General features: G+C 51.6%; 21 protein-coding genes, 2 long non-coding RNA genes and 2 other non-coding genes across 59 annotated transcripts; 12 read left to right on the top strand and 13 right to left on the bottom strand.

Annotated features, from left to right (window-relative positions):
• Positions 1 to 13,619: 13,619 nt before the first annotated feature.
• Positions 13,620 to 25,123, bottom strand: LOC102540209 (asialoglycoprotein receptor 2). Of its 3 annotated transcripts, XM_072939996.1 has the most exons (9): positions 25,005 to 25,123; positions 23,976 to 24,129; positions 20,048 to 20,167; positions 19,781 to 19,876; positions 18,910 to 18,981; positions 18,686 to 18,772; positions 18,452 to 18,597; positions 14,153 to 14,259; positions 13,620 to 13,903 (listed from the first exon to the last, which is right to left on the bottom strand). In XM_072939996.1, exons 2-9 carry the CDS (start codon positions 24,097 to 24,099, stop codon positions 13,747 to 13,749), a joined length of 909 nt encoding a protein of 302 aa, XP_072796097.1. In that variant the 5' UTR covers positions 24,100 to 24,129; positions 25,005 to 25,123; the 3' UTR covers positions 13,620 to 13,746. The 3 variants fall into 3 exon arrangements, with proteins under 3 accessions (XP_072796097.1, XP_072796099.1, XP_072796098.1); XM_072939998.1 differs by lacking the exon at positions 25,005 to 25,123 and having other exon boundaries at positions 18,452 to 18,591; positions 18,674 to 18,772; positions 19,781 to 19,868; positions 20,025 to 20,167; positions 24,015 to 24,099; XM_072939997.1 differs by lacking the exon at positions 25,005 to 25,123 and having other exon boundaries at positions 18,452 to 18,591; positions 18,674 to 18,772; positions 24,015 to 24,099.
• Positions 25,124 to 57,366: 32,243 nt separating this feature from the next.
• Positions 57,367 to 57,439, top strand: TRNAA-AGC (transfer RNA alanine (anticodon AGC)). The gene has a single exon. It is a non-coding gene; the product is annotated as a tRNA-Ala (tRNA).
• A 2,720-nt stretch (positions 57,440 to 60,159) lies between these two features.
• LOC102539967 (asialoglycoprotein receptor 1) lies at positions 60,160 to 63,138 on the bottom strand. The gene is made up of 8 exons (XM_031676234.2): positions 63,025 to 63,138; positions 61,836 to 61,952; positions 61,604 to 61,699; positions 61,450 to 61,521; positions 61,143 to 61,229; positions 60,897 to 61,048; positions 60,715 to 60,821; positions 60,160 to 60,575 (listed from the first exon to the last, which is right to left on the bottom strand). Exons 1-8 carry the CDS (start codon positions 63,089 to 63,091, stop codon positions 60,419 to 60,421), a joined length of 855 nt encoding a protein of 284 aa, XP_031532094.1. The 5' UTR covers positions 63,092 to 63,138; the 3' UTR covers positions 60,160 to 60,418.
• An 8,193-nt stretch (positions 63,139 to 71,331) lies between these two features.
• Positions 71,332 to 94,875, bottom strand: DLG4 (discs large MAGUK scaffold protein 4). Of its 9 annotated transcripts, XM_072940459.1 has the most exons (22): positions 94,842 to 94,875; positions 94,554 to 94,652; positions 94,242 to 94,282; positions 85,636 to 85,701; positions 82,111 to 82,164; positions 81,916 to 81,966; positions 81,596 to 81,720; positions 81,328 to 81,497; positions 81,089 to 81,225; positions 80,806 to 80,950; positions 77,722 to 78,017; positions 77,509 to 77,611; positions 77,252 to 77,366; positions 75,430 to 75,606; positions 75,148 to 75,184; positions 75,029 to 75,056; positions 74,849 to 74,896; positions 74,669 to 74,770; positions 74,120 to 74,292; positions 73,063 to 73,172; positions 72,449 to 72,540; positions 71,332 to 72,253 (listed from the first exon to the last, which is right to left on the bottom strand). In XM_072940459.1, exons 1-22 carry the CDS (start codon positions 94,858 to 94,860, stop codon positions 72,147 to 72,149), a joined length of 2,295 nt encoding a protein of 764 aa, XP_072796560.1. In that variant the 5' UTR covers positions 94,861 to 94,875; the 3' UTR covers positions 71,332 to 72,146. The 9 variants fall into 9 exon arrangements, 8 of the variants coding, with proteins under 8 accessions (XP_072796560.1, XP_006218875.1, XP_031532053.1 ...); XM_006218813.4 differs by lacking the exons at positions 94,242 to 94,282; positions 94,554 to 94,652; positions 94,842 to 94,875 and adding an exon at positions 93,173 to 93,664; XM_031676193.2 differs by lacking the exons at positions 94,242 to 94,282; positions 94,554 to 94,652; positions 94,842 to 94,875 and adding an exon at positions 93,173 to 93,330 and having other exon boundaries at positions 81,916 to 81,975; positions 85,537 to 85,701.
• On the top strand, positions 90,237 to 93,057 carry LOC140686423 (uncharacterized). Its single transcript, XR_012060245.1, has 2 exons — positions 90,237 to 90,468; positions 92,970 to 93,057. It is a non-coding gene; the product is annotated as an uncharacterized lncRNA (long non-coding RNA).
• A 1,038-nt stretch (positions 94,876 to 95,913) lies between the features above and the next one.
• On the top strand, positions 95,914 to 101,058 carry ACADVL (acyl-CoA dehydrogenase very long chain). The gene is made up of 20 exons (XM_015251635.3): positions 95,914 to 96,072; positions 96,155 to 96,230; positions 96,500 to 96,565; positions 96,651 to 96,723; positions 96,823 to 96,887; positions 96,983 to 97,117; positions 97,467 to 97,611; positions 97,836 to 97,965; positions 98,062 to 98,187; positions 98,463 to 98,661; positions 98,908 to 99,012; positions 99,434 to 99,520; positions 99,603 to 99,665; positions 99,763 to 99,864; positions 99,941 to 100,038; positions 100,120 to 100,192; positions 100,284 to 100,356; positions 100,442 to 100,514; positions 100,602 to 100,677; positions 100,753 to 101,058. Exons 1-20 carry the CDS (start codon positions 96,020 to 96,022, stop codon positions 100,891 to 100,893), a joined length of 1,959 nt encoding a protein of 652 aa, XP_015107121.2. The 5' UTR covers positions 95,914 to 96,019; the 3' UTR covers positions 100,894 to 101,058.
• Positions 101,059 to 101,132: 74 nt separating this feature from the next.
• Positions 101,133 to 109,079, bottom strand: DVL2 (dishevelled segment polarity protein 2). Of its 2 annotated transcripts, none has more exons than XM_031676196.2 (15): positions 108,612 to 109,079; positions 106,318 to 106,387; positions 105,860 to 106,005; positions 105,621 to 105,730; positions 105,365 to 105,500; positions 105,168 to 105,258; positions 104,947 to 105,016; positions 104,700 to 104,839; positions 104,538 to 104,614; positions 103,860 to 103,927; positions 103,545 to 103,673; positions 103,299 to 103,430; positions 102,984 to 103,163; positions 102,313 to 102,531; positions 101,133 to 102,164 (listed from the first exon to the last, which is right to left on the bottom strand). In XM_031676196.2, exons 1-15 carry the CDS (start codon positions 108,803 to 108,805, stop codon positions 101,716 to 101,718), a joined length of 2,211 nt encoding a protein of 736 aa, XP_031532056.2. In that variant the 5' UTR covers positions 108,806 to 109,079; the 3' UTR covers positions 101,133 to 101,715. The 2 variants fall into 2 exon arrangements, with proteins under 2 accessions (XP_031532056.2, XP_031532057.2); XM_031676197.2 differs by having other exon boundaries at positions 105,633 to 105,730.
• Positions 109,080 to 109,539: 460 nt separating this feature from the next.
• On the bottom strand, positions 109,540 to 113,921 carry PHF23 (PHD finger protein 23). The gene is made up of 5 exons (XM_006218808.4): positions 113,649 to 113,921; positions 112,054 to 112,085; positions 111,820 to 111,912; positions 110,451 to 111,288; positions 109,540 to 110,346 (listed from the first exon to the last, which is right to left on the bottom strand). The coding sequence occupies exons 1-5, from the start codon at positions 113,680 to 113,682 to the stop codon at positions 110,132 to 110,134; spliced, it is 1,212 nt and encodes a 403-aa protein (XP_006218870.1). The 5' UTR covers positions 113,683 to 113,921; the 3' UTR covers positions 109,540 to 110,131.
• Positions 113,922 to 114,783: 862 nt separating this feature from the next.
• Positions 114,784 to 116,880, bottom strand: GABARAP (GABA type A receptor-associated protein). The gene is made up of 4 exons (XM_006218807.4): positions 116,644 to 116,880; positions 116,019 to 116,097; positions 115,763 to 115,881; positions 114,784 to 115,284 (listed from the first exon to the last, which is right to left on the bottom strand). The coding sequence occupies exons 1-4, from the start codon at positions 116,731 to 116,733 to the stop codon at positions 115,219 to 115,221; spliced, it is 354 nt and encodes a 117-aa protein (XP_006218869.1). The 5' UTR covers positions 116,734 to 116,880; the 3' UTR covers positions 114,784 to 115,218.
• Positions 116,881 to 117,901: 1,021 nt separating this feature from the next.
• Positions 117,902 to 124,476, bottom strand: CTDNEP1 (CTD nuclear envelope phosphatase 1). 2 transcript variants are annotated; one of them, XM_072940453.1, is made up of 9 exons: positions 123,648 to 124,476; positions 120,714 to 120,780; positions 120,501 to 120,619; positions 120,208 to 120,279; positions 119,692 to 119,808; positions 119,351 to 119,462; positions 118,854 to 118,938; positions 118,506 to 118,562; positions 117,902 to 118,272 (listed from the first exon to the last, which is right to left on the bottom strand). In XM_072940453.1, coding segments are annotated over exons 1-9 (732 nt in total). In that variant the 5' UTR covers positions 123,750 to 124,476; the 3' UTR covers positions 117,902 to 118,271. The 2 variants fall into 2 exon arrangements, with proteins under 2 accessions (XP_072796554.1, XP_072796553.1); XM_072940452.1 differs by having other exon boundaries at positions 117,902 to 118,562; positions 123,648 to 124,474.
• A 458-nt stretch (positions 124,477 to 124,934) lies between these two features.
• Positions 124,935 to 130,510, top strand: ELP5 (elongator acetyltransferase complex subunit 5). Its single transcript, XM_031676200.2, has 8 exons — positions 124,935 to 125,037; positions 125,198 to 125,258; positions 125,344 to 125,424; positions 127,189 to 127,409; positions 128,530 to 128,696; positions 129,116 to 129,211; positions 129,360 to 129,460; positions 130,105 to 130,510. Exons 1-8 carry the CDS (start codon positions 124,944 to 124,946, stop codon positions 130,217 to 130,219), a joined length of 936 nt encoding a protein of 311 aa, XP_031532060.1. The 5' UTR covers positions 124,935 to 124,943; the 3' UTR covers positions 130,220 to 130,510.
• Positions 130,511 to 130,718: 208 nt separating this feature from the next.
• On the bottom strand, positions 130,719 to 133,025 carry CLDN7 (claudin 7). Its single transcript, XM_006218806.4, has 4 exons — positions 132,400 to 133,025; positions 131,407 to 131,571; positions 131,196 to 131,280; positions 130,719 to 131,099 (listed from the first exon to the last, which is right to left on the bottom strand). The coding sequence occupies exons 1-4, from the start codon at positions 132,620 to 132,622 to the stop codon at positions 130,937 to 130,939; spliced, it is 636 nt and encodes a 211-aa protein (XP_006218868.1). The 5' UTR covers positions 132,623 to 133,025; the 3' UTR covers positions 130,719 to 130,936.
• Positions 133,026 to 144,225: 11,200 nt separating this feature from the next.
• Positions 144,226 to 150,036, top strand: SLC2A4 (solute carrier family 2 member 4). 2 transcript variants are annotated; one of them, XM_072940448.1, is made up of 11 exons: positions 144,226 to 144,528; positions 145,820 to 145,936; positions 146,051 to 146,223; positions 146,309 to 146,433; positions 146,546 to 146,661; positions 146,762 to 146,924; positions 147,009 to 147,196; positions 147,366 to 147,470; positions 147,583 to 147,684; positions 148,199 to 148,402; positions 149,216 to 150,036. In XM_072940448.1, exons 1-11 carry the CDS (start codon positions 144,496 to 144,498, stop codon positions 149,297 to 149,299), a joined length of 1,410 nt encoding a protein of 469 aa, XP_072796549.1. In that variant the 5' UTR covers positions 144,226 to 144,495; the 3' UTR covers positions 149,300 to 150,036. The 2 variants fall into 2 exon arrangements, with proteins under 2 accessions (XP_072796549.1, XP_006218865.2); XM_006218803.4 differs by having other exon boundaries at positions 148,910 to 150,036.
• Positions 150,037 to 150,485: 449 nt separating this feature from the next.
• Positions 150,486 to 156,423, bottom strand: YBX2 (Y-box binding protein 2). Its single transcript, XM_006218833.4, has 9 exons — positions 156,091 to 156,423; positions 155,374 to 155,437; positions 153,965 to 153,998; positions 153,036 to 153,125; positions 152,132 to 152,416; positions 151,886 to 151,989; positions 151,441 to 151,618; positions 150,969 to 151,053; positions 150,486 to 150,860 (listed from the first exon to the last, which is right to left on the bottom strand). The coding sequence occupies exons 1-8, from the start codon at positions 156,365 to 156,367 to the stop codon at positions 151,003 to 151,005; spliced, it is 1,083 nt and encodes a 360-aa protein (XP_006218895.3). The 5' UTR covers positions 156,368 to 156,423; the 3' UTR covers positions 150,486 to 150,860; positions 150,969 to 151,002.
• On the top strand, positions 156,114 to 166,472 carry LOC116279763 (uncharacterized). The gene is made up of 5 exons (XR_012060241.1): positions 156,114 to 156,639; positions 157,679 to 157,893; positions 158,094 to 158,320; positions 161,722 to 161,923; positions 166,307 to 166,472. It is a non-coding gene; the product is annotated as an uncharacterized lncRNA (long non-coding RNA).
• A 2,540-nt stretch (positions 166,473 to 169,012) lies between these two features.
• On the top strand, positions 169,013 to 174,270 carry EIF5A (eukaryotic translation initiation factor 5A). Of its 5 annotated transcripts, none has more exons than XM_072940449.1 (7): positions 169,013 to 169,254; positions 169,497 to 169,657; positions 171,535 to 171,720; positions 172,891 to 172,995; positions 173,181 to 173,312; positions 173,397 to 173,470; positions 173,642 to 174,270. In XM_072940449.1, the coding sequence occupies exons 3-6, from the start codon at positions 171,556 to 171,558 to the stop codon at positions 173,457 to 173,459; spliced, it is 465 nt and encodes a 154-aa protein (XP_072796550.1). In that variant the 5' UTR covers positions 169,013 to 169,254; positions 169,497 to 169,657; positions 171,535 to 171,555; the 3' UTR covers positions 173,460 to 173,470; positions 173,642 to 174,270. The 5 variants fall into 5 exon arrangements, with proteins under 5 accessions (XP_072796550.1, XP_072796551.1, XP_031532046.1 ...); XM_072940450.1 differs by lacking the exon at positions 169,013 to 169,254 and adding an exon at positions 169,376 to 169,393; XM_031676186.2 differs by lacking the exon at positions 169,013 to 169,254 and having other exon boundaries at positions 169,461 to 169,657.
• A 188-nt stretch (positions 174,271 to 174,458) lies between these two features.
• GPS2 (G protein pathway suppressor 2) lies at positions 174,459 to 177,195 on the bottom strand. 3 transcript variants are annotated; one of them, XM_031676183.2, is made up of 11 exons: positions 177,065 to 177,195; positions 176,712 to 176,874; positions 176,267 to 176,376; positions 176,071 to 176,183; positions 175,863 to 175,942; positions 175,690 to 175,772; positions 175,363 to 175,516; positions 175,172 to 175,261; positions 175,002 to 175,081; positions 174,809 to 174,913; positions 174,459 to 174,641 (listed from the first exon to the last, which is right to left on the bottom strand). In XM_031676183.2, exons 2-11 carry the CDS (start codon positions 176,803 to 176,805, stop codon positions 174,558 to 174,560), a joined length of 993 nt encoding a protein of 330 aa, XP_031532043.1. In that variant the 5' UTR covers positions 176,806 to 176,874; positions 177,065 to 177,195; the 3' UTR covers positions 174,459 to 174,557. The 3 variants fall into 3 exon arrangements, with proteins under 3 accessions (XP_031532043.1, XP_072796545.1, XP_031532044.1); XM_072940444.1 differs by having other exon boundaries at positions 174,459 to 174,703; positions 174,818 to 174,913; XM_031676184.2 differs by having other exon boundaries at positions 174,818 to 174,913.
• A 158-nt stretch (positions 177,196 to 177,353) lies between these two features.
• On the bottom strand, positions 177,354 to 189,595 carry NEURL4 (neuralized E3 ubiquitin protein ligase 4). 3 transcript variants are annotated; one of them, XM_072940436.1, is made up of 29 exons: positions 189,314 to 189,595; positions 187,973 to 188,417; positions 187,692 to 187,757; positions 187,249 to 187,547; positions 186,967 to 187,078; positions 186,785 to 186,873; positions 186,215 to 186,287; positions 185,802 to 186,066; positions 185,372 to 185,553; positions 184,656 to 184,741; positions 184,370 to 184,532; positions 184,083 to 184,281; positions 183,915 to 183,991; positions 183,675 to 183,753; positions 183,161 to 183,336; positions 182,942 to 183,073; positions 182,394 to 182,539; positions 182,085 to 182,309; positions 181,889 to 181,987; positions 181,643 to 181,804; positions 181,274 to 181,438; positions 180,557 to 180,715; positions 179,979 to 180,158; positions 179,775 to 179,862; positions 179,574 to 179,681; positions 179,282 to 179,426; positions 179,005 to 179,117; positions 178,762 to 178,927; positions 177,354 to 178,038 (listed from the first exon to the last, which is right to left on the bottom strand). In XM_072940436.1, exons 1-29 carry the CDS (start codon positions 189,593 to 189,595, stop codon positions 177,834 to 177,836), a joined length of 4,686 nt encoding a protein of 1,561 aa, XP_072796537.1. In that variant the 3' UTR covers positions 177,354 to 177,833. The 3 variants fall into 3 exon arrangements, with proteins under 3 accessions (XP_072796537.1, XP_015107115.3, XP_072796538.1); XM_015251629.3 differs by having other exon boundaries at positions 183,167 to 183,336; XM_072940437.1 differs by lacking the exon at positions 187,692 to 187,757 and having other exon boundaries at positions 183,167 to 183,336.
• Positions 189,596 to 189,654: 59 nt separating this feature from the next.
• Positions 189,655 to 193,941, top strand: LOC107035012 (uncharacterized). Of its 6 annotated transcripts, XM_072940441.1 has the most exons (10): positions 190,467 to 190,538; positions 191,092 to 191,193; positions 191,527 to 191,634; positions 191,749 to 191,820; positions 192,027 to 192,115; positions 192,212 to 192,463; positions 192,830 to 193,030; positions 193,122 to 193,259; positions 193,501 to 193,668; positions 193,798 to 193,941. In XM_072940441.1, the coding sequence occupies exons 2-10, from the start codon at positions 191,168 to 191,170 to the stop codon at positions 193,854 to 193,856; spliced, it is 1,113 nt and encodes a 370-aa protein (XP_072796542.1). In that variant the 5' UTR covers positions 190,467 to 190,538; positions 191,092 to 191,167; the 3' UTR covers positions 193,857 to 193,941. The 6 variants fall into 6 exon arrangements, 5 of the variants coding, with proteins under 5 accessions (XP_072796541.1, XP_072796543.1, XP_072796542.1 ...); XM_072940440.1 differs by lacking the exons at positions 190,467 to 190,538; positions 191,092 to 191,193 and adding an exon at positions 189,655 to 189,793; XM_072940442.1 differs by lacking the exons at positions 190,467 to 190,538; positions 191,092 to 191,193 and adding an exon at positions 189,897 to 190,164.
• A 48-nt stretch (positions 193,942 to 193,989) lies between these two features.
• ACAP1 (ArfGAP with coiled-coil, ankyrin repeat and PH domains 1) lies at positions 193,990 to 205,449 on the top strand. Of its 3 annotated transcripts, XM_031676208.2 has the most exons (22): positions 193,990 to 194,693; positions 195,223 to 195,280; positions 198,133 to 198,252; positions 198,467 to 198,520; positions 198,602 to 198,660; positions 198,879 to 199,062; positions 199,193 to 199,237; positions 199,344 to 199,439; positions 199,553 to 199,627; positions 199,720 to 199,829; positions 200,761 to 200,812; positions 200,908 to 201,008; positions 201,336 to 201,459; positions 201,559 to 201,770; positions 202,426 to 202,495; positions 202,623 to 202,717; positions 202,834 to 203,006; positions 203,567 to 203,739; positions 204,147 to 204,256; positions 204,340 to 204,450; positions 204,816 to 204,865; positions 205,261 to 205,449. In XM_031676208.2, the coding sequence occupies exons 1-22, from the start codon at positions 194,641 to 194,643 to the stop codon at positions 205,359 to 205,361; spliced, it is 2,226 nt and encodes a 741-aa protein (XP_031532068.2). In that variant the 5' UTR covers positions 193,990 to 194,640; the 3' UTR covers positions 205,362 to 205,449. The 3 variants fall into 3 exon arrangements, 2 of the variants coding, with proteins under 2 accessions (XP_031532068.2, XP_031532069.1); XR_012060239.1 differs by lacking the exon at positions 204,147 to 204,256 and having other exon boundaries at positions 194,532 to 194,693; XM_031676209.2 differs by lacking the exon at positions 193,990 to 194,693 and having other exon boundaries at positions 195,240 to 195,299.
• Positions 205,450 to 206,111: 662 nt separating this feature from the next.
• On the top strand, positions 206,112 to 211,303 carry KCTD11 (potassium channel tetramerization domain containing 11). Its single transcript, XM_072940445.1, has 2 exons — positions 206,112 to 209,299; positions 210,744 to 211,303. The coding sequence occupies exon 1, from the start codon at positions 206,917 to 206,919 to the stop codon at positions 207,613 to 207,615; it is 699 nt and encodes a 232-aa protein (XP_072796546.1). The 5' UTR covers positions 206,112 to 206,916; the 3' UTR covers positions 207,616 to 209,299; positions 210,744 to 211,303.
• On the bottom strand, positions 208,031 to 208,137 carry LOC140686498 (U6 spliceosomal RNA). Its single transcript, XR_012060354.1, has one exon. It is a non-coding gene; the product is annotated as a U6 spliceosomal RNA (small nuclear RNA).
• Positions 209,293 to 211,303, top strand: TMEM95 (transmembrane protein 95). 2 transcript variants are annotated; one of them, XM_072940447.1, is made up of 8 exons: positions 209,293 to 209,506; positions 209,735 to 209,791; positions 209,989 to 210,069; positions 210,170 to 210,190; positions 210,336 to 210,416; positions 210,514 to 210,601; positions 210,744 to 210,816; positions 210,930 to 211,303. In XM_072940447.1, exons 1-7 carry the CDS (start codon positions 209,338 to 209,340, stop codon positions 210,775 to 210,777), a joined length of 531 nt encoding a protein of 176 aa, XP_072796548.1. In that variant the 5' UTR covers positions 209,293 to 209,337; the 3' UTR covers positions 210,778 to 210,816; positions 210,930 to 211,303. The 2 variants fall into 2 exon arrangements, with proteins under 2 accessions (XP_072796548.1, XP_015107117.1); XM_015251631.3 differs by having other exon boundaries at positions 209,306 to 209,506; positions 210,744 to 211,303.
• Positions 211,304 to 218,633: 7,330 nt separating this feature from the next.
• Positions 218,634 to 225,784, top strand: TNK1 (tyrosine kinase non receptor 1). Of its 3 annotated transcripts, XR_012060238.1 has the most exons (14): positions 218,635 to 218,863; positions 220,181 to 220,345; positions 220,517 to 220,587; positions 220,693 to 220,884; positions 221,018 to 221,173; positions 221,290 to 221,573; positions 221,779 to 222,052; positions 223,214 to 223,308; positions 223,624 to 223,788; positions 224,031 to 224,104; positions 224,450 to 224,748; positions 224,838 to 224,933; positions 225,018 to 225,280; positions 225,428 to 225,783. XR_012060238.1 is itself a non-coding variant. In XM_015251646.3 (13 exons), exons 1-13 carry the CDS (start codon positions 218,665 to 218,667, stop codon positions 225,129 to 225,131), a joined length of 2,184 nt encoding a protein of 727 aa, XP_015107132.2. In that variant the 5' UTR covers positions 218,635 to 218,664; the 3' UTR covers positions 225,132 to 225,783. The 3 variants fall into 3 exon arrangements, 2 of the variants coding, with proteins under 2 accessions (XP_072796531.1, XP_015107132.2); XM_015251646.3 differs by having other exon boundaries at positions 225,018 to 225,783; XM_072940430.1 differs by lacking the exon at positions 220,693 to 220,884 and having other exon boundaries at positions 218,634 to 218,863; positions 225,018 to 225,784.
• On the bottom strand, positions 225,765 to 231,646 carry PLSCR3 (phospholipid scramblase 3). Of its 4 annotated transcripts, none has more exons than XM_072940432.1 (8): positions 230,276 to 231,646; positions 229,886 to 230,067; positions 229,382 to 229,623; positions 229,238 to 229,280; positions 228,979 to 229,136; positions 228,471 to 228,632; positions 226,664 to 226,825; positions 225,765 to 226,470 (listed from the first exon to the last, which is right to left on the bottom strand). In XM_072940432.1, exons 1-8 carry the CDS (start codon positions 230,791 to 230,793, stop codon positions 226,414 to 226,416), a joined length of 1,524 nt encoding a protein of 507 aa, XP_072796533.1. In that variant the 5' UTR covers positions 230,794 to 231,646; the 3' UTR covers positions 225,765 to 226,413. The 4 variants fall into 4 exon arrangements, with proteins under 4 accessions (XP_072796533.1, XP_072796532.1, XP_072796536.1 ...); XM_072940431.1 differs by having other exon boundaries at positions 228,916 to 229,136; positions 230,276 to 230,848; XM_072940435.1 differs by having other exon boundaries at positions 228,916 to 229,136; positions 229,886 to 230,063; positions 230,483 to 230,583.
• Positions 231,647 to 234,806: the final 3,160 nt, after the last annotated feature.

The following is a 234,806-nucleotide window of genomic DNA, read 5'->3' as shown; positions in this document are numbered from 1 at the left end:
AATTGAACTCAGGACCTTGTGCCTGCTAAGCATGCATTCTACCACTGAGTTATACCCTCCCTCCAGAATTGTGGGGGTTTTTTCTTTCTGGTTTTTTTTTTTTTTGGTGGGGGAGGTAATTAGATATTTATTTATACATTTATTTATTTATTTTAATGGAGGTGCTGGGGATTGAACCCAAGACCTCGTGCATGCTAAGCACGTGCTCTGCCACTGCGCTGTACCCTCCCCCACAGGTATTTTAATTAGTATTTGTTCCAGACTGGGTTTTGGAAGCCAGTGCTGAGACTGAATTTAGGATGCAGGCTACTTATTAAGCATCAACACCTGTGGAAGGAAGGGGACAGGAAAGGAGAGGGCAGAGGGAGGCGTTAAACAGCTGCAAAGACCCATAAAGCTTTAGCCAATCTAACAGGGGTTTCTGGGAGTTCAGATTGCATTGCCTGCCAGAGCTGCCCATCGCTGGGCTGCAATGGGACCTTTGTCACCCACCTCGCTGTCACCAAATGGAGGATACCCCAGCAAGGGCAGGACCTCAGGAGAGGTGGCTGTCTGCACAGGTTACAGTCCCCACAGCTGGGCACCCAGTCCTTCCTGGAAGGGAGGTCGGGGTCTCTTACCTCTGCGTCTACTACGATTCACACGTTAATTTGGGAATAATTGACATTTTTGCATTATTGAACTTTTCCCACCAAGAACATAGAATGTTTCTCCATTCACTCATCCAAGCATTTACTCATTATTTTTGTGTATACATCTATCAAAACTCATCAGATTGTACATCTGAAATATGTCTAGTTTACTGTACAAGAATCATACCAAAAGAAAGGTGTTTAAAAAAAAACATGTATTGGGTGTTGATAAAGGAAAATTTTCACATGTTGAGGTATGGGGAAGTCACTGGCTATCTCATGAGTTAACCTGAATTGTACATCTGCTTTAATTATTAAAGAAAAGGGAGCATTGACCAGAAGTAAAGGATGCCCATGTTAGAAGTAAAGATTAAATGCCTCTCTTCCTGGGATGCTAATGCTGGTCCTCCTTTGATAATGACTCCCTTCCCAGGTCCCAAGGCCATACCGACTCACTGTGTACATGTCAGTCTGGTTTTTTGGGGGGATTTTTTTTGAAACCTTGAAGAAATGTATCTCTAACTTGTTTAGTGTTCTTTGTTTTGACAAGATATAAAACTGTGCTGCAAACCATGCTTCTCCAGAGCAGTTTCTCAGAGTCATCTGGGAGGCTGGCATCCGGGTTATAGTCCTCAGCTTGGCTCAGATAAAACTCTTTTCTATTCTTATCATTCTATTCTTATTCATATCATAGTTTCTGGACCATTTTTGTCAACAGTATCTGCACTGTGCCAGGCATCCTCCTTCAGAAGAGGCATCCTTCAGAAGTGGACAAACAGGCAGAAAAAACCCTGGTCAATAGAGCTTATATTCTAGTGGGTAACAGATGAACAGAATAAATGAGTAAAATATACACGGTCACATGGTGATAAGTGCTATGGAGAGAAATACAGCAAGGAAGTTAGTCAGATCAGGTCAATGTCTAACAGGCTGTCAAGGGTGGCCTTATTGCAAAGATGATCTCGGAGCAAAAAAAGTCTGAAGGAGGTGAGAGGGCAAGTCATGGGGAGCCTCAGGAGGAAGAGTGTTCCAGAGGGCACAGCAAGTGCAAAGGTCCTGGTGTGGGAGAATGTCTGGTATGTACAAGGATCACCCATTTGCCAGAGATGCCAGAGATTTTATAGAGAAATGACCTAGATAGAGAAGAAGTAGGTGAGTCACAGAGGCAAAACATGGAACAACAAGTTTTTAGTGCTTTGTAAGTATTTTTGCAGATCTGTTTTTACTCAGACTTAGCGGGGCAGACTTTGAGGAGTCAGAGCAGAGGAGTGAGTGAACTGACTTAAATGTTAACTGTAACAGTGTGACTATTGTGTTGTGAATTTCATGAAAAGGGACCAGAGTGGTAACCCAGACTCCAGGTAAAGATCTATATCCAGGTGAGAGATGATGGTGGTGGGTGTACGGGTGAGGAGAAGTGTTCTGATTCTGGACATAGAGTGAAGGTAGAATTGACAGGATTTTTGCTGATAAGTTGCATATGGATTTCACACACACTCACAGGAAAAAAAAATAGTTCTCCTTCCAGTCCTCAAAATAAGTTAAACTTTGAACATTTCCCAAACTGCTGACTCCCTAGGAAAAACAAATTTATCCCTGACTTTTGCAATGCTGATGCCTAAAGATCTGTCATGAACTTTTTGTGAACAGGATAATCATATGAGGGAAGTTCTGTTTTGCCAAAAGGAGTAGACTGATAAAAACTTGTCAATGCCGGTAATTGTGCAGAATTTCCTTCGAAACCTGTGGTTTTGTTCGATAAGCCTGTCCTCCCAAACTCTGATTCCCTTACAAGTTCTTTGCAAATAAAGTCCTTGTTTCTTCTTTCCTTTTGTGTCTGAGACTTATGGTTGACAATTATAGCCTCCTTCTTCTACATTTTCCATGATACTTACCCTCTCCCAGCACCTCAGCTGGTCAGGATTCTTTGACCAGGTAGGGTGACCCCAAACTTCATTTCTACAGCATCCAAATCCTTGACCCATCTTTCCTGGGTCACCACAATTCACCACTGACCATTGTGTTATTGGACATGGGGGTGCTATGTGGCACCCCAGAGTCTCACGAATTCCAGGCTCAGTCCTCTTTTTTCCCATCGTGAAGCAGCAGACCTATTTCTGTTCTTAATCAGAATCAGTCACCCGTAAAAGTACAATTACCTGCATCTCCTGCCTAATGGTATAATGAGGAGCCCAAGTCAGCCAGGATTCAGTCTCATCTTCAGATTTAAACAGAACCAAATCTGTCTTCCTTACAAACAATGCAACTGACAAGGGCTTAACTTCCAGAGCATACAAACAGCTCATACAACTCAATAACAAAAAGCCCAAACACCCCAATCCAAAAATGGGCAGAAGACCTAAAACGACATTTCTCCAATGAAGACATACAGATGGCCAAAGACACGTGAAAATATGCTCAATATCACAAAGAAATGCAAAGCAAAACTACAATGAAGTATCACTTCACACTGGTCACAATGGACATCATTACAAAGTCCACAAATGACAAATGCTGGAGAGGGTGTGGAGAAAAGGGAACCCTCCTACACTGCTGGTGGGAATAAAATTTGGCACAGCCACTATGGAAAACAGTATGGAGGGTCCTTTAAAAACTAAAAATAGAGCCACCATATGATCCAGCAATCCCACTCCTGGGCATATATCCAGTGGGAACTCTTAATTCGAAAAGATACATGCACCCCAATGTTCACAGCAGCTCTGTTGACAATAGCCAAGACATGGAAGCAACCTTAATGTCCACTGACAGATGACTGGATAAAGAAGATGTGGTGTGTGTGTGTATATATATATATATATATATATATATATATATATATATATGTATATATATATACAATGAAATACTACTCAGCCACAAAATAAGAAATTTACCCCATTTCCAACCCCAGACTTAGCAATTTGATGTGTCTTTTCAGCTATATTTCTGTGCATATTTGTATACATAAGAATACATACACATAAGTGAAGTTTTGTTTTGGTTTTTTACACAAAATTTTCTCTGTAACATACTTTTTAATTTGCTCTTTTCTTTTTTCTTTTTTTGGGATAATTAATTTTTTAAAATTTATTTTGGGGGGAGGTAATTAGGTTTACTTACTTATTTAGTTTTTAATAGAGGGACTGATCCCAGGATCGAACCCAGGACCTCGTGCATGCTAAGCACACACTCTACCACTGAGCTACACCCTCCCCACTCCATGTTTTCAATCTGCCATAATTTCTTTCTTTCTTTTTCCTTTCTTGACTTTTGACAGATTTATTTTTTACTTGCATTTTCTTTCTTCTAACAGTTTTGAGATGATGCCTCTTGTTTCTCTTCTTTCAGTGATTAATTTCCAAATCTCTTCTCTGAAAAACTTTTTCATTTTATTGTTCTGCAAGATACTCTGATACACATGGTAACGGGATGAGGTCTGGGCCTTTTCTGACCCCTTTTGCAGGGAGTTTGCTGGGCCCTTTCCCATTGAGATCTTTGTCATTCAGCTCTGGGGAATGTCCTTCTGTTATTTCTTTTTTCATTGTTTTCTATTACCAAAGTATACACACATACATACACTAGGGGAAAGTAAAATGAATGACTTAGTAGAGGAACTAGAAGTAAAGTAAAAAGAAGCATTTCTTTAAGGCTAAGACAAAGGATGCTCACTCTCCCAGTTCTTTGTGAGATTGTGCCAGATGGTGAGGAAGACGAGACAAATCAAACACAGGAGGACCGAAAGAGAAAGCAAGCTGTCAGAATTGGTAAATGATATGATTGCCTATTTTTAAAATCCCAGAGAAGAACACAAATGCTTAAATCCAAAAAGTGCTAAGGTTTGCAGCTTTTGTTTTCAAATCTCCAGTTTACAGAGTTGGGATCAGATCTTTGAAAGTCTTTTAAGTTTGGATGCTGCTGGAGTAACACTGGCTGTTTGCAATGGTGCTGATGGTGGTAAGTTTGTTTTTTGCCAGACATTAGAAAAGGTAGGTTGTGGGGGTGCGCGTCCTTCTCCGGGAAGTCTCAGTGGGATGTTAAGAGCACGATGTCTCTGGCCATGCTTTTTTCCCTCGATTTTTATGTACTCAAAAAGGAATGTCACTTCTTTTAATGGCTTCTGGAATTCTAGTCTTGCTTAGAAAGAGTTCCCTATCCTAATTGTATACGTTCTCCTAAATTTCTTTCCAATATTTTTTTTTCTTTCCAATATTTTTAATGATTACTGTTCACATTTAAATAATCCATCTAGAGTTTATTATTTCTGTATAGATTATGACACAACAGCCCTGGCTTTGTTTTATTCCAAATGAATAATCAATTTATAAACTATATATACTTTACATTTTTTCCCAATGAATTAAGACTTCTGTCACATTTTAAATTCCTTACTGTATTCGTATATATTTCTGGACTCATAGTCTGTCCCACTGATTTAATTTCTCTTCTTGTGCTATCATACTGATTTGATCTCAGCAGATTCGAATAAGTGATCTCTCACAATTTCTTAACCATAAATTTTACATTTACTTAGACGTCTATTCTATATGAACATTAAAGTTATTTTATACTGTTCAAAAAAAAAAGTCTGTTGGCATTCAGATCACAAATGCATTATGTTTATATATAATTTCTGGAAGGAGCGATGTATTTGTGGTATAATTCCTTTCTGAAGACAGTGCAGCTGACCATGTTAGCAGGTCTACTTGGTGCTTCCACAAGTTGGACAGATACTGATCTTCAGGATTCAGGAGCAAGACATCAGAATTCCAGGAAATTACCAGGACTTACTGAAATCATGTTATTCCAACATTTTCATAATGCTTTATTTATGTAATTATATCAACTCATTCAGAACAGCATTAGACAAAATTCAATACCCATTCATGATTTAAAAAAAAAAACTCTCAGCAAAGTAGAAATAAAAGGGAACTTCCTCACCCTGATCAGCGGCATCATACACTAGTATGTCATTCCACTGTTATTAAATAGACTTTTTTGGATTTTTTTTTTCTTCCCTATTACCTCAAGCTGTAAGATTGGTCTTAATTTCAGGTCCCAAAAGTGCAGTATAAAATAAAGCAAAACTCTCATCTTACATCCAGCTAAAGCTTTATGCAGCACCAGCTCGGGATCAGCAGCAGCCTAGGGGGAGGCAGACACTACCAGGACTTCGTTCAGGCCCCTTCCCTCTATTCCTGCACAAGTGCTACAACCTTCTGCAGCTGGGCACACGAGCCCGAAGTATCCTGGAATTTACATTCTTACTGACCACAGGCCACCCGTAACCAATAACTGTGGCTGCAAACGTACAAATACTCCAGATCCCTTGTTCCTGACTGAGACAACTCTGAGATGTGACCTATGTTGTCCCAATTCCTCCCCCGTGGGACTGAGCTGGTCACACTACCACCATCACAGGTCTTTGCTTAATATTGCCTAAAAACACTTCCTAATGAATCATCTTCACAAGGATCCTCATATCAGGGTCTGCTTCTGGAGAACCTAGGACAGGAGACATGGACTGTTCTGTTCCTCCTCTCTCTTTCCTCTTCTCTTCATTGATGCTTGAAGGTTGGGGCAAAGGAGAGGAGAATTCCAGGAAGAGGTCTGTGATCTGGTGTGACTGTGGCGGTCAAGATGCTCTTCAAAGCGGGCATCAACACTGGCCTTTTACAGGTGGTGCTTCAGAGACCCTGTGGGGCACTCTGCACCATGTCAGTCCCTCGCGAGGATGATGAACTCTCTGGCTTACCTCTGTGATGATCGCCATTGGTTCCTGCCCAAGACTGCAGCTGTACACACACATCTTCTTTCAAGCCTCACTCTGCCATGCAGTCCTCTTAGGCAGGGTCCTCCCTTGGTGGCTCAGGCTTGACATCCATGGGGTCCAGTAGGCTCACAGGTTCTCTGATAGACAAGCAAGTGCAACCCAGTCAACCGATGAATGGGGCAGCTCCAGCCCAGGTTTTTCTCCTCAGACTTCTCCTGTCTAAGGATGAGTCTGTTTCTCCATGGTTACTTCAACACTCCTAAGGACACACCCACAGCCTCCCCCAAACTCTTCTTGCCGCTCTCACATTGCACCCCAGAGTGATCCCAGTAGTGCCTGCAGCTTACCTACCACCTTGCCTGGTAGTGACATGCCTACCTTTCCCCCTGGAAGACGACCCCAGGCTCTACAGTGGTCCCTTTGGACTCCACCACTGGGCTAATGGGGTGTGGAGAAGAATCCCCCTCCTCTATACAGAGAGAGAAAGAGCCGAATCTCTCGCTACATCTAAGAATTCCCTTGAAATCATCTTAACTCCCTACTCTTCACTCACAGAGGCTGGGATGAGTAACGGTTCTTTGTTTTGCTATCTCTTAGTAAGTCTTGACTAGATGCGCCCTGTGACTCTAGGTTTTCTCCCCCAGCTTTAAGATATAATTGACACATAACATTGTAGAAGCTTAAGGTATACAGCATGTTGATTTGATAAATTTATAAAATGCAAAATAGGGGGGAGGGTAGAGCTCAGTGGTAGAGTGCATGCCTAGCATGCACACAAGGTCCTGGGTTCAATCCCATCCTAATTACCTCCTCCCAAAATAATAAAAAAATTTAAATTAAAAAAAATAAATTGCAAAGTGATTATCACCGTAGTATTAGGTATCACTTCCAACCCAGTACATGGTTACCATTTCCTTTTTGTGATGAAACATTTAAGAACTCCTCTCTCAGCAACATTCAAGTATACGATATGTTGTTATTAGATATAATCACCATGCTGTACATCAGTTCCCCAAATTTGTTAATTTCATAACTAGAAATTAGCCCTTTGGCCAATATTTCCCCATTTCCCCCACCCCACCCCTAGCTCCTCTCTGCTTTAAATATACAAGCACTTATCGACTTTCTCAGTTTGGAGAATTCAGCCAAATTTCTATAAAAACAGGAAAAGTGTCATTTAACCTCCTATTTCACAGTCATGTCACTTTTCTCAGTTCCTTAATTGGCCTTGCCAACATTTTATTTATCATATTAATCTTTTTAGAAATGCGTTTTGTTAAAAGGAAAGACAAGCTACAGATTTAGAGAAAATGTTTGCAAATCGCATATCCAACCAAAGACTAGTATCTAGAATATATAAAGAATTCACAAAACTCAACAGTAAAAAAAAAATCCAATTAGAAAATGGGCAAAAGACATGAAGAGACACTGTGTCAAGAGGATACACAGAAGGAAAATAAGCACATAAAAAGATTCACAATAGCATTAGCTATCAGGAAAATGCAAATTCAAACCACAATAATACATCACTACACACATATCAAAATGGCTAAAATAAAATTTAAAAATAGGGACAGCAACCATATGCAGGTGAGGATGTAGACAATATTGATCATTCATACACTGCTGGTGGGAGTACAAAATGGTACAACCACTCTGGAAAACAGTTCAGCACTTTTTTCCAAAACTAACCATGCCACCACTTCATGACTCAGCAATTACACTCTTGGGCATTGATCCCAGGGAAATGGAAGTTTATGTTCGCACAAAAGCTTGTATATGAATGTTCGTAGCAGCTTTATTTGTAAGAGCCAAAAACTGGAAATGACCCAGATATCCTTCAATGGGTACATGATTTTTTAAAAACTGTGGTACCCTGATCCCACAAACACTACTCGGCAATAAAATGAACTATTGACATTTGCTACAACTTGAATGAATCTTCACTGAATTAAGGATGAGTGAAAAAAGCCAGTCTCAAAGGGTTATATACACCATATGGTTCCATTTTTAAAACATTCTTGAAATTACAAAATTATTGAAACAGAGAACAAATCAATGGTTGTCAAGGGGTAGGAATTAGATGCAGGATGGTGTGGGGGATAGAAGTGGGTGTGGCTAGAGGGTGACATGAGGGATCCTTGTGGTGACAGAAATGTTCTGTATCTTGACTGGATCAATGCTATTATGCTGGTTATGATATTACACAATAGCTTTTATGTTGGGAAAAATTAGGAACAACTTACATGGGATCTCTCTGTATTACTTATACAACTGCTTGGGATTCCCCAGTTATCTAAATATAAAAGCTCAACAACTTTTTTTGTTGGGGGAGGGAGGGAGGTAATTAGGTTTATTATTTATTTCTAGGGGAGGTATTGGGGATTGAACCCAGGACCTCGTGCATGCCAAGCTAAACCGCTCGAGCTATATACCCTTCCCCCTCAAAAACAAAGCTTAATTTTTTTTAGTGGGTTTCACCTTTACTTATCCACTAATTTTTGGAATCTTCTAATATCCTGTCTTTATTAATTCCCTCTTCCTGCTACATTTTGGGTGGTTTTTCTGATTTTTAAGTTGAATATCTGGCTTATTTATTTTCAGTCTTTGGTTTTTAGTTATAAAAACATGAGGCTGTGCATTTTCCTCTGAGTTCAGCTTTAGCTGTATCCCATAGGTTTGGATATATTTTATTCTTTTCTAGATAATTTTCATTTTGAATCATGAGAATATGGGAAAGTATTTCTTCATGTACAAACAGCTAAGATATCTTGGTCTTTTTTATTATATATATACAATTACATTAAACTGTATTATAATAAGATAATGCAACCTTAAAAATCTCTCCTTTTTGGCATTTATTTAAAGGTCTTTCTCTGACAGACTGCTGTGGCAAAATTACTTCTAAAATCACTATGTAAACAACTTTTGGTTTTGTTATTACTATTGGAATATGTCAGGTCTCACAATTTGTTCATCTCTCAGGGAGAATTTTGCTTTATCAAATGTTCTGTTTACAACCATAGAATATGCTTAAGTTTACTTCCTCCTACAGTGATTCATCCCAATAACTCACAAGAACAGAAAACTATATTTATTGTAATTTTCATTTTATTTTTCCTAAATGAAATTTGCTTTTCCTATTTTTCCTAAAGGAACTTTTTTTCCCATTTTGCATTAATGTGGTACCTTTGATAAAACTAAGCTAATATTAGGGGGGAGGGTATAGTTCAGTGGTAGAGCATATGCTTAGCATGCATGAGGTCCTGCGTTCAATCCCCAGTACCTCCTATAAATAAATTAATAAACTTAAAATATAGCCATGGCCCCCCACCGAGGCACAGCAGCGGTGATTTTCAGACACCAGGGTTAAAGGAAACATCCTAAAGAGCTGAGGGAAGTTCAAGTGCAAGGGATCAAGCCTGGAACAGGGTCAGATCTCTTGGCAGCACATTGAAAGTGGAAAACACCAAGTGAGGCCGACAAAATGGTGAAAGGTGATCATTTTCAACCTAGAATTCCGCATTTCCACAAATCATCAATCTATCCCCAGAAAAAGTCCTCCCCTACACACTCTTCCAGGAATCTACTGGAGGGGATGCCTCAAAAAAAAAAAAAAAAAAAAAAAACAAGGGAAAAAACCAAGAAAGAACACATGGGTCCCAAGAAGAGAGGGTCCAGCCCAGGAGAAAGTTCAGGATTTCCAGGATAAGCAGGATGTTCCAAGGCAACTGCTCTGCCACAGACTCAGAAATCAACCTTGCCAGAAGGTGCTGAGACTGGTGGGAGGGGAGGGGGCGGGGGAGGGGAGAGGAGCGGAGGGGGAGGGCAGAGGAGGGGGAGGGACGGAAGTAGATGGACAGGAAGCCTGAGGGAGCTTGAGCTCTAGGGCCCCTCCTGGGCCCCTTACAAAGCATCCCTGACGCCCTGGCAACATCTGCGCGTGATCACAAGCTGTGAAGTAGGGAAACAAAAGCTATTTTGATTATATCAGTTAAGATGCCCACTGTCACTTTCCACTCCAACTTCCCCTCCTTCACACTTCCCTCTGTGTCAAGTGGCCTTTTTTCATTCCAACTAAGAATTTGGGTTGCAAATACAGGTTTTGACCAGAGAGGTCGAGAGGGACAGGGACTGAGGGACCGGAACCATGATACACCCTTTGCAGTCACATCATTTATCCTATGGTTGGCCCACCTGCACAGGCATGGCTTTCAGGGCCACAGCTACCGCTCCCTGTGCAGACTCGCTTGGGGGTGACATGAAGGTGGGACATGAGGGTGTCCTGAAGTGCTGATGTCAGCAGTAAAGGAGAAACGTGCTGGGGGGGGCACTCAGTTACTCTTCTCTCTATGGAAAGTCACTTTACAACAACTTTGTCATATGTAGAAGTAAACAATGAGAATGCAACCAAAAAGTCTGGGGGGAAATGGACTTTACAGGTGTGTTGGCAGATTATCTAAAATATTTTATCGTTTTTTCTGGATTTTGTGATGTTTATGGTAGCTTTTAGCTTTTTTTAAATTTGTGGGGTTTTCTTTCTAACTGAATTATTTTTTTCCTAACTGAAGTATTAACTCTGATGCTTAATTTTGTATTCATATTTTTCTAAGGAGGGCTCCCCCAAATTGTGTACACTTCAGGGCCCATAAAACTTGGATTCACCCCAGTGACTTTAGGGGAAAAAAAATACAACAGAAATACTGTTTATACCACCAGTTTGCACATGCAGAATATCATACTGTCAGGCTTTTAAGAGTTAAGGAAGATTTTGCAACTGGTTCAAAGAACATGAAGCTAATTTTTAAATTATTAACTTCAGAAGAAACAAAAGTTGTGCAAGAAAGGAAATATAATCAGATTGTACTACTGGACTCAGCAGTTAACCAAATGACACAGCCATAACCAATACAGATTCTGAATTAGGATTTAAGTGAGAGTTGTTGTAGACTAAATTGGAAAATTGTACCCATCTATGTGATAAAAAGTGACTAAGTAATGTCTACACATTTGATTAATAAAGAGATATCCACCATTTGCAACAACATGGATGGAACTAGAGATTATCATACTGAGTGAAGTAAGTCAGACCATGAAGGACAAATATCATATGATATCACTTATATGTGGAATCTAAAAAAAAAAAAACAGATACAAATTCTATTTACAAACCCAAAACAGGCTCACAGACATAGAAAACAAACTGTGGTTATCAAAGGGGAAAGGGCAGGGAGGATAAATTAGGAATTGGGGATTAACAGACACACATTACTAAATATAAAAGAGATAAGCAACAAGACCTACTATATAGCACAGGAAATTATATTCAATTTCTTGTAATAACATATAATGGAAAGGAATCTGAAAAGAAAAAACATATATGTATGTATATGTATAACTAAATCACTTTGCTGTACACCTAAAACTAACATTGTAAATCAACTACACTTCAATTAAAAATTTTTTAAAAAGAGATGTCCATTTGTGTGTATTATTTAGAAGTACTAATGTCAACACTAAAGGAAACATACAAACTTGAAAAGTGGTTTCTCTGAACAGCAGGAGTGTCTGAAGCAGGTCTAGGAACTGTTTCGAGCCCTGTAAGACTTAAAATTGCATGTGTTATTTCTGTCATGATTTTTTCAATTTAATGCCAATTATAGACATTTTGAAGGAGAAGTCCTAGAAAAATCTGCAACTGAAAATTGAGAAGTCTTGACCCAGCACAAGCTTAGAAGCAAAAATTGCTTAAAATATTATACATGAAAACAAATAAAAATAGCAACTACTCACCCACCACAGAGAATGATTAAATAACATATGGCTCATCCATACTGTGGAATTCTCTGCCCCTGTTAAATTCAGGGAGGTACAGCCTCTCAGGGAATAGCATAGATTGAATCAACATCCACAAGACACTGGAGAGTGGAAAAAAGCAAGCTGTGCAATGATACATAGTATTGTATATATGCACGCACATAGGAAATATCCTGATAAGAAACCTGTAGTGGTTAGTTTTTATGTGTCAACTGGGCTGGGATGAAGGGTCCCAAGATTTGGGCCCAGCATTATTCTGGGTGTGTCTGTGAGGGTGTTTTGGATGCAATGGACATTTCAATTGGGAAAGCAGATTGCCTTCCCTCACGTGGGTGGGCCTCACCCAATCAGTTGAAGCCCCAAATAGAAAAAGAAGGCTGGGCTCCTTGTAAGAGAGAGTTCTTCTGGCCTGAGCCTCTTCCAACTGGAACATTGGCTTTTTCCTGCCTTCAGATTTGAATGGAAACTTTGGCTCTTCCTGGGTCTAGAGCCTGTTGCCTTCCTGTGGAACCACACCATCGGCTCCCTGAGTTCTCAGGCCTTCAGACTCAGACTGGAACTGACACTATTGGATCTCAGGGGTTTCCAGCTTGCAGACTCACCTGCAGAACTTGGGACTTATCAACGTCTATAACCACATGAGCCAAAATATCTCCTATTGATACATACATATCCTATTGGTTCTGTTTCTTTGGAGAATATCCATGAAATGGTTAACTCCAGGGAGAAGTGGGAGGGATGAGGGAAGCCCATTTCCTGTGTGTCTGTGTTTGTACGTGGTGTGTGTGTGTGTTTGAAACATTTTTTACTAATAGTATATACTACTTTTGTAATAAAAAAAATAAATAAACCCAAAAAATCCCACTCAGAATGATCTTGGAGAGTGAAGTTTACCCACGGTGGATCTTGTTGGTAACACCCCGTGCTGGAGATTTGTCTAGATCTGTTTGGGGTTGAAATCCTCCTCCTTTCAGCAAGCCTTTCCCACCAGCCTTCACCAGCTGAGTTCAGAGTTCCCACGCTGACAGTGGGGCAGGTGTGTTCCCTGAAACGTCTTCTGGAGGGGATCCCAACTGCAGGGAGCCCCTAGGGGCATGAGCAGACCCTCCAGCCCCAGCCCAGCCGGCTCCATCCCCCTCCCCTGCCAGTGCCTGCCACTGGGCACCTCTGCTACAAGCCTCTTCCCCCTCTCCCTGCCCTGTGACCCTCTTCCAGACCCTCTCCTCTTCCTCTTCCCTACCCTTCCCAGTTCCAAATAACCAGTCCACGCAGAGATTCAAGTATTTGTTTCTTCTTTTCCTACTCCATTGAGGAGACAGAAAATTATAACACTAATTACAGTGAATTGCAGGAGGCAGGATCTCAGTCTCCCTGGACTTGAGATTCTGAAACCACCCCCTCTATCTTTCCTCAACCGCTCCCCCTGCCTCTGATGATGCTTTTCTCCTTCCTTTCTTCAAAACCCCCAGTGGAGGAGCTGGGAGCGGGCAAGGGAGCAGGTCAGAGGTCTGCTGGAGGTCAGGGGTCCTAGTCGGTGATGTTCCGTTTCATCTCACACACCCAGCGTTTCACTTGCTGGCAGAAATCGTCATTCCAGCGGCCATCACCCCGGATCTCCGCACAGTCCTCACTTCCACCCAGCTCGTGCCCCTGCCAGTCATCTGGCTGAGTGGCTGCCCAGTTCCTGGGAAGGCAGGACAGAGCTCAGCTCCGGACGTTCCCCCCATCCCATCAGCCCTCACCCCCACCTCAGAAAAGCACGGCTTTGGAGAGTTCCAGGAGCAGCAGCTGCAGCCCTGGAGGCTGGGAGGCTGGGGGCGGGGACTGATTGGAGAGCTTGATCCCTGAGCCAAGCGGCAGTGTATTGGGAGAAAAGACCAGATGGCTGTCCCCAGGCCAAACTAGTGAGGAGAGATAACAGGAGGCCACTTACTTGTAGTTGTACCTATAGTCTGTGCCGTCCACCCATCTCCAGGAGCCATCACTGTCAGTGAGGCCTATCCAGGTTTGAAAGGGGTTCGTGTGCTGTGCAATGAATTTCTGGAAAACAGGCAGGAGGGAAGTTTCTAGTCCCTTGTACCTCCGTGCCGGCATTAGCTGAGGTTTTCTCAGCTAATCTGCCCCCAGGTTGAAGCATCAGCTCCTGACACTCGTTCTTGGCTTTTTCTCCTGTAACCACAGCTACTGTTTAGTGAATATTTACTGGGCTAAACCTCATGCTAAATGCTTTACAAGGATCATTTTATTTAATCCTCATAAAGCCCTCTAAACTGGGCGCCCTGATGGTTCACACTTTATACATGAGGTTAAGGAACTCATGGTAGTCGGTGGAATTCAGAGCATCAATCTCCCAAATCAATCAATCAATCATAAAAAGATGAAAGAAGACATCAAAGAAGAAAGAGAATACAATGATAGTAAAGGGAAGAAACTGAAGAGAAAAATTTGAGTTATATTTAAAGAAAAAAAACAGCAACTCAGCAAAAAAACAAGACTGAGATACGAAGGCTTAAGAAAAGAACCCAGAATACAGAGAAGAGAGAGCCATGGAAATAAATGGCAATAAGATGATGGCTGTGGAGGGCTAAAAATACAACAACAACAAACAAACAAACAAACAAAACTTTTGGATAACGTACTCCAGAGGGAAAGAGAACAAATGAAATATATATATATATATATATATGTATATGTATATATGTATATATTCAAATGCATGGCTTAAGAAAAATCTTCCAAAACATTAAAAAAAATCTAACTTTATGTGTTAAAAAGACTTTCCTGGCCTCGAGGCAAAAATATAGAGAGAATGAGAAACACTGAGAAGTGTCTGGATGAGGTTAAAGAAATTCAAAGATACAGAAGACTCCAGCTATTCATGCAAAAGTTAAGGAATATAGGAGAGAAACAAAGGAGGAGTTTCAAAGTTGCTAAAAGACTCGATCTTAATTGTTCGCAACACAAAAAAGAAACGGTAATTATGTGACATGATAAAGCTGAGAGCTAACACCACTGTACTAATCATACTGCAGGATATAAATGTATCAGACTTGCTTACTGGATGGCTCAGACTTACAGTGTTATATGTCAATGACCTCTTAATTCCAAAAAGAGAAAAGAATGAGCCATGTGAAGAACTAGTGTGCTGGTTTCATCATCATTCATATGGAAAGTTATATAAACTCTTTTATTTTTGGAAGCCAATAAATTTCAGCCCATTATTTAAAGTTATGACAGTAATTACTAGTGTAACTAAAAACAAGCTACATCTAGTCCAAAATATCACAGAGGAGAAAACAAAAAGAATGTATTTCATATAGCAAATGGAAGAAAACAAAAGAAGCATATAGAACTGAAAAGACTGTATTAAAATGAAAGATATCTATTTAAAAATTAATGTAAGCAAGACAGCCCAAAAATAAACCCATACACCTATGGTCAATTAACCTAGACAAAGGAGGTAAGAATAAACAATGGAGAAAAGACAGTCTTTTAAACAAGTGGCATTGATAAAGCTGGACAGCTACATGTGAATCAGTGAAATTAGAACACTCCCCCCGTACCATATACAAAAATAAACTCAAATGGTTTGAAGACCTAGATATAAGACATGACACCATAAAACTCCTACAAGGGAACATAAGCAAAATATTCTCATACATAAATCATAGCAATATTTTCTTAGATCTGTCTCCCAAGGCAGAAGAAATAAAAGGAAAAATAAACAAATGGGACCTAATCAAACTTAAAAGCTTTTGCACAGCAAAGAACCATCAACAACCTACAAAATGGGAGAAAATATTTGCAAATGATGCAACTGACAAAGGGTTAATATCCAAAATATACAACAACTCATACACCTCAGTATCCAAAAAACAAACAACCCAGTCAAAAAGTGGGCAGAAGACCTAAACAGACATTTCTCCAAAGAAGACATACAGATGGCCAACAGGCACATAAAAAGGTTCTCAACATCGCTATTTATTAGAGAAAAGCAAATCAAAATCACAATGAGGTATCACCTCACACTGGTCAGAATGGCCATTAAAAGTGTACAAATAATATGCTGGAGAGGGTGTGGAGAAAAGGGAACCCTCCTACTCTGCTGGTGGGAATGTAAATTGGTGCAGCCACTGTGGAGAACAGTACGGAGGTTCCTGAAAAAACTAAAACTAAATCCACCATATGATCCAGCAATCCCACACCTGGGTATATATCTAGAAAAGACAAAAACTCTAATCCAAAAAGATGCATGCACCCCAATGTTCATAGCAGCACTATTTACAATAGCCAAGACATGGAAACAACCCAAGTGCCCATCAACAGACGACTGGCTCTAGAAGATGTGGTGTATATATACACATAAAATGTACACACACACACACACACACACAAATGGAATATCACTCAGACATAAAAAAGAATGAAATATTGCCATTTGCAGCAACATAGATCGACCTGGGGAATATCACACTAAGTGAAATAAGTCAGACAGAGAAAGACAAATATTATATGATATCACTTATATGTGGCATCCTTTAGATTCATAATACAAATGAATCTATATACAAATCAGAAACAGACTCACAGACATAGAAAACAAACTTATGGTTACCAAAGGGGAAAGTGGGGGAGGATAAATTAGGAGTATGGGATTAACAGATACAAACTACTATACATAAAATACATAAGCAACAAGGATTCACTGTATAGCACAAGGAACTTGTAATACCTATATCGGAAAATAATCTGAAAAAAATGTGTATATAAAACCGAATCACTTTCCTGTACACCTCAAACTAACGTAATATTGTAAATCAACTATACTTCAACTTAAAAAGAAAAATGAATATAAATGAGATACACTCATCTCCTAAAGGAAAAAGGGCTCTTAACATACTCAGTTTTTAAAAACCAAAACCAAAACTTATACACAACCTATAGAAGAAATACCGTAAGTTTGGGTACACAGTAGAGTAGCATCTTGGGGGGAACTTTAAAAATCTCAGTGCCCAGGATGAATTCAAGATTAATTAAATCAGAATCTTTGAGTGTGAGACCAGGTGTCAATATGTCATAAATTCCTCAAGAGGTTACAATATACTGCCAAGGCTGAGGATCACTCATCTAAACCAGAAACTCAAAAAGGTTGGAAACAGAAGGAAGGGTATAGCTCAAGTGGTAGAGCGCATGCTTAGCATGCATGAGGTCCTGGGTTCAATCCCCAGTACCTTCTCTAAGAATAAATCAATGAATAAACCTAAAAAACTTCCCTTCCACCAAAAAAAAAAAGGGGGGAGGTTGGAAATAAAAGGATGGCAGAGATACTTTAAGCAAATGCAAGTAAAAAGAAATCAAGGACCATTTCGTTCATAGAACTGAAAGATGAATTCAAAGCAAAAAGTATTAAACAGGACACTGACGTTCATTTCATAATGATGAAGGTACAATTCCATCCACCGTGAAATCATAGCCATCATGAATTGCTTGTGGACCAAATCACAGACCACTGAAATGTTAGGATGATTCACATGAAAGTGACACTTTATAAGCCAATACTGATAAAATATTGGCAATTTCAGCCTGATCAGTAAAGCAAAATATGTTTGTAATCATTCTACCATGTTCATATATATGTATTTATGACTTACTAGCTGTGTTGGGTAAAGGGGTGGATCTATGAAAGTGCCCGGCATACGGTAAGGGCTCCGTAAATGTTACCATTAATCTCCTCCTTTCCCCCCAGATGCCCCACCTGTTCTAATGTGTTGGCTCTTCCCTGTGAATTTTGGTGTTCGGGGTTGGGGTCTGGTGACAGCAGTGGGCAGGGAGATCTGGGGTGCTTCGGAGGGACCCAGGAACCCAGGGCAGGCACGTCTCTGGGAATCCCACCCACTCTGTTCCTTTCCCCCAAGGGACCATGCCATCCTTTCACACAGGCCAGCACACAGCAAGCAGGGACTCTCGGTGCCTCCGTGGTGTTCTCCAACCCCAAGTCCTGGCCCTTTAGTTCACCTGCTTCGCATTCTGTCTCCTCTGTGCCACCTTCTGGCTGTAACCTCCCATTTCTTAGAATCAATGGCGGCTCCACCATGAACCTCCCAGAGCTCTACCAGACCTCTGCTTCTGGATTCTTCCTTAAAAAAAAATAACAAACCCAGCCTAACGCAGCCTCGCAGAGTCTGCATTCCCAAGGTCTCCTCCTGCCTTTGGAGAAGCTGCGCAGTCTCACCTGCTCCTCTCTGGAGTTGATGATGACCAGGTGGGCGTTCTCCAGCTGGCAGTACTTCTCAGCCTCGAGCCAGGGCTTCCCACTGCGAGAGAACCAGTAGCAGCTGCCTTCATAGTCCACCCAGTTAACTGGGCAGCACTCTGTGCCTGAGGGGATTGAGGGGCAGAGGGCGATGAGATCCAGCTGGAGGGGACAGGCAAGAGGGACCGGAGAGCCCCCCGCCCCCATCCCTACCGTTGCTCTGGAGGAACGCCAACTGACACGTCAGCATGCGCAGATCCACCGGAAAGTGCTTCAGATGGAGAAGCAGGGTGGCATGATCTAGGGGGCGGAGTGGTGGATGGTGGCGTGGGCAGTGTGGGCGGCCCACCTACCCGGACTCCAGTGTTTGGCTGGGGGAACACCACACACACATACACACACTCACTTACTCACTCACTCAAAGGAGGGTCTCTGACCTGCCTTCAGGGCTTGCTGCTGTTTTTCCAACTTGGCTTCCAGAGATGTCACCTTGTCAACTGCGCTGCCTCCTGTAAAAGAGGAAAGCTAGACATTTCCCTCTGTTCTGCCTCCCTGACACCCCTCCATCCTCACGCACTGGAGCGCCATCACCTGGACGTGGGACCCTGCACACTCTGCTCCCTGGTTCCCTGCAAACACACACCCCCTATTCTGCCCAGTCTTCCCTATGCTGCACAGCATTTGTTTTTTAATAGGTTTTTTAGGTGGGGTTAGGAGGGAGGTAATTAGGTTTACTTATTTATTTTAGAGGAGGTACTGGGGACAGAGCCAGAACCTTGTGCCTGCTAAGCATGCGCTCTGCCACTTGAGCAATACCCTCCCCACTCTGCACGGTTTCTGAAGCACCAACAGCTGAGGCTGCTCCCTGCTCAGCTCCTTCCAAAAGATGCTCATTTTCTCAAAATAAAGCCCCGCGACTTAGCACGGCTTGCCTGCGTGGCCAGGCCTCTCCCGCATCTCTGGCCCACCTCTCCTGCCACCTTGGAGGTATTTACAGCCCCCAAACGTGCAGTGGTCTTCCTCACCCCCTGGTCGTCAGAGATTCTGTTCTGTACCTGGCTCTGACCTCCGTCCTCTACTATAACTCCTTCCTGTTCATCCTACAGGGCCCCTGGGCTCAGGGACCAGCATCCTAGGAAGTTTTGCCCAGCTTCTTGGGCTATGTTATCCTCCCCCCGGCCTGTGCCCCAACAGCACCACAAACACACCCCCACTGAAGACCCAGCACTGGGCACCCAGCTCGGAGCCCAGCAACCCCTTGACCATCCAGCCCAGCAGGCCCCTCCTCCCAGGGGAGCACCCACTCACCATGGGAGCTCAGAGCCAGGATCTCCATCAGGGTGCCCGAGGAGAAGTTGTCGAAAGTTTCCTTTAGGGTCTGTAGCTCTACTTGCAGCTGTGCTCCTTATCAGGAAACAGGACAAGGTGGAGGGGGCGGTGTCCCATAGGACAGCCCCCATCACTGTCCCTCTGCTGTCCCCTCCACTGCCCCATCACTGCCCCTCACTGCTTCCATCTCTTCCCCTATCACAGCTCTCCTCGCCCCCAGCACTGCCCCATCCCTGTGACCCTCACTTTGGGACCCTATCACACAGACGGCCACCAGCAGCAGGACGTTGAAGCCCAGGACAAGCAGACTGAGGTGGAAGTTGGAGCAGAGACGCTGAAGCAGAAGGGGCTGTGGAGGAGGCATCCCTGCAAGAGAAGCAGCGTGAGGACCAGGGACGTCGGAGGCAGGGGCACCAGGGAACGAGCGTTATGGAGCATCGGGGACAGTCTGAGGACATGCAGCCTGGACGGACGGAAGGAAAGTGAATGGGGGGGAGCTGCTGGGGGAGTCAATGGGTTTTGACCCCAGCATTCATGAATGGCGCACACAAACCTTTGCACACTTGCAGCCACATGAACGAGGGCAAACAGGCACACACACACCCAAGCAGGGGCACATGACACACAGGCACATGATATTCACACCATCTGTGTGCACAGCCCTGATCTTGGACCTGGCGGACTTCGAGGCTGGACTCCGTGTCCTTAAAATCCATGCCTGGGCCCCTCAGACAAATCCAAAGCTGAGACAACCATCCCCGATTCCACGGGGATCCTTAAGTCCAGGTCACTCACTCCATCGCAGACTGCTCTGCAAGGGCCATGCCCCAGGGCCACCCTCTCACCTCCCACCACCCCCTGCCCCCAACCCCCACCCCCCAGAAACCCTTGTTCCACCATGAAACCCTCCCCTGAGCGCTCCGTCATCTCACAGAGATGTCTCCTCCCTGCGACCAGGCTGAGCCCCGACCCCACACACGTGCAATCACACACCCATTTTTCACTTCAGGCTCACAGAGGCACACACTCACACACACCAGCACACTTACACACACTCTCAGGCACTCGCGCACATACAACAGCTCACACACGTGCACCCACTTCCTCGCACACACAGAGCTGTCTCCGCAGGCCTGGCCATGGCTATCTTCCCAGCCCTGGGCTCCTGCTTTGGCCTCTTCTCCCTGAGAACAAAATGCGTCCTCTTCTTGTCCTGACCACCCTCCCTCCTCACTGCCATCACACCCAGGCAGCCCCCCGTCTGCCCAGAACTCTCCACCTCCTCACACCAAGGACGTCACTCTCCTCCACGCCAGCAACATCAGGCCCTTCTCCGGAAAACAACCAAAACCAAAAACAGATAACTTACAAGAAACAAGATTTTTTGAGATGCTGGACTTCAAGAAACAAAGGGCAATGATCTGGAAAACAGTATGGAGATTCCTCAAAAGACTAGGAATAGACTTACAGTATGACCCAGGAATCCTGCTCCTGGGCATATATCCAGAAGGAACCATTCCTCAAAATGACACCTGCACCCCAATGTTCATAGCAGCACTATTTACAATAGCCAAGACATGGAGACAGCCTAAATGTCCATCAACGGATGACTGGATAAAGAAGATGTGGTATATTTATACAATGGAATACTACTCAGCCATAAAAACCGACAACATAACGCCATTTGCAGCAACATGGATGCTCCTAGAGAATGTCATTCTAAGTGAAGTAAGCCAGAAAGAGAAAGAAAAATACCATATCAGATCACTCAGATGTGGAATCTAAAAAAAAACAAAAACAAAAACAAAAAAACAAGGCATAAATACAAAAAAGAAATAGACTCATAGACATAGAATACAAACTTGTGGTTGCCAAGGGGGCAGGGGGTGGGAAAGGATAGACGGGATTTCAAAATTGTAGAATAGATAAACAAGATTATACTGTATAGCACAGGGAAATATACACAGGATCTTATGGTAGCTCACAGAGAAAGGGATGTGACAATGAATATATATATGTTCATGTATAACTGAAAAATTGTTCTCTACACTGGAATTTGACACAACATTGTAAAATGATTATAAATCAATAAAAAATGTTAAAAAAAAAAAGGGCAATGATCCCTGTGGAGACAGGAAACAAACAAGAGGAGTGTAACGATTGCCCCAGCCTACTGCTGGGAGAAAGTTTTTAGGTCTTAGCATAGGGCAGGGAAATCCAAGCAGAGCCCAGCAGACTCCAGACTCCTGGATTTGAAGAGATGGAAATGGGAGTGTGTGGAGACCAAGGTGGTTCGGATGCACAGGACAGAGTATCAGAGAGGAGACAGCTGCGCAGAGCATCCTGGAGATCTGCTGAGGGTTCCCCCTTAGCAAGCCTCTGAGATGTGGATGTACGGAGCGCCACCCAAGGCCAGGAGAAAGACAATCTGAAAGGATTAGGGAGCAGGGCCTGGCACTCAGACAGGGTGGGGAAGAGTGGAAAACTCACAACCCACAGGGCACTGGGTAGAGAACCTCAGTCATGCTCCAGACCCACCTAACAAATCATAAAAGCAAAACCCAAAAGGATCAGATTGACTCCAAGTTACTTAGCCGCATCCCAGGATGAAGCTCCAGAGTATTCAGAGGAATACAAATATGTCCAGCACACAAGGTAAAATTCACAACGTCTGGCATCCAATCAAAGGCCACCAGGCACACAAAGAAGCAAGAAAACACAGCTCATAACAAGGAGGCTAATAAACCTCCAGAAACTGGCCCAGAACTAGTGCAGGTGCGAGACTTGGCAGACAGGGACATCAGAACAGCGGTTGTAACTGTACGCCACATATTCAAAAATTAAGTAGAATATCAATATTTAAAAGTCCCAAGCTGAACTTCTAGACATGAAGACTCCGATGTTAGAAATGAAAAATACAATGAATGGAATTAATGGAAGATTAGACACGCAGAAGGAAAGATTAGCGAATTTAAGATGTAGCAATAATAACTATATAAAAAGAAACATTGAGAGAAAAAAGACTCCCCTCCTCAAAATGAAAAGTGCACCAGTGAGCTGTAGGACCACTAATCCGTGGGTAACTGGAGTCCCTGACTTCAAGGGGCGGTGGGGGGGCTGGAAAGTACTTTGAAGAAAAACTGGCCAAAGTGTTTCCAAACCTGCAAACTACAGACACGTAGGGCTGGGAAGAGTGGAAGATGGTCCTGGGTAAGCAGGGGATGGGTGTCAGCTCACGTGAAGGCAGCAGAGGCTGCTGGAGAGAAACTCAGTGATGGCTGCACCCCCAGACTTGCCCCGCATGGTGTCCCTCCGGCGTTGTGGGGAGCCCCCTCTCCCACGCAGTCCAAAACCTCTGCACTCTCTCCGAGCCTCCTGCCTAAGCACTGAGTCCTCTCACCTTCGGGAGATTCAACAACATCTAAACTTGTTTTTGAGCGTCCACTGCGTACCAGGCAGCGCGTGGGCCCTGAGCGTGCAGAGGAGGGGGAGACAGACGCGGCCTCAGGCCCACGCAGGCTACCGCCCCATGGAAAGGCCTGCCAGCCCGCCATGCCGGGAAGGGAACAGCTGCCCCTCCTGCCGTTCCCACTCAGCTCCCACTCGCGGCTGTGACAGCGCCAGCCCTCCTGGGTCTGCCAGCCTCAGCAACGAGGGGTCCCTCCTCCCAGTCCAGGCAAACCCACCCCCTCCCTGAGTTTCCAGCCCCAGTCCCTCTCCAGCTCCACAGAGCCTGGCTCCATCACTGGCGCCCACGCACCTGATACCCGCTCCTCAGCCCCGGCTCCTGAGCCTAGAATTGCTCAGATCTTTCTCACCTTAAACCTTTTCCCAGACACCTGGGGCCTATGGTCAAGATTTGCTAAAGAAAGACCTGGGCAGTGGGAGTCTTCCAGTATCTCTCTGTGCCCTTTCCCCCACCCACACCCATCTCCCCCACCCACATACCTGGCACAAGCTGCTGGGGTTGGAAGGAAGAGGGGGAGACCCCTTTCCTGGGGTCCTGGGGTGAAGAGGGAGGTGAGGGCAGGGGACAAGCAGAGGTGTCAGGCACCTCATACCCAGAGGGGCCCATCCCCGGTCATGGAGTGAATGTGACAGAGACCTCAGAGAGACAGAGAGCCACCAGGAGCTAGACCGAGGTGGAGCCAAGCCCCAGGAAGCAGACACTTGCCTTTCCAAAATGGATTTTCTCTCCTGGAACCGTGCCCACGAGTGCCTGGGCCCTCATCTCTGCTGAGCTGGTGGTCGCTGTCCTCCGAGTCTAGCTGCTGGATGTCTTGAAAGTCCCTCGCCATGCTGGTTTGGGCGCTGGGTTGCAGCTGGACCTGGGAGAGGGTCGAGGTGCTTTTAGGGCTGGGGCTGATGTTTGTGCTAAGATGCTAATTCAGGAGGGGGCTGACGGATACAGGGTCAGAGTAGGTCGAGGCAATGGCTTGGGTTGGATCTGAAGTTGGAAATGAGTTTGGGGCTGAAATACAGCTGGGTCCCATCCCTTCTCAGGAGACTGCTGGAGCCTTGAAAAGCCAGGCGCCTCCCCTCCACGGGCTCCAAATCACCCCACATCTTCCTGTCTGCCTCCCACTGTCCCTGAACCAAGGTCCCTTTAATCCTAAACATTCCCCGTCCCACCTGCCTCCCCACCTCGGCTACCTGTTACAGGAATGGAGGGCTGACTCTTGGGTCTCTCAGGCAGCCCAGGCCCCAGGGCAAAGGATGGGCTTGAGCCGGGAGAAGTGGGGAAGGGGAGGAGACTGGTCCAGGTGAGGGCCCTGAGTCCGTGTGTCTGAGCGTCCAAGTGTTTCTAACACCCAGGACTTTGGACGGTAAATAGAAGTGGAAACCGAGTGGGAACTCAGGCAAAGTGAGGTGGGGGTGGGGGCAGGACCGTCTATGTCCTTCACAGAGAACAGGGTCCCCAGGTCTGCCCCCCTCACCCCCACAAGCCAGTCACCTCACTCTTCATGGCACATTTGAGAGGGGTCCAGGCCAGCAGGGGCGGCGGTGGGGGGCAGGTCAGTGTTTCCCTCTGCCCCTCCCCTCTTTCACTTTCTGCCTCTGACTCTCCCCGAATCACTGGTTCTCCAAATATCCCTCACTAGGATCAGAGGCACCGGGCTCCGCTCCTGCCCAATCTGGCGTCTGGGCCTACGTCGCCCATGTCCTGCGGGCCCAGCCCCCTGGCTCCCCAGCCCTGGGCTACCTTTCGCGGGAGAAGGCCCCGCAGAGACCGGAAGTTCAGGAGGAGGGAGGAGGGTCCAAAAGGCAGGCGTGTTGGGCAGGAGGAACCGCTCCTGCGGCCCTGGCAGCACAGGCCTTTGTCCTCATGCCCCTCCGCGGGGCTGAAGAGCCCGCAGACATTTTCTCAGGAGACGGGTTCTCCGGCTGTTGCCATTTCACAGAGGAGGAAATGGACCCTCGTGGAGGTTAAGTGACTTGACCTGGGGGAGGGGTCCGTGGGTAGGGAAACTGGGAAGCAAAACTTTAAATAAAGAGGAAAAAAGTCATCCCGTGAGCGTAGGGACATCACAGTCCTGTGAGGAAGATGGGGCTCCAAGAACTGAGGAACGTGACTAACTCAAGTCTACACTCGCACTGACACTAGCTTGGGAAAGAAATTCACCCGATTTTCTGACCCTCACCAAGAAGTGAAACTAGAGAAACTAGCTACGGGCAGAGATCCCCTTATAAAGCTGTCTGGGCTTCTCCCTTTGTTGAAAAGGGGTTAGGACAGAGGCCTGTGCTTTTCTTGGGGTAACTTTCTGACACCCAGAAAGTAGCACACAATCTGATATCCCAATGTTCCTGCGTCACCAAAGCAGTGGTGGCTGCTTTGCTTTTGGACTGTGAGATGTGGCTGAGAGATGTGTTCTCCACGTAACACATGCAGGCACCTGCACTCGTATTTGTATGTTTTGCTTTCTCCTAAATCCCCAGGGCCTGGCACACAGTAGGTGCTCAACAAGTACTGAATGAATGAATGAATTTGCAGATAGCTTACTGACATGTCTCATCAAACACTGCATACCTGACAACTTGCGTTCTAGTTCACGACCAACTGAATTGAGTTTCCCAACGCACTAATGGGGTCACAACTTGGTTTGAAAAACACTGCGATGCACTTCCAGTCTTGGCAGGGATGTGGTTTTAGTTTCAAGATGCAGGCACAAGCTTAAAAAAATGGCTTATTATACTGCGTGTCAAGGTTTACCAACTGCCATCCAGGGGTGGGGGGCATTCTCACTGGCCACCCACTTTGACTGAACTGATTCCAGGTCTCAGGGTACACCCCCTACGCCGGCACTGGCGAGACAGGACAGAGAAAACACACACCTCTGCTTCCTTCTCTTCCTCCCCTTTTGAAAGTCAGCATCTTAACTTGCCAAAAGTTGGCATATGCTCAGGCTATTCCTTACGCTTCCATATTGCCTCTATTTTTTGTCAGGGTTTTTCTGACTTTGGTTACAAAATCCTTTTTTTTCCCATTGGTTTTGGTTTTGGGGTTTTGTCGGTGTTTTTGTACCTCAGGCACAGAAAATTAGATGATTCATATTTCTGAGTTGCTGGCATCCAGTCTTCCTCAGAAGTCTGAGCAAGACCTTTCTCTTTTTTTTTTTTAATTTTTTTTAAATTAAAAAAAATTTTTTTGGGTGGGGGAAGTAATTAGGTTTACTTATTTGTTTATTTTTTTGGAGGCGGTACTGAGGATTGAACCTGGGACCTTGTGCATGCTAAGCATGTGCTCTACCACTTGAGCTATACCCTCCCCCAAGACCTTTCTCTTGTTTTATTATTTTTCCTCGTCAATCCTGTCTCCCTACACCAATTCCTACGTTTGCTACATGTTACAGTCTCCAAAGATGGCGGCCGTCAAGCTCTTCCCTCACTATACATACAAGTTACACCAGCCATCCAGAGGGAGAGGCCATTTCCCCTCCCTTTGACTCTGTGACTTGCCTGGACCAACTGAAAGTGCTCAGAATGACACTCTGCCAGTTCTGGGGCCAGTTCTAAGTCAAGAAACCTAGAAGCTTCAGGTTTCATACTTGGAGGCCAGCCCCATGCTATAAGGAACCCCAGCTACCTTGCTGGAGAGAGAAACCTGGTCTAGAGACCCCAGGGGTAACACACAATATGGAGATGGAGGGAGAGAGACGGAGAGAGAACACACAGGAACACCGAAGCTCTCGACATGTGAACAAAGCCTTTCTGGGAGCTTCCAGCCCAGCCCAGCCCAGGTATGTAACCCTAGCCAGTCCTACATGGTCCACCTGGCCCAGCCCTGCTCAGATTTCTGACCCAGAGACTCTTGCGAAGTAATAAATACAGCTGACCTTTGAATGGCACAGGGGTTAGGGAGTCAAAAATCCAAGTATAACTTTACAATTACCCTTCGTATCCTCGGATCAGCATCTGCAGATGGTGTAATACATTTTCAGTGAAAAAAAATCTGCTTATAAGTGGTTACAAGTGAATCTGTGCAGTTCAAACCTGTGTTGTTCAAGGGTCAACTGTAGTTGTTTGTTTTAAGCCACTGAAGCTTTGGGTTGGTCTGTACGTATCAGCAGGTAACAGAATCAATAGATGTCCTTAAATATGTATCCTTATAAAATATGTTGTACAGTTTGTGTCTGGTTTTTTAACATTTTTTATTAAGTTATAGTCATTTTACAACATTGTGTCAAATTGTGTCTGTTTTTTATATACATAAATGAAACCTTTATAAATCTCATTTGTTCCTGACCTTTTTCACCCAAGGATAAATGCTGAAGATCTATCCCCGTTGCTATTTGTACACCTGGTTTGTCGCATCGTAGTCAATGGTGCGTATCCATCAGTCTATTTACCGAGTCCCCTAATGATGAACCCTAGGTTATCGCCAACACCCAACACCCAGATACCACAATGAACACATTCTGTTCTCATGCGGACCTAGGTGAGAATTTCTCTCAGAACTAGACCTAAGAATGAAATTACTAGATGACAGAATAGTCTCATACTTAATTTCACACACATACACATTTTTTTGGCCTCTATGAGTTCATAGCCATGATACTTTTTTAGTACAGTTTTTGTTCCCTTTCTTTTTTCACTTGCCTCATCCTCCCCCTCCCTTTGCTCTGCCCGCTCACTGCATCTTCCATCCCTGCCCTCCTGTGACAATACTAACAACCTAGAAATGGGCTTACTGTTTTATCTCTGCTATTAATGCTTCATCCTGTTCCCACGTGAACCTAGGCAAGAAGTTCCCTGTGAAATAGATCCAGGAGTGAAAGTGTGAGGTCACAAATTCTTCCCATGCTTAATTTCACTGGGTCCTGCCGCCATGCTGTGCATTTTCCAGAATGGTCATGCCCATGGACACCCCACCACCAGCATATGAGGGCTCCCTCTTTGGAATTATTCCACTTTCCAGTTGCCACCAGCCTGATGCCATCTCACTGCTCTGTTATTTTGCATTTCCGGTTAATAGCAAATCTGAATGTTTCTTCATCTATTTTCTTGTCACTGGGTTTCCCTCACATGGACTGCTTTTTTACACCCTTTATCCACTTTTCTATTGGGTTTCCTGAATTCACTTTGAGGATTAGCAGAATTTCTTGTGTTTACTAGATACTTGTTCAGAAAACAAGAAAGGCCTTTTCAAATTAAAAAATACTATTGTTAAAGCCAAAAAAATGAATAGAAGTTTTGGAAGATAAAAATTTGGAAATCTTTCAGAGAAAAAAAAGAACAAAAGGACAATTTTTTTTTTTAATTTGTGATAAGCAAACAGATAGCTAAACTGGGGGGATTTTTTTTTTTCTCCCTGCCTTCATGTTTCCATGTTTTTTCCCACTAGGGAAAGTCTCTGAGCCTCTCTCCAGACACCCCCGCCCCACTCACTCCTCCCTCCCCAGGGGAGGAAGCTTCACTTACTAGAGCACCTGGCTCAGCCCCACGGGGCTCCCTCTGGTGTCTCCCTGCTCAGCTTGTAATCTATGTCCTGCCAAGTGACACCGAGCCCACCCCTGCAGAGAGACCTGCTTTGCTCAGCTCTGCCTGTGACTCGGTAAATATGTCTGCCTAATTCTTGGATGAAATATTAACTAGTCCTTTTGATTTAAGGTTCTAAGCCAAATCCTCTTTCACTGCTTATCAGTGATAAAGCTAACATCATTATATCCATTCATCTGTCTACTGTGTTTTAGTCCTCAATTGGTTTCAAATTTCAGAGAAGAAAGGGTTCTTTTTTATTAGCCTTGTTAAATTTCTGGAGAACCAATGAATAGTTCTAAGAAATAAAACAGGAAGTGAAAGGGGAAAAAATATCAAAGCACTAATACAAGAATGTTGCTTATAATTAAAAGGATGAGACTCTCAATTTGGGTAACCTACTTATCACCCAGATTTTCATTGAAGACGGACCAAAGGATGCCAGGGTGAAATTTCACAATACCAGTAATAAAGAGAAGATTCTAAAAGCCACTGGAGAGGGAAAAAAAAATCACTTATAAAGAAACAAGAATGAGAATGGATTCCACTTCTCAGCTGTTCCATTCAACACTAGAAGACAGGATGATGCCTTCAAACTTCCAAGGGAAATTTTTTTCAATCTAAAATCGTAGATGCAAATGATCATTGGCATGACAGAGCCGAATATAGAGCTTTCAGACATGCCAGTGTTCAGAAAGTTTATTTTCTATTTCTACAATGTGAAATAAATTTCTATAGAAAGTGAGGAAATAATCCAAAAATAAGACACAAAAAAGAACATCTCAGTATGAAATTTTTTCATTATCATTAAATAAAATCTTATTTACCTCTCTGTATTTCTGCCTACAGCTTGGCGTTTTTATTTTCTTATAACTCTTAACTAGTGAGATTTGAGAGCCTGGCCTTAAAAATGCAAGTCATCATAAGAAACTTAAGAAATCTAAGGAACAGATGGAGACTGCCGTTTGCTAGGCTGCTGAAGTGAGAATGACCACAAGCCCACCCGTCTTGTTCTCTTATGAACCACGGAGACCAGGGTGGACCTTCATAACTCTTCTGGACGTATTCTGTTCTCTGCAACGTTAACGCTTTCTTCGGAAGGCTTAAGACTCCCAAGACTTTAAATGAAACTGTTGCCATCACTGGTAAAAATAATTTCCAGAAAATGTCTGGCGTGCTGTTAGGTTGTCTTTTTTGACAACTTACTGCACGTTGGAATCTCTAAGCAAGGATACAATTCTTGACACTCAGACAGTGGCTAAGAACACCATAAAGGATGTCCTCCTGAGAAAAGAGAATTTGATTTTATGCAGTTTTAATTTTAAGAAACAGACCATTGATGTGAGGAAAACATTGCAAGATGAAAAACTATTATATCGCCAGTAAAAACAAAAGAGACGATACAAGAAAGAAAATGTTATCATAGTAGAACAGGAGGTTCTACATAATATTGACATAGACATATAACGTGAATGCTTTATTTTTTAACTCAAGATGCTGCTATAACTAGAGCTGGAAAATGGCAGTGGTAAAAGAGGCTAATCCTTATCCCTAATAGGAAATAAATGGTCTAACAGTTGTAAATTCCTTCCTCCTCATTGTCTGATGGGCAGATTGCAATAGAATGAGTTGCAACTCTAGGAACCACCACCATAGGAGGCCACAGAGTTAGCTGTGACCATCGTAACCACTGGTCATGGGGAACCGAGGAGAGCAGGTTTCTGGCTGAGACAAGCATGTGGCTGGTGGTGCCACTTGTCAGCCGGGGAGCCCAGCAGGAGATCTGGTGTGGCAGCAGGAGCGAGGAGGCTGAGTTTGATTTGGGGCATAAGTTAAGCATGCTGGTGGTCCATTCAGATGGAGCTACCTAGGGGCAGTTGGATACAGTTGAATCTGAAGCTCAGAGGAGAGGTCTGGGCTGAAGACCGGGAATCACCACAAGTATCCGAAGCCACAGGAGTGGAGAAGAGGGTCTAGGACAGAGCCCTGAAAAGACTCATGTCGAACAGACAGAGAAAGAGGTCGGGGAAAAGAGACTGAGAAGGTGCAGCCAGGGACATGCAAGGAAAATGGGGAGGGAAGCCAAGCAAAGAGTTTCAAGAAGTGAGTCATCCAGTCCAAGATGAATATCTGAGCCCACTTCCAAATTCTACTGCACGATGTGCTGTAGATAAAAGCAAGCAAAGGACAAAGCAGCCCAGGACTCGGGTGGGGAGGATGGTGGAGGAAATCCCATCCAGGCAGCAAATGGAAGGGCATCCAGGGAATGGCATATATCCCTGCCCTGCTCAGGTGGCAGCAGCTGGGGACAAGGGCAGTATGGGGTGCCAAGTTCAATCATACTGAGGTCTGCAAGAAGTTCCCTGGATACCAGAGTCCCTCGTGAGCCTGGGGGACTTCAAGGTCCTCCACATTGCTGCGGCTTTCACTTGGTGGGGCAGACTAGCCCTACGAAGGCAGAAGCACCGACACGCTTGACCACTAAGTGCACTAGCAGCACCTCTTTGAGAGCGAGTCGCTGCCCAGCTACTTCTATACTGTCACACAAATCCAGAGAACAAACTCTTTGAAACAAGAAGAAACCACCCCCCCAAAAAAATCTGCTAACTGTCAGGAGGTCCACTCCACAGTTTAAGAGCTCTCTGAGATAAATTACCCCAAAGAGAGACAATGTTTCCATCTGGGTCTGTATTTTCAAGAGATAGCCACTTTCTCTGGCAAAATCTATCTCAACTCCAATACTGAATAAAAATAAATCTTCTTCTACAGGGGTGGGTGTGATGGACTGAATTGTGTTCCATTTCTCCCAAAACACATATGTTGACGCCCTACCTCCCAGTGTGACTGTATTTGGATACAAGGCTTTTAAGGAGATAGTTAAGGTAAAATGAGGTCATAAGAGTGGTGCCCGAATCCAATAGGATTGGTGCCCTTATAAGAAGAGGAAGAGACACCAGGAGTGCACACACAGAGGAGTGACCACGTGAGGACATGGAGAGAGGCAGCCACCCGCAAGCCAGGATGAGAGGGAGGTCTCACCAGAAACAAATCCTGCCAGCACCTTGATCTTGGACTTCCAACCTCCAAGACTATAAGCAAATAAGTGGCGACTGTTTACACCACCCAGTCTGTGGTAGTCTATTAAGGCAGCTCAAGACAACTAATCCACTGGGCACAAAAGACAAAAGAAAAATCTGGACATATGAAAAGATTTAGCAAGTCAAAAGATAATAAATCAAAGAAAGTGTCCTCTTGAAATAGATTTAACAGCAATAAACAAGGCAGAGTTTTAAAAATATATAATTTACATCTAAATGAATTAATCTTGTTTCTATGAAACAAGAACAGGAAGTCACCAGAGGAAAACAACAGATAACAGATAAACAATTTGGCGGAAGTAACAGGATGATTAATAATTTTGAAACCCAATAGAGGATATGAAGAGCCAATTGCTAATAACAGGAAACTGAATCAGAGATTTCCAAGCCAGAAATGGTAAATTCCCCCAGAACTCTTAGGTAAAGAAAAGAGATTTATGCAGCCATGTTCATAGTAGCATTATTCGCAATAGCCAAAAGGTGTCCACCGACAGATGAATAGAGAGACAAAATGTGGTGTACATATATGATGGAAAATTGTTCAGCCTTAAAAAGAAGGAAATTCTGACACAGACAACAACACAGATGAAATTTGAGGACGTTATGCCAAGTGAAATAAGCCAGCCATAAAGACAGGTGCTGTGGAAGGTTCCCAGAATGGCCGCATTTATAGAGTTAGAAAGTAGAATGGGGGCTGCCAGGGGCTGGGGGGGGTTTCACAAATAGGGTAACACAGATGCCGCTTCTGAGGCCCAGGGACCATGGAATTAATTCACTCAAAGCCTGAAGGAACCGTCCCTGGAGGGAGAACAGAGATGTGAGTCACAGAATCGTACAACCTCCTAGCTGCTGGAGATGTTGCCGCCTCCATTCAAGGAGAGGAAATTGATGCCCCAGAGGAGACGGTACGTCCAGGGCCCCACCGCCCATCCAGGTCAGTAACTCTGGACGGATGAGGTACTGAGAATGAATGTGAGTTTCATTCACCAGGGCTGCAGTAATATTACCACAGGCTAGCTTACCCAGCAGAAACTTACCGTCTCACAGCCTGCGGGCTAGAAGTCCCAGATCAGCATGTCAGCATGTTTGGCTTCTCCTGAGGCCTCTCTCCTCGGCTGGCAGGCAGCAGCCTTCTTACTGTGTCCTCACGTGGCCTTTCCTCAGTGTGTGTCTGTGTCCTAATCCCCTCTTATAAGGACACCAGTCATGTTGGATCAGGGCCCACCCTAGTGACCTCACTTTAATTACCTCTTTAAAGACCCTGTCTTCAAATACTGTCACATTCCAAAAGACTCGGGATTAAGGCTTCAACATGAGTCTAGGGGGAACACAGTTCAGCACAAAAGAGCATGGAACAGGGAAATTTTTCTGGGAGTGTGTGTGTGTGTGTGAGTGTGTGTCTGTGTCTGTGTGTGTCTGTGTGTGTGTGTGAGTGACATGCTTTGGGGACAGAGAGGCCAACTCAGCCCCAGGCCCAGGAGGAAGGCACTAAGGCTGCCTTTCCATCCAGACAATTACTTTATTCAGAAATATTTCTTCAGTGCCTTCTCTCTGCTAGACAGTGCTGTAAGCAGCTCTGTCTTTAGCCCTCGGCTACGGAGCCCACACCTTAGAAGACACCTCTGCGACCCTCCCCAAGCCACACTCCCCACGGAGGAGTCCCTCAGGTCAGGAGACAAGCCCCCCTGGGCCTTCTAGACCAGCTCCTGCCCACATTCGGGGCCTCACAGCTCTCTTGGCCAGGTGGGTCCTCCTGAAGGCAGAATTCACCTCTGGGGAGAATAGCCCTCAGCTTGGGGTGGCCAGGGGCCTCTGTTTTACTGAACGGGGAGGCGGTTTGGCAGTGTGGGCTGCACTGTCTACACTTGTGTGATGAGGTCCTGCTGTGAGGATGAGCCAGGGGTGGGAAGAGAAGGGAGGGCTGGGCTCAAGGCCTCCACCTGGACTGTTACCCCAGGCTCCACATTAGTGTGGACCTGGATTTAAGTGCTGGGAATAGTGATGAACAAAACAGACCTGGCTCCTGTCCCCTAGGAACTTCCTCTCTAAAAGGGAGACAGATAATAGACAAAAGCATTAAATAGAAAATAAGCTAATTTCCAGGGGTGATGGGGTGCTTGAAGAAAATGAGAATGATGCCAGGGGGATCTTCTTCCAAGGGGCAACCAGGTGACAATCTGGAGGAAACTGTGCATGCAAAGGCCCTGGGGCAACAAAGAGCTGGGTGTGCTTGAGGAAGAGCTAGAAGGCTAATGCATGAAAGCAGGAGGGTAGGAGGAGCAGAAGTTGGAGAAAAAGGCAGAAGCTAGATCATGTTGGGACCTCAGGGACATAGGAGGAATTTGAGTTTTATCCTCTGTGAACTGAAAAATCATTGATGAATTTTAACACAGAAGTGGCGTGGTCTGATTTCCATTTTCAAAGGCACGCTGAGGATGGACCTTTAAGGGGCAAGAATGGAAGCTGGGGGGCAGGGGTTGGTCTGGAAGTCCCAGGAGAGATGGTGGTGGCTGGGACTAGGGGTGGCCGTGATGACAGCAAGGAGTGGTCAGACTAAAGGCAGCTCTTGGAGGAAGAACTGTCTCTCAGCACTGGTTGGGGAGCAACTGTGGGCAGGGACAGTGAGACTTCGTGTACAGTCCCTCAGATCTGGCTAAGAAAGTGGGTAGATTTAAGTGACTTAGGAAGATGGGGAAGGTTGGGGGAGATAGATTTACAAGCAGATTTGAAAGAGGAATGAAAAAAAGCCTAACTGGGACATAGTGTGAGCAGCCTATTGGACCCTGAGATGTGGGTGTTGGTGGGAAATCAAATATCTAATCTGGGCAGGGTCACACACACACTCACTCCAATCTCACGAGCCCCTTTACCCTGCTCCTGCCAGGCTGGAACGTGACCACTGGCTATGCTGGCCTCTAGTCCATGTCTCCTCCCAAGGCAGGATCCCCAGGGGGCTGTGTCTAGGAAGCGTGTGTCCTTGGATCTCCCGAGGGAGGACTGGGAAATGGAGTCTGGGGCCAGGAAGCCCCATTAAAACCACCAAAACAGCAGGTCAAACACCAGAAAGTACCCCGCTGCTGGACTGATGTTTCCTGCAAGTAATGACATCCTCGCCTGACCCATGCCTCCATCTGAGGGAACTTTGCGGGGTGGCAGGAGGTTTGGCTAGCAGTCCTTTGTGCTCTGTGCTCTTTCTTCTTTCTGTAAAGCAAGGCTCCATCACTCCCTGAAAGCCCCTGTCCATGTCACACCACCCTTGACCACCGAAGCCACACTTACCCACATCCGCCTGGCTGTGGCCCTGCTGACAGAGGCCTCGCTCTTCCCGCCTGGTTTACAAAGCCCGTGTCACCCAGGACTTTCTGGGGGGTGGACAGCTATGCTGAGAGGACACCCATGTCACAAGGGCACTAGGAGGCTGGAATAGTTGGGGATATTAGAGACGTGAAATGTCAGAAAGGATACAAGAAAGTCAGCCATCGAGAACCTCCCTCAGACTCTTTGAGCCACATCACTGTCTTCTTGATGGGATCACAAGATTCTATGAGGCCAAGCATCAGCAGAGGGTCCTGGTGACGGTATCAGACGCCCACAGTGTGCAGCTCTGGGCTTGTCCCAGGGGGACAGATGAAAACAAGGACCCTGCCCTCAAGGAGACCACAAATGAGAGAGAAACACAGGTTCATAGACAACACAAGCTCAGAATCAAGAAAAATGTTCAAGGGGTGCTTTCTGGAGAAGATGGTGACTGGATTGCCCTCGGGAGAACCTCAGCCCGGAGCCTCACCCTCCAAACTTTTCCACCTTTTGTCCCCTAATATCAGAGGACAGTAAACTCCAAGAGATCCACTTGCCACACCATATAGTGTTTAATATGTTTGTGTTTGTTTACATATTAAAATAATTTTAAATTATATATTACTGAGTCAAATGGAGCCAGGGTGGCAGGGAATGAACCTGACAGATTACCAAGTAATAATCCAGTAATATCAGGTTGACATTTATCGAGAGCTTATTAAGTGCCAGGCACCACGTGAGCAAGCTCCACATCCACTATGGCAGTTAAGCTTAATGAGAGCCTATGGAGAATTTACTGCTATGATGCCATTTTACAGATGAGCAAACTAAGGCTTAGAGAAATTGAAGAACTTCTCTAAGTCAGTCACAAATAAGTAGCTGAGCCAGGATGCAGACCCAGGTCCATCTGACTCCAGAGCCAATGCTCTTCCTGCTGTGCGCCCCTGGGGTGCATCCCTTGCATCACAGACTTGCGTCCGTTTGAGAAGCACAAGCTAGAAAGGCCCAGGCTCCTGGCCTCCACCTTCACACATGATCCTCTCCAGCTTCCCCACATGCTGACCTCTTATCACCTCCAGGAAACTACTTGGAGTCACTGGGACATGACAAGCTGTTTTGTTTCTTTTTGTTACTTTGCTCAAGCTTCTCGCTTTCCTGGAATCCTAGCCAGGGCATCCATCCCGTGACCTGCAATTCATACTCCAGAATATGACCTGAGAGTCCTCTCCTCCAGGAAGCCTTCCCTGATACACCATGCCCTCCTCAGTGCCACCTCCAGGTTCCCCTGTCGTGGCTCTGGCGCACTGTCTGTCTCGCCTGCTGCACCTGGCACCCGCCAGGCAAGAACCGGGGCCTTTCCACCTCTGTGTCCCTAAGACCCTGCGCAGAACCTGGCACACAGCCTCGCTCAGATTCCCCTCCTCCACTTTGCTATTTGAGATAAGATAGAGGAAGGATAGTGTTTTGGTACAAACATTGGAAAAGTCTGAGGAAACGACTCATCAAAAAGTATGAAACAATGGGATTCATCTACCAGCCCTACAATCATTTGCATCTTATAACTCACTCAGCCCTGCTGGGACTGAGTAGAAGTTGCTGGTGGAGAAGGGGGAGGCAGAATTTAGGCCGGAAGCCCCCAAGACATCTCTTGAGCCTCATCTCTCCTGCTCCTCTCTTGCCCTCAGCACCTGCCAAATACGTTATGTTCACTGGATGACGCCATAGGACGCAGGAGGTCCCAGCCTACAGGGAAGTAGGACTTTTACAGTCTTGCTCAGTGCTTGTCCCCACCACTTAGAAGAGCGCTTGGCACATAGTAGGCTCTCAAGAACTGTTGATTTGTGGGGAGGATATAGCTCAGTGGTAGAGCACATGCTTAGCATGCACAAGGTCCTGGGTTCAATCCCCAGTATCTCCATTAACAACAACAACAAAGAAAGAAATAGTGATTTAATGATTCTTGAAATTGAGTTATAATTAACATACAATATTATGTTCATTTCAGGAGTACAACTTAGTGATTCAATATTTTTATATGTTATGAAATAATCACTGCAATAAGTAATCATCCATCATCACACCAAGTTGTTACAATATTATCGACGATATTCTCTGTGTGTACCCCCATGCCTTATTTATCTTATAGCTGGAAGTTTGAACCTCTTAATCCCCTTCATCTATTGGGATTTAATGACTTCTGTTTGAAGAAATAATGTTTCTCAAGTATTGTGGTAGGAAAAATGCTGATGATGACGTGGAGCAATTAGAACTCTCCTACGCTGCCGGTGGGAGCTTAAAACGGTGCAATCACTTTGGAAACCTGTTTGGTAGCATCTACTAAATGTGGACATGTGACCCAGGAATTCTAGTCTTAGGGGTATACCCAACAGATACACATCCATATTTCTCCAAAATATGCATACAATGTTCAGAGCAGTGCTCTTGGTAATAGCCAAAGATGAGAAACCACCCAAATGCTGCACTGAGTAGAGTGGATAAACGCATTGGGGTCTATCACACAATCCTCTGTGTAATCTCAGCACACTACGCAGTCCTGAGACTGTGCAAAAATTTGGACAAATCTCACAATGAGTGAACAAAGCCAGGCTCAAAAGAGGGCATATGACCTGGTTCCATTCGATCAAGCTCAAAAACAAGCAAAACTAACCTGTGCTCTTAGAAGCCAGAGAGGGAGCCAAGACCAAAGCCGGGAAGCAATGGGGTTCTGGGTGCTGATAACATTCTTTCAAAATCAGATTTTTGGTTGCACGTGTGTGTTCAATTGTGAGATTTGATCTATGCATGTTTCCGGGAAAGTTTTAAAAACTACTGTAATAGGCATTAAAAGTTACTTCGTGTTTGGGAGGTTTTCCTCTTTCACCGTTTTAGAAGCTGGGTTTTTCTTTCCTTTTTCTCTGACGTTCCCAACATCCGGGATGGTGGCGCCACCGTGTGGTAACACCTGCATGATGCGCCAGTCTGCGAGACTCTCCCGCCCCCATCAACATTTTGTTACCATGCCTTTTTCCCAATAGCAGAAGCAAAACATTAAATAATAAAGGGCTTATTCTGATAGCTAAAAATTACCCACAAATCACCTCCAGACAGCAATCTGGCAACTTTTTCCTCCGATCATTTTTCTTTTTTTTTACTTTTATTATACACTAGCTCGAATCCTATACACTTTCTGGTTACTCTGACTTCCTAGAGTCAGTAAACGCTTACAAAGACCCATGGTGTCACGGTAGCATCAGAAGGTGATAGTTTCTCTCTGTGTAATGCGCAGATCTATTGAAACCTGCAGAAACCAGGACAACTGCGTTTATAAACCCTAAGTTTATAACAGTTTGATAAAAAGAGTTTTACTAGGGTTTTACTTTCCACGAAAGTACTTAATGCGCTCTGCAACTTCTATCAGATCTTGGCTTCCTTTCTCTCTCTTAGCCAAATTAGAATATTGGGGGTGGGGTGGGGATCTACACAGAGCAACTCCACTCTCACACTATCTGGTTCTTCCCCAAAGAAGGAGAAAGCGTCCCCCAAGTTCCCGCTGGAGGAAGACGGCCCCTCCCGCCAGGCAGGACGGCCCACCGCGTGCTCGCGGCCACCGAGCCTCTGTCAGCATCACCCTGCCGCGTCTGGGCAGCACACTTGCTAGATAAACTGCCTCAGCGAACCCTCAAACTGTTCCCTTCAACGTTAGATGCAAGCACATCTTCACCGATCAGGCTTTGGGAACCCCCACCCCACCCCTCTTAGCAGGTTCCCGACACTGAAGTTCCTTCAGGTTTTGCAGCATGCAAATCCTCCTGACAGCGCCCGCCCGCAGCGAGGCGGGAGGGGCTGGACCGCCTCCACCCGCGTCCGGCTCTCCTGCGCTTTCCCAGAGTCTCTGCTCCGAGGCGGGAGATGCCCGTCCCACCTGCTCCCCTCTGCAAAGTGTGATGAAGGGTCTGGGCTGCACCTGCCAGGCCTCCAGGGCCCACTCCTTCGCCCCCCACTTGGCTGGGGACCCTCTGACCACCACCCGACCACCCCCTTCAGCCCCGCCCTCTCCAGACTCTGGCTCAGTCCTGGGCCTCAGGCCTGGCATGACGGAATCTTCCCCCTGGGCCGAGTCTTCCTTCCTCTTGATCGTAATCCGCCCTCCGGGTCTTAAACTATTTGGTTTGCAGTTGACATTAAGGCGAGTTCTACCTCCTGGTTCTGTCTTGGACTAATATCCCAGGTTGTTCCCCCACCCCTTTGCACCACACACACCTCTGGTCTCCATCCGCTGACACCCCCGCCCCCTCCCTCGGCCATAGGTCAGCCTGGCTGCCTGTGACCCCTCTAGGCAATAGCTTTTTTTCTAATTAACTTTTAATGATGAAACATGGTACCTGATTAGAGGTACAGAAACTTGTTTTGTCTTCCCAAACTGACAGGTAAAACATGCAAACAGATTCTCTGTGTGCAAGAGACCCTTGCTCTGCTGGAAGCCCTGTACTCCCTCCTCAGCTGTCTAAGTCGGGAGCCGAGCGGCCCGCCAGGGCAGGGGGCGTAAGGCCTGTTGCCTGGCCTGGCCTGGCCTTGGTGCAGAGCTGGCTGCTCAGAGGACGGGGCCACTTTTCACAGGGGCCAAAGAACATCTAGGCCAGGTGGGCGTCCGCGGCCCCTCAGTTCCGGCACCTGCACCCACCCGGGCGTCCTGTCCACCCTCAGGCCCTCCTGCCCCGGAGACCCCCAGTCTGCTTACTGTCCTTGGCCTCTTCACCACCAGCTGAAGTGCCCAAAGCCTTCCAAAGCCCTTTGATTTTAAGCTTCAAAATAAATGTATTTAAATTCAAGATGCGTGACTGGACTTGAATTCCTTCTATAAGCCTCCATAGCATTTTCTCTTTCCTGTGAGGTTCCCCACATTCTGCCTGACAGAGCACATTGTATTAGCTTCAGGTGTGCCGCGTAACAATCCGCTATTTGAATATCTGACGAAATGATCGCCAAGATAAGTCACATTAACATGTCACCAGTTACAAAAATTTTTTTCCTCGTGAAAAGTTTTAATATCTACTCTCCCAGCAACTTTCAAATAGGCAACACAGCATTACTAATCATAGTAGCCACAGTGTACATTATAACCCCAGGACTTACTCACTTTCTAACTAGAAGTTTGTACATTTTGACCCCCTCCTTTATCCATTTTGCCCACCCTACCTCCGGCGACCACCAACCTGTTCTCTGTATCTATGATTTCGGTTTTTTGTTTGGGTTTTTTTTTTCTTTCTTTCTTTCTTTCTTAGATTACAGAGATCATTAAGTATTTGTCTTTCTCTGTCTTATTTCACTTAACACAATGCACTCCATGTTGTCCAAACGGCAAGATCAAGTCGTGCTGTGTTTGAGGAAATGACTTTTTTCTTCAACACATAGCCAAATTACTCTAAAAATACAAATTTCCATATTGGAAACCATAGTAGGTTTGTTTTCAATATCTGTCTGCATAGGTTGTACCTCCATGTAGGATTCATGTTGTAAGTGTTTCTAACAGGTTAATTTGTTTTAAACTCATTCCCTGTACCCGCGAGCCCAGAAAGTGCTGATAACGAAGTATTCATTTGTTCCTAAAACAAACCTAAGTTTTTATTTCCCCAGTGAGAACATGACCCTCCATTTTTTGAGGTCCTTAAATGTTTGCAATAAAAATACAATTAGTCAGTGTACCTAAACGAAGTGTTTGTTTAAGGATTTAGTCCCTTCCTTGAACCACAAAACTTAATTGTTCAACTGAGGGACATTCTCTTGGTAAGGGATGCTGGAATATCTTTATTTTATTTCTAAAGAGTATCTAAGACAAAGAGCTCCAGTCGTGAGATCCAAAAAAAGTGATTATGCATTGGGTTGAATTTTAAAGGACTAATTTTGTATTTTAGGTCTGTGAGCTGTTCTCTTGTCCGCTGTAAAAGCAGAGAGCACAGGCCTGCTGGGAAAGCCGGTGGGAGGGCAGAATGGTCTCCCCCTGGTGATAAGGCCACCAACTGCTCTCTCTCCAGAGAGAGAGGGAGCTGAGAGCAGAGGGCTCCACAATCCAAACCAAAGTTAAAAGCTGCCCGTTGAACTTTTGCTCCTTTCACCCCAGGAACTTCTCCACAGCAAAACAAGCCACTAAAAATACAAAGCAAGTTTGTTTGATGTCGAAGCCCCTCCTCCGCCTTCAGGACGATGGAATGCAGGTCACTATGACGATGGAGTTTAGACTGGAGGAAAGAAGGCATTTCCTCCGCTGTGCAGCCTAGAAACTGCAAGAGTGCGTCCACGGGGGTCCTCAAAGGAGACAGAGGGCAACACTGTTAACGCTCCCAGCGGGTACCTCTCTTCAAAGCAGTGCTATGCTTTTACGCTGGCCTCCTTTGCCCATGCTGACGTAATGCGGAAGAGGAATTTCGTCCGTCAAACTGGGATTCCAAAACAGAAATTCACTAGTACAGATCTCGCTGGGTGCCTTCTTCACTTGTAGGATTTTATTCCTTAATAATCCTAACTGGGGTGGAGAGAGATCTTTATTGCTGAATTTGGTTATTTTGCAGCATCACAGATTTTCAGAGGTAACTCTGAATTTTACGTGAATCCGCACAGGAAAGGAATTGTCTCCGATTACGAGAGCTGCTGGGATAAAGTCCCACAGACTGGAGGGCTTAACCAACAGAAATTTATTTTCTTGCAGTCCTGGAGGCTAGAAGTCGGAGATCAAGGTGATGTGGTCAAGGCTGGTTCCTTCTGAGGGCCTAGAGGGAAGGATCTGTGCCAGGACCCTCTGTCCCCGGCTTGAAGATGGCTGTGCTCTCCTTGTGTCTTTTTTTTTTTTAATTGAAGTATAGTCAGTTTACTTTACAAAATGTCGTGTCAATTTCTGGTGTACAGTAAAATAGTTCAGTCATTCATATACATACATACAAATTTCTTCTTCCCAGTAATATGGATTAGTGCCTACCCTAATTAGTGCCTAATTACCACTCTTTAACTTAATTACCTCTTTAAGTCTCTGTCGCCCAATATGGTCACATTCTGAGATACCAGAGGTTAGGACTTCAACATATGAATATTGTCAGGGAACACGATGCAGCCCATAATAAGAGTATAATACAATGTGTGTGACCCTAGGCTTTTTGGACAAGCAAAGCCTGCATTTGGGGACTTCTTCTGCATTTGTACACAAGTATAGGCTGGCAGCTCTGAATGTATTGTCCCTTCTGTGGCTTTATCTGCCCCTCCCATAGAAATTGCCCCCCCCCCGATATAAAGCAATTGCATTTTCACTGGTTGTTATAATATTGACATTTGGTATTTCGGGCTCAGGGAGGCCAGTCCTAATGTCTCTGGTCACAGATGTCCAGAGTGAGACAGGAGAAGTCCGCAGTCCACAACAGTCCTCCCTACTCCCCACTCTCCCTGGGAGAGGCGTCCAGGCCTCTCTTGGCATCCATGCTGTACCCCTCCCATTGCGGAGGTCTGCCTGTGGCCACCTTGAGGCACCTGGGTGACCCACAGCCAGTGGGAATCTGACGATGAAGTTGTCCCTGGTCTGATCAAGGTCAAGCTTCCATGGTCATGATCTGGCTAGGTTGCCCTTGGCAATGCCCTTGAGGCTTCAATCATTGCCCATTTCAAGCCGTAGTTCCGTGTGGCACCAAGTTTTTGTACTGATAGGAATGCATTTCTGAGAGATTCTGGATTCACTGAATTAGTCAAAGCAGCTAAGAGCAACTCTAATAATTTGTTTGGTTGTTTGAAATCAGGCCTCTAGAGTGGTCCACACTGGTTGAGACTGAGGTGATACCAAAACTTCCCTGTTATGATGTAGAGGAAAGAATACAAAAGCTGAACCTCATTGCTGGGGGTGGGGGGCGGTGGCTGAGACCAGCGAGTCACTCACCGAGTAGCAGTTTAGCAGGTTAATGGCATTGGACATCCTGGAGCAGGCAGCATATATATTTGGTCACTATTCAGCCTACAGATTTGCCTTCACTGCCTGCAATGCTTCTGCCAGCACTATCATCCACGATGCCTGGACTTTCAGAAAGCCTCACTCACTGTCGTGGTGCACACGACATACTCCTTAGCCAGCAACTAATTTTACAGCAAAGGAAGTACAACACTGGGCTCAAGCCCATAGAATTCACTGATCCTTCCTTGTACCTCATCGCCCAGAAGCAGCTTGCTTGTTGATACAACAGTGGAATGATTTAGTCAACACTCCATAACCCGTAAGACTGGGCTGCTCTCCTACAGGAAGTTCTACAGACTCGAACCAGTTCCTCCAGAATGCACAGGTCCAGATATCAAAGGGTTCTTCTCCCTGTGACATTTAGTAACTCAGCTGTGTCTGGCTTCTTTTCTACCAACTTTAGGGGTATTAATTCGCAAGGGTAAAATGCTTCCATGAGGAAACATGATTGGTTCCGCTGAACTGGAAATTAAGACGTCCCCCTGATCCCTTTGGGTCCCTCCTGCTACTGAACCGCAAAGAGAGGTAATTATACTGTCCAGGATGACTGACCATGGTTATCGAGGTGGAACATGGGCAGGGAGAATACGTAGAAGTCAGGGGATTCATAGGCATCTCTCAGTCCATCCAAGGCTCAATGGGAGACTACAATAATGTAAAAAACGCAGAAAAGCCAGGGACTCAGACCCTTCAGGAATGAAGGTTTGCGTTTCCCACAAGAAACCCCCCTCCCCTCCATCTGCCTGCTAAGGTGCTTGCTGAGGACAGAGGGAGCAAGGAATGGGCAGAGGAAGAAGGAAGTTATAAAGACGAACTACAGCTCTGTTTCCATCACAGAAATAAAAACGGTAACTGCCTTCCTTGCTTGTTACAGATTTGAATACATTAACCAATTATTTCCTTTTTCCCCTTTTCCTTTCTCCTCCCACTTCATATAAAGAGTGGTGGTGGTGGTTAACTTTATTTTAATTTTAATTTTTTTTTGGTGCTGGTTAACTTTGAATTTTGTTTTTCAGGTCACATAATCCAGGTGTGGTTGTGACTGAGCTAGAGGAGAAATTAACGTCACCCAGAGATGGACAGGACGTTGTCTCCTTTTTTTTTTTTTTTTTGGCCTCTTCATTGGAATGAAAAACAGTTGCCGCATTTGGGGTAGAAGTGTGATATTGTTATTATTACATGGAAATTAAGCACAAATAGAAGGGTGATAATGTTGAACCATCCTTGCACTTCCTAAATAAAGTCCATTTGGTTATAATTGGTCCCGATAGTCCCTTAGATTATGCATGTTCAAAACTGTCTATACTTTAGAAAATAAAAAGACAAGCCACAGTCTGGGGAAAAAATATTTGCAAAACATATATCTGATAAAGGATTTCTGTCCAAAATTCAAATAAAGAACTCTTAAAACTCAACATTAAGAAAACAGGACTATACTTCAAGTAAAAAATAAAGAGTTCAAGATAAGAAAAAAATAAGAAAACAAACAACACAATTAAAAAATGGGCAAAAGGTCTGAACAGCCACCTCACCAAAAAAGACATATAAACAGCAAAGAAGTGTCTGGAAAGATGCTCAACATTACGCATCATTAGGGAATTTTACATGAAAACAACAGTGGACACCACTACACACCCACTGGATGGCTAAAATCCTAAACAATGGCAACAAACTGGCAAAAATGTGAAGCAACAGGAACTCTCATCATTGCTGGTGAGAATGCAGAACAGTACAGCCTCTTTGGAAGACAATTTGGCAGCTTCTTACAAAGCTAAACACAGGATTACCACACAACCCAGCTGTCACGCCCCTGGGTGTTTACCCAACTGAGTTGAAAACATATGCCCACACAAAAACCTGTACCTGAATGTCTCCAGCAGCTTTATTCATAATTGCCAAAAGTTGGACGCAACCAGAATGTCCTTCGATAGATGAATGGATAAGCAAACTGTAGCACATTCATGCAATGGAATATTATTCAGCGATAAAAAGAGAAGAGCTGTCAACCCCCAAAGGAATTTACATGTAATGTGAATATTACAGGAAAGAAGCTGGTCTGGAAAAGCTATATACTATGTGAAATTTAGGGGATAGAAAAACTATTGAGACAGTGTAAAGATCAGTGTTGCCAGAAGGGGTGGGGGAAAGAGGAGAGAAAACTGTCTGGAAAAATCCTGATTCATGTTTTCTTTCCTTGACTGTCTTGCACCATCTCTTCTGGCATTCGATGTGGGTCTGCAGAGTTTCAGCTCCTTATAAGCCACTGGACTTTTTTTCCTGGCTGCTCAAAAACTTCTGTAGTTTTGAAATTCAATAACTCAGTTTTCCCTGGCATGTAGCATTCTCTTTCACTATATAGATTCAAGCCTCTTTTATCTCAGAAAAACTTCCTTGAATCACATATTTAAATGCATATTCTATCAGTGGTTTTCGTTTTCTTCTTCAGAGATTCCAATTATGCATATATTGGATCTCCCTCACATGTCATATATATTACATACATGCATGTAATATATTATACTGTATATAATTTCTCTCCTATTCTTTTTAATTGAAGTACATTTGATTTACTATATGGTGTTAGTTTCTGGTGTACAGCATAGTGATGAAATTATACACATACTTTTTAACTCTGCCTTTAAATAAACTCTGGAAATCCAGAGTTGTTCATGCACTTTTTTCATTTCCATCCTCTGTCCTTTGCAGTGTTTTCCAGTGTCTGTTCTCCTTTATGCTCCTTGCAATTTCATTTTCATTTCTCTAATGTTTGTAATGCTTTTCTTTTATTTCTTCCTGAAATCCAGCCAGCTTTCATTTCATCTCACCTGGCTGTCTCATCATCTCTTTTTTCTGAGTTCTTGCATTTCTGCCTCAGTATCTTCCTTCCTCCAGATGATTGCTTAATTAATTTTTTTTCAATTCCTAGTAAAATGTCCAGTCACAAATTTAGCTCCATGGCTAAATGTGTTCTGGTGAGTACACTTCATCGACTCATGAACTTTATAGCCGTTTCTCACATTTTGTTTTTTCCCTTTGGTAGATCTTCTCAATGTTGTGCTAGTAACTTTTCTGGACTTGCCATGGAATGAGCTGGATTTTCCTAGGCCAGTATTTGCACGGCATCCCTCCCAGCTTCACAGCCCAAACACTCTCCTCAGCGGCTTCCTCCTAGTAAGTGTCAGCTGTGTGAGTCTTTGTGGAAACTCCAACTCCTTGACTTCACCGAACAGACAGCGAACAGAATAACACAGCCCCAACCTTGCTCCCTCCAGTCCCTGCTTCCTGCTGTACCCCGAGGATACACCAGAGTGGTCCTCTCATCTTCAGGAAGTGTATTTTTGCTCAGACTTTCAGAAAAATGCAACCTCTTCACCCTCCTGCCACGCTCCCACCTTCCCTTTCCCCCAGTCCCCGTCTCTGCCCATTCACAGCTGGGGTTTTGGTGTCCATGGATATGTCTAGTTTCTAGTCTAATTGCAAATGGAATTTTCCATGGCTTTTTCATTCTCTTTATTGCTTTTATACAGATTTTCAAGCAAAGCGTTTAAAGCTGACTTCTGCAGATGTGTTGGTATTGTCAGTCCCTGTTGGAGATTTAAGGATGTTAAAATAGAACTGCCAGCAGCCATGGTAGTGGCCTCGTGGAGAAACGGGTCTGGGAGCACAATGCCAACATGCAAAAACAGTCAGAGAGCCCTAACAGCATTTGGGTTCCTTCCAAAAGCCTCCAAGATCAGCTCCACCCCTGGTCTTTCACAAGGTTTGGTTTTATGAGTCAGTAAATCCTTTATGTTTCTGTCACTTCCAAACAGGGAGTTCTGACTAAGACAGGAAGTAGCCACGCTCTCTGGTAATCTTTTCCTTGTTTGCCAGGTTTTTCCAGGTCCCGCTGTCCCAGCCTGACACAACACAAGGGGATAGGTCACCTAGTGTGGGAGGGCATCACATGCCAGGATGGGAGAAACGATCAACCACTGGGAGCTTTACACCCTTCCACCTCATCCGATGTGTCAAGTCCATCCTCCATGCCACGTTCCCTTCTGCCCCACCATGTTCTCCCTGCCCTGCATTCCCGTTTCACCTTGGACATCGTTTCCTGGCTTGGCTGATGCTCCCAAGGCTGTATCCAAGCTCCCAGAGGAATGTATTGGCCAGTGGTGCTGGACCCACAGAAAGGGCATTTCAGGGATGGAAGGGCTTATTACAAAATGATAAAAGACTCAATCACCTGAAAGGTATAACAATTGCAAAATTATATGAGCTCAGTGAAATAACCTCAACAGATGTAAGGGGAAATTTTGATAGAACAACAGAGAGAAATTGACAAGTCCGCCATCATGGAGGTAGATTTCAACATGCCTCTTGCAATCATTGATAGATGAATGCTACACACCCCTACCCCCAAAATAGCAAAGATATGGAAGGTTTGAAAAGCCTAATTTTAAAACTTGATTTAATAACATATAGAAAACCCTGCTTCAAATAATTAAGGATTAAACAGTCTACTCAAGTACACCTGGAATCTGTAGTAAATTAGCTGAGTAATAGGCTAGAGGCAAGTCTCAACAAATTTCAAGGAAGGACTATCATATAGATCTCTCACTAAACTGCAATTAGTAAGAAGCCATTAACAAGTAGAGAAATTTGAACATTCCGGTACAGTTGGAAATTTTAAAAATTCACTTCTAACGTCTTATAAAGCAATGAAAAAACCGTAACAACAAATTTTAAATATTTGGAATTGAGCAATATTGCAAATATTACACATCAAAACTTGTAGGATGCAGCAAACTCAGAACATAGGAGAAATTTTATATTCTCACATCCTTTTATTAGAGAAGCATAAGGACTAAATAGCCTTCTTTAAAAGTTAGGAAAAGAACAGGATAACCCGAGGAAAACTGAGAACCAAGATCAATTAAATAGAAAACAAAGACTCACCAGAGATGATCAGCAAAGCCAAAAGGTGTTTCTTTGAAATTGACATTACCTGAAAACAATGATCATGAAAAAAACGGGATTAAAAAAGAGATATAACTGCAGATATAGCAGAGTAAAAAGAGGGTGGAGGGTATAGCTCAGTGGTAGAGTACGTACCTAGCACGCATGAGGTCCTGGGTTCAATCCCTGGTACCTTCACCAAAAGTAACAAATAGATAAATCTAATTACTTACCCTGCAAAAAAAATTAATTAAAAAAAAGAAACAGGATACTATAAACAATATTGGGACAATATCTGAAAATGGAAATGGAATGGACAAATTACTAGAATAAACACAATCTTCCAAAAATTACCCAAGAAGAAATAGAAATTCAAATCATTTACAACAGCAAAACCTTGAAAACAACCCAAATGAGTATGAGAGGAAAATTAAATTGCGAGCAGGGGAGATTGTAGTTTAGTCAAAAAGTGGAACACCTCTGTGGTTTTATATGGAAGTAAAAATATTTCTACATATATTAACATGGATACATCTCACAAACAAAATGCTGAGTGAATAAACGCAATTTGTAGAATGCTTTGTAAATAGAATTACATGTCTTTAAAGTTTAGAAACCCACAAAATAATACCATTCATTGGTAATGGGCACAGACATAAAAAATTAAAGTACAAAAACTTGAGAACCACACCCATTAACTTCAGGGTGGTGGTTACCTAGGGAGAGAAAGGGACGGGGGTGGGACAGGATGGGACTGGAAGCAGGTACCTGGTGGCTTTAAGTGGGTGCATATCTCTTTAAAAATATATCAGAAATACATACAACCAAATAGTAAGACCTATGAAAGCTAGATGCTGGGTATGAGGGTTATTTTTTTCTCTACGTTTTTCTGTGGTTTTGAAATATCTCCTATTGTTTTATTTAAAAGAAAATAGGAGATGAAGAAGTGAAGACAATGAAAAAGGCAACTCAAAGAGTTTTGCTCTAAAGAGAAGTGGCAGGGCAGTCGCCGGCGTGACACGTGGTCCACAGGGTGGGCGTCTAAGTGGGGCTGGGGGAGCTCGGTTGTAACTCACGGGAATGATTCAGGAGGGAGAGAAAACTCACGGGTGCAGACAGGGGTAAGCCCTGAAGGAAATGCATGGGCGTGGGCTCCACAGCCTTAGATGGGAACAGAGCCATGACACCAGCCCGTTAACAATAAGGGAAGGAGGGTGTGTGGGAGATGCAGGCTTGGTCGCTGGAAAACATGGAGGTGGAAAACTTGGAGATGAGTGAGGCTCCTCGGCTGCTGTAACACCACAAAGCGTGTTTCTCACTCACATCACAGCCCAAAGGAGGACAAGGTTCCTCGCTGGAGTGGCTCAGGGGTCCAGGCGCCTCCCTTCCTCGGCTCTGTGGCCCACTGGGGCCTCCTTGGGTTCCCTTCCATCTGGTCAGCTGAGAAGCAAAGATCAAGAATGAGAAGGACCAAGTAGGACACCTTATGGCCAGGCCTGGATGCACGCAACAGAGCAGTACAGGCCGGAATCCAGGCTTGGGGGTGAAGCCCCCCGCGACGTGGCAAGAGGAGCTCGGATCAGTGACTGTCCAGGTGGCCGCCATCACAGAGCATGACAGAGTCTCTCATCAGATCTGACATTCTCTCAGTGAAATAAGCAGCAAGGTTGTCGACTGAAAGGGAGGAAGGCTCAAGAGAGGAGAAAGTATGAAGCGATGATCTTGAGAGATGGAGAGCAGATTGAATCTGTAGGACTGCCGGGCGATTGAATCTGTAGGACTGCTGGACGGGGCTGAAGATTCACTTGAAATTGGTCACAATTTTAAAGTCAGACAGGTCATCATGCGGTGGTGTTTTGGTTGGTAATGGGCCTGCTTCCTCTGGCCATACTCAACTGCCCAACTGCGGGACCAGAGCCAGAAGAAAAGAATTTAGCTGGGGTTGGAATTTTGCCTGGTGAGAAAGAGCAAGGGGAAAGCGGAAGAAGGGAATTCAGGGTATGAAAGGATTTTAATTATAATTTTAATTACAAGTACTTCAAGTTCACTGAGAAGGGCAGTGAACAGGACAAGGGAAGGATAATGGAAAAGAGGACAATGGGACTGAAAGTTCCATGCTTCTATGCATGGCTTGGTCTTCCTGGTGACCAGCCACCATCCTGAAGCTATCCAAGAGCCCCCCCAAGAGGAGCCTCGTTAGAACAGAAGATGCTCTTACAACCAAAGAAATTCCAAGGTTTTTAGGAGCTCTGTATCAGGAACTGGGGGTGGACACTAAATATATATTTCTTGTCATGTCACAACTATCTATTAATTCCTATATGTACTTGGATGTGATAGACATCTATTGTTTGGTTTGCCCCCACATCCAACCCCTAATCACCACATTTCTGTGAACTCTCTGCCTACCTTTCCATGTGGTCTCTGTGGCAGCCGCCATGAACTGACCCTGCCCTTGGCTCCAGCTTATTGGCACAGAGTTTGTCAGCTGACCCGCAGCCAATCAGTATCTTCCTTGGGAGCTGAGCGAGGGAATATGTAAGGTATAAAACTCAGGACTATTGTAAGCACGTGAATTGAAGAGCAGAGAAGCCAGCCTACAGTCAGAGAACAGGCAGATGCTCTGAAAGCAGCAGAGCTGATGCACAGACAGAACTTCCTGGGTCCCTACAGAGCACAGAGGCCCAGCTGCACCCTGCCCCAAGACCCTGTGGGATAGTCCACAATCCTTCTGATAAACTCCTTCTTTGTATAAGCTGGTTCCCCTTGGATTTCTGTCACTTCAAAACAAAACAGCCCCTACTAATCCCCTGGATCCATTTCTGGAGTCTATTTCATGTCACTGATTCATCTGTCCGTCCCCAGGACAGTGCCAAGTGTGTTTCAATTACTTACCTTATATTTGAATATCTGTTAGGACAAGTCCCCTGATTGTTGTTTTTTAAAACATTTTTCTGTGGGCTGTTCTCACACATTTATTCATACTGTCAAATTCCCCCCAAAAATGCATAGGAATTTTGATTCCGATAACTTTGACTTTTACATTAATTTAAGGGAAAATGAAATCACTGCTCTGTTGAGACTCCCTAGCCAAGGGTAAGTTGGTTGTATTCCAGTATTTTTCTCACCTCCATTAGAGTTTCACAGCTGTTTCCATACACACCTTGCACATTTTCTAAGTTCATTCCTAGGTGTTCTATGTATTGGCATCTTGCATCCTCATCCATCTTTCTGGAGTTGGAGTTTGGGGATGGGGCTTGCAGTAGGTACCTCTGACGCCCCACATCACACCCCCTTGCCTGCCACTGACTCAGCCACAGCAGAGGTGGACAGGGCTACGTGAGCTCGGGCAGCTCCTCCCGCTGATGGCGTCCCACCTCCAGCCTGAGCCATACCTTCTACCCCGGCGCCTCCCCCAGCGCCGCTCCACTCAGAGCCGTCCTGCCAGCACAAGTCCAGCCCAGACCCCTGAGGAGTTAACACCACAGGAAACCATGGAGAAATGCTCCAGCACCTCTCCTTTAGATCCAAATGCTCAGGAGATGCTGGGAGCCTCACTGGCCAAAACATGCGGTAACCGTGGTGACACGTCCCATGGATTTGGTCTTCCCTCCCCTGTCTCACTACCCCCTCCTCCCCTCCTGCTTTCTGGAACGAGCTCCCCAGAAAACTCCCTCCCTCAAGCCTTTCTCTTAGCGAAAGAGCCTTCTTGGAGAGACTCAAACCAAGACAGACCTCCTATGAGATTCTGACTCACGCGAGGCAGTGGAGTTTTATAGGAGAACCACTTGAGCTGGTTGGCTTCCCTGTGGCCAAGAAACATCACACCGCCTCCACATGGGCGCTGAACTGAGCTGGGACCAGTTGGCGAGAGTGAGCACCAGGGGGCAGTCCTTTCAGGGATACAGCTGAGGTGCAGGAAAAGCTAACTTGGCTTCAGGGCAGGGAATCAAAAACTCCTGACGTAAAGGTGAAAATAGGAGTAAAAACCATAGCAATTTTTTCCTTAAAAATACAAAACAAATCTCCTGATGGACACGGTTTCCTCTCCTTCCCAGCACGCACGTGCATGGGTGTGTGTACACACATATAGACACACAGTCACATACATACCTACAGACAGACACGCACGCACACATGCGTACATGTACACACACACGTATCAGGCTGTCACCCCAATATTCTTGAGTTTTCCAGCCTTTGGAGTCTTACCCATCTCTTTAATACTTCTGACCAGCCTGTAACTCCTCCACAGAACTACATACCTGGTTTGCCTCTTCCAAATTCAGGCCACAGCCCCTCCCTTTATCCCCCAAAGCACAGTTAGCTGGAGGCAATAAAGAGGAAGTTAAGACAATGGTCAGAGAGGGGCCAGGAGGTCAGCTGGGGAATTTCTGATGGAAAAGTCTTTGAATTTAGACTGGGGCGGGGGGAGCTGACTGTACCAGAGAGAAGCAACAGTCACTGGAGGGATTTAAGGAAACATTAGCAATTGCAAAGGATTTTTGGCAAGGATACTATATATATGGGATTATATGGTATATTATTTTGCAGCCTGGAATTTTTTCATTTTTTTAAGTGGCAATTTCTTTTTATGTATTTATTTATTTTGGGAGGGAGGGGGAGGTAATTAGGTTTGTCTTTTTTTTTAATGGAGGTACTAGGGTTTAATGGAGGTACTAGGGATTGAACCCAGGACGTTCTAGGCATGCGCTCTACCACTGAGTTAGACCCTCCCCTCTCATTTAATCTCCTACAGACCTTAAGCATGAACTTGTCCCTCCAAGTAGTCCCGCAAATTTGCATCATACACTCCAGACTCAGCATCTGGGAGAGAGGGTCCAGTGGGCACTGTCTAAAGTACGACCCCGCCCCAGCTACAGCAGGGAGGCCCGAGGGAGGATACAGTCCCTGAAGCTGTTTGCGTCCTCAGGAATGCACGTAATGAGGGAGCCCCTAAAGTGGAGATGACAAATGTTTACTGTAATATCCTGGTTCTCTGTTGGGGTTTTTTTTTCCCCCTTGTTATTTTGTAGGAGTTCTTTATACTCTGGATATTAATTCCTTGTTATAAATGTTGCAAATATTTCATCCAAGTCTATCGCTTATGTCTAATTTTAGTGAAGTCAAATCTGAGCATCTTTTCCGTAGAAGCAAAATATTACTTCCCCAAATTGCTCTTTAAAAAACTATTATGTCCTATATTTCCATTATATTTCCATTTCCATTTCTGTCTGCAGGCCACGTTTTCTGATTCAGCTGCAGTGAATAAAATATGGACAAAAGTTGAGACAAGTATGGGGAACATCCACGAACCACTGCCCGCTTCAGCAATTATCAATGCTTGACCAGTTTTGTTTTTCCTACACCCACCCCAACCTACCCCCCCATCCTCCTGAACTATTTCAGAGCAAATCCCAGACATATCATTTCCCCTGTAAATATTTCAGCATGGATCTCTAAAATAGAGAATCTTCTAACTTAACCACAAACCATACTACTACCACACCAAAGATAATTGACAGTAATGCCTTATCCGAGTAGTATTTTAAATTACCTGATATTACCATAAGGTCTTTTTACAACTAGTCTATTCAAATCAGGATCCAATGTCCCCACATTGCAGGCACCGAATATGCCTCTTAAGGCTCTTTTAATCTATAACAGATTTCCCCGCCCTCTTTGTTTTCCCTTGCCATTTATTTGTTGAAGAAATCGGAAATTGGCTCTGTAAAATCCTCCTCCTTCTGGATTTGACTGAACACTCGTCTGTATGCGTGCTCCCCTCCCCACCGAAAGTCATATGAACAAGTAGTTAGAGCTAGAAGCTTAATTAGATTCAGGTTCAAGTTTCTCTGAGCAAAAAAAAGTCTTCCCCAGGTGATGCTGTGTAGCCCCCATTACATCAAAATAGGAGATACCTGATGTCTGCAATTTTTTTAAAAATTGACCCCCTCCTTTCTAATCATTTTATTCTTATTTCTCAACCTAGATCAGCCTCCAGAACTAGCCCGGGTGATGATTCACCAAGTCTTGGGTCCTGTTTCTCATCTCTCCCCATTAGGGACCCTGGCAGAGTGGACACTGACACGCGCACGTCCATTTTTCCTTCTGGGTCAGAGGTGATCTGTGAGCTTCTCCCACTCAGTTCAAGGCACACTCTCAGCTTCGGTCTGTTCAAGGTTCTTCTCTCATTTTGAACCCCCCACCCCCACCGCACGCTTCACCCTGGTCTCGTCCTATTCTTCTCCCTTCCTTAAACAACCACTTGAATGGAGTTGACATGTCCTTGAAAATGCGTAGATCCTGGAAATGCATGCGGTGCGATTGTGTGCACAGACTTTTAGCTTTTATCAGTGTTTTTGTGTTCTAGACAGCATTCTCTTTTTCAGTTTTTCATTCAATGCTGATTTTAGGTGTATCCATAATATTGTGTGTGTATGTCGTCACTAGGGTTTTTTTCTGTGCAAAACACTGTGGTCTTTTTTCCAGCTTTATTGAGATATGATTGATGAATAGAAATTGTATCCATTAGATTGTGATTTTTTGAAGTGTACAACGTGATGATTTTACACATATATGCATATATGATTCCCACAACCAAATAAATTAACACAACCATCACCTCACATGGTTACCATTTCTTTTGGTGTGGTCAGAGCCCTCAAGATTTACTCTCTTAGCAAATTTCAAGTATATGATACAGTATTGTTAACTCTAGTCCCCATGCTGTGCATTAGGTTCCCAGAATTTATTTCTCTTTTAACTGAAACTTTGTATCCTTTGACCAGCATCTCCCCATTGCTCCCACCTCCAGCCCACCGCCCCTGGCAACCATCATTCAACTCTCTGGTTCTATGAGTTCGACGTTTTTAGATGCCACATGTGAGATCATAAGTGAGTTTTTGTATTTCTGTGTCTGACTTATTTCACTTAGCATAACTTCCTCAAGGTTCATCCCTGCTGTCACAAATGGCAGGATTAGGGTTCCTTTCTTTTATGGCTGAATAATATTCCATTGTAGATATATATATATATATATATAATTTTCTTTATTCATTCATCCATCAACAGACACTTAGGTTGTTTCTGTATCTTGGCTATTGTGAATAACACTGCAATGAACATGAGGGTGCAAATATCTCTTCAAGACACTGATTTCATTTCCTTTGGTTATATACCCAAAAGTAGAATAGTTGGCTCATCTGGTAGTTCTAGTTTTCATTTTTGAGGACCCTCCATGCTGGTTTCCATAGTGACTGCACCATTAATCACTGTTCCTAAGTGTGGGACAGTAGCCTATCAGGCACACCCACCACGTCATGCTATCAGCAGGCACCTAGGTCCCCTCCAGTTCCTGCTGCCCAAACAGCACTGCTGTGAACCTCTCTGCAGCGTGCCTCAGTGGACCAGTAAGAGTGTGTATACCCAGAAATAGGATTGCAGGGATCATGGTATATGTGCATTCTTAATTCCACTAAATACCTTGCAGAATGGCTATTCCAATTTATACTCCCATCAGCAGTGAATAAGGTTCTCATTTCCCCCGCGTCCTTGCCAGCACTTGACTTCCTCTCTAATTGTTGTCAATTGAATGAGTGTAAAGAGATGGCTCAGCGATGTTTGTTTTAAATTGCGTTTCTCTCCTTACTAGTGATTATAAGCACGTCTTCATATGCACATTAGACCCCTGGGGTCCATCTTCTGTGAACTGCTGTTTATATGCTTCCCGACTTCTCTAATAGGTTTCCAATCTATTTCTTCCTCTCAGGGCTCCTTCAGTGCTGGATGTCTTCCGTTTGTCCTCAACATCCACTGTCTACCGTTCTCCACTCTTTCCGTGGCTTCAAAGGCTGTATGGCTGCATGAGCATGCTCCCTGGCCATCTGGCTTCCAGGCCAGGCAGGAGCTCAGAGGGAGGAAAAGGAGAGAAATGAATATACTGACTCCCCAGCTCCCTCCCTGGCAGGTGACTGTGGACTAAGTCCCTCCTGCAACCAGAAGTCACAGCTCCTGTATCTCCACGCAGCATCCTCTCTCTCTGGATTCCTGAAGACACTACCAACTCCCCACTGCTGGGATACCTGCGTGCCCGCCCTATTTTGGTGGCTTCCCTAATCCTGCTCACAGGATTTTGTAAATCCTCTCTTTATTAAAACATCTTCCAATTACCCATTTCACATAGGCCATCTGTTTCTTGCTGGGCACCTGATGGATACATTGTCATTGAGCTGAAAATTTTAATTTGCATGCAATTTCACTGATTTTTTTTTTCTTTTTTGGCTTTTTGGCTTTTTGGTATGTGCTTTGGAGGCCTTATCGTTGAAGCCCTTCTGTACTCCTAGATAGAAGATTCTCCTTCCTTTTTTTCTATTACTTCTGTACTTTCAATCTTTTATATTTAGATCTCAAATCTATCCATCATCCATCTTTGTATGTGTTGTTGGGTATGGATTTTTTTTCTTCATATGGAGAGCCAATTCTCCCAATAATATCTTTCCTCTACCAACTTGAGGTGCCTCCCTTATTATATATTAAGTTCCTGTTTACGTACATTTCTGTCTCTGAGCCTCCCATGCCGTTGGTCTCTGTCTGTGCTGTATCATTACCACACTGTCTTTATGGACACGGCTTTGTGGTATACTCTAATGCCTGGTAAGTCTAGTTTCCCTTTCTCTCAATTTTTGCTTTTTTTTCTCCCAAATTGACTTTTATCCTTCTGTGTGGGTTTTTTTTTTCCTTTAAATTTGTTGAGATGCTTTTAAAAATCCAGCTGAAATTTGTATTTTTATTACATTGAATTTACATATGAATTCGGCAAGGATTTTAGTCTTTTTTCTTGTCTACTTTTTATATATCATTATGATGATAGTTGACTGATACACCTGCTGAAGCCCCTTATTAGGCTGATTGTTTATTGATGCCATTGATTGTCCATGTGGATGATCGTATTGTTTCATCGCTTGCTTTCGTAGATGCACTTTTCTCTTTCTCTTCTCTCCTTTCTCTTGCCTGGAATGCATCACAGCTGGAGCAGGACAGTCGTCTTGGAACATGTGATAGAATCCACATGTTGAGAACAGCAGAGGAACAATGTAGAAGCGGTCAAGATCCTAAAAGATTTTATCATAAATAGGTGTTGAACTTTTGCCAAGTGTTTTTTCTGCATCCTGTAATTCTTCCTTTTGGACTCCCTTAATCTAGTCTTCTGTACTGCCTATGTCTATTTTATTAATAGATTTTTCTGATGTTAAACTATCTTTGGAGGGGGAGGGTATAGCTCAGTGGTAGAGCACATGCTTAGCATGCATGAGGTCCTGGGTTCAATCCCCAGTACCTCCATTTACAAAATAAATAAACAAAACAAAAAAAATTGAATAAACAAATAAATAAATAAAACTAATTACCTCCCGCCCAAAAAAGTAAAATAAAATAAAATAAATCTATTTTTTAAAACCATCTTTGGGTTTTTACTCAAGGTATATATGCTACTTGAACATGTTATCACTTTTAATACACCAGTGGATTGGGTTAGCTCAAATTTTATATAGGAATTTTACATCTTTGGTCATTATAGTGAAAATTCTCTATTTGAAATTTGTTTAAAACTTGCTTTATGGCCAAGTATTTGCTCAATTTTTTAAAAATGTGCCAGTGTACTTGAAAAGTGAGTATTCTGTAGCTGACAAGTGCGCTCAGCTAAATGCATCCACTGGCTCATTATACTTCAGCCTTCAAAACATCTGTGCTTAGTGATTTTTTTTTTGGTCTGCTTGATCTGTCAGTTACTGAGAGAGGCATTACAGTCTCCTACTGTGAATATAGATTTGCATATTTTTTCTTGTACTTCCAAATTTTTTTTTAATTGAAGTGCCACCTTTTTTATTTCATGTATTTTGTGGCCATGTTATTCAGTGCATGTATTTAACACTGGTATACCTTTCTGTTGAATAAAACCTTTTACCATTAGGAAGTGACCCTCTTATCTCTACTAATAGTTTTTGTTATAAAGTGTACTTTGTAAGAAAATTACGTCATTAGAATTTTCCTACCTTTTTTGTACTTTCACTTTCAAACTCTCTGTCTAGATATGTGTCTTGGGCATATGGTTGGACTTTATTTTTCATTCTGTCTGGAAGTTGTCTCTTCAAAGGATAATTTAGTCTTTTGCATTTAATATAATCAGCAACATATTTGGATTCATAACTAATCTTTTGATTTTTCTTATTTACCTGTTCTATTTTCCTCTCCTTCCTGTTTTCCTTCAGATTAATGTTTTTTTTCCTTCATTTCTCCCCTTTATAAATTTGGAAGCTATAAGCTCTGTTTCTAAGGGATTAACCTAAAAATTATAACCCTGGTAGGAGAAACTGTCTTTATTCTGCTGTTTCAAATCTGATTTTGTTATATAATTACATCCTCTGCATCTGTGCTTCTGTGACCTTTCTCCTCTCTAAAGTCATGTTTGTTTCCTTTTTTCTCCTCCATATTTATTTACCTTTCCAAGAGTCAGATTATTCTTTTGTTTATGATATCCACATTTTTATTTTCTAGTGCATTAATTTTTGCTTTTTAAAAAGAAGTTCCTCCTATTTTGCTATCCTCTTTTCAAGTGTCTTGATTTAAAATGTAGCTTATTTCAATTCAGCCTTTCTTATTTTTTTAATAAATGCCCTTAAGGTTAAATAATTTTCCTTTTGCAAATTTCTTCATAACATCCCACAGTCTCGGTATGTAGTGCTCTCTTGTTCATTTCTAAACCACTCGACTGTTTCATTTTTATTTCCTCTTAAAGTTGTCTAGAAAGATGATGAGAAATGGATGTTGATTGATCTTTTTTGGCTATACTTTTGTGTTCATTTCTAACCTTATTTTACTGTGGTCACAGCATTGCTCCTTTTTAGAATCAGTGTAGGTTTTATTGGTGGCTAATACTTGGTGAATTTTGGTTGATAAACCCATAAGTAGCCATAAAGTCTTCATCTGTTTGTCCCGTTCACTCCCATCCTGGGTCGTAGATCCTATTTGTTTTAGGTTTTCTCTTCCATGGTATTGGTTTTCCTCCCACGCTGGTGACTCTGGGTTACGGGTTCCTGTCTGCATTTGTTGTATCTGTTACCTGTCTGTGGATGCTGCTTCTGATCACACTGGGGTGGTTCTGCTCCTGGGGGCATTGCTAGAGGTAGGATGGCCCCAGTGAAACCCAACAGGAGACTGCAGAGCCCTGCCAGGTGCAAAAGCCCTTCCGTGACCTTTCTCTTGTTTGTTAAAAAAAAAAAAAAAAAGTTGTGATCTCCCGAGCCTCCCCAGAGTCACAAAAGAGCAAATTTAAGCGGTTAATGACTAGGACAAAAGAATCACTGAATCTTTAGTTCCTCCCTGAGGGACAGAGGTAGCAGTATCTAATGAATCTTCCTGGGTTGTTTTGCAGATACTAAAACCACCACCAAATGGGAAAAGCTAACTGAGTAACGACCAGACTGTAGCCAAGACATAAGCTGCTCCATCTTGAGCAATCCTGAGTCTATGGCTTGGAGAATTCCAAGAACTGGCCTCAAGGAAATGGGAAAAAACCACCCCTGGAACTGAAGAGTAACTGTGCTTAAAACAGTCAAGATGACACTGATCAGACTACTGCATGACCAGTTCCAAGATGATTGTTGCATGTAGCCCCTGAAACTCCCGTTTAAAAGCTTTTGCCGCTGATCATCGAGGGGAGATAGTTCTTTGGGAAATGAGTTCATCTTCTCTCCAGGATTGCCGCCTTCCTCAATAAAGCTATCTTTCCTTTCACCCAGTGCTTGTCTCTCAGTATTGGATTCCTGAGCCTTGAGCAGCTGAACCTGAGTTCAGTAACACCAGGAACAATACCATTTTACAGCTGAGACTGAGAGAGCAGACTAACCTACCCTAACTTACATGCCCATAAATAACAAATGCAGGCCACCTGGCCCGAAGCGCAGCCGAACTCAGGGTGATCGCTGCCTGCCCTAGGCTTCCCAGTGCCAGCCAGCCCACTCCCAATTCCTAATCCCCATCAAGCAGACAACTCAGAATGTTTAGTGTATTTCTCTTCTTTTTACTCTAAAAAAAAAAAGTCGACAATAATAACCTGCAAACTACAGAAAGTGGCGTGGTTTTGATATTTCCGCCCCTCCAAACATTATTCTCCTTGCCTCAGACACCACCCTTTCTCTTCCCTCGAAATCTTAGATGAAAATCCCCCAGAAAGTGGAGGAGGCCCCCCATAGGAGGGTCCCCAAGCCAGGGCCCCTATGGCAGTTAAAGGCTTTGCGGAAATAAATTAGGGGGAGGGGGGTGCTAGCTGTCCCTGCCCCGCTTTGTCTCGCAGACCCAGCGGTAGGGCCTCTGGCAGACGTCATCGTTCCAGCGGCCGTCGTCGGTGAAGTGCGCACAGTCCTCGCCTCCCCCGAGCCCGTGCCCGTACCAGTCGTCCGGCTGCTCTGGTCTCCAGTTCCTAGAGAGACCAGACGGATCCGGGCCCCAGGGGGCCAGACCTTCAGCCGATTGGAGGAGCGCCCGGCGGCCTGGGACCTGCCAGGCTGGGACGGTGGGGCACAAGCGGAGCCGAAAAGCTGCGGGACGCGCACACTCACTTGAAGCCCGTCTCGTAGTCCGTCCCGTCTACCCATTTCCAGGGCCCGTTTTGGTCGGTGAGGCCCATCCAGGTGTTCACGGGGCCCATGTGGTGCTGGATAAATTTCTGGGGAGAGAGGAAGGGGTGGTGACCTCTCCTGAGACCCTCCAGCCTCCCAGCTGAGCCCTCCCAGGCCCTCACCTGCTCCTCCCAGGAGCCGACCACCACCAGGTGAGCGCTCTCCAGCTCGCAGTACTTCGCAGCCTCAGGCCAGGGCTTCCCAGAGCGGGAGAACCAGTAGCAGCTGCCTTCATAATCCATCCAGTTAACTGGGCAGCAGGTCCCTTCGGAGCCTGGCAGGGGGAAGTGGGAGGGTGGGCAGAGGAAAGATGAGAGGTTGAGGGGAAGTGGTTAGGAAAAACAAGGCTGGGTGCCCCGCCTCCTCACCGTTGCCCTGGAGGACAGCCAACTGACAGCTCAGGCTTCGCAGGTCAGCCACAAACTGTTTCACGTGGAGCAGCAAGCTGGAGTGATCTGGGGAAACACGGCAGAGGGGGAGTGGGGAAGAGAGTGGGGGAGGGAAAGGAAGTCCCTATGACCACTGGGGCCTGAGAAGGCTCTGTCATCTCTGTGCTAGGGGCCGAAGATCAATCAGAGATGCTCCTGCCACAAGGCTTCTTGGTTTGGCCTGAGAGACCCCTGCATCCTGGGCAAAGGCACACTCGCGCATGCGCACAAACGCTCCCTCGCTGACCTTCACTCAGGTCCTGCTGCTGTTTCTCCAGCTGGGACTCCAGGGACTTCATCTTTTTGCCCACATTTCCTCCTGGGAGAGAGACTTGTTTAGTGTCTCAAGGTCCCTACATTCCCAGCCGCGCCTCCCAGCTCTGCCCCCCAGCCCTCCTCACCCTGGATGCTCAAGGCCTTGACCTGGGCATCTGTGCTCACTGTGAGATTGCTGAACGTCTCTCTAAGGGCCCGCAGCTCCTCCTGCAGCTTGGAGTCTGGGCAGAAGTTGTGAACAAGACAAAATCAGGAGGCTGTGTCCACCATCACAGCAGCCAGCCCTTCCGCAGCCACTTCCCCCACCCCAACCGCCAATATTGCTCCCTTCCCAGCCCATCCCCCCAGAGAACCCACTTTGGGATCCGATCACACAGACAACCACCAGCAGCAGGAGGCTAAGGCCCATGGAGAGCAGGAGCAGGCGGGGTCCCGAGCAGAGACGGCGAAAGAGTGATTGGGGAGGAGGCGGCCCTGCAAGAGGAGAGGGCGTCAGGGGCTCAGGGACAGAGGGGAGCCTAGGCCAGCTCTGAGGTCCTAGGAGCAGCCTGAGCCTCCTCTAGCAGACTAGGAGGAAACATACAGATTAAGAAATCTGGGCGGTAGGTGACCCGAAGAATCCCGAGGAAACGGGAGGTGGGGAACAGTGAGAAGTCTTGACCTGCTTTAGTCCTAACCAGGCCCTGGGCATTTGCTGACACCTAGTGGCCGAACTGAGTCACCGCATCACATGAGCTCAGCCTGGAGGATGGATTTGGCGAGCCGGAGGAGACCGCGGGGGCTGGGCAGCCTTGCAGGTGGGGCGAGAGAAGTGAGTTTCTTGCTCTCCCCATGAATCCCACTCCTCCTCGTTGGCTGGGCGCAGGGAGATGAGGCAGAGTAACTAGACTTCAGGTCCCTCAAGTTGCTCCCACCCGGGAGTCCTGTGAGCTGGAATATGGGGGCCTCGGCTCCATCCTTGCCAGCAGCCCTTTTCCCCATTAAAGAAAACTGCCCACTCCCATCCGCCAAGAATGTCAACCCGGCGGCCCATACAGCATCCCTGCTGCCAGGAGAAAGGGGGGTTGTTTTTCGATGTAGAAAGACCTCATCCTCCCCTCAACCTTTTCACAGAAATCTTACCCCTCAACCAAACTCATCCCAGCACCTTGTGCACTCACACTCACACACTCATTCACACTCACATACACACACTCACACACATACTTACACACTTGGCCAAGGCTCACAGGGTGTTGGAAGAGGAAAGGAGAAAGGGGTCTAACTTCCAGTTACTGCCATGCCCCTGGGCACCCCCCTCCCCAGGGTCCTGAGAAGCAGGTGACAAGGCAAGGGACAGGAGGGTCATGCAGAAGCCTTGGGGCACGTGTCACCAAGAAAGGGAATCCAGCCCTACGCCCTGCATCTCCCCTAGGAGAGACGGCTCAGACGCCGCCGGGTCCTTGTAAGTGGGGCAGACCCAGAGAGAGGCTGGGGGCACAGAGAGGAACAGCAGCTGGGGCCACATAATCTTGCCTTTGAGAAATGGGGGGAGATGTCCCCTCACCTTTTCTGTGTTGATGGTCATTCTCCTCGTTGTCCAGATGCTGAAGATCTTGATATTCCTTTGTCATGGTAGGGCCAGCTGGACCTGGGACCAAGTCAAGGCTGGGGTTAGGGGCTGAGGCTGGGGCTATGTGGAGTCCTTCGTTTTTTCTCCCTTTCCCTCCCAGGATTGACATCCAGAATCTATCTTCTGAAGATTTCCCACCCAGTCCCCACCCGTCCTGTCACGGCCCCCCCATCCCCTCCCCAACCTCACCCACCCCCAGTCAGTTCCCCTGCCTTTCTTCCCCTTTTACTTGCTGAATGTCTTGAGGTTGACTCCTAGGTCCCTCAATGCTGCGCAGATCCCAGGCTAAGAGACAGGCCGAAGGCTGGAGGATTAGGGTGTGCAGACAGCCCTGGATGGTCAGGGGGAGGGGGTAGGGTCCCTTCGAGGGCCCTGAGCCCTGTACGTCTATGTGTCTGTGTGTCTGAGTGTCTATGTGTCCAAACACACCAAACTTGGCATCTCCAGTGCCCAGGACTTTGGACGTAAACAGAGGTAGAAATGGATTTGGAACTCAGCGGGCGTGCGGGGGGGGGGAGCGGGGGATGGGTTGCCTCTTCTTTCCTTCCCAGGGACTGGGGAGTCTCCCGGTCTGTCCCTCATCCTCATCTCAGTCACGTCACTCCTCGAGGCCCGGTTTAGGGGGGAGAAGGCCAGGAGGGGCAGGGTGCATGTTGCTGTTTCCCCTCTGCCCCTCCCCCCTTTCACTTCCTGCCTCTGAATTTCCCAGAATCGCTGGTGTCTCCAAATATCTCTGATCAGGATCAGAGGGGTCGATCTCCGCTCTTGCCCAATCGGGCCTGTGACCCTGGCATATGAGCCTAGGCTCAGCTTTCTTGGGGTCAGCCCTCGGACTCTTCAGTTTCAAGCTGAGTGTCTCCACTCTCTGGGGAAGTAAAGTCCTCCAAGCTGAATGGGGGGCAGTCGGGGGACAGGCAGGCCAGCTGGCTTTTCCCACTCAGCCAGGATTGGTGCCAGAAAAGCTCCGTGGACCCCTGTGTGCTTTTCATTCTTAACCTCCTCCCACTAGCCCCAGAGCACATCCTTGTTTGATTCACAGGTAAGGAAACCCAGGCTCTGAAGGATAAGAGCTTACCCAGGGTCCCACTGCAAGGAACAGCAGAGGGAGGACTGGAACTCAGGCAGTTGGACTCCAGGGTCTGTGTGCTGCCCCCAGAACCAGATCGCACGCATCACCACAGCTGGGCCCTGCAGTCCCCGAGAGGCTGACAGTCGTCCTCACAGCACAGCCCCACGGCGGGTTCAGGGAGGGATGTGTTCAGAGAGGAGTGTGCGAATTGGAATTATGCTAAACTAGAAACTGGGCAATCTTAAAGACATTAATAAGATGTTAATAATTCTCACTTTAGGCCCCAAATGTGAAGTCACACAAATCCTATGTCACAGTTATTTCAATGAGAAAACTAGACTTGAGTTATGAGCGTTTACATTATGTGAGATATTCAGGAACACGTTCCTCACATAAAATAAGCAGGCCTGGGGCGCCCTCACTGGTCTATTTCTTGAAAACCTCTGTTTTACTTGCATGCGCTGGGACCGTGGCCAGGAATTTTGGTGACTGTTGGGCTGTTAATTTGGCTTTTCCTCATATGCTCACTCACAATCTGGTTTATTCAGACAAACACACCTACGCTGTTTCGGTCAGAAGTGGTCACCCTCACAGGAGCAGAGATGGGAAGGGAGCTTCCGGGCGATGGAAGCGCGCCACTTCTTGGTCTGGGCGTCGGTTTCAGGGGTGTGTTGTGTTCAGTTTGTAAAATGGCCGAAAGGTCTACACGTGATCTGTGCGTCCTTCTGTTCGCCTCTTACACTGGAATAAGATGTCCTTGAAAGCTGGTTCTACCCTGTAACCACGTTCCCGAACCCATTGATTAGGGAGCAGGGCTTGGACCAGTGCTGAAAAACACCCGAAGCCAACAGCTCTGACGTGGGAGTCACAGGTGATAAAACCCTGTGAAGAAAGCTAGACAAACCACACGGGACACTGAGTGGCTGATTTATAAGCCAGCCCCTTGTACAGTACCAGAGAGAATCCTCAGAAACCAGAACAGCCAAAAACAAAACTATGCACAATGGCGGTGGATGTATGCGCTCTGAGAATGCCTTACATTTAACCCTTTAAGAATATATACCTTGAATTACGCAAGGTCTTCAGAGACAGAGCACCGTGTGTTCATTTTCTATTGCTAACTAACAGCACACCCCAAACTTAGTGGCTTAAAACAGTGCCCTTTTGTTAGCTCATGGCTCTGTAGGGCTGAAGTCCAAGCAGAACCCCAGCTGGGTTCCCTGCTCAGAGTCTCACAAAGCCAAGCTTGAGGTGCTGGCAGGACCACATTCATTTCTGGAGGCAAAGGAGAAGAATCTGCTTCTAAACTCACTCAGGTTGTTAACAGCACCCAGTTCCTCGCAGCTATAGGGCTGAGGTCCCCGTCTGCTTGCTGGCTGCCAGCCGGGGCAACCCTCTGTTCCTAGGAGCCGCCTGCCTTCCTCATTCCGCGGCCCTTCCATCTGCAAGGTCCAAGACAGTGCCTGAAATCTACCTTATGCTCCAGATCTCTCTGACTCCCCCTGTGCTTTTAAAGGGGCTCATGGGATTAGATTAGGCCATCCTGGATAATCTTCCTGTCCTAAGGTCAACTGGTTACACAGCATACGCAGCTCTAGCATGGGAGTCAGGTGATAAAACCCTATGAAGAAAGCCAGACAAACGACACAATACACTGGCTGTACAACACACACAGCCATCTGTGAGGTTCACTGTAGCATAACAATTGTGGGAGCGCTATCTCAGCATGTTCACAGGTGCCCCAGATGATGGTGTGGAATCTTGGGGGCCACTGTTAGAACTCTGCCTTTTCACACAAGGTGACCCTGTCCCCTCTGAGTACACCTGCCCTGGGGATACAGAGCATGTGCGGAGAGCAATTCAGAGAGGCTGGGCGCCAAACCCAGGAATCCCACCTCCAGGGCGATGGAGAAAGGTTCCCTGGAGAAGGCCTGTGATGCTGGCCTGGCAAAACAGGAAGGACTTTCTCAGTAGAAACAAGCAAGTGACTTTGGGAAGAGGAAAAAGTAGAGGGAGAGAAATACGCAGAGGTAACCTGGGCCACCCTGAGAAGGGCCTGGAATCTCAGGGTGAGGCGTCTTGAATGTCATTCAGAAGCTCAGAGATCTCCAAAGTGGGGGGACATACGCCCCTGGGGGTCATAAGATCATCCATTAAATGTGGCAAGAAAACATTAGAACCTTTCTTATATACATGTTTATCCCTCTTCTTTAGGTTTCTGCTTGGGGATCTGTTTTATAATGTACCTGATAGAATTGCACAGTGGTACCTGTGTATCAGTGACCTACTGCTGTAAAATGATCACGCCCGAACTGAGCAACTTAAAACAAGGAATATTCATCATCTCACGTAGTTTCTGAGAGTTGGGAATCTTGGTGCAGCTGAGCCGGTTGGTTCTGCTTCAGAGTCTCCCAGGAGGCTGCAGTCAGGATGTCAGGCGGGGCTACATTCATATGAGGACTTAACCGAGGCTGGAGGACCGGCCTCCAAGGTGACTCACTCACATGGTGGGCAAGTTAGGGCCGGCTGTTGGCAGGAGGCCTCAGCTCCTCACCACATGGGCGCCTCCACAGGGCTGCTTGAGTGTCCTCACAGCATGGCGGCTGGCTTCCCCCAGAGCAAGGGATCCAGAGCACAAGAGCACAAGACAGATTTCCTTTACGACCTGGCATCAGAAGTATGGCTCCATCACCTCCACAATATCCTAGTGGTTACTCAGTGTGGCAGTGTGAACACTAGGGGGTGAGAATAATCAGGGTCCCTCTGGAAGGCTGGCTACCACCACATGGGTAAAATTATTAGGTGAGTGAATATATATTGGGGGACACGCACCCCAAAACATTTTACTGCTGAACAACACCTAAGTTACAGACTGTGACTACAGACTACAGGGGCCCCTGAAGAGTTGTTGGCAGGGCAGTGGTGAGGTCAGGTCTGTAAGCTGAACAATGGTCTGGCTTTGGGGTGGGTGATGGGTCGGAGGTGGGTCACTGAGAGGCAGGGAGCTCGGTCAGGAGGCTGCTGAGTTGGTCCCAGTGAGAAAGCGAAGCTTGAGGCCAGAGAGGGCAGGTCACATGGGCAGAACTTCGCAGAGGAATGTAGTGAACCTGGTGGCGGCCGCACATGTGGCGAAGAAAGGGATGGGAAGGGGGCGGTGGAGAGCAGTGTGCCTGGCCAGGGTCCAGAAGGCTCCTGGAGACCTCAGAGACTTCTGGGCTGGTGACACTGAAGGCAGAGTCATGGGTGTGGCCCAGGTGTGACAAAGTGCCATGTGATGAGGACACAGTGGAAAGAAAGCAGCCCAGGATGGAGTTCCTGCCCGTGGGAGAAGGAGAGGAGCCTCAAAACCACCGCAAGTTATACAAGCTGTAAAGTGGGTGTGACCCTCAGGGCCAACTCTGGGGACCTGAGCACCAGATTGAAAAAAGATGGTCAAGGAGAAAGGGTGCTGGGGCTGCTATCAGGGTGAGGCAAGAGGGAAGTGCTCTTCAGGCAGGTGGAGGGGGAGGCCTGGGCAGTTGAGGAACAGAGCAGGGTTGGGTGGACAGAGGTGGGCACATGCATGCTGTGAAGGAAGGATGCTGATGACTGGAGATCCCCAGGAAGGATGTTAAGGCAGGGGAAAGATGGTGCAGCAGAAAGAACCTGAAGGCCGCTGTCACACAGATGTGAGTTCACCTTCTCTGGAAAGTGGGTTTAATGCCCATCTCAGACAGTTATGTCAAGGTTAAATGAGCTAACGAGGGAAAAGCACTTAGCACAGTGCCTGGCACACACCAAGTGCTCTGCGCATGCCAGCTACTTCTAGCCTCATCACTTACAGCTCAGCCAGGAGCTGAGTCAGACCTCCAGGGCCTCAGCATGGCGGGAAAAGGGGAAGGTTGGGTCAGGAGAACAGAGCACGTCTCTCCCCAAATCCCAGAGTGTGGTCAGCAACTTCCCCAGGACAGAATCGGGGCCTTGGGGCATCATCTGAGTTAAGACAGTCCCCTCCCCTCCTATGGAGGAAACCTGAGTTCTGAGTCCCCGCAGGCCTTGCCCACACCTCTCAGAGCACTTTCAACCTCATGTTTGGACTAAGCCTGCCTCCCCTCCTGCCCCAGACCCAGAGGACTGGGACTACACCTCATGCCTCTCGGCACCCTCCGGGCTGCAGAGCCGCAGACCCAGCAGACCTTGAGAAGAGGCGACTGAACAAATGAGCAGAGGGGCAAAGAGGAGGCTCAGTGCTGACCTTTCAAAGAGGGTGACTTATGGCTCCCTAGATCTAGCGGCTGGCTTGGGCTTGGGTGGAGATGGGGCAGGAGAGGTTAAGGAGATGCACTCGGGCTGGAAGGCTCAGAACAACAAGCGGCAGCAAAGAAAAGAGGGGGCTCTGAGCAGGAAGGAGGGGGCGACTGTGCACAAGTTCAAAATGTGAACCATAACCTCACCCAAGGGCTTCAACATCCCCTCCCTGGGGCTGGGCAAGAACTTGCCTGCGGAGTGGGCGGGGCCAGAGCACCCCCACCCCATCTCCCGTAGGCTTTCTCCATCCTGGCTCTCTCCTCCTCAGATCCACGGTCTCCACCCAGGCACACCCAGCTTTTCGGTGCTGGGACACCCGGGATCCTGTGACCCAGGACCTCCTCTTTCCTACTTTGACTTAGAGGGTGAAAATTTTAGAAAACTGTAAAACTCCAAATGTTTCCAAGTTTTATTTAACCCTCAAGTTTCCCCAATAACGGAGAACAGATCAATCAAGAGGCCAGAAGCAATCATCACTACCACTTTCTAACGAGTACTGAGCAGTGTGTCAAAGGCTTTATGTGTATTTTCCCCTTTATTTCTCATAAGAATCCAGCCAGGCAGGTAGCTATTGTTCCCATTTAACAGCTAGGGAAACCGAGGCTCAGAGAAGTTAAACTCTGCCCAGTAACAGAAACACATCTCTCACCTTAACCTCACAACCACCTCCTACCTGGCTCTCTACTGCCCCCTAGCGTACCTTCTCCATCAGCACCTGTGGCGCCAGGGTCGCTCCCCAATTCCAGCCCAACAGGACTTATCACGGCATCTGTAACATCCACAGAAGGTCCTGTGGCCTTGCTGATTTCTCTGAACCAACTGTTCATCTCCCTCCCCCAACCCTGCCCGACTCCCGTGACCTTCTGTCCACCCACATTACAAACTTCCTACTACTTTGCTTCCGTCTCTACCTAGGACACTCCCCCACCCCAGGCTTCCACATTTCTCAGGTCTCAGCTCAAATGTTGCTCCAAGAAGAGGCTCCCCTGCCCAGCCTAGCAAGGACTCACACCCAGCGGTCACTTTCTTTTCTCAGTCGCAGCATCATTATTTTAAATTACCTGCATACCTTTACTTCCTACCGTCTGCTGCCCCACTGGGTGGACCCCAAGTTCCCTGAGCACAGGGATTACATTCCCAGCATTTCACACACTGCCTGGCACCAAGGACGATCAAAATAAGCATTGGTTGAAAGAAACAGAGGCAGGTGGGGAAGAGGAGTCAGGCTTTGAACCCCAGTCTGTGTGGGAAGCCAGTGAGCCTCTCCACTCAAGCATGCACGGACTCCTTAAACGGCCAGGGAAGAGCTCTTTATAGATTTGGAAGGCCACATCCCAAACTGCTAACATGCTTCCCTGTAAGGAGTATGTGGAACGAAATGGGGAAGGAACTTTTTTTAACCATATGTATTTCTATATTTATTTGAATCCTTGTAAGGTACATGTATTACTTTTGTAATCTAAAACGTAATGCATGCAGAACCAGGGGATTTTACCCCCTCTCGGTGAACTCTCCTTAACCCCTTAGCTCCAGACGCGTTACCTGCACACACCTTCCTCGGCTCACAGCTTTCTCCCTTCAGCCAATGGCAGAGAACGTGAGCACAGCCTCAAACCATTTGCTCCTACGTAGGCAGAACCAAGCTAAAAGAAGGGATATCGGAAAAACATCCTGGGAAGTGGTGCTTCTCCACCCAGCAAGACATCAGAACCGCCAGGGAGGTTTCCTGAAAGGCAGGTCCCTGGGCTCCACCCCCAGGATTGGGCTCCGCAGGGCAATCCAGAGATGACCACTGGATTAAGGGGCCCACCTCTGGGGACCCCAGCCTCTAGCCTTGGAGTAGGTCAGGACTGGGCAGCCACGCCCTCCCTGGAACGCTGCCCCTGCAGGGGGTGGTCTTTTGCATCCAACTCTCAACTTCTGTCAGGAGGTGGCTACAAAAACTGCCCTTCTGCACAGTTCAGGACTTAACCGATCAGCACCTCAGCCTTCCTCCCTGGGGGCCCTGAGTAGGAGAGAGAAAGGAGTGGGACCAACCCCAGCTGGTGGCAGCCACGGCTCATCGATGCTACAACCGAGGCCTGCAAGAGGGGAACCTGTCAAGCACACGATCAGCAGCAGAAGGAAAGCTGAGAACCTGTATTCCACAGAGCAGCATCTGAGAAGCTTCAGGTAGGACTTAGGGCCACAAAAACCTGACTCCCTAAAAGAACCAGAAGTTTTCCTCCTTCATAATAATACATAATATTATTTACATGTGTATGTACATATCCACATACATAAAATGGGCCATTTCCCTTTTTCCCCTGACTACCAGGAAGCTCAGAAATCATATTTACCCTCATAGCTACTGCATCTGTTTCTCCAATTTTTATCTTTGGAAAATGGAGTCCTGTTTTCCTACCCTTATTATTTGCAAAACTGTTTCAAATATTTCCTATAGAGATGGGGCAGACATAAAGAAATCCAAGCATTTCTTATCAGCAAACCTCTGTAAAGGTCATCGCCAGAGCCCAGCTCTGTCCACAAACTTCATGAATGTGAACAAAGAAACTGTCCTCTATTTTCCTTTAGAGACCATTGTACTGCCTGACAGGACTGAGATGGCCCGGGGGAGTAATCAGGGCTGGGCTACATTTGCAGGTGCTCTTTCTGGGTCTGTCAGTGACCTTGGCCCAAGCGCCAGCCCCACAGCTAGCCCAGGCCCATCCTTCACCACCAACTCTGGAGCCTTGATTTGCAGGTTCCCGCCAAGGCCCCTCTTGGGCCACTCTATCCTGCCTGGGGTCAGGTAAAGAAGGATCTGACTTTACCAGATCTATTCCTATGCTCCCACCCTGTCTCCCTCCTTGCCCAGGTCCCAAATAACCAGGCCACACACCAGGTTTCAAGTATCTGTCTCTTCCTTTCACTCTCTCAAAAGAAAAAATAAATAAATTGCAGAAGGCGGCAGCATGTCCAGTCTTCCCCTGGCTCCCGGACACCCGACCCCAACCCTGCCCCCCCACCCTCCCTCCCACATTCCCACTCCCTAGACCCAACCCTCCCCATTCCCCCAAAAAAAAAAAACCCAGAAAAAAAAAAGCCACAGTTAGACCTTCCACTCATGCAAACCGGCAAAGAAAAAAGGTGGGGGGCATGTGGAAGGCAGGGGGCCCACAGTGGAGTCCCCCTGCATATCCCCCCAAAACCACCTTTGAGAAGAAAAAAAAGGAAAAAAAATAAATGAGAAATTAAGGGACACAGGGAGTTATGCTGGGGGCAGGGGTGACCCCAGACCCTGCCTCAGGAGAGCGCGGAGGCCTGTAGCCCTGCATCCCGGCAGCGGGGTGCTCCTTGAGGGGGGCCCTGACTCCTGGAATGTTGTGGGAGAAGACGGGGGAGGGCAGGTGGCCCCCGGTGGGTCTGTGTGTGCGTTGGGGGCGGGCGGAGCAAGGGCTCCTGAGGAGCGAGGGCTCCAGATAAGGAGCCCGGCTCCCCCCCAGACCCCAGGTTCCTGGGGTTCAGGAGCCCAGTTCTGGGGCATGGGGATACATGCAGAGGAGTCTCCCCCCTCCAGTGGGATGAATCCAGTTAGAAAGGAAATAAATAAGAAGGGGTGGGAGGGAGGCTGGGGGTGCGAAGGGCTTGGGCGATTCAGTCCAGACCAAGGGCCCAGGCGATGGAGGCAGGGTGAGTCCAGGCCAAGCCAGGGCAGGAATCAGAGTCTCTCTCGGGCTGGGACCCAGATGTAGGGGCCTGAGAGGTCCTCGATGACGCGCTTCACCTTGTGGTAGATCTCCTCAAAGCTGTCACCCTCCACGATGGCTGGGGGCAGGTGGAGCAGGGAGTGAGGCCCAGAGGAAGGAGCACCTGTTTCTAGTTCTCCAAGCCCTGAGCCGTGATGCCGCACCCGCCCAAGGCGGGCACCTCTTTCTAAACTGCCCACCCAGCAGGGGCCCCTTTTCTGAGTCTGAGCCCAAAGCACCTCGAGTACTAGCAACAGACTCGCCACAGCCTAACCTGAGAAGCACTCTGTGAATTCCTGCTCCAGCTTGGTGGCTCTGTCGAAGGCTTTGCGGGCTTGCTCCTCTGTGATCCGCTTATTAATCTCTCTGTGGAGAGCGAGAGAGACACAGACCTGAGGGTGGGCCCCGCCAGCCTTATCTCCTCCATCCAGGGACGTTAAGGTGCAAGCAGTAGTTTCTTATTTGGAGCACAAAAAAAAATGCAGTTTCCCATATCCTCTGGGGCCACAGATGGTCCCCCTCCCTACGACCTACCCCAGTTGGGTGTGGCCACTCCAAGGACCTCTCCAGAGCCTTATCATTCCAGCTGGCAGCCCCGAGCAGGGATTCAGACTCTAACTCCCGACAGCCCTCGGCCCTGGCCTGCCCCAGCAGGTGTGTGCCCCAGGGGGTGCTGGGGGTTGTAGTCCTTCCTAGCCCAGGGCAGGAGAGGAGGGAAGAGGCCTGGGAGTCCCTGTCTACTACGGGTTCCCTCTCTCAAGCAGATCCCCTCAGGGGCTGCTGGAGGTGCTGTCCAGGGTTCTGAGGGGAGAGTTCAACGGAGGCCTTCTGAGGCCCAGGGCCACAGTGTGGGGGAGCAGAGGGGAGGCCCCCTGGGACGATACTCACAGCACATTCTCCAGGGAGCGGGGGCGGATGAAGATGGCGATAGGGTGCAGGTGGGCCGCCTGCAGCCGCCGCACGGCATTGGCCGAGACATCGAGGATGCAGTGCTTCCCCTGGGGGCAGGCAGGGTGGGCGGAGGGGGACCAGCAGGTGGCGGGAAAGGACAGGCAGAGGCGCCAGGACAGGACATAGAACAGAGAAAGGTGGGGAATGGGAGGTTGGCCAAAAGGGAAGTGACAAGGATGTCGACAGACACGTGGGCAGAGAGAGTCAAGGCAGGAAGGGGTATGGACAGCGTGAAAGACAGAGAAAAAGGAGAGGAGCAGATGGAGAGCAAGGCAGGGGCCAGCACAGGAGGGAAGGATTGGACGGAATGTAGGGACGGGTGAGAAATAGGCATGGGGGACCCAAAAGATGGGGCAGAGCAAGGCAAGGTGGAGGTGGAGTCAGACAGGTCGGGCGAGAAAGCAAAGAAATAGAAAAGAAGTAGGATAGAGGGAGGTGGGAGGGGAGGACGGACAGAGGACAGACAGATGGAAGGAACAAGGAGAGACAGATGGGCGGGAGGAGAGGCAGATGGAGGAAAGAGCCGTGGAGGGAGAGGGCAGGGTGGGGGCAGCAGGGAGATGGAGGTGGCAGAGGAGTGGGAGATGGGAGTGGAGACCCCAGGAACAGGCAAGGGGAGAGGGGAGAGGGCCAACCCAGAGCCGGCAGAAGGGAGAGACCCAGGTGAGGGAGGTCAAGCCACCAAGGGCAAGGCCACGGGAAGAGAGGAGAAATGGGGCAAGGCGAAGGTTGGGGGAGGAAACGGGACAGATGGCAGCCCGGAGTTTGGGGTCAGGAACCGAGGGAGGGAGGGAGGGAGCAGGGAGGCAGGGTATCGGGGCACAAGAGAGCAGGCAGTCAGACAGAGTTGCCCAAGAGGAGAAGGAGGTGGAGGAGCAGAGTCGAGACCCAGCAGGGAAAGAGACAGAGAGAGAAAGAGTTAGAGAGAGCTGGAGGAAGGCCAGGGGTGGGGGACGGGGGGGAAGACGAGGACGGGGTGCCCGCCAGCTCCTACCTGCTCAGCCACCTCTCGCACGGACTGGACGCTGGTTCCATACAGGTGGCTATTGTACTGGCCAGCCTCAATGAACTTGTGGGCCTGAATGTCCTTCTCCATTTTCTCCCGGGATGACACAAAGTGGTAATCCCGGCCATCTATCTCATACTCCCGCTTGGGCCGCGTCGTATCTGCCGGGAAGTCACCCCACCCACCAAAGATCTAATCACCAAAACTCTAGCTTAAACCCTGCCTACAACAACCCACAGGGAGCCCAGCTGGTCCTTCAGGGGAAGGGGGCTCCTGAGGAGACTGAGGCTGAGGAAGCATAGAGCCACCTCTCCCAGCACCTCCAGATCCTCCAAGTCCCTGGCCTGGGATGGTCATGGTGGAACATGAGGGTGGCTGAGAAGCACCCTTCTCAGAGAATCCCCATGCCTGGCTGCACCCCAGGGATGAAAAGCGGCTCTGCCTGTGACCCCTTGGAGGGAATGGAGGGATGGGTGAGAAATAGGCATGGGGGACCCAAAAGATGGGGCACTCTCCATCCAAGGCCCCGGCACTCACGGGGAACACAGGATCCAAACTTGTCGGGGAACTCGGAGAGGAGATCATCGTTGGCGCGGTCCTTGGTGGGCCCAAGGATAATGATGGGGCGAGCATAGTGCACTGAGGAGAGAGAGAGGGCTCAGGGGACAACAGAGCCGGGGAGCAGGAGGGGCTCGGCTGGGCCAGGGTGGAGCTCACCTTCCATCTGCGTCACCGTCTCGTAGCTCAGAACCGAGTCTTCTCGACCTAGCGGGAGGCAGGGCGTCTGTGAGGGGCTCTGAGGTAGGGGACTCAAGGCCCTGAGCCACCTTCCTAAGGACATTAAGAGAAGCTCAGGGCCCCTGTCACCCCAGGTGTTCCCAAATTGACACTACATACCCTGTGATCCAGAGCTGGAGCCCCAATCCTAGGAAGAAAGAGCAGGCCAGGTGGTTGGTCAAGTCCAGCCCCACAAGCCCCCCACTCTTCCATACGAGCTCACGGCCTCTTCTACCTACCTTGGCCTTTAACCTTGACCACTCTCGTCGCTCAACCCTGTGGGATACATGGAAGGATGACGGCAGGGAAATGCCCAGTGAGCGGCCCGATGGCCCTGCTAATCCCATCTCCCAGCTGCTCCTTAATGAGATGTCTGCCCCAAAGGCTCATGGGAGTCATGGTGCCCAGGAAGGCCCAGCAGACAGACCCCCAAGAAGTCAGGGGGCAGACCCATGCCCTCCCTACTGGCTGCCCACCCAGGGGACCTTGGGAGCTTCGGTACCCGTGGCAGGAAGGCTCACCGCCGTTTGCTGGGGATGAAGCCAATGTCATCGGTCTCGCTGTCAGAGTGGACCCGCCGCGCCTGCCACCACTCCTCATCGCTGGCGTCAATGACATGCAGCACATCCCCAAAGCGGAAGCTCAGGGCCTGGCTCAGGAAGCCGCAGTCCTTGGTCTTGTCATAGTCAAACAGGGCCCTGTAGGGCAGATGGCCTTGGGTCAGAGCCTGGTGAGGACTCCGGCCACCCTGAGACCCAGCCTGGCGGTTCAGTCCAGGGGTCTACCCACAAGCACGGCAGCTGATGCCTCCCCCACAGGAGCTGTGGATTCTGAACCCAAGACCTTTGTGGGGACCCAGAGCTCTAACAAAACTCATAATTGCCACAACTATGAACTGTCATTCAGTCCACGCTGTGTCAGGATGTGGATTCAGTGCAATTTCTCGAGTAAGGTCTAGACGAGCACCCTTCCAAAAAAGCAGGCGCAATACGTAAGCATGTCACAGTCACAGGGGTAACCTGGACTCAGACTCGTAAGGGAGAAGGGAAGAGGGTGGGGAGGGATAAACTGGGAGTTTGAGATTTGCAGGTACTAACTACTGTATATAAAACAGATAAAACAACAACATCCTACTATATAGCACAGGGAACAATATTCAATGCCTTGTAATGGCCTATAATGAAAAAGATCATAGAAAGGAATATATATATGTATACTTACAACTAAATCACTGTGCTGTACACCAGAAACGGACACAAAACTGTAAATTTACTATAAGTTAATTAAAAAAAAAAACTCATAAGGAAAAAAACAGATCACTCTTTGCAAATTCTGGTTACCCTCATCAATATGAAATTCCTGGCAGTAAGTCCCAACCTCTGAGGTCAGCACAAGGGAAGGAATGACCGCTGAGGTGGCAGAGATGCCGAGCGGAGTACTGGAGCGAGAAAGACAGGAAGAGACCAGACTATCCGGTGTCCCCTGGAGTCAGAACTGAACAGCCCTGGGAACCAGCTGGACCCCGCAGGGAAGGAGGGGCCAGGCGAGGCTCGAGTTTGAGCCAGGCATCTGGGTGGACAGTGGTGCCATCTCAGGAGAGAGAACACTAATTCAGCAGGACAGAGAGCACAGGTGCACAAGAAGCGAGCTCAGTTTGGGACGTGTTGCAGGTGAGATGCCTGTGGGACATCCCAAGGGACGTGTCCAGAAAGCAGATGGCCAGAACTGCAGGTCTGGACCTCCGGGAAGAGGTCAGGCCAGAGCTGACAGCTCGGAGAGACATCTGCAGAGTGAGCAGCAGGTGAGGCCGTGTGAGTGGACGGGGGCCCGGAGGGAGAGAAGGGAAGAAACATTAAGACATGGCATCTACACCTGGGGAGGGCGAGACAGAGAAGCCAGTGGGAGAAGGAGCCCTAAGAAGGTAGCAAAACGCTGCCGGAGAGAAGGGGGACAGACTCCAGAGAGCTGCGGTCCCTCCCCTGGACCACATTATCCCACAGGGCTGTGCAGGCTGGGGCAATATTCCAAAAGCCGAGGGCCCCCTGCTCTGCCAGGCATTAACCTTTGAGTTAGCAGATTGTGGGGCAGCTAGGGGTCCAAGGGGGAAGTGCCAGGGTGAGCAGGGGCTAGGAGGCAGTAGGGCTACTCCAGACGGAGGCTGTCTTCCCTGTACTATGGAGTATTTCAGAATGCTAACCTCTGCAGCTGAGCCCACAAACACCAGCCAAGTGTGAGCCTGCGGGGGTAGGGGGAGGTTGGGGGGCGGCAGGATGCAGGGGAAGAGCTGGCTGGGGGGCAAGGGGGCACAGAATGAAGAGGAGCCCAGCACAGGAAGCATCCGACCTGATGTAGAAACCCCTTTTGGGGTTGCTCCGAAGGGAGGCAGTCCCTGAGCCCAGGCTGCTGTTCATGAGCTGTTCCCGAAGGTCGTGGATCTTGGCCTCGAATCGGCTGTACTCTGAGGAGGGACAAGAAGGATCCTGGGCTCTGGCTCCATTCTGCTGCCACGCTCCCTGGGCCCCGCTGGAGACTTGAGCCCAGGAGACAGAGTTCTGAGGACCATCTCAACCCCCAAGAGCGGGGAGCTTCAGGCCTAGTACCTTCCGGTTTGTACTGAGCGATGATCGTGACTGTCTGACCCGCATTCTTCAGGGCGATGGCAGCCTGCTCGTGGCTGGCATTGCGGAGGTCAACGCCATTGACCTAGAGAGGGCAGGAGAGGCTGGGTTGCTAGAGATGGGACCAGGCCCCTGCCCACCTGAGCTCTGCCCTGAGGGGAGGGCGTGGTGCGGGCAGAGCCCGCCTCCCCTCACCGAGAGGATCTGGTCCCCCTTCCGCAGCTCCCCGCTGAGGTCTGCAGGGCCCCCGGCCAGGATGAAGGAGATGAAGATGCCTTCACCATCCTCGCCGCCCACGATGTTGAAGCCCAGGCCCGTGGAGCCCCGGTGGATGACAATCCGCCTCGGTTCTCGGGGAATGTCTTCCTCCCCCAGCAGGTCCTTGGCCACTGGGGAGTAGCGCCGAGGAGAGGTGGGGGTCATGGCTGTGGGGTAGTCGGTGCCCAGGTAGCTGCTGTGACTGATCTCGTTGTCCAGGTGCTGGGAATAAGCTGGGGGAAGACGTGGGCGAAAGAATGAGACAGAAACGCACCGAGGGAGACAGCACCCATCTCCCCACCTCCTCCTGAGGGAATGTGACTGTGCCAGAGAAATGAGGCTGGGGTGGTACAGGGGACACTGGGTCACAGCAATGTCAGGGGGCAGGACTTCACAGGTGACAGTAGGGTTGGTTCTCCTAGGGGCAGACCTGAAGGTTTCATGACCTAGGGATGCCAGGGGTCATGAAGTCAAGGGGAACATGAATACTAGGCTTTGGAGGTTTTTCCTTTGGTTGTAGCATCTCTCAAATCTCTTCATCTATAAAATTCCTCTCTTTTTTTCTTTCTCCCTCTTGGCCATTCATTTGTGGAAAAAAACTAGGTCATTTGTCAAACAGAATCTCCCTTATTCTATTAGGGAAATTCTAACAGCTAAATCACTGCTTGCATCCCCGGCCCTGGGGGGGTTAACCTGCACCTCTGCCCTGCATCTCCTGTAAGCTGGTCAATCGGACTAGAGACTTGCCTAGACCCAAGTTCAATTTTCTTGGCAAGAATCCTTCAGAGGTGCTGCATGCTTTCTGCTGCACCCCGACAGGATGTGATAACATCAGGCTGCAGGTAAGACAAATCTGTAGATTCAGGTATTGTCAGTTTGCTCCATCCACAATAAAGCTCCCGATTAGCCTGTCACCTAAGAGTTTTAGCAGCCACTGATGATCCCTGCTCAGTACTGATATTTCATTGGGGACAGCAAAAGAGCGATATTCTACTTTTTTTTAAAGGAAGGAACATTTATTAGTGGGAATTTGTCTATAAAAAAGAACATTCGCATATCAACCACTTGGTTACCCTGAGGTGCTGTTTGTACAGGAAGGGAATGTAAATGCTTGACCCCTTCCCTTTATTTGCCAGTTTTCAGAATGAATGGGCTCCCTAGCATCCTCCAAAGGTACCCAATTATTTTGAATAGATTTTAACATATTTAATGAGTTTTGATTGAATGGTCAGCTTCAATTTGGCTCCTGTGCCTTTGACATGACCCTAGTGGTCTTGAGTATCTTCCCTGCTTCCTAAGATGTTACAAGCTCACCTTGAACATTTCTTGCTCAAGATTTAGAATTGGTCTTTTCTCCAAAGAACCAAGGTTCTCTTTGGTAGGTTATGTTGTTTAGAAACAAGATCATGGGATTTTAATAGGGTTTTACAGTATGATTTCGTATTTGGATGGAGCAGTCACATCTTGTTACTCTTTTCCAAAAATTTCTTAGCTATTCTCCCAAATGTATTTTTCCAGTTGAACTTTAGAATCAACTTGCCAAGTTCCCAGGGTTGGGGGCGGGGAGACATTAAAATTCTGATTAGGGTTGCATAAAATGTATAGATTAACTTGGAAAGGGTTGAGATGTTTAGCATATTATGTTTTTGCATCCAGAAACATGGTGTGATTCTCTAATTCTCCCAGTCTTCTGTTATGTCCTTCAGTAGAGTTGCATCATTTTCTTCAAATAAATCTCACTTTTTATCCAGATCATTTTTCTAAGCATTATACAGAGCTTTTTTTCCATGGCAAAAGGGGTCTTTTTACCCATTATATTATCTTATAGCTGGGAAGTTACTAATTCTTGTTATTTATCCTACACGTGGCCACATTCTTAACCCTCCATATTATTTCTAAGTTCTTCAGTTAATTCACTTAGATTTTAATCTAGATGTATAAGAGTACAATTTACAAATAAGGATACATTTGTTTTTCCCTTTTCAAATGTAACATCTATTTGTTCTTTTTCTCTTGTTATACTTTAGAAATCTCTAAAGCAGTGATTCTCAAACAGTGTAATTTTGCCTCCCAGGGAATATTTGGCAACATCTAAAGAGACATTGTTCGTTGTTCTGATTGGTGGGGAGGGGTACCACTGTCATCTGATACGTAGAGGCCAGGGCTGTTATTGAGCATCCCACGATGCACAGAACAACTCCCCACAACAAAAAATTATTGAGTGCAAAAATGTCAATAGTACCGACATCGAGAAACCCTGCTCTGAAGCAATGTAGCGTCATAGCAGCAGAAAGAGGCGTTCTTGCCCAGTTCCTAACTTAATGGACACACTGCCAGGATTTTATCATTATGATGTGATTTCTGGTCACTATTCTTCAGTCATGTTAAGGAAAAAGTCCTCTGTTCCTAGTATAGTATTTTCATCTGAAAATAGATGTTGAATTTCATCAAATGCCTTCCCCACATCTATCTGAAACGAACTTACTGTTTTCCTCCCATTTTCTCCCAGTGAATCATATTAAGAGGTTTCATAATATGGAACCACATTCAATTTTCTGAAACAAACCGCACTTTGTGACAATGTTAACCCCTTAATATGCTGCTCTTTGTTTCGCAACTATTTATTATAAACTTTTACATCTGTGTTCAGAAGCAAAATTGCCCCATACATTCCTTCTTTTATATTATCTTTGTGACCATCTGAACTGCCCTTATAAAACAAAATGTGAAATTATTTATCTTTTCCTATACTCAGAAAGAGCGTGAGAACTATCTGTTCTTTGAGGATTTGGTGAAATTAACCATAAAACCATCTGGGCCTCGTGCCTTCTGGGGGAAAGACTACTGACAATCTTTTCTAGTTCTTCGATGGGGACCGATTTCTCATCTATTCTCCAACCACAGGAAGTGACAGAGGTGGTGGCTAGTTCATGGGAAGGATTTGAAGAGACGGTGACCAGAGACATCACTGGGGTAACTGGGATGGGTCACGGGGAACTCTGGGGTTTGGAGGGCTCTCACAGGTTGTGATGTCTGGGGGAGCATAGCTGTCACTCAGGTAGGCATTGCTGGGCTTGGCCACCTTTAGGTAGACAACATCATACGTGTTCTTCAGGGCTGCCACGGCATCCTCATGCATGACATCCTCCAGCCCCACACTGTTGACCTGGGGTCAAGGGAAGCAGAGCTCAGACAGAACCAGAAACAGCCTCCAGACAGATGCACCCAGGGGTGAGCTGATAAGGAAGTCTGGGCCTGTAGGCAAGACCCAAGTGTAGGCTAGAAAAGTGACAGGGGTCCTCACCGCCAGGATCTTGTCTCCAATCTGCAACCTCCCATCCTTGTGGGCGGCACCCCCTTCAATAATCTTGGTTACATAGATGCTATTATCTCCGGGGATGTGCTGGTTCCCGACACCTCCTGCGATGCTGAAGCCAAGACCTAGGTGAAGGGGAGGGCAGAGGTGGGCACCCAAGCACCTGGGGGGCAGGCATTGGGGCTAGGGACAGTGGGGCTGGGGGTGGAGAAATGATGAGTTACTACCTTTAGGCCCCTTGATGAGCTTGATCTCCATGAGCTTCTCAGCCGGGGGCTTCCGGCGCATGACGTAGAGGCGGACGATGGAGCCTGCCTCTTTGAGGGCCTCCACTGCAGCTGAGTGCGTCACCTCCCGAACGTCCACTTCATTTACAAACAAGATGCTATCGTTGACCCTGAGGGCAGCAAGGTGGGCCTGAGCCGGAAGCTTCCTGCTGCCCTGGCCCTCCCTTTCAAGGGAATCAGAATCCTGCCCTCTGTCTCCTCTCCCCACCTGAGGCGGCCATCCTGGGCCGCAGCCCCGCCGGGAATGATCTTGGTGATGAAAATGGATGGGTCGTCACCGATGTGTGGGTTGTCAGTGCCACCTGCGATGCTGAAGCCCAGACCTGAGTTACCCTGGGCAGAAGGAGGGGAAGAGGGTCAGCTGCCCACTTGGGACAAGATGAGCAGGGAGGGGACTGGGTCAGAGAGCTATGACCAGAAGAGGAAAGGACAGGGTTAAGGGGTTAAGATCACCTAGAAAACATGGGCACAGAGAGAAGCACAGACAGGGAGCAAGAGGGGGGACCTCAGAGGGAGGAGCTTGCTCACCCTTTCCAGTGTGATCTCCTCGTATTCCATTTCCCCCTCCGTTCCGTTCACCTGCAACTCCAGCACGGGCCAGAAACACAAGGACAGTGAGACAGACTTCCTACCTGAGAACCTGGCCCTACCTTGCTGCTGGGACCCAGGTCCTCCCCTCTCCCCTCTCCCCGCTGCAATGGCCCCAAAATCTAAACAACTCACATATCCCGGGGCTTCTAGGGTGTCTGTGTTGACAATCACAGGGGGGGAATTGGCCTATGAAGGGAAAAAGAAGATGAAAAGCTGCCTGAGCCTTGGCTCAAGAGGGAGCCCGTATCCAAGAGGCCCAGCAGCCTGGCTACCCTTGCAGCCTCTTAACCCAGCCCGTGCTGTTCCCCGTGACTCCCTGAAGGACCCAGCCTCCATCCACGTTACACACACATGCACACGTGCTGGACCCAACTCTGCCCAGCCCAGGCCCCCTGCATGTGGAAGGAGGTGTCTGAGAAGCAGGAAGGGAGAGACAGCCAGATGGGGGAGCAGCAGATGGTAAAGGGGGGGGGAGCCCAACTGGAAGAGGGGAAGTTTCTCACCGGATGTAACACCACAGAGTGTTACATGCCTTATGTGCTACACACATACACCGCAGGGCTTGTGTCCACCGGGTCCTGCCTTTTCTGCCCCTCCTTCCAGCCCCCATCCCTGTCCCTATCCACCCACATACACCAAGATACCTTTATAACCCTCCCTCAGATCTGCCCCTCACTTTCACACACATTTACCCTAAACCCTGGGCCCCAGGAATCCGGGGTTCCCCCAGATGCAGGCCTCACCCTCCCTCTCGCCCACCCACCAATTCAATCCACTCCTTCCTCCAGGGACCCTGTTGCCTAGCAACGGTATCTAAGCCCAGCCAAGGCCTAGGGAGACCCACCTCCTGGAGGCCCTGTCGTCAGGACAACGGGAGGGGGAGATGGGGCGTGGCCTAGAGACGACCAGACTCCCGAAGGCAGTAGGGATCCGCTAGTCCCACCTCTCCTGCCCTAGGCCCCGCCCCCCGTTAGCCAGGCCGAGAAGTCCAGGCTGAAGAGGTTTGTGGGCGCAGAGCATCCTGAATAACGTCCCTTCCTCCCTCCCCTAAGCCCCTCAATCTACGCAGTGCAAAGGACGTCAGGAAAGGGGAGTGGTTAAAGACATCCGGGTCCTATTCTCTCATCTACTATCCCCTCAACCCCACTTCATTCGGGAAAGGGTTAAGGTGGGGCGTGCCCAGGTCCCTGACGTCAGTCGCTTCGACACCGCAGGGTCTCTAGACTCCAGGGCGGGGCCAGCTTTAGGCCGGTCCTAGGGGCTTCCCCAATTGCCAGGGCAACCGAAGCCATGTTTCCATGGCAATGGGAGAAGGCCGCCAAAAGCCTCCTTCCGGGGTCCCCAATCTATCTCCTCCTTAAACAAATATTTATTTGGAGCCTACCAAGCGCGAGGCACTCATCACAGATTCCCCAGACTCCTCTCTCCTACTGCTATTTCTCAATACTACACATTTTCAAGCTCTATAATAGATTTCATACCCATAAATCTATTGTCACCATCCTCCAATCCTTCAAATCTCAGCAAATGTTGTTGTCTAACTGAAGCCACCGACTGCCAAAATTTCATCCACATGTCCATCCACCCCATACCCTGTCCTCAATCCCCCTCCGCATCCTTATTCTAGAACCTTAGCTCTCAGACCCCATCTTTCACTGGCAGCCACCTTCATCTGCATCCCCTCCCTCTCTCTCCCCCATCCAATATCCTCCATCTACATCCTTGCCCCACCCTTCAGTTTCCATCATCCAACCCCAGCCTCCATTCTCCATCCACTTCTCTGTCCCTATCCTCCCATCTGGTCCCATCCTTTACCAGTCTCCTGCTCTTATCCTCCATCCTCATTTCTGATTCCCCAGAAAGATCAGCACCACTCTCCCTTGCCTCATTCTCAAACCCTCAAGATTCTACGCCCGAATCACAATCCTTCATTCTCAACCCACTCCCCATCTCCTCTGAAAACTGAGGCTTCTCCTGTCTACCCCAACTCCCCAGACCTTGTTGTCCCACGTTTGTGGCCTCCAGCACTCTCCTTCCACTTCCCTCCGCTTCCTGAGCTCAGATTCCAAATCTCCCTAGCTCTGTACTACCACTTCCTCTCCTCTTTCCCTTCCCCAGGGACTTAATATCCCCATCTCTGAAATAAAAAGCATTTCTAGTCTTCTTTCCTTCACTCTTTATGGGCCCCCAGAGTTTCACGGGAATACTCTGCGTCATCACCCCATCTCTGGGGCCATCCTTTCCTTCCTCTCAATCAGCTTAACCTGCTGTCCTGATTTCCCGGTCTCATCCCTGTGTGACTCCTGCCCCAGGACCTCCTCTCTGTCGTTCCTCCATTTTGCTACATGCCAGAGAACAGTCCTCTCTCCCTCTCCAACTCCTCTCCTGCCACTTCCTCACCCCGGAACCTCCTGCTGCCCGCTCTCTGCCTCTTCATCCACCAGCTCAGAAACCTCCTCCCCATCTTCTTAGTGAAATGTCAACAACCTCCTGCTTCCCAGGGCACCCCACAAGATCCCAGAATCTCACCCCTGACCCCAAAGTGCTCCCCTGAATCTCACAGCTAGCCTGGTACATTCTACGCCTCTAGCCTGTGCCTCCAGAAGAGGAGACTGAGGGGGAAGACAATGGGAAGTGGCCTGGAGAATGGAAGGTGTCAGAAACAAGGCCTCCCCAGGACTGGAGAAGGGAAAACGTACTGTGAACGCAGAAAAGGGGAAACAGGTGGTGGTAAATAATCACGGGGATGGGGACACAGGAAGGGCAGAAAGGAATCTGGGTGGAGATGAGAGCCAAAAAGGAGGAGAGAGGGGAGGACGGGAGGAAAGGAGAGACATGGTGACTGGGGAAGGGGGTAACTGGGAGAAGGCGAGATGGCTGACCGAGGAAGAGGAGTGATCAGGCCGTGGAGGGCCTGAGCTGGGGATCGGGAAGAGGGAGAAGGAGAGTGCGTGGGAGGAAGAGAGAGACGGCATCAAGAACCAGCCAGCCAGCCGGCAGGGAGGGGAGGGAACACAGGAGGGGAGCGAAGGCTGGGGCCGGGACGGAGGCAAAAAGGCCCTGCAACTAGAAGTCTCAGGCCAGACAGATGGAAAGGGCTGGAGAGCCTGGCCCACAGGCCGGAAGTGGGGGGAGGAGGTGGCGAAGGGACAAGAGCAAATGAGGGCAGCGGGAGCTCTGAACAGAGCTCTGGACACAGAAAATGGAAACGGAGGTGGGGGTGTGAAGGAATGAAGAGGGCCTGGGCGCGGGGAGCATCCTGGGGGATGCACACATCTCAACACACACGGGGCACAGACACACACGCGCGCACATACACGTACCCTGGCTGCAAGCTCTACACCCACTCCCACTTGCCTGGCCTCTTTCTCCTCTGTAGGAACCAGGTTTTTTCAGCGCCCCTAAGGCCCCCTCCCCCGCCAGCCCCAGGAGCCCGAACCCCAACCCCCAGTCCCACCTCCCCCCACCTACGGCTCTCGCCCTACCGGCCCTTGGGGGTGGTTGTAGCTCCGAGGCTCCGAGGGCCGCACTGGGGAGGGGGCCGCCTGAGTCTCCTACCTTGACGGGGGAGAAGTGGGCGTGGCCCACGACCCCTTGGACGGCCTCGAGGTGGGACAAGTTCCTCTCCGCCACGTGCACCAGCTCGGGGGCGTTTACCTGGTTGGGGAGGTGGGCCGGGCTGTGCTCCAGAGGGGGCGTGTCTTCATCTTGGTAGCGGTATTTCTGGGGATGGGGATGGAGGCGTCACTGGGGCCAGCCCCGCGCCTCGGGCTCCAGGCTGCCCGCCCCGGCGCGCCTCCTCTTCCCCCCCGCCAGTGCAGTGCGGAAGGCCCTGGGGCCTGACCAGCTCCTCCCCCTCCCTGTCCTCCAGCCCATTGGTTCCCTCTCTCCACCCTCCCCACAGCCCCCTCTCCCGCCAGGGCCTCGGCACCTCTCCCCTCTTCCCAAATCCCAGCCCCATGCCCCAACTCCTCCTCCTCCCAGCCTAGGACCCTGGCCTTCTACCCAGCACACTCCCTCCTCTAACGTCCGTTCCTTCACGTCCATCCCAGGACTCCAGCCCCTCGGACACGTGCACCCCACCGTCTCTACATCCATCCCCAGCTTATTTGCTTCCCTCAACCGATTCATCGCACTTCCTCCTTCCCTAATCCCACTCCCCGGGTTGTGACCTCCCTCCTCCATCCAGTCGCTGCTCCCGCTCTGCAGTCTATCCCACCCCATTCCACCCTCACTGCCACAGTCCCCCTACTGCAGCCTCTACCCTAGGAGTGAATGGCCCTCCAGCACCTTGGGTGCCCCAGGTAGAGACTGCAGTCAAGTCCTTCCACTAGCTGGTACTTGGCATCACCCCCCTAGGCAGGACAAAGCTAAACCCATCCAGCTCTACCTTCACTGGTTTTGCTGGCTCCCAAGTAATCAGCAAAGGGACCCCAGGAGTCTACCCCACTTCTCTAAATACCCACAGCCCAGTCAGCTAATCGGATATACTAGAAGGAGGACGGGGTGGAAGGGGGAGGACCAGAGGCAGTAGGGCTCAGAAGGGGGGCAGGATGGGTAGCAGCTTCTCCCATTGCAGGAGAGGGTGGAGCCTCAGAGTGAATTCCTGGTCTCTCTCCGGCCTTTTGGAGTGAGAGACCCAAAATGAGCCCTGACTCCCTTCCTCACTACCCACCTGCCATCTCAAGGGCCTCCTCAAGGTCTAGCTTAATCGGGACACCAGTAAATGAGATTAACTGGGAACCAGAGAGAGAGGAAAAGGGCAACTGGAGACAGCAGTGAAGGGCAGCAGCCCTGCTTGGGTCCTCCCACCTCGGCCTCTGCCCCCACAGAAGCAGACCCTCCTCAACTCCAGGCCCAACCAGCGGAGGATGGGGAGGCCACCACACGCAGGGTTCCCCTCCAGGGAGACGAGAAAACAGAACACACTCCCCAATACACACAGGTAAAAAGAGAAGTTAGGATTCCCTCTCAAGAAGTATCTGGGAGGCTGAGAGCACCTCAACATTCGGAGGACAACAGTTACAGGATTGAACTGGAGGAAGCTTATCAAGGTCAATGCCTGAAACCAGAGTATGATTCTGAAAATTCTGAGGAAGAGGAACCAAGGCTGAGAATGTAACTCAACTTTGGCTGTGGCTAAAGACGCAGGAAGAGAATGGGGAGAGGAAAATGGTATACGAAGACTGTCAAACCCAGGACATAGAGACAACAGGGATCCAGGGGCAACTTGATACATTTGAAGAGCCTTAAAAAGAGAAAAGAGGGGCTCATCCAGATACACTATTTTCTGCCCTTGCAGATGGACTTGGAGAGAGATTCTCAAGCTCCAGATTCCAATGCCATGAGCACAAAGAGTGGAGAAGATGGGAAGTTAGGGGAAGTCTAAACTAAATAATCCTCCTCAAAGCAGGGCCATCTTGGATAACAGAATTTGATGAACTGAAAGAAGCTGTTCAATCCACACCCTGAAAAGGTTGTCTTCCGCTTGGACAGGGCAAAAGTTGAAGGCCAGGGCCCCAGAACTGGAAGGTCCAGGGAGGAGAAGATGCAGCTCTCCATTCTGACTTCACAAGGCCCCCAATTCCCCCAAGTGATAACTGAGGCAGAGCCAAGGGTTGCAGCTTTGAGTTTTGGACTCTAGGGGAGAGTTTGAACCCAATGCCCCTCCACCTTCACCCTACCTCACAGAGAAAATTCCTGAATCTGATGAAGAAATGTCAGGGTGCACACAAAGAAAATGGAACGTGGGAAAGGACAGTTCATTGTTTATTCTACAGAGGTAATGAAGGGAAATTTGTATCACAGTGAGACTGCAGACACTGCTCCTGCCCCACCCCCATGGAGGGGGTTGTCTAGGACTGAGGAACCTGGCTTGTCCTCCCTGGGAGACAATGTGAGGGAAATGGGGAACCAGAACAGGGTACCAAAGTTCCCAGAATGTGGTTGAAGGAGGTTAGGGCCTATATTCAGTCCCTGGAAATTTTCTAAGTAAATGTACTAAGGAAGAACCTCTGGAGGGGTAAGGGTGGGAGAGAGTCATTCAGAAACTGCAGACTGGGAGGTGGGGGTCAGGGTCAGCACCTCTCAGCCCCAGATTACAGGACAACTGGCAGAAAAGGAGGATCCCCTCTTTTACCCTACTGGGACTCAGGGCCCTGGCCAGCGACAGCCCGGATGCTATTGGGACCAAGTCTGAACCCCCAATATACTAAGACATAGGACAAGTCAAAGGCCTGAGGGTCGCTGTTGTTCTTTCCCCCTTGGTCCTCTCCTCACCGGAGCCCCAGTTGCCAGAATGACCTGGAACTGAGGCTTGTACCCCAGAATAGAGGGGTGTGAGTGAAAGTGGATGATCACAAGAGGAGCGACCCATTGAGCCTGTCCCCGAGACACTGCAACCCAGAGACCCCGCGCCAAGCAGAAGGAAGAGCGACAGCGCTTGAAGCTTGCACCCTGAGACTTGAGGGGTCTGGGAAGAGGGGAGCGGGGCCGGAGCCCGTACCGCGGCACGTACCACGCAGAGACACATGGAGGCGAATCTGTTCCGAGCCGACATGGAGAAGGGGAGGGGGGCTGAGGGGAGGGGGTGGGTGGGAGAGCAAGGGTCGCGGGGTTGGGGGAGGGGGAGGGGCAGAGGGGCGGGGGCTGCAGCGGCCGCGGCGACTGGAGGCTGCGGCCGGAGGAGGGGGGGACGGCGCCTGCGCAGTGCGGGTGAGCGTCACGATGGGAGAGAGGGGGTGAGGGGAGACCCTCTTAGCCATCAACTTCCCTGTCCAGCTGTTTCTCTGTGGACTTCAGCTTCCACAGTATACTCTTATTCCGACCCCTCTACAAATAGACACTCCTAAAATTTACCAATTTACCGTTCTGGTTCTTAGAGACCCTTTATTCTACCTAATCTTCCAACTATAAAAAAACATAGGCCCCTAACTATTCCAAAATCTTACTGGACCCTCGGGGTGCAGGCAAGGAAGAAGCAGGTCTCCCTCAATTCAGAAGGACCCCCAAGGGTCCCCACAAGCCTCCCTCAAGCCCCTCCCCCATACCTCCCCAAAGATTGTTAAAATGGACACTTCCCCTCAGATGCCAAGACATCTCCCATTCTAACCAGCAGCAAAGCCCCACCTGATAGCCAGACAAGAGTTTAAGGACCACAGATCCTGTTGTGCCTTCAAATTAATCTACCCTTTAAATCATCCCTTTTAAAATTATATCCATCCCCCAGTCTACCAACAGAGACCTTGAAATTAATGCAACTCTTACCCTTGCTCTAATCTAAACATCCAAACAAGCAGTCTTCAAATTCGTTTGGGGTCCTCTGTCCAAATCCTTGAACCTAATGACTTTGTAATATACCACTCCCCAATACCACCAGACTGCATTTTAGGGACTACTTAATGTATCTTAAAGATGGCCTTCCAAATTAAATTGTGACCTCTTCAATTTATTACCAAACCTTAAATTAAGAGATATTTTCCTATTCCTTTTCTTTACCCTTTAAATGCATCCATTACTTCCTTTTCTGGCTGCCTTTCCTACATTTCATTTCAACATCCCCACCATGAGTCTAAACTTCCACTTTGTTGGAAGATTACTCTCAAGTATATCTATCTCCCCGATACCTAAGTCTCAAAAATTATTCGCCAAAATAAGATCTGGCCTGTAATTTGCAGTGACCCACAAATCTCCCAGAATACCCCTAAATGACTGCCTCAGATCTCTTCACAGGCTTCCATTTTGTCCCAGACTGAACCTGAAAGCATCTCTTGTAAATATTCTCCATTGAACGCCCACCTTTCCAACTCTGAAAGCCCAGTGAGCAGTCTCCTAAAATCTGTTTCTCTGGCTTCTCTAAAATGCCCACATGTGGTAGAGAGGACAGACTTCCCTAGAACCTCACCCATGCCCCCTCTCTTCCCGTTGATCAGAATCTGTTAGATGTGCCCCCAGAATGCCACCCCAATGCCCTAGTTTCATATCTGGATAGAATGCTTGGATCCTCAGAGAAAGCCAGTGCGGAAGGGGCTGGACTAGAAATTCCTTCTAGAATAGAAAACGCACAGGCCCTAGTTCTCCACCAGTGGGCGCTATGGCCCACTAAGACCCTCCCCCATCCCCCATTTCCTTTTTCCCTCCATTTTCCGTTTCCCTGTTGCCTGGCAACGCAGCAAGGACTTTGCTGTCGCCTAGCAACCGTCTCCCTGGAACACAGAGCTGAGGTAGGAGGTTGTGCTCTGATGAAATCTGAACAGGGCTCCATCTTTGGAAGATTGAGACGTCAGATCGCCCAACCCCAGGATTCTCCTTTCCAAAGACCCCTGTGCCCTGCAGTTTCTCAGACAGCAAGCCCCTCAAACCCCGTCTCGTTTCTGCACATGGGACAACGCCACGCCTCTGCGGGTCAGCCCCGCCCTCATTTCGGGCCGGTTACCCAGCTCTAAGGCCCCGCCCCTTTCCAAGGCGTTGCGGCCCGCCTCCCTTGATAGAGTAAGCCAGGCCCCGCCCACCTGCCTCCAGGAGGCCACGCCTCCGTCCGCTTCCCGCCCATTGCTGCCCCAGCCTCGCCCACACTGTCCCTCCGCCACGCCCCTGTTGGCCAATGAATGAGGCCGTTGGCCTCACTGCCCCGCCCTCGGCATCTTAGCTTTGCCCAATAAGGACCACCCGGAGGGTTTAACCGCTTCGCCTCCAGGACTCCGGCCAAATACCTCCAGTCGTTCCCCACTTTCCTCCCTCCCCCACTTATTCTGCTCCGCCCTCCACCACCCTCGCCCGGCCCTCAAGTCCGCCACGCAACTTCGGTCGTCGCCGGTTACCATGGCAACGGCGGCAGCAGCGCGGGGAGAAGGGGGAGGGACGGGGGCGGAGTGGGAGAAAGAGACACTCGAGACAGAGAGACACCGGCAGAGAGATAGGCACGGAGTAAACCTAAGTGATAGCTATAAGGACAGAGTTAGCACAAAGCACAGGGCCTGGCATATGGTAGGCATTCAATAATTGTTCCTTAAATTACTGCGGCAGAAGTCTAAATATAGGCAATGAAAGATGGAGGACTCAGACGGAGCTGGGAAGCTCAACGACCGCAAAGCATGAGCACCCTCTACCCCACCCAGCATTTTGGGGGGACAAGTGCCATGTGCCCCCTGCTGGCTCCTCGTAGGCTAACCCTCCGCTGCCCTGGATAGAGATGAACCACAATTCCCAACAGCCCCATGGGCAGCAACCCTCTAACATTGAGGGAGCTTGTGCCTCAAGGCCTTATGGGACTTGGAGTCCCCGCCATCCCGAGACTGACAAGTTTTCAGGCCATGGAATGTGACAAGCCCGGGTCTCCACGCCTCTGTAAAACCCCAAAATGCATGATCCTCTCTGCACAAGGCTCCTAATTTCGGGGATGCCCAACTCTGAGCTCCATCAAAGAAGTAGGATTCTTGAAGGAAGATGAATAAACCACCCCCCTCCTAGAATAGCTGCCAGTGCAGGCAAGCCCCCTCACCCTCGCTTGCATATGTGTGTTCACGTGTTGGAAGGAGAGCCCACACATTCCAACTGGATTTGTGTTCACCTGCACATAAGGGACCACAACCAGGGAGGCTAAGGCTAAGGGACAGGCTAAGGGCAGGAGACAAGGAGGAACTGAGGCTCAAACACATCAAAGAAGAGCAGGCCAGAGAAACTGAGGCACAAAAATCCATTGAAACTACAGGGGATGGGAGGAAGAAGCACTATGGAAGAAAGCCCAAAGCCTACAGAATGAGGGATAAGCAAGTAGCCCTGGAGAGGCGGTGGGGGCTCAGACCTAAAGGTCCTCAGCCCCGTATCTCTTCCATCCGCGCTCACACATGCACGACGCATGTGTAGACGCATGTGTACACACATGTGTGAGTTAGTGGCAGGGAACATGTGTGTCCTCAACTCCCTCCCCTAAGAAGCTGCAGTTCACACTAAATATAACCCCCTCCCCAGCCTGTGACTCACCCAGACCCCGCCTCCCCGGCCCCCACTTCCTGTCCCACCCCCCAACCCCCAGCTGCCTGCCACCCGCCCAAGCCTCCCTCCACACACCAGGCATCCAGCTCTCCAGTCCCAGAGTCTCAAAGCCAAGACCTAGGTATTCTGCATCCCACCAGGAGCTGGCTAGCACTCCCCATCCAAGAGCTCCTGCACTTGCCAGGCTCCAACCACAGGGCCACCCTTGTCCAGATCTTCACTGCTGCCAGCCCGGCCCTCCTCCTACTCCTCTGCACCCCAGTAACCTTAAATCCAGGTGTCCTCCCCTACCTTGATCCCAAGTATCAGGGGTAACAGGAACATTCCCCTTCATCCGCTCTTCTCCCTCTTTCTCAACGAGGGGCAGATACAGTGTGGGAGGAGATGGGGATGTTGGGAACCTGCCTGGGCCACCCCCAAATTTTGCACCACGTTCCTGGTCCCCCTCCTCATATCCCCTCTCTCGCAAAACCTCTCCTCCTTTTCAGGAGCTGGCAACCTCAGCTGCTGCAACCTTCTACCTCCCAAGGGAGTACCCCAAATCATAACCTCACCTGGTCCATTCCCTCAGGTGATCCTATATCAGGCCCCAGCTCTCTGACTCCCAACTATCTCCATCCATATGACTGAACCCTAAATTAACAGTTCCCTCAAATTGAGAGAGCACCCCCCAAAATGCATTGACCACGAGACGCTTGTTCTATAGCCTGAAGGCCTGACACCCCTAGACCAGTCAGGCACTCACAACCAGTAACCGTCTACCCCCAAGCCAGGAGCCCTCTGAAACTGAACAAGGCACCTGGAAGCTAGCTTGTCCCCCAACAGGAAAGAGGAACCCCCTACCACATAGTCCACCTTCTAACATTACACCAAGCAGGACTCCCATGTGAGCCAGGCTTCTCCTTAAATAAGTCTCCCTCAAACCTCACTGGTGAACCTCCAAACCCACCAGACCCCCCTAGTCACAGGATACCCCCAAATTTTCCATTTCTCTACAGGTACAAAAGGATCACTCCAGGGGGCACCTGTGGCCAAACCCAGCATTTTCTCAGATGTGACCCCCCAAACTAAATGATGAACCCCAAATACAGCTTCTGATGCTCTCACTTCAGGGCCCCCAGCCGCAGGTTAGGCCTGACTAACCCCTCCCCACAAACTCATATCCTTCCCCCCAGTTTAGAGGCCCCCCCATCATGCTTACCTTGGTTGTCACTATACAGAGACAGTCCATGTTGGGGGGCCTGGCCGCGGCGGCGGGTAAGGGGCTCTGACTTCATCGGAGTTTCGTTCCTCCCCTCCGTGGGTTCTCACCCCTCCCCCCTCCGCACCCCACTTTTGCAGGGGGGGCCAGGATGGGGGGAGGGGTGAGAGGGGAAAGAAGGGGTTGGAGAAGGGAAGGGCAGGGGAGCGTGGGAGGGAGGGGAAGGGGGCCCTAAAGGGGGGTCCCCAATGGAGGGGAGGGGGCTGGGGGCGCACACCCCGATTCTCAGGAGGGGCGGGGGCACCGGGGGCTGGCAGCCCCGGAGTTCGGGGGCTGGGGCATGAGCTGAGGTGGGGGAGGGGAACTGGATTTGGGGGAGCCCCGGGGTAGGGGGGGGTCTTGCCTAACGGCCAGGGGCTAGGGGCCGTGGCGGGGGAGTGGGGTGGGGGGGTCGGAGGCGGCAGCGGCCGAGGGAGCCGTGGAGCCGAGGAGGGAAGGGGAGAGAGGAGGAGAGAGGAAGCAGGGGGAGGGAGGGAGGGAGCCAGGAGCGAGAATGGGGGGGGTGCCTTGGCAGAGTTAACTCCTTCCGCGCTGGCAGGAACCCGGATAATGGGAAAGGAGATGGAGGCAGAAGCCGAAAGGCCTGAAGGCTAACATGGAGCCACCAGCCATGACAGCGGAGGCAGCGAGGAGGGCGTTCATTTCTTAGTGAGGAAGCACCCACAGATGGGCCAAGGAGCACCCAGGGTGGTTGAGATACTGGAGAGAGGCCATGGTAGGGGGTAGAGAGGGAGGGAGGGGCTGGCAGGAGGGAATCCCTGGGGGCCTAGTTCTCCCCTCAGGAACCAGAGGAGGAGGCCTAAAAAGTGACTGCCTGAAATTGGGGCAGGCAAAAGAAGAAGGGGAAGCCAAAGAGACAAGGTCGGGCTGGAGACCATTCTCTGTGCCCCTGCCTCAGGACGGTGTCCCCAGGGCTCCCAAGTCGCAGGTTAATATTAGCAGTACTTAGCTCACCCCTCCAGCCCTGCCTGTTCCCTCAGGAAGTCAGGCCCCACTCTCACCCCCTTACCTGACTCTCTGAGATGGAGGCCTCATAATAGTCCAGGATGTCTGTCCCAGGAAGAGAACTGAGTTACTGTCTCCCACCCTCTGCCTCCTGGCCACCCCTGCCATCACCTCTCCTTGGCCTGTCTGGTAAGGGAGAACTCTTCCAGCCAAGGCAGGTAGATGCTGATGTAGGACCCCTGCCAGGGGTTCCTGCTTGTACCAAATGATCTGCAGGCTCCCAATCGGCCCCCAAGTTCAGTAATTCAGTAATTGCCCTCGAAGGCACAGGCTAGCCCTTTCCATCGCTGCCCCTCAGAAAACTGGGGCTACTCACCCAGCAAGGCCTGGAAGAGGTCGCTGTGCAGCACCGTGAGGAGCGGGGGTGCCCATCGCAATAATGGGGGGGCCAGGAGCCAGAGAGCTGAACGGGGAGCTGGTGAAATGCAAGTGAGGGAGAATTGGGACAAGGAAGAGACAGAAGGGATCAACTAACTCACTTTCTTTTCCCCAGCCTTTGCCCTCTCACCCTAGACTCCCTGGAAAGGTCCAGGGAGAAGGATCCCTGGGTCCCAGCCCCCTCCCCACCCCTAGGCTTTCCTTCATGAGGACCCCTGTGTTTCACCTCTTGGTCTCTCCGACATCTCTGTCTTCTCTCACTTTAATCTCCTTAATCCACCAGGGTAGGAGCTGAGCTGGCTTCTTCCCACCCAGCTCTAGCTGCCAGGTAAAGTAGGCAGTCTCTGACCCGCCCACTGTCCCATCCTTGCCCAGGTCCCCAGGCACCACCACCGCCACCTTCCTCCTCATACCCTGGCTCCTCTCCCCAAGGCCAGGTGTGACCACTACACTTTCCTGAGGTCTTGAGAAGAGGGTCACCCCCAAAGTGCTCCTGCAGCTCGAAAGGAACAGTAGCTGTAAGTCTCTCTTCCTGGGCCTGTCCCCAGTGAGAATGGCAAAAAGAAGCATGAATTACCTGGGACTTCTTGACCCAGTGTGTGTGTGTGTGTGTGTGTGTGTGTGTGTTTGAAGGGGCTGGGACATAAGAATTGCTACAGTTCTCTTCGGGCTTGGGAAGAATCCATCTGCCCAGAGGTATAGCCTGACAACCTGGTCTCAGGAAGGAACAGAGGGCAGAGAGAGAGATGTTCAGGAAGGCCTCAGAGGCCCTGAGGATGAGACAGCAAACCTGGGGGTCCTTCCTACTGCGAAAATTTAGCTGTTTCCAGAGTCAGTGATACCTCCTAGGTCTCAGGAGAATATGCCTGGGGCACTCACACCCAACTTGAGTCCTGCACCCCACCATTTCCCTCCCTTTTTTTTTTTTTTTTGGTGGAGATGGATTTGAAGAGGGATCCCAAAGAGTCTACTTTCCATGCCTCTGTCTCTGGCATCTATCTTACACTTCTCTCTTCCCCGCTCCCCCTTCTAATTCCACCTGGGAAGTTCTCCCTTCAGCCTACCCTCCATCCCTCTAGCTGCAATCGGCTAAATTATTCCCTATTCCGCCCCAGCCTGTTTTATCACCCCTTTCAATAGCTACACTCTAGTTGGGACAAGCGAGATGAAAGAGTTTGAGGGAGACAAGGAACGTTTGGAGATGACCCTGGGTCAACCAGAATGCAGGGGCTGAGTGGCGCTCCAGAACTACAGCTCCCAGCATGCTCCGGCAGCCGGAAGCCCCGCCCACCCGCCTCCCGGTGCATTGTGGAGGATGAGTCAGGGCAGGGGCACCAGGCTTGGGCAGACCTGAGAGAGTGTTACAGCAGCGCTCAGGGCAGCGGCGGCCGGAGCGGTTAGGAGATGCAGGCGGCGAGGATAGGCCCGAGAGTGGGGCGGCAGCTGCTGCAGCTTGGGTGCGGAAAGTGTGTGTATGACGGGCGGATGGGACAGCAGGCCCGGGGACCGGGCCAGGACTGAACCCCCCAATCCCTACAGCTCGCGGCCCAGTGCGTTCCTGGGGCATCTCCGGCCCGGCCCTGCCTGGCGACCCTATGCCAGTGGGGCCGCCCAGGTAAGTGACAGCGGCCTGGGGCGGGTGAGAGCGGGAGTCCACCTCGGGTCCCACCTCCCCGTCGCCGGCAGGGGTCTCCCTCTTGGTCCCAGTCACCTGCTGACTGCCCTGGCGCCGAAAGTAGGGGAAAGGGCAGACCAGGATGCCCTAAGGATGAAACTAGGGTAAAGGTGGCGGATCTGCTCTTCTCTGGCACCCGCTCGTCCCCTTTGCTTTCCTTGATATTTCGGCATTCCTCCCCCGGCCTCGCTAATCATCCCTTTCCCCAGGCGGTTCTGGACAATTCTGACTCCCCCTCTTCTGAGACTTCGAGCAGAGAAAAGCGGGCCAAGGCGGTATGTGGCCTCAAGCCCGGGAAGATCCAAGTCAGGGGTGGACCCACCCTAGACAGTTCCCTGAAACCCCCTTCTCCCTGAGCAGGAATCTAAGTCTTTTGCTGTGGGGATGTTCAAAGGCCAGCTCACCACCGATGAGGTGTTCCCATACCCGTCTGGTAAGTACACAGGTAGTCAGAGCTGGATGTGGACTGGGGCGGTGTCCCCTGACCGCCTCACCTGACCTATCCGTCTCTCTTGCCACCCGACCCCCGCAGTGCTCAACGAGGACCAGACACAGTTTCTCAAAGAGTTGGTGGGGCCTGTGTCCCGTTTCTTTGAGGTGTGCACTACCAAGCTGAGATCCCTGATGGGGTGGGAGAGAGAGGTTAAGGAGATTAAAAGGAGCCTGGATGTGGGATCCTGTGCTTTCCCCAGGAGGTGAACAATCCTGCCAAGAATGACATGCTGGAAGGAGTGGAGGAGACCACCATGCAGGGCCTCAAGGAGCTGGGGGCCTTTGGTCTGCAAGTGCCCAGTGAACTGGGTGGCATGGGCCTCTGCAACACCCAGGTGAGGGAGCCTTTCACTCACCTCCAGTGTCCTGATCTGCTCCTTCCTCACTCCTGGGGCCAAGATCTCTGTCAAGATCTACCCTGGGAGCCCATGGGTCTTCTTAACACCAAACTGCCTGCCTTCCCCGAGGGCCATGGCCCTCACCCAGATTCCCAAGTCCTAATCAGTCTCTAAGGTAGGGGTTGCCTGATGACAGGGTAGGAAGCCTCCCGCCCACCAAGACCTGAAACAGACCTGCCGTGGTCCCACTTTCTCTGTCCACACACTTTGTGGGGATGCTCAGGTCAGGCTGAGGGGAGGTCTCCGTGTAGCCAGTTAGAGCCCCAGATGCCTGTTTCCCCTCCAGTACGCCCGCTTGGTGGAGATCGTGGGCATGCATGACCTTGGCGTGGGCATCGTCCTGGGGGCCCATCAGAGCATCGGTTTCAAAGGCATCCTGCTCTTTGGCACGAAGACCCAGAAAGAAAAATACCTCCCCAAACTGGCAACTGGTGAGGCAGCCCTAGGAGATCAGGGGTTGGGAGTGTCCTGGGCTTGACACAAATTAGGATGGTAGTACTTAGATCACCACGTAGCTGGGCATGTCGGCTGGGGCTGATTCTGGGAAGGCATCACAGAGGCGTTAGGGGGAATGCCTGTGGGCCAGGGGGGCGGGGCTGAAGGACCTTTCACACCTATCAGAGCCCAGTGTAAAGGAGCTCTCTCTCTCCAATAGGGGAGACTATTGCTGCTTTCTGTCTAACTGAGCCCTCAAGTGGGTCAGATGCAGCCTCCATCCGAACCTCGGCTGTGCCCAGTCCCTGTGGAAAATACTATACCCTCAACGGAAGCAAGCTTTGGATCAGGCAATCTTCCCATTTCTCCCTCCTCCCCACCTCTGGCCAGTTCCAAGCCCCACCACTCCCTCCTCCATGCCCTGACTGCCTCTTGTTTTCCCATAGTAATGGGGGCCTGGCAGATATCTTCACAGTCTTTGCCAAGACACCAGTTACAGATGCAGCCACGGGGGCTGTGAAGGAGAAGATCACAGCTTTTGTGGTGGAGAGGAGCTTTGGAGGTGTTACCCAGTGAGTGGGCTGGGGAGGAAAGGGTGGAGCCGGGGTGGGGCAAGACTGAGCTCCAGGGCACAAGGCTATCACAGGTCACTCTGCGGACCTGTGCAAAACCTGAGGCACCTGGACTGCGTGTTTCCTTTGGGCCTAATATGTATGGAACTGATCTAAAGTTTGGCTCCAGCAACCACTGAGCCCAACACACGGCAGCAGGTTAGATCCAGGCCTCCCTCTCCTTAATGGCAACTTGTCGAGCGAACATCTCTGCTTCTCTACCCTGCCTATCACAGTGGGCCCCCTGAGAAGAAGATGGGTATCAAGGCCTCGAACACGGCAGAGGTGTACTTTGATGGCGTGCGGGTGCCGTCAGAGAATGTGCTAGGCGAGGTGGGGGGCGGCTTCAAGGTCGCCATGCACATTCTCAACAACGGACGGTTTGGCATGGCCGCGGCCCTCGCGGGCACCATGAAAGGAATCATCGCTAAGGCGGTGAGTGCCCTGCCTGAGTTCCCCACTAGCCTGAATCTGTCTGGGTCACACTGTCCCCCTTTCATGTGTTCCTGGTCCGCAGGCCCTCCCTCCACCAGAGACCCCTCTCTGCCAGTAGCTCCAGACTCCATCCACCCTGAACTGAACTCTTGGCTATGGCCAAAGCCCATGCCTCCCAGCCCAGACCCGCCCCGTCCCAGAAAGAGGAGACTGAGAACCACACTGGAACACACTGCCCTCTTTCAGGTGGATCATGCTACTAATCGTACCCAGTTTGGGGAGAAAATTCACAACTTTGGGCTGATCCAGGAGAAGCTGGCCCGGATGGCTGTGCTGCAGTATGTGACTGAGGTGAGGGCTACACCACCCTCCCCAGAGCCCCGAGGCCTTCTTCCCAGTCGGGTCAGACTACAACCCCCAGCAGCACCTGGGGCAGTGGGTCTCCAGCTTTACACCAATGCCCTAGGGGATGCGGGGAGGCATAGTCAGCTCCTCTTCTGCAGAATGGGGAGAGCCGTGCTGTTCTGCTGAGGTGCTTCCAGAGGTACCTGAAGCCTACCCTACCCTACCCCACCCTTACCTCTTCACCTGTTTCAAGAAGTCAGATGCCTGGAAACCCCTGATGAACTGACTCAGGGGACCAAATGTTTCAATGTGCCTGACACATGGAGTTGGAAGGTGAAGGCAAGGGCTAGGGAAGGTGCAGATTTGGGTGATCAGGTCGAGTCTGATGCATCCCTTTCCCATCTTCCTTCCCATGTCCCGACCTCAGTCCATGGCGTACATGGTGAGTGCCAACATGGACCAGGGATCCATAGACTTCCAGATAGAGGCCGCCATCAGCAAGATCTTTGGCTCGGTGAGGTCCCCAGCCTGCGGGGAGGGAGAGCCTGGTTTGGAAGCTTGGCTCCAAAACCAATCTCAGGTGTTTCTGTCCCTAGGAGGCAGCCTGGAAGGTGACAGATGAGTGCATCCAAATCATGGGGGGCATGGGCTTCATGAAGGTACTGGACACTTCTGTGCCCACGGTGGTGGCGTGGGCTGGGAGGAGTGGGCAGCCACATCCCAGCGGGGGCTATGATCCATCTTCCCTTGTGGTAGGAGCCTGGGGTAGAACGCGTGCTCCGAGATCTTCGTATCTTCCGCATCTTTGAGGGGACGAATGACATTCTCCGGCTGTTTGTGGCCCTGCAGGGCTGTATGGTAAGAGGGAGAATTGGGGGGAAGGAGAAGGGGAGGATGGCAAGTCCTGACTACTGGATCCTCCACCCCGCCAAAGAACAAAGGAAAGGAGCTCTCTGGGCTTGGCCATGCTCTGAAGAATCCTTTTGGGAACGCTGGCCTCCTGCTAGGAGAGGCAGGCAAACAGCTGAGGCGGTAAGCTTAGGGGGTGGGCTGGGTGGGGCAGGGCAGGGCGGGGCATGACAACTAACCAGTCACCCTCCCCCTTCCTCTAAGGCGGGCAGGGCTGGGCAGTGGCCTGAGTCTCAGTGGCATCATCCACCAGGAACTGAGCCGGAGCGGCGAGCTGGTAAGCAGTCGAGGTGGGGGGATGGTGTACATCAAGGGCTGACGAGGCTGGGCCCCACTCTGAGCCCTGGGTACCTTCCCTGTCTCTTCAGGCCGTGCAGGCTCTGGAGCAGTTTGCCACCGTGGTGGAGACGAAGCTGATAAAACACAAGAAGGAGATTGTCAGTGAGTGAGCTCTACCCACCACCGCCCACCCACTCCTTTTCCTCTCCCTCCGACTAATGCCCCACCCACCCCATCTACCTGACAGATGAGCAGTTTCTGCTGCAGCGTCTGGCAGACAGTGCCATTGACCTCTATGCCATGGTGGTGGTTCTGTCCAGGTGAGGAGGCAGTGTGGGAGGCCTGAGCCACAGCGGGGTCATGAGCCAGGGTCGCAACCTGGATTGTTTTCTCCTGCTTCCCACCAGGGCCTCCAGATCTCTCAGTGAGGGCCACCCCACAGCCCAGCATGAGAAAATGCTCTGTGACAGCTGGTGCATTGAGGTGAGATCTGGGGTTACCAAGTACAGGAGTGGGGAGCTCAAGGAACAGGCTTGACCCCCACCTCCCCCTCCCCAGGCTGCAGCCCGGATACGGGAGAGCATGGCTGCCCTGCAGTCTGACCCCCGGCAGCAGGAGCTCTTCCGTAACTTCAAAAGCATCTCCAAGGCCTTGGTGGAGCGAGGTGGCGTGGTCACCAGCAACCCTCTTGGATTCTGAATACTCCCAACCAGGGCCTGGCCCAGAACATGCCTTCTGTCAAGCCAAAGCCCTGGCCCCTTTCCTGCCCATCCCGGTTCTGCCTTGAAGGGGGCCTGGGCCCGGAATGTGCCTGCTCTCTGAGGGAGCACTTCTTGCCTCACAAATAAAGTTTCTAACAAGTCATGTTCTTTTATCGTAGCTCCATCCTTTCCTTTGCTGCCTGCCTCCCTCCCAAAGAAAGGAGCCAAAGGCGTAGGGAATTTACCCCTATTGCTTTATTTGGTGCTTTATACATGTGACTAAAATAAATAGAGTAACAAAAGCAGCTACACGGCCCCCGAATACCCCAGCTTCCTTTGACTGCTGTCTAGGGTAAGCAGCACCCTCCCACTTCCCAGGGTACCGCTGACCCCCCCCACCCTGCGCAGGACATGGTGGACTGGGCAAATGGAGTAGGGGGTCACATTTGGGGGTCAGAAGGAGCCCAGGAGACAGGGATTCTTCATATAAAAGAGAAAATGTTTGCTAAAAAAAATAGTCCAAAAAATGTAAGAAAGTCTATTTTAACCCCCCAAAAGGCTTACAAAAAACAATAAGGCTAAAAATAACCAAAGGTCCTTTGCACACCCCCTGAAGGAAGGGGGAGGAACCAGGCACTGCTGGTAAGAGTCACAGTGGCAACAACCTCACAGCAGGCCGCAGCCCGCAGGACAGGCCGAGTCCAGGCACCAGGGGAGTAAGGAGCATGTGACTGGCAAGACACCCAGTCACAGGACAGGAGCACCAAGTACTGGCTGGACAGGCCAAGGGTGGAGATCCAACATGGCCCCACCACAGGCTCTACATAACATCCACGAAGAACTCACTAGGGTTGCCCATGGCCATGTGGAAGCTTTGGCGGCTGGCTGTCAACTCTGGGGGCACAGAGCCCAGGTCCCTAACTGGAGGGGCCCCTGGAGGCTGCACTGCTGGCGGAATAGGGGGTGGGGGTGGGGGCATCATGACCACCATCATGGGGTTATAGGGGAGGGCCATACCAGGAGGGGGTCCATAAGGATGGAGCCCTGGGTGGGCTCGGAGATTGGGAGCACCTCCTGATGAGCCTCTGGATGGGGGAGGACCCCCATCACCAGTCCCACCAGGTTCCCCACCCCGCCGAAGGCTGCCTCCCCGGCTGGAGGGCTCCGACTCACTGCCGCTGCCAGACTTGGACTCAGAGGCCCGCTCCTCGGGCCTCCCTGTGCGCCCTGCCCCCCCATCGCTTCGTGTCGACCCACTGCTCCGGCTCCCTGTTGGGGGAGAGGGGATGGGAGCAACTGAGCCCTAGACCAGGCTCGCTCAGCAGCCCCAGCCCCTGCTTCAGCCTCTCCTCCCTGGTTTCACCTTGGCCCCCACCCTGCCCAAACCTGGCTGTAGGGGTGTCTGGCGGTGACTTACCCTCACTGTGCTGGCTGCTGGCACTGCCTCCTCCGTAGGTGTAGGACGAGAGCTCGTGGTACGGCGGGGGCTGAGGACTGTATGGGTGAGGAGCTGGGTACTGGTAGGAGAAGGTGGGCAGCAGGGGCCAGGGGGTCGCCCCAGGCAGAGGAGCCAAGGTGTCCTGGTCTGAAGCACCACTAGAGCCATCATTGTCATTCAGAGACAGGTTGACTAGATCTAGAAGGCAAGAGAAAAGAATCACCGCTTAGAGAAGCCAAGACCCTGAAACATCAAGCAAAGACCTGGAAACCGATTCCCCAGAACCATTCCTGATGGGGGTTAAACAAGGACCTCAGACAGGAAATTTCCCACCCATCACAGCCATCAGGGCAGAAACTCAGCCAGGGCCACCACAAGTCCCACACGTACTCATGAGCCTCATTAAAAGCTTCACCCCCTCACCCCAACCCCCAGAAGATACACGCCTGTGCCAGGCGCACAGCTCGTCCAGCAAAACCTCAGTGGACGCTGGCCCCCACTTGCATCGTTGGCCAGTGCAGGGCCCGGCACAGAATGCACAGTGCTCAGCGTCCACGAGGACCCCAGCTGGTTTCTGCGTCAGGTCTGGTTGGAGAGGCAGGACAAGGCAGCTAGAGCCGCCCTCCCTGGGCTGGGACAGAGGCACTCACAACTCTCACAGCCGCCACTGAGGTCTCCGAAGACATAATAGCACTGCTCAGAGAAGGTGATCTTGTTCACCGTGTGCCGGATGAGCCCTGCCTTGAGCAGCCCACTGGCATACTTGCGGGCCTCCCGCCGCTCAGGAAAGCCCTCCACGTGATGGTAGAGCCAGTCGACCACGTCTGAGCCTGGATTGTCCAGGGCAGAGAAAGGCCTCAGGTTCTCCTCCCCAGCTCCTGTCTCACCCATGCCTGGGCCACCCACCCCTCCACACTTTGGCCTCCTCCTGCTCCCCACGCCACCTGCCCAGGGCCCAGCAGTACCCAGAAATGCATTAGGGATGGTGATCTTGAGCCACATGCGGTCTCGAACTTCCAGTCCAGACTCTGGGGCTGCCATGGCCTTGGTCACAGATGCCATGTCTGTATGGATGGAGAGACCCCGGCCCTCACAGCCTGGCAGAGGAAAAATGGGGAATCAGAGGTAGGGCCAAGTCCCATGGAGTGCAAGGTCACACCACACTAGGAGGCCTTCCAGAGAGGGTGGATGAGTTGAACTTGGGGTCTCACCATCAGGCAAAGAGGACCCAGATGTAATGGTGCTCATGGACGAGGAGCCTGGATAGGCGGGGAAGGTGCCGGTCAGTGCAGCAGAGTGTGAGACCCAGGCAGCAGGGTCAATTGGCTGGATGGGTTCATCTGGGACAGAGAAGGCCACCAAGATGATCACTTCCCAGTCCCAGAGAGCCAGCCCTGTCCCTCCCAGATTCAGACTCCCATCCTGCCCCCGCCTTGACCCTCCTCTCACTGGAGCCTAGATGCCCAGCCCCAGCGCCACCCTAACACCCATCATCATCCCAGCGGCAGGCCCTGAGCACCACTCACTTCGCGGGAGAGTGAAATAGGCCTGCGGAGAGGGATCCCAGCACTTGGCCACAGTCAGCACGATGGGGCTGTGGAGAAGAGGCGGCCAGTCAAGCACGGGTGAGAGGAGAGGCCTCAGGAGCAGGGAGGCCTGGAATGAGAGTGGGAGAGGGACAGAAAGAGGAACAGAAGAAAGAGCACAGATGCGCCTGGGCCACAGAAGGTGAGGGCGGAAGGCTCCACAACGTGGTGACTCACCGACAGGGTAACTCAAACACACACTGCTGAGTAAGACAAGAGAGTATACGCCGCATGGCCCTGCTCACACAAAGTCCAAAGACGAGTAACACTAAGCTCTGTTGTTCACAGTTATGTGCATGGGTGATGAAACCAACACGAAGATTTTCTTTGTCGTGGTGATGACCAAAGAATCGGGATAGCAGTGACCTCTGGGGGAGGGAGGAGAGGGGACTGGGAAGGGACACTGCGGGGCTCCTTTGGGTGTCAGCAATCTTCTAGGTCCTGATCTAGGCAGTGGGGATAGAGGCATTCATTCCAGAACTACTCATTATGTTATGCATTTTTGCTTTACATATCTTTTGACGGGCATTACGTTTCACTGCTTCCAAAAATGACAAAACAAAAGGAGACAAGATGAAGGAACAGAGCTGAGGACCTGGGAGCAGCCTGGAGCCTCACCCCGGCTTGTGCACGATGTCCCTCAGCACCCGCACCGCGTCGTCGTTGCTCATGTTCTCAAAGTTCATGTCGTTCACCTGCCAGGAAGGGGTGGTGGGTCATAGATGGGGGCGAGGGGCTGACGGCCCGGCAGAATCAGCAGGTGGCCCTGCCCCGGCTCACCTGCAGAAGCATGTCCCCCGGCTCGATGCGACCATCGGCCGCCACAGCCCCACCCTTCATGATGGAGCCTATGTAGATGCCACCGTCTCCCCGCTCATTGCTTTGGCCCACGATGGAGATGCCCAGGAAGTTGTACTTCTCTGTGGAGGGAGGCCAGGTGACGAGGGGAGGCCCTGGCTGTGTGCCTCTCCTCTAGGAGCTCTGGAGACCAGGTCCTCCCAGCCCCCAGCCCTGGGCCCCTCCGTACCCATGTTCAGTGTGACCGTGATGATGTTGAGAGACATGGTGGAGTCAGTGACACTGCTGAAGGATGAAGTCTGTGGTGGGGAAAAGGGAAGGAGCTCAAGTGCCTTCAACAACACAGGATGAGCCCAGGGGTTCTCACTGCCTGGGCCTTGCACCCTTTAAACCACGGTCCAGGCCCCCAACATCCCCGAGGGCCAGCTGTCCCCATGAGAAGCCCCTCACCCTCTCCAGGCGGGGTGGCCGCTGTTTCCTCCGCCGCCGATGGCGCTTGAGGAGGCGGGAGGCGCTGCTCTGCTCCGTGGAGCTGCTGAACCTGTCAGGAGGTGGACAGGGGAGCACGCCAGGCGGGGGTAGTCATGGGGCCAAGGGAAAGGGTGGGAGGGCTGACTGGTGCCCCGGGGAGGCCTGGGGAGCCATACCTGCTCATGGTGTCGTCCTCGTCCGAGTCCCCCAGGCTGGTGCTCTCCAGCTCACTGGTCATGAGGGTGGAGGAGCTCTCGTACCCAGCCAGGTGGCGCTCCAGCCTCGAGGGGCCGCTGGGCCGGTGGCCCCCGGCTGAGGAGGAACCAGTCTCAGGAGCCAGGCCTCCAGTGCCGGGCCCTCATCGATGCTTGGGTCTGAGCCAACCCCTCCCCAGCTCCCGGTCTCCCCAGCTTCCAGGCCAGCCCCCCTCACCGCCGTGCTCACTGCTGTCTCGCCTGCGAGGCCGCTCCCGCCTCAGAGACACTACTGACTCGGTTTCTGTCTCGGGCTCCAGATTCTCCCGGCTGCTGGATACATTAGGGCTAGACGGACAGAGAGGGTTTCCAACCCAAGTCAGAGGGACAGGGCTCCGCATCCTCGGCTTTCTCTCCCAAGGGGCTTGGATTCCTTCTCCCCTCACTCCCCTGGACTCAAGAATCCCAAGGACTCACTGGAAGGATGGCGGCCTGGAGTCCCCAATGCCACTGGTCCTCTCCGGTGGCAAAGGGGGTAGTGGTGGGGGTGGAGGCGCCAGGTCTGTCCGAGGCTCATGGGCCGGGGGGGCCATCTCAGGTTGGGGGTTATCTGATGACACTAGCTAGAAGAGTGCAAGTGATAAGAGAGACTCGGCTGGATGGGGAAATGAGGCACGTGAGGTAGGAGTGAGAGAAAGGACTAGAAAAGGGGACAGGACCTGAGAGAGTCAAAAGAAAAGCACAAAAAGGCAGCAGCATTAGGGGCTCCAGAAGGAGAAGGCTGAGGGGCTCCAGCTGGCCGGCTCTCCAAACAGGTAGGGCGGCAAAGAGCCAGAGCTTCCAGCAACTGAGTGGGGCAGGCGACAGCACAGGCCGAGGCTCAGAGGAGCCTGGCAATGCGGGAGGGACTGGCCCTCAGAGCCAGGGCCCCTTACCCAGGACACCACCCTTCCGTTGAAGCAGGGAAGGCGGGCGTTGTCATCCGAGATTTCTTCCTTCACCACCCTGCCGAGAGGCAAGACACAGGTGAGGGAGACTGGACGGGCTCCCCCCATTCCCGCCCGCATTCAAAGTTTCTCCCAATCTTCATCCAGCTCACGGATGTTGATTTCCTCCCACCCTGTCCAAGCCTTCTTCTCTTTCGTTGAAAAGCTTTGCTCTTACACCTAAGAAATCTCCAAACTCTACTCCTTTTCCTTATTTCTCCTTTGCTCCCCAGCTCATCCTTGGGGGCTCAGTGCTGCTCCGAAGATTTCCTAGAGTCTGATTCAAACCTCTCAGTTCAATTTCAAAGACCCACCCCTAAAGTTGCCTCAGCTGGCCCAAAATATCTAACTTTAAGAGCCTTGCTGGCAGCCTCCACCCAACTTCTACCCTATTCCTCACACACCTTCCCCCAAAAAAGGCTCGGGTCCTCATCGAAGTCTCTACTGTTAGGCTTTCCTTGCTTTCCTTACTTTCCTAACACACTTCCAGAGAGATGTCCCAATGTGCTGTCTCCCCTTGAGGAAGAATACCCATGACCAACGAACGGTATTTTCTCACTAGCCTGAGAACTCCCAAGGAGAGGAAGAGCCCAGAGTCACACTGTCGTGTGCCTCAGCTGGCACAAAACTCTGCGCTAAGCCATCTGCTCCTCCTGACAGACCACAAAGTCTAGCACCAGGGGGGTCATTTCTCCCATTGGTTCCCTCGATGTGCAGGACTTGCTCCTTCTCAATCATCACATGAAATCATTAATGCCTATTTTGTTCAACACCGTGTCCTGGCCACACTGCAAAGTACCAGATACTTCATAAGCATTAACAGATATTTGCTGACTAAACGGATACACACATCAACTATGAGATACTGCCCTGAATAGACTCTCTCACCCCAAATGAGGACATCCTGTTTGATTAACCTTTTAACCTAATATGATTCTAGGAGCCTGGATCTATGTCAATTTAGTCCCCTTTACCATCAACGTGACAAAATAGTCCAGTCACCACTGATCTTTCTTAGCACAATGTAGTATTCTTCACATCATAACCCAGTTGCACCATAGTCCAGCCTGCCAAACGATTCTATCCTGTATGACCATAACCTAGTTTAAGAATTAGTCAGACTCAGTACTGATATTGACAGCGACCATTCACCAAGAATGTACTGTGTACCATGCACTTGCACTAGGCATTTTACTCTGGTTAACTCCATCTTACAGATGAAATCGAGGCACAAAAGTTAAATAAACTGCACAAGATTACATTGCTACCAAACAGAAGAACCTTGATTTAAATCCAAGGTAACTCCCAAGACAGTACCACCTTCCCAACATCCAACAATCTTCCTAGGTAGAGCCCAGTCTGTTCAGCTTTCCTGGAATCCAGGCTATCCCAGCCTAATCCCACCTTCACTCAAGAGCTTAGATTGAGGACAGAGAGAGCATAGTCCCAAAGGCTCTAAACACAAATGGACTTACACATTATTTAAAGTTCCACTCTAGCCCAGAATGTCCCAAATTCCCCCCAGGATAGCCCAGTCTATTCTAGCACAGCCTAGAACGCCCCCTCCCCCCACCCCAAGCAGCTGTCTGTACCAATACAGACTAGAATATCCCAATACAGCTGTCTGCACTAACATAGACCCCCAACAGCCCTGTCTGCCCATGTATTGAGTGTTCCAATAAAAACCAAGCCCCCAAATAAACTAAGATCAATTGATAGAACCTAGCAAAAAACAGAATGGCATCCCAATACAGCACTTGGCATGACTACAGATTAGACTGTCCTAAAGCAATCCCGTGTGTCTTAGTACAGGACGGAACATCCCAAATTGCCCTGTATAGCCCAATCTATATCAGCAAATTCCACACTATCTCTGCATAACCCGTGTAATACAGGACCGCTCACAATGTACTAAACTACCAGAAGATAGATCAGTCTGCCTCAGCACAGTCCAGAATATCCGAAAATAAACAAGTGTGCCCCACTCCATTCCAGTAGAGCCTAATCTTACCTAATCTGGTTTAGTATAGCCTAGACTGTCCTCCTTCAGTACAGCGCGCCTCAATCTGTCCAAGCATAACCTTGCCCGTCCTGGGATATCCAATCTACCCCAGTATAGTAAAATCTGCTCCACTGTAGCCCAGAAAATCCCAGTAAGTCCCAGAGTAGACCGGTACCCCTCAATATTGCCCAATTCACAACAGCACGGCCCCCATCGTTCCTAATCTAGGCCTCGCGCTCACCCGAAATCCTGATCCATAGACTTGAAAAAGTACTTAGCGCCCGCGGGCCGCTGCAAAACGCTCTTGAAATCGCCGAGGGTGATGCGCTCAGCGGGGACCGGGATCTTCACCAGGTAGGGAGTCTCTTCTTCATCCAGGTGGTAAATCACCTTCGTCTCCCCGACACCACCGCCCCCCGCGCCGCTGCCCGCCATGGTCTCGCCCGCGCGCTCCCGGGCTCCGCCGCCCACCCACCGGGGCTGATCGCCCCCGCCGCGCCTGCGCACACCCGCTAACCGACGCGCAAGCCAGGACAGGACCGACCCAGCGCAAGAGAGGTGCAAAGGGAAGGCGGGGGTCAGCAGGGTGGCGGCGGTGAGGGGCGGGTCGTGGGGCGCGACCCAAAGCAGCGGACTCGGCTGCCGCCGCCGCCGTCGTCGCGAGTGCCCTCCAGCGCCCCTCCCACCTCTCCTCGCGCCACGTGACCCGAACTGGCCCACCTCGCTTTCCTCGTAACGCCCCCGCCACGTGACCTCATCCGGATCACGTGACTTCTCGGCTCCGCCCAGCGCCGCCACCACATGATCAATGCTTTCTGCAACGGTCTCCCAACCTTCCACGGTCCCGCCCCCCAACTGAGTCCCCACCCGCGTCCCCCCCCACTACCCTGGCTCGGCTGGCCTCTGCCCTCCCCACCCCGCTTCACCCCATTGGGGCGGAGAGCTCCAAGCCATCTCTGATCCACTGGAGCATGCATGTGGGAGGTGAAGTGGGGATTGTGGGGGATCCTAGACGGGATGAGATGGGAAAAAGCCAACTGAGTCCATAAGGTTGATGGGAAAGGAGCAGTGCAACATTCTTGGCTTGGACTTTAGAAGAGTGGGTTTCAGCTCCACCTCCAGCCAACTTTTCCAAAGCCTCCCTCCCAAGCAGGACAGTCAGTGAGGGCTATAAACACAAAAGAGCCCACTCTGCTTTATTTACAACACGCAGGCTGTCTGTACAAACAGCTGGCCAATATTATTAAAAACAAAAGAGGTGAGTGAGGGAATCGTCACCTGTTTTCCTTCCTCCCTCGGCCAAGCTCTAGTTGGTACTCCACCTCTGAGCTGCCATGCTCAAAAGGGGAAGTCCAAAATTAAAAATACAACCGGTGAGAATAAATGGGGAGTGAGATAAAAGAAAAGATGAGGGAGGGGAGTGCTATATTTACACTAGAGTTTTATAGACAACTGTCCCATTCCATCCCAATTCCAACCCTGGCCCATAAACTGAGTGGTGGCAGGTCCAAGGGACAGAGCTTAAGTGTCTATGGACCCAGGCAGCTCCCCACCCTCAACTGCAATGGGTCCTAGTTCAAGTCCACAAGGTGGGAAGGAGGGGTAGGGTAGGAACATCACTCATTTCCAAACCAGTCTCCCTTGGGAATTTCTGCCTTGAAGTGGGACAATATCCAAGCTCCAGGGAATAGACCGAGGACCCTGAGGCTCAGTTCCCAAGTCATGTTGCCATTTGAAGTTCCAGCCTAGACATGGCATATGTCAGGGCTCTCCAGATTTCGGAGGCCCCCCTAACCGCCGGGCCTCTGGCCGCAGTTCCTTGCATTTCTGGCAGTAAAAGAAATCAGGGACATTGGTCTTCTTAATCTTAGCACAGGAGAGGTGGATCCACGTCCCACACAGGCTGCACTCAATCATGGGCCGGCCTGCAAAGGGCTTTCGGCAGTAACACGTGATCAGATCCCATGAGTCATCACCTGGGGAAAAGAAGATTTGTTTGGTGTTCTGCCTAAGCTCTTGGATCCACAACACCCCCAAACCTATCAACCCAGCTACCCCTGGGCGGGCCCAAACTTCTCACCTGATTCTACCATGATGTCCTCATCCATGACCCGCATCTCGCCTTCACTGGAGCTGGCATCTCCATCTTGGCTTGTTTCAGTGCTGCCCACCTCTTTGCTTTCACTGTCAGTGGGAGGGGCTCCTTCGGGGTGCACTGTGGCAGGGGGCCTAGGAGCCTCAGGAGGTGCTAGCAGCACAGGGGCTGGGGCTTCCCCCCCTACTACTGCTGCCATCTCTTCCTCCTCCTCCTCTTCCTCTTCTTCCTCCTCCTCTTCAGAGTCTGTATCACTGGGGGGTGCCCTGGGAGGCCCAGGAGGTGGGAGTCTATCCCCTCGCTCTGCCTTTTTCAACTTCCGCTTCTTGCTCTTCTTGATTCGAGACCTCTTTTCCCCATCCCCAGGGGTTGGCCGAGGCCTCCGAAGCACCCCAAAGCCTGTCCCCCCTCCTGGCCCCAACTTTCGGTTCTTTCGGTCCTTCTTTCGAGGAGGCTGGGAGAGGTCCCCCTGGGAAAGGGGCACTGGGGTGAGAGCAGCAGGGGGCCGGGAGGCGTGTGTCAGGGATGTGGGGGACAGTGGAGATGCCATTTTGGGCCCATCTAAATCAAAGAGAGAGTCCTTGAGCTTCATCTTCTCAAGTAGGGTGGCACTGTCAGGGGCCTGTAGACGAGGGAAAGTGGACCTTGGGGGTCCTGGCTGGGTGGGACCTGCTTGAGCCGCCCTCCTCTTGGATGACTTTGCTTTCTTAACAAAGGTCTGGATGGTTCTGAGATCTGAGGGAGCCGAGTCCCAGCCATCGCTGTCTGCCGCACTCTCACCTCGCAGTGGAGAGCTGGAGCCAGAGGCTGGCCAATCACTTTCCTTAAAGGGGGGAAGAGACCGAGGTTAGCAGGGGGCTCAGTGTCATCTCAGCCCCTCTACAAACCAAGCTTAAAAACCAAAATATTCTGCAAAAACCACCAACTCTCACTGTACTCAGAAAACTCATCCCCACCTCAGTTCCCATCAGTATCTCCTCTTGAGCATTTCCCACAGTACCTCTGCCCTCAAATTCTAGTCATCTCCCCAATGCCTACTGCCTTCGCAACACTGTATCCTCCAGACCAGAGCCTTATTTCTTTAGCTGCTTCTGTGCAGCCTCATGTTACCATTTTCAGCTTCCTAAAATTTATCCAAAAGCACCTTCCCTTAAGGGCACCCCGAGACCATTCACTGCTGCTCAAGACACCTGTCTCCACTCCAGATGCTAGTTTTTTCACCAAAATTTCCATTTCCCTAGACTTACATATAATTTCTAGGCTTCGTCTATAAGGTAATACACTCTCACATGCTCAACAGCCCCTCTACAGCCCTAGGATACCCGCCTCAAGCCAGCTGTCCTCCTGTCCCTACCTCTTTGCTAGGGGGGATGTAACCGGCATAGGCCAAGACAAAACTGCAGAATTTGTTGAAATCCTCAATTGTTCTCCGACGTTTCTCCGGTGGCTAAAAGGAAGGAAATATGTATCACACGGAGTTTAAGAGGGGCCATTCTCAAAGGCACAGTCCCTGTAATGAGGAATCTGGAAAAGGTAGGATAGAGAGGAGGAGAGGGAAAGGGGGTTGCAAAGGAATGGGAAACCTCACCTGAGTCTCTGGCTTAAGAGTCGGAGGTGGATCTGTGAAAGCAATAAAAGCTGAGTCAAGGCACTAGGCAAGAGTCGGTGTGAAACCCCACCTCTCAACCTTCGAGGTCTCAAGTGAACCCCCCTCCTCTCCCAGGCCAGCAGGCCCCCAGCTGGGCTGGACCCGCCCCTGCTCCCCCTTCCGCCCCGCGAGGGGCGGAGCCTGGGCGCGGCGCCCTCTCAGGCCTCACTATAGCGCTCCCCTTCCCCCTACCGGAGGCCTGGCGCCCCGCCCCCCCAACTCACGGTTTCTCTAGACTCCCGGCTCCTCGGCTCTCTCAGCGCCCCACCCCGCCATACCGCTCCCCGGACCTAGCCCGGGCTGCCGCCTGCCCCTGTCCTTCACACGCGCCCGGCGCCCAGAGTTCCCACCCCACCGCGCTCCACCGCCCCGGGCCCTTCGCGACCGCACACGCCGCCCGTCGGCCCCCAGGGTCCAGGATGACCACGCCGAACCACTCCCCGCCCTCCGGCCCCTTCTACTCGAGCACGAGGCCCGGCGCGCCCCTCACCCCCACCTAAACACACACAGGCTCACACGTCCAACGCCACTTCGCGGCCGGGACGGACCAGAGAGCTCTAACCCGGACGCGGCCCCACCTGCCCCCCCATACCAAGCTCCCCACAATTTCGCCGTCCCTCCGCCCCCATCCGGGGCTTTGGCCCCTCCCCGTCTCGAGCGCCTCGGGCTCCTCGCCGGGCCCCCGGGCCCAGTTCCGAGCTCCCTCCGGCCGCCGCCCCCCCCGCCCCCGGACTCACCACCAAGTCACTAGGTTACGAACCCCTAAACTCTAGGTCCCCACAACTAGCTACTCTCTCCCTCCACAGCAATCCCCGCTGTGGCCGCCGCTGCCCCCTCACCCTCCGCAACTCCCTGGCTCTAACCCTCGCCGATCAACCCCCACCCCGCCGCGCAACTCGCCGGTCTTAAACCCCCACCCCGCCCCACCGCCCCCAAAACTACCCAGCTCTCCTCGCCTCACGGCTCCCTCTCCCCACAACTACCCTCTGGTACTGGTTCCTCTACCGTAGACAATACCCAGACCCCCCTCTTCGCCCCACAACTATCTGCTCACCCCTCCAACAATCACCAGGCTATCTCCGGCGGCAACTACCGGGAGCTCCGGCACCACCGCCACAAACTCCCCCACCTCGGCGAACTACCGGGCTCCTCACTCAATCCTCTTCTACATCCTCCCTCCTAAACAACTCTCCGGCCCCCAGATTTCCCCAATCTCCCAGCTCTAGGGCCCCAACCTGCCGAAGGCCCTTTCGGCCCCTAACCCCCGAAGCTCTGGGTTTCCAGCTCCCACTCCCCACCCCATCCCCCCCTCCACACAAACACACAGCGTCTGATCTCCCACTACCCCCAACCCAGTCTCCCACTCCTCTTTCTCCAAGATCCCTCAACTCGTCGCTCCCCAACCTCCAGGGGCAGGCCCCCGACCCCCTCCCCGCGCTCCCCCGCTGGGCTCCGGGGCTCGACCTCCAAGTTTGCCAATAGATTCCTCGCCCGCCCCACGCCGGCTCAGCGCCCTGTGCCGGTCGAGAGCTCACCTTCGGGACTGGGCTCCGCCATAGCTTCCAGCATCGCCCCCTCCCCTCCTCCCGGTCCGGCGCCCCCCTTCCCTGAGCCGGGAATCCCGGTGCCGCCTCCGGTTCTCGGTGCTCCTACTGCCTCGCTCCACAGAGGTATCTGTCTCGGCCTGGTTGTGACTCGAGTCCGCTAGCCGCTGCCGCCACCTCCCTCAACCACAGCCTCCCGCACTCCCGGACCGGGCCCCCTCCCCCCGCGCCGCCGGCCGCCTGCTCCCTCCTCCTCCTCCTCCTCTCACTCCCTCCCTCCTCCTCTTCTCTCCCCCTCCCTTCGCTGGTGCCGACGCGCAATGCATCAAGGGGGTTGTAGTCCGCACAGGGACAGCAGAAAGGGGACTGTATACGCCTCTGGAACTTCAGTTCCCAGCAGGCCATGGGTTGGCGCAGGCGCACTAACCCGCTCTCCCCCTGGGAGTGGCGGGGAGATTGGGAGCAGTGAAAAGGGAGAACGGAAGAGTGCGCGCAGGCTCCTGGGAAATGTAGGCTGGGCGGGGCTAAGGAAGAAGGGGAGTAAGGAATTAGAACTCTCGGCCACCATACTGCCTCATTCTGCGGCTTCTTTCTACCCCCACCCCGGGGTACCGCCCCACTTCCGGCCAGACGGAGAAGTGGCTGCTGGGGGATGAAGTCCTGTTAGTGATAATGTCTCCCTCTTCCCAGGCTTCTCCCTCCCTTGGATTCCACTCTGCTGGATCCTCCACACTGGCACAAAGTCTGGCCAAGCGACATGTATCTGAGGACAGAGTCCTTTTACCAGCTCCCATGCACGAAAATCTCTTCCTTAATCCGAAAGGTTATGACAAACTTGGATAGGATGTGTTTATCTACAACAGGTACTTTTAAACTTTCTCCACAGGAACCCACGGTAAAAAAACTTTTTTAACTTCAGGAGCGAATCAATACATACGTATATAACTGAACTTCCATGAAACGATACTCAGAGTAGTCCATCCAACACAGCAAAAGCACACTTTCTATGCACAAGCCCAACATAAACAGGATAAGCCAAAATATATATCCCCCCAACCTCCTCTTTCCCCACCACTGACGACTAGAGAACAAGAGGGGGATGGGAGCAACACAAAGTGAAATCCAGTTCAGCTTGGTGGTTTCCTCTTTATTGATGTGCCTCCTACCTTCCCCCCACAATTTCAGTCCCTTCCACCTACCCCCAAAAAAGAGGGCAGTGAAAAGAAGGGATTGTTGGGGTTCTGACCCCTTGGGCAGTTAGAAAGGGAACAGAAACCAAAACAATTACTGGATGTGACAGAGATTGACAATCTTGAAGTCTAAAGCAGAGCGGGAAAGGTGGTAAAGAAAAGGGAAGAAAGGAGAAAGGAGAGGTACTGGAGGCCATCTCCCCAATTAACCCTAGTGTTTAGAGGGTCTGGAGGAGGGTCTCAAATATTAGGAAGTGCAGGTCCTGAAGAAAGGAGGTGGTGTTTGAGCCTCAAGGAGGAGTAGGTCAAGGTAGGGGGGGGCCACCTCTCTCTTTGTAGAATGAGACCCCCCCTCGTCAGGGGCAGCAGCTTCACAGACCGTAGACACTTTCATCACTGTAGGCAATGTATAGAAAGAAGTCTTCTTCATGGTGCTCCTGGGGTGAAGGCAGAAAATGACAATGCTCAGGCAACTGGGTTTTATAGTTACTTGAACCACCCACCACCTGCACCTAGACACATTCCTCTAAAACCTTTTTTTGAGACCCCCCCCCCAACCAGTGCTTTGACTCTCCTTCCCCTCACTTGCCCCAGACTCTAGCCACTGAGCAGTATTATCCTAGCAACAATCCTGGGTAAAAATATCTCTCACTGTACTCTGCTGCCTTAGAACGGGGAGGGGCCTGGGGAGAGTCTGGATCACAACAGTTGCTCCAGCTCACTATTCTCTCCCGTCTCTCTACTCCCACTGCCCTGTTCAAGTCCCCAACCAGGGCTATCTGGAAATTTTAAAGCCAAAGATAAAACGGAGAGCTAAGCAAGCCAGCTCATCCAAGAACTGCTGACTTAAAACTTTCTGCTTCTCAAGTGCTTCCACTCCTCTCCAGAGCTTTCACTACTTCCTAGTCACCATACCTGGTATAGCTGACCCATCGTGGCACTGGTGGGTGGAATGACATTGTTGACAAAGAAAAACAAGGCATCCTCAGCTCGGAGATGAATTCGCTTCCGGATCAAGAAGTAGAATTGACCAACTGCCAAAATATAAGACCTGATAAAGTCAAAGGCCACAAATACCTTCAAAAGAACACCTGCTCTGGGGAGCCTCCTTCAACAAAGACTGCACTCCCACCCTCAGGAAGCAAACCTGGGTACTGGGTCATGTTCCCACCTGTGAGATCAGAAGGCACCAGGTATTTCTTTTTGTCCAGGTCTCCTATCCGAGCTTTGGGAGCCTTTTCTACTATCACCTGACAAAGAGAAGATGAAAATTAGGAGGCATTAGGTGTACAGCCCAACAGCTCCAACTGTCAAGAACTCAAACAACAACATTCCTAGCACCCACATCTACCCCAGACTTATTTCTCTTTGTCTCTGAACACGCGGCGCAGCCCTGAGTTGGGAACTCACCTAAACATCCAGGATCCCTGAATACAGCTTCATAACAAACAATTATTTTAATCAGACGAAGATGATTTGTCTGGCCCGACTAGAGCTTCAATCTCAAAAACCTGGCTACCTGAGGGGAATGACCATGTGAAGCTCAGACTGTCAAACGCCCTACAACCTCCCACACAAATCCCAAGGTCTGTCTCTCCCGTCTACATCCCCCCACCCCCAGCTCAACCACTACCTCACTCCCTTCACCTCCGGTCCCAGAGACAGCAGTTTTGGGCTTGTTCCCAACCCCGCCACAGCCAGCAGCCTTATGCCCGCGCTGCCCGTCCCGGACTGAAGCCCAGGCTGTGGCGTCAGCGTCAGCGCCCCGCGCCCTCGGCCCTGGCTACTGTCCTCACCGGGACCCGGTCCGGGTATTTCTTTCGGATCTTCTCGCCCTCAGAGCGGCGCTTCTCGAACGGATGCTCCTCTTTATACACGAACTTCATCCTCCCGGGAACCGGGGTGGACCGGGCTGGGCTGAGGGAACCCGGGGAGGGGGGGCTGGGACGGGGGGCGGCGGCGACAGCAGCGACGCGCGGGCGGATTCAGCGGAGCGATCCCGGACTTGCGCCACTTCCCTATTCACCAACCCCGCCCCCGACCATCAAGGGCGGACCCGCCTGTTACGTTACGCCACTGGCGCAGGGCCCCTAACGCTATTAGCGCAGCACCGCCTACTGACCGCCCCCACCTCACGCTGTTAGCGTAATCGCTTTGGAATCAACTTATAAGCTACGCAAGTGTCGTAGGAAAGGTGGTTGACCTCTATTCTCCACGAAAGTAACTGAAAACCCATTCCTCGACCTTCCTCTTAAGAAGCTAAAGATGAAAAAGGCTAGGAGATGGTAATCATAATTTGAGACTTGGTTCTCCAAAACTTCTTTTCTAAAGTAACACAGAGGAAAAAGCAGATAATTACAAGGATAGCTATTCACGAAACATGTTGGTACGCTGAAGGCGGCGGCTGACACCAAAACAAAGTAGTACCCAAAGAGGTAGAAGTGGTCTCCGGAAATAGGGGAGGGCAGAAACTAAGACTATGTTTGGAGAGCCGCACAGAAACGCTTAGGTTCCAAGGAGAGGACCAATAGGGACTGAAGAGGAGGTCCGAAAGGTAGGGACTACGTCAGCGCGGAAGAACACTGCCAGCGTGTGTGTGGTAAAAAATCATGTGATCTCAGAGAAGGGCGGAGCGTCACGTGGCGGGTGCGAGGAAGTAGTGCCGGCTCTGGAGAGGAGGGCGTTGGGGAGGTGGGGCCGCCAGGCCGGGAGGACCTGGGGCGTCTGCTGCGTGGGGGCAGTGCCTGCTCAGCTCAGTCCCCCAGGCAAAGCCTGGCTTTTCCCGCGTCCAGGTTTCTCCTCTTTTCATACTTCTCTGTCCTGCTGTTCTGAAGCTCAGGTCCCCTCCAGACACACAGCTGTCCTTTCACTCCCCGCCAGGGCACCCATCCTGTCACTGACACCCTTCCCGCCGCCGAGGAAAGCCAACACCACCTTTGCCCCTACCCCTCGGGTCCACAGCAGCCTCTTTCTCCTCTGCCTAGGGGAAGGGTGGGTGTGAACAAAGACCCCTCCCTTCATTTCCCAGAACCCCAGAGAAGGACCTAGGGCAGCTTTGGTTTCAAAGTTATAATGCATGGTTTAAAAGAGAAGAAAGAAAAAAAAAGAGAGAGAGAGAGAAAGCTAGTTACAGGTCTGAGGGAATCTAGAAAGAAGGGGAAATAGAGGGGAAAATAAGGGAGGGGACATGTTTGGGGAAAATCCAGTGGCCCAAAATCCCAGTTTCCCACCCACAGCCCAGCCCTTGGAGTGAAGAATTAGATCCGTTTTGTACAAGAGTTTTTAAAAAATCAGATCACAACAAAGCTGGCTTGGCTTCTCTTTGAGCCTCCCGGATTACCGAATGTCTCTCTCTCACTCTGGCCAGTCCTGTCTCTCCAACAGACACTGTTTCGGCTCTCCTAGGCCTCGGCTTATGTCCCAGTCTGGGGTTTCCAGGGAGTGCGAACACGAAGTTAGAGTGAGGCTGCTTCAGAATGTGGCCCATGTGTCCATTCAGACTCCAAAGGGAGTCCAGGGCTCCCAGGGCAGAGGGGTGGGAAGGGCAGACCCTGCCCAGGCAGTCCTCACGGTTGGACAGGGCATCAGACGGCATCCTGAGGGCTCACCCTCCCTTTCCCCCCCACCCCAACTCAGGTGGAGGGGGAGCAGCTGTCACCAGAGCCTATGTTGGTGAAGGTTTCGGCTCAGCACAGAACGAACATCAGCGGTGAACCTGGGACGACAATAACTTGCATTGGTAGAGTCCTTAGAGTTGATACACTCACAAGACTAGAGTAAGGCAGCCTCACTTAAGAAGTGGGGCAGAAATGATCACCACTTTCACATGAGACGGAGGTTCAGTGTGCCCAAAACCCAGTGGCTAAAAGTAATAAGCTTTAAGAGGATCTGGGTTCAAATGCTACGTTCTTAAGGGAAAAGAGATAAGTAAAACAGAACAAACGTTTATTCCCTCTTGGGATCTCCCACCTCCTCCTTTCCTCAGAATCTGTCTAGTTTCTCTTACCTGAGGGCATCCAGCATCGGAAGCAGGTTGAGAAGGGCGGTATCGCTGGGATCACTGAACCAGGATTTTATGGGGATGGCATTGTCTAGGGTGGGTGAAAAGGCATGTGAGAACAAAGGATTCAAGAGAGACAGGGTGTTGTTCCTTTTATTTGGGGGTGGGGATCATTACTTTAAAATATATACCCCCTCAAACTCAGTGACCTAGGTAAAACCTTCGTGATTTATCCTCCAAATTAAATTAAACGTTAATCACTGTATCTTATACTAGTGTGAGGCTTCTAGTCAAACTTATTACCATTATGTCTTTCCTGAAGCAAATTTGATATGAGAAATCTGATTTATGAAATGGACCTATTTGGGGGGGGCATCTCATTTAAAAGAGAAATAGCTTGCATCCTGACCAACTGTAAACGATGGAATCTCAGCTCTAGGTGTTCAGAATACCTCCTCAGAACCACTTCCTAGTCCTGCCAGACTCACTACCTTCCCCCGTACCTGGATGGCTCCTGTAAGCTCCCGGGGAGTTATCCAGGATCACAATGCTGGAGAGGTCACTATGGACCACAGAGAGGTCCTTGATGTAGCTGCCCAATTCCAAAGTGCAGTGCTGGAAGGCAGGATGAGCTGGGCATCAAAAGGAGACTCGCCCTCTGTGATTGCTCCCCCAATCCCAGCAATGCCAATAGGCAGCCAATTCCCACAAAGGGGATTATGCACCACACCCCCACCCCCACCCCCAGAGGGTCCCATTCCAGGGCATCTGCCTTCAGCTCAGATCCCTCCCTGATGACCTGCCTCCCAAGCCTCACTCTTAGACCTGGACTCTAGCCCCTTACCTGTCTGTAGTATCTCCTCTTGAGAATACTTCTGCTATTGTCCAGTTTATCTGCCACAGCAGAACCATAAATCTCCATGCTTGCTGTGAACACCACTAGCTCGTACCACTGGCTCACCTGAAATAAATTGGAGAAGAGGAAGGTGTCAGAAGAGGTAATCGTTCATTTAGATATATAGTTCCCTTTCCCGAAGACTCCAGTGTAGTCATTTGGGCCTTTCAGCAACATTGAATGTCTTTGAGGACACAAAATTCTGAATGTCCTCAAACTAAGCATCATACATCAGTAGGAGTAGAGATACAAGAATAAGAGTAGGAAGTCTGTGGAAGAATAGCATTACATCAGCACAACAAATAGACCCTCATGAAAGCCATTCTCCCACCATCCCACAACCTCTGTCCAAAACTGCCTGTTCCCATTTCTCCTAATCCCTTACTTCCTCCAAATCCTCTAAGTTCCCAGAACCTTAAAACCATTCCTTCATCACAGACCTCCCTTTAGCTTCTGCAAACTCACCACTTCCAAGAAGAAATCCACATGGGGCCTCTTATGTACAAAAAACCGGACGGGATGTTTGTCTATCACCACCTGCAGAGGAACAGGGAAGGGCTGGAAGCAGTGCTGAGCACACAACACAGGCCTAAAGGACCCACCCCACCCCACTCCACCCCCACCACCTGCTTCCCTCCTTCAGGCTGCCACTGGTGCCAGGGGATGGGACAGGGCCAGGGACCAGATGCTCTGGGATTGGGAAAGAATCTGGGAGAACAACAGACATAACCATTCCATCACTTCCCAGCCCCACACACCTTGAGAATGAAGTCAGGAGGCGTTCCAGGCCGGACTGTGGGCCTCAGGACCCCATCATGGTGGGAGTGAATAAGTGTCTCATCCAGATCCAGCACTAGGATCTTCCTCTTCACCTGGCCTGAACCACAATGGCAAGGGATAACACCAACCAACCTCCAGCCAAGACCTTGAACCCTACCTCACCTAGGTTTCTTCCCAGCCAGCATACTCACTTAGCCGATTCCGGGACACAGGAGATAGGGGAAGGATATCATATCGAACAGTTTGGTACTGAATTACCTGGGAATAGCAAGAGAGAGGATCAGAACCCCTAACAAGGAAATCTTCCCCAGTAACAATAGGTAGCATGTGTTGAATGTCTACCAGATACTGGTCATCGTGTAAGTAACTAATGGTTATTTCATTTAATCATCAAAACAACTCTTAACAACAACAACGACAACAACAACAACAACGATAATATCATCTTGGTTTTAGCTATTCATTTATTTTAATGGAGGCACTGGGGATTAAACCCAGGACCTCGTGCACGCTAGGCACACACTCTCCCACTGAGCTTTACCTTCCCGCCATCTCTGTTTTAAAGATGAAGAAACCAAGGATTAAAAAAAAAGTATATATACATAATATACATATATTCATGTATGACTGAAGAATTGTGCTGTACACCAGAAATTGACACATTGTAAACTGACTACAATTCAATTAAAAAAAAAAAGAAACCAAGGCTTGGAGAGATTAAATACCTTGCCTGAGACCACACAGCTAGCAATTATCTTATTTGGTTGTTTGCCCCTTTAATTAGAGTGACAATTCCATGAAAGCACGGATTTTGTCTTGATTGTGGCTATGTTCCTAGAACACTGTAGTTAACATTAGAATCAATGAATTGGGGGAACCAGGATTCTACACATGCAGTCCAACCCAGGAACCTGCCCCCTTAACCATATTATCCTACCACTCGGAACAAAGAAATGCCTGGCCCTCCCAACCTCCACTGCAAGGATTCTTTGTGACAACTGCCATCACCTCCCATTGGGAGCTGAGAGCCTCAGACTCCTTGGTGGACAGGAGGTTGGAGTCAGGAGGGGAGGTCCTTGGGTCACTAAGGGTAACAGAGGATGAGGGAATCCAGGGGTTGTCAGGTCAGCTAAGTTCCTCTGGCTGAGGGCCACCAGGCCTATTTTAACCAGCCACCTGTCCATTTCTGTCTCTACTAGCCAAGTCACAAGTTGCAGAGAACATCAGCCCTCTGAACAGCCTCCGTATCCTGGTACCCAGGGCAAGGCAGAGAACGCTGGAAAGCCCCACTCGCCAGGCAGACTGATAGGGTATCGAGAAGGACAGAGTGAAGTAAGGGCTGTGAGTGGGAGGTGAGCAAGGGACAAGGACGTCACCACCTTGGCCTTCAGCTTCTCCAAGCCTTCTCTAGAGGCTCCTGTTTCTAACACTCATACTCTCTCATGCAAACCCTGGCAATTCCCACTTCTGCTCTTTTCTTCTAAGCATAAATGCTCTTCCGTCCCTCCCTAGATCCCAAGGCTCACTAGAACAAGGTTCTCCACTTGCAAACCAAAGGGCCCTCTCCCCTAATCCCAAGGCATCTGCTCCTCTTTTCTTGCGGGGCTGTGATGAGGGCCGCCACAGCTCGGGTGTCCTGCACTGCTATCTTGGGTTGCACATGCTGGGCATGTAGGGAATGCTCTAAGCATCTGCCAGAAAGGGGGTGGGGGAGAAACCAGATTGGAAAGGAAGAAAGGAAAGACAAAAGGCTGTGGGGTCAGTGCTGCCCAGAGGAGAGCAATTTTGCAAGGAACCTGTCTCTGGATGGGCTGGAGCCCAGCCCTGCACCCAGAACAGAAAACTGATATGTTACAGGGAGAAAGGGGGATGCTCCGAGAAAAGCCAGGCAGAGAGGACAGCAGCTAACATGTTTTCCTTACACACATCTCAGCATCTCAGACCACAGGCTCTTCTTCCCTCCTAACCCTTGTCTCAGGGAAATAGCCCTGCCTATAACCATGAGCACCCAGAAACAATCCTCACCCTAAATCAGAAAGTGGAAGGAGTGGACTGGTAAAGGAGACACTGAATCCAAGGCCAGGCCCATTCCCCAAATCAGTGAGTCAACCACCTCTACCACTCAGGGCTTTCTGGAAATTCCTTGACCTAGGCAACCCCTACCTGGCTTTATTCCTTCCAGTTTTATTGAGGTATGCCAGAATACAGACCGGAGGTCCTCTGTACCCCAGCTCACCGAATCCTCCCCAGACTCCTTCAGAGGATTCTCCCCCATGGTGATGAGAATACAAGAGCAAGTTTGTTAAATGATGTGAGCCTAAGGAGCTTTGACCTTGGAGAAAAGCTCTGGGGGAGGGAACCCAGAGATACTTAGGTACACTCCCCACAGTATCCCTCACAATGCGGGGGTCTCCTGGAGAAACAAGCGTCCCCTCACATTCTGACAAGCATGGTATTCTGTTAAGGACACCCAAACTTTAACGTCCTCCCTTCTACAACTAAAGATGTCCATCATAAAGGCATCTTCTTTAGTCCCAGAGTCTTAATAAATCCAAATATTCAAACTCACACTATGAAATGAGTTTTCAGGACCTTTTTGGAAGAATTCCCTTAACTTGAACTGCAGGGGTTTCTCCTTCACATCCAAGGCTCTTCCCAAATTCCCATGCTTGTTTGTCACATATGCCCTCCCACCCACACCCACCTTTGGCACATGAACCTTCCTCTCCCTTGTTATAAGAAAACACACACGGAGGTTCCAAATAATAAGAGGGTCTTTCACAAGCCCTCATCAACAGACATACTGCCATCAAACAGGTGTTCCCCGCCTCTCGGTTTCTTTAGCAACAACTCCAGCTTTCTTAAAGAGCGCCCCACCCACCACCCTAGCCCCCAAGAGTTGCCAAATCCTGTTCCCGTCTAGCTGCCCCCCCATCTCGGTTCTACTACAAGGGTCTTCCACCTCCCCATTCCACCCCAGGCCCAGCTAAGGGCGCTCTAATTCTCTAGCGAGAGAAGCTGCCGCCAGGACTCGGTTCCTAGGCCCAAAGAGAGGCCCTACACTGAAAACCCGTGGGCACCACTGACAGAGGTCCCCACCACCACCAGCGCCCACCCAGGCTCACCGTGCGGATCTGCCTCCGCAAAAGGTAAATGAAGAAGCTCCAGAGCTTGGCGGCGAAGGCCACGAACGTGCGCAGCCCCAGCAGACACTGCGTCCGCATCATCCCGATGACCCCGGCACCGCCGGCCCCGGGGCCCCCGCGGCCCAGCTCCGCCAGCCCCCCGGGGGGAGCCCCCCGCCACCGGGAGGGGGAACGGGGGCCCCGAGTGGCAGGAGAGGCTGCAGAGAGGGGCACGGAGCGGGCGGCTCAGAAAGCCACCCCCGACGAGGGGAAAGCCCAGCGGAATGGGGAGCTGGGGGACAGGCGTGGGCAGCCGGCGGGGGCCCACATGGGCGGGGAGTGGCACCGACGGCGTCGCAGAGGTTGCAGACCGAGACAGGTCGGGCTACGGAGGGGTCCTCCGAGACCAGGAGAGAAGGGGATGAAGAATTGGGGGAGGGGGCTATGGGGGAGGGGGCTAGGGAGGAGGGAGGGAGGGAGAAGGAAGGGGGAGGGGAAGGGGGAAGCAGAAGGTGGCCTGCTGCGCAGGCGCGCTAGGGGGCTGCCCGCGGGAAAGGGGCGGGCGGGGGCAGCTGCGCGCGAAGGACCGCGGTGGCGGTGAATGGCCGGCTGAACGAAGGAGCGGGGAAGGAGGGGAGGGGGAGCCGAAGGGCGTGGATGGCTGGACCGGAGCGGCCTCCCCCTCCCCGAAGTCGGGGGAGTGCCTCAGCCGCTCGGGAGCGGAGCTGCAGCCTCTGCAGATGGATTTCCCACTCTGACAGGCGCCATTTTACCGCCCAAAGGGCTCCCTCCTCCTTTCTTTCCCCCTCTTCCCCTCTGACACTATTTCCGGTGGTGACGTGTATTCGCTTCACGCGGACTGCTGTTCCCCCTACTGGGTCTATGGGGGGTGGGGATAAGAAAAGTGGAGCGTGCTCCGAACAAGGCCCCAGCTTCGCGCATGCGCGGAAGGTGATGATGGGGCGGAGCCCAGGGCGGGAAAAGCCCCGCCTCAAACGGAGTGGGCGGGGCGGGTTGATGTCACATGACCCCGAGGCTCGGGCCGTGGGACGGACTCCCGCGGCCACCTCCCCCTCCCACAGACAACTGCCCCAACGGTTCTTCTCGCCCTAGTCACAAAAATGTAGAGACAGGCGTCGTCCCTACGTCTGTGCACCACGGCTCGGAAGGAGCCAATCCGCATGAGTCGCCTTAGGATGGTGAACCTAATCGCCTCTCCAGACTGTCAGGTCTTAGAGGTGGGAGGGATCGTGGGTGCCCCGCCTCTTTCATTTGGAGGGGGTGGGGCAGTGGGCCATGACGCCATCAGAGGGCGTCGGAAGAGGGGTGGAAAGCGTGTTGGAGATGTTGGAGTCGCTTTTGGCTCTTGGCGGCATGGTGCTGCTACGGGGTGAGGGTCACAGACACAGGGGCTTTGGAGCGGGACTCAAGGGGCGGAAGTGGAGAAGAAGGGCCGTGGGTTACAAGCCAGGGGTGGAGGTCACGACCGGTCGGTGAATGTGAAAACCTCAGTGTTCTCAAGCTGTTTATCCGTCTCTCACTCTCCCCAGACTCCGTGGAGTGGGAGGGGCGCAGTCTCTTGAAGGCGCTTATCAAGAAATCAGCACTGTAGTGAGTATCCCCCAGCGTCTCCCAGTTCTCCCAGAGAGGGAGCCTGGGCCCCACTTTTTGACACTCCCCTTGATCTCTGCCTCAGTGGAGAGCAAGTCCACGTCCTGGGCTGTGAAGTGAGCGAAGAAGAGTTTCGTGAAGGTTTTGACTCCAGTATCAACAGTCGGTGAGTACAAATTGGAAGAGATTTAATTGAATTTGGGATCTCTCTTGCTGAGGAACTTCCCTTAACAGCGACAGGCGCAGAACCTGGTACGTAGTACCAGCTACTTAAATACTCACTGAATGAATGGATATGGGTCTTTCAGGAGGTGAGAATTAGTAAGAAGAATGATGAAGAGTGGTATCTAGAGACTCTGAAGCAAGGGCCATAGAAGATGAGAGGAAAAGAGTAATAAAATACCGACAGTACGGTTTAGTATTAAAGGCTGAACTGAAGGATAAAAATAAACATGTTCTGCTTTTTGAGTTATTCAGAATCTGGTGATCCAGACATGAATTCCAAACTTGCATGAACACTAACTGCAGGCTACACAGAGACTTGTCCTACAGGCAGAGGGATCAGTTTATGCAAAATTGGGGAGGTATGGAAGGCATACTTGCTCATGGGAGATGGAAGAGCTTCTTGAGGTCAGACAGAAAGAGGCACCTGGTAGTGACAGGTCTTACAGAGCATGAAGAGTAGTTTAGAGATACTCTCCTAAAGGCGGTGGGGAGTCATTTGAAAACTTGGTAGGAAAGTAATAACATCATACCTGTTAGAAAGACTTGTCCGGTGACCACATCGTGGAGAATGGGTTGGGAGGCAGTAGCCTGGACATAGACAGACCAGATAGGAAGGCTCTTGCAGTAATCCAGGTTCACTCGGGGGTGTGTGTACTAGTTGTGAACCAGGAGCTGTGCTAGGCACTGGAGACAGAGCAGTGAATGAAGCAGACATGATTCCTGTTCTGATGAATCTGGTAGGTGACAGAGGCCTTGCTTAAGGCAGCGGCAGTAGAAAGGAAAGTTTACAACAAATGTAAAAGGACTTTAGCAGGTGGAATTTCCAGGATTTTTAGACTAATGTGGGGTAGAGGAAATCACCCAGATCAGGAAGTTCCTGAACCCACCTATGTTGGCTGGTTAAGAACGATTACCTCCCAGCCTGGGTAGGTAAGAGGATAATGATAGTTTACATGTCTGTTGAGCCATAATTTTGTATCAGCTACTTTGAGAGAGGTGTTGCTGTATGTTAAGATGGCATTCACAAGACAAGCAGAAGCTAGAAAGTAGGTGTCTGGGAACAAGTTTGCCACTGTAAAGCTTTCCCAGGATTTCTGGTCCTTGCCAGTGTCTTCCTGAATTGCCATTTTATCTGTAATTAGTACCGCAGGACTTCATTCTGGACCTTCTCTAAGCTGTTCTACAGGCAGGAACCATGTATCAGGCCCTTTCTCTTAATCCATCCAGAGAATGACATGCTTGAGGCACCACTTGGGAGATATTTGACAATGATGATAGTTAACGTTTATCAAGCACGTGGTATGTGTCAAGCACTATGCTCAAAATCAAGAGGTTGGTATTCTTATTTTACAAATGAAGAAACCAAGTCTCAAAGAGATGAAAGCAGTGTATCAGTTAGGTGACCTTGAGTAAGTAGCAAAACCAAGCTTGGCACTTGGGGCTGTTTGACACCAAAGTCTGTGCTCTTAATCACTATATTCTACCTTTCAGTAAAAACCTCAGGGGGGGTGTGGCTAAGTAAACCTAATTACTGCCCACCCACCCCCACCCCTGAAAAATAAATAAATAGAAACTTCTCACTAATATATAGGATATTGGTGAAAATCAAGAAAACAGCCACAAAGATCGAAAGATCAGAAGCTGAAGTTCAAGACTGGGGGCTGTGGAGGGCAATCTAATGACGCTTCTTATTTTGCTTCTGCAGGCTGGTTTACCATGACCTCTTTAGAGACCCTCTTAACTGGTCGAAGACTGGGGAAGCCCTTCCTGGGGGCCCCCTGGAAGCCTTGAGAGCCCTGTGCGGGAGGACAGATCCTGGCCCTATCACCGTTGCTCTTGATTCCCTCAGCTGGCTGCTGCTTCACCTTCCCTGCACCACACTCTGCCAGGCTCTGCATGCTCTGAGCCGGCAGGACCCCTGCCCTGGTGAGGCTCCTCCTTTGTTACTTCCCTTCATACATTTTCCCGGCCAAGGAATGTGCCCCTTTCTCCCTAAGACAAAACTTATCAGGGATCTCCATTCAGGCCCTCTTCCATCTCTTTAACCTTTATTCTAATTCTTGATTTCTCCATAATACTATCTACCAGTCACTCTTTTCTTCTTTTCCAAGTTCTTTTTTACTCATTCATTTCATTCATTCAGTCAACAAACATTAAATACCTATAGTGTGTCAATTTGAGATAATGAGAAAAGGCAGGCTAACTGTAGTCAGGTCCTTGCCTTCCAGGAGCTCAAAGTCCTATGAAGGGTACAGATAAGTAAACAAGTATTTAAAAGATAGTCTGATAAGGACCATGGTGATAAAGGAATATGCACTGAGTACCTTAAGGAAGGAATGTCTTGAAGAGCAAGGGGTCAGCCAGGCCAATTTGTCCAGCCAGGAGCACGGGGACTAGCCCTAAAGTACGGTGGGTACTGGAATGGGCTCTACAGTCTGACACCCAGCTTTGTGTAAAAGTGCTTGGCCTTTCAGTGCTTCAGTTTTCTCTGTAGAAGTCGGGAGAGATGGGGAGTTTATAGTGTTAGAATGAACCACTTGGAATTGCTGTTTTTGTGGGTCAGATATGATCAAATGTCAGCAATTTCATAGGGTTCAACTAAAAATGCAAGTATTTAGTGCAGAGCCTGACACTGTAAATGTGACTAAAAAGGGAGGGAAGAAGAAAGGGAATCCGAGGCACTGACTGGTATCTTGGCAGGGTCCAAACACTGCAGGTGGTACAGTGTGTAAAAGATGAGGGTGGAAAGTAGAGATGCTGAAAGTGTGAGTTTCACCCTGGAGGCTTTGAGTTGCTCCTGAGGAATGAGGTCAGAGCAGTGCCTTGATTTGACACACGTTGGAATAAGAAAGTGTATCAAAGGTAAAGGCTGAAAGAGGCTCAGAGCAGGGCAGTGAAACTGGCCCCAGTCAGTCAGGATCATGGCAGAGCTCTGATTGAATGTAGGCCTCTCCTTCCTTTTTCCCTCTTCACTATTTTATTCCAGGCCTCCACCCTGAGTATGCCATGCTGCCCTCTATGCACTACATTTCTTGTCCCTCCCCAGGAAAGCAGGTGCGTGTGCTGGGCCTGCTTCATGAAGAGCTTCATGGCCCAGGCCCTGTGAGAACGTTGAGCAGCCTTGCTCAGGCCGAGGTGACCCTGAGCGGGGCGATGGGCCAGGCCTCAGCCCACATCCTCTATCGAAGGCCCCGACAGCACCCGACTCACCAGGTCAGGAGCAGCAGGGGAGGACTGGAGGCTGGGGTCAGAGAAAGAGCGGTAAAATAGCTGATGTGATTGAGCACTTCCCTGGGCTTTCTTTCCTGCTTTAATGTCCACAGCTGCCCTGAGAGGTCGATTATTTTCTTATCCCTATTTTGTAGCCTGGGAAACTTGGATTCTGTGAGCTTAACCAATGAAAGACATTGCCTTCCAGGAAACGGAAGAGAAGAAAAGGCTGGGAGTGGTTCCTGGGGTGGGCGTGGGGGATGAGGAACAAGTCACTGTGGAGCGGTTTGGAGGTGTGAAAAGCAAGAGCCAGAAACAGCTGGTTACATAGGTGGTGGGGAGCTGGGGTGGCAAGTCCTGGTTCTTTCTGGTTTGCTTGGTAAGGTGGAAAAAACTTTAATACTTTTCTTTCTTCTCCCCAGACTCAGTGGTTCTCCATCCTTCCTGACTTCAGCCTGGATCTCCAAGGGGGTCCCCTGCTAGAGCCCCAGCCCCAACCAGATCCTCACACACCCCCGGTATCTAAGAGAGCCAAGCCAGAACAAGGGAATGGAGTTTGGGGTCTGGAAAAAGGAGAAAAGAGGATAAAAACTGCAGAGATGGGGTGGGAGGGCAGTCAAGGATTCCAGCTACATGGCAGAGTGGTAGCAAACTTTGTTTCTACAGGTGGACCCCACAAATCATTTGACTTTCAATCTTCGCCTGTCCAAGAAAGAGAGAGAAGCCAAAGATAGCCTGGCCCTGCCCTTCCAGTTCAGCTCGGAAAAGTAAGGTTGGGACCTTGGTGCCTGGGTCCCGAGTTGAGGCCAACAACTGGCCTGAGAGGTGGGGCCATAGCAGGTTGTTGATTAACCTCTCAGACTTTTATAGAGACTGAAGTCCACCTCCAGAGACAAGTCTGGGGAGTGGTTCTCTACCCACCCAAACCCCAGCAATGGCAAAGGGCCTTTATGTTTCCTTTCTCTCCATTAGAGCCTTGGGTCCCAGCTCCACAGTTGTCCCCAGAGTAATCAGGGCCTGGGCTGAACCAGAACAGACCCTGGGGCAGTGGCCCTATGTCCAGGCAGTGGTGCCAGGAGCACAGGAAGCCGGATGGGTATGGCAGGGGCGGGTTAATAAGGGCTTAGTAGATACCTGTTCTGTGCCCAGTGTGTGGGCGGGTGAAGCAAGACTACTGCACAATCCTTGCCCTCAAGCTGCTAAGAACTTAGGGTGTTATTAGGAGAGCCATGTAAGAGTATCTGTTTCTGTACCAAGTGTTGCTTCAGTGCTAACTGAACAAGGTCAGACAAAGGCACGGAGACCAAGAAAACATGGAGGCTAAAGAGGGAGTCAAAGTCATGAGGAAAGGGGACATGAACTGTTACCCACCCTTACCGGCACCACCAATTCTCCCCTTCTCTCTCCTCAGACAGCAGGCTCTACTGCGCCCTGGGCCAGGCCAGGCTACCAGCCACATCTTCTATGAGCCAGACACTTATGATGACTTGGACCAAGAAGACCCAGATGATGACCTAGATGTTTGACTGGCCAGGACATTTGACCAGACTGTAATTGGAAAGGGAAGAGGGAAACCTTGGGCCCATAACCATCCTTCCATTGTTTGCATTGGCCTTACCCTGTCTGTCCCCCATCTGTGTTCCCTATGTCTATGGAGACCCTGCCCTGTGACCCATGAGCCTGGGAACAGCTTCCAATGAGGACAGAAAGTGGGATGGGGGCATAAGGGAAGGTGAGGGACTAGGAACACCACCACCCCTAAGCCTAATAAAAATCTTTATTTTTTTAATTAAAAACAAAAACTGTTCAGTAGCTAAGCAAGAGCTTAGAGCCAGAGTCTTTCAGGGTCAAAGGTCAAAATGCTGGGGTCTGAGTGACTGAAATGGTGGAGCTGGGACAGCCTTGCACACCATTGGTGCTCACTAAGTGTTTTTTTAACTGAACTAGTTGCACTTTAGGTTCTAGGCTCCCTGCAAGGATCTGGGTTGGGAGAAAGCAGATGCCCTGGAGGGGGAAAAAAAAGCCTACTTTCCAAAACATACTTTTATTACTGTACAAAAAGCACATCCTCCCCATTTTGTCTCCCCCACCCAACCCCCCAGGGAACTGTACATGGTGTGCTGGGCTGGAGTGACCGCAGGCTTCTGCTCCGCGCCCTGCCCATGGGCTGAGCTCTCTGCCCCAGTTCCTTCTAGATGTCTGGGCACGCCTATAGGCTGCCAGGCTGGGGCAAGGCGTCCAGCTCACACGTACTCCTTGGCCGAGTTGGGCTTAGGGTAGGAGCGAGGTGCACGATACCCAGTTTTGCTCTCACTCCCAGGACAGGAGCAAGAGAGCAGTGCACCTCCCAGAAGGGTCAGAGAGGATCCTGCCCAGCCAATGAAGATGGCAGGACCAAACTCGTACCTGTGAAGAGAGGGAATTGCGGTCAGAAACCCTGGCCTGCCTCTCCTGATCTCAGGACCCCAGACCTGTCCCCTTAGGCAGGACTCCTATACTTACTTAACATTCGTGGGGACCGTGGGGTCATAAAAGTCTGTGACTATCTGGTGGCCATACCAGGAGCAAGCTATCAAGGCACAAAGACCTGGAGAGAGAAGGGGATTCAGATCTTGTGCCCCCCCCCCCGGCCAAACCAGCACTGTGCCCACCCTCACCCCTCCAAGATGGGCAAGAAGAGACTCCTCGGGCCCACTTTGGACCTGTTGCTCACCTGCCAAGATGAAAATGATGCCTCCAGTCATAGCTATACGGGCCTTCTTCACTTTGTCATCTCCCCCACAGTTTGTACATTTCATGCCCATGGTGGCCACGAACATGGCCAGGAAGCCAAGCACCAGGGAGACCACCATTAGGGCTCGGGTGGCCTGCAAGGCCGCTGCGGGTAAAGGGAAAGGATGCCGTCGTTGCTGGAAAAGCGAGCGGCCCTCAGGCAGCTCCAGCCTCTGAATCGCCGGCCGCGCCCACACGCCACGGCCTGAGGCCCCTTCGGCGTCCAAGCTGCAGGCCGGAGCGGGTGGATCCCGCCCCCTCCGAACTCCGCGGCCTTCCCGCTCTGCCCCGCCCCCTCGGCTCTAGGATCCGCCCGGGGCGCCAGGGTTTCGATGAAACTGCCTCGGGAAGGGGGAAGGGTGAAAAGGGACAGCGAAGAGTAGCCGAGGCGGTGGCAGAAACCCCAGCACCGGCTGCAGAGCCCGGCCTTCCTGCCAGCTCTGACCCCACTATCGAGGCCACGGTTTGTGGCTTCAGCTAATCGGCCGATTAGATTAGAAGCCGCAGGCGGCAGTCCAGATCTTACGGGGAGCACGGCTCCTCGGCCCTCGGTCCGACCCCACGGCCTGTGCCGCCTTTTGTCCGCGAAAAGGGCGGGAGATGGAGGCCGTAGCCTCCTCGCGGTAGGGGGAGAGGGGAAGGCCCCGCCCCAGGACTCAGCTTCCCGGGAAGGTACAGGGTCGCCTGCCGCCAAGTCCGGGGATGAAGAGGGGCACAGCCAGCCCGCGGCGCGCGCACGTGCAGACCCAGGGCACCAGCCCCGCGGCCCAGCCGCACCGTCCGGGCGCGACGCTTACGCTTCCTCCTCTCCACCCCCACCACCCTGACTCCCCCGCAACCCAGGGCGTCAGGCCATGGGACCTCGGGCCTGGCCCCGCACCCACCCGCGACCACGGCCCTGGGCGCGTCCGGCCCGTCGGTCCCGCGGCCTTACCCGACAGGGCGAGCACCGAGTCGTACATTTTGCAGCTCATCATGCCGGTGCTCTGGGTGACGCAGTCCATCCACAGCCCCTTGTACATGGCCTGAGCCGTGATGATATTGTCGCCCGCGTACGAGCTCATCTGCCACTGCGGGATGGCGGTGCACGCCACCAGGCCCACCCAGCCCAGAAGAGCCATGGAAAAGCCCAGCAGCTGCAGGCCCGAATTGGCCATTTCCGCCCTCAAAAGAGACGGGGGGCTCCGGGCGTGGGTGTTTTAAGTCACCCAAAGAGCTAAAAAAGTTTTCGGTCGAGTGCCTGCAAATCTTGTCACCAAAGTAAACACAAATCCACCCCTCCGGCGGGGCAAGGGTCTCACAGCCGAGGGATCAGGACTGGTGGTCAACAAAAGCGATCCGCGAAGGCCAGGCGGCTCCCTCCGGCGCGCTCCGCGACCCTTCCCAAACAAAAGGCGAAGGGGCCGTACGGGTGCGGCCCCGGGTGCTTGAAGTCCCCAAAGTACCCTGAGCTGTCGGCCCGAGGCTGCAGTGCGAGGGTGAGGTCGTTCAGCGGTGAGCGGGCAGGTGCGGGCGGACAGGTGCGGCGCACCTGAGTATATGTAGGGCGGTGGGGGCGCGCCCCCGCAGGCACCGGGAGCGCGAGTAGGGAGGGGCCGGAGGGGCGGCCAAGGGTGACCTGACGTCACCGAAGGGACACTCACCTGAGCCGGAAGTCCTGGTCCCTACCCCTCCAGGCCCAGGTGAAGAGGAAGAAACCTGAGCACCAGGGTCACGCCCCTTCACTTGCCAGGCTTTTACCGCAGGTGGGGAGGAGGCGGAGTCTTCTCGGAAGTCCCAAGCTCAGTGAAAGCCCCTCTGGACTCGAAGTCCCTCGGGCACCAAAATGTCCCTTTCCCTCTCCCCCAACAAGTGCGCCAGGAACTCTGCGGAGCAGGAGCTGGGGGGTGGGGGGGCGAGGGGAGGGGGAGGATGCCCCTGGCCAGTCTTGGCCCCGCCTTTCCCCCCACCCCGCCCTCAGCAGGGACTCTCGGTTTCCCCTTGGGTGCCCTTTGTCCCACTATACTTTCGCCCCCACCCTCTGCTCTACTCTTTTTCTTTTCAGTCTCCTCTCCTAGCCGTCCCACCTTCAGAAGCCCTGGGTCCAGTCCCACTTCAGCAGCATTGTTGGGGTCCCCACTGCCAGCGCCACTGCCCCAGCACCAACCCACGCCTCGCCGCTGTCCGTCTCCCTCCTACCCTGCGCTCCAGCAAACACCCGGCTTCCAGGCGTGGTGCTCCCAACCCGCCCCTCTCCCCGTCTTCTTGGCCCCCTATTCTGATCCCTGCTTGACATGACTTAATGTCGGGGCCGTTGGCACCCCACCTCCCAGTGGTCGCTATCCCATCCCGCCCCGAGTCCTTGTAGCAGAAGAACCCAATGAGGTCGGAAGCCGTCGCCAGAGGGTGGGGAGCAGATTAAGGCCTGGGTCAGAGTCTTAGCCACACCCATCATTTCCCTCCATTGGAGTCTTTCCAGACCTGTCCTCCACCTTTCCCTCTTCCTCCTCCTCCAGCCATGCACACATTTCTCTCCTTCATTCTAAGCCTGGACCTGCCTCTTTGTGTGCGCTCTCCCACCATCTCACCGCTCTGTCCTCTGGAACATCTGGCTCTAATGTGGCCTTTAATTCAGCCCTGGGATTCCCACCTCATCCTCCGGTCTCATCTCTCTCGCTCTCCTCAAGCTATGACCCCATCCTTCCTCCCGACATCTCCTCCAAGCATCCCCTGTTGACTCATTCCCCCCTCATCTGTTACCATTTCCCCTTCCTGTCTTTTCCGTTTATTTCATTTCCCTCTCTTTTAGTCTACCTCTGGACACTCTTCTGGACCCTATCTCCCAGCCCCTTGAGCTCAGCATCACCAAGTAGTCTTTCTTTGCATCTTCCTGTGTGCACATCACAGCCACCCCCTTCTTATCCAGTTTCCTCCCAATCTACCTCTCCTCCAACCTCCTGACACCTCTCAGGCTCACAGGCTCACACACCGTTCTTACTGTTTCCCTCCCTCGTTTAATTTCTCTCTCTCCTTTTTTCACCTCAGCTCTCTTCGTATTTCTCATCTTTGCTCCTCCCACTCAGACATTTTTCTGTAAATCTTTCCTTCTTTTATACAATAAAAATATGAACAGGCCCTTCGTGCTAAGCTAATTAACCTACTTTTCTATAAAACACAGATTTTAGTGAGCTCTATTATTCATTTTAATTTTTCTACTTTTTAAAAAAGTGCTTCCAGCTCTGAGATTCCATGCTTCTAATTACTTAAGTATATCCAGCTTCTCTCCAAGCTCACTGAGATCACTTCAGGCCAAGTCGCCATCACCTCTTCCCTGGGTGCTGCAACTGCCTCCGAACCAATCTCCCCGCTTCCCTGTTTGTCCTTCAGAAATGACTGTTTGTTCCCCAATAAACTTAGATCGTGTCACTTCCTACTTAAAATCCTTCAAATCATCCAATGGCACTCTTTTGCTCCTATTACTCTGCTGGATTTAGCAAATAAATGCCATACTATGGCTTACCAGACTCTGGGCATCAACCGCACCACCTGAACTTTACAACGCTCCTTCCCAACAAAAGTGCCTTTGCACCCTGTTCTCTGTTCTTCGTGCCTGGGTGCTCTTCTCCATCAACTCCCCCACCCAACCTTCCTCTACCCAGCTAACTGACTCATCCTCCAGCTGTCAGCTCCAATATCACATCTAGGAAGCCTGGCCTGACCACCGCACCCCACACTGAGTCAGATCACCTGCTGAATGCTCGCGCCACTACCTGTACTTTATTTCCAAAGCTCTTATCATAGTTTGAAACTATTTACTTCGCGTGGTTACTGATGCATTGTCAATCTCCCCACTGTACTGTAAGTTCCAAGACAGCAGCAATGTGTTGGGTCTCAGCACTGATACATATTTGATAAATGAATGAATTGCAAATTAACCAAATTTTCATCCACTTGTTCAATAATTTTCTGAGTGCTTATGTAATGTACTAGTCACCATGCTTGATACTGGGGCTGTACACAAGACAGTAAGAATGCTGCACTCGTGTAACTCTAAAGGGAGGAAGAAGGTAATAAAGACACAAACTCTAGACTCTAAAGGGAGGAAGAAGATAATAAAGACACAAACTCTAGACTCTAAAGGGAGGAAGAAGATAATAAAGACACAAAAAAAAATGGTGCATATTTGAAGGCAATAAAACAGGGTAATGTGTTGAGTTTGGGTCCACTTCAGAGTGAGGTCAGGGAGACCTTTCTAGGAAGGAACTGTTAAATAATGAGCCAGCCATGAGAGAACCATGTTATAGGCAGAGGGAACAGTAAATGCTAAGACCCTGTGTCGATTGTCCCTTTGAGACTTGTATTAATTTAGAGCAGGATTTCAACCTCAGCACTACTGGTCCTTGGGGCCAGATGATTCTTTGTTATGGGTGACTGTCCCGTGCATCACAGGATATTTGAAACATCCCTAACTTCTACTGAGTTCATGCCAGTAGAACTCCCCCACACAATGTGACAATCAAAAATGCCTCCGAGGGGAGGGTATAGCTCAGTGGCAGAGCACATGCTTAGCATGCATGAGGTCCTGGATTCAATCCCCAGTATCTCCATTAAAAATAAATAAATAAATAAACCTAATTACCCCCCCTCAAACAAAACAAAAATGTCTCCAGACATTGCCAAACATCCCAGTGAGAGGACAGGCAAAATTGGTCCTAGTTAACAAGCACACACACACAACAAAAAAACCTCTGATTTCAGATGTGACCAGTCAGCATCACTGTGGATTTTTTGCTCTAGTAACCTTCCATTAAAGAGTTGGGTGCAAGGAGCAACTAGATGGATGGTTGGAATTAACCAGGGTGGGAGTTTAACTAAAAAGAGAGAGAAGGGCTTTTAAGATATTTGCATGAGAGTGATTATGTGCCAGATCAGGGATAGAAAATGGGTGAGAAGGAGAGTACATGTAAAAAGAGATGAGTAGACAGTGAAAAACTGATGGAGTCAATGGTTTTGAAGTCTCCAGGAAGTGAAAGGAGTGGGGATACATGAGTAAATGAGCTGGGAAGGAAGGAGGTGATCATCAGAGATGGGAGGCTTGAATTCAGTATGTTGGAAGAGGGTGTTTTGGGAGCTGACAACGCCTAGGGTGGGGGCCTGAGGATGCTGAAGAGAACGATCATTGGAGATGAGAGACTCAGGGCTGAGAGGCTGCAATTAGCTGAAGCACCCTGATGGTTTTTTAACTCAACAGCAATGATGATAAGACCATAGGTGTAAAGAGGAAGATGATGAGCCAGGCGCTAAACTTGTCAGTGAATGTGGGGGAAGGACCAGGCTGGAAAAGCCCAGCAACAATTAGAGAAAGTGGGGGCTACACTTCCAGAATGAATGTCAACGGAGCAAACGACTTTGAAGGATGAAGGAAGAATAATGGTCTAGAAGTAGTATTGAGGAGCAATCCTCCAGCTCCAGACTACAAGGTATATGAAATAAGACCAAAAATAAGCCTTTATTAAGAGGGCTGCTGGGGAGGCGTGTCCTCCAAGACAGCCAGGTTTCAGTAAGGCCTAGGAAAGGAACATCAGAGAAGAGGCTGGGCATATAAGGTTGATGACAGATGTTGAGCACAGAAGTCACAGTGGAAGAGCTTGAAAGATCAAGTTCAGTTGGAAGATTGAGTTAGATTAGGGGAAATACATCACAGTGTGGGGATGATGGGTGATACGAGGAGGTAGGCAACCTGGTATCAGAACCCAACCAACTTGTTTATTTCTATGGGAAAATGTGTTCTGAGTCTGAAAGAAAAAAACTGATCAATAAATGAACTTTGGAAATTTGCAATGTTATTTTACTATTATGCAGTATTACTTAAAAGCTCCTTATTATTCTGGTCACTGGTTATTGTTTTTCTGGTCAGATCTAGAAGTTATAGACCCAAGGCAGATAAAACATCCCAGGTTCCAATTCCACCTCATTCAGAAATTTATTCTTGGGCCTCAATTGCCTCATGTATAGAAAAAGAGTGATGATATTTTGCCTGCTTAGGAAACAGGAGACTGGGCTAGATGTTCTCCTGTAGTTCAGCCTGGAATGTATTTTGAGATACAGATCTGGAGAAGTGAAGAAATGACCAACTCATTTTATGAGGCTATGGTACTCCTGCCTCTGAAATCAGATAATATAGAAACAGTGTTACAGTCCCATTTCACCTATAAATATAGATGTAAAAACCATTAATAAAATATTACTTAACCAAATGTAAAAATGTATTTAAAGAATCATACATCACAAACAAGAACAGCTTATCCCAAGAATGCAAGTGTTTCAATACTAGAAAATCCATCAATGCAATTCACCACATTAATAAATTAAATATACACATATGCATATATATATTTACCTCCATCAATAATTTTAAAAAGCATTTGATAAGGTTCAACACTTATTTATGAAAAGAACTTCTAGCCAACAAAGATTAGGGAGGAAATTCCCATACTTAATGAAGAAAGTTTAACCTCATCTCTATTATCATTGGGGAAAGGACAAAGATGTCCACTGTTAACCCTTTGTTTGACAAAGTCCTAGAAGTCTTTTTTTTTTTTTTTTTTTGGTGGAGGAACTGGGAATTGAACCCAGGATCTCTCCACCACTGAGATATTTCCCTCCCCACAAGTCCTAGAAGTCTTGATCAATATTGCAAGGAAGTAAAAGAAATAAGTAGTGTAAAGACTGAAAGAGGCAAAATAAAACTGATTTGCAGATGATATAATCATCTACTTAGAAAAGCTAATAGAATCGACAGAGAGACTATTAGAACAATCAAAAGTGTTCAGCAATGTTGCTGTGTACAAGATCAACCTACAAAAAGTCGCTAGTATTTTATTTGCCAGCAATAACTAATCAGAAAATACAATTTTAAAAAACCACTCAATTTGTATCACAGACAAAAAGTATAAAGCATCTAAGAATTAACAAAGTATTCATAAGAAAAATTTTAATTCTACTAAAGAACATAGAAGATTGATTTGAATAAATAAAGAAATACTCCATGCTCTTAAATGCGATGACTTCACATTATAAAGATATCAGTTGTCCCCAGAATAACTTGTAATTGGATAGATTACCAATAAAAATCCAATTGGTGTTGTTTGGAAACATCTTGATAATTTTATCCCCAAATTTGTTTGGAGCAATAAAAAAACCATAAATGGGGTCTTGCCTGTCCATAAACTTAAACTTGCTACAAAGCATGCAGCAATAATAACAGTAGTATTAGTGCAAGAACAGACAGATACACCAATGGAACAGAATATCAGCTCAGAGACAGACACTTGTATATACCAGAATTTGACACATGTAGATGTGGCTCGATACAAGAAAAATAAATTGGATCCCTAACATCCAAAACACGGATGAACTCTAGATGGATTAAAAAGACCTAAACGTGAAGAGTAAAACTACAAACTTATTGGAAGAAAATGTACATTTGTGTTGTAGAGATGGGAAAGAATATATGCAAATTTTCAAAACCACAGACTATAAGGGGGAAAAATGGTCATGTTGATTGCACCAAGTTTAAGGATTTCTATTAAATGAAATTAACCAAAGAAAAATTAATAGGCAGACAATAGAACAAGAGAAAATATTTGCTATGTCCAAATCTGACAAAGAACTGATTTTGTTTGTTCAAATGTCTTGCCAATCAACAGGAAAAATGCTCCAAGTGAAAGTGGGCAGAGAATATAAGGAGGGATTTGGGAAAAAAAAAAAAAGAAAAGAAAGCCAAAGTGCTAACAAGTGTTTAGAGAAATGCTCCAAGCCATAAGTAATCAGAGAAAACTGCAGTAAGACATCACGTTTACCGACTGAACTGACAAATATTAGAAATCCAAACAAATTCTCATTTATTTGATTAAAATCTTATATAGTCCATTCTAGATTTTAAAAGACTGGCCATCTCAATGTTGGTAAGGCTGTGAAGGAACTGGAACTTTCAGACACCACTGGTGGAAATGTAAAATGGGACCACTACTTTGGAAAAGAGTTTGGCCAATTCATAAAAAGTTGTGCATACACCTATCATATAGTCCAGTCACTCTACTCTGAGGTATTTTCCAAGAGAAATGAAAGCATGTGTCCATACAAAGACCTGTACGTGAATGTTCCTAGCAGCTTTGTTTGTAATGGCCCCAAACTGGAAATAACCCGAATATCATCCATCAACAGGTGAATGGATAATCAAACTGATTACTGTTGATAATCAAATTAATAATATTTAGGAATAAACGCATAATACACGCAACACAGATGAATCTCAAAATAATTATGTTAAGTAAAAGAAGCCCAGACAAAAGGAATATGTTCTGTATGATCCTATTTGCCTAAAGTTCTAAAAAATGCAAACTACTCCATAATAACAGACAGCAGATCAGTGGTTGCCTAGGGGCTGAAGGGAGGAATTACAAAGAGGTACAAGGAAGCACTGGGGGTGATGGATGTGTTCATGAACTTGATTCTGGGTACGGTTTCACAAGTGTATACATATGTCAAAACGTATCAGATTACGGATGTTGACTTATTGTGGTAAACATTTCGCAATATATAAGAATAGCAAATCATTATGTTGTACACCTGAAATGAATATAATGTCATATGCCAATTATACCTCAATAAAAAAATCTTCTGACTCATCAAATTGTACATTTTAGAGAGGAGGGTATCGTTCAGTGGTACAGTGCATGTTTGGCATGCACAAGGTCCTGGATTCAATCCCCAGTACCTCGACTAAAAATAAATAAATAAATCAGTAAACCTAATTACCTCCCGCCCTTCCAAAAACAATTTTTTTTTAAAGAATAAAAAATAGGGGGGAGTGTATAACTCAGTGGTAGAGTGCATGTTTAGCATGAACGAGGTCCTGGGCCCCAGTACCTCCATTAAAATAAATAAATAAACAAACCTAATGACCTCCCCCCACGAAACAAAAAAGTATCATTTAAAAAATATTTTTTGAAAAATGAATTGTACACTTTAAATATATGCAATTTATTGTCAATTATATCTCAAGAAAGCTGTTTTAAAAAACAAAAACAATAAAAACCTTATTCAATTCTATCTATTCTAAGCACTATATGAGTATTACATTATTCACCTTCATTAAAACCTGAAGCTGCAGATACTATTATTATCTCCCTTCTTATTTTACTGATGAGGAAAATAAGGCACAAAGTGTTTAGGTAACTTTCCCAAGGGCACGAAGTTACCAAGTATCAGAGCTGCGACTCAAACTCAGGCCATTTGGGCCAAGAGTCCATACTCTTAACTATACTGCCTTTGGGTGGATGTTGCCGGAGAGGATGTGGTGGTAGCAGAACCCTCTGGAACTGCTGATGGAAAGGGAGACTGTGACCGTCCTTCTTCAGAGCAAGCTGGTAGTACTTAGTCAAATTAGGTATAAGTATACCCTATGACTCAGCAATTCCGCTCTCCACTGGTGGAGGTAGGTATAAATAAAGACCTAGACATAGGCAGAGGCAGAGAGACATCTCCCAAAATGAACTTGTATGAAAATGTTCATTGCCACATTATTTGTTGTGGCTGGGAACTGGAGGTGACAATGGGTGCTCTTCAACGAGATGAGTGATATTGTGGAATAGTATGCAACAATAACTTATGCAGTAATAAATTTGATCATTGCAGGGCATGAATCGGTTTTTAAAACATAGTACTCACTGAAAATAAGATCAGAACGAAGTATACAACCAAATGCTATTTACATACATTAAAAATGTGTGCACGCAAAACAATTCATATTTTGCAAGAGCACAAACCAAAATGGGCATTAAATGCATTGGAATGGTTGCCTTTTTAGGGAGGACACAAGAGATATGGGTATAAAAATAGAAGAAATTTAAAATAAATAAAAACAAGACATTGATCAATGAGGACAATGTACCAAGAACTGTGTCATTAATTCAACCTTCTGTACCTGAGACCCTAACTTAGGGACAAAATAGAGTGAAGGGACAAAGGGAGGAGGTGGCATTCTGGAGCTCAGGGGTCCAAGGTTTCCCTCCGGAAGCTGGAAGCAAAGTGGGCCTGTTGGGTAGGAACTGGAGACAGAAAGAGAGGAGAAATATCCTGGCTCTCTCCTGCCCGCCAGTCACTTACCTACCATGGGCTGAAGCCAGCCAGAAAGCAGTGAACACAGGAGCTTGAAAGCAGAAGCCTGCAGAGGTCAGCTCCCCATGACACAGGGCAGAGCTTAGGAAAGGCTAGAGTTGGTTCTTAGATCTAACAGGCCAAGGATTAATTTCTATGCAAGATCAACACACACAGGCTCCGATGCAAAGTTCCCACTTGTGTCCTGTTCCTCTCTCTTTCCCTTTCCCTCCTCCTTCAATCAATCTTGTTCTCCCACCTTCCAGGCCATTTTTCTTCCCCTCTCCCAACTCTCTCTCTTTATTCCTGTTCCTTTCTACTCCCCTATCACTTTCCCCATACTCTTTACTCTGTCTCTCATATCTAGCCCTGATCTGCTTTCCTTGATTCCACTTTCCCTGGGTTTTACGCCCCCAGAGGGGTCCTGAGAGGCATCAGAACAAAGCATCTGAACAGGAGCAGGAATGTGGCCTGCCCCAAGCTGCAGGACAGAGCCCAGCCCTGCACTCCACCAGCTGCACTGAGTTGTGTCTGCCCCCAGCCCGTGTATCCCTCCTACCCCCTTTTTTCCTCTTGGCACCTTTCTCAGCTTTTCCTCTCTCAACTCTCCTTCCTTTGTGATATGCTGGCATCCTTGGGTTTCCCTTTACCTTCCTGATCGGTCCCTCTCTGCTTCCATCAATCGCTTCTGCTCCTTTCTACTCATGAATGATTGGTTCTCCTCAACAATCAGACCTTAGCTCATCATTCATACCCCCTTGGTCAGGTAGGTTGAGCCATTCACCACAGGGTGCCCCCACTTTATGACTGCTCCCCAGTCTGTGTTCTTGGCCATCAGGAGCAGACCCTCATCTCATTCATTCAACAGACATTTGCTGAGTGCCCACCTCTGGGGTCCTGGGGATACAGAGGTCAACAAGATGACCACCTGTCTTCAAGTGAAGTACAGAGAAATGATGACAATATACTACATTGGGGACACATGGCTTTCTGGAGGAAAGCCAAGGAAGTTTTCACAGAGAGGATGAGCTTTTTTGGGAAGATGAACGGGAGTCCTCTGGTATTCCAGAATGAGGGGTTACTATGGCAAAGGTACCAAGGACTGAAACAGCACAGCGTGTTCTGGGTACGAGAAGTACAAGAACTTGAAGGAAGAGGCTAGGAGGTAAGGAGGAGATAGGAGAGGAAAGGCAGGAGGTTTGGTTCACTCTGAAAGGGTTTAACTTGACATCAGGCAACAAAGACTTTTGGGGCAGGAGTGATGAGGTTGAGCTTTTTTGTATTGTACTCTGCCCTCCCTGTAAAGGATAAGGAGGAGCAGGAGGATCAGTCAGGGTAGTGGTGGTCTGGACCAAAGTAGCAAGAGTACAGGTGGAGAAAATCAGATGCGTGTGAGTTTAGGAGACGTGAGTAATTAACCGGATAAAGGGGTGTGCATGAGAGGAGGAAGCAAGCATGACTTCCAGGATTCTGAGAGTAGTGACTTGGTGGCTAATGCAACCATTCATTGGGATGAGGAAGTTAGCAGGAGGAACAGGTTGGGATATGCTGATCACATGAGCTGCCCACCCAGGCAGCAGCTGAACACTCGGACTTGGAGTTTCAGAAAGAGACCTGAGTTGGACGTAAGGAAGCCTTAGGGAGGTAAAATGAAGGGAACAGTGGGCCAGAGACCACCCTGGTCCGATCCACTGCGGATCCACTCTCTCCCTCCAGGTGGCACTACAGCCTCGCGCTTTTTGAGGCCGGTTTTCCGAGCCGTGCGCTCTCTGTACTGTGTTCCACTGCTCTCCCGACGCGCCAACTCTAGGTCGCGCCGTCCTCGCTGGGCAGGATTTAGCTGGGGATTCAAACTTGGAGTGGCCTCCAGAAAGCGTGTCCAAGTCGTCCACGCCGCCAGCACATTCTTGGCAGCTCAGGGACCTCAGGGGTGGTGACGTAGTTGATGTGATCACCTGTCCCTTGGGCCGCCCCCAGGAACCAACGTGGGCAACGGATATAGGGGAAGGGCTAGAAAGGCAGTGCCTGGAGCAGGTATGCATGGAAAGACGACCACCGAGTCCAGACACCCAACGCCCAGGAAAAGGAATTTCCTGTCACCCGGGCCATCTCCGCGTGAGAAGCGAGTCGTGGACCCTTTAAGGCTCCATCTCCCTGACCTCCCCCACCCAGGACAGGCCGGGACACCCGGGACCTGACATTTGGCGTCTCCCAACGAGGGAGCTAAAAATAACCATGTAGGTTACTCCAGGCCATTGCTCTGCACCTACCCCGCGCGCCTGCTCGCGCTCTGTCTTGGGCTGTCCAAGTTCTCTCCTGGACAAGTGTACCTGGCCCGTCCCCTCCTCTCGGACCCCGCCGTCCCAAGCCACCGCGCAGGGCTTTGAAGTCGCTCCTTCAGCCGCGAACTTTGGGCGGAGTCTTCACACTAAGGAGAACAGATTCCCGGGCTCCCAGGACCTTTCTCTCAAAACTTCCCGGCGGAAGGTTGGCGGGAACCCGAGGGGCGTGTCTCGCCGGGCACGCTGAGGGGCGTGGCCTCACTGGCCAACCCAACAGCTCTTGCCAAACTCTCAGACCCAAGCTCGGGGGGGAGTGGCCTTCTGGGGTGTGCGGGCTCCTGGCCAATGGGTGCTGTGAAAGGCGTGGCCCTGGGGGCTACGGGGGCTCTTCGGGTCTTTTGCCCCCAGCCCAGCTCGGCCAGAAACCCAGGAGCTGTTCTCTGGCTTATTGGGCTGTAACAGTGGGTCCCGCCGGGCCGGCCCTCCGCACATCGCTCCGGGACCCCCGTCACCCCCGCGCCCTCTGTCCGCCAGCCTGGGGCCGCAGACCCCCAGTCGCCTCCCTCTTGTCTACGGCAGCTCTTGGCGTCTCCAGCTCCTAAGACAAGATGCCATCGGGCTTTCAACAGATCGGCTCCGAAGTAGGGTTTAGCATGTTGGGGCAGGACGGGGACACGGGTCCCGCTTTTCTCGGGCTGGGGTCGCGGTTGGGGTCAGCTAGGGGGCGGTCCTTGCTCAGGCGCAGGGGGTGGGGGTGGAGGACTGGCTATTTATACCAGGGCAGGACAACCCGTGACTGTCGGATTCCAATACCTCCAAGAGACAGAGTGGGTTTGGGGAACCATTCGGAGACACACGGGCCGTAGCTGGATTCTTCAAGTCCAGGGTTCGCCCGCTTCTCTAGTTTGCGGCGCGCTGAGCCAGGATCGGGAACACCCTGCCCTCCATCCAGCTTGAGAAACAGACCCCGGCAGGTCTTGCCCTCCAGAAGCTGTCGGTCTGTCCCGGATCGCCCGCAGTTTTTCGAGGACCGGAGGCTCTCCGTAGGCACCCCCACCCCCACTCCTGGCAGTCCTCCAGGACGCTGAACTTTCCCTCGGCCCCATGGTTGGTGGAGGGTTAGAGGGGAGTGTCAGCCCTCCCTCCCCCAGCTCAGGTTTCCATTTGGAGACAGTCTGTGCCGCCAGCGATCAGCCACCACCGCCACCGCCCCTCACACCACCTTCCCGCCCCCATCCCCTGGGCAAGGCTCTCCCAGGCAAAAGCCGGCATGGCCCCCTGCCCTTCGTCGGAGCTTAGAGGGGGAAGGGAGGCCAGGGAGGAGACAGACAAGAACACAGGCCCGGAGGAATGACCGTGATGTCCTTTTGGGAATTGCCCTTCTTGAGCCTGTTGGGGGCTTCCAGGAGCCAGCAGAAAAGAGGAAAAGAGGACAGAGGCTGATGACGATAATGAATTTGTCACTTTATAAAACCAGCGTTGTTGGGGATGCCGTTAACATTGTTAACATTTGATTTCGCTTTTCACACTTTCACTGACAGGTAGGCAAAGCAGGCAACATCACCCTTATCTATCTCCCCAGTCCAGAGTAGGGAAGTGACTTAGCCAAGGTCACACAAACCCAAACTCAGATCTCTTAAGGCCAAGCGTGTCCCAAGGTCACAGAGGAATTATGAGACTCAGGTCCTCAAACATTTCTCTGCCTGCGGGACTCACATCAGTTTCTCCTCCATGCCTTGGTACTCTCAGGTTCTTCCTGCTCTTGTTTACACTGAGATCTTCCAATGATTCCTAATATGGCCCACTTTCCCTCACCCAACATGTTGGATGGAACCCAGAACCTTAAGGCTCCCACTGGGCCTGGGCCCCTGGAGGAAGGAAAGAAGCCATGGTTCCATGTGACATGCCTCCTCTCTGCTTCCGCCTGCCCAGGATGGGGAGCCCCCTCAGCAGCAAGTCACTGGGACCCTGGTCCTCGCCGTGTTCTCTGCTGTGCTCGGCTCCTTGCAGTTTGGCTACAACATTGGGGTCATCAATGCCCCCCAGAAGGTGAGGGGGCTACCACCCGCAGAATGGGGGGGGTGCCTGAACAAGGCAGGGGGTGTTGGGGGTGAGTAGGGAAGGAGGCGTTGGCAGGGAATCATCGGCGTGCTGTCTCCCCAGGTGATTGAACAGAGCTACAATGAGACGTGGCTGGGGAGGCAGGGGCCCGAGGGACCAGGCTCCATCCCCCCAGGCACCCTCACCACCCTCTGGGCTCTTTCCGTGGCCATCTTCTCTGTGGGCGGCATGATCTCCTCCTTCCTGATTGGTATCATCTCTCAGTGGCTGGGAAGGTATGGGGCTGGAGGGCAAGGGTGGGGGAATAGGAAGGGAGACAGCATGGGGGCCAAATTCTCACAGCCCCACTCTGCCTGCCAGGAAGAGGGCGATGCTGGTCAACAACAGCCTGGCGGTGGTGGGGGGCGCCCTCATGGGCCTGGCCAACACGGCTGCCTCCTACGAGATGCTCATTCTTGGACGGTTCCTCATTGGCGCCTACTCAGGTACCCCGGGCGCTCTGGTCCTGCTCCATGCCTTGATCTCCCTCCCTCTCCCTGGGCTGGGGAATAGGAGTGGGCAGCTGCCCTTACAATCTCTCTCCTTCCCTCTGCCCAGGGCTGACATCAGGGCTGGTGCCCATGTACGTGGGGGAGATCGCCCCGACTCACCTTCGGGGCGCTTTGGGGACACTCAACCAACTGGCCATCGTTATTGGCATTCTGATTGCCCAGGTGACTAAACCTGGCCTCCTGGGGGGCTAGGCAGGGGGTTGGGATGGGGCTCTGTGGACAGGCTGAATGGCCTGCCCTCCCTCCCACGCTTCTCCCACAGGTGCTGGGCTTGGAGTCCATGCTGGGCACTGCCACTCTATGGCCAGTACTCCTGGGCATCACAGTGCTGCCTGCCCTCCTACAGCTGGTCCTGCTGCCCTTCTGCCCAGAAAGCCCCCGCTACCTGTACATCATCCGGAACCTGGAGGGACCCGCCAGAAAGAGTGAGCTTCCACGCCATCTTGCTAGCACCTGTCCTCCTCCCAGACCCTGCCTGCTCTCTCAGGCCTGACCCTCTTCACCTCCAGGTTTGAAGCGCCTGACAGGCTGGGCTGACGTGTCTGGAGCACTGGCAGAGCTGAAGGAGGAGAAACGGAAGCTGGAGCGTGAGCGGCCACTGTCCCTGCTCCAGCTCCTGGGCAGCCACACCCATCGGCAGCCCCTCGTCATTGCAATTGTGCTGCAGCTGAGCCAGCAGCTGTCAGGCATCAATGCAGTAAGTATGCAGCAGCCTCCAGGAAGGGCAAGGGTTAAGGAATGGCCCAAGAGGAGGGAGGAAGGGGGCAAGCCCCATCTGTTAAAATGCATGGTCAGTTCAGCTTGGTGTGGTTGCCAGGGAGGAAGGGACAGCCCCACCATCTCCTTTTCTTCTCCTTTACATCTAGGTTTTCTATTATTCAACCAGCATCTTCGAGACAGCAGGGGTAGGGCAACCAGCCTATGCCACCATAGGAGCCGGTGTGGTCAACACGGTCTTCACCTTGGTCTCGGTAACTGCTGGCCTCTGGAAGGGCTCCCACCACAGGCTTCACATCCCATCCACCCATCCCTCCCACTTCCTGAGCCCTGAAGGCCCCTCGTAAGCCCTGGCTCTCCCCACAGGTGTTCTTGGTGGAACGGGCTGGGCGCCGGACACTGCATCTCTTGGGCCTGGCAGGAATGTGTGGCTGTGCCATCCTGATGACTGTGGCTCTGCTTCTGCTGGTGAGACCTGGGGAGAGGGGAGGGGACGGCGGCCCAAACCGTGGGAACTGCCCCAAGAGGCTCTGTGGGCAGCCAGGGCCATTCCTCAACGTCCATACCTTCCACCCTGGGGTCAGCCGTGTGCCAGGACTATGGGTGTGTGCTCCCGGGGGACCCAGGCTGCACTTCCTCCTGCCCTGGGAGGAGGGTGGAGTGCAATCCTGGCAGCCAGGTAGGAGAGCCACTGTCTGGCCTCAGGAAAAGTAATTTCTAAACTCTCAGCTCTAGAACCGAGGGGGAATTGATAGCCCTAAGAGCAGAGAGACCGACCGTATGTTCCCTCAGCCCTGGATCAGCACAGGGTGGCCAGCTGAATGTCAAGTGCTCAAGGGCCTGTTCTAACCAAGGGGGACAGCACCCCCTCCCACCCCCCTGAGCAGCTGGGAGTGGTAGATGCCACTTTGCTGGGTTGAGGGAAAAGGAAGATCCAGAAAGATGTGACCTGAATTCTCCACCCTCCCTGCCTGGCTCCTAGGAGCGGGTTCCAGCCATGAACTATGTCTCCATCATGGCCATTTTTGGCTTTGTGGCCTTCTTTGAGGTTGGCCCTGGCCCTATCCCCTGGTTCATCGTGGCCGAGCTCTTCAGCCAGGGACCTCGCCCGGCAGCCATGGCTGTGGCTGGTTTCTCCAACTGGACATGCAACTTCATCATTGGCATGGGTTTCCAGTATGTTGCGGTAGGTCCCCTGCCCCCATCTCCCTGTCAGCCAGAAAAGGGCAATTTCATAGTTAGCCCAATTTCCAGCCAGTGTATCCCCCACCTACAGACAGTCTAGGGGTCACTTTGGTGGATCATGTGGGTTCTGAAGACCAAGTACTCTGCCAGAAAGATCAAAGTAAAGAAGGGAGCTGAACTAGATTGGATAACAGGTGTCTTCAAAATAAAGTAGTGGCATAACTTAGACTAGAAATAAAATGATAACCTTCACATTAATACTGCAAAGGGCTGGGAAGCCACTCTGAGTGAAGTAACTCAGGATGTAGTGAGAGAGGACAACGCTAGGAGAATTGGGGTTCAGAGAATCCTTTTATCACTAAGTTCTCGTGGTAATTTCCCTCGCCCTGCAAAGGAGCCACCTGCGTTGTGCAGTATCCTAGCTCCCTGTGAAGGTCTTTAGTCCCTGGCTTGCCTGAGACCACCGGTTCCCTCCTCTCTGTCAACACTTCTTTCTCCACTGTCCCAGGATGCTATGGGTCCCTATGTCTTCCTTCTATTTGCGGTCCTCCTGCTTGGCTTCTTCATCTTCACCTTCTTAAAAGTGCCTGAAACCCGAGGCCGGACGTTTGACCAGATCTCAGCCGCCTTCCGCCGGACACCCTCCCTTTTAGAGCAGGAGGTGAAACCCAGCACAGAACTTGAGTACTTAGGGCCAGATGAGAATGACTGAGGGGCCAGGATGGGGTGGGAGAGCCAGTTCTCTCGACCTGCCCAGAGACCCCCCCTCCTTTCCTCTGCAGCACTTTAACCCTCTCTTCCCCGTTACTTCCAGGGTGGAGAAAACCCCTGCAGCCTGGTGGAATGGGGAAGCTGGAGGGAAGGGTGGTCTGAGCACACCCTCATTCCCCTCGTGTGACTCTTGGATTATTTATGTGTTGTGGTTAGGCTGTGGCCACGGGATGGCCCATTCTCCCCTCTCACCTTCTCCTTCCTCCATAGCCACCCCCACCCCCGCCCAACCTCAGCTCCCAGATACTTCCGCCCCCTGCTGGAGGAGGGGGAGGGGAGGTGCTAGGACTGACTTTTTGGCCAGGGTGAACTGAAGCAGGACTGGAGAAGTCCAGTTCTTGCCACCTGGGACTCCTCCCACTCTGACACTTTCTCTGAATTCTTGCCACATAGGCTCTGGGTGACAGGGGGTCTGTCTTGACTTCTCCAGGGCAAAGGGTGCACCTCCCCACCCCGCCCCCACCCCAGGGTCTAACCTCATCTCCTTCACTGCAAGCTCAGTCCTCTCGCTCAGCCTTCCAGGGCAGGAGGGAACATGCGTTCACGCGTGGTCAGAGGAAGGGACAGCGGGCTCCCCTCTAGACTCAGGGCTCTGGGCCACACCCCAGCTGCTCCCCAAGGCTGCCAGGTGGGGGCCCCAGCTCTTTCCTGTTCTCCCGTCCTGGAAGAGTGTTGTACCCACAGGCTTTTGACCAACTAAGGGAAAGAGGGATTTGAAAGGCTGCCTGTGAACACGGGGCTGGGAGGAGCCTTCAGATATTTTTGTATATGTTTGAAAAAAGAGGGGGCAGGGAGAAGAAACCTAAAGTCTGTTGTACTAAATGTGTATATATAGAGATCCGTATATAAAGTCACTGTATGAGATGAGCGTCCTGTTGTGTGGAGGTACCCAAGATGGGACCATGGCCACCACCCCACACCCTGCCTCCTCTCCATCCTGCCTTAGTTCAAGGCTGCAGAATCCTCTGGGTGCTGTCACTCACGCCCCCACTGACAGTTTTAGTCACTGCTTTTATTAATAGTCGTAAATGCTCAGTTAAGTTGTGGCCAGAAGTGCCAGACGCTGCTCTAGGCACTTCAGGAAACACTCAACTCTGCCAGGAGGTCATAGCCCATTTCACAGATGGGAAAAGGGACTCACAGGGATGAAAGCATCTGTACAGAGCCACCCAGCTAGAAATGGGGAACAAGAGCTGGAGAGCAGGCCCTGCCCACCGCCCCCCATCCTCCTCCCCCAACTTCTACAGCAAGTTACCAGCCAGGCTCCCTCAGGCTCCAAACAGAAAAAAGGCAGAGACCAAGACAACAGGAAAGCCTGTTTTTGTTTTTACTGGAGGCTCAGGTGGCACACGACAGTTCATAAAATGACTTCAGAGGTAGGGGGTAGCAGGGAAACAAAAAATAAACTGGGGTGAGAAAGAAAAACAACCAGAAGGAGGTAAGAGCTGGCTGGTTCCTTCTCAGCCTGATTTAGGGGAGGGAGTTGGTGCCTCTGAACAAGAAGGATCGATTCCCTTCCTTCAACCCTTGGTAAGGGAGAGAGGGGGAAAAAAAGGCTGTTGCTTTGGCCCTCCTGAGTCTCAAGGAAAAAGGGGAAAAGCTGGTGTTTCGATGTCATGAATTATGGGAAAGGGGGGAGGGAGGTGCTGGGTAAGATACAGGTCAGTTGGAAAAACTGGCAGATACACCTGAGAGGAAAAGAGATGGAAGAATCACCACCAGCAACTTGTCATTCCCAGTCCCCCACCCTCTTGGTACCTGACATGGGCCTGTGCCTCCCACAGGCAGCCACTCACCAGATGGTGGCTCTGGGTGTCCTTTGAGTTGGAATCACTCCAGTATGGTGGTTGGGGGGTCCCCACTGTTGATGGGGGCTGAGGTCTAGAGAGAACAAGGTGGTGCACTGAGACCGTCTGGTTTTTTGGAGCTCTCAACATCAACTTTCTCCTCCCTTTGCTCTTCCCGTTCCTCCCCCAATTCACATCCAAGAGCTGGTGCTATGGCCCCAAGCAGAGCTGAGTGCGAGTCTGCAGAGGGTGACATAGGCTTGATTGTCTCTGTTGGAGTTTCCTGGTGGGTGGGGGTGCCTGCCAGGGGTGGGCCCAGCAGGACTAGCTTTTGGGAGCAGGGCCAGGAGAAGGGGCACAAAGAGTGGAAATGGAAGAGCAAAGAAGATAGAAGTGGGGCAGAAGGGAGAGGGAGAAGTTGGCCTTTTCCTTCCTTCTCCTCTGCTACTCACACCCTCTACCGACAGTCCAAGGTCCTTACTTCCGGGGCTGTGGGCTGCCTGGGTCCAGGGGGCTGCTGCCGTCTCCGCTGGAAGTAGGGGCGGTTTCGTGGGCGCTGGGGCTCAGGCCGGGAACCGTCAGTGGGGCCTTGGCTGGGCTTGGTCTCACCATCTCCACCTTCTGTGGTAGGCTGCTGGGGGGGCCTGGGGCGGAAAGGCCTGGAGAGAGAAGCGAAGACACTGAAGGGACAGGAGCCCAGTGTGGACTAAGTTCCTGCCTGCTAGGACCCCCCAGCAGAGGTAGACTAGCCAGCCTCCCCATCCCCACCCCACCCCAGGGGCGCCTGCTTCCACCTGGGCACCTAAGCAGTAATGGCTCAGATACCCAGCCCCCTCACCCTAGCTTCAGGCCCTTCCTGCTTCCCATCCTCCTGTCCCCATCCAGGCTGGCGAAGGGGAAGAGGCACCCAGGAGAGGCGGGCTTACCTTCGGTACCTGGGCCTGAATCTGGGTGGGGGGACCCGCTCATCTCCTTGCTGTTGGTCCCCCTCCAACGGAGCTGTCTCTTTGGGTTCTACCGCGTCAGTACCCTGGGGACACAGAGGCCCAGGTGAGCCCAGGGGCACCACCAGTTCTTCCCAGCCCACCCTTCCACTTCCCCTGGGGACTCTGGTCTCCAGCCTCACCCACTCCCGCTCCTTTCCCAGGACTCATGTTCCCAGTTCCCCTCACCTCGGTGGACTGCTGCTGGTTGGGGGGCCGAGGGCCTTGCACAAAGCGCCGGCGGTAGAAGAAGGGCAATGGGCGGCGGCGTCTGGGCCGCTGCCCAGGGTCTTCAGCTCGCTCCCCTTTGCTGAATGGCTCTGTCCCGCCTGACAGAGCCTCTGCCACCATGGGTGGCGGGGCAGCTGGGCGGGGCCGGGGGATGAATTGGCGGAATCTACGTCGGTTGGGGGCAAAGCGGCTGCCCTTCACGGGCACACCTCCAGGCCCAGTCACATTAGCCGCTTCTGCACCCTGGTTAGGAGGTGGAGAGGAACTGGTGAGAAGTTGCTCCAGTGACAGATGCACAACATTCACAGTTTTGAGTCCTGGTCTTCCCGTCCTTCCAGCTAAAGGCCCCTCTCCAGCTTTCCCCCAGCTCCTCTAACTTCTAGTTCTTTCCACCCTCCTGTAGGGGAACAGCAGTGGGTGTTCGGACCCTTCTAGGAGGGGCCACATCTGCCACTGGTCCTTTTGAAGCAGCTGCTTACTGGACCCTCTTAAGGTTTAGACCGGAGGTAGGGGTAGAGGTGGAGAAAAAGGGCTGACTGGCAAGCCTCGCCCTCATGGAGGGCTGGCTCTGAGAGGAAACGGTGGTCCAGGGCCCTTGATGGAGAAAAGACATGGGAGTGCTTGGTGAACTACAAAGAAACTCAGATGTTACTGATTGGTGACAGGGACACGTTCTTTAGGACATCCCATAGAGTGGCAAGAGTGTTAAGGATGACAATGTCTGTGTGAGGACAAGTCCTGAGCCCACAGCCTGGGCTGTCTGGCCAGGGAAGAGCTGGCCTCAGGAGGCCAGAGCCTGGGGGCCCTCCAGGCCGCCTGCCCACAGCTTGGTGGACTCTGCATCCCACCGCAGCTCCCGAACCTTCTCTCCTTCCACAACATCGAACTCCACAGTCTCCCCATCTCCAACGCTGCGCAGAAACTTCCTGGGGTTGTTTCTTTTAATAGCTGTCTGGTCAGGGAAAGGGTGGGAGAAAGGTGAAGACAGCAAGCTGGGAGTCCCACAGCCCCGCGGGTCCCCCACCCAACTTTTTCTTTTCAGCGTTTTACTGGTGGGCCTAGGCTGGAGGGCAGAGCGAGGAGAAGGGAGTCAAAGTTTAGCGGGGGAAAAGCTATCAACTAGGGGCCTCAGCTCAATTGTGCAGTTACCACCATCCCCAGCACACATTCCCTCCTCCCTTGACTGCTCAGGGATTTCAGGAAGGGGAGCAAGAAACATGAACTCGGAAGCAGGACAAAAAGCCAAGATAGTCTTAAGTTGCAAAGTGGGTAAAACATACTATTCTTACCTCAATCCCACTGAAAGCGCTTTCCACCAAAGCAGTGGTTCTCAAACTGTGTGTGCATCAGAATCACCTGGAGAGCTCATTAATACAAACTGCTGGCCGCTCCGCCAGGCCAGGTTGATTGGCTAGGTCTGAGGTAGGCCTGAGAATTTGGCTGGCAGGTGATGCTGCTGGTGCAGGGACCACACTTTGAGAACTAGTGCATCCAAGTAGCACTGGCCTGCGTCCCTTCCCACGGACACCGTCTGTGATTAATTCCCAGGGTGTTAACAGGTCCTGGCGTGTGATGCCCAAGGGGCAACAGGTACATTTCTTGCAGACAACCCAGCACAAGTGGGGCCAATGCAGTGAATACAGGCACCTGGGGCAGATGGAGGGGGAAACTATTTCCTGGGGGGCATGCTGCTTCCAGGTAAAAGCTGGAGAAACATGATCTATGCTGCTCAGAATAATGAAGGCCAAAGAGGGTGGGTTCCTGCCCTTGGAAAGCCAACCTAGCTCTTACCTGGTGAACAAAGACATCCTCCTTGGTGTCATTCCTGCAGAACAGGATGGGTTGTTAGGGGTGACTTTGATGAGGCGCTCACCTCCACTGAAGCCTCTCAAGCTGCCCATTCCTAAGCTCCAAGGGCCCATCCTCTCCACCTTATGTGGCTACTTGAGGTTAGACTGGGCCCCCCCGAAGATGGGGTGAAAAGAATATTCCTAAGCCTCCATGAAAAACCTGGGCTTCATCAGGAAAAGGCAGAGCAGGGGGAGGCAAAGGCACCTTGAAGGAGCTGGGCCAGCTTTTACCTGCTGAGCACGCCACCTTCGACCCCGGGACACCTTAGAACCGGGTAGTGCTGGGTGTAACTGTCCCTAGCCAGCAACCCCGCTTCCCCAACCCACATCACGGGTGGAAAATTCCACCCTGTTTCCTTTCTTCTACAGTCAAGGAGGAAGAAAAGTAGAGACAGGGGTAGAAGTGCAGAACAAGTTTGAGGAGGGGACATGTTAAGAACTGGCTCCAAATAGCCACAAAACTTTATTTTCAGCCTGGAGGTTAACCCCAGGGTCAGGCCCCCTCTCAGCACACCAAAAGATCAAGGGTGAGCGATTGTTCAATCATTCTGTCACCACCTTGCCCATCACTCCAGTTTATCCTAGCACCCCAATGGGGGGGGGGATGGAGAGGTTTTCCTTCAGAACTCCCCAGGAGTCTTCAGTTTCCAGAATTAGAGAGGGACCATTCCCTAGAACAAGTGTTCTAGCTTTAAAGCACTTGGATCTGCACAAAGGTCAGCCTGCTAAGAGGGAACCAGGGCCTCCCAGGAGGGCTGGGCTGGGCAGGGTGCCTGGGCTGCGGAAGGGCCCACTGGGGGAGACCTCAGCTCAGAATCCCAGAATCTGCCACCACAGCCCCTCCCAGTGCCAGAAGGAGCGGGGCTGCCTAACTGAAGGAAAGCAGCATCCGCAGGCTGGGCTGGTGCTTTCCTCCCCCAACCCCCACCGGACTCAGTTCCATCAGGTGGGGGATTCAATGAGCTAACAGCTCTCTAAGCTCCCTTATGAGTTATGGGAATACTATGTGTGCTGCCCGAAACAGGAAATTAGTGAGGATTCCAGCCCAGAGGCACGGAGAGCAGGTACATTCTGCCCCAAAGGTGGTGGCAAACTAAACCAGGTGACACAGACAAGCTGAGCCAGGTTTGTCAACTTCCTAGATCATTAACCCTCTGCTGCCCTTGAAGATGTGGAGGAGGCTTCATCTTGCCCACATCTGTGCTGTGGTTAAAGACTTACAATCAGTGTCAGCTGGACACTGCAACCATGTGCCTTGGTAGGGATAGAGATGAGGTTGGGAAGATGTCCAGTCTTACAGGCCACTTTGGAAGAGACCCATTCCACCCCCTCCCTGGGTTCCTCAGATACCTGTTGATGAATCCGTAACCATTCCGCACGTTGAACCATTTGACAGTGCCCAGGACTTGGATTGCTGCCAGGCAAAGATGCAGTGGGGGCAGTAAGATGGGGGAAGAGATGGAGCTGCACTCAGCTTTGAGACACTCCAAAAATCTAACCTACCTCCCTGTTACCTATTAAGCTTAACTCACGCCAACCAGGTTTCACCCAGTAGCTTCAAGGCATTCTTAAGTTCCACTAAATGGAAGCGCCCACAGAGCGAGGCTCAGGCTTTGAAAACTCTTCGATTCTAAGGCATGTTCCTCATATCCTACAAATCCAGGCCCTTCACCTAGAACCAGGTACTCACCTGGTCCACGAAGTTCCGCCCTCAAGTCATAACTGAGGATCTTTCTAGCCCTCCCAATGTAAGGGTCCCTAGTGCACCTTCCTGCCGGGCTCAGAGATTTACGGAGTACTAACCCGAGTCAGCAAGGCTGTCTCCCGCCCCCGGGGCGTGGCCAGACACTAACTGGGCCTGCCCACCATACCCTACCGCCCAGAAAGATACGGCAGGATTTCCCACCAGGGGAACCCACTTCAGTCCGCTGCTCCCAGCCTAGGGAGTCCTTTGAGCCTCTGGGCCAGACCGGCCTTCAGCTTTCCGGACCCTGCCGGGCTCCAAGATGCCCCTCCCCCAGCCCGCCAACCCGCCAGAGCCGTCCTGGCGCGCGCCCCGCCCCTCACCCAGCACCGGCTTGTCCGCCCGACTTCGGGCCTGGGTAGCGGGGGTCCCCGAGGCCGTCGTTGCCGGGTTGCCAGGGGTGCGGGGGCCTGGCGCCGAAGGGGTCCCAGCAGCAGGGCCCGAGGCGGCTCCGACCCCGCCGCCACCCGCCCCGCCGCCTGTTTTCTGTGGCTCCCCTGCAGGCACGGGGACCACCACCGCTACCACCCCTGCCGCCGTCGCGGGCATCGTCGCTGCGGGGGCCGCTGTCGCCACCACCGCCGCCTCCGCCTCGCTCATCCCACCGGGTCCGGTACCGGCCCCCGCCGCCACCGCCCCGGCCCCTCCCCCCGGCTCGCGAACCCGCCGCGCCTCTCGGTCCTCGCGCCCCGAGCCTCGCCCGCACGCCTGCAGCGGGCCGTGAGCGGAAGCCAATCGCAACCTTCAGCTGCGCCGCGCGCAGGCCCCGCCTCCCGGCCACAGGCCAATCCTAGCCGAACAGCCCCCGGGCCCGCATGCCGGCCCCGCCTCCCAGACTTCGCTCAGGGACCCAGGCCCCCGCCCGCAGCCCTGTAAGTACACCTGGGCCCCGCCCCGTGCCGTCACGTGACCGACCCCAGCTCAAACCATTGGTCAACGGCCTCTTTCCCCTCCCCCTCCGCCTCTTTCCACCGGCCGCGGGAAATCAAACGGGCTGGGTGCTCCCCAACCGCCACCTGGTCTCTGCGCGGAGGGGCGAGGCAGGGGCGCGCAGCTCCAACGTTGCCCCTGACGACCCGGGTTGGGGACCGGAGCCCGGAGCCCCTGTCTTGGCTGTGCGCGGCACTGCTCACCTACACCCTCAAGACCGCCCTTGCCTTTCTTCCAGTCCGCCCCACCCTCTCCCTAGAGGATGCTCCTCACACATTGGCCTGCGGGATCAGCCCTCGGGGCTAGCTGGACTTTCCCAGCTCACGGTTACTCTCACAAGCCGGGGACTGTCACTTTTTATTTTGTTTTTGAAGTACAATTGACATACATCAAAATGCACAACTTGTCGCTGAGTTTTGATAAATGTGTTCATCCATGTAATCAACACCCTAATCGAGGCATTTTTTCCCTCGCACCGGGAGGTTCCCTCCAGACCCTTCTAGGTAGGGCCAACCTCCCCACAGACCACAGCTGTTCTGACGTTTTCCACCGGAGAATAGTTTTAAGGACCACGGTGCTGGGCGCTGCGGTCCCCGGTGGGGCGGAGCTTCCCTCTCCAGCTCCCTGTCCTCTCCCAGGCTTCTCCCTCCACCTTCTTTCTTTTATCCAACTGGCCAGGCTCTTGGGACTCAAGGCAGTTTCCTCTGCTTATAACAAGTCCTCCGTTTCTCTCAGGGTGACTTCTTCAAGTACCAGCTTATATATCACTGCTCACATCATCCTTTTTTTTTTGTATATATATGACATTTTTGGAAATACGAACTTGCTTACTTAGCTATTCCCTCCCCCGACCCTCCGCAACTAGACTATGAACGCCACAGCAAGAAGAGCCTTGTAGTTACGCCTGACGCCTGTAACAGTGCCTGGCACAACATAGGCGCTCAGTATTTCTTGAGCAATTAAATGGTCACCATTCCACAGATGAGAAGACCGAGTCTTGGTGAGAGGCTTGCCACAGTCTTCTCGGGAGCCCGGGTGTCCGGCCAGGGTGCCGCAATCTCCCAGAAGTATTCAGCTTCAGAAGTGGTCTACCCGACCCCCGGAGGAAGCGGCCGGAGCTGGGCAGAGCGTATTTTTTAGCCTGGACAGCACTCCCCGGGGCAGCACAAGTGTCCCCACGCGCCACCCGGCGCCACGTGAGTTTCTCGAGTCTGGGTGTCCCTAGCCAGGCCGACGTCCGCTTTCCAGCGGCGGCCGCTGCCAATCCCGGTGCTGGCGCGCCCTCTGCCGGCCGCTCCGGAGGCTGCCCGCCCCGGCTTCCTTCCTGTGCTTCCACCGGCTGCCCGGCCCGCCCCACCGCTTCGGCCCTTTCCAAGTTGAGGATTCTGTTTCCCAGGGCATCGGGCACAGTGGACGGAAAGCGAGAAAAGATGAGAAAACAAGTAAATCAAGGCGAGGCTGTGAAGGATGCAGAAGTGACTACCTTCCCTTCGACTATTAAGGACCGATTTACCTGTGTCCAGCCCTGGGCTCAAGGAATGGGTAAAACAGGAGATCAAGGCTGGAAGGAGCAGACCAGATAAATCACACTTTGACCCTGGCAACCAAAGAATCGCATGGAAGGTACAGAGGGAGCTCAGGTGTGAACTGGTTAACTGTAAGTTTAGAGGGTGAGAGAGAGGAAGCTCACAGGAAGAGTGAAAGACTTGTTTGTAATAATATTAAAAATACGCCCGGAGATCAGGGTTGGAGGTGCTGCAAGAAAGTACTCCGGGGCTGGCAACATGGAGGCATGAAACACTTAGACATAACAACAGTTACATGTTCTCTGTCCCCGTGGATAAGGAGTAGCAGATGCCAACAGAGAGATGCAATTAATACCCCTGTTCAGTTGAAGGGTTTGTGCATATAATTTTCTGGTTATTTAAGTCTTTTTAAGTGCCATAGATAACAAGGGCTCCAGGCATTCTGGTGTAAAGGCATCCTCCTTTTTCTGTCCCTCTTCTCCCCACCTGAAGTCTGGTCTAGCTTGTTCACTGCTAAAAAATTTAAAAATTAAAACCAAAGCCCTGGGGGAGGGTATAGCTCAAGTGGTAAAGTGCATGCTTAGCATGCATGAGGTCCTGGGTTCAATCCCCAGTACTTCCTCTAAAAATAAATAAATAAAGCTAATTACCCTCCCCCAAAAAGGAAAAAAACAACAAAAAAACAAAATTTCTGCCTCCTTAGCCCTTGCCCTCTACCCTTCCATCAGTATAGCACCAAACTTCCTGAAAGCAGTCTTTACTGTTTCTAGTCTCTTTCACACCCCACCAACCCAAATCTGCTTTCTGCCCCCACCACTCCACTTAGAAGGCTTCAGCTGTGGTCCATACTCCTTTCTTATGTTTTTTTTTTTAATTGTGGGGGGTAACTAGGTTTATTTATTTATTTTGGAGGAGGTACTGGGGATTGAACCCAGGACCTCCCACATGCTAAGCATGTGCTCTACCACTTGCACTATACCCTCCCCCCACACCCTTTTCTTAACTGAGACATTCAGGGCATGGATCTGGGTTCCCTTTCAACTCCATCCACAGACATTTTCCTGGTGAAGCTTCCACAGCCTAACCTTCCCCTATGCCCTCATCCTCTCCTTCTGTGCCTTGTTCTCCACTAGCCTCCATCTTTCCTGGATTGTCTTCCCCTGCCGCCTGCCTCCTGTAGGTCATGTATCCATCCATTCGCCTGGTTTTGGTGACCACCTGCTACTGATGGCTCTTCAACCTGTGTCTCCAGCCCTGAGTCTTTCCCACCGTCTAGCCGCCTCTGAGCCAGGCATTCTCTAGCCATTTGCTCCTCAGGCTTCTGAAATTTAAGTCCCCGTCTAAGCTCCTTTTTCGTCCCTCCCACGCTGAGTTGTGTCACCACTTAACCCACAGACAATCATTCTTTAGTGCCCACTCCTCATTTGTAGAACAGTTTCCCCTGGGTGCCCAGGCTCAGCACAGTAAAGGTGAAGGTTTATGGTATCAAACTGAGCTAATATTTGACAGATTGAAAATATGCTGTTGCCTCTGTCCCCTAGTACCAAACACTCCCAGCAACTTTCCTCTCCTACTTTCTCAATGCAGCCTGAATCAGTTTTCTTCTTCCTCTCTCTTCTAATACCTGCTCTATTATTTTTCAATTGTCCCTAGAGAATGTTCCATACCTCCAGCCTCCCTCTCCTCTTCTCCTCTTCTTTGATAGCTCTGCCCTCCCCTTTTCCAGGCTCTGCTCGGACTCTGCCAAATCCTTGACCTTTTCTCCACCCTCTGCCTCCTGTCCTAGCTTCTCTATCTGATATTACTAACTGCCTCCTTCTTGAAACCTCCTCCAATATCTTTTTTTTAACCTAATAACAGTAAGAGTTAATATTTATTGACTAAAGAGCACTGAGTTATTTACTGAGGACTTAATATGAGCCAGCTGCTGTGTTAAGCACTTTAAATATCTTCATTTGCTCCTTACAACGGCCCTGGGAAGTGGATACTTTTAAAATTATACCCACTCCTCAAATAAAGAAACAGGATATAGTGGAGTTAAGCAACCAGCCTAAAATCACACGGCTGTGGAACAAGCCACGCTGGGAATCAAATGCAGATCAGCCTTGGAATCTGGATTTTATTCTAAGAGTGATGGGAAGTCTTTGAAGGGTTTTAAAAGGAGGAGTGAATGATATGGTCTGATGCATTTTTCAAAATAAACTAATTTTTAAACCTGTTAGGAGTGAGGGGTATAGTTCGGTGGTAGACCACATGCCTAGCATCCATGAGGTCCTGAGTTCAATCACCAGGACTTCCATTAAAAGTAATTAATTAATTAATTAACTTTCAAGAAAAAAAAAAGCTGTGTTAGAGTCACAGCAAAATTAAGCAGACAATACAGAGATTTCTCATCTACCCTCTGTCCCCACGCACACACCACCTCCCCTACTTGATTTGTGTTTTTAAAATATTACTTGGCTGCTCTGGGGATAATAAATTGGAGGGAGGCAGAGGAGATGGGGTTGTGGATGAGTGTGCTGGCAATGAGGCTGGAGAGAAGGGGGCCAGTTTGAAATATGCTTTGGAAATAGTGTCTGCAGGGCTTGGTGGTGGACTGGATGTGGGGTTGAGGGAAAGGGAATCAAGGAATCTAGGTTTTTAGCTTGAACGTAGGCGGATGATGACGCTATTATTTCAATGAGAAACCCTAGAAGAGGAACATAGTCAGGAACTTGACTTGGGGCTTGTTTGAAACATCCCAGAGGAGAGCTCAGTCAGGCAGCTGGAGGCATGAATCTGCAGCTCAGGAGAAAGCTGGGGCTGGAGTCACGCATTTGGAGCCCTGAGCACAGACGGGATTCAGAGCCCTAGATCTGGGTGATCTCTCTGGGAAGTAAGTGTTGAGCTCGCTGTTCTCATAGAGGAAGAGACAGTCCCAGAGACGCCAAGTGACTGGGCCAAAGTTAAACAACATGAGTGGCGCAAGGGCGGGAAGAACATGACTGTGTTGGGAAGTACAGGAGGCCTGAAGGGGCTTTGGAGGGAACAGCGGGGAGAGGTAGGTTGGAACCTAGTTCTGGCAGACTTCTAATCCAGGCAAAAATGTGTCCTGATTCCAGAGGCCCCTGAATGATGTCTAAAGCCTTTTATTGGATTCTTCTGGGTAGAACTGAATCATCCCAGAGAACTGATGCCCTTGGTGGGAATTTAGTCCTCCCTGGCAGGCTCCAGAAGGCAGTGAGATGAGAGGGATGTTTTTCTGGACAGGCAGCTCTTTCGGGCCTCTCAGATTAAACTCTGACTTTACAGCTCAGTCTGGAGATCCCAGGCAGCCCCCAAGATGGACAGCTCAGATGAACGGCAGGGCAGATTTGGAGAACTTTCTCTTCCTTCAGGGTTGGCAGGAGGGGAGACTCCATCTTCTCTAAATAAGCAGGAGACTTGGGCCTGGCCTCAGGCAGGGGGATCCTCTTTCTTGTCCAAGTTCCACCTCTAAGGCCGGTTTCCCCTTTGTAGAGACTAGGATTTGGTGAGTCCCAGCATCTCTGAGTTGCCCAGCACCCTTTTCCTTCCAAGAACAAACTGGGGGCACCAGGACCAAGAAGAATCAGATATTCCAAGCTGGACTGAGCATCCTGAAGAGGAAGGGAGGTGAACACAGGACAGAGAACGGCATGCCAGTCGGTCTCAGGTCTGCTTCCTGGCTGGTCTTGACAAGGTGACCTTGAAGTGTGCCCTCAGTATATTCTTTAATCTCTAACTTTAAACTCATATCTCACTGTTTTTTTATTTTCTGGGTTTTTTTGAGATGTAATTGACACATAACATTATATTAGTTTCAGATGTATAACAATGATTTGATCATTTGCTATATGTTTATACTGCACAATGATTATCACAAATATCTAGTGCACATTCATCATACATAGTTACAAATTTTTTTCCTTGTGATGAGAACTTTTAAGATCTACTCTCTTAGCAACTTTCAAATCTACAATACGGTGTCCTTAACTATAGTCACCATGCTGTACATTACATCCCCAGGACTTATTTATTTTATAACTGGGAAGTCGGTACTTTTTGACCTTCTTCATCCTCCACCCCCCCACTCCTCGCTGTCTTACAATGCTTTCTACTTCTTCTTCTTCTTTTTTCTTTTTGTAAAGGATTAGGTTTATTCATTTATTTACATTTGGAAGAGGTACTGGGGGTTGAACCCCAGACCTTGTGCATGCTAGACATGCGCTCTACCACTGAGCACACCCTCCCCTACCTGAGGGCCAATTCTTCTTCAAATTCCTCAGCTCTGGTGTCCTCTCTGCCAAAAGACCTGCCAGGTTCCAGGCTGGGCTTTGTTTGCTCATGGTGCTCACTCAGCCCCCACGCTCCCGGCAGTGGGCCGAGTCACTCTGCCCTGTTACCTCTTAACTCTGGCCACAGGGCTTGGCACAGAGCAAGCCTCCGTTTCCACCTGGAGAGTGAACACATGAGCAAATGAATGATCACAGTAAATGCTCCAGAGTCATTTGTTGGCTCATGGAGCTTCCTTTAGGAGCTGGGTTCCTATTCTGTCCCCAGCCCTATTCTCTAATCCCTTGGTCCAGTTTCTAAGAAACTTCCTGACTTCTCTCCCTAGCACCCAGGTTCCCCAAGGCCTCTGGGAATTCTGGGTGTTTTCCTTCAGGCCCAGAACCGCACCAATCTCATTCTTCTCCATCGCCACCCTTTTTTCTTAGCTTCCAAAAACGCAAGGTCAAAATCAGAAAAGATCCCTCAGGCATCTTCTCAGGATGCTCCTCCTGCTCTCAAACCAACTGCCATTCATAAACCCATCACTCACTGGCCTGAGCACAACATTATCTATTTGTTTATTGTCTGATTATCTCACCCTCCCAACTGTGGGACAGGGTCCATACAGCTAAACTCACCACCCTTGTATCCCATGTATCTGGAACATAATAGACTCAGTAAATATTAACTGAATGAATGGATGAGTAAGTGAATGCTGTCAAGGTTTCTGCTCTGGTCCCAGCAGCTGGGTGTGTAAGAGCAGGTCCAAAACCACCACCGCCCTCCCCTGCAGCCAAAGGATTTTTTGGTTTGGCTCATTCTCAGGCTTCATTTGGTATATATGACTTTTACACAAGCCCTTGAGGATGGAAAAAAGAATGGTCCCTGCCAAGGGCTCCTGATAAGGATAACTTCTCACTGTAAAATATTTGTACTCCCACCCCCACCACAGTCCTGTCCTGTTTTTTTTTTTAATTGAAGTATATTCATTTTACAGTGTTGTGTCAATTTCTGGTGTACAGGCCTATTTTTTATCTGGAAATTCCTTTCATCAGCTGACAGTTTACTTTCACATATAACACAGACAGAATCTGTTCTCTATGATCTGAGATGTATTTTTTAAATTTTTTAATTTAATTTTTGATTCATTAATTTGGGGGGTAATTAGGTTTACTGACTTATTTTTAGCGGAGGTACTGGGGATTGAACCCAGGACCTTGCGTATGCTAAGCATGCACTCTACCACTTAAGCTATACCCTCCCTACTCAGATGTATTTTTTAAAAGGCATAAAACAAAGGATGGAGGAATATATGGTTAAAACATTAATAGCAGTTGCCTCTGGGTGTTGGGTTTATGGTTAATTTTTTTCTTATTATTTTCTACATTGTCCAAAATTTTTCCCACAATTGACCTGTATTTTTATTATAAAGGAAACTTAACAGAATCTTTTTAATCATGTAAAACTATTCCTCTTGATACAATTGGTGAACTTTCCCTTCCAGGTAATGAACAAGTGGTACAAAAAACAATTGGTTTGTCTTCAGCCTCAGTCCTACCCACCTTCCCAAGCCCAGCTGAGCTGTGACACTAACATACACACTCCATCCAACTCTGTGCAGGCTACCCAAGAATCTCAGAATCCCAGAACCTTAAGAGGATTTCCCAGTTCCTGTATTACTGCATGTATCCTCAGAACGGCTTGCATAGCACAGTATGTCCCCCAACCACACGGACTGAAGGCACCATTCACCTACCCTTTGACCTCATCTTCCTCATTCAACTACCCACCAAGTTCCATCGATTAGATTTCCAGAATGGCTCTGGTTCATCTTATCCTCCTGGCCTCACCACTGCTGCCTTGATCCAGGCCATCATTCTTGTCCACTTGGGCTACTGTCAGAGGTTCTTCCCTGGTCTCTTGCTTCCAGTCCAGCTCCACTGTTTTCCTCCTAAATATAATCGCTTTAACTTTTAGAGCAGTTTCAGGTTCACTTCAAAACTGAGCGGAAGTATAGAAACTTCCCATATATCTCCTGCCCCGAGACATGCATGCATAGCCTTCCCCATTATCAACACCCCCAACCTGAGTGGCACATTTTTTATGATCCATGAGCCTACATTGATGCATCATTATTACCCAGAGTTCACAGTTTCCATTAGGGTTCACTATTGGTGGTGTACATTCTGTGGGTTTGGATGAATTTACAATAAAATGTATCTACCACTGTGGTATCATACAGAGTAGTTTTACTGCCCTAAAAATCCTCTATGCACCGCCTTTTCATTGTGATCTTCTGTTACCTGTGGATGACAGGAGTTTCCTAGAGCACAGTGGCATCCGTGACTGGCATTGCCTCTCCAACAGGTACAGAAAAAAAGACCCTGAGACCCTGCTCCTTTGCACAGAGGCAAGACTCCATGATCTGGTCCAGGTCTCCCTTCCCCCAGGACCTTTCTTTTACAACTTCTGCCCTCCAGCCCCAACCACTGACATAACTTTCTCTCTTCACTCTGCACATCTTCCTCCACACTTTCGCTCTGTTTGCATTGTCTGGAATGCCTTTTCCCCTTATTTCTACCTTTCCACCCAAATTCCATCCATTTTTCAAGGTCCAGTTATTAAAATGCTGCTTTCCTCAGGAACTCCTAGTCCAAACCCTCATTGTTTACTAACTGAACCACATGACAGCTTTCCAAAGGCCTTCTTACCTCCAGTCTCTCACTCCTTGAACCCACCTCTCACACCATGGCTGGATTATCCAGATTTAACACTATTTGTATACATCAGAATCGCCTTCCCTATCAGTGGTCCCGACCCATGCTATGCTATTAAATGTTTAACCCCCAGCTCTGGATGAGGGGACCCTGATTTGCAATATACGCCAATCTCCCTTGTGTAAAATTGGGGCCAATTTTAAGGTACCAGTAAGACATTATTGAACTTGGATTGAATTAGTAAAAGATGTGCACAATTGGTTCTTATATTCCTACATAAGCAGCCTCCACCACATCACTGGTTCCCATTCAAAACTTTTTATTGACCTTCCTTAAAACACTCTTTGTATGATTGTTGCAGCTCTTCTGTAAATCTAAAGTTATTTCAAAATAGGTTTTAAAAGCCTACCAGAAAAGTCTATCAGAACAGATATACAGACTCATTTGGCAAACTTCTCTCTCAGCAGAGAATGGGTACCCTTTAAACTGTTGCCCTCTGAGAAAGGAATGAGGAAATAATGAGATTAGTTGTCAAGACATCATCCAAAGCCATTGAAAATCTACAGAAGGGTAATTGGAAAGTTTTTCAAGAATGTCTGAAATAGCTCAGTGGTAGAGTGTGTGCTTAAATCCTGGGTTCAATCCCCAGTACCTCTGGTTAATAAACAAACAAACAAACAAACAAACCAGAAAAAAATCTGAAATCTAATCTTGGTGAGAGGATGTAACCAGAAGAATATGGGAAAGGAATGTGAATGCCATTAAGACAAGGTAGAATCTGACTGATTATATTTGAATCAGTTTTAAGGAAAGAAACTTCATTGTGAACCAAAGGGGGATGTAAATCAGAGGGGGAAAAAAAGCCAGAAAATTTCTCCAGGAATTTTCAGGGGAGTCCTGATCCACGTTTGTTACTATTCCAGGATTCTTTTTGAAGGGGAGACAGATGGGCCTCTTCTACACTGAAGACAAATGTGCATGCTCTTAGAGCTGTAGGGGACTAGTCGTGAAGTATATACTCACAGCTAATTCCTTTATCTTGATTTCAAGGCAACTTGGCTATATTCTGTTTTTCTACTTGTATTTTCTTATAGAAAGAATGGACAGATGGACCAGCCAACATAGATGTTCTGTTGCTCTTCACCATTTCAATTCATTTATAAATAAGCTATTATTGCCATTTCTTTGTCAATCTCTTGTGAGTCTAGCTGGCTTGAGTCAGGTGTACCTTCATTCAACATTAAATCTGTGATGTACCAAGTGTTTGCCAGGCACAATTCTTTTTTTTTTTTCCAGGCACAATTCTAAGAGCTGAGGAGACAGTGGTGAACAAAGCAGCCAGATTCCTGTCCCTGTACAGGTTATAGTCTAATGGAGAAGACCAGACATTAATAAAGCAATTCCACATGTAAATGGATATTAACAATCTATGATAAATACTATAATGTTTGCTGTGAGAACATATAACATGAGAAGCTTAGTTTGGTAGGTCAGGAAAGTTTTCCCTAAAGAAGAGACTTGATTGGAAAATAAAATGTTGGGGCTTACAAAACTGAGGACTCTACCCTGAACTGTGGTAACTCCATAGGTCTAATGCTACTGTGGTCTTCCCAGATACTATCTCATCAACGTACAATACTATATAATATCTTACCCTTCTCTTTCTCTGAGTGTGTATGTCTTAGCCTTCTGTCAAGATTCTTTGGGCCCCTTTTATTTTGAATGGAAGCTCGTGGGGGCTGTCGTCACTCAGCCCCTCTTAAAATTATGGAGCTTGTGACTTAGCTCACCCACACAGACACTTCAACAATGTCTCAGAGAAATGAACCAGTTAAGACTGTTACATTGTGCACAGTATGTACTATCAAAGGTGACAATACATTTTTAAAGTAACAGCTTTATCAAGATATAATTCACATAGCATATAATTTAATTAAAGTGTACAGTTCAGTGTTTTTTTTTTAATATCTGAAGAGGACAACCATCACTCCAATAAATTTTAGGACAGATTCATCACTCCAAAAACACACCCTCTGTCCCTTGCCCCATACCGGTTAGCAGCCCTTCTCTATCTCTTCATTTCCCCCTAACCCCTCAGCACTAGGCAATTACTCTCTACTTTGTCTTTATGGACTTGCCTATTCTGGACATTTCATGTAAATGGAATAATACACTATGTGGTCTTTTGTGACTGACTTTCATTTAGCATATGTTTCAAGGTTCATCCATGTTGTAGCATGTACCCAGTACTTCATTTCTTTTCATTGCTGAATAATATTTCACTGTAAAGGACATACTGTATTTCATTCATCCCTTCATCAGTTGATGGATATTTGAGTAGTTTCTATTTTTTGGCTATTATGAATCATGTTAAAAAACACTTGGGTACAAGAGTTTTTAAAATTGAGGTGGAATTCAATTTTAAAATATAACATAACATAAAACTAACCATTTTAAGATAAACAAATCAGCAGTATTAGTGCATTCACGTGGTTGCCCAACCGCTACCTCTATTTCCAGAACATTTTCTCATTCTTAAAACCAAATGACCATTACGCAGTTACTCTCCATTCCCCTCGCCCCTAGCACCTGGTGACCACCAATCTGCTTTTTGTTTCTATGGATTTACCTATTCCGGATAGCTCATATCAATGAAATAATAGAATGTGTGACCTTTTTTGTTTGGCTTCTTTCACTTAGCATAACGTCTTCAAAGTTTCTCTATTTATAGCAAGCATGAATACTTCATTCCTTTTTTTGTGACTAATATGCTACTATGTGTATATACCACAACTTGTTCATTCATACATCTGTCGATGGATATTTGGGTTGTTTCCTCCTTTTGACTACTATGAATACTGCTGCTGGATATACTTGCATGCAAGGATTTTTGTACCTGTTTTTAACCTGGGGGGCGGTATATACCTAGGAGTGGAATTGTTGGGTCATATGGGCAATATATCTTTGAGAAGAGCAGGTATTGGTCTTTAAAACAATGTACCTAGCAAGCTTTCCCCCTCCCCCAAAGGAAATGGCAGAAATTTCAGAAAATGGAGAAGGAGGAGTTGGGGTGATAGTAAAATGTGCTACATAGATGTATTAATTCAAGGTGGTGTTTGCCATTCACATCTATCGCATCACAGCGTTCTTAAACAAAAGAATAACCAAATTCGGGATTTTGGTTTCCAAGCCCAGTTATTTAGTTGCTTATCCTGTTCCCCAATACTGTTGCCCACCTAGTTTACTGAAGCTAACAAGTTAGCCATGAAGTACTGAAAACCTAGGAACTGGGGGGAGAAAAATACAAAGTTAAAAGTAACAGTTTTCTTCCCTAGAAGGTCAGGGAAATTCATTCCGAGATACATACTTCATGGTCACCTTCCACGATTTAGAGAACGTCAGTGGAATTTGATGTCACTCTACAGAGAATTTTTTATACAAGTGCTCGTAGACAATTGTTTTGGAGACCGCAGAGAGAAGCTGGGGAAAACAGAGAAAAATGCCATGTAAATCTCTTTATTTTAGGATTCAGAGGTAGAATGGCCTCCATGGAAGCCACAGGGACCTACGGAGACTGAGGGTTTAAACAAGATGGTGGCTGGGACAGGGCCGCTCTACCTTTCCGGGTGAAACTCTATGGCAGAGCCTTTCGCACAGTTTAGAGAAGTGAAGCTGAGATGGGTGGTAACCCGACCACACTACCGGGCTAGGAAGAGTGGAGCGGAAAGAGCTCTCTCGCGCATGTGTGGAACCGGGGGATGGGCTTTGAGACAAGGGGCCCACCCCACAGTACAAGTTTTCTGAAACGTGTGACTCTTTTAAGTCCAGGAAAGTCGAGGTGGGGCGTTTCCTAAGACGCATGCGTCCTAGACGAGACAAGCAATACAGCGGCGTGGTCTTTTCAACGCCTGGCGTACAGACGACGTCTGAGGTGGAAGGGGCGGTCAGGATTCCCAAGACGCATGCGCCTTGAGGCCGAGGCGTTTCCTTCAGAGGGTGTGGCGTGCAGGGCTCCTTATTGCGCAGGCGCAAGGACTGTCCGGTAAGGCTGGTGGTCTAACGCGGGGAGGGGAGAGGAGGTTGAAGGGCTTAAAAAACCGGGTGCGCCTGCGCGTTGCCTACCGGTGGGAAGAGCTCAGGATATGTGAGGGGCGGGGCCACGTATGCGCGTCATTGGATGGGTAGGTGGGAGGGAGGGTGGAGATCGGGGAGGGTCTGTGCGCTTGCGCAGTGCGGGGGTGGAGGGCGGAGGAGATAGATAGCACGCTTGCGCGTCTGTCACAGGGCTGCTTGGTTGGTCAGTGGGGAGTCGGCGCCTGCGTACTAAGACCCGTGTGCAGCAGCGGCGGCGGCGGTAGAGGCGGCGGCGGCGGCGGCGGCGGGCTCGGAGGCAGCGGTTGGGCTCGCGGCGAGCGGACGGGGTCGACTCAGTGCGTTCGCGCGAGGTGAGAGCGGGTAGGGCGCGCGTGCGCGGAACCTTGGCTTGGGCCTGGGAGTAGAGATGGGACTGCGCGGGGGTCGGGGAGGGGGCAGAGGGAAGCAGCGGCTGCCGCCGCACGGGGTTCGGTCGGCGAGTGGCGCGAGGTGCGGAAAGAAGCGGGCGCGCACCCCGGTTGGCGCGCAGGGTGACGGTTGGGGCCGGCTGGGTGACGTTGGAGCGACGCAGGGCGGGGGACGGCGAGCCGCGAGGCCGCCACGCGGGAGAGGCCGCCGGGCGGCCACGCCGGGGCGAGGGCCGGGGGCCAGATCGGCCCGCCGGGGGTAGGGTGCCTGGGCCGTTGAAAACCGGGCGCCGGGAGACCACGTGAGGTGGGGGAGGGGGCTCTTCGGTGAGAGGGCAAGTGGGGGGGGGTTGGCGGCCGGCGTGGGGGAGGGAGGGCGGCGTGGCTCCGGCCTGGCGCGGCCTTTGAGGAGGGGGCGGCCGCAGCACCGGAAGTGCCCCCGAGGGAAGGCTGCCCTCCGGGTCGGCGGCCTCATGGCCGAACGTGGACCGGGGCCGCATGGCAGCGCGGGGACCCCTCCCCCCAGGTCCCGGCCACCGGAAGCCCCGGGCGGCCACATGGTGGGCAGGAGTCGGCAACCCCCAGCGCGGGGAGAGAAGGTCCTCGCGAGCGCCTAAGGGAGCTTGGAATTTTGAGGAGTGAGAGAAGCCCGAGGCCCGGTTCCTGATCACCCCGGAGAGCTCGCTGCGGGCATATGTTAGCGCTTCCCCACCTCATGGGCCCCTGGGGCTTTCCCCCCAATCCTCATGTGAAGTGAGGCTTCCAGCCAGATGTAAGTGGCACTCTTCCGTGATGGGAGGCCAGAGAAATGGGGAAACCGAGGGCAATTGGACGGGAGCCCAACTCTTCTCGATCGTGCCGACAGCGCCTTAAAGTCCTGGGCAGATGAGTTACCCGCTGTGATAGGTGCTCTTCACCTTGTCACTGTCTTTCTCGGTGTCTGGTTTTGGTGTTCCTGGTTTTAGAGTCCTTAACTCTACTAGCTTGGTATAATTTATACTACTCACTAGCTACTACCAGCCTTTTGCTTTCATTTTATTGTCATTCACCACTCCCCACTCCCCCACTTTCTACTGACTGTACAGGCCCGGCCTGAAAATCCGACAGGACCGATGCATCCTGGGAAAAGTGGGAGGGCCCTGGAGGAGAGGCTGGGTTCCTGGGTTCCCTTTGGGAAACCAGAGGTGTTTGGTAGAGGGATCAATTAGAAAACAACTTTATTTTCTCCCCCTTGGCTGCATCTGCGAATGCATGTTGGAGAGGCGGGAATCCCCCAAAGAGGCCTTGTGGTTTCCTGTACCAATGACTGGCTCGTGTGTGGATAGGGTGGGGGGGTGGCAGAGACGGGTGGGGCTCCCCGTCCTCCGGTCTCCACCCCCCTTCCCCCCCACATTAGCCCCGCCTTTTTGCTGGCTCATAGCTGCTCACCTAATTATAGCCCTGGTTATGTGTGGGGAAGAAGGGTTGTTGGTTTCAGTGGCAAGTAACACCTGAGTCCTCCCAATACCAGGAATTAGGCCTTTGCCCATCTCAGAGATTTGGCATCCTAACTTCCTGGAGCTTTCCTTTCCCAAGTCACCCCTTTAACTTTCATTTCAAATGGGGATCTTGCTTATCCCCCGCCCACCTGCATACATGCACCGGTTCTTCAGTATTTGTGATGTCAATCAGTATTTAATGTAGGAACTTTGACACTATTTTACGTGGGTAATGGAATAAAGGTCTGGGGAAGAAATGAAGCAATATTTCCAGAGTAGAGTGGGGTAAATTGGAGACCCTGTTAACCTCCTTACTGACCCTAGTTCTCTTCTTGACTCTAGTTGGAATCGAAGCCTCTTAAAATGGCAGATGATTTGGACTTCGAGACAGGAGATGCAGGGGCCTCAGCCACCTTCCCGATGCAGTGCTCAGCATTACGTAAGAATGGCTTTGTGGTGCTCAAAGGCCGGCCATGTAAGATTGTGGAGATGTCCACCTCGAAGACTGGCAAGCACGGCCACGCCAAGGTTAGAATTTCACTTCCACATCGTACCTTCCCCCACGAGCTGTCATCAGTGCTAGCTCTCTATGTTCTTTAGCTCTTTGATTACCATCCAGATCCTTGTGTTCAGCACTCAGCCCTGGATAACGTTCGACTACTACACCAGTCTTAGGCCTTCAGCTTCCTCCTTGGTTACCCTCCTGTGCCCTATCATTCTTGGTAACCCCCCCCCCTTTATGTAAGTCTTCAGCTCTTCGTGGTCCTTAATGCTCAGGCTATTCCGTCCTTGATCCTGCCTTTCACTTTTTCTGTGTGTCTCCTTTTGAGTCTTTGTAGGTGCTCTTTGTTTCCCTCACTTTTACCTGGGATATCTGTAGTCCTACCATGTTATGCACCCTCCGCTGGAGGGGCTCCAGTGTACCTCGGAGCTTCCAAATCAGCTTACTGCCCCACTGTCTAGTGCCAGCTTTCCTGTTGGATCTCTGATGCAGTTATCAGACTGCCTCTCCCTGTCCCCTCCTTGCTTCCTTACTTAGGTCCTAACATTCTTGCTAGTGCTTTCCTTGTCACTTTAAGGTTTTTTTTTTCCTCAAAAGTTCAACATCGTTCATCTTTGTTGGATTTCTTGTTTTGTTCCCTAGTTTTTCTATCTTCTGTTGACTTCGCATTCATCTTGGGTTACTCCCTAATGTCTAGGTCATTCTCTCTACTTTCTGGTTTCCTTTTTTACTAAATGCATAGTTCTTTCTGGTCTCCCCCAAATCCTTTTTGCTTTTCAGCTCTCTTCCTTTCTCATTCTTTCCTGTTTCCTCAGCTCTTTTTGATCTTCCTTGTTTTCCAAGTTCCTTGGTTTATGCTGATATCTAAAACCTCTTCCAAAGTTTTACATAGACTCTCCCTCCTCCCCTAGGATCTTGGCCTCAGTAATGTTTTGATAACTTTAGGTAACTGACTGCTCCAAGCCTGCCCTACAACTTCCCTTGTGCTGTCAGCCCCAGTGGCAGTGGTGGTCTTTTGGCCTTGGGTTGTTTTTTAAGAGGCTTTAGTGTTTCTTTCTTGAGTTGATTAGTTCAATGCCAACTCCCCTAATCTTTGCCCTGACAGCTTCCCTCACCAGCTAGGGGCAACTTGAGCCTTTATCTCTTCCATCCTAGAGTCTGGTTGGGTTTCTCTTTGATGTGATGCATACATACAGGTCCATCTGGTTGGTATTGACATCTTTACTGGGAAGAAATATGAAGATATCTGCCCGTCAACTCATAATATGGATGTCCCCAACATCAAAAGGAATGATTTTCAGGTATGTAGATGATCTGGGTGTAGGTGGGCTAGTGGTTTATGGGGGAGAAATACAGAATGAGCAGAAGAGCTTGTGCTGAGAGAAGGGAAATGGCAGGAGGAGAGGGTATTAGCAGTTTGCCTATCCGACCCTTACTCTCAAGCTACCTGGGCCCACCTTCAGCTTCCATCCTTATCTGCCCGCAGCTGATTGGCATCCAGGATGGGTATCTATCACTGCTCCAAGACAGTGGGGAGGTGCGAGAGGACCTTCGTCTGCCTGAGGGAGACCTCGGCAAGGAGATTGAGCAGAAGTATGACTGTGGAGAAGAGATCCTGGTATGGTGCCCCGCTTTTGTGCCCTCCTTTGTTCTTCGTGCCTCTTTCTCTGAGCTCAGCCTTCTATTCCCCTTGCTCCCCCAGATCACGGTGCTGTCTGCCATGACAGAGGAGGCAGCTGTTGCAATCAAGGCCATGGCAAAATAAGTGGCTCCCAGGTGAGTGTGACGGCCCTCCCCCAGCTGCCCACTTTGTTGTCTCCATCAAAGAACTGCTTTAGTTTTAATTGTTCCAGGCTTATTTTCTGCCCCCAGCATGGTCCTGTCCCCTTTGCCCTTCTTCCCGTTGAAGGTTTACCCTGTCTCACCTGGTTTCTCTCTCCTATCTAGGGTGGCTGTGGTGGCAGCAGTGATCCTCCAGCCTGCAGAGGCCCCCCTCCCCCAGTCTGGCCCAGCTCTGGCAGGGCCCTTGGCTGGACTCCTACACAATTTATTTGACGTTTTATTTTGGTTTCCCCCACCCCCTCAATCTGTCGGGGAGCCCCTGCCCTTCACCCTGCTCCCTTGGCCAGGAGTGAGTGAACCATGGCCTTGGTGAAGCTGCCCTCCTCTTCTCCCCTCGCACTACAGCCCTGGTGGGGGAGAGGAGGTGGGTGCTGCTTGTGGTTTAGTTTTTTTTTTTTTTTTTTAAATTCCAATCTGGAATCAGAAAGCTGTGGATTCTGGCAAATGGTCCTTGTGCCCTTCCTCTACTCATCCCTGGTCTGATCCCTTATTCTCTGTAGTCCTTCATCCCAAGCACCACCCCTACAGACTGGGGACCAGCCCCCTCCCCAGCCTATGTCTCTCCCCAAATCCCTCTAGATGGGGAGGGAAGAGGAGGAGAGGGGAGGGGACCTGCCCCCTCCTCAGGCACCTGGGAGGGCCCTGTCCCCATGGGCTTCACCCTTTCCTGCGGGCTCTCTCCCCGACACATTTGTTAAGATCAAACCTGAATAAAACTACAAGTTTAATATGAAGCCCCCAACTCAGCTGCTTCTTTGAACTAAATGGGTATTTGGAAACCAGAAAATAAGATTACAGATTAAACTCTGACAGGGAGTTGATTACTACCAACTCACTGTCCCACTGTGACTCCCATGGGCCTGCCAGCCACCCCCCCACCCTCCAAGCAGCCCAGTGGGAGGCAACAGACAGCAGCCAGGGGGAAGTGGCAGGTAGGTTTTATTGGCCTCGGACTGGGGCACACCAGGGATCCTCCCCCATGGCAGGGGCTGGGGGCGAGGTTGAAGATAAAATCTGATGGTCACTTGTGGTAGAATCTCGGGTTCTGGCTGTGCTGGATGAAGGGAAGCCGAGGGCCAGGCTGGCTGGTGGTTGCAAAGCCCGACTGGCAGCCATGATGAAAAGGAGGGCTTTGTCAGTGTGCATGCCTGCTCTACTCCAGCAGGACTAAACAGCCACCCCCAAGGAGGAAGAGAGAACAGGGGTGGGGGCATCTATTATGCCCAATCCTGTTTTCCCTGGTAGTGTTGGGATTCTGATGGGCTGGATTACCATCCTTACTTTTCCTGCTGGTTGCATCTGCACAGGGAGCTGAGGCGAGGCAAGGAGTCCAGGAGCTGGATGCAGAGCTTGGGGATGCATGGGGCGCAGGGAGGACTGCAGAGAACAAAGTCAGCTGAGGCACCCTGGGGCTCCCCTTAGTGCAGGCAGCCCTTCCCCTGACTTCCCAAGGCTCCATACTCACTGAATCAGAGAAACCAGTCTGCTGGTTAGCATGTTCTATCTGCTTTTGCAAAGACAGGGCACCACCGGGCTGGAGGAACCCTAGATGGGGAAGAGGGATGTGTGAAACCAGTAGAGAATGGGAAAAGAGAGGACCTGTGGGACTGGGGCGCCTGTGTGGGGGTGCATCACCTGTCTGGGTGGGCTGAAAGTGGCTGTGCACGGCGTAGGGCTGTGGCTGTGGCTGAGACAGGTACTGCACTGCAGGAAATGCCGAAGGTGCTGAGGAGGGCAGGGAGCACTGCCATCAGAACCTCCTTGTGGCCTGTTGACACTCCCTCTGGGCCTTGAGGGAAAGCCCCCTCTCACTTCCCACCACGTACCTCTGAGCTGCTGACTAGGACTGTAGGCAGGCTGTGTGGGTCCGTAGTGAGGTGGGGGCTGAGCAGTCCCATAGGCACCACCAGGGCTGCCCTGGAATTGCCCGTGCTCTGGGGTTCCTGCAAAAGCAGCTGCCGAGCCCACGTAGTGCCGGGTCTAAGGAGGAAAGGTGAGAACTCACTGCCTGTAAACTCAGTGAACGTGAAAGCAAAAACTCAGGTTGCCTCCACAGTTCAGTTTGATAGGCTCATGACTTGGGTGCTGCTTTACTGAGGGTGGGAGTAGTAGGAAAAAATGACAGCCTAGACACACAATCCTACTGCTCTTACCGTAAGCACCTGCGGTCCAAACATCTGTTTGGCTCTGTCAGCCGCCATGAGGGTGCCTGGGCGACTGTGTCCTCCAGGGCTCCCTAGAGAGGGAGAGGGGGCTTCATGATGCTGAAGTAAGGCTGCAACCACCAGTAAGGCCCATTCAGACAAGTGGATTCTTTAATCCTCACCCTGCATGCTGAGGAGGTGAGTTCCTGTGTGAACAGTCAGGCCTTGTTGGTACGCCGCTGATGTCAGAGTGGTCAGGTCACTGGAGTGAAAGGAAGGCAGGTCAAAAGCAAAGACATGTCCCCTTGTTCGCCATTAGACACTAATCTTTCGTTATCTGCTCCCATTTCCACTTTGATCCCAATTTTATTTTTAGCTCTCCAATCCCACCTTTGCTCCTTTCGCCTCCGTTTTTCTTCCTCATGTAAAACTTTCTTAAGCTGCAGGAAAAGCTGGTGCTTTTCTTCCTGTAACGCCAAAAGCTTCTCCTGCAACTTCAGGATCTGGGAAGGAAGGGGAGAGAAGATGAAAGCAGGAGAACCCAGGGAAGAAAGATCTGGGTGGGAGAGATCAAAGGACTGCTTACTTGTTCCTTGGTCTCCTCTAGTGACATTCTCTCTTCCATCTCCTTTTTCTTTCTCCTCTCTTGCTCTTCCTTCATCTTCTGTTCCATCATCTTGTCCACCTCTTCTTCCTCTGGAGGAAGAGGTGGGCAGAATGGGATAGTGAAAAGATGGTTAAAATATTAGAATGTGACTGAAGAACAGCAAAAACTGCTTATCCCAATGCTCTTGGTACTGGCTCTTTTCCTCTGGAGAGGACAGGGACCGGGAAGTTTATTAGGTGCTCTCCAAGGTCCTTCCCAGCTCAAGGGTTCTGGAGTTTAGATCTGGCCTCTGGCTCCCACCAAATTGAGGTTGTTCGTCGCTCCTGACTTCGGGCCACCCGCACACTGGTCTGCCTACGGGTAGGGGTCAGCCCTGGGAGAGCGGGGCGCCTTGGGGCGTCCTCTCTCTGTGGCTCCGACTCACCCTGTCGCTTGCGCTCCCGCTCCATCATGATGTGCCGGTGCAACGCCCTGGCCATGGCGTTGGAGAGCTTGGGGCGCTCCAGGAGCGCAGGCATGGTGCTGCCGGGGACGCTCGGACCGTGGGCACCCGACTCTGTCACTGGCTGCCAGACCTCGTACCGGGCCTGCGGGGAGGCGGGTGCTCAGGCGGAGCGCGCCAGGCCCAGGCGGAAGCTGCCCGTCCGCCGCCCCGGTCACGTGCCCACCGCCTGCCTCCCGTCAGACCAACAGCGCGGCTCCTTCGCGTGCGGGCGGGGGTCTCGGCCTTGGCTCTCCGACCCCCTGCCCGCCACCCGGGCGCCAGCCCCTCCCTACCCGTCTTCTCGTCGCCTTCTCCTCGGCCTCCTGAGCGCCCGGGCCGCGGCGTCACATCCGGCCACTGAGCCGAATCCTTCCGGAGTCGGGGCGGCTGCGGCCTCGCAGGTGGGGCGGGGCGGGGCGGGGCGGGACGGGGCGGGGCGCGAGGGAGGCGGAAGTGCCGGCGACGGGTGCCCGTGGTGTCCAAACACCGCTGCTGCGCCCCCGCGACGTGGCGGGGCTGGGGCTCCTCCGAGAAGCAAGAAGCGAGAGACACGGGCGCGAGAGAGAATGGCCGAGGCGGCTGCTCTGAGACGGCGTTTATTGGCTCCTTAGAAATCAGAGTCAGTAACAACTGTACAGAGGGCCGGAAACCCGCGCCCGCCTTCCCCACTCCCGCCGGGCCCGGGGAAGCAGCTTCGTGTGGGGCGCAGGGAGACTCCTCTGGGATTCACAGTAACCAGAACAGAAACAGAAATAAATTAAGTGATGTAGGGGAGGAGTCGCGGGGAGTCATGCTCCCCAGATCAGTGCATGGAGAGGGGCCACCCAAGGCCTGCGTCGGGCTCCCCGCTGCTCCCTCGCCTCGGAGGGACTGTCCGGCCCTGGGCTGGGAGGTGTGCTCCGCTTCCCAGCTAGTCTGAGAGCCTGCCTATGGGCTCCTGTGCATCTGCCAGGCGGAGCCCCGTGCATGCCGTGGGTGCTGGAATGAAGTGGCGGCAGTCGTCACTCGGAGTCCATGGGCCCAAGGCCCAACTGTGCTTGGTAGTAAGTGAGGTCTCACCCCTCATTCCACCCGTACCAGCAGGGCATAGAGGAGTGTAGCCCCCTTCTCCTTGGTGACCCACTCAAGTTCAGCTGGACTGAAGTGAGGGTCGGGGGGTTCTCTGAGGGCAGCGGAAGGGGGGCCGGGGGTGTAAGAGCCAGGGCGCACACACACCTGGAACGCCACCTGGGCCTGGTGCGTCCGCTGGGATTTGGGGTCCCGGAATCTGTCAGGCAAGAAGCAGAAACAGGGCAGTGAGGCCTCTGCCCCTCCCTTGCTGACTGCAACCACCGCAGTTAGCAGCTGGCCCTGCTCTTCCCAGGAATCATTCCCTCCTTATAGGGACTTGGCTCTGGCTGTTCGTTCTACTGGAGATGGTCTTCCTCCCAACGCCTGCTGGACTAACTCCCTCCTTCCTTCTCCAAGCCTTTGCTCAAGTCTCATCTTCTTCTTTTTAAAATTTATTTTCATTTTGAGGGGAAGGGAGGGAGGTAATTACGTTTATTTATTTCTCAAATGGAGGTACTGGGTATTGAACCCAGGACCTTGTGCATGCTAAGCTGGCACTCTACCACTGAGCTATAGATTTCCCCCAAAATCTCATCTTCTTAATGTCTATGCTGACTACCGTATTTAATATGCCCGCTCCAACCACACTTCTGATCCACTTCCCTCCACTCTACCTTTTCTGTTTCTAAGGTGTTTACCTGTCACGTTTAAAAATACTAAATACTTATGCATAAACATTCCAGAGGAAGAGGACAGAAGTTCCACAAGAGCAAGGTTTCCTTTTTTGCTCTTTGTGACAGAACAAAATAAGTGATATTTGTTCAAAGTACGTGCGAATAAAGGGCTGGGGTGGAGACTGAGGAACTAGCGAGACAAGGTGAGAAAGGAGAGAGAATCATGGAGACCCAAGGGTTCCTGGGGCCCCTTCCTGTGTACTCACTGCACTTTGGATGCCAGGGTCTCGGCCCCAGCATACTGGAGGGAGGGGGAAAGCAGCACTGGAGGGGGCTGCTCCTCCCGGGGAGGCGCACAGTTCTCACCAGGCTCCTCAAACCCCACCCCAGGCTCTCCCTTCAGGGGTCGGCAGCTCAGTATGGAAGCAGTGCCTGTGTGGAGAGCGGGGTCAGGGCAGCGCCCTCGGCCCACAGGCCCAGCCCGCCCTGCCTCCACCAGCGCAGGGTACCTGCTCCCAGCTCCCCTCGGTCCAGCACCCTCCGGACAGCTGCCACATTGCTCCCATGATACGCCATGTGCCACTTCTTGGTTAGTGTCCCAGCCTCCAGGCGGGGATTCACCCTAGGAGGTGGACAGAAAGGGCAAATGGGACAAAAGTCACTGGCTACCCGAGGTCAGCCCTCAGGAGAGGTGCTGTCGCTTCTTCCATACACCCTCTCAGGACCTTCCTTCCTCAAGGGGGCAAAAAACAGTGAGGGAGCTGCGTGAACCTGCCCTACATGTACCTGAGGTTGAACCTGCACCAGCCAAAGGGTAGGGCATATTCCCGAGGGGGCTCCCCACGGCGCCTGTGGGCCTCGTCTCCTCGAAGCTTCCGGCAAGACTCACAGTAGCACAGGCTACGCTTCGGCGGAGGCATGAAATAATCCTCTGTGGAGAGTGAGTGGCAGACTTTGTGGCATGGCTCCTGCCTGGGAGCTCAGCCACTTGACCTCTTTCCAACTGGTCTCCAGGGCTCTGGGCCTGGCCCAGGGCTGGGACAGCAATGAGGCAGGTTCTGGGGGACCGGGGACTCACCGGGAAGCAGCAGCAGTTCCTGGAAACGGGAGCAAAGGGCGTGGTACTCGCAGCTCTTGAGGGGGCTAGCAGCGGGTGGTGGGCCCCAGCAAACACTCTCCTTGATACCTGAGGGAGCAGAGGGGGCACAGTCCACAGGAGCCGGGGCCAGAAGTGCGGGGTTGGGGTGCAGTGGGACCCCGGCCCCTTGAGCTGGCTCACCATCCACCATGTCAGCTTTCTCCATGTCCCCTTGGGTTCCAGCACTCTTTCCACTGGCAGCCCCTGGTTCAGGGCTCACGATTGTCACCTACTGGGGACAGAGGTGGTCAGCAGAGTGTTGCCAGCCCCCCAAGCCTGCTGATCCCCTCCTGGAACCACCGACTTCCCGTTTCCTCCGACAGCCCGGCCTCCGGTGCCACTGACCTGCTCACACTGCCCATAAAGGTCCACGAGTGCGTGGCAGGGCTGGGGGACATCTGGCACAGCCACTCCCTGGTCCATCCCATTGACGTGGAGATGCAGCCCCCCAGAGCCGTCCAGCCGCAGTCCCAGGATGGTGCCTTCAGGACATGTGTCCAGATTTGGCCCGAACTTCTCACAGATCTGGGAGGAGAGACCTACTGTCTTCCCAGAGATCAGACTCCCACCAGCAGCAGCCATCCCCGCCCTTCACTAAACTCAGGTCATCAGTCCCTGGGCTTTGCCTCCACACTTGCCCACTGCCAGGGCTCTACCCTCTGCTTCAGTTACCTGGAGTCCACCTCCCTTTCCCCCGTGACATTCTCAGTGACAGGGACATAGGAGGAGGCAGTAAGCCCAAGACTGTCCAGGTAATGAAACTCACACCCTGGCCCACCTGCTACGGGATCCACCCACTACAGGACCCCTTTAAATATACTTGTGGTCCTATCTCCAGGACTAGGGGCCCCTCTTCTCCCTCAAGGCCAGCCCCTCCCCACTCAGAGGCCTAGCCCTCTCGCTTCTCTCTGCTCCGTACCCACCTTGAGACCATTGTGGAAGACCCCACGGCCCCGCAGCAGCCAGGCTGCCCGTTTGAGGGCACAGGCAGAAGCAGGGAAGTTGAGCCTCTCCGGGGGACAGGTGATGACTCCCAGGACAAGGGAAGATGTCCACTGCCGGTTCAAGAAGTCTATTCGCACCTGGGGAGAAGGAAACTGTTCCCCAATCACAGCATCTTGGGAAAAGGCCACCCACCCAGCAGAACCAGGCCCCATACCCCAGCCAGGGAGAGAAGGTAGCACCCCGCAGTGTGGCCTGGGATGCTGCCCCTTCTGATGCTTGGAGAGACAGGAAACTGCAAATTCAGTTGTGTCCTTCCCTCTTTCAGCCTTGGTTTTGCTGTTGCCTCTGAAAGGATTCTTGTCCCCCAGGGCTGCTGTTGCCTGCCTAACTGATATCTTGTAGTTTGCAGCACAAGGCCCCCTCCTCTGGAAAGCACGCTCTGCTCCCACATATAGGATCAAGAGTCTCCCAGCCTCCCCTAAGCCCTCACTACTGCTTTCCTCAGCACAGTCCCCAGGTGGGCACTTCCTGGTAACTGATTTACAACTCTCATCACAGGGTACAAACAAAAGCCCAGGAAGCTCACTCAAGGGACATGCTTTCCACTTTGTCCTTGACCTGAAAAAGCCTTTGTCCAGGAGGGTTGGCCCTGGGTCACCCTGAGCAAGAGGAGCTGGGGACAAGGTGAGGCCCACCTGGACCAGCAGCTGGGGCACCAGAGGCTGGTTGATGACAACGATGCCCTGATTGTAGCTGGCCACTCGCGTAGCTGTACGGTTCCTGTTGGACAAGAGGATGTTCTTCCCATGGTTCTCCAGGAACTCGAGAGCTGTGGGCATAATGGCCACTTGATTCTGGCCCTGGAGTGGAGGAGAGACTGAGCTGCGGGGGTTGCCGACGCAGGGCCTGAGCCACCCCTCTGGGCTCTACACGCAGCCTGCATATTAGCCTCTGCCTACCCAGTCCTACCAGGACTGGATCAGAGAGCCCAAAGACCACCTGGTGGCCAATGGTCCACCCACTGCCCATCCTTGTACCCTGTGGGTCCTGGTGCTGCCTCTTACTTCCAGGCTGTGCTCCTCGCCCTCATCGTCCTCCTCGCCCTCACTGCCAGTGTCCGAGCTGGGGGAAGGAGGCTGGGTGCCTTCCTGCTCCTCTAGCCTCGAGGAGCTGACAATAGACACACTCCGCACCGGCCCGTAGAGATCCAACACGGCCCACACGTTCTAGGGGCACACAGAGCTGGGGAGTCAGAGACCAGTGGAGGACTTCAACCCCACTCCCAGACCCAGCGGAGGTCCTGTGTCTACCTTGGCAATGCCAGTGGCTGCTGGCCCCATATCCTCTCCATCTACCAGGATGTGCATTGTGTCATCTGCCCCCCGGCGGATGCCTACACGGCTCCCCACCTAGGGCCGAGGTGAGGCAAGGACGGGTGCTCAGCCCACCTTTCCCCACCACCCCCACCCCCAAGCCCACCCCTGTGCCGGGAGTCAGCTGCTTCACCCCCAGCCTCTCTAGGTTCCGGCCATAGTTCATCCTTTGGAGCTGCCCATCGCGCCTGACTTCACAGCTGGACACCATCCAGGTGGTCTTGGTCCGGAGCTCCGGCAGGGAGGGAGGCAGCCCGGGGCCGCCACCAGCTCCAGGCCCCATCTCCCCTGGTGCTAGTGTGGTCAGCCCGAGCCGGAGGCAACCTGCCCACTTCTCATCCAGCTCTTCCACTTTCACCTGAGAGAGAAACGCCTAGCGGCATGAGCTGGGGGCAAGAGGGAGCAGCCTGGCCCTGCTGTGAATTATATTCCAACAGCCCACCTCAAAGACTTCCTCCGTTTTGAGCTCCTTGGTGCTGAAGACGAGGCCATGGGCGTAACCAGCCGCACGCACTGCCCTCGTGCCGTCTTCCTCCAGCGTGATGTTCTTGCCGCAAGTACTGTGGAATCGATGAGCCACGCCAGCCACTGTGGAAAGATGGCACCAGAGGAAGGGGGAGGATTAGGACAGCAAGCTTCAGACAGGATGCAGATAAAACTTTCAGGTGAAGCAGGAAGTTGACATGAAGCTTCCATCTGCATTACTCCTTCAAGACCTCTGACACCTCTCTCACCATAGCAAGACTTGGTCCCAAATCTGGCATGCCAAGCTATGCTGTCCCGGGCCCTTGGTGGCGGGGAAGGGTCCAGGCGTAACCTCCTCCCTCTTCTTGGCTGCTTCCCGCTAGGGTTGATTCCCTCCCTCCTCCCCTCAGTCTGCAGCTGCTGCAGCCAGCCTGTCTCTGAACAGTTCCCAACCTAGAAGCTGCATCCCTTAGGCCCACAGAAGGCAGGCAGAGCCCACCCACCCTCCTTCCCTGCTGGCTAAACCTGGGGAGTGCAGGGGGAATGACTTCTCAGTGGCAGTGTTGCTGGTCGCCAGGCTATTGTCCATGGGTCCGGTGGCATTGGTGATGGACACTTGGACGCACTGACCATACAGATCCACGACTGCATATACCTCTGGGTAGGAAAAGAAGGGATCAGAGGCCTGATAGCCTGGGGTGAGCTGGGCTGAGGGTGGCGGGTCAAAAGCCACAGAATAGTCACCTTTACCGGGAGGCAAGCCTGAGCAGGCAGCGCCTTGGTCCTGGCCATTGATGAAGTAGTGCAGGTCACCCTTGGCTGTTCGCATCATGCCGATGCGCGCGCCTGTGCCCAGCGCGTCGAGGTCGCACCCGTAGTTGTTGCGCATCGTGTTACCATCCTGCATGATGGCTGTGCCGCTGGAGGGACGACAGAGAGGGGCTAGGTCAGCCTCCTAGCTTCCTTCCCATACAGGCCTCTCAAACAAGTCTCTGCTTGTCAGAACCTTCCAGTTCCTTGGACTGGGATCTTGATCTGGGGCAGACCCAATCTTGTCTCCTTTGTCCCTGGGATCCCCCCAGGGAAAAGCAGGAGCTACCCAAGGGCCTGGGGGGGGGGCTTCCTCAAACTGAAAGGAGGGGTCAACCAGATCTGGTCTGGCATTGTTCATGGCCACCACAGGCCCCAAACTGATTCCCTCATCCCAACCAGCTCTACCCAGCCCCGCCCAGCTGTTCCCCAAAGCACGCAGCTCAACCTCAGCATCCATGTATCGTAGTCAATGTCTGTCATCGTGTTGGGAAATTCAAGGTCCTCTGGCCGAATAGCGGTCACTCCTGGAAGGAGGCAGGGGTAGGGCAGAGCCAAGGCTGCCTTGGCCTCAGAGAGCCAGCACCTCCCCCTAGCGTGTGTATGCACACGTCCATGCACGTGCACGCGCAGACACACACACACACACACACACACACACACACACACACACACACACGCCCCTTACCAGCCTCAATGGAACCTGACCAGCGGTCCACCATCTTCTGAATGACAATTTCAAACAGCTCTCCATCCCGCAGGGCCCTGCCAGGGAGAGTGGCCATCAGACAGGCCCCACTGGGGTGGCTGACCCTAGGCAGTAAGACGGTAGGGACATGACTCTCCGGACACTGACCGGTTGGAGATGACAATGGCGTCATTGAACTCGCTGCGGCAGTTGTGGCGGAGCGCGGTGCGGCCCCCGTTGGTGATGACTGCATTGCTGCCGTGCAGCTGGTGGAAGCGGAGGTCGGAGCCCCCGGCCCCTGATGACGGGGAGCTTGGAGATGCCTGGTTGTTCCCCTCAGGGAGTGGCTCAGGGACCGGGGGCACCTCTGCAAGAGTGGACATCATCCATTAGATCTACAGTTGTCTCTGAGGCCTCCCAAGGCCATCCCTGCCCCTGCCCAGTATGGCCCTCACCCACGTCGTCCACAATGGTGGCCTGGGCCGCCTGGCCATAGAGATCGACGACAGCATAGACGCCCGGGGGCACGTTCCAGGCAGCAGGGCCCTGAGTCATCCCATTGACAAAGAAGTGGAGAGTCCCGTCTTCCCGCCGCACCACGCCCACCGTGTCCCCTGCCTTGGAAGAAGCGGGGCTGGAGTGAGGAGTCAGGCAGAGTTCCTGCCTGGGCTGGTCCTGCAGCAGCCCCACCTTGCCTACCTCCCCGCTGCAGAGACCTGGCGGTGCCCCCAACTCTCCCACCTTGAGCCGGTCCAGGTTGTGCCCGTATTCGTCCAAGATGGTCGTCCCATTGTGCATCACCCCATTCCCAGTCATCATCCAGGTCCCTAGGGGGACAAGGAGTGGCAAAGGGTATGTGGAGGGAGCCAGGGCTCCTCCCTTTATGCAGTGGTCCCGTTACTCCCCAAAGCCATTAGCCCAGCCTATCTTTTCTTTGGCAGTTGCTTTCTTCCCAGAGCAGTTCCCCAGCCAGCCACAGGCCTTGTCCACGGGCCACTCCTCTGGCACTAAATGAGTGGCTGTCACAAGTGTGACAAGTGAAAGAGGGGCCAAAGACCAAGCAGCAGGGCTTTGGGGACAGCCCCCTCCATAAGACCTACCCTGGCCCTGCCCTTCTCAGAAGCTCACCAAAAACAAACAAACAAAAACAAAGCATAAATACAGGACAGAAATAGACTCACAGACAGAGAATACAGACTTCTGGTTACCAGCGGGGTGGAGGGTGGGAAGGGATAGACTGGGATTTCAAAATTGTAGAACAGATAAACAAGATTACACTGTATAGCACAGGGAAATATACACAAAATGTTATGATAACTCACAGAGAAAAAAATGTGACAATGAGCGTGTATATGTCCATGAATGACTGAAAAATTGTGCCGAACACTGGAATTTGACACAACATTGTAAAATGATTATAAATCAATAAGAAATGTTAAAAAAAAAAAAAAGCTCACCAGAGCGCAAGTTGGTCATGGTGGAGGGCAACTGGAGGTAGGCAGGGTTGTGGGTGGTGACGCCGATCTCAATGGAGCCAGCCCATTTGTCTACCATCTTGTCGATGCGCACCTGGAACACTTCTCCATCCCGCAGGGCTCTGCTGCTCAGCACCACGCCGTGATTAAAGTCATCGGTGGCACTGAGGGCGTGGCAAGTGGGGACTCAGAGCCCAACACACACACTGGGTGTGCCAAAGCTTAGCCCAGCCAGGCCTGCCTGACACCCATTGCCCCAAATCAACCAGCTACACTTTGTGGTCCAGGAGAGTCCCCACTCCTCCATTCAGGATACCCCAGACCAGACACCCTCTGCCTCCCACTTCTCTACCCCTCCCTCCAATCCCATCAGAGCCCCTTCCCAGGCTTCTCCCCACCCCATGGGCCATACTGGGGCCTCAGGGCCGTGCGTCCCTCGTGGGTGATGGCTGCCTTCTGCCCACAGTTGGGGTGGAAGAGCAGGCGCTCGGGTTCCGCCTGGGCAGCAGGAGCAGCACGGCGGAGAGCACCCTCGGGGGAAAGTGCCCGCAGGATGGCATTGTTCCGGCGCAGACGGTCACTATGGTTGTTATTGTGGACGATGGTCACCTTCACGGCCATCCCATACAAGTCCACCACGCCGTACACCACTGGGGGTGTCAGTGGGGTAGCCACGCCTGTAGGGGTGGAAGACACAGAGAATGGGGGGATAAGGGGAGAAAAGTCAAAAACAAGAAACTCAGTGCCAAACAGACAAGATAATAAGATATAGCTCCCCCTGTCCGAAAGCCCTGGCCCAGAGACCCTCTCTGAGCTTCCCCTTACCCTGATCGATGCCATTAATGAAGAAGTGGAGGGCAGAGTTGGACTTCCTCGTGAGACCAATGTGGTCGCCCTCCTATTCAAAGCAGAAAAATAACAAGGTTTCAGATTCATCCTGGGAACTGTGAGAACAGAGCGGTCCCAGAGCCTTCCCACTACCCTACGTGACAGGGGAACAGCTCTAAAAGGCTCCCGTGAGTCTCAGACCACTCTGAATGCTCAATGCAAGTCAAATACGGTGTTAAACCACCTTACAACTTGTTAACACTCCTGATGATCTGGCGAATACTACCACCAAGCTTGTTTCTAGACAATAAAAAGGGAAAAACACTACTAGAGAAGATAGGCTTCTTGCCTCAGATCACTATACAAGCGGCCTAACGAAAAGAACTGAACCCATCTGAGTCCAAAATCTGAGTGCCTAACTGTTGGGCAACCCTGCCTTATCAGAAGGAAGCTTCAGGCAAAAGATAAAGAGCCTTGCTCTAGGTCAGAGACCGTGGTACGCAGGCAGGGACGCGCGGTACCCAGGCACCCCTGGAGAGTGGCCCAGGCTCTGTGCCGCACCCTCACCTGCAGCTCATCCAGACCAAATTCACAGTACTCGCGGCGGGTGCCCTTGCCATTGGTCAGGATCCCGCAGCCACTCATCATGATGGTGCCTGGGGGGAGCGGACACCATGGTTAGGGTACGGGCTCCCTTGGAAACCTCAGCGACCACAGGCCTGTGCCCCCACCCTGCTAGGGGCTGGTACCTGACTGTAGGTTGGTCATGGTGGCTGGGTACTCCAAATTGTTGGGGTTGTGGGTGGTGACACCAATCTCAATGGAGCCCGACCACTTATCTACAAGCTTGTCGATGCGGATCTGGGGTGGAGTGACAGCAGAAGGGAGAGGCGGGGAAGGTAAAGGCAGAGAAAGGACCTTCATCCCTTGGGCCTTCCCCAGGTCACCCCCTCTTTCCAGCATCAAGGATCAAGCCCCATCTTTAGCTCCCAGAGGGTGAGGTGCCAGCCAGACCCCAGGATCCGGCATACCTCAAACATCTCATTGTCCCGGAGTGGGCGGTTGGTCATGACAACCCCATTGTTGAATTCATCCAGGGGCCGGCGCCGCTCAGCCGTCTTATTGTTGTTGCTGAGTTTGATGAGGGTTCCACATTTCTCGTGAAAAAGGAGGGCATCGTTGGACGTGAGGATGGGCGACGTGGCAGCACCGCTAGGCCCTGGTGCTCCCCCTGCTGGGGGGGAGCTCAGGTTCACGTTTAGGAGCCCCCCGTTGTAGGCAGACAGGATGGCGTTGCTCACCACCTCGGAGAGCTCCATGCCAGCAAAGTCTAGGCAGCAGAATGGAGGAAGGAAAAAAGAAATGAGGCTCTACACCCCCAAGCTTGCTGCTCACTCCCTACCCCTCTCCTGAGGTCCCTCCCTGTCCACCTCACGTCCCGCTCCCCTTCCCAGGGCCTCCCCAGAGCCCTCACCATTATGCGACTCAAGGCTGTTAGGAAACGTCTCCGGCCGGGCCTGCGCTGGGGACACCATGAAGGCTGGGGACCAGGTGGGATGGGAGGGGAATAAGGGTTCAGCCCCTGCTGCCAGGCCCACAGCCAGGAGACCCCCTCCTCTAGCCCCAGCTCTCCCCCCTTCAACAGACTCTGGGGTCTGAGTGGTCCTGCCCACACCCAGCCTCACTTGTCACTATGTCTCCCCCATTCCTGCAGCCATTCCCTTATCCCCATCACTGCCCTAGATGTGTTCTCACCTTCATCCCCAGAGGTTCCCTGCTCAGCCAAGGCAGAATCTTCAGGTGGGGCAGAGGGCTCAAGGGGAGGCGTGGGGATGGGAGTAGGGGGATTGAAGCCTGGCTCAGGGGGTAGCACGGTGATCTGGGTGCATTTGCCGTAAAGGTCCACGACAGCCCAGACCCGAGCGGGCAGGCCTGTGGCGGCCACACCACAATCCCGCCCGTTCACCCAGAGCCGCAGCTCCCCGGCCACTGTGCGCTCCACGCCCACACGGTCCCCTTCACCAAGCTGGTCCAGGTCCTGACCATACTCCTCCAGCACAGAACGTCCATCCCTCAGCACCGAGCAGCCTGACACTACCCACGAGCCCCCCTTCAGCCCCGTGGCGCTGCTTGGGAAGTCCAGCACACTGGGGTCCAGTGCCGTCACCCCAATCTCAATGGAGCCACTCCAGGAGTTGACCTGTGATGGGGTGGTGGACAGAGGCTCAGGATGGACCACAAATGGGTCTCCCACCTCTAGGAAACCACATTTCACAGGTCACTATGTCCCCCTCTTCCCACCTTTCAGACAGCTAACTGGCTTCCTTCTCTTGCAACATGAGGCACCACAATCCAGAGATCTAGTCCCACAAGTAATTTTTTGGACTCTGGTCTCAGGATTGTTGGGCCCGCCCTCCTCTAGCAACTCTCCTCTGCACTCTGGGTGCTCACTGTCTAAGACACCACGCCTTTCTCCACCACGATAGCTAAATTCCCCTGCCTCCTCTAACTTCCCTGGTCTCTGCGGCTCCCTGACCACCCAAATTCAGGCTCTTACAGACCACTCTCTTCCTCCAGACCTAATTCTCTCCTAGGCTCTGGCTCCACTCAAATTCACTCTCTTCTCAAATTCTATCTCTGCGCAGTCACACATCACGCCCAGACACACACACCTTTCTCCCTCAGTATCTCTGTTCACCCATCTTTCTGGCCCAACCAGTGACTCTGTCCTCCAAAGTTTTTTTTTCCTCTCTTGGTTATCTGTCTTCTTACCCTGTCACACGTCTGATGTGTCTCCATCTTCCATCCCCCAGAAATTTTCCCAGGATGTCTGTTCCTTAGTCATTATAGTGAATGAGCCCCCATGTCCCTTCCCTGCTCTTGGATCTTGAGGAAACTTAAGCTCTCCTTGTCTCTTTCTTCATGAAACTTAATGTTTCTGTTTCATGCTCCTCTCCTGCCCATCAGCTGGTGTCCTGTCTGTCGGTTCTCTCTCGGTACCCGGTGATGTGGGCTACCCTGGCTGTCCTCTCCCATCTCCCTCTGGTCCCCTCCCACCACCCTACACATTTCGATTCCGCGGCCCCAGCTCCGCACCTTGCGATCGATGCGGACCGTGAAGACGCGTCCGTCGCGCAAGGGTTCTCGGCTCAACACAAGCCCGTGGTTAAACTCCTGGCCCGGTTGCTGCCGCCGCGCTGTACGCCCACAGGCCGACAAGCTCACCAAGCGCCCGGTGCGCGGGTGCAGTTCCCCGCCGCTGCTCAGACCCCCGCCAGACCCCAGTCCTGGGCCGCTCCCGCCCGGGCCCCCACCCCCACCTGGCCCCGGCCCGGGGCCTCCCCCAGAGCCCCCACTCCCACCCGACCCCGCCGCCATCGCCGCTGACACCGGGGCCGCGCGACAGCCGCGCTTGGCGGCACCGTGGCAACCGCGGTGCACGGACACCCTGAGGGAACAGGACCACGGGTTGGGGCCAGATATGCTTTACGGCACTGCCGGGCAATGAACCATCCCGGGCTAGGGAACTAAGGACTATATAGCGATGGGAACGGAAAGGACGACGGGGTCGAGCAGGTTTGCTTTACGGCACGGGCGAGGTGACAGGGTGGCTTCGAGAGGGGTGAAGACAGGCAGAGAGCTTTTACGACAGTGGAAGAAACGCCTGCCGCAGGCATCTTTACGACGAGGGGGTTGGCGCCCAAACACTTTCAGCTTTGCGACATTGGCACCGACAACCCAGTCTTCGTCGGGTCAAGCAACACCTTGAAGTGTTCGCTTTACGGCAGGAGGAAGAGGTGTCTTTCCTTCTCGCTGCACGCTTGAAAGTGGTGTGAGCGGGGACCGAGGACCCAGAGCAGGGAGCCGGGACATTTATAAGTGAAAATCTCTGCCCTCCACACCACTGAGGCCAGATATGTCTCCCAACACTGTCGCAATTCCTCCACGTTTGTATCATAACTCATGAGAGGCAGAGCGGGCCGAGTTTGGGGGGAAAAGGGCTCGCGTATGTTTCTGGGCAACCCCATCTTGAACCCTAGTCCAACGAAATTTGGATTTTGAAGCCACGAATAGAGTGCAAAGGGACCCCGGGAAGCAGTTTCAAGCGTCTTCGGGGGTCCCCAAAGATTGCCCAAAAGCTGTTAACAACCCTTCAGCACAACTCTCCGATGCTCGCGTTAAGGTTAGGGGACTGTGACGTCACAATTAGGCTTCTCACCCCATGACCAGGACCCCTGACTGTAATTGGATAATTCGGATGAGGGCGGTGATGGGGGAAGAAGGGCGGGAACAAATCCTAGAAACAAAGAAAGGTCTTTGGGTGAGACAGAAAGGGAGGGGCAAGCGGAGAGTTTCCCAGGCCGAGGTCCCTACTTAGTTTTGATTTTGCCCCCCGCGGCTCCAGGGAGCAGAGGGGGAGGGGACCCGGGCCTCGCCCAAACTTCACCGCTGTGGGGGCGGGGCCTCAAGGGCGGGGCTATGTGGAGCCGGGAGGCGGGGCGGGGTAGCTGAGAGTGGCCCCCTAGTGGGGCCATGGAGAAGCTGGAATCTCTGAGGGCTGCAGGCGGCCTTAACGGGGAATCTCCTGGAAACAACAGAGTCGAGGCAGGCGCCGGGCTGCCCTCCGTAGTCATGTTTCACGGTTCTGGGCCCCCCATGCACTCCGGGGGAATCGTAACTCGCAGTCCTGAATCTGGCCAGCCCTCCGAGGGGACAGAAGTCCTCGGTTCCGGGCTCAGCCAGCACCCTGGGGAGGTTGCGGGCCACAGCCTTGGGTCTGGCACATACACTGCCAGAACCAGTGTATTCGGGACGTCCAACCTGGGGTTCGCGGGGCCTGGAATGTACAACTCGGAGGACATTCCGCTCTCCAGGTCAACTTGCGTATACCCCGACAAACTCTGTGAGGACCGGCCCCGGAGCATCCTAAAAAACAGCAGCTACGCTGTGATGTATAAATCCCCCAGGGCGGAGAGGTAAGGCGTCCAGGAGGAAGAGATTCCGCACTCTGGAGAAGGCGGAGTCACGAGGAAAGGGGCGGAGTCCCAAAAACTAGAAATGAGAGTAGGTGAAGTTAATTGGGTGGGAAATCGGAGGTTCCAAGCCTACGTGAAAGTAGCACCGGATAAACCCTGACTACGTAGTACGTGATTATCATCAGGTGTGACTCCATCCCCAGCCTCCTACACCTCTATATCTATAAGTACAAGAAAAAGTTTTCGAATGTTTAAAAGAATGAGAGAGGGCTGTGAGAAGGAGGTCACCAGAAGGTTTCATCCCCATTTTTTGTATCCTTCCCTCACCCCAAGGAAAAAGTCTCAGCACTGGGATGAAATGAATATCCTGGCCACTTACCACCCTACCGACAAGGACTATGGATTTATGACGGTGGATGAGCCTAGCACTCCCTACCACAGGTGCTGAGCCCTCAGCCCTAGCCCTTTGAGAGGAGTGGGGGAGGCCAAAAGGCCTTAGGGACTGGCTACTGCCTGCCGCCCCCTCTCAGGCACTACTTCCTGCCTCCTCTGCAGACTGCGGGGCAGCGATGAGGACCTGCTGGCTGGGACCTCCCACACAGTGACTCCTGAGGAACTAGCAGAGAGGTGAGTCTTACCAGAGATCAGTAGAAATCTGCTTCCTCCCTTCACCGTTGAACTGTGGGGTCTGAGCCAGCTCTGCTTTTTGGCCCCCAAAAAGGGAGGTACTGCAGTTCTTATCAGGACTCACCCAGGCCAAGGTTGGGGAGTCAGCCATGCCCATCCATTCTTCTCTCCCTTCCGTGCCCCCAACTAGTCTCCCTCCCCTTCAGGTTTGCAACAATGGAGAATTTCTGCCCCAAAATCCTCCTGTACGGTGATAACAGAAGCTCAGGGTCTTCGGACACCTTTTCCAAGACACGTGAGATGAGGGATAGGGACTGACTGTAAAGGGGAGGTGGAGTGAACCTTCTTCGAGAGCCTGGCAGGAAAGCCAAACTCTGACACTGGCCCACAGAATCCAGTGATTTTGAAAAGCACCGCAAGGCACACTACAATGAAGGAAAGTTCCTCAAGCTTCAGAGAAACCTGCCCTTGGATAATAACAAGAACAGCAGTGTGGGTAGTGTCCGTGTGAGCAGTGGGGGTCGAGGTGTGGTGTTGGACCCAGAGCCCAGGCCTGCGGAGAGAGGAGGGGCAGGAGGCCTGACCAGAGGAGTCAAAGATGAGTTTGGCCTGGTGACCAGAAACGACATCTTGGAAGCCAAAGGTTAGCTGTGGTTGGGCCCCAGGGACCCAAGGGAATTGTAATCCAGAACATTCTCTGGTATAGTCTGTCTTCCTCAGTGAGCATCAGCCCAGGGTCCTGTTGCCTGAAAATAAGTCATGCTGGAGGGTGACCCTAGGGAAGACAGAGCAGCTGAGGTGGGGTACCCATCAGGATAGTCCCCAAGGAAGGCTGGCGGGGGAGGAGGAACAGAAAGCCCAAGAGAATCATGGGAGATGGAAAGGTCACTGACATTTTCCTAAAATGGGAGGAGGTGATAGAAGTGAGAGGAGAAACTGGGGCTTGAGTTTCTCCCAGTGCTGGGAGGGAGGAGCAGTCACGATGATACTGGTGGCCTATCTTCCCTAGGTAGCCATAAGACTCAGATTGATTTGAGTGACTCCTCAGATGCCCTTGCCTTCAGAAATCAGTCCCCAGCTTCAGCCACCACTGTCGTGTTGGGGAAGGAGACAGATCTGCAACGCAAGGAGTATTACAGAAAAGAAAGATACCTGAGGTGCTCTCCCCAGCCTGAGCTTGAGGAGGACACGGAAGATGAGCAGCAGGCCAGTGAGAGCTGGGCTAGGGCAGTCTGGGGGCGGGAGGGCCTAGAACCAACAGACTTCTAGGTGCCCCAACCTTAGCCCCGTGATGCTTCCAGGCTCCACAGGCTTGAACTGGGTGATTGAAGATCCCATCAGCACCGAAGTCCGTCTGCTGGACCACACCGGAAGCTCCTCAGAGGATCCTGAGGCCACGGAGAACTCCCTGAAGGTGACAGTGACACCATCGAAGCCTGGTGAGGGCACCAGGCCACTGTCTCACCGGACTTGGCAAGCTCCCATGCCCCCCACCCTGACTCCCCACCAGTGGATGGACCACAGGTGATGAGCAAGGCCCTAAACATCCTTGTGTGCCAGTCCACGTTGCATGGAAAGGACCCAGGGAGGCTCAGAGGGATTGGAACCCCCTCCAGCTTGGCACCACCGCTGCCCCCATGCCTCCTCCCTGATTCCTCTCTGCCACCCTCCCGGCTCCAGGTACTGCCCTGTCCTCCAAAGACAGTGGGTCCCGAGCAGTGACTGATTGGTGTCAGTGGCTGGCATCCAAGGGGCTGAACTGGCAAAGCACAGAAGTCTCAGAGAGGGAACCTAGAAGCATCCCAAATTCCTCAAACCAGAGCCAGCACAGATGTGAGCCCCGGCAAGGTAGGGCAAGGGGCTGCCTGCACTGGCCAGGGAGAGAGAAGGGTAGGTTCTAGGGAGCCTGAGGGTCACATGGGCCAGATCTCACATCTGCTGCAAGAAAGCCACTAGCCAAACCCCTTCTCTCTCCAGATGAAACCCTGCGGCTTCGATGGACTCAGGAGGAGGAAACTAGACAATGGAAGATGTAGCCAGCTGGGGATGGGATGGGGGCCAGCCTTCCTCTGACCTCACCACCCTCAATCGGGGTGGACAATAAAGAGAAGACGAGCAGGAGTCTGGGTGCTGTGAATGGGGGGGCCATGCTGGGCCTGAGCAGTCTTTGAGAAGGTGAGGGAGAGGGGGAAGTTCACACCCAGGAAACCACGAGCAGGCAGAGCAGAGAAGAAAGCTTGGAGTGGTCTGGGGGACTGCAACTAGCACCTAGGAGTCCAAGAAGGCCCTAACGCAGTGGGATGACAGAGGTTGCTGTGATGCAGTCAAACACACACAGTATCGTCTTTAATTCTTGCAACAACCCGGGAGGTAGGAGTTATCATCCCCATCTTTCAGATGAGGAAACTGAGGAGTCAGTCAAGCAATCAGGGTCACGCAATCAGGAGAATTTGAACCCGTGTCTCTCAGGTCCCCATAACTCAACCACTGAAGGAGAATGAAGCTGAGAGAGACCAGGGCCCCCAGTAGGAAGGTGACAGCAGATAGCCTCTGAGGGCGGGGCTGTGGCTTCTCTGATCTCAGGCCCTTCTCCACCGCCCAGGCCCCGCCTCTACCCCTCCCGGCGCAGCCTGGAAGTGCGGAGTGAGAGCTCCTCCTAGGACACCCCTTCCACTTGGGGAGAAGATCGTGCCCCCCAGAGGCTCTACCCAGCAGAGGACCCTCTCTTCCCTCCTCCTCAACACCCCTCCTGGGGCAGGGAGTGCCTCCACCTGCATCTCCACCCTCCTGGCCCCAGGGCCCTGGAGCGGTCAAGCTGAGATGACGGTCAAGCTGGATTTCGAGGAGTGTCTTAAGGACTCGCCCCGCTTCCGGTAAGTGTGCACAGGTCTGGGGGGCAAAGGGTGGGAGGTCCAACACCCCACAGTGTGTACCCACAACCTTCCCCAAGTCAGATGTCCTTCCAGGGAGTAAGTCTCAGAAAGGGACAAGATGGAGCATCTGGGCCAAAGCAGTACCATTGCTATCAAATCTGGTGCTGTGATCCATGTGTGAAGGGGCCTCTCCAGCCTCTCTCACCCCTAGAGCTGGCATTCCCTCCTCCCTCTCTCAGGGACCCCTGCCCCTCCCCCAGCACCTGCTCTGGGCGGTTAGCAACTTCCTGCCCTCACCACATCCACCCTCCTTCTACCCTTCCTGCTCTGGCCTGGGCCACAGTGGCTCTGGTACAGTGAGCAAGCAAGAGAGGTTGGGTGGGCAGTTCTTAACCCATTAGCTTTTTCTGCCTGTATCCTCCATCCCCGAACCCCAACCCCCACCTCCCTGCTGACGCTGCCCAGGCGGAGGTGGACAGACCAGATGGACGCAAGCTCTGTTCCTATGACCCCATCCCTCCTTTCCCAGAGCCTCTATCGAACTGGTGGAAGCTGAAGTGTCGGAATTGGAGACGCGGCTGGAAAAGGTGATCCTGAAGTGGAGAGGTGACCCAGGAGGGAATTAAAATGAGAAGGGTGGGGCCAGGGAGACACTTGGAGAACAAGAATGAGTGCAGGGGATGACTGAATACAAACCAGGTTGGGTAGATACTTGGGGGCTACAGAGAAGCCCAAAGGCAGTTCTGTACCCTGAAGGAGCTTGTGATCTTGAAAGGCAAGATTCACCTGTGAACTTACTTGGTCAGCTCTGGGGCCCTGTATTATGCGGGACTCTGGGTGCCGCAGGGAGAGCAAGACTGTTTCTGCCCCCAGGGAGCCCGCAGACTGCCTGGAAAACAAACTGGTAAAACACTTCAACACAAGACAGTAAGGCCTTCCTGGCCACTGTGTAAAACTGCCTGCATTCACTCACACACACACACACACACACACACACACACCTCACACCTCACACTCCCATCCCCCTTACTTGGCTTTATGTAGCATTTATCTCAGTCTTACATGTCACGTTTACTTGCTGTATTAGTTTTCTATTGCCATCTGACAAATGATTACAAATCCAGTGACTTTAAACCACGCACATGTGTTACAGTTGCTGTGGGTCAGGAGTCGGGCACAGCTGAGCGGGTCCTCTGCTCAAAGTCCCAGAGGCTGCAGCCAAGGTGCCGGCAGAGGCTGCAGTCCCCTCTGAAGCTCGGGGTTTTCTTCTGGCCTCACACGATTGTTGGCAGCATTCATTTCCTCGCTATTGCCTGGTTGAGGCCCTCATCTCCTAGAGGTTACTCACAGTCCCCTGCCGTGGGGCCCTGTCCACAGGCAGTTTACTTGGTAGCAGATTGCCTCTCCGAGGCCAGCAGGAAAGTGCCCCGTGTGCGTGCTGGCCCGGTGCCATCAGTTTCTGTCAGAATGCGCTCACAGGCCTCACTCATCCACACACAAGGGGAGGGTTATCAAGGCTGAGACTCATTAGGGGTCTCCTTAACCCATGTCTGTCATGCTTGTCGATTTTTTTTTTTTGTCTACTTTTCTCCACTGGAATGTAGCTGTCACGAGGGACTTTTATGTTTTGTTTTTGCTCAATCCTAGTGCCTATACGATAGATAGCTTGAATGTTGGTAGGTGCCCAATTAATACATATTTTTTCATTAATCTTTTTATTTTTAGTTAATTGTAGATTCACAAGAAGTTGCAAAAATAGTCCAGAGAGGTCCCATGTCCTCATCTCCCAGCCTCCCCCAGTGACAGCATCTCATTTAACTCTAGTATGCTCCCAGACCGGGAGATGATATTTTTATGATACAATGAACTGTTGAAAGACTTTACTTGGATTTTACCAGTTTTCCATATGCTCTTAAAAAAAATCTTTGTGTATAATTCAGTGGCACTTTGTCACAAGTGTAGATTCTTATAACCAGCATCACATTCAAGATATAAAACTCCTATCACCACAGAGAAACTCCTTTGTATTGTCCTTTGTCATGATACCTTCCTTCCCTTCCTTATCCATGACAACCACTCTTCTGTTTTTTGGATCTCTAGACTTTTGTCATTTTTAAATTCTAATATAAGTGAAATCAACCAATATGTGACCTTTCAAGACTGGCTTTTTTTTCCCACTCAGAATAACATCCTTGAGTTTTATTCAAGTTGTTGCAGATCAGTAGTTATTAGCAGTTCGTTATGAATAGTTACATGTATGAATAGCTTGTTCCTTTTGCATTACTGAGTACCAGTTCCATTCCATTATATGGAGGTATCAGTTTGTCACTGGTTCCGTCTTATGAAAGTTCCTTATTCAGATCTATCTGGGAAGGTGAGGTGGGTAAGGAAAAAACTGAACCCTCAGTCCCCTAGCTCCACACAATGGGGTTGTGAGCACCTTGCTGTGGACACCTGATGGTGATACCTGATAAGGTTTGATCGTGGTCAGTTTCCTGACCATTACTGACCCTGCCAGTCATCTTCAAGTCAAACTGTATTTCCCTGAAGCATTCACTAGCCCTAAAAAGTGTTTTTCAGTTCAACAAAAGTTCAGTGAGCCACTATGGAGCCCACATTCTCTGAGTCTCTGCTGCCCAGGATTTCCTTATAGAACCTCCCTGGTGGTTTCCTGTTCCCTGGGCCAAGCTCACGGGCTCCCCAGATACTCCATCCCAGATATTCTGACTCAGGCTAGAGCCAACGGTGTTACCTCTGGAGCAGTGCAGTTCCTGCAGGTAACAAGGGCCAGGGGTCAGAAGAGCTCGCTTTGGCTTCTGGCTCAGCCACCTGGCTCTTCCAGAGATCCTCCTCTGGACAGTCACTTGTGCCCTTGTTTATCAAGCCTCCCTGTTGGTAACTGGGACCAGACAGAATGTGCCCTGGAAGCATCCTAACATGCCATCTTTGCCCTGACCCTGTGGCCTGCTGAGCAATTAATAGTTATGAGGGGATGGTCAGTAAGCATAGGATGGACAACTCCAGATAGTAAATAGTGTAGAATTGAACACCAACCAGGTAGAGTAATCACCCTGTGAGCCAGACAGTGTGTGAGGATGGAGTTTCTGGGAAACTGTGGCTCCAAGCAGCTGGAGCAGGGCAGGGACAGACATGTGCAAGTGGCAGAGAAAGACGTTATGGAGGTAAAGCTGATGCTGGCGTGGGTGACAGGCTGGGAGGAATTCTGTTCCAGGCACAGAACAGTGGGAGCAAAGAAACAGAGCTGGGAAAGCACCACGTGTGTGTTAGAAACTGGACTGGGCTGCAGAAAGGCGGAGGTGAGGTGGGGGAAGGAGGGGCACAGCCCTGGGAAAGGCAAGAGGAAGTAGAACAGGAGCAGGGGTGTCACTGGGTAGTGGTGGCAACTGGCATGACTCCCTGTTGCCCTGTGGCTTCCTAGCTCCTCAAGCTGGGGAATGGCCTCCTGGAGAGTGGGCGCCACTACCTTGCCGCCAGCCGCGCCTTCATTGTTGGCATTTGTGACCTGGCCCACCTGGGGCCCCCAGAGCCCATGATGGCGGTATGTGGAGGGTCCTAACCAGGGTGGGCGGGGTCTGGGATGTGGAGAGTTCCTGTGGGAAGGGAGGGTTGGTCTGGGGTCCGCAGGTCCCAGGCAGACTGGGGAGCGCGCCATCTGAGACAGGCCCAGCAGGCTGAGTCTAGGATGGGTGGGGGTGGTGTGGGCCCTCCCACCCCACGCCTGGTGCTCTCTCTCTCTGTCTCTTCTTGCCTAGGAGTGTCTGGACAAATTCACTCAGAGCCTGAGCCACAAGCTGGACAGCCATGCAGTAAGTGGGGGTAACCGGTGGTAGGGGGAACAGGTCGTCTGTGGTCCTGAGCCCCACATGCCAATTTCTGCTTCCCCTCAGGAGCTTCTAGATGCCACCCAGCACACACTGCAGCAGCAAATCCAAACCCTGGTCAAGGAGTGAGTTGAGAGGGAGACCAGTCCTCCAGTCCCCTTCCCTGAATGAAGGAGTTGTGAGACTGGGGGATTCTGGTAGCCTGACTGTTATCCCCATCCCAAGGATCCCCTTGGACTTCTGCCTGTACAGAGGCTAGCTGAAAGGCTGAGGGAGCCCCAGGGGTTTCTCTGCCGGGGGCAGACGGGTGTATCAGTGATTCGGTGATATCCCCCTACCCCAGAGGTCTCCGAGGCTTCCGAGAGGCTCGCAGGGATTTCTGGAAGGGAGCTGAGAGCCTCGAGGCTGCTCTTATCCACAATGCAGAAGTCCCCAGGCGCCGGGCCCAGGAGGCCGAAGAGGCAGGAGCTGCTTTGAAGATTGCTAGAGCTGGGTACCGAGGACGGGCACTGGATTATGCCCTGCAGGTGCCTGCCCTAGCCTGTCCTCCTGGGGTGCCAGGGCCTCAGTCACCTCTAGACTGAAGAGTCCCTGGCGTGCAGTGGGAGGAGGGTGTCTGTGTTTTCAAGACTGACCCGAGGTCTTTTGGGCTCCCAGATCAACGTGATTGAGGACAAGAGGAAGTTTGACATCATGGAGTTTGTGAGTTGCAGTGGCCAGGGCAGGGTGGGGAGGAGTCTGCTGATAGAGAGTTGGAGGGAAGAGGGAAAGAGAGAGGTGTCTGCCCCCTGCCCACCTTGTCCCCCAGGTGCTGCGTTTGGTGGAGGCCCAGGCTACCCATTTCCAGCAGGGCCATGAGGAGCTAAGCCAGCTGGCCCAGTACCGCAAGGAGCTGGGTGGCCAGGTAGTGCTCCAGGCAGCAGGGAGGTGGAGGAGGGAGGGTAGGGGCTTGGAGAGGACACTCCTGATCTAGTTGGGGGAGCCCGGGGCCATCTGAGATGCCCCTCCTGTGCTCAGTTACACCGGCTGGTCTTGAATTCAGCTCGAGAGAAGAGGGACATGGAGCAGAGACACGTGTTGCTGAAACAGAAGGTGAGGGCTGAGGCTGTAGGCAGGAGGCAGACGGGCCTGGGGCCTTGGTGTCTGCCCACTTCAGTTGCCTTTTGACCCTCTTGTGCCTCCAGGAGCTGGGTGGGGAGGAGCCAGAGCCAAGCCTAAGGGAGGGGTCTGGTGGCCTGGTCATGGAAGGACATCTCTTCAAACGAGCCAGCAACGCATTTAAGACCTGGAGCAGGTGAGGAGCAGACATCCCAATCAACCAAACCCATCAGATTATATTTTTTTGAACGGTTATAGTGTGTTAAATACACCCAGGAAAAACAGACACACCCCCTTCCTTCAGAGGGTTCACATTCCATCAGCAAAGACAGACAATAATATGATAATTAGGTAAGTTATAATGTTATATTAGAAGGTAAAAGTGCCATGGGGGGGGGAAATAATAAAGCCAGCAATGTGGAGAGCTGGGGAGGAGGTGCAACTTTAAATAGGGTAGTCAGTGTAGGCCTCGTGAAGAGGTGACTTCTGAGTGAAGACTGAAAGGATATCTGGGGAAGAATGTTCTAGGCAGAAGGAGAAGCGAGTGCCAAGGCCCTGAGGAACCTAGAGCGTCCATGGGTGTGGACAGAGGGAGGGAGGAGGAAGTGGTTGTAGGTGAACTTGGAGCTAATGGTGTGAATCATAATGGGCCTTGCTGGCTTTCAGAAGGGCCTGGGTTTTGCTCTGAGGGAAATGGGGAGTCATTGCAGGATGCGGAGCAGGGTGGTCATTTGCTCTGACTCAACCCCTTCCCCTTCCAGGGCCACTGCCAGCCCGTATGGTATCTTGCATAAATTAGAAAATAGCCCCTTCTCTGAGATACTTTTATTTGCCAAGAAATTGTAGCAATAGACTTATTTTATTAGAAAAAGCATTTTACTGTTATCTGCTGGAAAGTTGTTTTTGTAAATATATCAAATCTGAGTTATTCGAGATGTGAATAGCACTCCTTAGAGGTCCAGGTCTGCACTGTCCACCCTCCTCTGGAACATCTTACGGGATGGTCAGCTCAGGTCTCTCTCCTCTCAGCATGTCCTGCTGGGGCTAAGGACACCACTTCTGCTGCCCGTGTCCCCAGCCATATCCTGAAGCTGCCCATTATCCCTAACTATTTCCACCTCTTTCAGACGCTGGTTCACTATTCAGAGCAACCAACTGGTTTATCAGAAGAAGTACAAGGTGGGTAGGCCCAGGTCCTGATGCCTGGGCTTGGAGGGTATCAGCCCTGCTGTGGCTGGCTGGACGTCTGCCCCCTGGTCTCCTTTCCCTGCCAGGACCCTGTGACTGTGGTGGTGGATGACCTGCGTCTCTGCACAGTGAAGCTCTGTCCCGACTCAGAAAGGCGGTTCTGCTTTGAGGTGGTGTCCCCCAGCAAGTGAGTGCAATGCCCAGGGGTGATGGTTGATACGTCTCAGTCTTATTGGAAAGGTAGGGCCAATCACAAAGGCATCCCTGGGGCAGGGTGCTAGAGGCCCCCTATGCAGCCTTAGGCTTTAATCTTTGGTGGCTCTACCAGGGGGAAGCCTGGAGGAATGGTGTAGGGGGATGAGGGATATGTAGAAGGCTGTTGCCAATCGGTACAGAACTATTTCAGTGTGACTGGTACGTGCTGAATACTAGCTGCATATCAGCCTGCCCATCCTGCCCCATGGCTCCCCAGGCCTCAGACCCCTCCCTGTTCTCCGGCCTTCCTCCTGCCCAGGTCCTGCCTCCTGCAGGCTGACACAGAGCGCCTCGTACAGCTGTGGGTCAGTGCCGTGCAGAGCAGCATCGCTACAGCCTTCAGCCAGGCTCGCCTTGATGGTAGCCCCCGGGGTCCAGGCCAGGTACCTAAACATGGGGGTGCAGGGCCAGGCTACCCAGGGAGATCTGACCTCCCTTCCCCTGGACCTCAGAGCCACTCTTTCTTCCCCTGTCTCCCCCAGGGCTCAGGACACCTGGCCATGGGCTCCGCTGCCACCCTAGGCAGTGGCGGGTCCACCAGGGGAAGGGAGCCTGGCGGAGTAGGGCATGTGGCAGCCCAGGTGCAGAGCGTGGACGGCAACGCCCAGTGCTGTGACTGCCGGGAGCCAGCCCCTGAGTGGGCCAGCATCAACCTTGGAGTCACCCTCTGCATTCAGTGCTCCGGCATCCACAGGTCACTTCCCAAGGTCCCAGCATGGGCCCCTGCTCCCTCTAGCAGCAGTGGGGATGGGGGTGGGGAGGCAAGATAGAGCCCATCACACGGGCTCCTCCCTTCCCACCAGGCCTGGCTTCCTCTCAGATTCTGCCTGTCACTGCACACAGGCCGGGGCCCAGCCTACATGGTACAAGGTGAACCCAGGTGGGCCCAGCCCCTCAGTGTCCTGGTCTGGCCAGGGCAGGAGGTCACTCTGAGGAGTTTATTGGCTTGACTAGAGTTGGGGTGTGGGGTCAGGGCAGCTGAGGGTGGGAGGCCCAAGGAGGGCAGAGAGAGAAGATGTTGTGAGGCCTAGCAGGTCTACGCGGGCCCCGCCCAACGTCAGCCTGATGGAAGGAGGGAGGGGGATGGCATGGAAAGAGTTGTCCAGGCCAAAGTGCCAGGAGAGAAGGAGATTGGCTGGCAAGGACGAAGAGAAGGAGTGGTGAACAGGCAGGATCGTGGCAGATCCGGCTCAAGGCTGCATGGCTCCAGCTGCCTCCTGGCCTGACACCTCCCCTGGGCATGGCCAGGACCCCTACACAGCACTTTGCCCTGAAGTCTTTTCAGGACCAGCAGCAGCTCCCCCGGCTGCTGCCCTACGGAGGGCCTGACTTCTCTCCTGGCCCTCCAGGAGCCTTGGAGTTCATTTCTCCAAAGTCCGGTCTCTGACCCTTGACTCGTGGGAGCCGGAACTTGTGAAGGTGACTTGGGGTGCTGTGAGAGTGTGGGGAGGGGGTTGGGGTGAAGCTGGGGCTGCAGAGTCCGAGGGCTCAAACACTCAACTGCACCCTATCTGGCTGTCTCTGCCTCTGCCGGGGCTGACGGAAGCTCATGTGCCAGCTGGGAAACGTGGTCATGAACCAGATCTATGAGGCCCGTGTGGAGGCCATGGCGGTAAAGAAGCCAGGGCCCAGCTGCTCCCGGTGAGGCTGGGGAGGAAGGGCTGGGGCTGCCCTCCCTGTGGGGAGAGGAGGGAGGAGGGTCTGGGATGGGAGGAGGAAAGACTGTCCTCTTCCTCATCCCAACCCTCCTCCTCCAGGCAAGAGAAGGAGGCCTGGATTCACGCCAAATATGTGGAAAAGAAGTTCCTGACCAAGCTTCCTGAGATTCGAGGGCGAAGAGGTGGCCGGGGGCCCCCAAAGGGGCAGCCTCCTGTGCCCCCAAAGCCGGGGAACATCAGGCCCCGGCCAGGAAGCTTCAGATCCAAGCCAGGTATAGTGTTGGCTGGGCATTCATTAAGCACCTGCCGTGTGCTCAGTACCATGCCAAGCTCAGTGGGGAGGCTCTGAGTCTGAGGCCCAGGTCTTCCCCTGGAGAAAGCTGCAGGGGCTGGACGACACTGGCACTGGTTTTACAAGGCGAGAGTTTCAGGGACTGCAGTGAAGAACTGGAAGGATCATGGGGCTGGGAATAGGCAGGGAGGGCTGTGTAAGGGAGAAGAGTCAGGGAGAATGAGCTAGGTTCTCCAGAGGAGGAGGATGTGAGTTTGGCTGGAGAGGAGCCAAGAGAAGTGAAACTGACCATCACCAAGTCAGATCACCCGTGACATCCCAGCCAGTTAGAGTGGTTGGACCAGAAGAGGTCAATGATGCTGTCTATCCTGTATGCCCTAGGGAACCCAGCCACATCCACTCACACACACCTCCACCTCCCACCACAATCGCTGGTCCTGAAGGCCTCCCCACAATTGAGAAGTGATCTATCCCATTATAGTATCAGGTGGCTGTGCTGAGGGTCTTCTTCCCAGATTCACAGCTGGTTCCCCCTAACAGAGCCAACCTCTGATGACCTGGGCAGCCTGCACCCTGGGGCCTTGCTCTTTCGAGCTGCTGGACATCCTCCATCCCTTCCCACCATGGCTGATGCTCTCGCCCATGGAGCCGATGTCAACTGGGTCAACGGGGCTCAGGAGAATGCCACACCGCTGATCCAGGCCACAGCTGCTGTGAGAATCTTGCCGACCTCTTCACCCCACCCTAGGGCTCCTCTCCTCCTCACTCCTGACTTTGGTCCCAGCTCTCATCCCTCCCCACACCCCATAGGGAACGATAACCAACAGAGATTGGTAGCAAAGAGTGTGAGATTTGGAGGCAGATGAACCTGGGTTTGAATCCAGGGCCTCAGCACTTACAGTTATGAAGCTCTCTATGCCTCAGTTTCCTCATCTGTAGAATAGGGTAACACACCTCATTAGGTTGTACTATGGATTCAGTCTATGAATACACATAAAGAGGTAGAGCAGAGCCTGAGATTCCCATACCCCACCCTCTGAACTGACACCACTCTAACATATCTTTAAATTTGCCTCTAAAGATGCCACCCTCTCTCCCCATTTTCTACTTGTCTATGCAGAATTCTCTGCTAGCCTGTGAGTTTCTCCTCCAGAACGGGGCAAATGTGAACCAAGCAGACAACCACGGTCGGGGCCCACTCCACCACGCAACCATTCTTGGCCACACCGGGTAGGGGCGGCAGGGATGATGGCCTTGGGGAGGAAGGCTCCAGCTAGGATGAGGGGCTGAGTGAACGTGGCTATCCTCTCCAGGCTGGCCTGCCTATTCCTGAAACGGGGGGCCGATTTGGGAGCTCGGGACTCCGAAGGCAGAGACCCCTTGACCATCGCCATGGAAACCGCCAACGCTGACATCGTCACTCTGTGAGGATGCCTGAAGAGGCGGGGCTAGCGCTTGCCCTATCCATCTGGGGAGGGGCTAACGCAGAGACCCCAGTGTGTCAGGCGGAGCCTGGGGCAGGGCGGGGCCAGCTCCTGGACCCGTCAGCGAAAGGATGCTCAAGTGTTTGAGGTGTGGAGTAGGAAGCAGGGAGGGCGGGGCCCGAGGAAGGTGAGAGGTGAGTTTATTCTGAGAGAGGCGTGATTCATCAACATTGTTGTCAGGCATCTTTTAAGCACTAGACCCTGCGAAAACAGATGAATGAAACAAAGCAGCTCAAAGGATGGGAAGTGGGGGGGGGCAAGTAGTGGGGAAAGGGTTATTCATGCCTTAATTCCCTCCCCTTCAGGCTACGGTTGGCAAAAATGAGAGAAGCTGAAGCCGCCCAGGGCCAGGCTGGTAAAGTACCCTTAAACACACACACACACACACACACACACACCCATTGTTACTGGTAAAATACCCTTAAATACACACACACACACACAACCCCCCCCCCATTGTTACTCTGTGCTTTTGGCCCCTGGTGACCTGTCCCCAACCCCCTGTGCCTAACTTCATTGATTAATTACATTTTTATTCAACAAATATGTCAATATTTGTCCTGGTTCATCATCCAACGCGCCAGGTCCTTGAAACAGCAAAGCATAGGCGAGGGCGCTGCCCTAACGCGCAGATGTCCCCTCCACCCACGCTGGAAGCGCGTGCTCTTACCAGGCCGGGCTGTCCCTATTGTGCTTCTCCGTACTAGGGCCCAGCCACCCGGCCTACCAGCCCTTCCTCCCTCCCCTCAGGAGACGAAACGTATCTGGACATCTTCCGCGACTTCTCCCTCATGGCATCCGATGACCCGGAGAAGCTGAGCCGGCGTAGTCATGACCTCCACACACTTTGATCCCAGGGCTTCGCGGGCCCCCACCGCCTGCGCCTACCCTCCCCACCGCCGGCCCCTTCACCATTAAAGCCTTTGTGCTTTGCTCTTCCCTTCAAATTCATTTATTGGGTGATTCCTTCGGGCGGGCAAGGTGTTGGGCGCTGCAGCTCCTGGGGTGCGGGAGCGGTTGGGAGTTTCGAGCTCTAGTTATGCAAGGGGCGACTCCCGGGGAATGAAGTGGGAGCTTCGGCCTCAGCCCGAAGCTGAGGCCATGGGCGTGGCTCGAGGGCTCAGGCTACGTGGCCAGACCCGTCCGGCCGGGGAGAGGCCACTCGCGTGGGCTGTGTCCAGCCTTCCCTTAGGCCGGGACGGAGAGGCAGGCTCGGGCCACCCTGGCCCCGAGGTATCCCTGGAATGCGGCGGCTCAGCACCCGCCCCCTCGGGAATTCCCTGCGGGGGCGACTGGAAGGGAACTGGTCCCCAAGCCCTGGACGGCCGGGCCTCCGTTTCCTGAGCTGCGGGATAGGAGACGCCGGTTCGCGCCGAGTTGCAGACGTGAGGTCGGGCACACCTGGGGGCCGGCGGGGCTGTCGCGGCCACATCCGGAACGACGCGCCTGAGTCACCCTCCGGGCCCCACCCCCGCCACCGCCCGCCCGTCCAGCCCGTCCGCCCCGTCTCTCCGGTTCGCCACTCTCGGCTCCCGCCACCACCCCAGCGGCGCGCGCCTGGCGGGGGCGGGGGGCGGGGCGCCCTGGGGGCGGGGCTGTCTCTTAAAGGGCCCCCAGCCGCTGCCCTTAGGCCACTTCCTGGGGGCGGAGAGGACTTGAGCGGCTGCGGCAACACCGGGTGAAGGCGGCGGCGCCCGGGTCCCGAGACTCCCGGCTGCTCCCATCAGAGTCCTCGGACACTCCCAGCTCCGACTGAGCGTGCATCTTCGCTCCCTAGCCAATACCGAGGCACCTCTGCCATTGGCTCCAGTCAGCCCAGCCTCCATCTCCCGGGACCCGCGCAGGAGCCAGGCCAGGCCTCTGACTGGCCCCGGGAGCCCTACGTGGACTCGCCCACGGCGACAGCGATCTGCCCGAGAACTCCGAAGCTAGACCCTTCAAAGAGTCGGCCTTGTGCTAGCCACCGTCACCTGCTGGTTGGATTCCGGAAACCCACTATTTGAAGACGACAGAAAGGAATCGCAGACCACCCAGAATCGGATGCGTCTGGGCCTAAATCTCCGGCCCTCTCTGGCTTCGCTCTGCTCTTTTCATCCGTTCTCTCAACCTTTCCGGTCTTTCTGTGCCCAGAAACCATCCCCCACCATCAAGGTACCTGGGGTGAGCCCTAAATCTTGTTGTACTCCAATCTGTACCTCCAGCCCAGCGACAGACTGAACCTTACGACCAAATTCCACACACTCAGGAAATTCCACCTTTTCTCTTTCAGTGTCTCCAGTATTCCTCAAAATTTCCCCTCCTCCTGTGCCCTCTTCGCCCCCCTCCTTTGGGGGCCCTGTGACCCTGAATGTGGGGGGCACACTATATTCCACCACTTTGGAGACCCTGACTCGATTCCCAGACTCTATGCTGGGGGCCATGTTTAGGGCCGGTACCCCCATGACCCCCAACCTCAACCCCCAGGGAGGCGGTCACTACTTCATCGACCGAGATGGCAAGGCCTTCCGGCACATCCTCAATTTCCTCCGGCTGGGCCGCCTGGACCTGCCCCGAGGATATGGAGAGACAGCTCTTCTCAGGGCAGAGGCTGACTTTTACCAGATCCGCCCCCTCCTGGATGCCCTGCGGGAACTGGAGGCCTCTCGCGGGACCCCAGCACCCACAGCCGCCCTGCTCCACGCAGATGTAGATAGCAGCCCCCGCCTGGTGCACTTCTCTGCTCGTCGGGGCCCACACCACTATGAGCTGAGCTCTGTCCAGGTGGACACCTTCCGGGCCAACCTCTTCTGCACCGACCCTGAGTGTCTGGGTGCCATGCAGGCCCGATTTGGTGTAGCCAATGAGGACAGGGCGGAGGGAGGCCCACACTTTCATCTGGAGTGGGCCCCCTGCCCCACAGAACTCCCCGAAGTGGAGTACAGGAGACTGGGGCTGCAGCCACTGTGGACTGGGGGGCCAGGAGAGCGACGGGAGGTGGTGGGCACACCAGGCTTCCTGGAGGAGGTGCTGCGAGTGGCTCTGGAGCACGGCTTCCGTCTCGACTCTGTCTTCCCTGACCCTGAAGACCTGCTCAACTCCCGATCTCTGCGCTTCGTCCGGCACTAAGAATTGGGAAAGCTGCCCTCAGTTTGACTGGGGGCAGGGTGGGGCGGGGTGGTGGGAAGAAAAGATGGGTCAGGAAAGGGGATGAAGGCTCTCCTGAGGCCTCTTCCTAACTCTGCTTCGGGAGCTGTGAGAGTCAGGGATCCACTGCACCTGACTGGAGTCCATATGTGGGCAGGAATCCTCAAACCAGAGCCCACCAAAGGCTCACAAGACCAGAGGGTCTAGACGGGTGGGGTGGGGAGGTTTCCTCGGGCAGGTTCTCACCTGAGCTGGGAATCTCCAGTGTTTCCTTGGTTAGAGCTCAGTGTTCAGGGGTCTGGAAAAGTGGGATGCTTCTCTGCCCAGGCTAGGCCTAGCAGAACCATAGAGGGACACTGAGGTCTGGGGGAAAGAGGGACTTTAGATTTTTTTTTTTTAAATATTGGAACGCTTCACGAATTTGCATGTCATCCTTGCGCAGGGGCCATGCTAATCTTCTCTGTATCGTTCCAATTTTAGTATATGTGCTGCCGAAGCGAGCACACTTTAGATTGCTCTAACGTGGTTTCATGGACTGTGATTTCTCCTGGAGCTGGTGGCCTGGCCTGACCAATGAGAGATCAGAACACTCTGAAACATGGGAAGGGAGATTCTTTGCTGTGTCCCAAGCCTCCACTGAGGGAGACAGAAAGGCTACATCCCACCCTGGGTTGGCATAAAGGAGCTAGGAGGATCCCCATTAACTATGGGGCTGGAGCATCCCTCTGGAGATCCCAGGGTTTATAGAATCCCACATTGATGGTAGGGCTGGCCATGGGGAGCAGGTGGCAGCTTCTTGGGTCCTGGCCTTACTTCCTTCATGCGTACGTGTGTGTCAGCCAGTGAGTCTGACTGATGCATGCATCTCTGGCATCTTGGCTCCCATCAATGTTGCTGGTGATGATGTCTGTGTGCGGTCTTTCTGTGGTCTCTGCATGTCCAGTCCTGTTTGGGGTTGCCCGGCAACTGTTTTGACACCAGGTTTGTCTGTGGTATAGGTGTGAGTAGACTGAGAATTAATTTAATCACAAGGTGTGTGTGTGTGCACACATGTGCTTGATATCACCACATAGGCAGGAGGAGCCTGTTGGGGTTTGAGTCAATAGGATCTTCTGATGAGAGGTAAGAGAAAAGTCACTGGGCTGAGCCTGGCCTTGGAGGCCTGTATAGAACTCTTGGTTGCTAAGGCAACCATGAGCCTGTTGCTAGGCGATAGCTGGGGAAGGCCCAAGGCTGCCCAGGGCAGAGAGAACAGAAGTGTTTGAGAGAGTGGGGGAGGATATGGGAAGGGATGGGATTTCTGGATCCCTGAGGGGATGGGATGTTAACAAACAACTTCTTCACTGGGGAAGTCACATTATTTATCTCTGGTCATGATTTACAAGAAGAAAATAAAATTGCTTTTGGAACCACACACAAACTTGTAAAGGCTGCTGAGGGCTGGGTTGGGGGTATAGCAGAAGCCCTGCTTTCTCTGCCCATCTTTCACTACAAGTGTCTTCTCGTCCCCAGTTCCTTGGGCCCCAGGTTTACCCCAGCTTGGGATGGAGCCATGGCACTGTTCTGGAATGCTCTAGAACCTCCAACTATTCTGGAACACTCTAGAACCTCCAGGCAAAGGGCTGGAACCAGGATCACAGAGCATTCCAAGGTCTTCCCAGCCTAGGTTGGTCCAGCCCCCCTCCAGCACCCCCAGCAGGCCTCATGTGGATGCTGGCACTCAGTGGGATCTTCCTGGCAGCCGCCCAGGCCTGTGTCTTCTGCCGCTTCCCAGACCGTGACTTATCGGGCCGCCTGGCTCAACTCTGCAGCCAGATGGGGGCCCAGTGGAAGGACTGTGAGGTCTCCTGGAACTTCTCAGCCTTTGCCTTAGGTATGATCAGATATTCAGGGATGGGCCCATCAAGTCACCCCTCTGCCCCAAGTGGGGCAGCATGTGGCTTCCCAGCTGTGCTTCTCAATCACCTCCTCAGTCCACAGCCCTTTCTGGACACACTGGCCTCTCCCTCTGGGAAAACTTCAGACCCTGGAAAAGTCAGGAAAGGCCCAGAACCTCCTTCTGGGTGATGAGGGAATCACGGGTCCTTACACATCCCTACAGATGATGCGTCTATGAACAAAGTCACAGAGAAGACTCACAGAGTCCTGAGAGTCATGGGTGAGGTTAAGAGGGAAGGCACAACCTAGGGGTTTGGACGGCATCAAGGAGAGGGATGGTAGGAGGGGGCTGGAGGGGCAGGGAAGGGTGGAGGCCAGGAGGAGACAGGAGGACTAGATGGGAGGTGCTGGGGGAAGGGGTGGAGGTGAACCCGCCCTGTTGAGGCCCTAGGCAATAGAGCTGCTCTGTCTCCCCAGAGATCAAAGGGTCTCTCTCCTCACTCCCTTCATATTGGCAATGGCTTCATAGGACCAAGCTCCTCGAGTACAATAGGGAAGGTATCGATGCGGGGACGGACCGAGGGTTGGCTGGGTTCTTAGGCAAAAGAGCGTGTCTCTGAGCTCGTTTACTCCCACCCCTCCTTGTCTTTCATTTCAGCTCTCTGCGCTCCCGCTTGCCGTGAGTAGGAAAGGCAAGGGGTAGCGAGGGCGAGGGGCCTCTGGGGCACCTGAGGAGAGCCTGCAGTTAGGGGAGGAAGGGTGAGACTCGGGAAGGGTGGAGCAGAGGCTTCGCTCTCCAGCGCTGGTCCCGCTGTCTCCTGTAGGGGGCAGCACCATCCTGTACAACTGCTCCACCTGCGCGGGCTTCGAGGTGTACTGCTGGACCCGAAAGCGCTGCTTCCCAGGTCCTTACTCCCCACCCCTCCCTGCCTCACCCCACCCAGAACTCTGAGCTCTTAGACTCCCCCCAGGATCGTTCACTGTCTCTTGGGTTCCCTGCAGGAAGTCATGATCTTTGGGAAGCCAGGATTCTGCTCCTCTTTGTCTTCGGAGCTGTGCTGCTCCTGGGTTTTGTGAGCTTCGCAGTGGAGTGAGTTGGGGGATAAAGGCTGCAAACAGCCTCACCACCTCCAACCCACCAGTACTTTCCACCACCCATCCTTCCTCCTTCCTTCCCAGCCCCCTTCCCTCCCCTTCCTTTCCCAGGGCTCCTACCCTCTTTCTTCCCTCAGGTACAACCACTTTCAAGCGAAAAGTGACTTGTGACGACACAGACAGATCCTAGCCTCCAGTTCCAAGGAGCAAGTACCCACAACTTCCAAGTCTCTTGCGGGGGGTGGGAAGAGCCAGCCCCTTGGTACCAGCCACAACAGTTCAGTCTTCCAAACCCCGACACCCAGACGTCCCTATCATCCCAGCGTCAGATGGCCTCCAGGGACCCAGGCACCCACAGCTGGAAAGTTCCTCCCCTCCAGCCCTCAGCGAATCAGACAGAGGCAGTCACCATGCCAGGAAAATATCTACAGAAGGAAAGAATCCCCTCCGCACATGCCACTCCCACACCCCCTTCTGCCTGTTCCTGGAAAGTGGGGGTGTCTGCCCCAGAAGCTACTTCTGGCCCTCCTATGACTGGGAATCCGGGAATGAGTGTTCTGGAGAACTCCCTCCCCCCAGAATGAGACCACATCAGTCAGCCTGTTGGCATACTATCCTTCCATTTAACATTGTGAAGCCTTGGCCTCCCACAGAGGCCTCCCTCCTGCCAGGCCCAATTAAACCTGCTGTCAAATGGCCTCTGCCTCTGCCTAACCTCTGTCTGCAACAGGAGGCTCATGGAGCATAGTGGTTCTCAACCAGGGTGGGGGTTTCACCTGCGAAGACTTTTTCAACAACTGGAGACATTTCTGATTGTTTTGATGGCAGGGGTGGGGGTGGGGGGCAGGGCTGTTGGAGGGATATGCTACTGGCATGTAGTGCGTAGGCACCAGGGATGCAGCGAAACATCCGAGAATGCACAGGAAAGTCCTCCACAAACGTCCAGTGTTTGGTTGAGAAACCTTGGTGTTTAGTCCCCTGGCTCTCAGGAGTTTTGATTTGGGGGATGGGAGATGAGACATGAGAAGGGAGGCCTGTCACTAACCGTAAGTCTCAGTCCAAGGGCCTAGGCTTGGAAGGGGTCCTGGCCCTGACCTCGCTCCATGGTTTTCAAACTGAGTACCTGGAGGCTCCAGGGCTAGCGTTCTCAAATAGCTCTACATTGAAGTCGCCTGAGCAACCTAAAAAACCCACCTGTTGCTGGGCCTCATCACCAGAGATTCTGAATTTAATGGTCTCCCATGGGGCCTCAGTCTAACTCACAGCCAGCCAGAGTTAGAATCACTGTTTAGGGGATCCATAAAGGTCCTGGGCATGGAGAGAGGAAGGCTTACCCTTCTCAGGAGAATACCTTCCGTTTTGTTTACACACTCGTCTAACCTCTTCCTTTTACACACACACACACACACACAAATGAGACCCAGAGATCATAAAGCCAGAACAGACAACTTGTCCAAGATCATACAACAGCTCACACATCCATTCATTTGACCAATCGTAAGTGATTGCCCACCAGGCGCCAGGCGGCACTACCGCCCACCGTGGAATGAGAAGCCACACCTCCCGACGGCCCAGGCACCACAGCGCCCCCTCGGGGCTGCAGTAGCTGCCCCGTACTCGGCTGTGCCCTCTTTCCAGGCTCAACATTTTGGAGCTGCTTGTTTTCACACCCAACATGCTGTGGGTCAACAAGTTCTGCTCACTCCCGAAGGACCTCTATTCTCTTTGTCCCCTCCTCCTGCCCTGTGGCCCCCAGCCCACTCTAGACCCCACCCACCTGCGGACCCCAGTCTCCCAGATGTGCATCTGACTTTGCCCACTCCCCTCGAATCCATAGCACCCTCAACAACCACACTGGTCTTCTTAAAACCCCACATCAAATGATGCTTAAGGACTTGGGCTTTGGGGTGTGTTAAGATGCCTGATTTCAAATCCTGGCTCTGGCTCTTACCGGAACTTGGGCAAGTTATTTAACTTCTTTGTTCTTGTTTCCTCATATTTTAAATGCAGGTCATGTGTTTCCTTGATTCTACAGCCTTCCCCCCCCCCCATTTTAACATCTCTGAAGAATCCATTTTAAATTGAAGTCATGTCATACCATTAATACATAATAATGGTATGTATTACAATTGATGATATCTTTAATTCAATGAAATGCATCAGTGCTTACCTTCCAGAATTGCTGTGAGGTCCAAATCAGTTCATATAAAATGCTTGGGACTGAGGCTGACGTGTAACGGACCCTCATTAAGTATGAGTCATTGTAATTTCTTAAAGTCTTCCCTAGCCCTTCTTTGCATACAGAAATAGGGTTGACCCTTGACCCTGACATTCAAGACTCTCCATCAGCAGCTCCCGCCTGTCTTATTGGTTCTCAGTCTAGAACTGTCCAGATGCAGAACTGGAATCTCACTTGACTGTCCCACAGGCATCTTAGACTCCATGTGTCCACCCTCTCCAGACCTGATGTCCCTGCCCGGGCCCCACTCCGGCCCGTGAGCACTCTCAGGCTTAATGGCAGCACCAACAATGTCATGGACATCCTCTTCCTCTCTTGCCACTTGCCCACTTCTCACCAGCCAGTGATCTACCGTCATAGTGCTTCTTGGAACCTGACCCCCATGTAACCTCAGAGCTTTATCTCTCAGCTCTGCCCACCCCATAGCCACACTGAATCACTTCTAGTTGCCCAAACACTGTTTCCTCATGTCTCCTCACCTTTGCCCAGGCTTGTTCCTGGACCTGAAATGCCTTTCTCCTCTGGCTTAGACACCATCTCTTCTGAGAAGTCTTCCCCGAGCCCCTGAGACAGAGTGGGGCCATGTCTGCTCCAGGCATCTCTCAGATGGTCCCTATCACATCAGGTGATGGTGTTTCTTTACACATCTTCCCTCTACACCACACACTACTCTCTAAAGCCGCTGCTTAAGGATTGCTGTCTTTGTTCCCTCAGAGCCTGGCAACTGGTAGCTACCACGAAGTGTCCCTGACAACTCCAGCACCTTCACTGAGCCCTGGTGATATGCCCTCCCCATGTCAGCCCTACATGAGCACGTAACGCAGGAGGCTAGTGGAGTCTGTGTTTCTTTTGTGCACAGAAGGCCAACCGACCAGAGTATGGCCCACCAGGGCAGAAATGGCTTTTCTGAGCCTTTCACCCAACAGGGGAGGCTGCTGTTTTAACAACAGTTTTAAAAACAGCCCCACAGTCTGTGATGTGCCTCCTATCCTTCCTTTGAAACTGGACTCTGTGACTAGCTGGCCAAGTGCATGTGGCAGAAGTGATACTGGGCCACTTTCTGGGCCTAGGCCTTAAGAATCTGGCACCTTCTACCCTGTGCTTCTTGGAACACTCACTTTGAAACATAGGCACCATGCTCTGAGGATGCTCAGCCTAGGAGTCCCTACAGAGGGATTCAGCCAACAGCCAGCATCTATTGCCAGAGTGTGTGATGACACAGCCACCAGCTGTCAAATCACCCCCAGACTTTCAGTTTTTCCACCCAAGGCCCCAAACATAGTAGAGCAGAGATAAAGCATTCCCCCAGTGTCCTGCTGGAATTCCAGACACTGGAAGTCCTGGAGCAGAATAAAATGGTTGCTTTAATGCCACTCAATGATAGATAACTGGAACACTGGGGCAGAAAAAAGGTCCTAGGACTTGGCATTTAAGGCCCTGGGTTGACGATGTGGCTGGCCTGGCCACTTCCTAACTATGTATGTACATGAGGACACTTCATCAGCCTGAGCTTCAGTCTTCCTACCTGTAAAATGGAGTTAATGGTGACTAAGATGTATGGAGACTGTGTCAGACATCATTCTAAGCATTTTAAGTACTGTATTTGCTATCTATAGCTGTGTAACAAATTACCCTAAAACAATAAACCCTTATTATCTCACAGTTTCTGTGGCTCAGAAATTCAGGAGCAGCTCAAATGGGTGGTTCCGGTTCAGAGTTTCTGATGAGGGTGCCATCAAGATGTTGGTCAGGGTTGCAGGAATCTAAGATTTGACTGGGGCTGGTGGATCAGCTTCCAAGATGGCTCACTCACATGCCTGGCACTTTGGTGTTGGCTCTTGGCAGGAGCGCTCAGCTTCTCGACGTGTGGAGTCTCTCAACAGGGCTGCCTGACTGTCCTCATGACATGGTGGTTGGCCTCCTCCAGAGCGAGTGGTCCAAGAGGGAAAGGCAGAAGCCACACTGTCTTTCACGACCTAGCTCAGAAGTCACATGCCATCCTTTTCACAATATCCCATTGATTACACAGATCAGCCCTGTTCATTGTGGGAAGTCACAGCAGTGTGAATACAGGGAGGGGAGGTTCACTGGGAGCCATTTTGGAGACTGGCTACCACACACATAGATGCAGCTAATTCTCCAATAGCCCCCCGAAGGTAAATACTCCCAATAGGCTCATCTTGAAGAGGAGGAAACAGAGGCACAGAAGTGTGAAGTAACTCACTCAGATTGAGAGAATGGTAAGTGATAAAGCTGAGATTCAAACTCAGGCAGTCGGGCTCCAGAAGTGAGGTCTCAGCTCCTGTTCTATAAAGGCCCTCAGCTCCACTCTAAGCCTGGAGGAGTATGGTAGATGTAAGAGTGCTTCCACTTTGGAAGGCAAACCATCAGATAGATACAAGGTTGTGGGCTGGTGACTCTGTTAACTAGTGAAGTAAATGCAAATTGGGAAAAGATGGGGCCTCAGGGTCCTGGGAGATGGCGGATGCAACAAGAGGGTTTTACCCAAGAGTCTGGGGAGGGATAACCACGTGGGGCCAGGGAGTGCCACACAGGGAGGGGGCAGGGGTGGGTTCACCAGGACGCTAGTGGATTAGGTTTAGATATTCCCATCCCCATCATTCCCAGCAAAGGTGCTCTTGACGTCAAAAATCTCCTTGTTTTTTCACTCTACCCAGATGACTCTGTCCCGTCCATTTGTTCAGCAAAGGTTATGAGCACGTATCATATGAGTCAGGCACTTAGACTGGGCATGGGGTACAGAGCGATGTCCAGGCAAGATGAAGTCATTTTCTACCTGGTGCTTGGAGTCTAGCAGGGGAGACAGACAAGTTACTGGCAAATTCTACCAGAGCAACAAGTGCAATGATGGGAAAACACATGGATCTTGGGGTGCAGGGGAAGAGACCTGACCAGCTGGGAGTAGGCTTCCTGCATGTAGCAAAGCCAGTTTGGGAGAAGGGGATGGGACGACTTCCAAGCAGAGGGAACAACCTCAGAAGAGAGGCTCAGAAGAGAGAGACAGCCAGACCGCTGAGGTGTTTTGCCGCATTGAGAGTTTGGTGTGGGTCAGGTGGAAAGGGGAGAGCCCAGTGATCTCAGAGATCACAGCAGAAAAGGAAAAGCCAAGGAAGCACAAATGTGATTCCTGCTAGGAGCAGGAATGTTTCTGCACAAGGATGGGCCCCAGCCGTCACCCAAACTCAAGGTGGGGGTTGGGGGTTGGCCACCTGGGTGCCCTCTCTGCTTGTCCTCCTGGTTCTCTGCCTTGTGGGGAAAGACTTGGCCCTGCTGGTGTGAATGTGCTCATCCTTCTCGGATGCAGAGCCTGCAGGGCAGGGCAGAGGCTGGGGAAAGGCAGATGAAGGGGGTGGTGCTCCATCTGGGCCTCCAGGTTTAAGCGTTAGCAGGATGCCCCATCTCAGCCTGGAGAAGGTGCTCCCGGTGGGGGTGGGGGTGGGGGATGGTCAGACTGTGCTCCCCCACCCCCCATCCTCCTTTATGGGCAAAGGTGGGGATTAGAGAAACTTCACTCCAAAAGTGCAAAACAAACAGGGAGAAGGGGAGGGATACAGAGGCCTCTGATTCCCTGGGTTTTATGAGTCAGAGACAAAGGTGAGCCTGAGCTTCTGCCTCTGGTTTTCTGCTGGACCACAGAGGACTTAGGCCAAGAGTGCAATGAATAGCACCTCCTCTCCATCCTACAGCCAAGGCATAGGCAGGGGCAGCCCCTCTCCCCAGAACCAATGGTCAGGGCCTCTTCCCTGAGCTCCCTGCTTCTTCTCTCTCACCTTTTCCCAGTCTCTTACTAATGCAGGCTGGTTCTATCACTCCCCTGTTTAAAGCCTCTTAGTGGTTACCAGAGCCCTCAGGTAAGGCCCAAGCTCCTGACCATATTCTACAAGACCCCTTAGAATGAATCCAATCAGGGCAGGGATCATGTCTCCTTGTTCACCTGGGTCCCCAGAACCTGGCACAGTGAAAGCTTACTGGAAGGATGAATTGATGCCTAGTCTGCCTTCTGCCAGCCTCTGGCTGCATCTGCCTTCATATTCCCCCATGTGTTCTACACTCATGTATTCACTCAACTCCCAGAGGACCTCTAGTGCACCCAGATCTGGGAGGACACTGGACATTCAAAGGAAGATCAGGTTTCACAGACTCTTCCTTGAAGATGTTCATGGAGCCATTGTGCTTTCCACCAAGAACATGGATAACACCAGGATGAATCTCAAAATGCACTGAGTGAAAGAAGCCAAGTGCAAATAATAAACACTGGATGATTCTATTGACAAAAAGGTCAAGAGCAGGTAAAACTGATCTATAGGTTTTTTTTTTCTTTAATGTTTTTATTTCTTCCAGCTTGTCTCATCATTCAGACCATTTTTAAAAAATTTTTTTGGTTTATTTATTTTTTGGAAGGGGAGGTAATTAGGTTTATTCATTTATTTATTTTTAATGGAGGCACTGGGGATTGAACCTGGGACCTCGTGCATGCCAAGCACACACTCTACCACTGAGCTATACCCTCCTCCTGATCTATAGGCTTTAGAAATCAGAATAGTAATTGTCTCTGGGGAATGGGATTGACTGAAAATAGGCACAAAGCTACTTTGTGGGATTGTAGAAATGTTCTAGGTCTTTGTATTAATGGATATGTAGAATTGTTGAAATGCATTGAACTGTACAGTTAAATCTGTCCATGTTACTGAATGTAAATTATACCTCAGTCAAGTACTGTCAGCATAGGAAGTTGTCATATGACTGTAACAATCACAAAAACCCCTCAGAGTATGGATTAAACAGCACATCAGACATAATCAAAGAGAGAATCGGTGAACTGGAAGACAGAGTTGAAGAGATTACCCAGATTGCACTATGAATGCACTATGAAGACACAAAGAATAGAAAATATGGGAGAGAGTTTAAAAGATATGGAGGATCAAGCGAAAAGCTCTACCATACTTCAACTCAGAGTCCTCAAAGGAGAGAACACAAGGAAAGGAGGAAAAAAAGAATATTTGAAGAGTTACTGGCTGAAAATTTTTCAAAACTAGTGAAAGATATAAATTCAGAGACACAGGAAATACAACACATTGAGCAGAATAAATAGAAAGAAACCCATACCTAGACTCTCTGTACTAGAACTACAAAACACCAGTGGTACCTTAAACTCAGGGAGAAAAGACAGATCACTTACAAAGGAATAACAACCAGACTGAGTAGACTTCCTCATAACCAATATGCATTGCGCCTATTCTACGCCTACGCTGTCCCAGGTACCGAGAACACAAGGATGAGCAAGACAGATCCAGCCCCTACCTGAACCACTCAGAAGCTCTGTCTCTATCCCCAGCCCCCCATACACACAAGACTTCCCACATGGCCCACCCTGGGGAGTTCCCCATAGGCCCATTTTAGGGGCAGCACATTGGAATGGGAAAAGGCCATTCAGAGCTGGGAAAAGGCAATAGCTTCAATCTTAGCCTCCGTCTAGGCTGGGGGCTGGCTTCCTGCAGCACCATCAACACCTCCGTTGTGGCAACATTCCAAAGCCCGGGGCACCAGGCCTCTTTCCTCTATCAGAGTGCCAGGAAGCTCTCCCCTCTACTCAGGGGCAGGGACTATGCCCTACTTCGCCTTGTATCCCCGGGGCCTGGGCAAGATGTCTCTACCAGGTGCTTATTCATTTAAGGGGTGGGGACCTGGTTGAGGGGTGGAGGATTGGTTAGACGGGACAAGGGGGCAGGACACCGAGGAGGAAAGGGTTGAAAGTTCTTTGGAGAAGTGTGGAAAGAGGATGTGAAGGTGGGAAGAGGATGGGAGGGACAGGGGAAGGGAGGCTTTTTAGAGTCTGGCCTGGCGGAGGGTCGGCCCGCCAGGCGCTCTCACCTTGTCCACCAGGGGACCCGGGCCAAGCCTCCAGGTCCCGCCCTCCGCGGCCTCGGTCCCGCCCTTCCCGGGATTTAGTCCCGGCAGCCTGGGCGGTTCCCCAGCCACCGCTTCCGCCTTCGCCAGGTGAGGGTCGGGGAAAGTAGGGGAGCTGGGGGCCCCGGGGGCCCGGGGTGGCGGGGCATCCGTCGCCTGGGGCGCGTCCGCGGGTGCTGGGCCTCCCTTCCCCACTCCGTCCCTTCCACGGCCGCGTTTCGTCGGGTCCCCCGTTCGGTGCTTTCCCCTTCTCACCTGGCAACCGGTCCCCGGTCTCCCAGGGTCCTGGGCTTCCTCCTGCCCGGCCCCTGCGCGTGCCCAGTTCCCAGCCACCTCTGAGCGTCCATCTGGACCCAGCTGGGGTCCTCTGCTGCCTCCCGGCTTAACTAAGTGGGGGAAGGGAGGGGGCCAGGAGAGTGTAAGGGAGAGCGTATGTGCTGGCAGCCAGCATTCAGAGGACCTAGAGCCTTATTTAATAAAGATTGGTGGAGTTACCTTGGGGCCAGGTTAGCGCGAGTGACGCAGGTGTGCCGACCAGGCTCTGTACCTGGAGCTGAACTCAGGTGGGTGTGGAAGGGGCCGTGCACCTGGCAGCCTGGGTGCCTCTGAGCAGTACCTGAGCTTAATCAGCCATCACAAATGCTGGATTTGATTTCAAATGTTGCTGCCTTGGGTGGAGAAGAGGCAATGATCCTGGGCATCTCTGGGCAGAGGGGGCAGTCTGCCGGCATAACTCAGGTGCATGTGGACAACGTACCTTGATGTCTTGTGTGTTGTGTGTGTTTGTGTGGACCTTGGTGTCTCAGATGTGTGGGGCGGTGTATCTCGGAGGCAGTGAACTCAACATGTGTCAGGTACGTGTGTGAGGAGTACGTGGCAGGGAGCCTGGTGTCCAATGGCAGCGTAAACTGGAATGCCTCAGCTTTGAGAGACTGTGTATCTGGGTGTCCCAGGCATCTTTTGCATCCTACCTATAGGCCTGTGTGTGTGCACGTGCCTGTGTGGTATTGTTAGTGGATCTGGGCATCTCTGGAGTGTTATGAGGGGGGTCAGAATGCCACAGGTGTACGTCAGTGGGTGTGCACAAGGGTGCACCTTAGGTCTAAAAGGCTGTGAACCTGGGTGGCCTAGGGGTACAAGTGGTGTGCCGTGATATCTGAAAGTGAGCAGGGCCACACACCTGAAGTCTGTGCACTGCTGAAAGTCTGAGGTGTGAGAACATCTTCCCGGGGTTTGTGTGTCTGAGGGGCAGGATTCCTGGCTGTCTCTGATGCATCCCTCCCTCTGTACCTGAGCTTTTCTGAGGGTGGAGCTGGCAACCGTGTTTCGAGTGCCTGAGTGTCTCAGGTACCCACCTGGGCTATGTGTCTGGAGGTCAGGGCATCACCAGAGGGGTTCCTTCTACAGACATGCTCCCTGAGGCAGGCTCCCTATGGCTGCTGCGGCTGCTCCGGGACATCCAGCTGGCCCAGTTTTACCGACCCATCCTTGAAGAGCTTAATGTTACTCGGCCAGAACACTTCGATTTTGTAAGACCTGAGGATCTGGACGGCATTGGCATGGGCCGGCCTGGTGAGAGTCCCATGCCCTGAGGCCCTGGCTCTCTCCTTCCGCAGCCTGTTAGTTGCTACCCTGCCCCCCTCCCACCCACCAGCCCTCTTCTTGCCTGTAAAACTCTTGCATCCTGCCCGCCCCCTCCCCGCCCTCCCCCGCCCACAGCCCTCTGATTCTGGCTTCCCCTAGCCCAACGCAGACTGGCTGAAGCTCTGAAGAGGCACCGTTCAGGGCTCAAGTCTAAGAACTGGGTCTACAAGGTGTGTGTTTTGGGGTGCAGGTGAGAGGCTTAAAGGGCCAGCTCAGGCCTGGGCAGAGGAAGGTATGCAGGGTTCTGCACACTTGATTTCCCACCCCTGTTTCAGATCCTTGGGGGTTTTGCCTCCGGGCAGAAGGAGACCACCTCACCCTCAGGCAGCCTTCTATCCCTCCCTGAGCCAGATGGGGGACTCAAGTGTCTGATCCCAGACAGTGCTGTGTGCAGAGGGGAGCTTCTGGGCTCCGGCTGCTTTGGTGTGGTGCACCGAGGGCTTTGGACACTGCCCAGCGGCCAGACTGTGAGTGTCCAGGGAGCCTACTTCATTCTGGGTACTAGGGCCAGCTGCCTCCTATGTTCTGTGTGCCCTCTCTGCTCTGGCCTTGGTTTAACTATTCCCTAGGGTGCCTGATGGTGCTTCCACCCATCTCCAGGTCCCAGTGGCTGTCAAGTCCCTCCGGGTGGGTCCTGAAGGCCCAGAGGGCAGCGAGCTAGGGGACTTCTTGCGAGAGGTGTCCGTCATGATGAACTTGGAGCACCCACACGTGCTTCGTCTGCATGGCCTGGTACTGGGCCAGCCGCTGCAGATGGTGAGCAGACCCCGACGCCGGCTCCTGGGGCAGTCGCGAGGCTGAAGTGCCACCGGAGGGTGAGCACCAGGTTCTCCTGGGGCCGCACCACTGCTCACACGGCTGTGCTCCCGCAGGTGATGGAGCTGGCGCCCTTGGGCTCCCTGCACGCGCGCCTGACCGCCCCACCCCCCACGCCCCCACTGCCCGTGGCCCTGCTCTGCCTCTTCCTGCGGCAGTTGGCAGGGGCCATGGTGTACCTGGGGGCCCGCGGGCTGGTGCACCGAGACCTCGCTACGCGCAACCTGCTGCTGGCTTCACCGCGCACGATCAAGGTGGCTGACTTCGGGCTGGTGCGGCCGCTGAGCGGCGCCCGGGGCCGCTACGTCATGGGAGGGCCCCGCCGCATCCCCTTTGCCTGGTAAGGGTGAGGGGGCGGATCTGGAGGGCAGGAGCTAAAGTGGTGCGGGGGGGCTGGTCCTCCGAGGGGGCTGGGGCTAGAGGAGTCGTCGGGTCTGGAAGGGCTGGGAGAGGAGGAGCACTAGGGGGCTTACCCAGGGGCAGGTTGTAGCTCCCGGGGCACACAGCCCACACACATCGGGCCCCCTTCGGCTCCGCTTCCGCAGGTGTGCGCCCGAGAGCCTGCGCCAGGGGGCCTTCTCTTCCGCCTCGGATGTGTGGATGTTTGGGGTGACGCTGTGGGAGATGTTCTCTGGGGGCGAGGAGCCGTGGGCCAGGGTCCCACCGTACCTCATCCTGCAGCGGCTGGAGAAGGACCGAGCCCGCCTGCCTAGGCCTCCCCTCTGCTCCAGGGCCCTCTACGCCCTCGCCTTGCGCTGCTGGGCCCCCCACCCTGACGACCGGCCCACCTTTTCCGACCTAGAGGGGCTGCTCCAAGAGGTGGGAACTCCTGCCTCCCCAGATACAATCAGTCTGTCTTCCTTTCAGTCTGTCTCCCAGGATTCCATGCACAAGAGTAACAGATACAGACTCCCGAGCTGGGGTCTGGGACCTGGCTCTGAACAAATCAGATTCATTCTCTGCCTGCAGGGCGTTCAGAGTTCCCGGAGAGGAGTTGGGGTCTATTGGATGCAAGCTGAAGGGCTCGGGCAGAGAAGGGGGAGCCCGGAGCCCAGAGCAGTAGGAGACAGGAAAGGTTCCGCGTGGGAGGGGGAAGTACCCTAACTGAGGTGACAGAGGCACCTTAGGGGTGAGCGGAGGAGGGACTTGTAAGACATGGTGAATAATCAGCCTTGACACCTAGGGCACTTGATCTGTGTGAGATACTGTGCTAAGTGCTTTACTGCTTTAGCTGTATTCTTATGCACATTCACTCATTTAATCCTCACAACAACCCAACTCAATTTTAGAGAGGGGGCAGTTAAGACACTGAGAGTTTAAGTGATTTGCATAAAGTCACACAGGAAGTGGAGGCCTGGAGTTTGAACCAATCACTCTGTCTTAAGAGCTGTGCCCTAAATCACTAGGTACTCTGCTGTTAAAGGAGTTTAGTCTTTACTCTGCAGGCACCTGGGAGCCATGGAAGGGTTTTGAGCAGGGGAGTAACAAGCCACATTTACATGTTATAGCACTCTGGCTTGCTGCAAGAATGGATTAGAGGGGTGACACTGAAGATGGGAAGACCAGGTAGGCCACAGTGGCTGTGAAGCAGAAGTGAGATGCAAAGGCTTGGATGAAGGTCAAAGCAGTAGTGCTAGAGAGAAGAGGAAATTTTCCAGAGGTGCTTGGGAGGTAGATCTAATGAGCCTGGGTGAGGAGTAAAAGCAGTGTACAGGGTGACTCTCCCCTTGGTCCCCCTAGGTAGAGACAGGGCCCCTCTTTGTTGCTCCCTGAGTCCTGGGCTGTGCCCAGCTTGGCATGGAATCCAGGTCTGCCTCTTCCACTAGATTACAACTGGGGGACAGGGACCATCCCTCCTTGGGCCCAGGACAGAGGACATGTGCGGTACCGGTTTGACTGGTGGGTGCATAAGCAGTCCCTTCTCTGCTCCTGTGATATTACCCTTCTAACTCAGGCCACCCTTTCCTCCTGAATCTGCAGGCCTGGCCTCCTGAGGGACATTGTGTGAGGGATGTCACAGAGCCAGGTGCCCTGAGAATGGAGCCTGGTGACCCCATCACTGTTATCGAGGGCAGGTGAGGGGCCTCACGCCTGCCACCCAACCCTGGAGGACTCCCTCCCTACCCTCCTGACCCTGGTCCCATCTCTGCCTCTCCCACACTCCTTGAACCCTGATCCTCTGCCTCATCTCCTCTTCTCCCCACAGTCCTGGCCTCCCCGCTGGAGCCCCCACTGGCCCATAGAGCCCTTTTGTTTTAGGGAGATAAAGGCTTCCCTTCCACCAGGCAGATACAACTCCAGGGCACAGCTTGTGAGCTGAATGTGGGCCGGAGCCCAGCCCCAACTCTCCCCTGTCGCTCCCACCCCTTCACCCGCTCCTCTTCCCACAGCCCCGACTCCACAACCTGGAAGGGCCAGAATGGCCGCACCCTCAAAGTGGGCAACTTCCCAGCCTCGGCAGTGACGCTGGTAGACTTGGGGGGCTCGCCAGCCACCCGTCCAGTTCTCAGAGGCTCCCCTGCCCGGGGAGAGAGACATCAGGGAAACACAGATGGGTGAGGACCTGGGGCAGAGTGGGGGGCAGAGCTGAGCTGGGGACAGCAACTTTTCTGGAAGGGAAGCCTGGGGAGGGGAGTTGGGTAAAGCTGGAGGGGAGGCTGGACTTGCCTTCCAGCTGAGCTTCCAGTCTGGGTCTCAGCCTGCCTGGAAGCCCCAGAGATTCTTTGGGAAGGAGACACTGCTATATGAGGTAGGGGTGTGGGGTCTGTGGAGAATCAACTGGAACTCTCTTCAACAGAGCGAAGGCAAAGCTTCGGGATCCCCCTCCAGCCCGGGGTCAGAGAAGGAACGTGGCCCTGCAGAGGACGAAAGGTGGGCGTGGCAGTGGGGACTGGGCCTCCAGGGTCTCTGAGGAGGTCAAGGACAACCCTCCAACAGCGCCCCCTGCTCTGAAGCCTTGCCTCTGCTTGTGTGATTTCCCCGCCTATGGGTTCCCTCCTCACATTCTGCCTGCGGACACCCCGGCTCTACTTTGGACAGCACCTCCCCACTGCAGCCCCTGGCAGTTCTTTGGGCCCTCAGCTACCTAAGCCCAGGCACACCTGTCTTATTGTCCCCCCCAACACGAAGACCACCCCGAGGACAGCACAGATGGACAGAGGACGGGAAGATGGCAGCTGGACTTCCTCTCAAGTGGTTTCTTTCTCAAATGTGCAGGCATTTCCAAGAGTCTGGAGTCGGTTCTGTCCCTGGGCCCCCGCCCCACAGGAGGTGGGTCGAGCCCCCCCGAACTTCGACATGCCAGAACTGCGCACCAGGGACCCCCGGGCCTGTCATCCCGCCCTCCCGTTGCTGCCAGCTCTTCTCAGCCCAGCCAGCCTTCCAGGGAGCGGCCTCCCTGGTCCAGAAGAGAACCCCCCCACAGTCACTCCATAGGAGTGCCTGGGGCCAGCAAAGCCACCATCCCCTCTGGGGGACCCTTGCCTGACCCCGAGTTGCAGAGGAGGATTATAGAGGTGAGGTCTCCCTGGAGTGTCCTGGTGTCCAGAAGGGGCTACAGGATGAAGGTGGGGGGAGGGGCCTAAGTGAGGCTTTGTCCCTGCAGGTGGAGCTGAGTGTGCATGGAGTCACCCACCAGGAGTGCCAGCTGGCTCTAAGAGCCACTGGGGGAGACGTGGTTTCTGCCATCCGGAATCTGAAGGTAAAGTCAGACCCTTCTCTCGGGCTCCTGCCTCTCGCGCCCCAGCCGGCTGGCAGTCGGCTGCCCTTCCTCCCATCTCCACAGGTGGACCAGCTCTTCTACCTCAGCAGCTGGTCCAGAGCCGAGTGTCGACGCATCCTGGAGCGTTACCAGTGGGACCTCTCAGCTGCCAGTCGCTATGTCCTGGCCCGGCCCTGAGCTCTGCTCCCTTGGGCATGGACGCCAGATGGACTGAGGGCCTGGCCACGTGGGACCAAGCAGAGCCGGCACAAGGCCCTGACGGTATTTTCCCACCTGGGGAGAGCCTGCTGATGGCAGATGCAGGAGGCGCCCAGGATCGGGCACTGGTGAGCGTCTCCTCACCCTGCCCTTCGGTCTCTGAGGGCACAAGCCCCTTGGCCGGGTCATAGAAGGATGCGGTCCACTCTGCCCACCACATTCCCAACCGAGAGGAGGGCTTGGAGGAACAGAGCTGCTATGCTTCATACCCACAGGAAGCTGCTATTGCTACAGAGAATGAGCAAGTGGACACATCGGGCCAAGGGAACAGCCATCCTGAACTGCCATCAGCTGCCACCCTGGGCTCTGTGGGAGCAGCCATCTTGGATGATGGGAACAGGATGACTTGGGGCATGTGGCCTCAACTACCTTGGCTTGGTTTGGGGCCATCATGATGATAAAAGTTGCTCTCTTAGACTCAAGGACACGTGATCCTAGCAGCTTGGACTATGAGATGGGCCAGCTCCCTCCCAGCCCAGCTGTCATATTTCCCTTTCTTTCTTCCCACACAGACTATTTCTTCTACCCTCTCCCATCACATACATCTTCCAATGTCCAAAAAGTTACAAAGTTTATATGAATATAACATACAAAGATGCAGCCTCCTTCCTAGGGCAGGGGAAGGGAGGGGTGGTTCAGTAAGGCACAGGAAGTTGCAGCAAGCACCAGCTGTGGGAGGAAGTTGGCCCTGGGCCCTAGGCCCTACGACTGTTGGTGGGGAGGTGGGGATCCCCTCAGAGTGCCATGGTCTGGGGCCGAACTAATTGCCAAGCTGATGCAGGGAAGAGGGCATGGCTGCCATCTTTGGTGCTGCTTAACCTTCCCCACCCCAGCCCTGTCATAGAGCCCCAGAGCCCTGCATTCCAGAGGCCTTGCCTGGAGCAGAGGCTCAGGAAGGGAGTGGGAGGCAGTGGGTAGGGAAAGTTCAGAAGCCGACATGCCTGTGTGCTGAGGGACGGCTGGACACTGGTGGGAGGCAGCAGGGAAGGGCTCGCATACATACGCTTCTATAGGGGCCACAAGTGAAGGAGGCCAGGGGACTAGGGGAGGAATGGGCCACCACGCCCCCAGCCTCTCGGGCACCCCTGTCTCTTCCCTGAAGCGTACATGGAGGAAAGGGACTGCGTCCAAGGAGGGGTCGGGGCAGGCGACCATCTTGAATTCTGGTTGATTTGATGGTCTCCTCACCCTGAGGTGGCCTCTAACTGGTGACGGCAGAGGGCCCATCGCCTCCTCGCTTCTCGAAGAACATGTAGTCCTGAGGGGAGGGCACTATGAGCAGGGGATGTGGCTGAGCCAGCCTGGCTCAACTATTACAACCCAGGTCTGGAACCGCAATGCCCCGTAAAGTCTGTCTCTAACCCTCTCCCAGTAAGAGGCCAAGAAGCGCACAAGCCTCAGAGTGAGAGCAGAGGGGCAGCAGGAAGGAGAGGTGGGGGCAGCCGACTCACAATGAGGAACGTGGCTCCCAGCAGCACAGCCTTCACCCTCACGTCCAGGTCCAGCGGGAACTGCAGGCCAAAGTCGTCTGCATCCGTGAGGGCTTCTTGGAGCAGCCCCCCCCACTGCTTGCTGATTCGGCCCACACTGCGGGATTCATCCGGAGTCTTCACCTGTCAGGAGAGAGGGAGGGAGGGAGGGAGGAAGGACCCAACTAGGAAGGATGTGCCTGATCTCACCTGCCTCTGGTCTCACTCCCACAGTCACGGTGGACGAACTGTGAGGGCTCTGCACTTAGCGAACCCCCCCCCCAAAGCCTTGGGTTTCCATCCGACATCTGGGGAAATTGAGGGACCTGAGGTCACACTGTGAGCACAGAGCAAAAATTAGGATGCAGGCTCGAATCTGTTAGTCCTGAAAGGCCACACGTGACAAGTAAACATCAGTGGTGGGAAAAATGGAAGCATGGTACAGTCCAATCTCCTTAGTGGATGGCCAGCTGCTAGGTTTGTTTTGGTTACTGAAGTCCTGGCTGCCTACAGTTGGTACAATTTGGGCCCTGCACAGAGGAGCCTAGCCAAGTGCACAAGGGAAGCTCCTAAATGCCTGGCTTCACCTACCAGCCGGCCAGGCTGCTGGAAGGCTGAGTCTGCCCAAAGGGGGTCCCTGTCCTCTCATCTGCAAGATAGGGAGGGCCCTGTCCAGCGCTGCATGCAAGCCTCCTCTAGGGTAGATCCAAGCCATCTAGTTGGGGGAAGGGGCAGCAGAAAGTGGCCTCTCTGGGACCAGCAGCAATAGGCCCCACCAATGTGGGTGGTAATTCAGGGTGAATCTCAGGTCTTTCTCCTATGCTCATTACCCAGTGGCTAGAGCTAGAGCGATGTCCTTCCCATCCCCTTCCCCAACAGTCCTACAGCTCTGGAGCACTTCCTGCAGACCAGGCCCAGGCTGGGCAGGGCCTTTCCCAGACAGCTCTGCCATCCCAAGACTACAGCCCCAAATGTGGACCATTCATAATTATTTAAAAGGGAGACTGGCCTGATGAGAACCATGCAATCTACATATTCCCATCCAGAGGTCGCCCCTGTATCTCTTTCCCAACCAGTTCCCATCACAGAACTTGCCCCCCAGCTACCAAGATAACTCAGTTTTTAAAAGTAACCTTAGGTAAGGCACCTCATCAGAAACCTTGGAAAGTCTGCTGGATTCTACCAGTTGTCTCTCCCTTATCTACACAGGTAATTATCCCTCAAAGTACTCAAGTGCCTTTGTCTTCTAGAAAGGAAGGTGCTTCCCAGGCCGTACCCTGAAATGGTCACCACCTGGGTTCTCCAGGCTCCAGGTTGGTGATTGGAATGCATGGTAAGGAAGATTTCACCTGGATTCCAGGCTGGCAGATGGGGTGATCATTTGGACTTCTAGGCTGGCAGGGCAAGCCACAGGATGTTAACAAGTTAAATTAGTGCTTACTCCAGGGCCTGGGCTCACAGAATCATGCACTGAAGCCACATGGGCCCAGCCCATGGAACACTCAATTATCATCCTTCACCCTAAATCTAGCCCCACCTTAGATACCTTTCTCCTTCAACACAGCACTTTAGATTAACAATCAGTATTGGCTCTTAAGATGCAACCCTCTTTGCTAAATTTTTGTAAGACCGTGGGCCATCATATTTCTGAATAGAGGAAAATTGGAAATGTGGTAGGCATCACAGTGGATTTGGATTTATGAAATCTTGACCATCTTGTTGGCCATCCTGCCTCTTGGATCATCTTGGTTTTACAAAGGTCCCAGGAATCTCCCATTTGTCCTGATACCTCAAAGTTGGTATCTGTGCCACAGCCACAGGTCCAGCAGGGCCCCACCACTCGCAGGACAGTCTGGCGATCAGCATCCTGGATGGAGAACTTGGGGATGAAGGGGTGCCAGGTCTGTAGAACATGGCCAATGGTGGTGCCAGGTGGAGCCTGTACTTCCATCTGGAGTGGGAGGCAGACAAGATCACTGCCCAGCTGGGGCACCTGGCCCAGACTCTCACCAGTCTAGTTCTATCACCTGTCCCCCCTCACAAGACCTTCCATCCCCTTCATTCGACCACATGTCACCCTTCTTACTATTCTTCCCATCCCACCAGCCCACTACCTCCCACCAGAGGCATGCCTCATCCCGTGTCTCATCCCAGGTCCTGCCCCCATTATTGGCTGCCCATCCAGGCCTGCCCCCTACCTAAGTTTCTCCCTGGTCCCATCCCTCCCCGCCCACCTCCTGGAGGCCACACGGACAGCAGCTGCAGCCACACTGGAGGGGGCGGATCAGGCGCAGCACCTCTCGGTCCCCGGGGTCCACCAGGCGGACACGCAGGGGCCGGCGGGCTCCACAGCACAGACGAGCACAGCAGTTGCTCTCCTCTGCCGCCTGACCCAGAGGCTGTCCAGCCCCTGAGCGCAGTTCGTACCGGTTACAAGTCTCCCGGCCCAGGAGCGCTGCCAAAGGGTGACACGCTGAGGCTTGGGCACCAGCACCTGCGCAAGAGCCCAATATCTGCCCCCAACACGAGGCCCAATCTACTCCTCCTTCCACTCACTTTCCACCCGCTCAGCCTTCTGGTGAATCAAGATCTGATCAATCTGGAAAGAGAGTAGGGACACATGCAGATGTCAGCTGGCCGACCTGGATGCCTGGGTCCCCTCCCCATCACTCCTTCTTTCCCTCCCTCCCTCCCACTCACCTGCACTAGGAATTCGAGGCCAAAAGGCACTCCTGGCAGTGGCAAGAAGCGGGTAGCCGGCCCCGGGACCCCAGGGGCGGGTGAGGGGAAGACAGCGAAGCCGGGCGCAGGGGCTGGCACGTGGGCGGGCACTGGCGCCTGCCCCAGCCCGGGCCCAGGATGCAGCGCCGGCTCCGGGTACCCAGCGGTCACAGGATAGGGAGGTGGGGGCGAAGGGGCGTAGCCTTTTGGGGGCAAGTAGCCTGTAGGGGGACAGGAGTAGGTTAGAAGGAGCCCCCGACCTCGTCTCTTTACCCCTTAGCCCACGGGCCGCGAGGCTGAGGGGGGAAATGTGGTGGGAAGAGACTGAGAAAGATGGGGCGGGGGAGCAGGGCGGTGGCTTCCTGGGAGGAAGGGAGGGGCCCCACACAGCCAGTCCGAGCACATTCCCGGAGGATGCGTCCGACACCAGGCTCCCAAGTCTGTGGGGGGATAACGGAGACCCTCGGGCTTGGACCCACTTACCTGCCATGGGAAAAGGGCGAGGGTTCGTGGGATGTCGGTGTCCCAGAGGCTTAGTTCTAGAAGTGGAGGCAAGCTCGGAGACAGCCAGACAGACACAGAGACAGACACAAAGACGGACAGGCAAACGCGGAGAGGCAGCTGCGCCCAGCGCCAGCCCAGGGTCTCTAGGGCGGCGCGTCTGACTCGGGGAGAAACCGAAAGTGTCAGGTGGCAGGGCGGGGGCCCTGGGACCCTGGATTCCCTCAGGGGCCCCAGAACCGCCCCCTCCCTTTGTTCTCCCATTTTCCGCGGAGGTGGCTGTTGGCAGACGGCAGGACAGATGGACCCGCGGTCAGACCGACGGCCCGACCTCGAGGGAGGTCTCCGAACCCCTCTGTGCCCCCAGCTCACCTGAAGACCCTAGAATAGCCCGGGTGCCCAGCACTTGGCTGCTCACGGGAGCTAGTGGAGGCGGGCCCAGGGGATGACTCCGCCCCGACCCGTCCAGGCCCCGCCCCTCCCGGCCTAAGTGTCGCGCTTGCGCAGAAAGAATGCCGGTTCTCCTGAGGGGCCTCGGACCCCAGGCCACCGACTCTTCGGCTTAGCTGGCGTGCCCACCTCTTCCGCTCGGATGCAGAAGCCGAGAGGAAGCTCGCCTGGGGAGGGCAGCCGGGTGAGACCAAGCCCTGCGACCCCCGCCAGGTCTGAGGGCGCAGAGCGCTCAGTGCCCCTGGGTGGGAACCAGGGCCGCTTGCGCGGCGCTGGACCCCAGGCTCCTCCTCCCGAGGGCGGTTCGGGCCTCGCTGACGCAGCGGAACACCCTGCACACTCACCCACTGGCTTCTAGGACTGGCTCCTGGCTCCCTTTCTGCCTCCCTGGGGCTACCTCGCCAGTCTCCTCTCCCTGACGCAAAGGCCCACACAGACATCTTGCAATTACAGTACTTCCTACAAGCGCCCCCAGCCACACAGGGGACAGGCTGCCGGACAGTGTCAATAATGAGTGTGCGGGAGGTGAGGCTCAGGGGGGCTAGAAGAGGCAGCGCGGTCAGCAGGAAAGGCTTCCAAGAAGAGTCGTTTCACTCGCTTTGTCTGGGTTCTGAGCCGAGGCCCGCAGGTGTGAGGAAGTCCTGAGCCTTAGGGGCTGAGTGACAAGAGATGAGTTTAGAGAGGGAGTCCAGTCCACGTACGCAGAGGGCCTTGTGGTAGCTGGGATTTGGGCTCAAGGGCAGAAGGGAGCCCAGTGAAAGATTTTCAGACAGAGGGAGGTCAAATGTTTTAGGAAAACCATTTAAACCGCTTGGCAGAGAACAACAGAGGCACCCAGGCTGAGTTGTTGGCAGTATTCTAGGGGAGAGGATATCTGTGAAAGGGTGGATGGACGGAAGTGGCAGACTTTGGAGATATCGAGACAATAATATAGAACTTGTTTAGGAGGTGAGATGTGGAGATGAGGAGTCCAGGATGACCCCAGGTGCCTGTCTAGTAACCAGGCAAATGGAGGTCTCACACATCAAGATAAACTTGGAGAGAAGCACGTTTGGCGGCTCCTTTGTCCCGATGTCCATATTCCTCTGGGCTGGTCCCACAGCTTCAGTCATCATCTGCTTCAAACCCAAGGGTCTCACCTCTCCCCTGGTATCGCTTAGTGCCTCTGATTCTACCTGGCTCAAACCATGAGCCAGCCACTACCAAAACAGAGAAATACACAGAAGTTCAATTATTTAACAGAGATTTAGTCAGACAGCATTTAAGGTAATAGGTGTATATAGCTGTTTTTTAAGAAATTAACAAAAACTCCCGATTAGTGGAGAAGAGACAGACAATATACAAAAAATACACCAGAAGTCAGACAGTGACAAGTGCTATAAAGAAAAATAGAACAGGATAAGAAGGATAGAGAATGGTGGGCAGGAGTTGCAATTTTGAAGAGGGTGGATGAGGAATGCATCACCAAGAAGCCAATGGTTGAGCAAAAGACCTAAAGGCGGTTAAGGATTAAGGCATGCAGGCTTCTAGGTGTTTCAGGCAGTGGGAACAAGGGCAAAGGCCCTGAGGTAGAAGTGTGCCTTGTTTGTTCGATGAACCAAAAGGCCAATGAAGCTGGAGTGGAATGAACAAGGGGGGCCGAAGAGAGGTCACTAGAGGCCAGATCACATATGGTCCTGTAGATCATTGTCTTAGATTCTGAGTGAAATGGGAAATGTTGGCCAGAGACGTATGAGATTTACGTACTGAAACAGTGGTCCTCAATTGTGACCACAAGTTAGAATCATCTGGGGTGCTTTAAAAATACCTCTGCCTGAGCTACACTTCACATCAATTAAGTTAGAATATCTGGGGTGAGGTGCAGACACAGGAACTTTTTGAGAATTCCCCAGCATATTTTAAATTGCAGCTGAGGCTGAGGATGTCTGTGTTAGAAGGCTTTCTCTCTCTCTCTCTCTCTCTGGCTGTTTCATTGAGTAGGCTGTATGTAGGCAAGGGCAAAAGGAAGTTCTTGCAAAAAGCTAGATGATATATGATGGTGGTGTGGACCAGGTGCTAGCGTACTAGCAATGGAGGTGGTGAGAAATGGTCAGTTTGCAGTTATGTATTTGAGCCAATAGGACTTGATGATGGCTTGGATATAGGCTGCGAGGAAAAGGGAAGTCAAAGTTGACTCAAGCTTGGCCCAGGAGACCCTTCACTCTTATTGTTTGGTCATTTCCTGCCTGCCCACTACATCCTGAGCTCCAGGCACTCCTGTTCTCCCTCTTGACGAGTCACCATTATGATCTTGTCCCTTTTTCCTGGTGAACTATGCGTGCTGAAAACCCAGCAAATGGACCAAAGTCTTAAGCAGTCTCCAAAGGCAAAACAAGCCCACTTCAGCATCTACTTGTAACACTAAACACATTGTATCAAATTGTATTTTAAAGGGCCTATCTTCACTGCTGAAATCTGAGTTTCCTGGTTTGTACAAAAAGGAAAGAATTTAGCTTTGGGAACTGGACAGAAGAGGGTTTGAATCACAGCTTCCTCAGGCCCTAGCTGTATGATACAGAACAAGTTCACCTCTCTTAGCTTCACTTGTCACTAACTTGCACAACTGCTGAGAAGACTGAACACAGTGCAGAGTAATAATAGGACCAATTATCAAGTGGGCCTTATATATCTTGGTTCCTTAAGAGTCCAGCCCACTGGCTGGGCCAAAGCAAAGGTATTAGGGATACCTTACATGGACGGTGGTTCCAGGTGTCATGGTCTCCTCCACCTGGAGTTTCCCTGCACCCCAGACACTGCCTGAGATGAAGGATGGACATTCTGCAGCACTGGACTGGGAGGTACAAGCCTGGGGATCATGGTGGCTCTGTCACTAGCTCTCTGGGCTGCTCTGGAGGTCCCCTCTGAGGCCTTATTTTACTTATCTTTAAAACGAAAAACTACTGTGTTCCTCTACTAATACACCTCAAGTCATGCCTCCTCCCTGGATATAAATGCTTCAGTGGCTCCCCATTGCCCTCAGAAGAGAGTCCAACCTCTTGGCACAAGGCACTTCACCCTTTGGCCCCTTCTGTCCTCATCTTTCTCTATTGACCCTCTCACGATCTTCAAGCCAGCCACCAGGAATTCTTTCAGGCCTCAAGTGCACTGGGCTCTCTCTTGCTTCCAAAGCTCTCACTTTGTTCTGGTACACACCCCTCTCCCTCCTCACCACCAAACTCCTGCAGGTCTCCACTGAACACTGCTACACTGTACTGCTACAGGGATCTGGAGCTCAGTAGGGACTAGGATGGGAGATACATTCTGGATTAAAAAGAATGTAGATTGTCATTAAGGTTTTGGGGCCAAATGAGCTTACCTACAAATCCTCTCACTCAGAAAAATGATTCCTTTTGAATACATACCTTCAGAAAAATTAAATATGCAGCCCCAGCATGCTATACAGCTATCCACATGTTTATAAAACATCCACAAAAATAGAAATCTTAAAAGGTGAAACAAAACATGTACACATAGTTTTTTTTTTTCACTAAAATTTGCAAACCATTGATTTAAACTGGGTAGATGAGAAGCTGGCAAAGCAGCCAGAGACAGGGAAGACCAGCAGACTGGTGTCAGGGAAGGAACAGGATGTTTGAGGACAGTGTGGCCAACTGTGTCAAATGCTGCAGAGGCTGAGGAGGATAAGACTGAAAGTCATCCACTGGGTCTGGCAACCAGGAGGTCCTAGTGATTCATGGGATCCTTCCAAGACATTTAGGGGGAAGAGATGGGATGGAAGAGTAAACTTGAGGCCAGACCTCTCTCCCAAGAGTGGGTTGCAGAGTAAACTTGAGGCCAGACCTCTCTCCCAAGCTCAGATATCTCCCTGAGCTCCCCCAACTACCTGCTTAGCGCCTCTGCTGGGATGTCTCTCAGGTCAGAAGCAACATGTCCAAAACTGACCTGATCTGCCCCTGCCTTCAGTGTTACAGCACCTCCAGCCGACCAGCTGTGTAAACCAGGAATCGCCCTTTCATCCACCTGTTATAGCCAATCCATCAGCAAGTCCTAACAGCACAGTCTTCAAAATATATTCTGAATTGGACCTTTTTTCACTACCTCTTTCACCCTCAGCTAAGCCACATCATCATCTCACGCCTGGACCTGTTCAGTGGCCTCCTGACTGGTCTCCCTGTTGCCATCCTTGCTGTCCTAATTGGTTCTCCAGATTTTTTAAACATATAAATCAGATCCTAGCACTGTCTCTTTAAACCTTTCAATGACTTACTACTGCACTGCAAATAAAGTCCATCACTGCCTGCAAGGCTGACCCTGGCCATCAGGGACCCCCCTCATCACTACATGTCAGCCACATGGCTTTTGCTCTCTCTCCAACTCACCCAATTCTCTCCTGCCTCAAGGATTTCAAACTGCCCCATTTCGGCCTGTTTTACCAGGTATTCTTTCCGCCTAG

This window comes from Vicugna pacos, chromosome 16 (genome assembly GCF_048564905.1).
Source record: "Vicugna pacos chromosome 16, VicPac4, whole genome shotgun sequence".
Lineage (NCBI taxonomy): Eukaryota > Metazoa > Chordata > Mammalia > Artiodactyla > Camelidae > Vicugna > Vicugna pacos.
Note: the sequence above shows the minus strand (reverse complement) of the source record. Positions and strands in the feature narration are given on the sequence as shown.

Coding starts and splice junctions, on each gene's coding strand:
- LOC102540209 (XM_072939996.1), bottom strand. CDS start 24,099: ATGGCGAGGGACTTTCAAGACATCCAGCAGCTAGACTCGGAGGACAGC. Junction 20,168..23,975: donor AGAAAATCCATTTTGGAAAG/GCAAGTGTCTGC, acceptor CTTCTCTTGCAG/GGATGCCTCCTCCACAGCCC. Junction 14,260..18,451: donor TCAACTCCAGAGAGGAGCAG/GTGAGACTGCGC, acceptor CCTGTTTTCCAG/AAATTCATTGCACAGCACAC.
- LOC102539967 (XM_031676234.2), bottom strand. CDS start 63,091: ATGACAAAGGAATATCAAGATCTTCAGCATCTGGACAACGAGGAGAAT. Junction 61,700..61,835: donor CTGTGTGATCGGATCCCAAA/GTGGGTTCTCTG, acceptor ACTTCTGCCCAG/ACTCCAAGCTGCAGGAGGAG. Junction 60,822..60,896: donor TCGGCTCCTGGGAGGAGCAG/GTGAGGGCCTGG, acceptor CTCTCTCCCCAG/AAATTTATCCAGCACCACAT.
- DLG4 (XM_072940459.1), bottom strand. Junction 75,185..75,429: donor TTCATCCCCAGCAAACGGCG/GTGAGCCTTCCT, acceptor TGTATCCCACAG/GGTTGAGCGACGAGAGTGGT. Junction 72,254..72,448: donor ATTCACAGAGTGCTTCTCAG/GTTAGGCTGTGG, acceptor ACCTGCCCCCAG/CCATCGTGGAGGGTGACAGC.
- ACADVL (XM_015251635.3), top strand. CDS start 96,020: ATGCAGGCGGCGAGGATAGGCCCGAGAGTGGGGCGGCAGCTGCTGCAG. Junction 96,724..96,822: donor GGTGTTCCCATACCCGTCTG/GTAAGTACACAG, acceptor CGACCCCCGCAG/TGCTCAACGAGGACCAGACA. Junction 98,188..98,462: donor AGCTTTGGAGGTGTTACCCA/GTGAGTGGGCTG, acceptor TGCCTATCACAG/TGGGCCCCCTGAGAAGAAGA.
- DVL2 (XM_031676196.2), bottom strand. CDS start 108,805: ATGGCGGGCAGCGGCGCGGGGGGCGGTGGTGTCGGGGAGACGAAGGTG. Junction 104,840..104,946: donor CACGGTCACACTGAACATGG/GTACGGAGGGGC, acceptor CTCCCTCCACAG/AGAAGTACAACTTCCTGGGC. Junction 103,164..103,298: donor CATCCCTAATGCATTTCTGG/GTACTGCTGGGC, acceptor TGGACAATCCAG/GCTCAGACGTGGTCGACTGG.
- PHF23 (XM_006218808.4), bottom strand. CDS start 113,682: ATGCTGGAAGCTATGGCGGAGCCCAGTCCCGAAG. Junction 112,086..113,648: donor GGCGGAGCCCAGTCCCGAAG/GTGAGCTCTCGA, acceptor TTGCTTTCACAG/ATCCACCTCCGACTCTTAAG. Junction 111,913..112,053: donor CTCTTAAGCCAGAGACTCAG/GTGAGGTTTCCC, acceptor CCTTCCTTTTAG/CCACCGGAGAAACGTCGGAG.
- GABARAP (XM_006218807.4), bottom strand. CDS start 116,733: ATGAAGTTCGTGTATAAAGAGGAGCATCCGTTCGAGAAGCGCCGCTCT. Junction 116,098..116,643: donor AATACCCGGACCGGGTCCCG/GTGAGGACAGTA, acceptor TCTCTTTGTCAG/GTGATAGTAGAAAAGGCTCC. Junction 115,285..115,762: donor CGATGGGTCAGCTATACCAG/GTATGGTGACTA, acceptor CCTTCACCCCAG/GAGCACCATGAAGAAGACTT.
- CTDNEP1 (XM_072940452.1), bottom strand. CDS start 123,749: ATGATGCGGACGCAGTGTCTGCTGGGGCTGCGCACGTTCGTGGCCTTC. Junction 120,620..120,713: donor TGTGTCCCGGAATCGGCTAA/GTGAGTATGCTG, acceptor ATTGTGGTTCAG/GCCAGGTGAAGAGGAAGATC. Junction 118,939..119,350: donor AGCTTACAGGAGCCATCCAG/GTACGGGGGAAG, acceptor CACCCACCCTAG/ACAATGCCATCCCCATAAAA.
- ELP5 (XM_031676200.2), top strand. CDS start 124,944: ATGACGCCATCAGAGGGCGTCGGAAGAGGGGTGGAAAGCGTGTTGGAG. Junction 125,038..125,197: donor CGGCATGGTGCTGCTACGGG/GTGAGGGTCACA, acceptor CACTCTCCCCAG/ACTCCGTGGAGTGGGAGGGG. Junction 128,697..129,115: donor GACAGCACCCGACTCACCAG/GTCAGGAGCAGC, acceptor TCTTCTCCCCAG/ACTCAGTGGTTCTCCATCCT.
- CLDN7 (XM_006218806.4), bottom strand. CDS start 132,622: ATGGCCAATTCGGGCCTGCAGCTGCTGGGCTTTTCCATGGCTCTTCTG. Junction 131,281..131,406: donor CATCATTTTCATCTTGGCAG/GTGAGCAACAGG, acceptor TTCTCTCTCCAG/GTCTTTGTGCCTTGATAGCT. Junction 131,100..131,195: donor ACGGTCCCCACGAATGTTAA/GTAAGTATAGGA, acceptor CTCTCTTCACAG/GTACGAGTTTGGTCCTGCCA.
- SLC2A4 (XM_006218803.4), top strand. CDS start 144,496: ATGCCATCGGGCTTTCAACAGATCGGCTCCGAA. Junction 146,925..147,008: donor GGAGGGACCCGCCAGAAAGA/GTGAGCTTCCAC, acceptor CTTCACCTCCAG/GTTTGAAGCGCCTGACAGGC. Junction 147,197..147,365: donor AGCTGTCAGGCATCAATGCA/GTAAGTATGCAG, acceptor CTTTACATCTAG/GTTTTCTATTATTCAACCAG.
- YBX2 (XM_006218833.4), bottom strand. CDS start 156,367: ATGAGCGAGGCGGAGGCGGCGGTGGTGGCGACAGCGGCCCCCGCAGCG. Junction 153,126..153,964: donor AGGATGTCTTTGTTCACCAG/GTAAGAGCTAGG, acceptor TTCCCTGACCAG/ACAGCTATTAAAAGAAACAA. Junction 152,417..153,035: donor ATGTTGTGGAAGGAGAGAAG/GTTCGGGAGCTG, acceptor CCTCCTAACCAG/GGTGCAGAAGCGGCTAATGT.
- EIF5A (XM_072940449.1), top strand. CDS start 171,556: ATGGCAGATGATTTGGACTTCGAGACAGGAGATGCAGGGGCCTCAGCC. Junction 171,721..172,890: donor GCAAGCACGGCCACGCCAAG/GTTAGAATTTCA, acceptor GCATACATACAG/GTCCATCTGGTTGGTATTGA. Junction 172,996..173,180: donor TCAAAAGGAATGATTTTCAG/GTATGTAGATGA, acceptor ATCTGCCCGCAG/CTGATTGGCATCCAGGATGG.
- GPS2 (XM_072940444.1), bottom strand. CDS start 176,805: ATGCCTGCGCTCCTGGAGCGCCCCAAGCTCTCCAACGCCATGGCCAGG. Junction 175,517..175,689: donor TTGGACCGCAGGTGCTTACG/GTAAGAGCAGTA, acceptor TTTCCTCCTTAG/ACCCGGCACTACGTGGGCTC. Junction 174,914..175,001: donor AGACTGGTTTCTCTGATTCA/GTGAGTATGGAG, acceptor TGTTCTCTGCAG/TCCTCCCTGCGCCCCATGCA.
- NEURL4 (XM_072940436.1), bottom strand. CDS start 189,595: ATGGCGGCGGGGTCGGGTGGGAGTGGGGGCTCTGGGGGAGGCCCCGGG. Junction 183,337..183,674: donor TACGATACATGGATGCTGAG/GTTGAGCTGCGT, acceptor TCGTCCCTCCAG/CGGCACAGCCATCATGCAGG. Junction 179,682..179,774: donor GAAAGCTGACATGGTGGATG/GTGAGCCAGCTC, acceptor CTGCTCCCTCAG/GTATCAAGGAGAGTGTTTGC.
- LOC107035012 (XM_072940439.1), top strand. CDS start 190,751: ATGGAGAAGCTGGAATCTCTGAGGGCTGCAGGCGGCCTTAACGGGGAA. Junction 191,635..191,748: donor CCTAGCACTCCCTACCACAG/GTGCTGAGCCCT, acceptor CCTCCTCTGCAG/ACTGCGGGGCAGCGATGAGG. Junction 193,260..193,500: donor AGTGACACCATCGAAGCCTG/GTGAGGGCACCA, acceptor TCCCGGCTCCAG/GTACTGCCCTGTCCTCCAAA.
- ACAP1 (XM_031676208.2), top strand. CDS start 194,641: ATGACGGTCAAGCTGGATTTCGAGGAGTGTCTTAAGGACTCGCCCCGC. Junction 203,007..203,566: donor AAGCTTCAGATCCAAGCCAG/GTATAGTGTTGG, acceptor TCCCCCTAACAG/AGCCAACCTCTGATGACCTG. Junction 204,451..204,815: donor AACGCTGACATCGTCACTCT/GTGAGGATGCCT, acceptor CCTCCCCTTCAG/GCTACGGTTGGCAAAAATGA.
- KCTD11 (XM_072940445.1), top strand. CDS start 206,917: ATGCTGGGGGCCATGTTTAGGGCCGGTACCCCCATGACCCCCAACCTC.
- TMEM95 (XM_072940447.1), top strand. CDS start 209,338: ATGTGGATGCTGGCACTCAGTGGGATCTTCCTGGCAGCCGCCCAGGCC. Junction 209,792..209,988: donor CAGAGTCCTGAGAGTCATGG/GTGAGGTTAAGA, acceptor CTGTCTCCCCAG/AGATCAAAGGGTCTCTCTCC. Junction 210,070..210,169: donor CCTCGAGTACAATAGGGAAG/GTATCGATGCGG, acceptor CTTTCATTTCAG/CTCTCTGCGCTCCCGCTTGC.
- TNK1 (XM_015251646.3), top strand. CDS start 218,665: ATGGGAGGGACAGGGGAAGGGAGGCTTTTTAGAGTCTGGCCTGGCGGA. Junction 223,789..224,030: donor CATCAGGGAAACACAGATGG/GTGAGGACCTGG, acceptor TCTCTTCAACAG/AGCGAAGGCAAAGCTTCGGG. Junction 224,105..224,449: donor GGCCCTGCAGAGGACGAAAG/GTGGGCGTGGCA, acceptor TCAAATGTGCAG/GCATTTCCAAGAGTCTGGAG.
- PLSCR3 (XM_072940431.1), bottom strand. CDS start 230,793: ATGTCTGTGTGGGCCTTTGCGTCAGGGAGAGGAGACTGGCGAGGTAGC. Junction 229,624..229,885: donor TCGCCCTTTTCCCATGGCAG/GTAAGTGGGTCC, acceptor GTCCCCCTACAG/GCTACTTGCCCCCAAAAGGC. Junction 229,137..229,237: donor GAAGGCTGAGCGGGTGGAAA/GTGAGTGGAAGG, acceptor ACCCTTTGGCAG/CGCTCCTGGGCCGGGAGACT.